This window comes from Lineus longissimus, chromosome 4 (assembly GCF_910592395.1).
Source record: "Lineus longissimus chromosome 4, tnLinLong1.2, whole genome shotgun sequence".
In the NCBI taxonomy this organism is placed as follows: Eukaryota; Metazoa; Nemertea; class Pilidiophora; order Heteronemertea; family Lineidae; genus Lineus; species Lineus longissimus.
In genome coordinates this window covers 3,012,944-3,257,495 of record NC_088311.1, presented here as the reverse complement: position 1 = coordinate 3,257,495, position 244,552 = coordinate 3,012,944, and the positions used below count along the sequence as shown (strand labels likewise).

At 40.3% G+C, this 244,552-nt stretch overlaps 9 protein-coding genes and 1 long non-coding RNA gene across 40 annotated transcripts; 4 read left to right on the top strand and 6 right to left on the bottom strand.

Annotated features, from left to right (window-relative positions):
* Positions 1–1,993: 1,993 nt before the first annotated feature.
* LOC135485902 (high affinity 3',5'-cyclic-AMP phosphodiesterase 7A-like) lies at positions 1,994–64,007 on the top strand. 8 transcript variants are annotated; one of them, XM_064768276.1, is made up of 14 exons: positions 1,994–2,026; positions 30,821–30,881; positions 31,044–31,130; positions 31,766–31,911; positions 41,845–41,908; positions 42,168–42,263; positions 50,668–50,768; positions 51,595–51,726; positions 52,011–52,184; positions 52,849–53,011; positions 53,403–53,483; positions 54,471–54,482; positions 56,623–57,796; positions 59,215–64,007. In XM_064768276.1, exons 2-13 carry the CDS (start codon positions 30,875–30,877, stop codon positions 57,789–57,791), a joined length of 2,232 nt encoding a protein of 743 aa, XP_064624346.1. In that variant the 5' UTR covers positions 1,994–2,026; positions 30,821–30,874; the 3' UTR covers positions 57,792–57,796; positions 59,215–64,007. The 8 variants fall into 8 exon arrangements, with proteins under 8 accessions (XP_064624346.1, XP_064624340.1, XP_064624339.1 ...); XM_064768270.1 differs by lacking the exon at positions 1,994–2,026 and adding an exon at positions 2,068–2,430 and having other exon boundaries at positions 56,623–57,783; XM_064768269.1 differs by lacking the exon at positions 1,994–2,026 and adding an exon at positions 2,068–2,430.
* A 1,761-nt stretch (positions 64,008–65,768) lies between these two features.
* Positions 65,769–72,345, top strand: LOC135486592 (peroxiredoxin-2-like). Of its 7 annotated transcripts, none has more exons than XM_064769511.1 (7): positions 65,802–65,883; positions 66,855–66,933; positions 69,879–70,033; positions 70,409–70,525; positions 70,704–70,826; positions 71,186–71,316; positions 71,585–72,345. In XM_064769511.1, exons 2-7 carry the CDS (start codon positions 66,874–66,876, stop codon positions 71,668–71,670), a joined length of 672 nt encoding a protein of 223 aa, XP_064625581.1. In that variant the 5' UTR covers positions 65,802–65,883; positions 66,855–66,873; the 3' UTR covers positions 71,671–72,345. The 7 variants fall into 7 exon arrangements, with proteins under 7 accessions (XP_064625584.1, XP_064625581.1, XP_064625582.1 ...); XM_064769512.1 differs by lacking the exon at positions 65,802–65,883 and adding an exon at positions 66,591–66,608; XM_064769514.1 differs by lacking the exon at positions 66,855–66,933 and having other exon boundaries at positions 65,769–65,883.
* Positions 72,346–74,141: 1,796 nt separating this feature from the next.
* LOC135486115 (mitogen-activated protein kinase kinase kinase 1-like) lies at positions 74,142–88,191 on the bottom strand. 2 transcript variants are annotated; one of them, XM_064768644.1, is made up of 20 exons: positions 88,101–88,191; positions 87,685–87,922; positions 86,476–86,596; positions 82,880–82,936; positions 82,349–82,501; positions 81,900–82,112; positions 81,649–81,765; positions 81,294–81,430; positions 80,974–81,092; positions 80,705–80,789; positions 80,335–80,458; positions 79,982–80,215; positions 79,490–79,703; positions 78,294–79,274; positions 77,938–78,110; positions 77,519–77,662; positions 77,217–77,379; positions 76,716–76,990; positions 76,367–76,498; positions 74,142–76,152 (listed from the first exon to the last, which is right to left on the bottom strand). In XM_064768644.1, exons 2-20 carry the CDS (start codon positions 87,876–87,878, stop codon positions 75,979–75,981), a joined length of 3,810 nt encoding a protein of 1,269 aa, XP_064624714.1. In that variant the 5' UTR covers positions 87,879–87,922; positions 88,101–88,191; the 3' UTR covers positions 74,142–75,978. The 2 variants fall into 2 exon arrangements, with proteins under 2 accessions (XP_064624714.1, XP_064624715.1); XM_064768645.1 differs by lacking the exons at positions 87,685–87,922; positions 88,101–88,191 and adding an exon at positions 86,914–87,001.
* A 231-nt stretch (positions 88,192–88,422) lies between these two features.
* Positions 88,423–102,799, top strand: LOC135486673 (uncharacterized). 4 transcript variants are annotated; one of them, XM_064769673.1, is made up of 10 exons: positions 88,423–88,530; positions 91,907–92,021; positions 92,407–92,591; positions 93,881–93,954; positions 95,390–95,515; positions 95,776–96,033; positions 96,351–96,525; positions 97,013–97,042; positions 98,647–98,785; positions 100,756–102,799. In XM_064769673.1, exons 2-10 carry the CDS (start codon positions 91,941–91,943, stop codon positions 102,046–102,048), a joined length of 2,361 nt encoding a protein of 786 aa, XP_064625743.1. In that variant the 5' UTR covers positions 88,423–88,530; positions 91,907–91,940; the 3' UTR covers positions 102,049–102,799. The 4 variants fall into 4 exon arrangements, with proteins under 4 accessions (XP_064625743.1, XP_064625746.1, XP_064625745.1 ...); XM_064769675.1 differs by lacking the exon at positions 88,423–88,530 and adding an exon at positions 91,472–91,546; XM_064769674.1 differs by lacking the exon at positions 88,423–88,530 and adding an exon at positions 91,570–91,685.
* Positions 102,800–103,276: 477 nt separating this feature from the next.
* On the bottom strand, positions 103,277–107,031 carry LOC135486405 (BTB/POZ domain-containing protein 19-like). The gene is made up of 8 exons (XM_064769166.1): positions 106,880–107,031; positions 106,274–106,499; positions 105,965–106,018; positions 105,492–105,620; positions 105,134–105,265; positions 104,735–104,860; positions 104,339–104,457; positions 103,277–104,170 (listed from the first exon to the last, which is right to left on the bottom strand). Exons 1-8 carry the CDS (start codon positions 106,963–106,965, stop codon positions 104,095–104,097), a joined length of 948 nt encoding a protein of 315 aa, XP_064625236.1. The 5' UTR covers positions 106,966–107,031; the 3' UTR covers positions 103,277–104,094.
* Positions 107,032–107,592: 561 nt separating this feature from the next.
* LOC135486326 (XK-related protein 6-like) lies at positions 107,593–110,528 on the bottom strand. Of its 2 annotated transcripts, none has more exons than XM_064769029.1 (3): positions 109,784–110,528; positions 109,057–109,259; positions 107,593–108,547 (listed from the first exon to the last, which is right to left on the bottom strand). In XM_064769029.1, exons 1-3 carry the CDS (start codon positions 110,245–110,247, stop codon positions 107,874–107,876), a joined length of 1,341 nt encoding a protein of 446 aa, XP_064625099.1. In that variant the 5' UTR covers positions 110,248–110,528; the 3' UTR covers positions 107,593–107,873. The 2 variants fall into 2 exon arrangements, with proteins under 2 accessions (XP_064625099.1, XP_064625100.1); XM_064769030.1 differs by having other exon boundaries at positions 108,347–108,547; positions 108,992–109,259.
* A 1,909-nt stretch (positions 110,529–112,437) lies between these two features.
* LOC135487101 (axotactin-like) lies at positions 112,438–174,365 on the top strand. 12 transcript variants are annotated; one of them, XM_064770480.1, is made up of 37 exons: positions 112,440–112,656; positions 123,751–123,778; positions 141,191–141,242; positions 141,671–142,004; positions 142,883–143,056; positions 144,775–144,894; positions 145,723–145,857; positions 146,332–146,438; positions 146,632–146,789; positions 147,058–147,221; positions 147,865–148,315; positions 148,544–148,659; positions 148,954–149,181; positions 149,541–149,775; positions 150,108–150,200; positions 152,149–152,285; positions 152,890–153,024; positions 153,239–153,409; positions 153,535–153,766; positions 154,002–154,097; positions 154,389–154,534; positions 154,864–155,259; positions 155,442–155,615; positions 155,991–156,125; positions 157,054–157,068; positions 158,586–158,757; positions 158,951–159,027; positions 159,210–159,295; positions 159,607–159,760; positions 160,198–160,382; positions 160,694–160,805; positions 162,633–163,115; positions 163,666–163,739; positions 166,174–166,285; positions 172,192–172,286; positions 172,444–172,539; positions 172,824–174,365. In XM_064770480.1, exons 4-37 carry the CDS (start codon positions 141,689–141,691, stop codon positions 173,019–173,021), a joined length of 5,778 nt encoding a protein of 1,925 aa, XP_064626550.1. In that variant the 5' UTR covers positions 112,440–112,656; positions 123,751–123,778; positions 141,191–141,242; positions 141,671–141,688; the 3' UTR covers positions 173,022–174,365. The 12 variants fall into 12 exon arrangements, 11 of the variants coding, with proteins under 11 accessions (XP_064626553.1, XP_064626550.1, XP_064626552.1 ...); XM_064770482.1 differs by lacking the exon at positions 163,666–163,739 and adding an exon at positions 163,911–163,933 and having other exon boundaries at positions 154,386–154,534; XM_064770473.1 differs by having other exon boundaries at positions 154,386–154,534.
* A 3,902-nt stretch (positions 174,366–178,267) lies between these two features.
* LOC135487211 (tRNA dimethylallyltransferase-like) lies at positions 178,268–185,271 on the bottom strand. Its single transcript, XM_064770704.1, has 10 exons — positions 185,127–185,271; positions 184,537–184,677; positions 184,241–184,339; positions 180,493–180,764; positions 180,159–180,413; positions 179,713–179,831; positions 179,364–179,441; positions 179,081–179,190; positions 178,732–178,846; positions 178,268–178,580 (listed from the first exon to the last, which is right to left on the bottom strand). The coding sequence occupies exons 1-10, from the start codon at positions 185,268–185,270 to the stop codon at positions 178,474–178,476; spliced, it is 1,440 nt and encodes a 479-aa protein (XP_064626774.1). The 5' UTR covers position 185,271; the 3' UTR covers positions 178,268–178,473.
* Positions 185,272–186,740: 1,469 nt separating this feature from the next.
* Positions 186,741–194,985, bottom strand: LOC135486258 (transcriptional regulator Myc-1-like). The gene is made up of 3 exons (XM_064768930.1): positions 194,877–194,985; positions 193,540–194,256; positions 186,741–191,080 (listed from the first exon to the last, which is right to left on the bottom strand). The coding sequence occupies exons 2-3, from the start codon at positions 194,186–194,188 to the stop codon at positions 190,449–190,451; spliced, it is 1,281 nt and encodes a 426-aa protein (XP_064625000.1). The 5' UTR covers positions 194,189–194,256; positions 194,877–194,985; the 3' UTR covers positions 186,741–190,448.
* Positions 194,986–199,328: 4,343 nt separating this feature from the next.
* On the bottom strand, positions 199,329–225,197 carry LOC135487264 (uncharacterized). Of its 2 annotated transcripts, none has more exons than XR_010446795.1 (4): positions 225,109–225,197; positions 201,909–202,010; positions 201,062–201,165; positions 199,329–199,355 (listed from the first exon to the last, which is right to left on the bottom strand). It is a non-coding gene; the product is annotated as an uncharacterized LOC135487264 (long non-coding RNA). The 2 variants fall into 2 exon arrangements; XR_010446796.1 differs by lacking the exon at positions 225,109–225,197 and adding an exon at positions 222,853–222,931.
* Positions 225,198–244,552: the final 19,355 nt, after the last annotated feature.

The window sequence follows — 244,552 nt, the reverse complement described above, 5'->3', positions numbered from 1 at the left end:
GAATCTGAAATTTAGATTATGTTATTCCGGACAGTCGGGCAAGTAAATGGTGAAAAATAAACTGGTGATTGACCACGGAAATTTTTTGATAATCGACAAATTAGACAGACTTTGATATTTCCACTCTGGCAGAAAAAACTCAAAACACGCCCCCAATTACCCAATTAGCAAAATTCGAAATTAATTTTTTCATCAAATAATTTCTTTATATCTGTAGACTTGCCACAACAAATATTTTTTCAATACCTCTCCAAATATGTACTTGAGAGTTAAAAACATGCACTCGTCTAATTGATAGGCCTCGACCCTCCAACCGGCTATGAATATTCATTAGTGGTCTTGTCTCGTCAATACGGTGGAGCAGCCAGGACTAATTCGGCCTGGCTGTGGCCGTTTCATCTCTCTCATCATGCTGTCAACACAGTGGGGCAGCCAGGACTGATTCGGCCTGGCTGTGACTTCCTCATCTCTCTCACCATGTTGACAACTTGACAGAGCAGCAAAAGACTGATCTGGCCTGGCTGCGACTGTCTCATCTGTCTCACCATGATTATTGTCAACACGGTGGAGCAGCCAGAACTGATTCGGCCTGGCTCTGACTGTCTCATCTCTCTCGCCTTATTAACAACTAGGCAGTGAGGCGAAGATTGATGCGGCCTGGCTGTGACTGTCTCATCACTCGCATCATGTTGTCAACACGGTGGAGCAGCCAGGACTGATTCGGCCTGGTTGTGACTTCCTCATCTCTCTCATCATGTTGTCAACACGGTGGAGCAGCCAGGACTGATTCGGCCTGGCTGTGACTTCCTCATCTCTCTCGCCTTATTAACAACTAGGCAGTGCGGCGAAGATTGATGCGGCCTGGCTGTGACTGTCTCATCACTCGCATCATGTTGTCAACACGGTGGAGCAGCCAGGACTGATTCGGCCTGGTTGTGACTTCCTCATCTCTCTCATCATGTTGTCAACACGGTGGAGCAGCCAGGACTGATTCAGCCTGGCTGTGACTTCCTCATTCTCTCACCATGTTGACAACTTGGCAGAGCAGCCAAGACTTTTTTTACCTGGCTGTGACTGTCTCATCTCTCTCATCATGTTGTCAGCACGATGGAGGAGCCAGGACTGTCAAACAGTTGCTCACTAGAGCTTGCACTTACATAATAGTGTAAAACTAAAATTTATATAGTATGTATATAAAACCGTCATCGGATGCGCATCCGATATGCCACGAGATCCTTCACCGTCAATTCCCTTACCGTCTTCGGATCCGATATGCCACGAGATCCTTCACCGTCAATTCCCTTACCGTCTTCGGATGCGCATCCGATATGCCACGAGATCCTTCACCGTCAATTCCCTTACCGTCTTCGGATGCGCATCCGATATGCCACGAGATCCTTCACCGTCAATTCCTACCGTCATTGGATGCCACGAGATTTTTTGTAACTTAACCGTCAATTCCTATACCGTCATGGATGCCACGAGCTTTGTTATCGTTGTAAAGGTTTCGGGGATACGACTAATGCATGCGAGCACCGTCGGCGGAACCCCAAACCGCCCTCTCGATCTATCCGTAAGGACAAGCCACTCTCGTGACCGTCACGGTTACGGACTCCGGACCTCCAGACTTTGGAGACCGAGCTTTTCTTTACCTTACAATTACTGTTTACTCGGCGCCTCACTTATATGTGTTGTTTTTTTCACATACATTGTTCTCGTGGTTTACGGAAAAGTAGGCCTAAAATGTTATAGTGTCTAAAAACAATATTCAGTTAATGGAATTACACTTTTTTCCATTACTGCTTGCTTGATATTGCCCTAACAACTTTTTCATGAATCAATTTTGAGCATTATGTTTACAACGTAGTTATTATAGCACGAAATATGAGTCTAAAATGCCAAATACTTGCAACTATTATGTTAATCACTGAAATCTTAGTGTATTAATTGCTCGCTATAAGCTAGGTTATTGCGCCCCTAAACCAACGTACTGACAACGCTACCTCCCCGGAACTCAAACTTAAACGTGAGTTAATTGTAATCTTACTCTCTATAGGGCCTATACCAAAGTGATTTACCTAGGAATACAGTTGAACTTCACTGAAAACTATGATGTGTAATGTTGATGAATTGAATCCTTCAATTCCTTTGGTTTTCTTGGCGAACTGACGTCCGACAATGATCCGTTGACGTGAATACGCCATTGCCATTGTGTGTAAACAGATCTATTTTTGGACGAAACTCAATCCCGCACCAACTTTAGTCGATTTCGACAGTGCTGCTGTGAAGATGGAAATTTCTCGACCGCCTGATGAAGATTATCTGCCAAATCTTGCTCTAGATACAAAAATACCTGCCAAAAATCTAGCGAGGAGAGGGGCAATATCGTTCTGCTCAAGCAACAACTATGTGACCCGGCCAAGATCTGAGGTAGGTGGATACACAGGCGCGATGACAACTCGGTTTGTGTGTATTCATGGACATGTTTGTCTATTGTTATGTACCCCTTTAAGAAATTGGCTTGGAAGTTGCGGTGCACTACGTTTTGAGCCTATAGTCATGCTGTGAATAGATTAACGATCCCGCCAAATATTATAATGCACGATTTGGACGGAATGCAACGCAGTGATTTCTTTGAAGGCGATATATCATGCTTAACACTGTCATATCCAGTACATGTGAGACTTTACTCAAAATGGACCGCCGAAACTATCGCGCCAACTTCTTAGTTCTTGAGTGTCATCGGCCATCTTCAGGTGACTAATATCCACAGTAACGGCACTGGGTCATGTTAGATTCAGCGCTAGATATATTCATTGATTGTACATGGGGTTTTCCTCTGAAATCTCATAGTGCTCTGCAAGGGAGAGGTTTTTGCCTCACTCACTGCCAGTGCCATACGTGGTCTGCAGTAATCATTGCTGTGGAAATCAACAAAAAGAAAGTGGTTGTCTGCCACTGGATTTGATTTTTGTCACAAAAATTGTTGGTTTGTGTGTGCACAGATGGAGAGATTGACCTCTGAAACCACCGGAAAGCCACAACACTCCACACTTGTGTACGTTGCATGTATTCAATGATGTAGCACCATTTTGCCACCTAATTACAGTATGGTTGGTTATTGCCTGATAATACAGATATCAATCTGTGAGAGCTAGATTAGGTTGCACTGTTTGGCTAGTTAGACCAATAATCATTGATCTGTCATGCGGTGATTATTACTGAATGACGCTCGGGATCATAAAGATTGCGTCACAATCAGTCATTCATAAATTGGTATGAATAAGGTGTAGTTGAGTGCAGCACCGGTCAGAATTGGCCAATTTAGAGCAGTTTCGATGTGCAGGCACTTCAGCAGAATACGCGAGGAGGAATTACAAGGGATAGTTGCCAGTCTACTCTCAGAACAGCACATATATTTGCATCACATACTTTTCATCACATTACATTCACATCAAAAGTCGCCCTATACATTAGACAAATCTTTCGATATCTTCTTGTCTAGTTGTGGTATTAAAGGTCAGATGTGATAACATATTTCATCCAATGGTTTCCTGAGCCAACCACAATACATGCAATACTGCATTATCATTGTACATCAAGTATGGCAGTATTCTTATAGGGATCCTGCCTGAAATTCAGCAAGTTTTTGTATACTATAAGTAGGCATAAGTAGCCAGTGGGGTGATTGCAGCTGCCCAATAATTAGAAAGAGGGGCTGCTTTAGTGGTCCTTTATTGTCAAAATTAACTTCCTGATTCCGGGTCGATTTCAAAGAATATCTCAAGGGGTATCCACCTGGTGTTGGATTGCATCCAAATCTAAAGCCAGTGAGACCCCGTGTGCCACGACAGCCCTACTCCGCTAGTAAAACAATATATGGTTTCTGTGAAATGTTCCTACCTAATAATATAGTCATGTATTTGTAGGACTTTTGGCAAAGGTTATACACCTTTCCAGAAATGGGGCGCTGAGTGTCCGAAATAGTGATGTCATAAGGGAAAACTAGGCCTTATGGTGGAGGGACAAAAAGGAGATAGTCATGGTTGACCAACAGGCAACACACTTGAATGCCTTTAATGATGGACAAGGGGGAAAAAGTTAGTTCCAATGCAAGCCACCAATTTCGGGAAGCATGTATAGCCAGAGTCAGGGTATGAAGAGAAAAGAGGCATGGTGCAGAATAATGACACTTGAGCCAACAAAAGTGTTCCTTGGAGAACATTTATGTACACTTTCTGGTGTATGCCTACAACACCTCAAGGCATAATTGGTATCAAGTTGCTGCCAATTTTCATGGGAATTTGGGACAAGCACGTGGAGACATTGTTTTTCATTACTGCTAGTCCAATGCCGACAAAGCCTCACAGACAGTTGCATTTAGGATTCTCATCCCATTCAACTTCAAGAATCTTCAAGACAGTGAATCATTGTCTCGTAGTGATTACATGACTTGTGATGGCAGAATTTGAGATGGCAGATCGAACAAGTTATTCTCATCTTGTCTGCTATCCTTTGATTTCAAAGAAACTGCAATGCACTGATTAATAATTAGCTAATGAATCTTTGCAAGGTTTTAATGAGGATCTCATCTGTGTCTTATTGAGATAATTGTGATTAAATTTATGTTGATGAGTTAGCTGAGCCAGCAACATAAATTGTCTAGAGAGTTGTATTGTGTATGCTACGCTTGTTGCTATAAATTGGTGGTCATAAAGTATTTTTGTTCTCATTTTTAGGGAAAAGTTATGCTGTCGAAGCCTTTTTGGCGCATCAATATGCTCAAGCCCATTCCCAAATCCCTTAACTAAAGCCTGAAAACCCAAAGTAGGTTATTTTCTGGTGGAGATATATTGCTTGAAATTTTTGGCACTGAAATTTTGAGTGACCTAATTTTTACATTATGACGAAATGTAAGCTAAAAGATTAAAAGGTGTATAAAAGATGTAAACATATATATATATACATGTCATTAATTGAAAGGCCCAGCTCTGTGCACTTGGCGCAATCTTTAATAGTATCACCTTTGGAATGACATGGCCCCAACATTGCATACTTTCACTACAAAATATAGCTTGTGGTTTGATTCATTTGTTAGTTTCTTTTCAAATCGCTATTTGATGAAGAAGAACTTATTATGGGTCACGTCCTCCCGCATAAAAGTTGTATTTCACTTTTGTTGGTAGGCCAATCTGTTTGGCAGGTCCAATGAGATCCTTGGTAAAAATGAACATATGCCCGGGCCATATAATTATTATCAAAAGACATACATGTACTGCTGCCAGGCCCGGGGCTCAAAGAATAATTTTATAAAGTTCATGACTGTTTTGTGGAAGATAATCTCAAACACATCACTCCCCACGATCTTGTTTTGTGACAGCACTGGAAATCTGTTCTTGCTGCTGAATTTCCAGGTTATTGTTTTATCACCAGATGTCAGTAGTGTATCTTTAGTGTAATTCTGTTGTCTTTCTTCTCTCTTCTTTGTGTTGTTGCATCTGGACGAAAATACAATAACCTCTCTATCTATAGGACACCTGACAAATGCTGTCCTTAATCAGAGACTGAGGGCTGTCCAAAGGTGGAATTTTAGAAATGATTAAATCTGAAATTGTATGGTTCTGTGTCCTGAGCTGAATGGAGGTGTCCTGTCAATAGAGGTGTTTGGTAAGAGAGGTTCCACTGTATGTGCCGATCCCATTGGCATGGCCTACATTTACCCACATGACATGCATGACCACTTGGGATCTCCCAAAAACAAATGACGGAGTATCCAGAGTTTTATTGATCATTGGTGTTGTCCTTGAAAGATAGATGGCACTACTGACTTTGATTTCAATGATCCTACATGATTGTATGTGGACAATGAAATATCAAGCTTTTCTCTACTAGTAAAATTTCAAGGTGGTTTCATTGAGGCTGACCTTTACTACCACTGCTTTAATAGGACAATCAAAGTTCCCCTAAAAAAACTCTTCCTTTTTATGCCATAGAGTTTTATAACATCCAAATCACATCAGGTCTGTCGTCATCTCAGTTAATTTTTATATCATTGATACACATGTAAGCATGTAAGGCCTATTGGTCCTTTCAGTCAAATTACTGTCAGATCTTGAGCAGATCCATGGCCTGTCAATCATGTGCTTAAGCATTGACTGTTAGGGTTGTATAATTAGCTTAATGTAAAAACCTACCCATCTCCTTGATATGGCAAATAACCTTTCAGGTCATCCACTTACTGTGCTTTCAGTTAAAACCCAATGGGCAGACTGGAAGGTACACTTTGGCACAGTCTATGCCTTCCAATTGCCTCTAGCTGAGCTCCTTAATAGTTGATGTCTAACCAACCAGCAGATTCACACCCACAATACCAATTTAAATTCACCCTACTTTGATCAGGTTATAGATTTGAAGATAACATCTTTGATATCATAGATCAGTGATCCTGTATCGGGAATTCAGCCTTTTTGGGTTAAGCATACCATGCTTATGAGTGAAGAAGCGTCCAGTGATGATATTCCTTTGTTTTGCAAGGTACATGTGTTCTAAAACATCTAGATTGATAATGTAAATGTAAACGCACTATGCACTTTATACGGTGCCTTGTTTTGAATGCAGCGGATGTTTAGACGACCATAACCGCTTGAGTTGGTGCAAAATATGGAAGCAGTCAAAAAGCATTTAAAACCATGTTATTTATTCGTTATCTTATTATTTGAGATGTTCTATATAGATATTTATATTCATATTTCAACACGTCGGTTTTGGTCTACATTTTAGCTCCCCCTTGCGGTTTTGGTGCGACAACCATGGTTTCGTATTAGCTATACATGTGCAGCATTAAAATGTGCACTTGCCCACTCATAACTGCACTGTGGTCGTGTTTCTTTCTTTTTACTTGAGCCACAAGCAAATACAATGAACACATACAGTGTAGGCCTTTAAGCTGTTGCGACATAATGGGTTAAATTCCTGCTGCCCGGACTGTTCCCTCCCCATGTGTATTGAAAGACAAGGAATTATTGATTTGACACACAATAGAACATTAAAGCTGCTGAGTAGAAATGGATGGAACCTTTATTGAACAATTCATCTTGAGGCATGCTTACGTCAGTTACCGTGGTGCCCGCGTAGAGACGAGCCTGTAGCACCAGCGCTCGTTCGTCTGCAGTGTGTTGCGTCTAGGTTGCCGGGAGACTGGATGAGAAGCGCATCTCGCTCTGCTGCTGTCGCTCAATTGCAACGCATTGCATTTATGGGGATTTTGTGCATGCAGTTTCCAGCCCAGATCGCCTAATTATCGGCTCGATCAGTGTGGTCATATCGGACGCAGGAAAGCAGCAGATGGATTTAAAGCGGCTCATTCAGTTGTGTGTATACCGTTTGGTGTAGGCGGCTCCAGTCTTGTACCTGTGTTCTGTTTTGTGTGAATGTATCAGCTGTATATGCCGCTTGCTCGATCGTTATTTTTACGCACGATTCATACGTACCACTAACTAGTGCGAGTGATTCATTGAAATCTGCACGATGCCATTGCCGGCAAGGCTCTACCCATTGCATACAATCAGGATTCTATAGATCTGGTAGTGTGCTTTTATGTAGAGTAGAGTATACATTGGAGTGATCACCGGCCAACTTGCTCGAGCTTATGTTATATACATTGTGGCTCAGTTGGGATTTAGTGTCTGAATAGAGACAGTGAAGATCGGTTTGAGCACATCAAAACTGTGCATACTTCATGTACACCAAAACCAGTCTGAACGGAGAGGAATATTACACTGCGATTTAGGGCCAACATATCTGTATCAGAGCGGATAAGGGCCTAGAAGGAATCCCACTCAAGCCCAAAGCTCGTTCATTTCTGATTACGAAATAACTCAAGGATTATTCGAAGTCTCTCATTCATGTCATTGTGATTGTATCTGGATGTTCAAAATCTTGCCACGTCTCTTCCCCACACAATGGCCTACTGAGACAACATCGACATCACTTGGAAATTCTTATCACGGTGGCTGGACCAGCTGCAAAGGTGACCCTCTGGCGTTCACAGGGCCTATATGCTAACCTATGGATTAAATGTACTGAAATTTGACATGCTTCCTTTTACATCATGTCTTTGCCAATCAAGCAAAAGCTGGAAGAATGTGGACCCTGAGGTATGTGTACTGATGATCTGTGTGTAGTAATGTACTTGGCAGAAGCAGATTCAGGAGTCCGAGAAAGTGGGGCACCCTGATATTTTTTGGCCCCTTTTGAAGTTTCTTGAATCCTACTGAAATGTTGGTGTCTTAATATCCCAAAAATCCCAGCCGTTTTTTCTCTATACCGGCATACCGACAATAATGATTCCCCTGAAGGTATCCACGGTTACTTTCTTGTAGTGGCTGCATAGCAATTCACAGTTTTATCTTGTCTCATCTCTAATCCGGCATGAGGTATTCTTCAATAAAAAAAGATACTGTCCATTTTGTATGGGGCTGACATGTGGGGCATTCTTCTTGAAGTTGGGTGACACTTGTATTAACGATTATCACAAAAAGACCACTATTGGGCGATCTTCCTCCCTGACGCCATGTAAACCTGAACTGAATAAGAAAAAACCGATCTGACATATTCAATCTTCTTATGTATCAATAGATGTTATAAGTCCTTTTGGATTTGTTTGGAATGTTCTATAATAAGATTGTTTGCATTATATATAGTCTGGGCTTAATTTAGGCCTATTTTCCGCCTGCAGCGACCTTTGATGTACATGTTTTGCTGCTTATCAAATTATATCCACAAATTACAAACTCAGTGTGATTCCGTCAAATTTGAGGCCTGTAACTGAAAAAGACCTTTTTTAAGACTAGGCCAAAATTTTGCATTTGCTGATACATGTACATATTTATGAACCATATATATGTGTGTCATGTTGCATAACATAATATATGTAACATAGGCCTAATCTAGTTTCCGCTTGTTTGGCTTTTTCAAACACATTAGTCAAACATTTTTGTGACAGAAGTGATATTACATATGCTGCATTGCTTGGCATGACTTATAATAATTTCTTTGATGTGAGGTTTTTTTCAAAATGGGGATATCAATTTTAAAAGAAAATAATTTGGGTTATTATAATATTTTTATGGACATGTAGGAACCTACTATGTTATGCAGTGTGACCTACATTCAGTTTGAGTACATAAATTGTGTAAACATAGCAATCTAGTTTCAAATCAATATCATTTTATAACAATTGCTTCTTTAAACAAACTTTTGAACATTTAAAAAAACCTTTCATTTTCAGATATTTTAGTGACAAATATATCTGAGGGTTAGAATAGTGTTTTTAAGACACTTTTGGCTTAGCTTCTTCCTGTCCCTGTTTATCACAGTCAAATATGGTGGATTTTTGTTCACAGTTTTCTGCTCTACAATCTTTGCAGAAGTCCTAGCTAGTATTAGGATTCATTAATCACCTCAGTCCAGCTAATTTATATGCTGATCAGTCGATGCCTGGCATTTTTCCCACTGATAACGGATGCATGTATTATCTCAGTGTAACTCACGACACTCAGTCAATCCTTGGCATATCTGCTACAGATGCAACCTTTAATGATTTTTTTCATTTGATTGACCACTCGTTCAATTGACGTTGCACCACTAAAAACATGTACGTGTAGTATCATGATGATACATGTACAAGAACACGTATGTACTGCTACATGTACATTATTGTTCCAAATACCACACAAATAGCTTCATTATTCATTTATGAATATTATGTAGGTGAGAGCTATTACATTTGCCATTGAACCAACAACCAACGTATTTAGCGCAGTGCAGAGACGTCATCTTGGTTTTTTTGCTCATCATTGACGTCATCTTTGATTCGTGATAACGTCCAAGATCTCATATTTTATTTTTATGGGTTCATTGTGACGTAGCGTGACATGTAACGTCCAGGAGATCGGACATTGTTACGTCATCTGTTTTCATTGTTGCATCACTCTGATTGATGACTAATTGATTGATTAAATATTTGGGTAAGTAATTTGTTGTGTAGCCTCCAAGATACTATACTTCTGCGATAATACGACGTACATGGTACTTTTGTGCATTCTATTTTTGCTTTTTCTGTGTTGCAGACCAAATATGAAAAGAATGGCCGCATCTGTTGGACTTGCAAACTTTTATAATCAATCAATAGATCTCTTGTCACCATCATTGTCACAAACTGGCATCTAATACAATCACATCCGGATATTGGTTATCAGAAACGTGGCATTTCCAAACTGACCTACATTTCTTTAGTGGATCATACAGCAGTCTAGGATTATTGGAATAATGTCAAGTTGGCTAATGTCTGTGTACTTTGTAATGTAATATTGCATTGTTATTGTGGTGCCAAATTGAATTAGATTGAACCTGACACTTTCTCTTCAAATTGGCAGTTAATGCACTTTAAAAAATTGTCTTTATCAAGCCAATGGAAAGGCAGCAAAGAAAATTGAAAGATTTGCTTGTTTTTGTGTTGGTCATCGCAGGTGCCTGCTGTAAAAATCAGCAATCGCAGTGCCCAGTAATCAATATTGAACCCAGCACTTGTTGGTTTTACATGCATACAAGAGATATTTTGTTGCTCTGTTCCAACAAAAATGCAACAATATATAGTCTCTAATATTGAATATTCCTCTTCAATAAAACCAACAACAGCAATGGAAGGATCTACACCTCTGCTCTCTGTAGAAATTTCGAATTTGCAAATTGCGACTAAAAATAAATTTCGAAAAAATGATTCTAGTGAGGACTGTTTGTTGATTCCCTTGAGAAGAGCTGGCAACCTATCAAGGCACTGAGTCAAATTCTTATCACTGCTATCGAATTTGGTCGAGTCTGCTGGTTACCATGGATTCTTCTTTCTCCAGGTTACTTAGCAACTTGCTTAGTTGGAACATGTAGGGCCCAACCTTTCTTGTTTGAGAAGACGTGATAAGTTTGTGTCGCCACAAATGCTGTTGGTAGTAGAATTGGGCTGAATTTGTTACATGCCACTTGCTTTAGATTTCGGATATCTATTGTAGCCTTGATTTTTCATATGCGCATACTAATGTAAATCATGTTGATATCGATCATACTTATGACATCTGGCCACATCTTGACAATCTAATCCTTTCCCAATAAATTACATTCAAAATATCGAGATAGAACACTGTAATTGATTTGTACTCGGGAACCAGGAGTTCCTGGCAAGTATTCAGTGGTGTTTTGCCAGAAAAGGGTGATGTACATGTATGAGCATGAGATTAGTACTATTTCTAATGCCCCCTGGATCAGCTTGGCACCCGAACAGGCTGCCCGGGCAGGCTGCTTATAGTATATAGAAGCCCTGATACATGAAGAAGAGTACATGTACGATTTTAAACATTCCTTTCAAATGACAGATCTTATTTTGAGCGATAACCTATGTCTCCGCATCGACTGAAGGTGCCGATGTGGTGCTTTAATGAACTGTGTATAGCAGCCACCGCAATAATCAATGACAAACTTTTATTTTTGCATTCCGCCTATCTACGCCCTCCTTCATTGAGCCTTTGTCATATGAGACAGTATTGGGTGTCTGCTCTCCTTGCATCCAGCCGGAGGAACCATTGCGGTATCCCACTCTGCCAAGGCTGTTGTAGAACAGACCAGTATGATATATTTCAGTGTCTTGGTATTCGATATGTGCAAATGTCACAAGCCATACATATCCCTGCTTCATTTGGCTCTCTGATATTTGATAATCTTGGATTCATCCTAAGGGTTATATCTACATGTTAGAATGAGGTAATTGAAGAATATATACATCATATATGCAGGGCTTTCTGTACGCTAAATGCAGAACATAAAATCTATAAATTAAGCTTTAGATTTTTCCCATTTTAACCCACTTACGCTATTTTCTGCCCTTACACATTCAGCTTTCATGAGGTATTGCTGGCTTATGTAGCTCTGTCATTTATCCCAAGGGTATCCAGAATCCGACACTTTAAGGAAACATGTTCTCAATCCCCAAATGGCCCCACAGCTTTACCTCCAAACCCTGGAAACAGATTTTTTTAATTCAAGGGAAAGTATGTTCAAACCCTGACCTAAAGAGAGCAGATGTCCGCCAGAATGAAAGAAACCTATAGCATGTGATACACCATCAGGAATCATACTCATATTACAGAATGTTCTACTTTTCCCCCCAAGAGAAATCATAATGCGATGTGAAAGCTTTTTGACTGTATGTTTATTAGATCAAGTGGACAGATGAATCCAGTATTTTTCAGCTGTGTAACATGGCCGGCGCTCCCCCCCAAAAAGTAGGGCATTGTGGCATCAGTGTCTGAAGCACATCATCCTAAAGGGAAAAGTAGAACACTTTTATAGCATAGGTCAGAGCTTGAAATCTTTCATTGAAATCAAGGGTGTTTCATAACGACTATCATCAACGTGCATAGTTTTATCCCCCTCGTTATAAGTTTTAGCGGCAAAGATAATGAACACGCACAGAGCTGCTAAAGTACCCAGGAAATCTATCTTTAGGGAGTGCAGAATGCGGAATCACGCTCCTGATCTTGGAAGGAGAGCAAAAAATGGCCATTCAAGGCAGGTAATGATCTGAAGATGCAGGCAAGGGAAATTTTGATTGGACCAACTTGACATGCTCTTGCATTAGGAGGCGTTTCTCTTGGATGAATTGCAAAAAACACTTCCTTCTCTATTTCAATGCTATAACTGATGCAGCATCTCATCAGCATTCAACATCATGAGGTACTCCTGTAAACTGCCAAATTTTTGTGCCTATTTTTGCGATTCATGAAAAGTTCCAACAGTGTCCCAAACCAGTGGCTGGAAATAAAAATAGCTGGGGCAGTTGTCCTGATCCCCACCACACCTTGGCTTCAGACCCTGATTCCTTGTCTTCCTGACCAGAAAGTCATGTTAATATCTGGCCTGCCGCTTTCATCATTATCAAACCCACATGACTGGTATTCTGTCAAGGAAACGTTTTCATTGCTCTGCAAAGGTTAAACCTATTTGGGCCCTTGTATCTTCTCCAGCTTTGTCTGGGTTAATTGGAAATGCCTTGTTGTGTTGTGTTGGTCCGGCCAAATATAGACATTGGAGATATTATTGGGCGCCAATGGACTGTCTCTGGTCTTGCAGCCAAAATCAGGCTTGGCCAAGTCTGTGGTTGGTCATATAATGGAGATCATTGCAAAAAACACATACATGTATGTAGAATGGATGTAACACATAATTGCCTGTGATGACGGTCTGTTTTATTGAGTTATCTTGCAGACTCGCCATCAGATCGATCTCGACCTATACTTTGCTTGAAAATAGGTAGAAGTAACTTTAGTCCCTCACCGTTGGTTTTAAAACCATCTACATACGGACTATATGTGCGGTGAAGTACAGTTGAACCTTTCTTTCTAGTACACTCATCCTCAATAGAGAGGGTGGCGTGCTAACAGAGGTGTCCGTTAGGGAGTTTCCATCGTTTCATTTTCCTATAATACCTTATTCAATTCTACCTCACGATGTATTGATACATGTACATTGAATTTTCCATGACGTCTGCTAAACTCACTGGTTTTTTCACATCATATCTGACTCATTCGGTACATTTTCGTCTGGCTGATTCGCGATTCTGGTTAGTTGGCGCACATTGAATGACGTTGGAGGTTTTTATTCAAGGTGAATATCATCGTGAGTAAGACAAGATGGAAAAAGCAGTTCATAGTGATGCTTTGGAAGTTCGCTTTACCTGCTGGTGGTGACGTGTATTTATTTTCTGACTGTTGCAGATTGTTTGTGTCCAGAAACACGGCGACCAGAATATTCAAAGAAAAGTGTCCACTAAATGGTCCTTCAGATGTTTGGAAAGTGGTAACAAAAAGTTATTGGGCTCCTTATTTGTGCTCACTAACTGGCCATTGAATAATACAAAAGTGACAAATAAAATTATGTATCGAGGTTATGTCAGTTTTGTGACTATCTATCAACTGTGTGAACTATAACAAATGAACCATCATTTGCCAGCAATAAAGGTACCAGGCACCAATATTGGGAATAGTATCTAGTAGTTGGTGAGAGAACTCAATGTTGTTCACCAGGCTGACCAACTTGCCAGAGATAAGAGCGTAGTCCTACTCTGGCAGTTTTGTTTGACTGACCTACGTTTCATGGATTACCTGCACCGTTTGTGATTGACCTACTTTGTGTATATTTGTCCTACTTTGTTGTGAGTGACTGACATAATGTAGTTTGGATTGACCTACATTATTTTGATTGACCTACATTGTTTGTGATTGACCTTCATCACTTGTGACCTTCAGCAGTGTGGATTAGATGGATTTGTTTGTCTCCTTGTTTACCCGATGCTGTACCTGCTTCTTCTGCAAAAAGGTGAGCAACACATTTGCATCTTGACGCACAGCGACTGAGCTGATGAGTGGGGATTTCGGATGCGTTGGGCAAAGCAGAATATTTGGAGCTTGATCTGCTGGTCATGAGCGAAGATGCAGACTTCACCTTCTAGCCTGGGTCTTATACTTCTCTATTCATGATGTTAGTAAAGTTTTGTGTATGCATGGTAGATCATTGTTCCTATTCTACCCCTGCATTTCAGTTCTTCTTAGAGTCAACTGTCCCTCATGTGATGCAAGGGTGAAATTAGAGACCTGATGTACTGCCATTAGCATACACTGCTCCATTGTGTGCTCGTTGGATCTGGATTGAACTTGTTTAGGCCAGACCTATTGTACATGTATATGGAGGAAATTGGGTAATTTGTAACCAAGATACGATAACAGTATAATTGCATATGGGTTAGACTTACTTTTATAAAGACCAAATTGATTGTGTTTATCAGTCTCAAACCAACTGATTATGTGAACCCAGCATGAAAATCATGCCGGTAGGTTTTAAAATGTCGAGGTTAGAGATAAAATACATTGTTTTCATTGGATTGATAGTGTCCTAAATGCTGAGCTGGTTCAAGGAAAATCACCTGTAGTGTAATGTGGAAAACATTATATTTGATGGTCGTTGAGAATTGGGACAAGGGAGTGCTTGAATGGTGCTTAGTGAATGTAGGTAGGGGCAGTAGGTGAAGCGTTTGTCAAGTGTCTTTTAGTTTGGAAAGGTTTCTTGATATATTCGTCACATTAGTCATGGATTTTTGGATTTCCCAACCTGGTCATTCATACAACTGTCCCAGGTTTCTAAAATAAGTTTTTTGAGAACGCTTCAGTCGAGATGTTTCGATGGAATCCATATGAATTGCTGGGAGGTTCAACAATTGATATGAACACAAGTATATCGGTGAGTTTCTTATTTTCATAGTGATTAACAGTGAAGTCATTCTGCCAGACACTGGCTTTGTGTCCGATTACCAGTGGTTTTAACCCAATCACTCTATTTTCTCGAACAAGTGACTCTCTGGATCATGTGATAATTGAGACTTTGAGCACTTGGTTTGGTCTGTCTTAGAACCCTTTACATGTCCCTCAACTTTCTCTATTTGATTCCTACCCATAGAACACCCCCTACAATCAATATGTTGAGTTTGCTGCTCATAAAGCCAAAAAAAACTTGAACAGGTTTTTCCCACAGAATGTGTCAGTAGTACTACTAACCATTGATCACACGTCTTTGGGAATGCTGTGTATGGGCGGTTATTACCGCAAATAAAGACAAACCAAAGCAAAGACACCTGTGTAGCATATCAAGGACACGTAGATTGATACTCCTGGGCGGTTATTACCGCAAATAAAGACAAACCAAAGCAAAGACACTTGTGTAGCATATCAAGGACACGTAGATTGATACTCCTGGGCGGTTATTACCGCAAATAAAGACAAACCAAAGCAAAGACACTTGTGTAGCATATCAAGGACACGTAGATTGATACTCCTGGGCGGTTATTACCGCAAATAAAGACAAACCAAAGCAAAGACACTTGTGTAGCATATCAAGGACACGTAGATTGATACTCCTGGGCGGTTATTACCGCAAATAAAGACAAACCAAAGCAAAGACACCTGTGTAGCATATCAAGGACACGTAGATTGATACTCCTATGTGTGCCACATCAAAGACATCTGGACCATACACCACATCAAAGATAACGATGCGAAGTCAACAGGCGGCGCCACCGTCTTGGGACAAGTAAAAACGATTTCGACAACTATAGGTTTTTGTTGATATAAGCGACTATTTTTATTTTTATAATCATTTTTTTCTCGCAGTGAAATTTTTATTAATTGATTCAACTTCAATAAGTTAAATGAGAAGAAAAATAAATATCTCGACTTGAAAAAAAAAATTTAATTTCAAATTTTTTTTCTTGACATGAAAAAAAATATCTTGACTAGAAAAAAATCATTTCGACTAGAAAAAAAATCATTTCGACTTTTTGAAGCAAACGGCTTGCCATAGGAGAGAGGTGGCAAATAACAACAACGTCAACAGGCAGCGTACGGCCGCCAGCAATCTACAGTGGCGCCGCCTGTTGACTTCGCATCGTTATCTTTGACGTGGTGTATGGTCCAGATGTCTTTGATGTGGCACACACAGGAGTATCAATCTACATGTCCTTGATATGCTACACAAGTGTCTTTGCTTTGGTTTGTCTTTATTTGCGGTAATAACCGCCCAGGAGTATCAATCTACGTGTCCTTGATATGCTACACAAGTGTCTTTGCTTTGGTTTGTCTTTATTTGCGGTAATAACCGCCCAGGAGTATCAATCTACGTGTCCTTGATATGCTACACAAGTGTCTTTGCTTTGGTTTGTCTTTATTTGCGGTAATAACCGCCCATAGCTGTGAACATGGCCATAGGGATGTTATTGATAAAGAGAGCGCTAATTAATGACAGCTGTACTATGGTATTACTTCTTGACCTACAGCTCTGACCTTTTCAGACTACCCACACTTAGTATTTCGGAGCCCTTTGAACTTCAGTGTCTCTTGTAGACCAGTAACGAAGTTCAACAGTTGATGAATAAAAATTCATTTCAAATCATCAGTATTCATCAACTCTGTTGAGCTTGGTAGCATTGTGTAACTTGATGACCGTAGGCCTGGATGTAAACACTACAGTTATATCAGATTCATCCTCTTAGTTTGGTTACATCTCAGGTGAACCATGACCTTTTCAACAGAACGTTGTCTTTTAAGTGGCGTTCCATGTGGGCCACTTTACGCCAACCGGTAGGCCTACTCAATTAGAATATACCCCTGTATATCATCTAAACTCGGCAACTAGGCATACACTTTGGATCCAGTCCATCCAGCTGATGTTGTACTCTATAGTTTGTTACTTGTCGCCTACCAATCAAATCAAATTCCTAACCATCTCCTGAACTTGGCATGTCTCAAGTGAAAGTATTCAGATTCATTATATAGAGTTTTCATGATCTATCATAAGCCCCTCGACATAGTCTCCAATAGATAAGGAAACCATCATTAACTGTATTGATTTTGGCTTCTAAAGCACTGGTATACATCTAAGCAGGATAGAAACAGGCCGAGAGTTCATCCAGAGGTGAAACCAAGTCTATTTTCCTCAGGTGGGATAAGCATGTTTTGCTCCTGATGAATCGCGGTGGCCTTGAGACCAAATGAACCCCAAGCCGCATTATCCTTCCTGATTCATTGATATGTATAAAGTTATTCAGCAATGACAATAGCTAAGAAACTGCATGTGTTGCATACATTGGTCACTGCATATGACACAAATTATAACACTAAACACATGTGTGACGATAAAACCACCATGTCGACCACATGTGTGACCTAGGTTAACTGAGATAAAACCAACCACTTGCATGTAACCCAGGTTTACAGAGATAAAACCAACCAAATGTGTGATGACAGAGATAAAACTAACCATGCACATACATGTGTGACCTAGGTTGACAGAGGTGGCATCAGCCTCATGTGTGACCTAGGTTGACAGAGATAACACCTAAACACATGTGTGACCTTGGTCTACAGAGATGGCACCAACCACATGTGTGGCATTGTTTGGGCATAAGACCAGACCAGATCCTTTCTTGGGGCAAATGACCAATAGTTGTGATATCCTTGTTTTCTGATTACATGTCTAGAAGGTAGTGTGAGTTTTGAATCCCCTATCTTAACAGCAGCGCCTCCTTGCATCATTTTGTATTCATGCACAATCTTGTCTCCTGATACACCTTCGGCAAAGAACATAGTCTTCCATCTAATTATGGCGTAATGACGGCTCATGGCAACATTCAAAAACGCGTACATCAAATGAAACAGTTTTGCTTCAAGCGTAACACGAGGAAGTTTCCATTCGTGCACGTCATCAGGATCTTTTTCACACAAGTTATAATGTCCATAGAGTGGGTTTGATTTCACTCTGTCATACTGTTTAGAATGATAGTAACTCACTTTCTCCTTAGACGATGATGATAGTTGTCTAAATTACAGCACAGGTATCAATACAATGTAGTTTCATCATGCTGGGTTTTGCAAATACTGCACTTTTCTGGTATATGCATTTCCAAAGGTGAAGATCCGAGAGGGGCGGGCAATCCCGGCCCTCCCCTGATTCCAGAACAATTTTTGAAATTGACCGTGCAATTTCTCAATGTTCTGAAAAAACTTTGAATTTGAAAAGTAAGGATCAGGTTCCTCTCTATCTGGATCCACCCCTGTTTTCACATCCAGCTGACAACATGTAAATCAAATATACAGACAGGATGAGTCCTTTAGGGTTAAAAGAATGTAAAGTGTCAATTTAGTATTCTTTCTTCCTTAAATTTGATTCCATTCAGTTTCAGTTTGAACAGGAGTCGATTCCCATTCTTCAATATGCTCATCTCGTTTCGCCAATCTTTGTTTCCACTTTGTCAACTCTCACCGACAATTTATTGGTGATATCAAATTTTGTAAAACGATATATTTGTGGATGATTGGATTGTGTGTTTCTCCAGTTCAACTAGATAATGTTTTGAGGTATTGGATGCTGGATAGAAATATTGCTGGGATTTGGAAATTTTCCTCTGATCTGTCGTGCATAATTTATAAGTCGGTTTTTCTGAAATTGTCTAAAGCTGGCTCGATCCTCGAAAGGTTGTCGACCCAGTTGATATAACTCCTTATATCTGTCATCTAAACATGTTACTCTAATCCTTTCTAAGATGCCAAGCTTTACCCTGACATGCGGTGAACAGTTTAGTAACAGAGTTTAGTTGTGAGGAAGCAGACTTGATGGCCATCCGTCTGAAATAAGTGATGTTGATGTGATTTTCATTGGTTGCGGAATGTGCGCGTGCAAGTCACATAATCTGTGATTTCACCGCTATTTCCTTTGCCAAGTGTGGTCAGTATCACTTCTCACTTACTTTAGTTTCTCATGGGGTCTTTTGGTATAGTGTCATTCTTAGCTGAGGTTTTCTGAAGTTTTTCTGAACGAGCCCAAGCAAGCCCAAAGTATGGTTGTGTAGGGAAGTGAGTACACTCCAGATATCACTAATGTCATGGACCGTATTTTATTGTCTTGGAGTGCACAGTCTTATCACTCGGTATGAATAGATAATGGTTACATCTGGTGCGCTATTTCTTATTCCCATATCTTGAAAATAAGGCACGTTCCGTTTCTACCAGAAATGAAATCTGTACATCCGCTGCCATCAACAAGCACCAACGAAAGACTTCTTGTATTCACCAACTTAAAAAACATCAACATCAAAGCAGCATTAGCGTGGCTTAGATTGGAAACTCCTTGGCGACAGCCTCCGCAAAAAATACGCTAATATCTTCAAAGACATTTGCAGCGAATGTGAGGCTGCACGTGGCCCAGAGCCAACTGTGCTAAAAATGGCTTCAGAATCATGAACTGAAATGTCAACTGAAGACGAGTTTGTAGGATTATTGTCTGCTTGGGACTTAAAGGTGGGAAATTGAGATATGTTCCCTAGTACAAAGAATTACTTTATGGTTCTATTCTGACATAAGGATAATGTATTTGTACATTAAACCAAAATTGTTTCAGCAGAATTTTCTATTCTTGGTCCAGTTTTTATCTCATGTTTGGCACAAGACTTTGACTGATAAAACCTTTTCAATATGATGTGTTATACTTGTCGTAATGATGTCCATCTTTTATCGTTTTAGGTAAGATATTATTTGAAGAATAATCCATATTTGGTAAAGTATTAGCCTACTTAAGCCTCACAATAACCCTTTTTAAGGGCTATTTTGCATTCAATCATCCCTACTAGTAGATACAAAGGGTCATCGCTCATGTTTTTTGTCCACATCGACCCTCCAGGAACGAGTGGAGCCAAAGAAGTTGGAAAGCCCTCTGCTTGAATTGGGTTAGACACCAATAGCCTTCTCTGCACAGAGCTAACTTCCCATTGAGGAGGTGATTTGTTGCGCATCGACACGAGCTACCGCACTGGCACCTGATTTGGTCTTGTTGTGGAACAGTAGTCAAGCTGATAAGGCATGCCCAGAAAGAAATCTTACAACATAAGAATTGACTGATTCCTACGCGAGCATGACTAGCAAGGCTCCTTCCTTGGCACAAAATGTCAACGTAACATTTTGCCAGGGAAGTACCTTGTTTTTCTCGAGCTAATCAAGAAACTGCCTGGTTGCCGTCATGGTGATGTCAACAACCTTCTTTGTCAGTGTTTCCTCGAGCAGTGCACATTACTATTAGCAGCTAATTTTAGAGAAGGTTACTCAAGTGTGAAGTTCCTTGCTGTGCATAAAAATCATAAATGATTGCGTCAAAATTAACGCCTTTGCTTTTTATGCCAGTTGCTTTGATGTTAAATGGATTGATCTGCATCCAGGGTAACTGATTAAGGAAATTAAATGCTGTGACATCAGAGCACATCGCTGTTTATGGTAAACTTGGCGTGCTTCTTGGGTCTTTCGCACTCAGTCTCTTGGTGCTGTGTTAGTCTAGTTATAGTGTTGTTTAGTTTGAAACTTTTTCACATGAGCGAGGATTAAGAAGACCATGTCCTCATACTACTAATGATAGGGTTGAGGTGTTGATGATGAAAATACTTGGGAACTATCACTTATTTTATTGCCAAAAGACAAACACACATCTCTATAGGAGACGCACATGGTTCATTTTCTATGACTCTCTTGCCCTGAGACTAAAGGTGTAAGTTACAGTAAACTTGTTCCCTTTTCCCTAAGGCTGCACATCATATGAAAATCAACTTCATGCCAGCAAGCCAGAATACTTGACGACCTTTCTTGATCCTTGAAGTCATTATTCCTCTGATTGAAGTTCTATATGCGCTATGTTTTCTAAAATATCTATTCGAAGATATTTCTAAGTGTGACATTCATCATTCTGTCGATACATCTTTCACCTTTCATAATGAGTTGATGCGCCTGGGGAAATCAAGGTTGAACTTCTGGCCATGAGTAACGAAGAAATTGTATGTCATCTCAGCCAATATTGGAAAAACATTGTGAAATTTCCCCTCAGGCAGTATCAATAAACACCTAACAATCATCCATGATGATACATGTATCAGAATAGAGTTGTCAAAAGGGCAGTGAATGTCTTTATGATTATGAACTTCTCTCTTCCTTTTATCTTCAATATCTCCCCACGTATATCGCTGCGCAATGGTGTGCCCCCCTGATGACATAGCATGTAACCACGGTTACGACACAACAAGCTATTGATTGGTTAACATGGTTAAGGAGAGCGGTTAGCCGGAGACGTGAAGACCTGCCAGTTACTGCACGGCCCTAATTGATTGATTTAGAAGGCGGAAGCTGAATATTGTGTAGTAATCTGGTCTTTCTTGGAGATTTACTTCCAGTGCACTCTAAATCCATCCAAGATCCGCACGGTCAATTAGTTCACTAAGGCTGGAAAGTCTTTTTGAAAAAACACGCTTTTTGATACCCAAGTTTGGTTTGTCCACATATGCCATATGAGCGTATAAATCTAGATGGAACTGCTTTCATAACATGGTGTCAATGCACCATGCAAACAAGCGGTTTTTGTTGCTGTGAGCTGCCATTATAATTGCCGTGGTGTGTGACAAAAAGATATGTCATCTGTAGGCGAATAATTGCTGGTTTTGATATTGACACTGGCCGGTGCAATCACCCAGTCTTATCGCTGGCAACTCTGGTGACCAGTGTGAATCAGCTATTTTATCACTCCTACAAACCCAATCTAAGAATTTATGACCAATTCATCCCAGCATTTGAAATCCAATTCACATTATTGATCGCCCCTGTTGATATTCGTGGCGATTGTGACATTTATCATAAAAACTCAATGCAGCGAATCCATGCGTCAGTATTGATGAAATAATCATTGCGAGCATGCACATGAAAGTTATGCGGAGAGATTAAAGTTGATGGTTCCACGCTCGCTCGTGTAGGTTTAGATCTGCATCATTATTTGGAGATCGAGCTGAGGCAACCTGTCATTTGTGACATTCATCATCTTTAGTGGATGACGTGCAGAAAGCAGCTTTTATTTTTTGTTTTCTGAAGGTTATAGAAGATGACATGTTTTTACACGCAAAATGACAGCTTTTACTCAAATGGAAAGTATGATTGATGATATTTACGTATCATCATATTATCATCTCTCTACGCCTCTGTTTCTTCTCACGCCTCGGGGATCAGAATGAGTTGTCAGGCAGGGGACAGACCATGGTTGTCTCTCTTTAAACACATCTCTCACAAAGTTCTTCAACCGATTGGTGCTGTAATCATCCCTATAATCTGCAGCTATGCCTTGGTGTGATACACAGTTTGATTTCCTACTCTTCCTTGTGGATGGAACCTGGATATTTAGTACCGGGATGATTGCCTATAGGCTCGTTAGCTGACATGTCACACCAGGATAGCAGACCATAGCAGACATTACAGATGTGGAGAATGTGCCTATGTTGTTCCCCACATGACTTCGTTCTCTGTTAATGTTCACCAACTAGTGCAAGTTTACCTGCAAACAGCCAGTCTGGTTTAAAGTGTCCTTCAACTTCAGGAAGAGCTATTACAAATGTTCCTGGGTTAAAATAGCTGAGCTGAGTTACACTTCTTCTTTGAGACTTGACGGAACCTGGATATTTAGTACCAGGATGATTGCTTAGACTCATTAGCTTGCAGATTGTGCCATGATAGCGGTCCATTACAGACATATTTTATGTGGAGAATTCAGTTGGGTGTGTTGATGTCGTTCTCCACGCCTACCTTTCACTAACTTGTGTGAGTCTACCTTTTTTGCAAACAGTCTGGTCTTAAAGTATCCTTCAACTTTGGGAAAAGATCTTCAAAATGCTTCTGAGTTGGAATTGCCAAACTGTTTTTCATTTTGAGCTGAGTTTCTGATTAGCTATTTCGAGGAAGTGTGGCTGTTTCTGCTTCTAATGAACACTTTTTGCCCGGCTTTTGAAGAAGAGCAAGCTACTCCCTTTCTTCATGTTGGAAAGTCATGGAGGCTTCGATGATCTTGCTGGTTGTAACTGCTCGACTGTTACGCTGAGACCACTAATGCAGTGGGGGAATTGCTCCAGGTTCACTCACACTCTGACGTCAACTAGGAGAAAGATCATTACGCTTTATACATTTGCCAAGGTTGTGTATCATTTACACAATGGCATAGGTCTGATGAAACAAGTACTGTACCACATTGGTAAAGGTTATCAACTTGGCAATCAGCCTGTCTGACTCAGACTTTGTGGCCACTTTTCTAGAATGATGAAATCGCTTCTGTAGTATTGAGAAATTTCGAGTCGAATTCCTAATGCGTACTAGTTTGCTGTCAGGGCTTTAAGGGCAAGCAGTAAAAAGTGTTAGAGCCACTGGACTTCGAAATTGCAGGGCTTTGCTCTTCTATGGTATTGCCATAGGACTGCCCTGTACTCTAGCATTACCTGGCCAATGTCGAGAAAATTAGCGTCTGCATTACACTTGGAAACCTTTTTGCAGATCACTTCAAGTGCCTGTTCCATGTCTTGTGATCATGTCAGGGAAGACTTCCCCAGTAATTGCGGCAATAATTGACAATAGCGTCGAACACCTGCTGGCTTCTTTATCTGTTGATCGAGTTGCCAATACCCAATTGAATGGGTTAACCCTTAATTGAGCAAACGTCTTCGTGACGATAGAGGTGGAAAGGGAGACACAGGGGATGGTTTGAGCATGACCACCTTGTCAACTCACCACAAATGTTGTTAGCGTCGGTATCAACTCGCCACTGATGCTATTGGCATGGGTATCAACATTGTCAATAGGGTTAACATGGGCAATAATACGTTGTCACCAATCTGTGGTAAGCCTGGACATCAAGAAAACACCAATTGGTATTAGCATGGGTAACAATATTGTCACCAACACCAGTGGTATGAGAATAACCTGATACCAACACCAGTGGTGTGAGGATGACCTGGTACCAACACCAGTGGTGTGAGGATGACCTGGTACCAACACCAGTGGTGTGAGGATGACCTGGTACCAACACCAGTTGTGTTAGAATGACCTGGTACCAAAGGGGTCTTTTATTATTGTCTCGGCCTACTATTATGATAATACTTTCTTTGGCTTCATAAATTTCTAAACCCGTAAATCCAGTAAACGAAACCATGGGGTGCTTATCTTTGAGTCCGGCCACCAATATCCAAACAGACCAAAATATTGGCCGTCGCCTGCTGGCAGGACCAATAGGCTACCAAAATATTGTCATAACAGTGAAATCGTTACAATTGAACATTGAAATGGTTTCAGGTGGCCAATGAATAAAATATCTGCGTACCTGCTCCAAGTTTTTGGCTTTAGTCCAGTTGGTCTAGTTCCTGAAAAGCAGGAATTCGCCGTGATGTTCGATGACATTGTTGTCAGCTCAAACTGATTGGGGAAGCGGTTCTGAATATAGAAGTTTTTTGAAGCCAGAAAGGTCTTTTATGGTGAGGGACACGCTCTTTGAAAGCAGTCAAAAGTCTTGTATTCTTCTGTAAATCGTGATAGCACTAACTTAACTGACTGAGCTTTGTCATCTGCCCAAAATGAAAAGTAAACTTCTTTCTCTGACTGATTCAAGCCGTTTGCCCTCATAAGTATGATGCCTGGACAGGCAACCAGATGGCCTTCAGGCTACTCTGGTCAAGCTCAGAGCCCTGTAGCCCGACTCCCAGGGCTTGACATCGGTAACGATGGTATTAGCTCTCTGAAGCATGAAATTGTACAGGAACCCTCAGAGGCTGGTACAGCCAGATGCCCCTTTTCCGTCTGTGAAGAATTGTGCTGGTTTTGGAGGTTGTTGAATGGCTTGGCTCCATTTCTATGTTGGTCATGGTCAACCTCTTGGATGCTTTTCCTCTGCGCTACCACTGCTGCTGAATACCTTAATGACTAGGCCCGAGGTTACCCCAAGCGACCCCAGACTTCTTTACAATCTGTTAGCTTTATGACTATATTGACAACGGGTCACTAGATTGAAAATCACCTTTTCAACATCTATCGATTTTGCTAGCATTTTAAGTGCTGCTGTCAAGTGAATATATTTCCCATAGAAATCATTGAAGGGGTGGACAAAATAGACTTTCTTTCAAGCCTTTCAATGACAAATGTTGTCCACGTGATCTGCCTAATTTGAACATGGTCAGTTAATGCAGATTTATTGATAAAGCTGAATAGGGATAGATCGCGTCCAGTCCATTCGGAAAGTGACTTTCAGATTAGCAAGTTGTACAAAGACTTCTCCTTAATTTTGGATAGAATTCTGGATCATACTTCTCAATTCTGGATACAAAGTTCTGCCAACAGTCACTTTACATTACAAAGTGAACACTTTGGATATTAGTTTAGTACCTATCCGTCCAAGATTTTGGATAGAAGTTTAATTGAACATTAAAAGTTCCAAATCCAAGTGAGGATTTTGCAAAACATTTGTGTGCCATTTTATCTGAACTTTGGAATATCAAAACTGGGAGAAAGGTAGTGCAATGGAAGAAGAAGACAAAAACGTAGGTGTCCGGACTACAGGGCTGACTGAATTGAAACTCCGATAGTGCTGACAGGACCTAACAGAGTATAGTGGAATGGTTAAATGCTTTACACTATTCTCTGTTAGGCCCTGTTAGCGCTATCTGTGTTTCGATTCGGTCGGCCCAGTTCTATACATAACAAACCTTGGTTGCGGCACCTGGGCTTGAAAATGTAAAAATTTTGAAAATCATAAGAATTCCTTTCGAAAATTACATTGACTGATCATTACATTCATGATAAGAGTTTCTGTACCAAACCTCTTCATGTGTTCCAAACGCCGATGGCAAAAATCGTCATCCTTCAGTCCCAGAATTCGATCGTATCATTGACCGGCGTTGGTTTCAACCGCCTTGGGCTGGTAAGCATGTCAATGACTTGTAAATTCCACAACTGTCTGGAGAATCTGTCCCTTAGTATTATGTATGATGAGAGAAGTTGAACAAATTCTCAATTGATTTTGCCAAGTTGGTTGAAAACTCATCCCTCTCCATATCAGCTTCTCTTGGGTGAAGTAGATGAAGTTTGCGGAGGTATGGGGACTGGCTCTGTTCAAAATGATGTTATTCCCCTAACACAGTGACACAAGGAAGGTTTCTCAAGGGCTGACCTCATAACTTGGCAAAGTTTGATCACTGCTAGGTGCACTGATCAGGAAAGAGGTGTAGAATCACTTGGCCAATAACCACAAAAATTTATAAAAGTAAAAATAGATTTTAACCTACTTGAAGTGATAATGAGTTAGTCAGAAAGGCGATTACTCATCTAATGATTTATGAAGTATGAGAATTATTTGTCATTGTGACAGAGTTAAGTTTTTCAGTGACAGCGGTAGACCAATTAGATGTTACCATCAGTCGCTACGTCATTTTGGCTCCAGTGGCAAAGTGCTCACAAGAGCATTTTTCCCGCAGAAAGAGCCGGTTTTCTGATATAACTGCCTGCCACAAACTTGGCTTAATTGCAAGACCATGGACCACTCTCAGGTTTTCCATCTTCAATCAACTTTCACCTTGGCGAATTCAAAGTCTCTCAAATGACAGACAAGCTGTGGCAGGGTTGATGAGGTTGATGGCACATAGTCATATGCAAAAATGCTCAGACGACATGGAAAGCTATTGCATCAGAAAAAGAGGTGACTGTTTTCTCGCAATCCCCAAGATCAATATTGCCAAGTCGTCAAGTACAATTTTTCCTCCCTTGTCGTGATTCGGCCGCTACTAACCATGTCAATTTTGCTTTCAATGGCCAATAATGAGCGCCATCATTTGATCAATATTGGCATGAATGTATCGACGATATTGATTGATCTTTTATTGAATATCCGTCTGATTGATTTATACCAATATGACCCTGTGGGTCGCGGCGCACTGGGTAATCACCGCTAATGTTAGGATAGAAGAGATGAATTATGGCTTGGTCTCGAAAAGGTGACCTTCAATCAAATCCACTTAGTGTTGGCATGGAAAACCTCACATTATTGCTGGGCAGCATGATGTCTATATATCTTGTGTTCTGGTCAGGCTGATAAGTGAAAACTTTAGTCGGTTTTCAAATGTTTGACTTTCAGTTTGATATTTTGTCATTCCCAGAAACTAGCAGGTGTGTCAAGGAGGTGCGAGTCATTGTTTGCCGTCATAAATGTGAAGTGGCTCACTTCCTACACTTATGGGGGATAGTGGAATCGTTCCAACATCAATTGTATGCCGATTGTTGTAGATTCGTTTGCAACTGATTGCCTTGCAGTACCACCATATTTACTTGTCATGACTGATGACTGTCAGTACCATCTTTACTAGTCATGGTAGATTCAGAGTAGCTGATGACTGACTGTACCATCTTTACTAGTCATGGTAGATTCAGAGTAGCTGATGACTGACAGTACCATCTTTACTAGTCATGGTAGATTCTGTGGCAACTGATGACTGACAGTACAGTATTTTAGATTCTGAGTAACTGATGACTGACTGTGCCATCTTTACTGGTCATGGTAGATTCTGAGTAACTGATGACTGTCAGTACCATCTTTACTAGTCAAGGTAGATTCTGTGGCAACTGATGACTGACTGTACCATCTTTACTAGTCATGGTAGATTCTGAGTAACTGATGACTGACAGTACCATCTTTACTAATCATGGTAGATTCTGTGGCAACTGATGACTGACAGTACAGTATTTTAGATTCTGAGTAACTGATGACTGACTGTGCCATCTTTACTGGTCATGGTAGATTCTGAGTAACTGATGACTGTCAGTACCATCTTTACTAGTCAAGGTAGATTCTGTGGCAACTGATGACTGACTGTACCATCTTTACTAGTCATGGTAGATTCTGAGTAACTGATGACTGACTGTATCATCTTTACTAATCATGGTAGATTCTGTGGCAACTGATGACTGACAGTACCATCTTTACTAGTCATGGTAGATTCAGAGTAACTGATGACTGACAGTACCATCTTTACTAGTCAAGGTAGATTCTGTGGCAACTGATGACTGATAGTACCATCTTTACTAGTCATGGTAGATTCTGTGGCAACTGATGACTGACTGTACCATCTTTACTAGTCAAGGTAGATTCTGTGGCAACTGATGACTGACTGTATCATCTTTACTAGTCATGGTAGATTCTGTGGCAACTGATGACTGACAGTACCATCTTTACTAGTCATGGTAGATTCTGTGGCAACTGATGACTGATAGTACCATCTTTACTAGTCAAGGTAGATTCTGTGGCAACTGATGACTGACTGTATCATCTTTACTTGTCATGGTAGATTCTGTGGCAACTGATGACTGATAGTACCATCTTTACTAGTCAAGGTAGATTCTGTGGCAACTGATGACTGTCAGTACCATCTTTACTAGTCAAGGTAGATTCTGTGGCATGCACCAGCAACTGGATATGAAAAAAAAGTCAAAGCTATAATGCCTTGCCAAGAAGTACCTCAATTGCAGTAATGACCATTTCGTTCTTAGCTTGCCAGAGACTCCTGGGCGAATGTACACTAATGTAAAGGCAAGCAGCGTGAATTGAATCCCCACTATTGGAAATGGCAAAAATACTATTTCTGCACTGATGGCGGAATCACCCTGTTGTTGACATCATTTTCATGTTTCTCATTTCGCAAGAAAATCACTTTCGCTGATATTTTTATGTCATTTTCAATACGAATTTATTTCATCATGATGTGATCATAAATTTTTTATCATTCTGCTCTTTCTCCTGGCTATGTTGGATTCTATTAGAGCGTTTCCCAAGCTAAAAGTCGCTGACTTCCCTCAGCAATTGCGGTTCCACTTCATTATAGCATGTTAATACCTCCAGGCGTACACCATTATATTGGATCACGAAATGCGTTTCACCAATCATAAAAGACTACATTTCTATGAGGAAGGAAATTTGTTCTTACTGAATTTATTCAAATTGCATTTCACCCAACTAGGCGATCTAATTTTCGAACATTCAAATATCATACTTCGGTTTTGCCGAATTGAAGCCGTGGTGGAGATTGAAATTGACTTTCTGTCTGGCAGACGCCAGACATCTGACTCATCTGCAATCATCTACTAGGGCTGAAGATACTTTGCAAACACCATGCATGCCATAGCAAGAATTCCTTTGAGACAGTGAGTGTCCTTTCAAGAATCTTGGGAGGAGATGATGATGATGCAGTTTTCATCTCAAGTTTAAGGAAATCAAATTGACTATCTTGATACTTGAGGCTGAGTTGGTGACAATTACAGGCCTCAGACCGAAACATATAAGAAAACTGACTCATCTGCACTGCAATGATTAAAGGCGGGTGCTGTTTCGGTACTGAGGAGAGCAATGGTCTAATTTTCATCTTAGGTTTAAGTAAATCAAATTGACTATCTTGTCACCTGATTCCCTGGGAGGCTGAGTTAGCAAGCTGTGAATACAAGACCAGAATACCATTAGAGATGTTAGACATCTGACTCATATGCGATCATCTACTATAGGGCTGAAGATACTTTGCAAACACCACGTCTGAAATAGCACCTATGGTTTGAGACAAGCTCTAAGGAAATCATATTGACTGTATCTTGTTGATTGATTCCCTGGGAGGCTGAGTTGGTGACAACAGGCACCAGACCAGAACAAATTACATGTTTACAAACACCAACTTTTGCCAAAGCAGGTCACATAAAACCTTGACCTTACATGTCGTAATCAATAAGATACAAATCTCTTTTGAGGGGACATTTGTCAGTCTCAGGGTCATCCTTGTAATCGAGGTTCGAGATATGCAGCTTGGTATATATTTGTCGACCTTGAAAGCTTTTGCAGTCCATTTCACCTTGGTCAGCTGCAGATTCCAACACATAAATCCATTTACCAATACAGAAATGCACTGGATTTGCCTTTGACATTGACTACGGAATATAAGTATGTCACGTACAAGTGCATGAAGGCTTCTCCAAGATCAAAAGAGGGATTTTGATGTAAGGAAATAAGAGAGCATCCATTAACCCTTTAAGGGCAAGGCCATAAATCCCAAAGATTTTATCTTCAAAGTGATATACTTCAGATGTTCATCTCAAACCAAGTAGTGACTGAATTTACTTTGCCGACAAGTGATCTTTTTGTTGCTTATTGCACACAAATTATTGCTGGTCACACCAATGAAAATAAATGATGTAAAGTAGACCTGTTATCCCCAATATTTATGATTCTCCAACATTTCAGTTTCTATATCTTTTCAGATTTTTGACAAGGAAATATCTGATCAGATTCATCTTTTCTATTTTTTCAGAGGCGAGGTGGGATCTCATTTGAAAAAACTGACAAGAATGCTCTCTATGTTCGTATGCTAGGTAAGTCACGCCAAGAATTCTAGAAGGTTTTGTAAAGTTTTCGAAAAAGCTTTTTTCGCATTTTCGATGCTTATCTTTGGTTCTGCAGATTCCAATCACATTCTTGTAGCAGTTGGGTACATTGTAGTTTACATGCATGCAGTATATGTCTTGTTCTTGCAGGAGATGTTGTGGTACGAAACCGACCAGACATAGCCAAAGACCGGCGTCACAGCATACTCTCAGATGCTGATTATAAGTTAATAGAATGTGAGTATAACAACTAAATGGACCAGGGAATCAACTAATCTACTATTCTGTGGTGAAATGGTTAAAAAAACTCTTAACATTTGTCACTATTCATTCAAAAAACATAACGTCGTTACATGACGGTCAGGAAGTAAAGTCAGTTTCATCTCTTCTCGAAGTCCTGCCACGTCTCTGTTGCAAAAATCGTTTAAAAAGTGTGCACAATGCCAGTTTTGATGCTACAGGAAACCAGCCTGCACCATAGAACTGGTTCACAGCCATGTTGATGGTCATTAGTGAACTCTGAAGCATCCCATTTTCTCAAATCAATATTTAATACGGGTACATTGTAAATGGAGTAGTATTGGTTACGCGTCAGCAGTCTTCAACATGGGACCAAACAGTGTAATTTGGTAGCATTGGGTCCAGTGTCAGCTGCTGTCATCAACAAGAATATATCACACATGAAATAGAAGAGAAATTTTGAGCCTGAGATAGACTTGTTTATGCTCTTCTTACCATGTGTTTGTGGTGGGGTCAGCCTGGCAGTTTTCTCGTGCCCACTGGTCCAGCTTGCCACCCAACAGGCTGCTTATAATAGGAAGCTTTGCTCTTTGATGGACAATGTCTATATTTGGTATCGATCCTCTTTCCAGCACTTGAATCAAGTGACAACAATAAACCTCGATGTGGTCTTCGATTTGCTAGTCTTCACCGGACTCCCCGGCGCCACCGTCCTCGGCTCAGGTGCTCCCCAGAAAATGCTTCCATACTTGATGAGATATACACAGGCCAAACAAAGGTAAGAAAAGATATAGGAAAAAACAAAGACAGGGGCGAAATTTGCCCATTTTACCTTACCCTTATGAACCTAGAGGGAGGGTAAGTAGACTCAGAAATTGTACAGAGTGCTTATCGAGAGCTTTCCAAAGAATGGTCTCGTCAAAAGCTTTGGTAATTTACGAAAGATCATGCCAACCTAAACTGTCTTGTAGGAATCACGGCTGCTAAAGAGCGTTGTGGCCGCTCCAGGCAATATGCTGCTATCAGCTTGTGATTTCAGTATTCGCTTCTTTCCTAAATCAGCAGAGATCTGCTATTCAATCTCTCCTCTATAACAGAAGATTGATTTACCTTTGAGACATTTGAACCTAGATTTATGCAAATTTACTCAGGTTGCTCACCTCAGCTGCAATTGATATTCAAGTCTCTGTCATAACACTTGATTGGTTAAGATATCAGTGATATATGATAGTAAAGTTCTGCATAGAATTTGTTTCCAAGATTTTGCCCTGCAGAGAAAGGCACAGAAGCTTGCAGATGGAGAATAGAGACAACCAGAAAATGTCGCAAAAACATTGATCATGAACCGCAGTAGCGGTGAACAATCAGAATAATCTGTTCAACAGATATTGGAATTAGATAATCGAATGAGCGAGTTAACTGTGGTTCAAGTAACACACAGCAGGAAAAGAAGGGTACCTAGTGAACCAAAAGATCTCCAAGATCAGCACACTAAGTTAAAGTGAAATATTTTTGGGGAAAAATTTTTTCTGTCGTTTTCTTCGAAGTAAAAGATGGTTAAAAAGGCTCACAATGTGCTTAAAATTAAAAAGCCAGGTCTTGTTGACGCGACGTTACAAGTCTGCTGCACCTTTTAGAAATCCTAGCCCAGATTAATGCAAATTCTCCGCTTACTCAGCGATTGAAATTCAAGTCGATCCGTAAACATCTTGATCTGTTACAGTATTGATAGAATGTGACTTCACATTCCGAATGGAAACTTTTTAAAGACGCTATTTGGTTTAACATTTCATTCAATGCAGGCATCCAATTGCAATCTTATGGATGTTCGCATTTCATTGAATAATGTTAACCACAATATTTTCACAACTCGGTGGATTTGTGATTGGCGAAAATCTCTGTAAAACTCTTTTGCGTTTCGGTGCATATTGCATTTTGCTTATTTTTTACCTGGACACTCAACAATTTGACTCCTATAGAGCTTTCCTCAGCACCCTTTTAAGACTAGTGTCTGTTTGTGTTATTGATGAAATTTTAAGAACTTGCATCTGTTTGTAACTTGGTGTTGTTTCTTGAAAGTTTGAGACAAAGTCTAACGTGTGATTCTTGTGCGCTCCTTTGACACGTCTGAAGAGCGAGGCGTTCCATTACAATACACACTGTCGGCAACATCAAAAGAAATTGACTATCAGCAAAAACTACTAACCAGTCAACTGTCGACTTCAAAGTCAACTGACAAAGAGATAAACAAAGAAGAATCACCTGATGCTTGGGTAACGAGGCTTGCATAATTAGTTCCATCAGCCATCGCATACTCATTTAGACCAGCATCACTGTTGTGCTCTCTTTGAAGTAATGATTACTCTAGTAACATGAGTGTAAGGTCTGGTGGAAGGGTAACGTCATCTTTCGTATTCTCTATCTATTCTCTTACCAACAACACTTCAGGATAAATGAGAAGATCATCATGTCTTTCAACAAAAGTACTGTTTCTGTCACAATTTTGGCTTAACAGGGGCCTATGGCCATTGCTTGATAAAGGGTGTTACCGATTTGATATTTCGTAGGCGTCCGGTCAAGATCCAGCAAGAGCGCAGAAAAACTCTGCTGTCATTGCGCAATTATGCTTGTAAATCCAAAGCCTAATCAAGACGCACTGAAGTAGAAACGCAAATTAGCGCAAACAACCTGATTGGCCATTGCCATAAGGTATCCGCTGGAACATCGCCGCATCAATGTGGGAGAAATGAACCAAGCCGTCATGAATAGTGCAGCCGTGCGGAAACGTAAGGGGCGACACAATAAAGATAGCTCATCAACGTAGGACGCACCACCAGCTGATCATACTGGTGTGCATTCAGCGGAGATGAAAGAAATTCACCTTCGTGATGGCGCTTAAGGCTATATGTTGGCAATCTTACGTTCATTGCCCCTTGGCTCATTTTGTCCGTTTGTCAAAATCTTAATGCTGCACATACCTTCCCCTGAGTTGACCTGCCCAAAGCAAATGTTTTAAATTCAGCTACATCTGAGACTTTTTGTAACATCTTGCATTGGTCTACGTCTACATTTCTGAACAAATTGACATATGTCATCACTGAAATATAAAAACTGGCATAATTCATCCGAATGCATCGTTCCAATGGTGAAATGCCTATGGCCAGAAATATGAGACAGCATTGGAAAAATAGTATTGGAAATATGTCCGATTTTGGCGAAACCTTTCTCAATGATTTCCTCTGAAGCGAGCCTCGTGAATAAAACTCAGTCGGGATAAATCCATATTGGAATAAATTTCCTATCATTTAGTGACATTAGTAATCGGGCAATAATTTGATGGATTATTTGCTTCATTTGGAGAGCGTCTGGCAGGTCTCGCCTGAGATGAGCAAAGCCGACACTTTCAAACGCTCTGAGCTATTTTTCATTGGCTGATGACATTTTCAAACAAATCTTCTCGAATCATGTCTAAAGGCAACCGATTGTTAATGGACAAATGTTTTATTGTAAAAATGGAATGTTTTTCCCTCTAGCTGTGTCTTATACTCGTAGAACGACTCCTTTGTGCTTGCGATGAAAGCTGCAGCGGAAATGCCTGCTCAGTCATTCGTAGTACGCCATCTTCCAAGTGAACATTACCGAAGGTGGAAGCAGAAGTAACTTAATACAGTCTGAGCAAATGACCTCTCGAAGAAATAAATCTGACGGACATTAGGCGGTGTGTCTGGGGATATTGCAACACAGTCATATAGTTGTCATATTAGTGGAGGAAATTGACATGCTGGTCAGAAGAAATGGAAGATAGATGAATGCTCCATCACCATTTTGTGTCGATTGAAGGGACGCTGATACGTAATGATGGAGATTATCTTGCCAACAATGCCCTATCTGGGTTTGTATTCATCCAGTGTCGGTCAGTGTTTCGGTTGTCAACAAGCATGGAGGTACTGATGAATAGCAACATTTGCGTTGTTGACAAGAAGGAATGTGTACTCTAGTGTTTGAGAGTTTAGACCTATATTCTAAACTTGCCTCAATACTACTCTTTACCTGCAATATAGCACGGGGCGTGCATGTATCATACACAGGGCCGCGTTTTGGCAGCAGCAGTCTACTTTTTTTTATCGCGAAATGGCGGTGCGCTTTAGGAAATTTGGTTAGAAGATAACTGACTTGGCAGGACTAACAGATGCCAAACTACATCAAGTCATTGCCTCAGACAGCTTAAATGAACTCATATCATTTTATCCTCCCTTTTGCCGGTAAGCCTAATACTTTCTCCAGCCTCTTTGAACTTCTGACCTTCTCAACTATTAGCAAATTATTCGCTACGCGCTTAACGTTACTGGCAACAACCAGATTGAACGTTTATTGCGAGCAGAGTGCATACAAATACAATTAGCGTAGCGCTATTTCATCTGTTCTATTGGTTTTATTCGGTATCATCAGTGATGCAGTCACCAATGACCTTGGGTTCCGAGTTATTGATCCCGAATGGAGTCAACCAGGGTTGATAGGATGCCCGCGTCTGACGGAAGGTGGCCCATTTGTTGGAAATTGACCTAGTTGCAGCGTGGTTGACTTGTTTATCAGTGATTGCGGCTGTGGTTCCATTTAGGCGAGCAATTTCATTGCATATCTACAAAGGCCTATGGTGCCTGATATCTTCTAGAATCCATTCCGGGGTGGTGTCTTGGGGTGCTGCCTTCAACCAATGCAGAAGTGATGAAATTTAGATTGTATATCCTGTTTGGGCTATTCGGCCACTTATATCAGCCAATGGGAGAATTGAACCCCACACCTTCCCTTGTTGTCCCTCTGGAGACTGGGTCAACTACTATTGTCAGTCCTAGATGATGAATATAGTTTCCATTTGGATTCATTATAAGGACATCATGAAAATTAGTGAAAATTGTGTTCTTTATGAATATGATCCCCTTGGCAAAATAAACTTAGAAGCGGCTGAAGCTTGGGCATAAAGAAACTGATCTTTATACTTTATAGTGCTCCAGAAGCTAGTTTCACGCCAAGTAACCCAGAAATGCGTGTGCATTGCACTACAGTGCTGTTTCGCGAACGTACAGTTAATTTGTGTGATCCTCTCTCAAAGCAACCTCACATTGCATTATCTATTAATATCCTCCGTCTGTTTGATATGTGGTTTTATAGTCATAATTTCACCGTTGTAGCGCCTTGAGTATCATTGTGCGGAAACCAATTTTCCGATCCTATCAACTTCAAAGTGTTTGTCCTTTCCAGTGCTCGTGGACCTACCATAAATGAGTTCTGCGTAATTGTGTTTGTGAACTGTTTTGCCTTGGATCGATGGAGGTTTGGGTCAGGTAATTGCAGCTTGTGATATTAATTTTTAAGCCATGCTGGTTTGAGTGTACCATTCCCCCAGTGGGAGGGACGGGGAACCCTCCATTCCCCCCAATTAGAAACTCAAAAGATTTGGGATTCGTTCCTTAATGGCCGGGTTCGCTTAGGGTAACAATGTCTATATTCATTTCTTCCAAATATTGCGAAGAAAGATCACTTATTCAAGTATCACAACTCGGTTGACATTACTCTGGTTTCCCTATAATCCTAGGATTTGAGTGGCAGTTGATTTTTTTCCTAGTTTCATCAATCAGGCATGGCATGTGCCTGAAGAACTTGTTAATTCCGCTGATATGAACACTTGTTTCCCGTCAGTGAAAATGCTGCCGCTTTTTCTCCGAGAATGATTGGTTTTCCAAGCTTGTTCAGTAACAGTTCTATAGCTATGGAACAGGTTGTTAGCCGGTAGCCATAAGGCAAGTGTGGAGGGGTTGGCTCCTCAAAGCATCACTTGTTTGATTATGGAGTTGTCTCCCTTAGATTGGTTGTTGAAGAAGCCTAATGCACCAATCCTACCCAAAGTTTAGCCCACACATGTCTTCCAATCTCAGCTTGCAGGATTGCAACACATCACATGTACCTCCACCACTCTCATCTCCTTCCCTCAAAACACCTGATTTACTTGAGTGCTATTACATCCCCTCCAGTTCCCAAGCTCGCATGGTTCCAAACAAAATGCTTTCAGAACTCTATTGGGCAAAAACTAGGAAATGGCTAGAGCTCCTCAACTGGATCAATCCCTGTTGTGGCCTGTTGATTTCATCTGGTCATTATCAGTCTTGTGATTGATGCCGTTAATATAATCTATCAATTCTGTCAATATTTACCCGCTGGGTCCAAAGTCATCGGAACTATCAAGTACAATATAATAACAGTGGGGAATATTGTAAGGCAACAGTAGTAATTAAGACTAAGTTTGGGTGCACTTGACTCTATTCATTAAAACTGCACACGTTGGATTCTGATTATAATCAATCATATCATTAATGAGAAGCCTAAGAAAAATCTGTGCGTAAAGCCCTCCGACAACTTAATCAAGCATCGAACATCAAACCTGCATTATTTTGCATTTCAAGTAAACTGTGAGTGACAGGTGGTGCTTATATGGTTTCTGTTCATGTGTCGGGGAGACTATTTTATGCTTTGCAGAGAAACCTTGTCGTAATGGACACTAATTGGTAGATCGAAGAATCACGCCCACTTGCTGAGTGGATTTACGCACGCTACTCAATTAGAGTTTTCCAGTTTTCATTAGCTGGTTGCAACTTTAAGCCAGGAAAGAGAGCATTATCGACTTGATATTTATACCGGTCATAAACATGTGCCAAATTTGAATTTCTCCAAAATCTCATCTCTTCAAGTCCAAAAGGCATTGGTTTCCTTATGCTTGAAATGCCCATTTACAACAACTGGGAATGTGTGTCTTTCTAATTGTTGAGATACAGTATATCATTGGCTTTATTTCTAAGATTGTAAAGCCATAGTTCTGGCATAAATCAGCAGCAGTGATCCTCATGAACTACCGAGAGGGCAATACTTCATTGCTGTTATGCATAAGATATGTCCTGGTCCCATTGGACTCCATTCGACATCTACGTTACAAATCGACAGATATGACATTTGCTATGAAGTCCATGAGGAATTGATCGGGTCTGTTTTCGATCTATTGCATTCAACCTGTCTGGAATCCCAATCCCCTTGGTCCTTACCCGACATTAGCCGACAAAATGTACTTTTATAAGAGATCGATAGTTGGCAATATTTGATGGATCTTGGGAAGATATCAAGCTAGAGATGCAATTCAACTCAGAATTGCAGCAGAATATTTCCACTGGGGTTTATTTCGGAACTTTTTACAAATGGCTTTTTCATTAGTGGAACAACAGAGTGTTGAAAACAGCTGGTATTAAACTTTTATGCAAATTTCTTCCCCCCCAAATTAAACCATGGTGGAACCTGTGTTGTATACCAAAACTTATGACTTCAAAGTCTAATGCATATATCATGATGATATCTAGAAGCAGGGAGACACAAATGTGTCGGAAGGAGAAAGTGTATGTCCTCATGACATACAACACAGATCTCGAGCTATTTTGATTCCAGTGTGACCTTCATATATACCAATGGAGATAGTGGCCATTTTGATTCCAGTGTGACCTGGAGATAGTGGCCATTTTGATTCCAGTGTGACCTGGAGATAGTGGCCATTTTGATTCCAGTGTGACCTTCATATATACCAATGGAGATAGTGGCCATTTTGATTCCAGTGTGACCTGGAGATAGTGGCCATTTTGATTCCAGTGTGACCTTCATATATACCAATGCAGATAGTGGCCATTTTGATTCCAGTGTGACCTTCATCATATACCAATGGAGATAGTGGCCATTTTGATTCCAGTGTGACCTTCATATATACCAATGCAGATAGTGGCCATTTTGATTCCAGTGTGACCTTCATCATATATACCAATGGAGATAGTGGCCATTTTGATTCCAGTGTGACCTTCATCATATATACCAATGGAGATAGTGGCCATTTTGATTCCAGTGTGACCTTCATATATACCAATGGAGATAGTGGCCATTTTGATTCCAGTGTGACCTTCATCATATATACCAATGGAGATAGTGGCCATTTTGATTCCAGTGTGACTTTCATATACCTATAAAACTATACCATACGGTGACATCTAGAACCAAGAAGATACAAATATGTATAGTGGAGACTCTATCATCAAGGCATAAATCTCCATGACAACACAGCACTGTCTAATATCCCTTAATCCAACTAGAGGCAAGATATTTGGAAAAGTCAATCCCAATAGTTTGTGTTTCACCTGGGGCCAACAAGGAAGGCGAATATCGAGCACAACCAGTTGTACCATGGCTTTGAAGCGTCAATGTTCTTGCTATTCTTGCTGTGGTTATAGTTCCTCCTTTTAACATGTTTAAGCTTGGCACTTATGATTTCGCGAAAAGTGAATGCAACAGGGATTTTGTTAAGTTTTCTGCACTCGAACAAGAGGAAAATCCGAATTTTAATCTCCTTCTTGTATTGTTCAGGACACTCTCCAGGCATGCAAGGAGCATGGTGTATGGTCTATATCATTGTCTAACTCTATTCAAAACAGACCATAACCATCTCATTCGTGACCACAATGAAGCTGGAACGGTTCATCCGAAAAGATCTCGGACAATAATTGTCTGAAGCAGCTGTGAGCCCTGTCTGGTTCATTTGTAGTTCTCTACCTCTTCGATCTATAGTCTATTAACCCCAGGGTGTTTCGACCAAAAGAACAAATATCTCAATGGGAATCGAGCTCGTCTATCGAGAGTATTGGAAGAAATGTCTAAGCTACCAATCCGGGTTTTGTGCAGATTTTTCAGTTTGCCAGAAGCAAAGGATGTGTGATGCATTATGATTAAGAATAATATACTATACAAAGGAGGTTTCCCATCTGTGTAGGGTGTTCAAAGGCCCTTTGACATCGTCTTCTTGTCTTCTTGTTGGAAGTTGTTTCAAGGAGACGCCAAGAGTTTGTTATTTGATCTTTCTGTGAAAGAAGTAAAGGTTGAGTGTTGTGTGCGAAGAACGAATTGGCTGTGCTGTGGCGCCTTGGAAAACCATGCCTGTGTAGTATACCCAATGTGATTGTCAAATCACCATCAGCATTGCGAAAATACTGAAATATAACCTTGAGATATAGAACACTGAAATTAACCCTGAAATATGACATTGAAATGAACAGTAAAGTTACAACTTGCAAAAGGTTAATATGTTGGTGTCATATAACAGATTTTCAAATATAAAAGTCAAATCGATATCAGTATTTCCTCCCACTTCAGACCAAGAATACAGAATCAATATCAATTTGAATGCACAAAAAGATTCAAGAGAAAACTATTGAAAACCTAAATAAAGTAGAATTATTCAAGCCTTGGTGTTTGACCTTGACATTTACTTCACAAGCAGACGTCATATCAGTGGTAAACAAAAATCAATTGGAGAACATCTCTCTGAAATAAAACACGCCAGGTTTCAAAGACAGCATTATGAAGAATATGACGCAGAAATGATAGAGAAAGGCTTTAAATTACCTTATTTATATAAAACGATTTTCTGCAGACAAAGCCATTTTGATTTCTAGCACAAGGTAATCATCGTCACCAAAGAGTCGGAAATTTTTTTTTCAAAGTTTACCGCCGCCTTCTCAATTTCGACTTTGGTTCAACTTTATTCATACTGATTCTGAAGATGCTTGTGGCAGCAGGTATTTGTGTGAGTTGTTTGAATACATGTCAAAAAAGTAGTTCAAAGAAATTGTAGTCCTCTTGTTTTTGACTGATTCTGAGTTGGTTGGTGATGGAGTTTACTGTAGCCTGTCATGTTATTTCTCTGTTTTGTGAAACAGTTCTTTCAATGAGATTGTCTTTTTGCTGCCTTGTATATTTGCGATGTTCTGTTCAGTGCAGGAAACAGTCAAATAGAGCATTTCTGTCGTATTGCTCCAGTTGGTGAATCGTTAATGACCTAAATGTTCGTGACCGCGGGAGTTCCATATTTGATGTTTGCTGATTGGAGGTTGATTAAGATGGCGGATGGAGCGGCAGGATTCACGCCCAACATCACCGCGGCTCGTATTGATTACCTCGTCTTTTTAACCCTTTGAACGCATAAACCTTTCGTGTTCATTGTAAAGCTGTGTACTCTGAATTGTCATATTGTCTGAGCTTTGAGTTGGTGACCTAATCCCAAACTGCGAATTTGTCCAGGCATCAACTTGAGCAATTGCCCACCCATATATCACGTGATCTCACGTGGAGGTGCGTGGTTGTACCAGGCTGGGGCCGAAGAGATGTGGCACTTTGTGACATTTCTTGATGGATGGCAAGTTAGTGTCCTACGATGCTGCTGGTTCTGTTTGACAAGTTTTTTTCCCGTTCCCCATCTCCCTTTCATTCACGAATCCGTTCAGGCTCAACTAATTCCGTCCTGTTGATACAGATACAAAACCCGATAGTTGATTGGCTAATTACTTCCGCCAAACATTATCTCCAGCGAAAACAAATTGACCAGCGCCCAGGGGCTGTAATGAATGCAATACGAAGTTAGATTATTTCTTGACTGATATCGCGTCGCCACCGAAGAAAACCTGTGAATTAACCCTGGAAGAACTACTAGCGACACCATGTTTTGACATGACCATTCTTTGGAAATCATTTGATTAGCACTGTCTGTTACAACATTTCAGAGGAGCTGATATTTATACTTTTCCTCAATCATGACAATTTCGTTTTGCTAACCCTTGAATTCCTTCATATCTTTCAGTGCCTCCTTTCCACAGTAGGAAACTGGGACTTCAACATTTTTACACTTGACAAACTAACTAATGGTAAGTCTCACATACAGTTAACAACCCAATTTTCTTGCCAGTTTACTGTTGCAATTTGCGAAAAATCCTTCAAAAAATTTAAATTCACAATATTTATTTGCGACGTCTGCTGGAATTCGACCATTCCACCACTTGGCACCAGACGTCAAAAGCGATGAAGCTCTGTAGCAATTCCTGACGTTGTCCGCCTTCACATCATGCAAATCATTGACCACATTTACATTTACAAATCATCTCTATCTGTCTGATTCTGTTTCAGGGCGACCATTGTTCTATCTGGTCACGCACTTGTTAGTAGAGCACGGCCTAATCAAACGCTTTAACTTGGATATGGTCAGAGTCATGAGATGTATAAGTAAGTAGATCTTCAAATCAACATTCTTACCCTTTAAGGAGAGACTATAGGCATGAGCAAGGGTGTCAAATTGGTGATCCCCCACCTGGCGACTGCCCATAAACTCCTTTTAGTCTTTAACACCTCAAACCCCAATCTGGGGTATAAAATGTCGTCTTATCAATTGCTCCTTTAGCACCACAGCAGCAAAAAATACAATTCAATTTGTCTAGCATTGACATATGGAGAATTTTATCTCGCCCAGCCTTCAGTTTGATTGGACGGCTAATCATTCATGTTGACAAATCCCCGCTAATCCTCTTTCGGATCCCGTTGCACCACTTCCCAGTCACCAGTTTCCATGCTTTCACCAATAATTCCTATGCAGTGCATGAGAAAATATTCGGCCTACGGGAAGGATTTATTTCATCAATGGTGACGCACTCTGGACCCTGGTACTTTCGATGGATGATCTTCTGTTCTTTTCCTGTTTTCTTCAGGGATGATCAGCATGTAATGCGATTGAGTTTTTGTGCGAGTTTTGCTGTGATGAGTGTTGGGTGTTCAGCAAGATGCTCAGGAGCATACACTCTAAAAGCTTTAATGCTACATTTCTGCGGGGCACGGTTCCTCTTCTTTACTACATTCTGAAGCGCTGTATTCTCCAACCATCTGGCCACAACCTTCTCCCCTTCCGGCTCCATGCCATCAAATTGTGCGACAATCCCGCTGAAGGCAGCCATTCACATGTTGAAACACTTCATCCTCTAAACCTTCTGACCATAACCACCTCTCCTTCTGTCTCCAAGCCATCAGATATCTTGTGACAATCCGCTGAAGACATCTGTGTACGAATTATGGAGATGTGTGACAATGACATGGATTTCCTGTCAGATCTGGCCGTCTGCTATCTTTAATAATGAGGCGTCTGCTTCATCAGCCATCATTAGCAAATGAGGCTCGGGTAACCCTTATCGGACAAGGAATCTTAGCTGTTGCAATTATGCAGTGAAATATGTCAATGGAAGTCCTTGCTCTCCAAAACGTACTGGTGAGTTTATCAAGGTCACGTCTCCTTTTCCAACAACACTTGCTCCTGAAGCTATAAAGAGCACAGAGAGGTAAATCTCAATCTTTAAATTCCTTTATGAATCGAAAACCAAACATTTTGTTTGTGCCATCGCGTCCTCTATCTAAGACTTCGTTGATGTCACAATGCCACTGATCCTAACAGAAGATTAGTTTCTTAGGTAAAAAGAGAATTTAAAGATCTTTAGAACATGATCTCACATATGTTTTCCTCTGTTCGCTCCCAAGTGGTTGTGCATATCACTCCAGTTTCTCGATAAGACGTTAATCCTCCCAGCACCTTGTGGGATCACTTGGGCACTTGACATAGAATCTCAGTTAAAGTCACATTGGAAGCTTTTTGAGACTGATGTTCTTTGAAATCTGCACATCGCATGATAAAAACAGACCAAATGTACTTCAAGTCATCAGAGCAACCATTTGTTGGTATACATACGTGCTTGGTCAAGCATAGGGTTAGCCTTTCCCTTGACAACTGTGACCAGGAGAGCCAGGTATTCTCATCAAAATGCCTTATGTGATCGATCGCCTGTAAGCCACATTGCTATAAGTCAATATTTAATTCGAATATGATATATGCACCTTTTGGCTGGCAGTCAAGTGGTAAGTGATTGATGGTGATTTCATTGGCCAAGGGCGAAATAGAAAATGATGAGCACATTTTCACGGGCTGATAGGACAAGATTGATATACCTCTGAGGGGAAATTGCGCTTTCTTCATTCTGGCCATTTCTGGAGCTTTAAGGGTTGAGTGGCAATATCCTATTGGTCCTCTCACCCATGCACTTGTTGGCAAAGACTGTTTACCTTCTCTTCATCATCTTTTTGGGTAGCACTGTCTTAGCGTAAACTCCTAATGGTTGCAAGATTGCGACAAGATGAGACAAGCCTTGCATTCAGATGGGATATGACCAACCTTGCAAACTATGAACATTGGCAAACATCAGCTTTCCTTCTGAGACACACTATAGTTTTGACCTACATCTTGTGCAGATCCACAATTGCCTCCCTTACGGTTGGTTAACCTTCATTTGAAAGCAAATCTATATTGGCCACAGAGCCAAAAGTGCATTGGCAGCTGTCAGATAGGTTTTTCGAGAACACTGTATAGTTTTGATCTACTTCTTGCACAGAGCCGTTATTGCTAGCCAAGGGTTCACCTTCAATCGTAAGCAAATCTATATTGGCAACATATCCAAAAGTACATTGGCACCTACCAGCTTTGCTTCCGAGACACACTGTATAGTTTTGATCTACTTCTTGTGCAGAGCCACCATTGCCTTGCTAGGGGTTCTCCTTCATTCATTCATTAGCCAATCTATGAGAATCGCACATGAATGCTCCAATACAAGCAAAAGTTATGATATTGCTCTGAAATTCAATACGTATTGAAGCTGCGTTGTCGGACTAATCTCAGCTGAAATGCCATGGTATATTTATTTTTCGACTTCTTTATAATGTAGTGTATACTGAACGAAGGAATGTTCGCTATTGGAACAATGCCTGTAGGCAGCATCTCCTCTCAATCAATATAGCAGTCGCAGTGTGCTGAAAACAGCAGCCTCTCTTCTGACATTTCTTTACCTTCAAGAGACAGCAGGCGATCAACCTTTTATGCACAAGTGTTCAGGAATACATCTCAGTAGTGAAGTAATAGAATGGAATTTAGGTTTTGTTCTTTCAGTTCAAGAAAACGGGGCAGCTTTTCAAATGTTTGCATGGCAAGGTTCCTGGGTATTCTTCTGATTTGGTCGTTGTCTCCAGATACGGAGGTGCTTCAGCCTTGATGCTCTGCTCTGGAACCAGTTGCCAGAAAACATGCAGATGCACCCGGTCTAAAGACCTTCATAAAACTGCTAAAGACGCATTTCTTCATTCAGTAGGATTAGCTCCGGATGAAAACATCGGGGAAAATATTTGCACAAGCATCTGCTGTTGGTTGGTGTAGCATGGTCCTATACATCTTATCACCCTATCGGACGTCAGATCCTTCCACTTTGAGAGAAATAAAGTGCTTTTGGCCTCGATTGATGGCAATTTATCAGCCGGAATATTGACAATCAAGTCTTCTCTTGTGTTCTATCGATTGGGCTGAACTCTGCCCTTTCGCTTAAAGAAAATAGATTTGCGAGGGAACTTTATTGCATGAGTTTAGTTTGTCGTGAGGCTATTAGCTTAGTTCGTTGTGAGGCTAGTTATCAATGTGTAGCCTCATTTTGTTCTTATGCCAAAATTTTGGCGCTGAATTCCACCGGCATAAATTTCTAAAAAAAGGCTAAGGATGTCTTACTGGCATTTTATACACATATATACAATAGCCTTCTTAGATTTCTTATGCGAACATCTCCGAGCGTCAGTTTAAGAAAAAGTGACCAATAACATGATGACGGATGTCGTAATTGTAACGTCCTGTCATTCTGCCACACCAGTGTGAAGATAACGCCAAAGAAAAGTCTTCGGTGGAGTTGAAGAGGATCGGATGTAAGCCGACGTATTGAGCACGTCATGTTTTTGCGTGACTTGACATTGACTTGACGGAACATTGATAAGCCTGGAGGCGTGATGGAGGCAGGGTTCATTTGAAGCCTTCTAGTAAACAAGAGGCTTATCGACAAATCAGAGAAAAAGGACGTCTGGACATGTGCCCAATTCGATATGTGTGTACCGCCACTTTTTCCCACGATAGGTGGTTTTTTGCTGCTGTTGGGTCGATGACCGGTTTCATTGCAGAAATTGACGCGTTGTCTATTTCTTCTTCCTTTGCTTGTTTGCTTGAATGATATCTCGATGGATTCACTACTTATTGGTGGAGAATAAGGACATCTGATCACGTTCTGGTGTTACACACAAGTTTTTTTTGCCAAAAAATTGGTTTTGGTGCTATGAGGGCAATGTCCGATGATTTTACACCGTGGAATTGGGCAATTTATCAAAGTTGCCCAACCAGTTTTAACCTCTTAGCAATAGATGTTTTCTCTCTTTATACTGGTAACTTATTTTGAAATTTCTCCTGTGGGTGTGGGAGTGCAGCTCAATTAAAATCATGTTACCAATGTATTGGCATTAGCTTCTGAGAGACGTCTTCTGGTGGCTGATTACTGTGTCCAACCACCTTGTTACGCTAACAGCCCCAAAATTGCCTAGCTACGAGTTCACCCCCTTGTTATCGCGCAGAAACTACATCATTCTGACATAAATATACTCAGATAACGCAACTTAGCCATAATATGGACGTACATGTCCCCTGCTGTCAGTTTCATCACCAGTTTTGGGTAAATTGGGGCAATTAGATGCCTTCAGGCTGTTCACCTTGTGAGCTGTGTGGTGGTGACGGATATAAACATATGGTCGGCTGCATAACAATCTGCATGATTATGATTCATCCTCCCCCTGCCACAAGTACATTGATTTAAAGGAAATTGTAGTTTTGGGGTGTGTCATGAAATTGCATTAACAGCCTTCGCTCTTAATGGTGTTGGCCATTTGCTAAAAATTTGACATTCAAATTTTTTTTGGGAAAATGATGTTGTGGGAACTGATCCGCAAATGCTATGAATGTCAAGTTTCAGCAAAGTTGCAAGCATGATAACTAGAAGAACACCAGGGCACTGCTTATATCTATTTCCCTGAGCCAAAAGAAAATGCATGTACTATGAACATGAGTGGCACAGGCCTTTAAGAGTTAATCTCCGAAATGAATCTTTCTTTTTTTGCACCGATCACAATCCTTGACAGGTTAACCTGATCGTCCAAACTAAACCAGAAGAAACTTGTAAGCTTCGTTCCGATGAATCTGTCAAATGGCTAATCCACGTCCACGCTATCAGACGCAATCCTAAGAGCAGGGGTTCCTCATTAAGATTAGCAGAATGTCAAGTTCTGATCTCATTGACCAATCGCTTCATATTCTGACGCTCAGCAGCAGTAGCTTGTCTCTTTTGATTGGTCAATTGTTGTCGGAGAAAATAATGGCGTTGTTTGGTTTAGTGAGTTTAGATTGATAATGAGAGGGAGGTTGACGTTGGATTGGATTTGTGAAGGTGTAAGAACCTGATATGAGACGCGACCTTTGAAGTAAACATCGATTACTGTAAAACTTATTATGTTCCTGTCAGAAGTAGCTATGATGATGATTATTAGGAAAAAGTCATTATTTTGATTTCACTTTCTGCAAAGGGATGGTCTGTCGCCAGTCGAACCAACTCAGAGAAGAAGCAGAGATTGTCTGCTTGGCGTATTTTGATTTTTTTCTGAAAAAGTGCATCCCTGTGTCATACAGAGGGTAATGATTAGATCCTTCAGATTATTTGCTGGAAACCAGTGTCGCTCTCTAATCAGAGATGAGGAACTAGGATTCTTCTCAGAAACATCATAAGTTTAGCAGGATTTTCTAAAAATATCTTCAGATTAGCAGTCTCTAAAACCAAATGTTTTTTCTTCATTGCAAAGTTTTCCACCTCAATTGAACTGCGCATAGTATTCAACCAACATGTTCAATAACTCATCTTGGCTCCCACTGGAATTGTCCATCTTGCCAAACTGACGTGTATTCAATACGGGGACATTCAGAAACTGCGCAACATAAAAAGATGATATTTTGCGGCGGTCTGAATGTTATATTGACGTGAAATCTTGAGTCTGTCCAAGGAAGATATATCAATCCGTATTGATCGATTCGTTTAGTTTATTGACAAAAGTGATGTGATGTATGAAGGTTTCATTAGTAGAAGGTCTGGCTAAATTTGATATGGTTGGTCTCTTCACAGTTTAGTTATAAGAGTGGAGTCTTTATACATGTAGTCCGGTTATGCTAGTCCAGTCTTTATAGTCCAGTCTTTATAGTCCAGTCTTTATAGTCCAGTCTTTATAGTCCAGTCTTTATAGTCCAGTCTTTATAGTCCAGTCTTTATAGTCCAGTCTTAAAAGTCCAGTTAAGAGTTGATCGGACTATGAAAACTTCTGACCCTTTGGCTATACTGATTCAGTTCAGAGAGCCTGCTGTAGGCGTGATAATGAAGCTGAGTTCCAGGCCTATCGGCCTCTTGTTCAGGACATACTGACCATAACAACTAATACATGTACGTGATCGGTTTTTCATTTGAGATAAGTTGCTGTTGGTAGTCAATGCATATCATAATGATAATGGTTTGGCTGATGAACGCAGCCCTTGTCACCCCTTGAGAACCGGCTTTGTTCCCCGGTGACTGAAGTTGGAGAGGTTGTGCTACCACTCAAGAAAGATGCATTTCTGTATCCATGGTAACATCGAAGCTAGAATTGTTGTTTAATAGGTCGGTTAATAGCAAACAACTGGTTATTCCCATGGCTAGTTTGGTATTTGTAGATGGGCCGTGCCAGTAAAGTGGTTTTATTCAGACTCAGGGTTCCAGTTGCCTGATCGAGTGTATGGTAAATTATCAAACCTTTCGAATAGTTTATGTTGAGACCATATGTCAAGACTTCAATTTCCTAGTCTATCTACTCCCAGATGCCCTATATGCAACCTGTCTCCTTACTTGGAAATTGACTTTTCGCCGATATTTCATTTGAAAACCAATTAAACGTGACACCTCCATTAAAGAAGTTGATGGTCTGACGAGGCTTCTTTGCATGAGATGGGTACGGGTGAACATGATCTAATCTCTCCTTATATCCTTTGTCCAATCATCCAGAAATTGTGGCCATCATTTTTGAGTGCCCATTACCGTGGTGATCATCGAATGCCAGGTTGTGCTTATCACTCCCTTTATATATGTTGATTACGCTTGAGATGAAGTTAGTGCAGTGGTCCTTGGATGGACTGCACAGGAGAGGGAATGATGAGTTTGTTGGGGACCCTTATGTCGGAAGACTTAAGATATAAGACAAAAGAAGCCGATAGGTATGACCGTCATCAATAATGTCTTTCTGTAAACATAAAATCTTCAGCAATCATGTTGGTTGTGATTTTTGATTGGTAAAGAAAAGCGCTGTTAAATGTCAACCAACCATATGTCAGTTATAATAAGCTCAACATGTACAAGAGAGAAAGATGTCAATCAACCATGTCATTCAACCATTATGGTGTTTGTACTATCAAAGTTCAACATAACAAGAAGAAAAGATCCCGCATCCATGAAAGCATTATAAATGCATTTGAACCCTTCTTACAGTGAAAATATAAAGGGAAATGAACACCCATTTGGCAATACGAGCCTTTTGCCTAAACCTGCCAGTCCTTCATGATGGTAATGACTTTCTAAGAGAGGAAGACTGCAGCTTTGATGTCCAAAGACAAACAAGTCCTGGCTTCTGGCGCTGCACGAATATGAGGCGTCTTTCTGAATGTCATGTGTTGGGGGCTTGGAGACGTTCTGAAGCTTGCTTTGTGCTACTGATATTGGTGTGTTGACAGTGCTGGGTTATCTGACTATCTGTTCCTTAGTACTCGCAAGGTTTTTTCCCTACTTTATTGCCTTATTCCATCTTCTGAAGCTTGAATTTTTTAATCAGGTCACTGGATGCTTTCTCAATATCATCTTTTTCACAAGAGAAAGATTTCTAATTTTAAAGATTTCATTTGAAAAAAGTCGATTTTTCTGTCATAGTGTCACTGACCTCTGTTGGTTGGTGCTGATTTTAGTTGCTCTCAGATTTGAGGAAGACTCGCAGATTTAAAGATCATCTTCAAAAATAGTGACCGTCTGCAACTGCAGTGAGGTGAAATTCAGTATTGGTGACTTGTATTGAGCGGTGCTGATCTATATCAGCTTCAGTTAGGGACATGAAGCGTTAGAATGCTTTAGACTCGTTTGCTGAGCTCAGGAGACTTGATTACATTTTGATAGGGCTTCTCTCGTGGTAGAGCTGTTCTCAGAAATGAAAATAGAGAAATTCTATATGTTGGCTGGCAATCAACATTGTGATTCATATATCATTGACAGTGGTGCAAACACAAGCGAAAATCCAACCCATATCATTAAAATGTTGTCCAGAAATCAGCCTTGTCTTGAAAATTTGTTGCATTCCAATTGCATTTTCCCCTCTTTTCTTTCAAAAAGCAGTGCAAGAGCGTACCTTTTACTATTCGAATATAATTACTGCATTTGGTAATCCCCTCTCCACAGAACTGCCGGCCCTGCCCATGGCACAACCCAAACTGTTATTAAGTTTCTATTAATCACTCCAATTAAACCACGATGTTTTCAAGGACCGTTGCTAATTGCCTCGTTCAAATTGCAGGATCAGAAATAGCTACCCTGGTATTCCTCACCTCCCCTCCCCACTCATCTCAGACCTGCTCATTTCGGCAAATTTTCGAATCATACTTATAATTATCACTTTTGTTTCATTTCAGCGATGATAGAGGAGAGTTACCATAGCAACAACCCGTATCACCATGCCGTACATGCTGCCGATGTGACCCAGGCTATGCACTGTTATCTTCAGGAAGATGTGGTAAGCCCGCGACTTTTGGTATTTCAGATGTTTGCCCTCAACCCATGGTAACAAAAATATCTATATTGATCGTAAATCTGGCCTTGAATAACAAAAAGGTTTGGAATTAAGTCTGGATATATGTTTGTCAGACATAATTTGCAAGCCCATGGCGTTTGGTGTGTTTTGTTGTTACCATGTGTCACTATAAAAAGTACCAATCTCTATTAAGACGATTTCCCCACATGAAAAGTTGTGACAGGGGGGACAACCCAAATCCACTCAATTATCCCTGCGTCATCACAAGCTGGGGTGTTGCTAGTGGCCGTAAGGCATATAAACTAAGTCGATAACAAATCATGACATGAGGTTAATGACTGAAAAGATCTGCAGAGACAATTTCCTTTAAAACTTTGGACCTAGTCATGTAAAGCAAAACTTTAAGTAGGCACAGGTTATGAAGTTGTCGGTTAGCCTATAGGTTTATTGAAAACATCCAAATAACTTCATCAAAGATTCTTATTGATTTCTGAAAATTGTCCAATATGTCAATATTCCAGTTATCAGACTTTAGATATTTGAACTTTTTGCTGGCTTATTGGATATAAAGACACATGTATATATACTGTGAATACTTAATCTAGTGTCAACATGGCTACCAATTGGAATAAACTGGTTGATATTTCAGTTGTATGTTTATTATGAATAAATTATAGGGGATGAGAGATGAGGGAAGAGGGTGGTAATCGTGATCATGTTATGTGAAGTTGTAAAAAGGGGTTTCATTCAATTTAAGACTAATTTAAAATCGTTCTTGTATTGATATTATTTCTCATTTCTGTTTCAGATCGGAAGTTGTATGACACCGTTGGAGATCATGCTAGCCATTCTTTCAGCGTCGGCCCATGACATCGACCATCCCGGCGTCAATCAAGGATTCCTCATAGCAACCAAAAATCATCTCGCTGATCTTTACCAGGTAAGTGAAATCAGCTATGCCAGGGCAAATTCAGAACTCTTGGCACCCCTTCATACCCCTAAGTGCCCATATGGCGACCTGCTGGTAGTTGTTGTAAAGCAGTTTTAAACAGACTTATGGTCACTCATTTTTCCCCAGCCAGTAAAAAACTCCCACCTTATGAGGTAGGACTTCATTTAGTGGGATGTTGCGATCTTGGAACCTTGTGTGATTTAGCCAATGAAAAGTCTACCGACTACATGGTCTTTTATTTCTAGTATTACATATATGTACTTTCATTTCAGAATCGGTCAGTGTTAGAAAACCACCACTGGCGAACAGCGATGGGGATAATTCACGAGTCGGGAATATTCAATCATTTTGATGCGGAAGAGTGGAAGCAGACAGAAAACCAACTCAGGTCATTGATATTAGCCACAGATATCACCAGGCAGCAAGAATTCTTGCGCAAATTTAAGGTATGGCTTGGCGAGACATCTTATAAGTGATTTGCGTGACTTGATTCCTGATAATGGCATTACAGCAGTCGGAACTCAAATTCCAGTTGCTGATTGGCACTCAGTGGCGAGCAATCTTGCTAAAGGAAACTTGGCAAGGGGTTTGGTCAAATTTATGAAAATACCGGAGGATTTGGTTGAAAGAAAGTTAGTTCGATCTTGTGACACATTTATCCATACACTTTTGGTGAAATTTCAAAGCGAAATGACCTCCACTTGGTGTCATGACCACCTACAAAATACACCATCAAATTGTAACTTGTTACAGTATCTGAGGCTTCTGAGAATTATGAGAAGAACCAGAAACTTGAGTTCCTAGAATCCTGCTGGTACATCCGAAGTAACAAATTGCTGGTTCTCACCCAGAACTCAAACCCATTTAGGTGGTGAAGCCATCAGTGTTAAGCACTAAAGCTACATGGCTCCCTGATAATATGATATATCGTAATAGAATATAAGTGGTTGCCATCCTGAAGGGATTGATGTTCAGTTTCATATATCAAGTGCACTTTTCCCATAGTAGACTATCAGTTGTGTGTCTGCCTCATTGGTGAATTTGCTGTCTGTTTATAGGCTCATGCCCACTTTTTCCCAGTCAGTTAATGAAAAGTTTTCCCCTTTTCAGAAATTATTAGACAATCAAGAATTTCGGTTGAAGGAGAATGAGAGTCATCGGCACTTTGTCCTGCAGATCGCACTGAAATGTGCTGATATCTGTAACGTCTGTCGGCCATGGGATACAAGTAAAAAATGGAGCCATAGTGTCTGTAAAGAATTCTTCCAACAGGGTAAAGTTTGATTTTGTTGTCATTGTGTTTCAAAAACTCTGAATATCCCAACTTACTTGTAGCATTTGACTAACCTCGGAATGTGTTGACGGCATTGGGATTTCATAGTCTTGTGTGTTAATATGTCTGAAGTCCATCGGGAAGTCCATCTTTACATGCAAGATTTTGATGGAAAAGCTCTTGTATGAAATGGTTGTAGCGGTGATGACGCAGCCACTGCACATGTGGTCCTAGGATGTCTCAAGTCCATTTTGACATACAAGGTTTGATACACATGTATAAAAAGAGATACCATGGTGTTTAATTGGAATTTCCATTCATCCCAAGTTGATCTTTTAAGGACAAAGTCACAACCAAAAGCTCACTTAACCCTCTTGCTTTTCCATTTCAGGTGAATATGAGCGAAAGTTAGGATTACCAGTGACGCCACAATGTGATAGGAATATAACCAGTGTAGCAAAAATACAATCAGGTAAGTGACGGGTCGACGTGCGGCCAGACGGCTCCATGTGCTGCCTCCTTTGTGTGCCGGTCTTTGTCTGCAGGGTCTGGTGATTGATTGATTGAATTTCAAGCCAGGTCAACAAGGCCTAGCTGACTGTCTGTCTCTATGAAAAAAAAGAGATGGCCCAGGTTATATTCCTTAGGAAACTTTCACCGGTGCAGCTTCCAAAGCAGTATGAAAGCTGTCTTTTGATTGGTCAGATTGTGTTGTTTATCAGTGTCAACCAATCCAAACTTGTTTGAATGTCCTGATGAATCAATCACAAAACCCTGTGCTTTGTCTAGCATCCCTGGGGCTGACAGTTGTTTTCATGATATAGTGGGGGACTGGTTGCCAAGAGACTATGGCCAGGTGCATTTTGGATGATGGAATATCAGGGGTTTTCAAGGCATTTCCAAGCAAAGTAGGCCCTTACTTGGCCGGGTTTCAGTACCTTGATCAAAAACATTGTCTGCAGCATAAGCTTGGTCTGATGTCAAGATCCATTATCTTCTCAAGGTCAGGACCCGGGGTCAGATCTCTAGTCTGGTTCGTATTGGTCCAAACTACTTGCCCGGAGTAAGTTTTCAACACCTTTTGAACAAAATATGAAACATCAAAAATATTAGGACGTAGGCAAAAATCAAGAGTGGATGGTTTTAATGGCCTTTGGTAAAAGTGAAAGCTACAGTGCCTAAGATCTACTCTTGTTTGTCCATTTCTCCTCCGCTTTGCAAAGTCATTCAGCATCAGCTTGGTAAAAGCTTTTCCATTCTTTTGTTCTGCCAGCATCAAATTCTGATAGTCACAATTTTGAAAGAATGCAAACCATAGAAGATGAAGGAATTCTAATGGATTCAACTGTGGCATATTTTATTTTGACATTGAATATTAGAGCTACTTATGACTTACTAGATTTGGTTCCTCTTGTGTGTTTCCAACTAAATTATTTATATTTGTCTTTTATATAAAAAGATATCACCCTGAGTGAGTATTGCTAGACCCGTTGCGTAGCTCAAGCCTGGTATATGCAGTAAGGCGTGCCCATCTGAAGAAAGGCTAGAATGACTAGAATTGAGCAAAAATTTCACATTATGCTAAGTTAGCCTCAAATACGCCTTGAGAAAAGAATGCCTTTATATTTGATATTCAATGAAATGAAAACAAAATGAGTAAAATTTGATTCATTGTGCAAAGAATAATATTGTATATGCCAGGACTTTTTGCTTCTTAGGTGAAAATAAGGTAGTGGCTTATTTTGTTTTGTTTTAATAGAAAATAATGTGCTAGAATATCACCTTGTTTACTGAAGTATTGGTTTTAACCCACTCGCGTGCTGGGCAGTCATTAGCGACCACCTGGACGATGCAAACTGTGCATAATTAGAGCATCACTAAATGTCATTAGCAGTCATACTAGTTGATTTTTGCTGCTTGAAACAAAACAAAAACTAACACTTTGTGAGAGATTTCCATTGTTGGACCTCACAAAATACCTGATAACACATGTCTGGTACATTGTAAATGAACAGATTTATGGTAATAATTACTAGGACAAAGCTGAAAAAGGAGGTGTTCCGTCATTTCATTGAACCACTTCTCATGCAAATGTACAGTGAATGTACTGTGAATGTATGGCAGTGCATTGTGCATTTCACATGCTTGCAATAAAATGGTGCACGAGAGGGTTAACACTGCATCTTCCTTTTATTTACTCCTTTGTGATGGTATTTGACATATTTCAAAGTTCAGATTGCAAAACTGTGAAATTATTTCTAGAGTCATCGGCTTAGTGCTAGTTTTCACTTCAACGGAAAGCTTTTCCGAAGTGCTTCTTAATGATAACCTCTTTAAAATCAGCTCAGAATATATATTTATTATAACATTGAAATAGAAGCTTCAATAACCTTAGGCAGAAAACAGTAGCTTGCTGCAATAGATTTCACGATATTGTACGGCATCTAAGTGTATTTGAGAAACCTGATGACCTGCACTGGGAGAAGCAATGTGGCACACACATTCACAGATGAATTGCACTGCCATCTGTCTTTCAAAGAAGTTAACACTGGAGTCCGCTCACTGCTGTCCAACACCATTCATGCTCGAAGATGCTTCCCGAAAACTGGCGGCCGGTGTATTATCATCCTCTTTCCAGTTGAGCGCCCCTAGTGGGTGGGTTTCTTTTGGGTAAACAATATGGCTGACTAATGGGGTCAGTATTTGATATTGCCAATGGCAGGTGACTTCGAAACCAGCAGAACCTGACCTCATATTTTGGCGAATTTCTGCCAATCTACCTCTAAAGGCAAATTGATGCCATATACGTCACAGTGACTCTGCACCAATAACACCAACATTTATTGATTCTGATGCAAAATCTGCATGCTCAACTCCTTCAGATTAAACTAGTGTTCGTTTTTTTCTGCACTTGCAAAACAATTCATTATTCAATTTTAGGGACTTTTTAGACTTGTTAAGTTTTTGGATTTGATTTGGATTCCTTCTGCAATGGAACAGTTGCAATAAAATGTTCCCACTTTCCCACTGTCCTTCAGATGGCGTCGCTCTTGGAAACCATTTCTCGTTCTGCTTTTAGTTTCGTGCAATATACAGCTTTGAGAGGGCAGTAGCTTTCTTGGGATTTTGTTTGACATGTTTTAAGCCTTCATTTACTGGTTTCTGTTGTAGTGTTGGCCGTGGCACTTCTCGTTCAAACACTCTCTGGCTTTAGAAATTAGATGGTTAGTCAATATCTAGCATAAATGATCAAATATGTCACTCACAATATGTGGCTAAAAGCTTATTTACAATTTGTCATCACCTGTCCAGACTATGGCGAAGTGTTTTGGATAATTCTGTAAAATGCATCCAATGTCAAATTAATCTTGAAATGAGCAAACTACATCTTTTTGAAGCTAATCTTACCTAAAATTATGGATTGGAAACTCAGAGAAGTAATTTTTAACCAGAAACCCCAAGACTTGGGTATAAACCTAGATATTCATTACGAAGCACTTGTGACAAGCTTTCCAGTTGTGATATTGGTGTTCCAGATATAGGCTTCACCAAGGAAATCCGTTTGAAACTTGAAGACAGTCTTATTTACATGCGATTTCTTGTCTTTCCAGGCTTCATCCAACACGTTGTGCATCCGTTGTTTCAAGAATGGATACGGTTTCTCCCGACGAAGCTCAGTCGCGTGATGTTGGCGAATTTGCACCGCAACCGCGACAGCTGGGAGGTAATCAAAGAGCAGCATATGGTGCCACCCCCGGTGGAAAAGATCGAGGAACTGGTCGAAAAGACCGACATGATTGAGGAAAATGAAAAAGAGAATTCACACGTTACATTTCAATTTGCTGAAAATGAGAAAACGGAGACGCAAACTATCACGTTTACGGAGGAGGGCAAATTAGACTCTGATGAAGACGCCATGACATCCAATAGTGCCATAGACAACCTCGGAGACATGATCTCTGAAACTCATTCTCATTATGAATTAGAAGCAGACGATAGTAATATAGATATTCCTATACGCCTCAAATTACGGAGGCATAGTCTGCCGCCAAATGTACCGAAGGTGGAGGAATGCAATATTTTTGTGCGGCGACAGAGCTTTCCACATGTCGGTAGTAAACAATCATTAAATAAACTCATGTATCAGAAGACTACCTCATATCAGGGTATAGCGGCTGTTTCTGACTTTGATCAAGACGGGAATAGAAGTGCTAGTATGGAGACTTTATTAGGTCAGCGGCCAAGGATTACTTCTCTTAGCCCTAGTGTAGAAGCCGCTCGGCTAACTGGCGTATCACCTACGCCTGAACTCCAGAAATATCTAAGTACGCGACGCGCGTCATTCCCGTTGCAAAGGACGATTAGCAAAACCACTTATACAACTGCACGGTTGTCCTTGCAGAAAAATATACTTGTGCGGGAACCACTTGCTCAGATTCACGACAATAAGGATAAAAATCGTACGCCATTGCGGTCTGGGCGCCCCCCATCACGCTCTTTCCCTCAAGAAGGCAGCAGCAAACGGGATTTATTCTCAGTATTTCCGGAACGGTTAAGAGAGAAACGATTCTCCGATCCGGGTGCTACGATACCGCCATATTTGCTCCGTGCATTGGAAATGCGTGCAATGAAGGCCCAAGAGGAGGGCTCCTCTGAAAGTATACATTCAGAGGCAAGTGAAAACAATAGGACGTTCAAACCCAGCCGTCTGCTGGGGCGTCGGCTGAGTTTGGAAGGAAGCCAGGAGTTGTTACATCATGGAGGAAGCATAGGCAAGTAACTCAGGTAAATCTTTAGAATGTGCTTGCGCTTGACACATTTTGAATTGACCATGGCTGGTTTGGATGGAAATTAAGTGATATTTGAAAGGTTCATGTAGTCTTTGGTCAGAGCCAAGAAGTCATGTGACATAGTCCCAAAGTCAGGGCAGTAATCAACAGATGAGTGCTCACTCATATAGACTCTGGTTGGCTCTGTCCTTGACTGCGTTGTAATAACTTTTGGTGGAGGATTGGGAACATTTCAGCTTCATGGGAAAGGTCTGAAAACGAATGATTTCTCCTTCTTTGCTTGAAGTACAGACTCTGTTCTGTATAAGAGGGTCGGGTGAAGGGGTTGAGAGGCATCTGTCAATGACTTACTAGAAAACAGTCAGGTCAATTTCACTTTTTGCATGATCGTCTAACTTGCGGAGTAATTCCAACAATTTCCAGTTCTGTTCCGGATGGATTTCTGTGGGTCAAAAAGGGACTGGCTTGGGCAGAGAAAAGTGGAATATTTAAGTCCACCACCCAAGGTTGGCTATTTTGTGCCTAAGCCTCCTGACCTGAACTGGTGCTTGGTGAATTGCTGTAGAAGTAATTAGTTTACAACAAACTTTCTTGCTAGTAACTTTCTTTCATTTTGAATGTGTCAACTGGCATTTCATCGCTCCTCACCTCCTCAAAGGCATACATTGACACACTGGATGGGTTGGGCGTAGTGTGCCTTCATGTATTAGTGTTGGCTGAAAAACTTTAAAGGTTTTGTACAACCTCAAAAACCTTGATTTCTAAGAGTGAGGCCTTTGAGAACGCTTGAGGGGCTAATGATTGATGTCATTAGTGTCTGTTATGTTTGTTCTCTCCTCAAGATGAGTCTTGATTACTTATGCTCACATTCAAGACTTGAAGACATGCCCTGCACATCATCGAGTGTTAGATTCCTGCAAATGAGTGTATTTTTGTAACCAAGCTTGCAGTAGTTGAAAGATTTTTCTAACTTATCCTTCATTATCTGTTGCTGTAAGAAAACTAGGCCGTAACTTTTGTCTCAACAGATATCTAGATACATGTAGGTGAACACGAGGCACATTACTGTAACAAAATACGGTGTTAACGCTAATTAGCTGGTTGATGCATGTCTGGTGCACATAGGCCAACTACATGTAAATCAGGCCTTATGTACGGGCACTTCTCAACTGGCTCAATAGTATCGACAGAGTATATGCACAGAGTATGCTTATAATAGGATGTTTAGAATTGAATTTACAACTTACTTTTAACTGTTCTTTCCAACCTTCAAAATACATATGTACTACTGTCATTTCCAACATACTAAAGGTTTCTATTGTAATATTAAATGAAGGCAGTTAAAACTTCTACATTCTAATTTCCTACATGTAACATTTTCAACATACCTGATATTTCGTTTAACTATTTCAGGGATGTAAGAAGAATACTTAGATGTATCAGCCTCTTAGAACCAGGGTCCCCCCCCCCCGACCCATCCAACCATCAACACCAACCTCATCATCACAAAACCAGACATCGGATAATCACCATCGTATTGGAGATTGAGTTACGGGATCCGACTGACAATACTCGCTCTTCTATACACTGCCATACCAGTTTATTCTACTCCAAATTGTTGGGTTGTGCATCTGTTTTCTGTATCACACTGTTGGGGTTGAGTGCTAATGGTGATATCTGTGACAATGTGCAAGAAGCAAAACTTGTCCTAGAAAGATCAATCTTTCTTGAAATCTGGACCTGACCAATTCAAAGTCATCCACATTAGTATGGGTCAGAAGTAACAGTATGTCACTCTGCATTCGATGTGTGTAACAATTACTTATCCATCACTTTTGCAGTCTAGCAAGATTTTAAAAGAATTGTTTCTCAGGTACCACCATCAACCTCATTTATTAGATCAAGGTGCCACAGTTCCAACTAATCTTGAGGTGGAGTTATCTTTAGGAACATAGCAAGGACGTTATTGTGTCTTATCATTTGTTTTCTATTTTCGTTTGAACATTTTGGTGTTACTAGCAGTGTTATATAACACTTGAAGTGTCATTTTATGTCATGATCAGCTCTTTGTCTGTTTACTTTATGTAAAACTCTGACTGGGTTACAATGAGGAGTTTTCAAAATGCTGCATGTGTATAGTTCTTACTCAGAGAAGTTGTACTGATAAAGAGTAAAGGCATAATTTAGAGGTTCGTAAAGTGAACTGCAAACAAGTGATTTGAAAGCTGTAACTTATGATTATGATTGCATGCAAGAAGGAAACTGTCGCATCATGACATATTGACATCATCATTTGTTGATCTTTGACATTGCTTGACATGTTGATGGCCAATATGGTGACGGTGTGACGTCACGTGAAAAGTTTCTATTAAGAATTTTTTCATGATCTTTGAGGTGATGTTTGAGAACAATCGAGGGAGTATCTTGGGATAGAGACTCGAAAACGAACTTGTTGAATGGGTTTCAGATTGCATTGCATGGGGTATATGTATAATGTCAAATTCAAAACCTTGGCCAAATTTGGAATAACTCAACTATCATGCATGACAACTAGCAACAGCAGTGATACACGCTTTAACTAAATAACATGCTTGAGAAGTGAATGAAATTGTCTTTGATTATTGTAAGTCTTACTTGTCAAGTTTCTCAGCATGGAATCTAAAACTGTTTTTCAGTATCCCTCTGCTGTTCTTGTTTTTAAGTTCATTACCTCCTTTAGTCCCGTTAGCCAGGAGATTTACATATTAGGGCTCATTAACCCTGGGTTTATTTGTTAGTATAGGAGATATTACGTGTATACTCTGATAAGTTTCAGGGATATTTCATTTCTTAGCTGTTTAGGACATACGTGAAAAGAGTAATGATGGTCAATTTGTTACATTTGAATTAAATTTTATACTCAAATGTGTACACATCTGCTTTTATACCAACATTTTTGTTTTGTCCTCATTCTTGAGAAAGTGTAATGTTCACTGTCAAATCATTTATTCACAGCTTAATCTTTGCAAGACACATCTCAAGTATATCTCTGGCTCCTATCAGCCATCTTTTGTCCAGTTCCAACTTCAAAACGACCATGATTATTCCCGAAAATTGCTGAAATACCATTTAATGTAGCATAGGAAATCCCACCATGCAATGAAGATCAGTTTGAGAATGAGCAAAGCCTCATTTCTGGAGTATCTGGACAAAACTGGAGGAGATGTGATGATATATGCGTTCTTTTCGTCACGAATCTTTAACCTCCTGTGGCATTGTGGCAATTTTATTCAACGGGTTGATTCTTTACAGGGTGTTGGTGATTTCTGTTTTATAATCAGAACAATACAAAATTCTCACCAGGTATAGGCACTTTTACTCGAGAAGAAGCAGTATTGGGTGTATGTGTACATGCCATAAAAAACAGGTAATGAATTTTTGATGAATGGTTTGCTTGAGACAATCTACAATAACAGATAAGGATTGTGAAATGTGTCTATGTTTATGGGCAATCCCTAAAAGAATGGCATTTGTCTCATCAAACTTTTGTTGCTACTTTAGGTGTTAATAAACGGTGTCTTTACATTAAGTAGAGACATCTATAGTTACTTGTATCAAACTGTGTTGTCTATATTGTTTGTGTGTAACAGATGACAATGTTGGCACTACGGTTTCACTTCTAGTAGGTAAGGTAAGGTGGTACAGTTATAACCCCAGTGCAATATCATAGCCTCGGTGTGCATCAATGTGTATTTCCGGTTGTTTTCTACACTGTATGGGCTATAACCGGGTAATTATAATTGTACCACTTTACCTTATTGTGTCCTGGTATAGACTGCAGTCTGGTCATTAGGGATGGAGGTGTGTGTCCAATCCTGACAGTCACAATTAGAACTCATCCCAAAGGGAAAAACCTGTGTCCTGTCCTGACTATTCAAAATGAAGCGGCAGTTGTAGACTTGCCAGTACCCTAAAGTATACATTGTGTTTGACCAGCAATTAGTCAAAGAAGGAAGAATGTAGGGAACATTTAGTCTACCACACTGCTACGACAATATTGATGCGGACCAGAACCATACAAGTATATTCCTCTAACTAAGTTTAGGGATGAAATTTGGCTTATTTTATAAGGAAAAGTTATTTTTATGCCTGTTGTCTTGTTAACCAGCCTATTACAGATTCATTGGCGATGTGGCCTGTCTATCTGAATCTTGGGTAACAGTGATTTGGCTAAATAATGTCTTTTTGTGGTATTTGAATTTCACCACGGATCTTATCGTATGTATGTACTCGTAGGGTTTTTTACACTAGAGCAACAGTTTGTCTCAGTCTAGTTAAGTCAGTTTTTATGTCAGTCTTGGATTGTAGACTTGTATTTTAGGCTCTATTGTGACCAGTCATGTTGGTTGTGTCGATGGATAACTGGAATCATCAAGTTTTGATGATGTTATGTTCATATGATCTAAGCTGCAAGTTGAAGAAACTGCGACATTTTTTCTCTTCTGTTGAAATTGTAAAGCTTTCAAATTGCTTTTGCAATAAATGAGGGTTTGTCTTTTATATGCTGATGGATGGACTCAAACCTTTTAAAACCTTCAGGAAACTGACTTGTAATACTGCACAGATATTTTGGTGCAAACATACAATTCAGTTCCATTTTATGATTTTTTGTGAAAAGTTATTTAGGACATTTCATGGGATGTCTGTTTATTTGACTTAGAATAAAAATCGTCAAATTTGAATATGGTAAGGAGAAACTCTATTGGAGACTTTCACAGTTGTACCTTTCAGGCTTGATGGATTTTAGTCTTACCAGTTCACCAAACATTGGTACAGTCAAAATATACTTTTTACAGAACAAATTAGACCCAGACAGTTTGTATAGTGGTAATGTAAGACAATGTAACAGTCCAATGCTGAATCAATTAAAGGACATATTGGGTGATATGATATAGTAAATGCTTTTACTGAAAATTTTGTGTGCATTTACATGAGGCTTTTCTGTAAAAACTGAAGTAACAGCGTTACTGGTATTTGTTCATATCACCCATTGTCATGGAAGCATTGTCTTTAGAACCAAAATGTGAGTTGCTCCAGTTCAGTATGCAGATAATGAAAATGTGCTGTTGGGGTTGGGCTCAACATTAATTTATTGTTATCAGTTAATTCAGAGAGGAGTAATTACATTTTTTTGTGAAGTTGGCCAAAGGTTTAATTGTAATTAACTAAGGGATTGAATTACTCAATGTACAGCCTTGCTTATAGGAACATCCTGAAATAGAAGAAATAATATAACATGACTTTAACACATTTTCCATTAAATTCCTGAAACATTTGTGCATGGGAATAACTTTGTATTTAGAACTTACTGAATGGCTTATGGTTCATAGCCCCTATGAGTATCTTATCAAGATGTGGCTAAGAATTTGAATAACTGGCTTCATCAACTCTAAAAGACTGTTCGCTGCACATGCTGTCAGGGACAGGGACATAAAAGGTCAGAATTGAGTACAAGTACCCCATCGAATCTGCTCGGAAGCAGTTACATATGTACCTTTACAGAGCTTATGAGGTGGTGGAAATACAACAAAAGAGGTATTACTGTGACAGCAAAACGTCCTGCGTGACATCACATTTGAAATCGACAAGAGGCATTACTGACAATGTCACCATAGTCCTTGTTGCTGTGCTGCAAGATTCCCATGAACATGTATTTGCGCGACTGTTAATGTTCCTGTTGATAGACAGAGTTGTTGGGGTTCCTGTTAAGTTTGTACGGGCCTTGAAAAGGTCCACTTCATCATTGTCAAAACTTATTGAAATGACCATTTGTTGGAATGCTCTCAATGTGCGCATTTCAATGGAACAGTTGTACCTTTTGTGTTAAAGATGATTTTAGTTGCGAGGTATAATAACGTAATTTTCTGCAATTTTTTCGAATGGTCTTAGTCCGAAGAGTTAAAAGTGAATGACAGGATGTAATAGTTGTAATAGGATGCAGTGTAAGGTGTGTGAATTGAGTCCAGTTTGCTGGTCCTAGTATTTTGTCATGCTATGGTCTAGTGTCCATGTATTGTACAGCTTTCGTGTAAAGAGAATAGCTCTTGTAGTGATCACATACAACACATAGAGAAATTTTATGCCAAAATTGGAAATTTGTAATAGCAAAGGTATGAATGGTTAGGCTATGTAATTTAAAATTTTTTAATATTAAAGGACTACTTCATAAAAAATTTCTCGATTTGTTCATTTTTTGCTGATCATGAATGAGAGGCAGATTGTGATTTGGTGATTGTCTCTGTTGATGACGGGTTGTGATGCAGTGACGGGTCTCGTCATGAAGACAGGTTGTGATGCAGTGACAGGTCTCGTCATGAAGACAGCTTGTGATGTGGAGACAGGTTAGGAAAACACGTCAATCACAACAGCATGAAATCCCTCTTCAGAGTGGGTGGTTGGACATATCTTTTACTTGGGAATATGACACACGGGTTGCATGTCAAATGAAATGGTTGTGACATAAAGAATATTTGAAGACGCTTTACTTTTCTGCTTGAAGATGCATGTTGTGACATGACCATCAAGTCCCAATGAACAATGATCATTGTTCCTATGAACACCCGCAGCTAACTGCCAATTTTCTCTCGGTGCTCACCCTGAGAGTATATAATGGTCACGTCCCTTAGGAAAAATGTGTCTCATTTTCTGAACGCAGAAGAAGGAAAACAATTCCAGTAAACAAACACTGGCAATCATTGCGAGACCATCTATCTTTGCTCAAGAGGCATTAGTTTTCCTTTAACACCTTCAGCGCCGAACAACGTAGATCTACGTGGCCCAAATCCCCCCTCTTTGAGCTGGTTATCCTGAAAGACCAAACGGTCTTTTCAGTTCCTACATGCCCTGAAGATGGCGATGGCGTAGTTCAGAACTTCAAATGACTTCATGAAAGAACTACGCCATCGCCATCTTCAGGGCAAGGGAGGAACTGAAAAGACAAGAAGAGGTCTTTCCAGTTCCTCTCTTGCCCTGAAGATGGCGATGGCGTAGTTCTTTCATGAAGTCCATGAGACTCCGATAACCAGCTCAAAGGAGAGGGGATTTGGGCCACAGTAGGTTCGGCGCTGAAGGTGTTAATAGTCTTGATAATCAGTAATTGACTCAGAAGTAGAGTGAATGTGACTGGGCCGCTGAAAACTTAGTCATTATGCCCAAATTACTGCACTGGTCCTTTAAAACGTGGACCTAGCTGTGATCGTCTCATCTCTCTCACCATATTGTCAACACGGTGGAGCAGCCAGGACTGATTCGGCCTGGCTGTGACTTCCTCATCTCTCTCACCATGTTGACAACTTGGCAGAGCTGACTATTTTGTCCTCATTACGTTTATTGACATTGCAGTACGGGGATGCAAAATGCTGCGTAAGATTATTGATCATGAAGGACAAAGCGGGAAGGAAGGATTACAGCAAAGCATTGGGGCTTGAATATTATGGATGCCTTGTCTTTGAAAAAGACAATGGAACAACCCACGCCAAAGGATGCCTCCAGATCGCTAAATAAGTGTGCGTAGTTTAGGCTACACCATGTGACCATGATCAGCCAATCAAACTCCGAGAATTATTCTAAAGCGTGAGTTCAGTTTGGGAATTATAAATTCGCGGTCTGGCACGTGGACGGCATTTCAACACGGGGCCGACACACATCCTAAGCCCAGTGTACACATACGTGCAATAACAGTAAAATGTGTAGTTTCGTGTCAACCGCTGATTGAGTAGCGCTCTAGGCTTTAGAAACACAAAAAAACATGTCTTTGCCAAAACAACTGCTAAATCACAACTGGCATACTGTGAGGACCAAGAAATCAATGATTTTTTAGGAACTACTGGTTGGTCACGCATGAATACAAAAACCTCCCAATGAGACCTCAATCTAAAAATAGTTCGAACATGGTATTTCCCCACAAGGTGATTAGTCTTCTTTCACCATGCATTTGCATACTCACTACATTAACAATCAGGCGTTGACCTACACGTGACTTTTGTGTACCTTTAGCAATTCGCCGGTCTTTTAATTATCCCTTTTTTGCCTCTTCAACGCAAGGTATGTAATGTTTACCATTATTTTAGAGTCCTATGCTTTTCATCTGTGTTTATTGAGAAGGTTGTAAAGAGTATAGAAAGATTGTTATTGTGGAAGAGTGTTTCGGCTTGGTTTTGAGTGGAGTATCCACACAATGATGCATTAGTCATTACATAATACATTGTACATTGTTGTATAAACTACCATCAATGACCATCATTGGCATCAACATGCTTACTTACTGTACTGTCTGTGCGTTTGGGTGTTGACAGCTCGATCAGAGGGTGACAGTGCAGTGCAGTGGCCTATTATCATTTATCATAAATTTTATGATAAAATTTATGGCAATGATTCATTGATTGTCCGACTTCACTTAGGCCATCTGAACTGAAATGCAAGTCGAACTAAACGGCTTCCCGCAGGAACAGGATTAATGAAAACTCTTTGAACTGCAATAAACAATGCTCTAGAATGGGGTGTAATCTTACGCCAGGTTGAAATTCGCAAGCCTGGCCCCCAAACTGTCTTCCAACACTCGTGATCAGAGAACAGCATCAGTGTAATACTACAAGTGGTGGTGCATTGTGTCAAGCTTGCACATTATACTCCTGGCCACCCCCAAGTTTGAAATATTTGCCTGCTGACAGCATATCTAAGTGACAAAAGATAACTCTGTGATGACATTGTAATGGCTTGTTTGAAAAGCTATTGACGAATTTTACAGCAGCATGATCACTGAACTCAAGGTATGTTACAATGTATGATATTAAAACAATAACAAATCAATAACAGCTGCAAGTGAAGTAGCTTCAGACCTTTACAAATTTTTAAATTTCTTTTCTTAATTGCTTGAATTTAAAATATTTTACACACAGGACATGGTAACAGATCAAGTTGTGCTGTCCTATTAAATTGGTAGGATTAAAAAAGGAATTTGGTCACATAGTCTATTAACTTTTGCTTCCTGTTCCAGTCGCTCTTTTTCTTTCCAGACCACTAACAGCCTGTGCCATGAGTGTAACTCCTCCATCAAAAAGACGTCGTCTGGAAATGTTGAATGGACATGTTGATGTTAGTTCTTTCTGTTTTTATTGGCAATGCTAAGGATGTCGGGCAGTCTTGTGATGAGCTATATTTTGGCGAGCAAATCCATTTTGACGCATTTTAAAATTACACTACATACTACATGTATCAAAATACTCCCTAAATCTTAACTTCTCTAAAGAGTGTATATGTACATATGCACTATACCACTGTCTTTTAAAGTATGTTATGCTTTTACCAGCTTTTACTTTTGAAAATGTCAGTAATGGAAGTGCCTTGACTTTCTTTTTCTCTATTTGCTTTTTGCTTGCTTTTGTCATTGCTTTCCATTGACCAGTAATACCATAGTAGGTTTGCTGAACCCAAATATAACATGTTATGCCTGTGGCAGAGAAACTGGATTTTCCCATATCCAACAAGTCTTTGCTCATCAATTGCCAGTGTACATATAGCTAGCTGCTTATCCAATTACAAATGTACATAGCCCTTCCAGCAAATGTAGACAATGCACTGAAGATTGATTCTTTGATTAGGTTTTATAGACACTTTCCAAGTGAACCTGAATAGTGAGAAGAGAAGGTGTAATTTTGCAAACAAATGTGCGACATGTTAGCACTGCCACCTTTTTTCATGTGAGAAAATACGAAAGTGTTGCCATGACAACGTGTTAACAGACCACCATCACATCGTCTTATGTCATTAATGTGATAAATCAGATTTACGTCAATGCACTAGCATCTTCTGTGTGTGTCTCTTGTCGTACCAGGTATGATTGTAACTAAGGATCAACTTGTGAGTCGAGTGTGATGTGGTCATCTCTGCAGACTGTTTGAACTCATTTGTGTGTGAAATCTTTAGGAAGGTCATTTTCTCGAAATTTCTCTTGATAGTCTGCAGTTCTTTGAACTCATTCTTCGTGATAAGTGCTAACTTGGACCACAGCATTGGATCGGGACTATTTGGTACATTTGTTGCCTATCAAATCAGCAATATTCCATCCAGCCCACTATGTCCAGGCCAAAGCCTGCCAAGCAGGTATCAAGTAGCCAGAGGGCTGCTCTGAAACCATCCATGGCTAAGCCTACAAAGATGTCCGCAAAGTCAAGTGGGAAATCTCAACTGGTTGTAGAATCTGCAAGTGTCATTCCCAGAAAATCTTCAGATAGTGGAATCGCCAATGATCGTTTATCGGATACGTCCAGCTCTGATGATGTCTTGAAGTCTGTCATCAAAGTTTTAACGGTTCCCTGTTCACGCTGTTCGAATGTGGACAAGGGGAGTATTGACATGTTGTACAGATATGTTGTCATCGGAGCTCATTTGTTCAATGGCGATCTTTTTTGGGTGACACTTCTATATATGTTTTCTTCATCAAATCCAAAGCTTCTACCTTAAGTAGTAATAGGGTGTATGGTTTGAGAGCATGCCATTATTTGCGATGTATCAAGCCTTGTGTGCCAGTGTAAAACAATGTCAATGCACATCAGCAACAGATGCTCCACATACATGCAATTGACCACACAGTGGTTTTGCATTATTTCATTATGATGTTGATCGTTATGAAATAATGCAAAACCACTGGCCAATTCAACAGTCGTACGTACCACCTGCTTTTGTAATATTGATCAAGCTATAGGGGCCTATGCTCACTCAGTCACTGCTACTGGTGCTTTTAAGAACAACCCTTTCATTCTTCATATTGAAGTTGAACACAGTATACATGTACTTTGTAGGGCTTGGTTTGAGAACAGTGTTACAAGTACTTTCTTCGCACACTTCAGGTTAGGTAACAATACAAGTAAGTATTCTAGGTTTAAAAAGGGACAAGTGGGGCATGTGTTGGTTTTTCATACAAAAATGGCTTCCAGCAGGACATAAAGCTTTTATGATAACGCATATACACCAGAACAGAATTTAAACTTCTGCCCACATGAAATTTGCAATTCATGTCCAAAACCTGATAATCATTACCCTGTCCCTGGTGTGCCGGTGTATAATGGTGAGTAGACTTGCATGAACTTTGTATCTCTTCTTAAATTTTCTCAAAAATGTCCCGGTAATTATATTGATTGTTTATAGAAGAGTGACCAGTTGTACCAGTGTGCATGTAGTGACTAATCAGGAAATGAGAAAGGCATAAAAACCAATTAACGACGTCCCAAAGTTGTATAAAGTCATTTCCTTCCCATAGAACTAAATCAGTATTGTATATTATAATCATTTTAGTATTGAATCATGATCATCGTATCCATCAATTAGGCCAAATGTTTTACATTTGTTCAGCTTTACAGGGCTGGAACAACGTAATAGTGGATAAGTTTGGTGCCGCGAGAGTAACAGGGTTTAGGCCTTACAGCATCTGTTTTCATCTAGCATGTCAGTTCTTTTACCCACTTTATTTTCTAGTTGTGGGTTACTCTCAGGCAATTGAAACGAGAAATAAAGTCCATGTGGCCTAATGTCCACAAGAACGTCCGCCTTCATTATGAACCACAGCGGATTGGTTATTGACCAAAAGACAACATAATTGATCGTCTGGGTCAGCTCATCATATTTCCATGGCAACTGGTAATTAGTTGGATCTTGTTTAAGAAGAGATTTTCTGATCAGTCCGGGTGTAGGCATCCTCTTTTATCAGTCCAGGTGCAGGCACTCTCTCTTACAAGATGGATAATGATAAGGTCCGTTTTTGCTGTGTTTGAGTATGGTTAGTTTTAGCTGTTAAGTTCTGTTCAATGTCTTCTATTACAGGATGTTTCAGGATTTGAACAGTAGTTTCGTTCATTACAGTTCTTGTAAGTGATGGCTGGGAGATTTTGGAGAAAATCTGGCTTAAAGAATAGTTTCTTATCAGTTTTCAGCATGATTAGTTGTCTTGTGGCTGTACCTCACGGAAATCAGATAAAGGTTTTGGGATTCTCAAACTACTACATATTTGATTATCAGAGTTTTGGCGTGTTTTTTAATTTCAGGAATACAAAGTCATGACTACGTCACAGCTGAAGATGTGCGGCCCCGCGCCGGCGTTTAAGTCCGATGCCGTTATGCCCAGCACAGAATTCAAAGAAATCTCACTGTCTGACTACAAGGACAAGTACTTGGTCTTCTTCTTCTATCCGTTGGATTTGTAAGTAACTGATAAAGAGATAAAGAGTAGTAAATGCTTTTATCTAAAACTCCATGTACATTTACACTTGGCCTTTCTGTACAAAATTGAAGTAAAAGCATTTGCTAGCCTTTATTCATATCGCCCATTATTTCTAAAACACCTTGGTGTGCTGTGTTTGCAGAACCCCTAGACTAGCACTGTTAACAGTGTATTTAAAGCACTGCATCTTGTTTTCATTGCAGCACTTCTGGTTGAGGCCACCATAACCGCTTGGTTTTGGGTCAAAATGTCAAAATCCCACTCAGTGTTTAGAAGTGTTTCAGTCAATAATGTTGCAAAGTTGGACCAATTTCGGCAGAATTAGTTAATGTTATGTTGTTCTTCTTGTTTCAGTACATTTGTATGCCCGACCGAGATCATTGCATTCAGCGACCGTGTCGAGGAGTTCAAGGCCATCAACTGTGAGGTACTTGCCTGTTCCTGTGATAGTAAATTCTCGCATTTAGCATGGTGAGTGTCTATAAAATCACATAACTTTTGTTGAAAAACTTGTTGAACTGTTGTTCCATTACATGACAGAATATGTCATTGGACAAATGAAGCTAGTATCCAAACTCATCAAAGAAGAATTTAAGGCTGCGGCACGCCACACAAGGGGTAATTGTCAAATTTTACGTCCCTTTTCCAGGATTAACACTCCACGCAAGAAAGGAGGTCTTGGTGAAATGAAGATCCCCCTTATGGAGGACAAGAATTGCTCCATTGCCCGGGCCTATGGGGTGCTGAAGGAGGATGAAGGCATTCCATACCGGTAAGACAACTTGTGACTTAAGGTTGAGCATGTTGTGTGTCTTTCATTGAGACTGTTGGTGCACTGGTTAAGATGTCCAGTCTGGTTGCGTCTTTGCTCTCCTACTATACTAGAACTAGGGCATACTCAAGAGCAGATCCTGATGCTCCTCAGCGCCTCAGCAGAGGCCAATAACAATGGCAGTTGTTAAAGCACTTTGAGACATTATCATGGCCAGGACAGTTACAACACCAAGCTGTTGCATGTATTTGTTATCGAGAAATGATATCAGACAGATTATCTATTGAAACTCAGTCAATATTCAAAGGTCACTGTAATCAAGACGTTCTTTTCAATGAGTCAACTTGTTTTCTTTCCAGTGGCCTGTTCATCATTGATGGCAAACAGAATCTTCGCCAAATCACCATTAATGACTTGCCCGTTGGCCGCAGCGTTGATGAAGTCCTTCGTCTTGTCCAAGCTTTCCAATTTACTGACACCCATGGGGAAGGTATGTTGTTCAGAGCATTAGTTTCAAGTAGATAGTGAGGGAAGAGCATTCAAACTGTCCCGTCATGTAACATCCAAATTAGGCCCAATCGTCTGCCTGGCCGGATATCATTGTCCTGCCTTGACACAGCATTGACGTTGGCTGATGATGTCAGTAGTGCGCATTTAGCAGTAGCTTTCACATCCAGTTATCAAAGACACTGACCATAACTGGTGCACTATTGTTACTGTTTCCATGTTTTACTAATTGCGTGTTCCATATTTTCCAGTTTGTCCTGCTGGTTGGAAACCAGGTGCAAAGACCATGAAGCCTGACACGAAAGGCAGCAAAGATTATTTCGAGAAGTCAAACTAATTCCACCCAAGAGACACTGCCCCTTTGTAATACAATCTAGACTTTAGTCTTTCCTCATAAAGGTTTTTATATCCGCTTTAAGAGCATTGTGTAAGAAACCTAATGATAGATTTCTGGGTTTTTTATCTCGGATCAAAGATCAAAGATCAAATTTTTTCATTTTTTCATCCAAAACTTTTTTGACTTATATGTTGAGCCCCTGTATCATTTTTGGGTTAAGAAAACAAAGTCATGACTTTTTTAGACCAAAAAAGTCATTTTAAAGTTTAAAAGATTGGATGAGAAATCTGTAGATCTGCCTGGAAGAATTTTTTCCAGATTTTCATAGTGGATATGTCCATCTATGGACATTATAATGACATACATTACTAGTCGGATCAGTGAGTCTCTTTGGAATGAGTTTCTTTCCTACATTCATGTGTATATGGCTTTGTGTTGTTTGTTACTGACTGTATGTGGCCTGTGTTCTGCTTAATATGAGTTTGTATTCTCGCCAAAAACTCAATAGAATTCCAACTGCAGAGAGTATGCTGAAGAAGAAGTTTCCATGGATTCAAGTGAGCCAGGGTCATATAGTCTTCTCTCGCAATGCATATCAACTGTAACTCTTCCTGCCCATGTAGTGTTCTAACTATGCATATCGGTTTGAGTTTGGTATCTCAGAATCCATCCTGATTTTTCAGGAGGTAGTCCATTGGAGTACCTCTCCATTAGTTGAAAGGGGAGAAAAAACCAAAAATATAAATAAAAAATGTTATTCCAAGTACATATATGTATCTTTGAAACCAAATGAACAACATTCTTGTGATTTCACGCTTATTTTCACTTATTTCACTGACTTTCACCTCTGAGGCATACAGCTTTGAGGTAGACAACGGTCTTCCAAGTTATGGAACTCGTTTTTATTCAAATCATCATGTAACAATATTAAGTGCTTGCAAGAGATGTTTTGTAATCGGTTTGGCTCAGTGGCAAATTGAAATATTACTCTGCATAAACTGTTGTCATGAATAAATACAGCTTATTTCATGTAATTTGTTGTTGGCCTCATGTTTATCTATAGCCAGGGACCACTAGTCGTCATTTGGCAAGTGGTCGTCCCCCTGAATAGACTATATGGGCCCAAAATGAGTGGGTGACTTTGACTTTGAAATTTGAATTGGTCTGAAATTTAACTAAGGCCAATTGAAATTTGACTTGGGTGAATGGGGGAAAACTTTAGTGCGACATTGGCTTTGTCATCATGGATCTTTGATGGGACCTATTGGATAATGATATTATGTCATGGCTTAGGCCTCTGGGTGGGCTTGGTGACTTGGACTGGTCAGACAGGCATATGCACAGTTTTGCTGTATACAGCAGGATGTTCCAGTGAAGGTCTAACTTCACGACAAGTGCACGTTGATGAACTTTGAGAGACTAATTTCACTGTAACCAACGATGTTTCATGGCAGAGAGGCTGGCGTTGGGACACAGTGTGGTGCCTGGACTGGCTCGTGGTAAAACAACTAGCTGACGAGACGGAAGTCAGCCTGACAGTTCCTTGGTGAAGCGTGGTTTGATTTGGAATTCGGTAATGTAAACCTTTTACAAAGACCCTGGGCTTCATCCAGCTCCAATTTCATTTGTCTTTTTTATGAGGATTATCCATCTGGTTCCCTGTGCTTTCCCAAATAATGCTTGAGGTGGATCAGCTATACACTACATCTTTCCCAAGAAACCCCCATAGATAGATTTCAACCATGTCTGTCAGTCTGCCTCTGTTGTAGCGACTTCACAAATCTACATCCAGAATGTCACATATGCTACACAAGGTAGCACTCATTTACTTTTCTTAGTAGATCTACTTCTACTCCAGACATCGACCTGCTTTCGGCAACATTTCCGGAATGCGCTGGGTTGCCAGAGGAACATCCATATTATAATCCTCATAATCTCTGCATCGTATTGGGGATCTTTGGAACGAGTTTACAATCCCCGATCACTCAAACCCCAAAAAAAGGTCATCGGTTGACTAACGAAGCACCAATGTTCAATGGATTTATAGTTGAATGCGATAAGTCATTTCCGATCGGGGATTGTAAATTTTAACCAAATCTTTTGCTGTCTTATTCACATGTATTATGTCATTGTTGTAGGCAGGTTCTAGAAAGGTTCTATGCCTCTTGCATGCATGGAGAGTCCTGGACAACCCAAGACGGATTAAAAAATGTTATCTTTCTATCATTGTCCAGGGGCAGACAAATGAAAAATCTCAGTTGCACCTCTTTTGCCGTCTTCCTAGAACTTATCTTTTGTCACCAAAGCCACTGCTGTCATGGTCTCCCACGGTTTTCTTGACCCCACAACTGAACCCTATGCTGTGGTGTTTGTCAGAAAGCCTTCCTCATGAATTTTTGTACTCAATTGGCCAACATGGCAAAATACAACTATGTCCAGATCAGAAGCGATAAATGAAACTTAAGATTCGATGATATCAGTGTTAGCATTTATTTACAAATTCTCTCCACACACATGTAGCTGCATGACATGTACAAAAATAACACTAGAAAATTCATTTTTAACATGAAAAAGAGTTAATACAAATATTCTTGCACAGAATAAGCATGTGCAACCTGCATAGCTAACAGTTTGTCTAAAAGCACATGAAGGCATTCAGCCCACACTAACGTGCATGACGTAAGCAGTACGAATCCTGGACGGTATCTCATTGTGAGCCTGATATGCTGTAGTTACTTTGTTCGAAATCTCCAATATTCTTCTTACTTGAAAATAGTAAGCATCGACATGCACAAGACATCACAAAATAGCATAGTACTGCTTTGTTTTCAAATCCTAAATAGCACATTTTTTACCAAATTATTTTTTAATAAAGTTCTTCACTTTGATAAAATTCATGATAGAAAATTTAACATCATTATATTATGACCTCGTCGTTTATTTAACCCTTGGTGGCCATATTTGAATCAGCAGTGTCTAACCTTAAAACCTATCCATGCTGCCATAAGATGAAACAGTGCCAGCAGTATCTACCATAGAGCTAACCTCATCCCCAGGTCTTCTACGAAGATCACAAACTCTAGATATGTCGTTTCCTAGGGACAAGGTTGCTGTAAAGCTAAGTGATCACCCACCAGAAACGACCCCCAAATAAATCAAGGCATCGATCGGATGAATGTGGTGCTGCCATTAGTAAAGATTGTGACGCACATTTATCATACAGCGACAAAACGTTACAATAATTTTATAAAAGTTTTGGTCCCTGTCACCAGGATTGTGCCTTCGCAAAGAAGGGTAAACATGCATTCCCTAGAATGTAGGGTTATCATCAACATCACAACACAACAACACATGGACAATGAACATTTTGAAAATTACACTTATTTAAAAGTGATCGAAAACGAAAAGTCCTCAGATTCAAGTCCCACACTGAGGCCAGTCTCTTAATATACATGTACATGTATCTCTAGGTACACTGATAGCCAATAAGCAGACAAAACATAATGTACATTAAAAAATAGAGTAACATTGCTCAAGCACTTTACGCTTGGACTAAACTTTAGTCGGTCAGTCAACTGTTTATAAAACTACATGTATTGTAGAAATAAATCCTTCTGGATTAGAACAGACTTCTCTTATTATATCTCCTCCTCATTTCAAAAGTAGGTTAGAGGAGATCATGAACCTCCTGCCATGAAATGTATTGCCACGAAATATATCTTGAAAGTAGGAGAAAAAGGTTGCGTAGTGAAAACTGTCGCTTTTTCTCCTCAGATACGAAAATATTGACAACTTCCATCCATCACGAAATATGAAATATGAAATGAGGAGGAGCGAAAACCGATGATCGGAAACACCCACGAAATATTTGAACTATTTCAACTACTATCAAGTGTCAGTCTTTCAAACTCTTCATTTATAAACAAAAAATATACAACAACAAAAGACTAACATCTGTGGTATTCTCCTAGACATTCTCGAAGTGTCAAAAACAATGTCTGAACAATAACCAACAGTTTTGTTTTTAATCAGGCAATGTACCCAAACGGGATAAACCAGACACGGCCGAGTAGTCCTCATCCATTGACCATGATGATCACCTGAACTAAAGTCTTCCCTAAGTCACAGCAACTAGGCAAACACAGTCACCATCTGCCTGATTGCACCTGTTTTTCTCTGCCTTGGTTCACCCAGTTATCAGCAAGGAACCCGTTTCTGAACAATACTTTATCCATTTAGCACCTTGAAAACTGGCTCTGCAATTCCTAATACTGTGTTTGCAATACAGTATTCAGTCCTAAAGTCTGTTCAGTCACCAGTGTCGCGCACAGCTGGTTGATATTGCGTAAACAATGGGTGCTTGAGACACTCCTTGGCCTGCGGTCGGTCCTCGGAATTATGTTCCAAGCAACGCAGCATAAGATCCCGAACTGGAGGGGTCAGATGGTCTGGGATGGGGGGTGCTTTCGTTGCAGATGCAATCTGAAAAGAATGAAGTCAAATATAAAAACAGAGCGACACTGGATCTCAATGTTTGATTCTGTATCGAGGAATGCTGCACAATAAAGAGCACCAGTGCATAGCTGACTTAAAGAGGCAATGTTTTCTAACACATGTGGTAGAAAGGGATTGGAATGGGCCCCCTGTTTTCCTAATGGCAAGATTTAGAGTGTACGAAAGGATTGTTGGAACTAACCTTGAAAATCAATGCTAAATGATTCGATAAATCCGAAGCGTTCCACGGTGGTTTACATGTGGCCATCTCAATCATCACACAGCCTATACTCCAGATGTCACAACTTCGCCCATAATTCTCCCCTCGTAGAACCTATAAAAGAAAAGATATGACAACGTTAGAGAAAGGGCCAGGTGAAGAAAGCGACTGCTTTATGCGTTTTTAGGCGAGTAACGTATTTTTAGGCAAGTTAGTCAATCGATCTCGTCAAAGTACTAAGAGAGAGAGAGAGAGTACCAGTCATGTCTTGTCTGGTAAGGGTTCCATGAATGGCGTTAATATTGGAATAAATACGAAATTACTACCTTACCTCTGGGGCCATAAAGGCAACCGTCCCAAGCAATTGTCCCTTGAATTCACCGGCTTGAGTCTGATGTGCAGACAGCTTGGCAGAGGCACCAAAGTCGGCAATCCGCACTTGTTTTCCTGAGCTATCGACGAGCAAATTTGCACCTTTAAGGTCTCTGTGCACGATATGGTGTTCGTGGAGGTAGGAGAGACCCTTCAGGACCTGATGCGTGTAGCTGATGAGCACAGTCTCTGTGAAGGGTCCATACTTTTCGAGCAGGTATGCCACCGAACCACCTTGAAAAAGAAAAAGATGGCCTTATGAACCTTTTATTCCCGATGGATCATGTGAAGTAAACTGGCGCATTGAGAACGCCTCTGTAATGGGGTTGAGTCCAAAATTAAACTATTTAAATGATGGACTATGATGGTGAACTTGATAGAGGACAAGGTAACAGTTGTTGAGCAGTTTAAGAAAGACCCGGGTCAGATCAGTTATTCTTTAAATCATTGTAGGACTCACCTGGCATCCATTCGACGAACATATTAAAGTGACATCCCTCCTGAGTAGCACCAAGGATACGCACTATGTTCGGATGGTTCAACTTGGTCATCAGGCCAAACTCCTCTTTGATAGAGTCAACCACTTTTTCTTGATCAGAGCCCGAGTTCCGACAAAATGCAATCTGAAAGTCATGAAAATATTGACTCATGAAAACTAAATGTCATTAAGATGCAACTTGAAAGATGGGCCGGGTTAACAACCAGGCCATCACGATCAATGCAGATGAGTGGAATGATTTCAATCAAATTCCAATGACTTACCTGTTTCATGGCCATAATAGTACCAGTCTTCGCATCCCTGGCCTGGTAACACGTACTGAAAGCTCCAGTACCCAACACCGGCCCCTTCAGCCAATCCACATCCTCCCGATACACCGACTTGAACGAGTCAACATCATCTTCCTCCTGAGGAAAATAAACCAGAAAAACTGAATGTAAAATGGTAGTCCCAACCAAATTTTAATGGCTACTTTGAAGTATTTGATAAGGAAGAGTCTAGTTGATCAGGGATGGTTATTCTATCTCAGCAGTTCAGATTTGAGAAGAAATGCTACACTGGGTTCATCACAAGGGCTCTGGTCCTCAGTCAGTGATTTGTTCACCTCAAGTGGGGAGTGATAATCAATAGAGGCATGGTAATGAGAGTATATAGAAGATTGGCAGCGGGAAATAAACTGTACCTCAGGTTGTATTTTGATTGTTGCCACCTCGTGTGGTTTGGTGGAGAGACCAGGAACGTAGGGTAGCTTTTCTTGTTGCAATGTGGAGGCCTCCATCGCGCATGCTAAAGCTATCATCTCTTCTTCTTCAATCTCATCCTTACAGCCATAAGGATCATCCGTGTGATACCATCCTGAAAATAGTATGAGAGGACGCTATATTTTCTTTTCTTGTCACACAATCAAAATGCACTAGTTCACTGAAAGAGATTTTCAGAATTTTCAGTAGAATGATATTGATTCCAAAAGTTATGGATTGGCTGAAGTAGTGCTTGACATTTAAACTAATGAACAAGTTCCAAGATTCTGTCTCTTACCTGCAGTATCCAATGGCAGTCGTGGCTTCTTGATATTCCGCTTTGGCGATGTGGCAACCTCCGTTTTGAATGTGATGAGCTTATCCTCTGGTGTAGGTGGGGACAGGGTGACATCTGAAAGATCAACCTCTCTGGACGCTGGAAGACTAATCGTATGACGGATGGACCCATTTGGTCGGTAATTCGACTTCTGCTCGCATCCACATTTCCGAGGTGGAATCGGTGGTTTCCCAGAGGTGGAAGATCCGCTGCCTTGATGATTTTCGTAGCCAAAATGGCTAGAATTTTCATTTGATTTTGGAGTTGGCGGGGGCGTTAGATGGCCCTCTGGCAAATTAAGATTGCTCTCTTCATCAGATTGCCTGCAAGCTCTTGGTATGCTCGATTTCCTACGTTTTGTTGGGGAAGAATTTCTCCGCCTTCTTGCACGAGGATCTTGAGGCACTTCCGGAATTAACGTTTGCTCGTCACTTTGTTGGGGAGCTTCTTCAGTTTCTGTGACAAATGCGTTGTGATCATATGCAGGCTCATGTTGTACCATCAACGCCACCTCTTGGGCAACTGTGAACTCATTTGCAACAACAGATAACCTACGTTTCATCCGTAAATGAAGACTACGGTCCAGCGACGACAACATGCCCTCAATTTGGCTGAATATTTCAGGAATGTGGACGGTCAACCGAGCACTCAGGATGTACACCCTTCGCGCATATTTACCAATCTTGGTGTGTGAATTGTTCACTTCTTTCAAGGCAAACTTGAGCACCGACAACAAACGTTCGTAATTTCCCGGAATTTTTTCCCCATCCTCGTGTTCAGACGCATGTTGCCGCAGGATGAAATGGGTTGGGTATCTGTCAATCAACCTATCAATCATGTACAGTCGCCCAAGCAACCATTGCCAATGGACACTGTGCTGTGAGTAGTCTTTTAAGATGCATTTCAGGATGAAATCAACACCATCGTCAAGGCCCACGATATCTGAAATACACAATCAAAAGCCATTTCCTTTTGCTGCAAATCACATGAAAGAGCCATCCAAGCAGTAGTTTAACCAATTCTCACCAGCTAGCAGTACCTGTACAATAAGCAACAGAATAACATGCTCCTTCCGTCTTAGCTTAAACCTTGACCCTAGTTTTTACCCACAATTCCCATACAACTAGTCAGTCAAAAGACAACGCAAGACTACACACCTGTTGTGGTAGTCCTCCTCCCAATAGCTAGCTCCCCCTGTTGGCATTTAGCTAACTCTTCCAGTGTCGATAATGCCAGTTGACTTGTTCTTCTGTTCGAGTCCGCACATTTCGTCAGAATTATCTCGACGACCGGCATCAGACATTTCTTTAACCAGGCGACTTCCTCCTCTGTTGTGCAGGCGAGACAGGATAGGAGATTCCTTAAACATTTCTGAAGAGAAGACATGCAGACGTCGTCAAATATGCAGAGATTCAAAACCCAATCCTAAAACTTGTTGACCCATTCTAATGCACTTCTGACTTCACTAAGGCACCATGTGCTATAATTGGATCAATTTTGGGCAAGCCACTTGACATGTTTGAATCTTTTGATGGTGACAGTAGGGTTAATGACCAAGGGTGACCGAGAATGATTACTGAGTGATGTCAATGAAGGGCATTAGGAGCCCCCGCCCATGCATTATATCCTTCGATATCAAACTTACTTACCAGGCCAGCCACTAGGACTTTGTAGACAGGGTCCCCACACACCATGGCTAAAACTTCACAGCAGGATTGGACCAACTCTTCCTTAGTTGGCTGTTCTGGTGCATTTGTAGCAAGGCCACCACTGGTCTCTCCAGTCAATGCTGACATCACACGCTGGCTTAGGTGGGGCATGGACGTCTCTCGCACAACCCAACTGCGGGAGAAGAGGCATGACACTAGGTCTTCACCAAACAGCTGGAATTAAAAGATGATAATGTTTTAAACCTAAACGATGATTATTTGATAATAGAACTTTAAAAGTGCATTCATGTTTTTGATAAATTATCCATGAGGGAATGTGAGAATTTACTAACCCTGATCCATGGTCCAGCCAGGTCCCTATGCTCCTCCGTAATATCTTCTGCTTTCGGTAGAAACATTTCATGAGCGTTTGGTGGCGACGGTGCCCTGGGACAATGCTCTTTCTGATCGTTGCCCCTAAAAAAGGTCAAACAATGTGTTAGATAGGCCTTTGAACACGAATTCTCAACATTTCAAATTAGATGCCTTTCATTTGTTTCAGTTAGGAATGTGAACACAAAACGCTAAAAAGCCACATGAGGGGGCAGATCACTGGATTACAGCCACAAGTTCACTTCTACATGTCATAGGGGCTAGGGGCTACTATAGGCTTATGGTACCTCAGTGATATTGACATTAAGGGCATAAGACTTTGAAGCTTACCTTTGATGAAGCTGCTTCAGACTCCACTTGGTGCGGCACAGGGGGCAGATCAACGGATCATTCTGAAGCCGGCACTCCTCAAACCCTGAAACACCAATCATTTCAATGACCTTCAAGGCAGACAGTGTCTTATGGTATCACCCTGCTTTGATCCAACACTCGGCAGTAGTTCCAAATTCACTGAAAGTCACTTTTCCAAAAAGACTGAAAGTCACTGTTTTAAATAGTTTGAGTGTCACTTGACACAGAAAAGAACACTCAATACTTACAAATTGATATGCAGTGATGATGTAACTTATTCTGGCAGCCATCCTCGCACTGGACCAGGCTTTCCCCATCAATCATCTCCAACAGGCAGATGGGACATAGATCTTCCTCCTCATTCGTACTGAAATGATACATCAAGTTCATATCAAAAAGTGTCCATATTTTCAACTTTTTTATTTCGCAAAAGCTACGTAATAGTTTGCCACACCTCTAAGACAGTTTGGTCACTTCCAATAGACAAATTGTACTATTGGTTTCTTCAAGTTGTCTTGGTTCGAACAGCAATTCAAGCAATCCAAGACCATTCCAAAATAACGCTTACCCCGTATCACTGCCACTAAGGCTCTCTTGGGATGAGCGGATGTTTTCATCTCTCTTCTTCTCACGACCGGCACTTGGAGATCTAGACTTCCGTTTCTTCTTCCTCCGATCGTAAAAGTTGGCAAAGAGGGACTCAACCTGAAAGTAAGATCCAAACGTTACATATCTTTTGGTGAAATTTTTCCATTTTAACCCTCTGACATGTTCCAGACGAAATTCATTTGGTAATTGGGATGAATTTGGCTGTAGTCATAAGATCAGCGTTCATGGTTCAGTCTGTTCCACCAGATCATCTAGCAAACCCTCTTGCACCATCCATAAACTCTAATGATACCCCCCCCCCCCGACATACTAACCTCAAAATTCTTGAGTTCCCTGTTCCAGAGAGAGGGATCACTCTCACTCACTTGCAGCACCCTCAACATGACGAACAGGAGATGAATACAATGTGGCCCTTTACCACAGCTGCAGCTCTGAAAACGGAATACAGATTTTAACATTTAAGTTCTCTGAATGAAGGGGTTTTTGTCCAAAAACATCACTCAATTCTCACAAAAATCTCGCTTTATGTCATCACAAAATAACAGAAAAAAGACTAGGTGCCTACCTGTGGGCCAATGATGACCTTGAACTTGTGGCTCGGCGAGTCCCCACCAATCTGGAGCGAGTTGGGTCCTATCTGTTGCAAGAGGTATAACCGCGCTTTCAGTGCCTTGTTGACACGTTTCTTGGCGGCATCGCTGTTCAGGACAGGGTCCAGGACACTACTTGGTGAAGGGGTACGGCGACCACTGCTAAGGCTGTTTTGTTTGACTTTTACCTGAAGAAAACATGATGATAAAGTACCCAAAGCAAAAACTATTGGTCCCTTCTTGACACAAATGAAAGGTAGTGAATTTATCTTGAATAAGATCAAAAATATCTCACGTCATGTGAATATCTTGGTCAAGATTTTGAATATCAAGACAATTGAGAATATCTGTCAAGGGCAAACATGAGAACAGATCATTTGAAATACTAAAATTAGTGTCCAAACAGAAATGGTACAAAACATACCGAATTACTTGGCGATTTCCCTCTAGATACAGGAGAGTTTGGACGGCTAACGACTTGTCTTGTGAAGGCACTATCTGAATAGTTCGGGGACGGAGTACGATTGTAACGCCTGGTGGTGAGGCCTGATGATGAAATACCATTGCTGCCTGTGATCTGAAATTGACATAGAATACATCAGTCACAAATTCATCTAAAAAAAAACTTAGTTTCTGGTTGAAAGTTCTTACTACAGCATCAAACACATCCAAATGTCTTAGACATGAAACATCTGGCACGAGTCAGATGTATATATTACATGAGGCTAAGGAGATTACAATTACTACAGTGTTCTCCAAGGCTATCACTTAAAACAAGATCTTCTGATCTATCATCTTACCACCAACCAGTCTAATCCTGTTAGCTTGTTGGGGACTTCTGCCTTCTCAGAGCCTTGCGTGTCAAGATGCTATGTTATTGGTGTTCTGACAGGATTTCTTATATTTGTTTCACTTGCCCTTTGAATAAAAATGACTTGTCAAAACTGACAATTACCTGAGCAGTTGATGAGGGTGCTGCCGATGAAGGAGGTAACACATTTGGCTTAGCAACCTGAAAAGAGGAGAACAAGAATCATGGAAAGGGCACGCATTATAGGGTTAAGATGTTGTCGTCAACACTTTCTTAGAAATCATGCTGTTATAAAAGCTGCATCTCCAAGTAACACTAATTAAAAGTACAGGCCAATAGATACTAGTATGTATGCATCGATTATTGATTATACTGATTAGTGTATTGATTATCTGACTAACGCACACACGGGTCATGCGTGTCACATCCCATGTATGACAAGACTTTTTGTCAAGGTTAAGGAGTTATTACTACTATGATGTACAAGGGCGTCAATTTTTAAGAAATGCTACATGCAAGATATTGGTCAAACTCAAGTAAAGCACTTCTCAGTTTCTGAAAACCACAGTGGAGAGACCTTTGATTATGTGATAGCAGCAGTAAAGTTAAACATAGCCTTCACACCGGTGCCGCCGAATCTTCTTGCAAGGGTCTTACTCTCAGGCATGCATTTCAAAAGAGTAGATGTGACTGACATAGGCAACATTAACCAGCAGTTGAAAGATTGTCCACCACAACACCAACATGTGTCTGCGTGTCTTACTCTTACAATATCAAAGCGACAGTAACTTTTATGTCATCGTACCTTCGATGATATTGCAAGCCCTTCGGGGATGTCGAACAGAACACAGCCTTGTTCACCCATCAAACATGACCACTGGGTCTATTGACACTTGATCTATAGCCTTGAGTGCCAGGGGTGTGATCAACTCTCAAATGAAACCTAACCATTATTATTGAGTCAATGTTGTTGAATATAACAATTACACCCATGGCATAGGGTAAAGATATATCAGTGACATTATGCCAAGAAGCAAACTTTGATTGTGAAAACAGAATTGTGAGATGATTTTGTCTTCGGTTAGAATTTCAACACTTTGTCTCAAATTTGGTTCACTCTACTGATGACAATGAAAAGGATATACTTAGTCTTCAAGGACACCATTATTGCACATCATCAGCCAACGCCATCATTTTTATGGCCATAAATCAAAACTTAAAACTTAGTCCAAGATCTATAATACACAGTTGAATAATTGATGCAACACATTTTTTCTTTATTATTCACAATATTGCTCAACTGCTGCCATTCATTACTTTCTACAGAGCAAGTGCCGAGTGCCTATGACAACAATAATTCATTTAATATTCAAGTTGCTTAGGAACTCCTGGTACACTCAGCTATGTCTGTTTTACTGGTTCCATTGATTTTTCAAGCAGAGGGTGGGGCCTTGAAATTTAGCAGACGACACCCACTTAAAGTAAATAATTTTAATGATTTTAATCGAAAATCAATAAATTTTTGAATGTTCTGAGAATACATGTAATGTTGTTTTACATTGTGTGACAGCATAGTGCATCTTTTGATAGTGTTTATTGAGTAAACTTCAGGACAAACATGTATGTGTGACCTGGGGCAAAATTGCTTGAACTTTGAATACATGTTATAATGATCATCCTTAGGTCGCCCCAAAACAACGTCACAAAACATTTGTGCGCTTTAAAAGAAACTCTCGGGCTGATCATAAGTCTTTTCAAAAATATGTAAAGCTTCCTTGAAACCATACAAATTCATATAACAAAGGACGTGGCCCGATACTTCATATTGAATCATAGCCCAGTATTCTGTGATAATAAAGAACTACCTTGGACAACTCTCTAAACTGGCTCAAAAAGGGGACTTTCAGAAACTTCTTGAAAAGACAAATTCCACTCTCTCACAAATCATAAAGGTGTGCATAATTTGTGTTATTATAAAGATTTGACACACTCTGATCTCTTTGAATACTTTTCAAGTAGCACCTCAGCAGGTGACTGAAAACACCCGTTGACTCATCGTGGATTTTTGACACACATTTTAATCGAGTATGTGTGATAAAATGGAGCAGGGCATGAAATACAGTGTAAGGCAAATGCGGGGGCAATTGTTTCCCATATCATAAACTACCCTTTGTGTTTGAGGAATTGAGATCGAACAGGCAGTATTGGTGGTGTCGCCAAACACACCAAATTTGGAGCTAAAATATCGGCCTAAACTTCGGAGCCTCTCCAAGGTTTTTGGCATAATGACAGCTCCTCCCAAGCAGTGTTTGCTGAGACAACCAAAACCAACAGTTTTAAATACTCTGAGTAACATCACCTAGCTGTCATGGCTATCTATCTATCTAGCAGATTATTTTCTCTAAATTTTTTATAGGATCTGATTGTAGGTGACCGACCAGCTAGCTGAGTCAATTATGCTAATATTTATCATGCTAGCGAGCTGATGATTCAGTGCCGCATCAAGTGATTGCATCGTACCACTGCACGCAGCACTTGGTTTTACAAAGCGGCAGACGATAAATAATCAATGTTTTTTGCGCAGTTATGAAATGACCCTAAAAGTCTATTGACTTCGTATCAAAAGGAGATTGTTATACACTTTCTAAAATACGGAGGACACCTACATATATTTTTGGACTTTGAAGTTTTCAAACTAGAGCATCAGTAAACATGAACATTGCCAGAATCAATGAAATCACTCCAATTTTTCACAACTTTGTCACAAATTCGATATTACTCATATTCTGTCTTTATTCTTCATTGTTGACATTTATACAATATATCACATGACACAGCAGCAAATTCCCAATAATTTGGATTTATGATGAGTAGATGAGTATCCAATAGATGGAATTTCTTGGAAGTTGTCCAGGGCCCTGCTGAGCTAACCAATGTTTACAATGCTATTTCTAGTAAGGTCAAGCTGTGCCACTGGATGGAGTTTGGCATCAAGATAAGAGTCAGGGTGGGGCTGCACTGTGTCATGGTCAACTGCTGCAGAAGCCAGAACTCAAAATTGCCGATGTAAACAAACAGGGCGGGGTTACTTCAAGGACAAGAATACAATATCTAGAGTATAAATCTGACTGATCGGTTTTTTGAGTTGCATGGCAGTTTTTTTGCTTGAAATAAATAAAGATTTCATCTCTACTTTTGATCAGGCCAACAATTTTGACCAAAGTTAGCGACAAATGTCATTTACCATGCAGTGAATGCAAATGTAACACTTCTGCAAAAACACTCCATTTCATACTCAAGTCTTTTTTGAGTTGTCTGCCCTATCAAACGGAATGTTACGGGGGATTTCAAGCACTCTTCTCTTTCCCGCCAAATGTCTCAAGCACGAATTGGCTTACAGTAAAAAAACTATACTGAGAAGATTTGGCGGGAAATTGAAGGGTTCTTCAACTCCAATACAAATTCACCTTTAAAGGGGACATTTTGCCGAAGCTAGAAGGTCAAATTAGCCGTCTTCAGGTGGCGAATAACAAGTTAAGGGGCTGGCCATGGGTTGTGTTTGATTCAAAATTATATAATTCACATTCTTTTTACAAACATGAATACTTTCGATGTACTTCAAGATCTGAGACCCCTACTGGCAACTTTGTGTAACTTAATCTGAACTACCTCGCTCCTGCTGATAGTCTTCCTTAAAGGGCCAAAGAATAAAAGTATACAAGTAGCAAAAGAGTTCTCACCATGGGTCCCCTTGCTTTCTTCTCTTGGCCATCTTTCTTCAAACCAGACTTAAGTCGCTCACGGATTCTGCTGTCTTCCAGCCTGTCATCCTTAGCCAGTCTTTTGCCATCTTTTGCCAACCTATGACAGAGAGAAAAGGCGACATGATTTTCAAAACTAAATCTGAGCAAAATAAAGAGAGCAGATAACATAAAATTACTCGTATGCCTTTACTACAAAAGACACTTTTCTTAATGGGTTTGGTTTCATGGAAGCCTTTGGAACAAAACACTAAAAACCTAGTTAAGAACTGCATCAACCCTCAAGTTAAACATTGTCAAAGTCAAAGACCAAATTTGTACAATTAACATTTTGTTCACCATTTCTTTAACACTGTGGATTTTTCAAGTCTCAGGATAAACCACACAAGTATTCATGCCTTTCCAGCTATTGCACACCTAAATTCAATGTCCCACTGCACGACTGTCCCCATAACTCTTCAGGACAATAATGCATACAAAACCACCACAGAAAAGTTTATCAAAGTGATTCACTGGATATGAAAAGGTTCAACAACCATATCGGATATAAATAGCAATCTGAAAGATAACGATATCACAAGTGGTTTTACTTTACTTTGACCAAATGACCAGATATTGAGATATTAATAGGACATTTTGTTGCCCTTCCTAAAACTCTACTGAAACTCTCAAATATCTTTTAAAATTCAGATGACATGCATAACTTATTTCACGATAACAACAATTATCGCAATTGATTTTTCACTATCCGAGTGGCTATGACGTCACAATCACACTTCCCTAACGATTTCACTGACGTAGACGACACTGATGTCTACTTAGTGCTTTTGTAGCTAGGTAACTGTGAATACTATGGGGAATGCTTTGTGGGACAAGAACTTTACTGCGTGTTCAATGCATTTATTGATCCTTCTTGGAAATATGGCTTTTATTGACTGCGTGTTGCCGTGTGTTTTCAGTAAAGGAACTAGAGCAGGCTTATGATGGGCTGACCTTCTTTAATGTTATCATTTATTATGGGGGTACCCGTATTTGGCAGTCTTTACAGATAACAGCCGTTAACAAGCTTAGCTGAAGGATTTTCCTGTATGTTATGTCATTACATAGTGGAAGAATACTTGTTCAAGCAATGATCACCCTGGACACTCTTATAAGTCAACTCAATGCCCAAGTTGTCCCTTAGCTTACCTTTCAACAGGCGAATCTACTCTTCGTTCCAAGTCCTCACATCGTTCTTCAGCATCCAATTTCCTGTCATGCTGTGGGGACTTCGATGACCGCCGTCGACTTCTTAGCTGCGTTGAGCAAGGAATTAAAGTGGAATCGTTTGAAATCTCCACTTGTCCTGTATCCCGAGGACACACGCTTACTTTCGTGGCCATTTTTTACACTTATGATGTGATCTATCCTGCATCACACAGAACCACTGAAAATGAACATTTACACGCTACAGTATGTATACAATGTATCTCACTACTGAACATTGTGTATTGAAAACAAACATGCCCCAACTTCAGTTGCTGTTTACGCAATGAAACTACACCCGATCACAAAAAAATATGCGTAAATCGAATGAGTAGATCTTATGTCAGCATCATGCATACCTGTCACATAAATTATTGATTTCCTTATCGGGATAATTCCATGTTTTGTGAGGCAAATCAACTTCACCAACTAACTTGAGAGGAATTCCCACCTCGTTTTGACTTGGGGAAAGCATGACTCATGTCTATTTTTAGTAACAAAGCAAACGGCCTATCGGGAGTTTTTCTGATTCGTTAATAAATATTTTTTACATGGATGCAAATCTCATTATCCTTTACACCTTTATAGTATGATTATGTGGCAGAAAACTTTCCCACTCAAGATGTTTTCATCTGATGTGAGAAAAAATTCAGAACCAAAATCAATTGACTCCGAAAACGAGGCTGTTGTTGACAACTGACTTAAATCCATGTGGAAAAAGTTTTCAATGTGAATTTTTTTACATTTTCGTCATTTATATCGAATCTAAGAGGTCGAGGATCAATTTATGTGAGTATATGGTTGTATTACAACCCTTTTTAACAACTGTCATTAGCCCGATTTCTCGATTCCTTTTTGACGAGCACCTGTCACCGTAATTGCAATTAAATTAGTTAGCAGACGAACTTTTTGATTGGTCAGTCATGGCCGCTCTAGTAGGCCTTTAAACATTCCACAGCCCTGGCCTAACAGTACATAGGCTTAGTGTATACCAACGTTTGTGATATACATGTATGTTTAGTATACAGGAATGATTGCGTTTTATCGGCCTATCTGTTTGAGATAGATTTATTGAAGGCAGCGATCGCGAGCTAGCAAAGTGTGCGTCCACGCCCCTTTTTTATTTTTTATTTGAGCCTGCTTATCTGGGCCAGGGACACCAAGTTTTAAAGTGTTGAGACTTCCTCCAGACCAAGTTAGTTGAACAACTATCAAACTAATAGCTATCTGTCATGAATAAATATTATAATGGAATGAATAGTAGCAAGAATAATACAGTGGAACCTCTCTATTAGGGACACCCTCGGGACTGACAAGTGATGTCCTTGATAGAGAGGTGTCCTGATGAGAGAGGTCTAATTGAATGGAAACAACCACTTTGGGACCAAAACTAGTGTCCTCATCAGAGAGGTTGTCCTTGATAGAGGGGTGTCCGCTAAGGGAGGTTCCACTGTAATATGAATAGTAGTGAACATTCATAGCAATTTATAGTGAACAACTATAAGTCATGAACAATTAAATAGGCTATCTGCAGTGAACAGTTTTATATTGTGATCTGCTTAAAAAAGACCCCAAAATAGATAATACAGTAGAACCTCCCATAGCTGACACCTCTCTATTAAGGACACTAGTTTTGGTCGCAAATTGGTTGTTTCAATTCAATTTGACCTCTCTAATCAGGACACCTCTCTATTAAGGACAGCACTAGTCAGCCCCTGAGGGTGTCCTTAATAGAGAGGTTCTACTGTAATCATTTAGTAAACAGCTGTCAAATAGTTATCCAGTTCAAACTATCAGACCTGGCCAGGAGTTCTTGAGGGGAGGCATCTTATCCCCAATTACAGTGGAGCCTCTCTATTAGGGACACCCTCAGGACTGACAAGTGCTGTCTTTAATAGAGAGGTGTCCTGATAAGAGAGGTCTAATTGAATGGAAACAACCACTTTGGGACCAAAACTAGTGTCCTTAATAGGGAGGTTGACCTTGATAGAGAGGTGTCTGCTAAGGGAGGTTCCACTGTATATCTTTCTGATGTAAGCAGGTTTTGCCTCCCCATTTAGCAAATCTCACTGCTGTCAACTGGATGATTGCATTTGGGTGTTCACTTCATCATATAAATGCTAAATTGACAGTTTCCTTATTTGCCTTGACCACAGGTTTCAATGTGGTCACCAAATCACCACCTCTTGATTGACAAGCCAATAGAACTGAAGCGATGTTAATAACATTGACTTCTGGTCATCAATAATCGCATGAGAATCAATACAAACCACTCATTGCTTTGTCATACAGTCATTCATGATTAGAAATGTTGACATGTCCTTGCTGTATGCAAATATTATGAAACCCTTTTTGTTGGATGATCATGTGTTAGGCAGTTTCCTTGGAGTTATAGTACAAATGAACCAACATCACCAAAAACGTCAGTCCCAAAATTTTTTTGATTTTGAAAATTTTCAAAAATTTGAAGTACAAAAAGTACAAAAGTACGAAAAAAAAATTTTTTGCTCAATATTTGCTCAAAATGAACCAACATCACCAAAAACTTCAATCCCAAATTTTTTTTGATTTTGAAAATTTTCAAAATTTGAAGTACAAAAAGTACAAAAGTACAAAAGTACAAAAAAAATTTTTTTTGCTCAAAATTTGCTCAAAATGAACCAACATCACCAAAAACTGCAGTCCCAACATTTTTTTTTAATTTTCAACTGACTGACTCATGAAAAAAATTGGAAGTGATAAACTTTTTCTATGAAATCATTTCCAGCATGTGCTAGACTTAATTCTTGACCATAAATAATGCCCGAGACATTTCACTCTCAGCCTGAAGCACAGCTTGAATTTAAACCAAAAGCATGTCTATCATTCGATTCATTTGTCAGACCTTTCAGCTCAGTTGATTACAAGTATGTAATCCCAATGGGGTGTCATACACTATGCAAAAATATGATTTGTTTTTATGGCAAAAAAGTGCATAGGGATTAACTTTAGCTTCAATCAATATTTGGCTAAGTACTGAGATCGTTCATTTTCAAAGTCTTGATAGGTCTTTTTCCAGAGACTCCACCAGTGTTTCTCCTCTCTCTCTCATGCGAATTACAATTCAAATTGCATGGGAATAATACTATACAACTCTGAATCATTTGTGGCAAATTCTCTCAATCCTAACCACGCCTGACCCTGACTTTCGTCCCAGTGCACTCTCTCAATAACCACACCCTATCTATGAGTGTGCAAGTCCCGAACTTCTTGTCATCTAATGATGACACCTTGAATGAACATAAAACTGTTGCCTCCGACCACTCATCCCATTGTTGGGGCATCTTTTCATGACAGAATCTAAAAGTTGCATTTCTTCCAGTTGCTGCTCATTGAATTTGCACAACTGGCGCCACAGATATTGCACAGAATGACACAATGGCGTGACATTGATGTCCTCGCATTGCCAATGAGCAGGTGACAATTCAGATAGAATCTTCATCATCATTAACTGTGATTAGTGTCCCCTGAATTCATTTAAAGGCACAGTACTGCGGCTTTAAATCTCAACTGTTAATTTGAAATTAGATGCTTCATTGCATATTTGACATCAAGGAAAGCATTTTATTTTCATTGTGTAATATATCATGAACATTTAGGTCAGCTCACTGTCCAAACAGCCATGAATAGAGCGTCTGTTTGTAATTGATTGTTTATTCATGGGGGAATAGGATCAGAGAGCAATCCGATAGGTCGAGCGAACCAAGTGGCTAATCCAAGGCTTAATCTGTCTTTGACAAAATATGATCAGGATTATCGTTTCTAGGTAGGCCTATGTCCCACCGTGATAAGACTGCATTTAGTACATGTACATGCATGTTATACGTGCTAGGCCATAGGCTTATCAATATTCTGAAGACATTTCTTTGGGCTACATATTGACCTAAAGATCTATTTTGAATCAGGTAGGACCACTTTTGTCCATTTTCGTCAATAATTGGCTATTATTTCTTGATTTTTACACCCGTTTGATACGTCAAAATGGGTTTGATTTCACTTAGCACACCCTTCAGCCTCTGTTCATCAACTTGGTTTCACAACATTCACACCTCAGTGAAACAGAGCCATCTTACAGAGATTCATTTGGTTGTCAAGGTTTGACTCAGATTTACTTTCTTTTCTTTAGATGTTTTTCGTGATGTCACAATAACCACCTTAAGATGGCTGTAGAGTACCTGAACGTGTTAAATTCCTTGGATTTGGGGCTTCATTCCAAGGAACTCTTCAAGAAGACGATGAAGGTAAGAACTTTTGATCACATGAATTCAGACAGACTGCCCAGACGACCACTATTTATATGTCACTTTCTGTGTACAAACATAGCACGCTGTTCTGGGACAAATTGTCCCAATGGACTATTTGGTAATGTGCTCAATACAAATAGATTGTGACATTGTCCTCGTCAATAATTTCAATAATCGATTTTACAATTAGAAACAAAAAAAAACCTACAGGTACTTGATTGCTCATGATAAGGCTTTCAAACGAATTTAATTGATGTCTTCATTCAGTTAGGACATCTGGTCGTAGACTTATGAGTTGCTCAGTACTTACATTTTGATTATCTATCCAGATAACAACATTCTATTTTTCATTCCTGACATCTATGTATTCATTCCTTTTCAGAGGCGCCCCCTAGGTGACATTGAAACAAGACATGCCGTTCGTGCGCCAAGAAATCCTGTCCTTTCGATGCGGCTGGTCGATGTCAGTGATGTCGCTCAAAAGACGTCGTACCGTCCAAAGTCCTCCTCTGATATTGTGGAGAGACAGAGGGAAGAATTTCATAGACTATGTGCGAGAAGTGCAAAGTATGTACTCTCTGAGAAAATTATATTTTCAATTTGATCCTTCACTGGGAAAGAGAGGATGAACTCTCAAAGTCGAGATTAATGATAAAACATCAAAAGAATTTCTTTGCTAGGTTCTTTGATATCATTTCTAACAAATGTGACTAACCCAATTATTTGAATTAGCGGTTTTGTGAGAGGCCTGCCTCTTTAAATTAAAATGGGTGGGTATGAAATATCTTTCTTAGGATACACCTCTGCCAGTAGGACATCTGGCCCAAGGACACATTTTGGTGACAGATTAGTCAGTCCCATGAAGTAGAAAAGGTCAAGCTATTAAAAATCTGGCATGTCTGGGGAGGTGTTTACCAAATTACCAATCTGAAGGAAATTCAAACAATGAATCTCGGGTCCTCATCTGTACACTAAAAACCATTATTTACCAGTCCATTTAGTCCAATATAATTTCAAATTCTTTTGTTAGCTTAATACCTTGCCACTGTTAGCTTAATCTTAATGAGTGTAGACAACTTCTCGTTTATTGACTCTCAAAACAAGAATTTTAAATGATGTAAGTTTTTAAATATTCATTGTAACAGTTCATGCTGTGTCAAACAAGTCACTTTGATACTAATGCTCGACTTGAGCAGGTAAATTTTTCTGGATTTTTTTGGAATTTCACATGTTGCTAGGCTACCAAATTAGATGAATTCATGTGCTTTTGTGCCATCGCAGGAATTTTGCATTAGATATCAGCTAATTCAATTCAATTTGCAACACTTTCGACCATGGCACGGTGGGTGCTGTATTAGACCTGCATTGCACAAATATCATGAGTGCAAGTAGGGCATGTGCATTTCATCTCTGCAATATGGGGTGGGTCAACATCTCAACTATGCAGATATGGAAGAAGTTGCCTTTGATGATATTCTGATGACATAATATTGCATTGTAATTCTATACCTTACAACTCTAGCCAAATGTGATTATGAAACATGATAAAATATGATTATGAAAATAGAACCTTGGTCTGGTCATGACCGGGTTTCTTGATAGCCCATTGCTTCAAATCCAATCTTGCGAAAATAGTCGCTTTGGTCGATTTACGATGGTGAGGAAGATTTCACAAAGCTTGGCAACAATCAATCAATTTCTTCATATCATCATTGCCAGTGACATGTTTCATATCGGATAATTGATTTTTTATTAACTATAATTCATTAGGCTTTGTGCCTTTGGTATTTCAGTGGACTTGGAATATGGTAGGTGTTTCTTACGGGTTGACTGATTGTGTACGTTGCCAATTTCAGGAGCGCAAGTGTGCCAAGACCAAAACACTCCCAAGAAGAGAATCGAAACAAGCCTTATACAACTATAATCCAGGGTAAGTTAAGTTAGTCCAGTTTTCATCATCATCATCATCATCATCATCATCATCATAATTATGACCTATTTTGATATCCCCTTTTTGTGATATCTAACAATTTCATTATAAAAAGTGTGTATTTCCTCCCAAATTCAATATTCCTAAGTCATCTCTTAGTTCAATTATTACAGTGTTTACAGTTGCCGTAGTAACAGATATTATCTTAATTTACCAATGGTTGATATGTCAATGTCTATTTGGCGTTAATTTCCTCCCAATTGATTTGGCCATGAAGTTATTTCATTAACCAGCCTGTGGTTCCTCGGACCACTCTTTATCTGTGTTGGCTTTCCAAGCATTTGTTGCATGCCAATATACAACCGGGCTTGCTGCATTTGTTCAAGCCCTGATGATAGCGCTCACAGTGCCCAGAAACTAGTTTTTCAGGTCCAATAAACTTCCGATGATGTGACAAAATGAGTTTTGTGTGATGTCACGTGTGACTTCTGACGTCAGTTGTGACATCACAAAAAAGGGATTTGACGACGATTCTGTTGTCACTCCTTAACACTTGATTTGTCTTGTGAGCAGAAGTTTATCGGACCTGAAAAAGGGATTTTTCAGCTCTGCAGGCACTGCCTTAGGGACCATGAACAAAAACGGCAAAGCTCATGTTATGGCTCATGTTATGAACCATTCTGGTCTATGGTCAAACCAAAAGATAATCACTGTCTATGGCCGCTTTTGATAACCTTACTGAAGATTATTGAATCTAAAAATAATTGGATGACATTTGATATGTTATTGTATGTACATATATCTTCACAACTTTTTATGTGTCAAATATAAGCGAATTTATGCCTAATGGGCTTTTCACAATTATTCCATGACCCAGTTGCTGTTGAGAATTTCAAAATCATTCGAAAGATTTGCCTCGGTTTGATAGACCTCAATAGGCCCTTACAACTACACTTTCTTAAGCCACTATTTCACAGCGGCTCCTATGACAACTGGTCTGATTAATCTGCATGAATGCTGCCGTTATGATATTGTATTAGAGATGAGTTCATGGTATTCTTGCAAACATATCATATTGTAAAGCCTTGACCAAACAATTTGTACATTATTTGTCCAAATTACACCATTTACAGCAGTTTCGTCAGGGTGAAACAGTCTAGGCTTAAAATAGTCTTGCCTACAATGATCTTGTAGTTGCTTTATGTAGACAGGCACATATATAAAAGCTATGACACTTTGAAGCCAATGAAAGTGTACTGATCAGCTATGTTGTGCCTCTCGGGTGTGTGCGGGGATCATAGTAAGAACCTTTAACACCACAGAGTGGATTCGGTGGCAAAGTTACACTTCTTTGTGAGTATTCCTCGCATTTTAATTTTCTGATAAAGAAGAGATTGTGACTTTTTTATTGTCATTTTTTCTTTTTACTTTGCAGTGAAAGGTGAAAATACCCATAAGGCAAGCAACCGTCCTCAGTCGTGTCCCAATACATTACTTACAAGTAGCTGGAGGAATCCGGCTTTGAAGAGACCAACAAGTGGACCACAGCGGCCTAAAACAAGTAAGCAGAACTATGGCTGTGGTGTCTTTTGCTGATAGTACAAAACCAGGCTACTGCAGTTTCTATGGACCCAGTGAGTTCACAATGTACTAACTATTGTTGGAGAAAAGAACTTCATCCTAACCACTTTCAATTATATGTCATTGATGAGCTTCCTCCTGATTGATTCTGTCACAGATCAGATGGCACCTGTTGAAACCATAATGATGTGTGATCATGGTACAATATGATAACTCATGTTATATATCTTCCCATCCTAGGTGCCAGTGGCTCCTCGACCCCTCAAACGGAATCCCGCCTTACCGTCCAGATCGACCCGGAATACTACGAGAGGTCTTTGGCAAAAAAACAATGCGAATCTCAAATCGGCACACATCGTAAAGATGAAAATCATAATCTGAATGTGGGAATCTTCATTCGTGGGAAGAAGAAGGAGGGACAAACAGACAAGGACACGCAGTGGCTCACGTTTGGGGGCGGAGTCAGAAATAGTGCTGGAGTAGTTGATGCTTTTTCAGGTAGGTCAATGCTGTGAGTGAATAGGGAACCCTTCATTGGAAACACTCTGAGAATGTCAACGAGCTTTTCTGTGCAAAACACCTTTTAGTTACGGCACAGGTTGATCAAGGAGTTAGGCATGATGAAGATGCACCTGACTGATGGATCAGAGAGACTGATGCAGGCTGATCGGTGAGCGATAGCTTAATCAGGCTTTAATTGGTCGATTCAGGGTCTTTGCTCAACTACTGGATGTCTTCGTACTCCTGATAAATTTGTGTGTAATAAATACCATGATTGATTAATGATTGATTGATTGGTTGATTTCATATTTCAGTCATGAAGAACTCAGAGGAATACTTTAGTATTGACGGCCGCACAGGTATGGTGGTCGCTAAAAACCTGCAAAAAACTGACAAAGTTCAAATAGGGGTCAATGGGAGACTGTCAAAGACAACTTCCAGCCGGACTCTTCAGAGCACGCAGAATAATGCCAGTGAAGAACAAAACAAGTAAGTTGACAATACGTCGTATTTCCTACTAGAAGTACTTTTACACAATTCCTTGAATTTGCTCTCTTTTCCTCATATTGTTGATTTTCGGAAGCAATTTGTAGCAAATATAACGACTTTTGCACGTGACTGCTTGTAAATAGCAGAAGTTTAGCTGTCTAAATCAGTTGTAAAATGCTAACAATATGTCAAATTGTAAAAGGGTAATATGAAGAATGCATGAGCTTTATCTTCTTTTCCAACCCTTCCTCTTCCTTGTGTTCCAGCTCCATGTCAGGTATATCCTCCACAACTTGCATATACTTTCTTTCAGTTTCTCCCAAATAAGCTCAAGATAAGTCATAACTCAGAAATGTTTCTAAATTCAGCCTTGAGTGTCTGAATTGAATATGCTTCTGGATTTGAAACTGTCTTGAGCTGAAATGCACATTATATCTTCTTTGTCAGTTTGCACCCGATTATGTTTCTTCCCATTATTACTTTATAGAGAGTTTGGGCAATTGAACGTCGACCTTTGGTAAGATTTCTGGGTTCACAGATGAAGTTATTTAAATGCAGAGCATCTGTTTGGAATGTTAATGGTGGCCAAACACATGATAAAATATTTTGGAAGTTGATTGCTCAGTGATTGGGCAAAACATTACATCTCAAGCAAGCGCTGATCCATTTTGAGAAAGTTCGTTGAACTTTATAGTGAATTTGAGTAAGCTCCAGAAAAAGGCTCCCTTTTTCTCTCAGGTGAATGGATCTACCCAAGGTTTATTTTGCTTTTTCAGCAGTATTCCTGGTACTTTTCTGTTCCAAACAGTTGCTCTTTTCCAAGCTATGTCTGTGGTGTGTTATATGCATGTTTGAAGTTAGTGAGTTTAGAAGAGATGAAATATAGTTATAAGACCCCGCCTCCATCCTGATAGCAGCACAGGTAGATTTCAGGTGGTGACCATCGGTTACTTCACACACGTTTCCATCAACAGGCTCCGGTCGTGGCTGCAAGTTGCTCCGTACATCTGCAGTCCTTTGGTAGCCATGATCTGAGGATGGAAAAAGCCAAGGTTCATGACGTAACCCATGGTCACCACCTGGTCAGGCCCAATAGTTATAGTTGCACAAAATTAGCAATCGCTGGGTTTTCGATGTTTTTGGCATTGGAAATGACACACAAGGTTTTGATAGGGACCTTTTGTAGAATTTTTGAAGGGTTTCACAAAAGAAAAGAATCATGACAATAGTTTTTTGTCCGGGGGAGGGGGGAGGGGGGGAGGGGGGAGGGGGGGGAGGGGGGGAGGGTGTGTGTGTCAAGTTATAGCTGTTATGTCCATTGCTGAGGTCATTGTTCTGTGCTGAGGTACAGAGGTTTGTTCAGTAAGTTTGCATTCTCATGCCTGCATGTAGATTATAGTTCCCCAATGCCCTACTTTCATTTAAGTATTACATGAGCAAAGTGTATAACGACAGACAAAGTTAAGATGACGTGATATTGTGAATTGCAAATTTTTTTGTTTCATCAGCATCAGTCGAGCATTAAGCCATACTCCTGTCAGTAGTATAAGAGTCAAGTCTGGCAGTACAATGAAATCCTTTGGTGCACTGTGAGTCAAAACATTCAGTTCAGTCCATTTTATGTAACTTCACTTTTTTGTATCCAGCACGTTTGTCACAACTGCAGCCATGTTTGAATTTGTCCAATGTGTTGCCTGGTGATATGATCATGGATCATCTGAGAAAATGCACTGATTTACGAGTAACTTATCAATTAAAAACTAATATGAAATTAATATATAATTCAAAAGTGAAATCCGAAACTAAAATGGCCCTCACCACACTTAACTATGACAAATAAATTCAGCACAGCAACCCTCTTTCATTTATCATACCCATCTTCAGAGTCCGTATATTGATTAACATTCATGGGGTTTCCAGGGGGTTTTCAAGTCTGAATTAGAAAAAAATCATTGAGTTTAAGAAAAGTTCTGAAAGAACTTGATCCTTACATTGTCCTAATGATGCTCCTGAGTATTGAGAGCTGACATCCTGAGTATGTAGAGCTGACATCCTGATCTCTATACTCACCATCCTATTCTCAGTCCATTCTTTTATTCATGGTGCTGTTCCACCTTGCAGGGATCTCCCCGACATGGGCCAGGTGGGTGTAAAGGACGAGATCAAAGAGCCTGTGCCCCTCTGCTGGTCAGACCAGCTAAAGAAACCAGAGGTCAAAGTCTGGACGGCTAGAGGTGAACAGTCTGAGAAACAGAAACCAGTAAGTATTATAGCTCCAGGGACCATTGATGGAAGCGCTACCTGTCTTGTTCTTTGACCATCAAGTTTTGGATCCACTCCACCTGGACTCCGTATCTGAGGGGAGGGAACGGACAGAGTACCTCTGATGGTTCAGAATGTATGATCCAAATGTCACTTCAAAGTTGATGTCACGGATGTCACCAAGTTACATGTCACATTTTTCTTGCTGAAAACAATCGTTTAAGGTGAGATCATGAAAAATAGACAATGATTGTTGACTTTAGACAGTAAAAACTCTATTCAGATATAACACTTCAAATGCTTTTTTCACACTCCCTATGATCTATATGCGTTTAGTTGAAAATTTGATCTATTTTGGTGAGATACTTTTATGGACTTATTTGGCATGCTTTAATGGTGTTTGGTGCTGCCTCTTGTGATATATATGAACATCAACTAATTGTAATACTTGCAGTCAGTACAAATGCATGAAATCCAAGAAATGGACTCGGTATGTTAATGGAGAGAAAGTGTGTAAAGGCTGATTTGAATTGCATCAGGTGCACTGGGTGTATGTCACTTGTTTTTGCAATGCACCTTTTGTCTTTGGTTACGGTGTGAGATGCACTTATTTTATATACATGTACTTTATAGCCATGGTTTTCGATGCACTTGATATGCATATTGTGGGCACTTGTGGCCACCTGGGGTGTCTTTACCATATTTGCCTACAATATAGGTACAATCAGGCCAATGGTATGGACACAACTTGACTGACTTAAAAAAGTACCCACAGTATTTCTCTCTGCACTTAAAGGCCTACCCTCACCGAAAAGCAGTGTGATAACAGTCAGGATTCAGTCAGGTTGCAGTGTACCTCACATTTTTATGGCAGTGTTGAAATCAGTGGAAAGCAGTCATAGGGAGTGTTTTTCAGTCACGCGTTACCAAAGCATACAGTAATTCTTGATAAATTTCATATCCATATAATTTAGATTCGACTTTTTGATATAATGCTGAAAGAAAAGGTAAAGACTAAAAACCTACTGCATCTTATCAAATGTTATAAAACATCCCTGTTTCCAGCAACTTATTGATGTATTCCAAATGTATCCAGTGTGTAAGTAGCCATAGTGACTTGAAAATTCATAAAATAGTGAAAATCAACCATTGGTCTTAATAATGATTTGGATATCAAATTTGATATATGATCTAAGTAACGATGATATCAATCAACTCTAATGCGGTTAAAGAAGGATTATGTCGACTATAACATGATTGAATTGCTGTGAAAAACTCTCTCACATTTTCAATTTTGGCCCAAAACCTTTGATTATTTAAATTACAAACTAAGTTACAAAACTGTTTTGCCATAAACATAGTATCTGTCATTTTCAGCAGTTTCAACTTTTAATAATTGCAAAATGTGTTTTACTAACCTTGTGTGCACTCAAGCATTTTTTTGTGTTTTTGAATAATTTCTTTGTTTATTCAACAATTTTGTTGCGCTTTGAGAAAGGGTTAAAAGAGAGAAAGTGTACATACTTGTACCCATTACATGTATATCTGGAAAATACATGTATATTTATTGTATTCATGATATTACAAGAAGTTTATGCTGGCCTTGCTGAGATCTCTAAATGCAATATTTGGCGTACTATTCTAAGATCTTAGGCAAAACTATATTCATGATTCACTTTACCTGCCAAAATTTGATTTAAATTTAACTTTCATAGAATTGAAACAGACTTAAAAGGTTTTAAGTATGTTTTGAGATTGATTCCTATTCAAAATAGTCCTTGGCCTGGCCTTGGGCATATCAAGTGTTAGGCTTAGAGTTGTCTTCAGCTTCAAGACTTCTAAAGCTGGTCTACTCGCTAATAGCCATTAACATCCACTTGCCTTTCAGCAAGGTTTACATGTAATACGTGTAAGTTAAAGCAAAACATATATATTTGCAGTACTAACAGTGTGATTTCTTTATTTCAGAGTGTCAGCGAGACAAAACCAGTCATATTCAACAAACTTCTCCCTGAAGAGGAAAAACCGTCTCAGCTTGTGTCACCACGCCGGATGCCATCGCCAGATGGATACAAGGTACGACAGCGAACAAAAATACGGAAGTGGCTCGACGGAACGGATACTAATTTCATGACGATATTAAGCATCGATGCTCGTGGAGAAGAAGAAGATAAAGATCTCGAGCTCGTCGATTACGAAAAACTGATTAACGATCAGTTTCAGCCACGGGAAACTGGACGAAAATATCCTCGCGAAGGCCCACCGATGAGATATAACGAGATTAACTCGCGTCGTGTTATGTCTGGGAACCGGAAACCGTCAGGTCGCAGTACCGCTCGTTCTGGTACAGCTGATTCGAATAGGTCATATGACCCTAAGAATCTTGTACGCCCTACATCAAGGAGTATCTCTTCTGGGACACTCTCTGGTGGGAGTCCCCTCAAGGTCACACCAGCAAGCCCAACTTCAAGGGCTGCACCAGTGCGGACAATCGTTACTCAGCCGCAGAAACAACAATCGCCACAGGCTGGTAAAATAATCCGTGGCAAAACTAGCGATAAAATGGGGCGTACGCCACCTAGTATAAGTGCTAATTACAATCAGGGTGATACGAGTTTTATTCAGATAACTCAGAGTGTTGGGCCTACTCCAGGACAAGTAGATGACGCCCATATCTCTAACAAGGATGTAAGTAGTGTGCATGAAAATTCATACACCATGGATTTTTCCACGGAAAAACAAGACTTCCGTGGTCCAGGTTACTATGGGGACACTGTACCTGCTGGTATGAACACCCCAGTCTCAATGACCTCACAACTACACAACACACCACATCCAATTGATGTCCCGGCAGTTGATATGGTGTCTGAGGGCACATCTGTGTGCGAGGTTGATGAGCATAAAATGATAAATGCGGAATCACTTCAGGAAATACCGGAAGCTGATGATGCTGCAGAGACCAAGGATCCTGGAAATATTACGGAAATAAAAGATGATGATGATGCTGAGGAGGAGGGGGAGTCAAGAGATGTGAGAAAGATGATTCCTGCGCCGAGTCCAGTCGCGCCAAGTCAAGCTCCGCAATCAGAAATGGAAGATCCCTTGTTGATTGCAAATATAACTGAAACTGAAAAAACTGAAATTGAAGAGAAGGAATTTAACATATCTGTCTCAATCAAACCTCGTGATATGTCTGGGGAGAATACCCCGGAGGATGGTTCAGTGCATATGGACAGTGGGCGCCAATCTCCGGAGAATTGATCAGCGCCTGTGATCTATGTATATTCCTGGCTTGTCATTGTCCTTGATTTGTATCAGTACTCTCTTGTCTCTTGCAGGACATCTGATTTGCTGCTAATAGTTGAATCATAAGATATGCTGAAATCGTGGTCTGATTCAGCTTAAAGGCTTGAAATTAAGCGTAATAATTTATCTTAAAATGCCTTGTATTATCAAAATTGGTTTGACCTGTGTTGTCTCAATCATTAAAAAAGGACCTTGAATTTATTTTAAACATTAGTCTTCGTACATGTTATTCTAGTTGTTCCAAGAACAGAATGGTCACCTAAAGTGTCTCTCAGTTCTGAGTAAGTGCCGAAGGGGAGCTGAGGGAGAGAAAGGACCACCGAATGGGGGCTTTTGACTGCCTGTCTCATTGACAAGAGTTGGCACCCTTAGCCGGTGAAAACCAGAACATAGATATGCATACCCAGATTGGTTGAGTGACCCTGTATGTTTGACTTTCAATCTTTTTGGATGCACAATGTCCATGTCTCTAAAAAGTGTTATATATCGGAGTGTTTGATGTAGCTCAAGTAAAAAAGTGCAAAATTACATTTGTTTAGTCATCATAGAGAGTAACTTGAGTCTGTTTTATTGTGTCATGTGAATTTTGTATAGGTCCTTTTTGGTGTCCTGTCATATTTTCTAAATAGATCGAAGTGTGCCAAAGCATGGACTTGAAACTATTTTTCTATCCCTTTTGAAATGTAAAAAATAGGAAATATATGTTTAGGAAAAGAAGAGCATTTCTTTTGTCCTTTCTTTGAAATAGGGTGTCCTGTTGAATTCGAGTTCACTTGGGAGGTACAAATGTAGTCCCAAATGTGTCATGGTGTCCCAAACTGAATTGGTCTTGGACAGACACCTATCCTTTACAAACATCAACCCCTTAGTGTGAACAACTGATGATGTCTTCAGATTGGTTAAAAACAGTATGGTCATTGGTAGACCTCTATCAAATCATCTAGGGTTGAACCTCGTACTTGGTGGGGATGTTGTGTGCCACTCTGCTGCCATCTGACAGAATGACGGAACTAATCTTGGTTGTGACTGGCATTGTCGAGGGCATCGTGATGATGCACCGTATTGGAATAGAAGAGGCTTGATGCCTGCTGTACTGAAATCACAGTTGCAGTTGTGAGACTGAACTGCGATTCAAACTTATAGAATGATACAAAAATCAAAATATGAAAATACATTTCTTTATTGACAAAATAACTTTACTTTTATAACATATGATCTGCTGCGACTGTCATTGAACGTGCTTTCCTGGGTTGGATTTGACAAACTCACCAGAGGATGAGGGACGGAGCAATGAAATATATATTCAGATTGATTCCTCAAATGGTTTCAATATCTCTAAATAACAATTCGTAACCACAGGGAGTGCCTCGATTGAAGGGATACACATGGTTATTTCCGCTCTAAACCCAACAGTATGCCAGTATGAATATTAAAAGCTCTACAATAAAGAAAATATTTGATATACAACTCTAAAATGCAAAGAAGACACATACATGTATAACATTTCTGATTAGAAAAACAAATACAAAATCGGCGCAATAGACACCTAATTAACAAATACTCCCGACATCACAATATTTAGTACATGAAGACAAATAACAATTATCAATACAAGTTCTACATTTACAAATGTCACAACCCGTCGTATTCACAGCCATGCACTAAAACAGCTCAATGGTTAAAATCATCAGATTGGTTGACTCCTCTAGTCTCTTCATCCTCCTGTTAGGTAGAACAATGTGAACTTTGATTTTGGCACAACGATGAAAATAATCAAAATTCAAAGGATTTGACCAGAAATTCCGATTGTACAGACCTAACATACTGTACTGTAAACCATGAAAATATGGCAAAGCTGAAAATGTTGGCAAATTTGCTCATTTTCAATTGGCGACTAGATATCACTTTTGCTGTCAAATGTAGTCGTCATACGCATCTTATGCAGTGCACTTGATTGGAATGAAATATCACAGGTCCAGTTTTTTGTGATTGGTCTTTGAATCATTTTCCACCATGTTGTTTACGGCCAGACTTGCTTGGCATCACGTTATCACCAATATCATCTATTGAGTGATTCCTGAAAGATCAGAGACAAGCACATTTTACTTTATTTGTCAGAATAAAGTTACAAGTATTCACAAACGGGCCCCCTGCTCATAGCTCCTGGAACTGTTTTGAGTGATGAATCGGCAGGGATCCAGACTTAGCACCTAAGAAATCTCATCATTATTATAAAGATACTAACCCCTCCAATGCCCTGTGGCATTCCCTTAAGACGGTGCCTTTCCTTCGCCTGGTAAGTGGGTTGTTCCTGTCTCCTTTCTTCAGGGCATGAAACCGCCAAGCAAATGCCATCATATCCATCTGCAAGTGAAAATCAGCAATGCTGCAACTCCGATTGATCTTACTAACCTTGCTGCCCAATGATGTAGATTTAGACAGCATCATTTAACTGAGGAGATAATGCAGTTTCAATCAAGAAGTGATACTCCTGCCATCTGGTGGGGTTCTCTTTAACTTGCACACTAGCCAGCAGTTTATCAATTAATTTCAAGTAATAAATTCTCAACCACTGGCTCATACTTCTCTGCTTGAGTTTTCCAACCAGCCTCGGATTTTGTAATTTGCAAAATGGACCTACTGGTATCAAATTATCTTTTTCATTATCCTTTTCGACCATTGTCAGTTCCTCGGCAGACAGTAGTGGTAGTCTAACATGCGGAATGACTTTCCTGCTGGTCTCGCGCACACTCTTGCCTGCAACAACCTGGAGCAGAAAGTGTTAAGAAATGACTTGTTTCGATTTCTAGATCATAATTTAATAAGATATCACCACATATCTAGAGAACAGATAGTCTCAACAGTAATCTCAGCTACCAAAGCTCCGAGCTGTGGTGAAGGCATCCCACTGAACAACTCCCTAATAAAGAAGGTGTAGCAGAGTGGATTTATTGTCGTTGAAATCAAAGCATGCTTCTTATCTAAAGTCAGGAAGAGGATTGCTCAAGTGGACAATGCCATAGATTATAATATGTCTTACTGAGTTTACTGTAGCCCACTCTCGCACTGCCGATAGCACATCCAACTCATCTATCAGGAGACGGTCACTCTTCAACACAATACACACAGCATCATCAGACATCTCATGGAATGTTTTACTCCGCAGGACATTCTAAAGAGAAGAAAATGAGTCACTGTTACAGTTAGATGTATCGACTAGTACTCTAGGACTGTCAAATAAGGCTGTCCCTTGAATTCTTCTGTCATTATCGTGACATTACCAGATCAATAAGGTTGCACTGGAACGACCAGTTCAGAATCAGACTCGAGCATCTTTCATGTAATAGCTTAGTACTTGTCAGCTAACGGCTACTAGTGCACTCCACTGCCTGACTTACCGCTGTGTTCTGTTCGATATAGGACAGCGTTCTTTCTCTAAGGTCATCCTGCCCGTACGTCACTGCAGCTTGCATAGCCTCACAAGCGTTACTCGCGCTCATGTTCTCGAGCATGTAGGTCACACACAACTGAAATAACGAGCATGATTAGCGCACTGGTGAAGATATTAGGATTCGGGTTGTCAGGGTGGAGCAGAGATGAAGGAGCCATGCACAATGTACAATGTAGGTACAATGTAGTTGTAAAATTATCACTGCGCTGCGTCAAGAGCTACAAATCCATTAACCTCAAAGACTTATTACAAAGGATCCAAGCTCATTATTGTGGGGAGCTTCATAACATTCAGTTCTCAACTCACTACTTTTCATGAACTGCTGCTTTACAGATTAACCTTTGTCACAGGAGTTGATCCCATATACAAAACAACATCTGTTTGATTCAATCTTGGGTGATGAGCTTCGCCCTTTCTAACCTTTCTGAGATCATCTAATCCATATTCAATGGCACTTCCTAGTATATCCACCACCTGCAAGATTTAAGAAATACTATTATTGCTCAAATGAACTTTTTCTCAGATTCATTAAATATGCAGAAGTGTACTATAGCTCCAATCCCAGTGACAAAACCATACAACAGGCTAATATAATTTGTGATATTCAATACATTTTACGTTATGGAAATATGAACGTTAAACCCATGCTATCATAATCATTGCAATAACCGCAAAAAGCTGTCAACTAAAGACTTCATTGAATACTGTTCCAAGTTTCTGTGTACTTACAATCTTTCCAGAGATAGTGGCACAATTTGTGTAGATGAATTCGAGCACGGTGAGGAAAATCTCAGGCGTGACATCTGACAAAACGAACGGGACCTCTTGTGAATCGGTAAGAGGAGATTTGGCTTGGTCCACGAACATGGCACGGAACACTTCACAACGAGCGGCTAAGATACACTTGTGGGCATACACAGTTTTTCTGCTTGGACCGATTAAGAATTTGATATCACTGAAAAGATAGTTTTAAAATCAAACTTTGATAGATGAAACAGCAAAAGTAAAAGTATCATTCACTGAAGAGTTTTAATTGAACAATATTCTAGTGCCAATGCATTTTCAGGGCATCAGGGCTAGTTAAGATAGGAACTAAATCTGACATTATTATGCACACACAGCCATTGCTTACTCATTTTGTAAAATTTTGTTCACAGCAATACTATGATGATCATGTGTATTGTATACACACTAAAGATAGAGGCCTAGGCTCTAACTGTATAAATTGTATCTGCATATACAATACAGACAGTCAGTGTGACATGTGTGATAGAGGCCTAGTATGCATGCACACCAGACTGACCAGTTTTTCGTCAAATGTAATTAATTCAGTACCTCATTTCCTTGTTATTTAACAGCTTTTTCATATGAAAAGCAAAGCCAGCTATGTCAGATTTCATAAATTTGTCGTTTTGTGCCATTTTGGGTTTTACAAGAAAAACTGTTTATCTGTTGTCAGGAAAAACCGGAACCGCTGCCTTTGAATTACGGTTGTTTCGCTCCCAAACCTTTTCGCCCCTGGAGTAGTTTCGCTCCAAATCGCTAAATCGAAGTCGTTTCGCTCCCTGGGACTTTTTGTTGGGTCGTTGTCAACTTCTTCTTCTTCTTCTTCTTCTCGTTCGCTTTAGACAGTCAGGTCCGATCTTCTGATATATTCTGTGGTGTTTTGCAGCTGTTGGAGGTCTCCATAGAGCTGGTCTTGTAGGCTGAGAAGAAATCGTTTGGTCATCTGCTGTGTGATCTTTGGCAGGTCACTTGTCTTTCTTTTGCATTCGTTGGTCATCATGATTCTGAATAGTTTTATTATCGTTTTCATGAGACAAATGTCAGTTCTGTTATGGTTGATATTATTTATAAATCAAAAGCCAAAAATGTCTACTTTAACCGAACACACATTAACCCCTGATTTCCCCAGGATGAAGTACAGTTTAACCTATCACAAGTCACTCGGATATCCAGTTGATTGATCATCAAGTAACCTTGAACACGTCACTTTTGTATCTCATTATTCATCATCTGGAGTGCTATTATATAAGAATGAGACGTGATACAATATGCGAAAACATTTATTTAAAAGACTCTGGTAACACTAATATTAGCTCACACAAAGCACAGATAATAATTTTAGCGCTTGTCGTTGAAGTATAATTATCAACAGGAGTCCAAAATCACTACACTCCGGACGCAGTAGTCGACCGGTTATGTCTTGTCGCCCGATAGAGGACGGACTATCAGGATGACGAAATGGACTGCATCGGAGTCTAAAAATCGCGGGTTGTTGCTGGTATCCTGGTGTCTTGCGACCCGGCGTTGTCTGCGAGTTCCAGGCCTAGAGCCTTTCCTCCTCATTGTCAATGACGGCAGTGCTTTCATCAAGGTGCATTGCGTCTTGGGAGTACGGTCCGCTCTGATCAAAGTCGTCTGCTGTCAAGCATAATTTGATTGTCTTCGGATGACATCCCTTGTAATATGCCAACATGAATGCCACGCCCAATAGGAAGCCTATTATCACGAAAAGAAATGAGGGGATGTAGTACCATTGTCCCGCGTGAGTGGTCAGAAGAAACCACGTGACTACCATACCTAGATTTTCCAGATAAATCAAAATGTAATAGAATGTATACCTCAAGCGCGTATGACCGTCCTCAATGTTCCAAAATGTGAAAATGTATACGAAACCGACAAGCACATTGAATGAAATCTCAAAGATTTTCCCATTGCAATAATTTGTCCTGCGCGAAATTAAGTAAACTGTCATCAGCAGCCAATGACAAGCGATTGCCACTGGGACGTAATAGCGAACGGCAATGATGGAGGCGAAAAGAGACAGAGCCAGTATCCTTGGACCAATGGTAAATAGCCTCCACAGGAATAGCATAAGCATGGCTGGTAACCTCAGTTGTTCCTTCATTGGCCTGGCAACTCGATTTGCGCGGCTGTACGATACCAAAGCTATGGCACAAGACAGCCAGGACGAAAGACAGGAGGCAGTTTGTATGAACACTGAAAAGAAGACAGATTTTGCTTGTATACTTGGAGTAATATAAGAGGGAACTAAGGCCCATCTCTACATATGCATATATATTGACTTGTGCGTGATACGCGTCATGGAACGACTATGTGTAGATAGGCCTCAGGGTACAACAATAAGTTCCGGGGCGGCTTGCGGAGTCGAGAGGGATCTTGACCGAGTTAACAGTATGGTGAAACGTCTGTGTATTGCAGGTAGTCTGCAAACTGAGAGTGGAGGAATATTATTAGTGTGGTTTCCTTCAGGTTCTATGCTCTATCTGTCCGATCAAATGTGAACTGAAGGCTAATCTGGGGACACTATTGATGGCAGATTGTGCAGCTAAAGAGACAGTTGGTCAAGAAGACCCACGTTATAGGGACTTAGCTGGCATTGTGTGAAGATAATGCAACAACCACTCAGGTTGGTATATAAACCTTTGGTTCGCAGAAAACAAGAATACGTCTCATGAGGATGGATGCTCTGTGCTCATTATGCTTACGCCTGAAGTTCTCCTCGTGTCCCTGTGTCTGCATGATGAAAAGTTGTAAACCTAACTGTGGGGCCGACTCCAGGAAGGATTCAATGATTCCAAGCACCGCCACATCTTGGATCTCAAGATCCGCGCGTTTTTTGTAGTATTCCTTTACCCGCTCGTCCTCAGCTCGTTTGTTCTTCATCCCCAAGCGGCATATTTCTATACATCTGAAAGGAAATCATATAAAACAAACTGGTTTACTCCCTCAACCACATTTCATGATATGAAGCACAATATATGTGAATCACCAAACAACAGGATCGTCCCTTTTTGCACAGACATTCCATCATGATAATACCTACGGACTACCGAGACTGTCCATTCGACGTACATATGAGAACGGGCAACCGCCTCTGGGCTGTGCCTTATGGACTGGACTATGTTGAGTGTGCTTTCATCTGATGAAAACTGACTGGTACAATATTGACAACGCCCAATGACGTTCAAATAGTTTCAGCATGAATCTTTCATTCGTGTCAATGTAAAGACATGGCTGGAACCAATGGTCTCCCAGATGACTGGTTGGCCATGTTGTGTATTCTTGTTCGTTTTTTAAAACATATTGGGGGTATTTGTCAACGGTCGGAGGTTGTTTATTATTGAAGCCCGAGTTAACCGATTGCACCAAGAATTAATAAAGACTTTAGTAATTCTTGATGGCACCCATTCCACATAATAAACCACAACTTACCTAAGAAATGGTCCGAGGAGGCACAGCGTGAAGATGATCCTCACTGCCCATACCCACCTGGGCGGCATACCATCCGGCCTCACAGCCTTATCGTCTTCATATTCACAGTAATACCAGTAGAGGTTAATCACAACGAGAGTCACAGAGGACACAGCGACAATAATGAAAGTCAACCAGAAATGCCGGTCCTCTTGGTCCGTTTTATAGACGCTAGCTGTCCAAATATCGGACCCGCAATCTATTATATACAGTACAGCGAAGACGAGGTAGCTGACGATCTGGAGTAATGTCGCCAAAGACCAGTCACATCCTTGTCTCTCCCCATCATCGTCGTCGGTAGCAGACGGCCCCGCAGAATCAGGTTGGTCCAACCCGCCGCTTCGTGTCTTCGCCGCAGGGAATGGTGGACGGGTGCGATTTCGTTTCACGAGGAAGCTTCCGAGAGCGGCCTTTTCAAGAGCCATACCGTCTAGCTCAGGATGTGTCCGTTTGAATTCGGCCCGCGCGGTTAGTTCAAGGCTCAGGCTATAACTGTGGCCATATCACCACTGAGCATCACCCGTAGTTCCATAACACAACCTTCCTGAGACAAGTCCGTATCCTGACATCCACAGCTTCCTCCACACGCTAGTGCTGGCGCAATCCCTAACGTCCTGTCTCCTGGTTGCGACCTCAGCAGTACTTCGGTGAAAATTCGGCACGGCTGATCAGTGTGACCAACTGGACGTCTATGTTCAGCAGATCTGTCGCAACACTAAGCATGTAGTACAATTGGTGTGCTGATATCTATTGATTACATTCATTATCTAGGATGTGTTGATAAAGCATTTGTTTCAGGTCAATCCAGGTCTGTCATTTTTAAAGGGGAAATAAAGGCATCCGCGCGGCCAACGATTGGGGGAATTTACACAGTCATTGTAGTTGCGGAATACTGTAAAATCGAACGAGAGCCGTCCAAACCGGTCTTTCATCATATTAATACAACATCGAGAGTAGCTCTGTCTTCTCCGTTTAGTATTGAAAAATTATTGGACGACAATCCATGCTCCCTTAGGAATGAATGTAGCCAATCATTGTGATGTCAATCACTTGTTTCATGCCATGAATGGATGAAATGACTGCAAACTAATACTGATGCCAGTAACTCAACTATCATGATAAAACATTCGTCAAAGTTGTCGTCACTGTCATGTGCCTCCACCTGAGCTAAGAAATTGGAACTATACTTTGAATAAAATCAAAAATATCGCCCGTTTTTAGGGCGGGGGACGATTTACAGCTGGAACCCCAAACCAGCTACCGCAGATCCGTCATTCATCATGTCTAAGCAAGTATGAACCTGGTTTAATCATGCGGCTTATCTTACTATACATATGCAGTCAAGTTGTTTATATATCACCCAAATTCGGCCCGCATTCCTCCCATGGGGACGTCGTCTGTTCGTTTCTTGTAGTACCGATGGTCCACGGCAGGGGAGCTACGGGGAGGGAATGGCCCAGAACCTGGTATGTGCACAACATGGGGAGCAAGGGAGGAAGGACTTTCGTTTAAAAACTGACCAGAACCTGGTATAACTGTCCTAAATGTCAGGTCCAGTGTAGTCTCTTTATGTAATTAACGGTGACTTTGATCTCCTGCTCTCCTCAGTCAGATGGACAGCTACACAAAACTAGAATCCTGGAGAAAAGACAACCTGGATCATGTCACATCTATTCGGGACAAGACAAAAAATCTGGTGGCATTTTAATGATCAGGGATTCACCATGGTGAATTCGGTGTTCACCATGGTAAATGAGAGTTAACCATGCTCACCATGGTGAAATCTTATCCGTGTGGGGTTTTTCAGCCTGCTTTTTTTCCAGGCGCAGCACACCGACAAAATGATTTCTCCAAGCTGTACCCCCTGATTCACTGTATCACCTTTTGGGCTAGGCGCAGCCCAAGGGTTTGTGTAATACCATTTATATCCCTCGGCATTGATCCCATACATGTTGCTGTGGCACTTGCCTAACTTCTTCATATATCAAGAAGTGGTTACTGTTCATGCCAGGAAAATTCCAAATCTGACTGAATTATCGCGCTGAATCCGATTTGACCCGAGTTAGCTCTCCACGCATCGACACTTTCCACGTGGAACGATGCACTAGTAAGGCCTTTCCTGGAGCTAGGATCTACCCCTTGACGTCATGGTGCTGATATCGATTTTTCCAACGTCACGCTGATGGCGCTTAATTACCCCGCAACTGCGACGATAAAAGGAAGTGACTCGCGTCTTAATAGCGGGGTGACGTGAACTCGCGTCTCGGCGTACACTCACGTGGCGGGAAGGGGTCTTTCGCGCCAGGACTTGCGCGTACTGAAATCAACGAATAACGCGTTTTCTACTGACTATCGAACAAAATTGAAAAAGCATCAAACACCTTCAGAAAAATAGTTCACTTATGAACCAGAAGAAGAACAAACATACTACAATAAAAAGCCGACTATTGCTTTAAACATAAAACGTATTCAAATCTGGAAATGGAAAAGGACCCTTTACATCCCCTTCCATCCCTTCTCTCAGCATCCTGGTCCCAGCACCCCCACGCGCGCACAGTGGACGCGCCCATGCCATTATCGATCACGACCCAGCACAATATGATATCTCAAGCTTAGTGGTCGTTATGATATGTGTACAGTACATGGACACAACGTATTCCAATAACGCACCGTTATTATAATCATATAAGGATTTCAGTGGACATTATTTTCTGTCAAATTTTATTCTGTTTTGGATTTGTTATTACACTGCGCTGGATAAGAGACCTTAGTCTATATCATTTAGCCGGTTCATTATGTTATTCATGGGCGCTACTACTAGAGGACTGTTACTGGTAGGTGAATCTTCCATATCGAAATGGGCTTGATATCGTCATCATAGACTGATTCAGACTGACGGTGTAGAATCACTATTATATCACCACCATTTAGTATAAGGCGGTATGTGTACCCTACTTCATATCACTCTCTATCAGGTACAGGTATATACATATACATTATCATTGTGGCATAACCTGTCTCATCATGTGTGTCATATTGTATTCCGGTATGCTGTTTTATCTACAGTAGAACCTCTCTATTAAGGACACCTTCGGGACTGGCAAGTGCTGTCCTTAATAGAGAGGTGTCCTGATTAGAGAGGTCAAATTGAATAGAAACTTTCAATTTGGGACCAAAACTAGTGTCCTTAATAGAGAGGTTGTCCTTAATAGAGAGGTGTCCGCTAAGGGAGGTTTCATTGTATCTCTGCAACCTACCATGGACATGTTTGTTGCAGATATTTATTTCAGTAGTAGTAAGTGAGTATGATATAGGCCTATGTCATGAAGGCAACAAGGTACCAATATTAATTGCCATTGCTTTGATGTTGTAGCCAGTTGCCTTTATGCCTATAGTTAGCTAGTTGTTGCTGTGATGTGATAATCTTTTTGAGAATACACATAGCCGGTAGTTGATTGTGCCTTGATATAATGTTTGCCAAATATCATGATATTTAGTTGGGAGAGGGGCAGAGTGGTGCATGTTTAGTTGAAGTTTTGTCTAATTTGGGAATGACGGCAGACTAGTTATTACTAGTTTGGCAGTGGCATATCTATTTATGTCGAGACTTTTCAATGTCATGTATACTCAAACATATCCTTTTATCTAGGCTCATCAGAGACAACCTCAGGTAACCTACGACATGCTGGAAGTTGTTCGTTTCCTTTTATAGTTCAAGTATTTGGTTATCGAAAACATACTCAAATTGTACCGAGACAAGTAACCTGGTTCATTCTTATTAGTACACACACTTGAAGTTATGAATGATATTTTCAAATATCTGTTCAACCTACTCTATTCTATCAATTATCGGTCAAGCTGGTGTACTTTAGATTAGCACAATACCTCACAGTTGACTGGGGCATGTTGGACACAGATACCCTGCTACCTCTTTTTTGAAAGGACTCTGCCCCAGGGATGCTCCAGGTAGGGCATCGGGCAAATTTCTCCACTTTGATGTTTTACCAAGGGAGGACTAGAAGGCACCGAGAACACTCCTAACTTTAGTACCTTATCATCAACATACTGGTTCCCTCATATGGTTGGGAAACCAGAGTTAAAGTACAATATCAACGGCCCTTAATTAATTCACTATAGTTTCTAAATTGAAATTGATGCCATTAGAAAACATTTCTCGAGCAGGCCCTTGACTGGTAATTGTTCAATGAAAAATGAAATTGTCGACAGACTGTCAACATGATAAGTGTGAAAAAGTATTGAACTCGAGATAAGAGGAGGGAGCAAATAGCCAAGTAACCACAGGGATATTAACGAATGCAGGCTTGTCCACAATTAACACTTGTGCTATCCTTAAACTTTGTTTTGTGACAGATGCATCCACTGGCTCAGTAGGCATGTCCACTTCAAGACCATGCTTCAATATTCGTAGTTGGCTGGTAAAATGAGATGACGTCTTGTCCTTCAAAATGCCACGGAGGCTACTTCAATAGTTTCAGATGCGATGTTTCCACATTGCACTATGGAAATGGATGCACAGAACTGTAGGCTGAAGTCATCAGTTGAGTTGTCCTTGAGTTGTCTTTGTGAATGACCAGCTGTCATATTCTCACATTATACCTGATCTTTTGAGTCCATGCGTTGGCCAGTTCTCAGCCTGTAACAGCCTGGTACAGCAGCCACATCAGCCATATCAGGGCCATCCATGATTGATCTTTTGTAAAATTAGCTTTTGTACATTTCAGAATCGATGATGTTCATACCTCTAAAAACACTCCAACATCTGCTAAGCCTATTGCTGTTGGGGATTGAATATGTTTGTTAACCCTCAGTGATTTGAAGCCTTTTGTAGAAATAGCAACTGTTTCCACAACAATATCCAAAATATTTGAAGGATTTTCAATGATACTCAAGTTTAAGTGCTGTATATACGGTGGAACCCCGGTAACACGACCACTCATGGGAGCGAGGTTATATGGTCACATTAACGGGGTGGTCGCTGTGGTGAAGTTGAAAATCCGGGGATAAAATGCATGATTAGGTTTTCCCGCCAAAATTGTTGAACTTTTTCAGAAGTTCAAAATTTTTCAAAATTTTCAAAATCAAAAAACTTTTGGGACTGAAGTTTTTGGTGATGTTGGTTCATTTTGAGCAAAAAAAGTGAAAAAAGTTTTTGTACTTTTTTGTATTTTTTCATGAGTCAGTCAGTTAAAAAAAAATTTTCAAAATTTTCAAAATCAAAAAACTTTTGGCACTGAAGTTTTTGGTGATGTTGGTTCATTTTGAGCAAAAAAATTTTTTGTGTACTTATAAATTTTTTCATGGATGCCATTTCGAAAATACCTGCTACATTAACATGTAGGCTACAATAATTTATTCAGTTTCCTTATGAAAAGCAATTTAGAGAGGCTGTTGTTTTTATGCCTGCATAATCCTGTAATTGCAGCCTGCAGGACCAGCTCGTGGGAAAAAAAGATTGCAACGATCTTCTCTTTATCCACCAAAAGAGATACAGTACTTGTCATGTGTATATTGTCGAAAACCCACACGATAAATGGGTTTCTGTTGTTCAGGAGAGATATATTTGTTTTGAGATGAGCCCAAGAGATTCATCTATTCTTCTCCAGACATTGGGGCCTTTGTCTACTGCTTCCATTGCATTCAGAGCCTTCCCAAATAGATTAGAATGGGAACTTCGTCTGTCGGAGAACAAATACATATGAAATTGTAATTTCTCTCCATGTCCCCAATTCATTAATAAAGTGTCCAATAAGGTCCTTTGAAGAAGAAAATTACAAATTGTGATTTTTTTCCATGTCCCCAGAACTCATTTAGTTGTCATGTTGATGTGGTCTCTCTCAGGACATCTTCAGATAACTATAGGTCCTATACTCAGTGTATTGGAATTTGTCATAAACGGCTGTAAAATTAGCGGCCCCTGCTGTCAAATTAGCAGCAACATTTGTCTTGTTTTAATTCAGCTCCTCCTCCCATCCCAGTCGAGGCATTTTGTAATTGATGTTTAGTGAACAATTACTACATTGATGATGATGAACGACCACGATCTGGCAGATTATTGCCATAATAAAACGATCTACTTCCGATTATGTCAAAATAGAGCGGCATTTTCTACCCTCAGTTGTAATTGTGGTGACTAAACTGGGCCGAATCGCTCTCCTTGCTTTTGGTGCTTATTTCCTTTTGCTGCAAAGAACTCATGCAGGTGCAACGCTGCTGCAATTAATATGCATCACTGCCAGATGCATGATTCAGCATCGTTTCGTTTCTGACTGTAAAGGAATTTTATGGGTGAATTCTCTCTCAGCATCACCAACATCCAATGATGACTGGGACATCGGCCATTTTCTTTTGACGCATCAACCTTTCATGTCATCGGAATGCAGGCATGAATACATAATTTTCCTGCAAAGAGAACGTGCATACAGGTCGGATAATGCTACAAACTCATCAGTGTGTGAGATTTAGCGATAATTATGGTCACAAAGATATTCCATTGCTGTAAAACTTCTGCTCTGCATAAGCCATGTCCTTGATGTCAAGCAGGCTCATAGGCCATTTTCATTTGGCAGTATCAACGCTCATCATCTCTTTGTCATCAGACATTGTTTTTGCTGTCACAGCTAGAGAGTAGTGCTCCACAAGGCTTCAGTTGATCAATGTATGCCTTACCTATCTATATACCGTTACTCTGCTTGCAGGGAAGGGGTACCTGCATGTATCTCTCGCCTGGTGACAGTTGGTGTGGTCAGTTCCAGATGCCCCTACCACCAATCACCTCGCATGGAAGAGTTATCTGCTGTATCATTCCTAGAAGACAGTGTTAACACAAGATAACAAGTTGTTATTCTTTCAATAAACCACAGAACCCATAGAACAGTCCTCCCAAAAGGGTCTGAGATGCTGTCCACGTGACATGATCAATTGGTTTCCATGGTAATGTGTCTGTATAAGGTCTGAGACGCAGCTCCAATGTGTTGTTGCTAAGGAACTCTTGGCTGTTTCCACAAAATTATTCAGGGAGATGTGGAACGTTTTGTTAGCAGGAAGGAGAGTAACGTGCTGAAAGGAAGTAACTCATTCTACCAATGTATTAGGAAAATGAAGCGTAAGATATAATACATGCAGATGCATTAGTGTTTGATGGTGATAAATCATCGGTGTTTCTCATATAAATGGAGGTGCCTTGGAAGACTTTGCCTAAGATGCGAATTTAGATATTGATAGTTGCAACAAATTTGGCGTGATAAAAGTATAAGGGGTGAGGTACTTTGAGGAGACACACGGCATAAGGTCTTGGTCAGTGCGGAGACTTATGGAATATGGCTGAAGGGTATTCAGAGAGGGATTTGGGGTCATGATGCATGGAAAAGAAACTCTTTTGCATGGAAAAGGGACTCTTAATCAGAGAATGCTCAGACAGACGCTCTTTGATATGACTTTTCTGCAAATTCTCGGGGCCAGATGACCAAACAGTACTCCTCTTGTGTAATAAAACATGTGATTTGTTTGGAATGAATGAGTGCCGTCATATCTTTCAAAATGGGGTACTGTCGTCTTGTTAAAATTGCAGTTGTTAAAGCAGTGAGTATGCATCATGTATTTTGATGGTGGAATTACAGACATGATGTACTCACAGCGGGTTAGACATGTTAGACAGCGCAGGTTAGAAAGTGCAAATGGCAATCATTCGCAATCTCATGGAGGCATGAATAGCAAGAATGCATGGATACTGTCACACAGTGCAGAAAAATTATGAAGAAATGAAAAATTTTAATTGCACCTATTTCATTGTGAGGTGGTGCAATTTCAGCATTTTATTTGTAGGTGTCACAGAGTAAAAGTTGTCACTATGACAGCCTTATTGTTAGCAGAAGCACATGATTGCAGCAGTTGATGGTCAGATGGTCTTCCAAACTGCCTCAAGCAACTTGGCTATTTGGAGTGACATCATCAGATTCAAGACCTTCAGGGGGTACTTATATTTTGCAGGGGTCCAATCAGTTGTGGGAGGACAAACCTAATGAAAGGGTGTAAATATAGAATATTAGTCCCCTTGACATTCTGCAGGAAATCCACAATTTGGATGTTTTGCATAATTAGACACTATGAAAGGGATATTGGACAAAATGGCTTCCTGCATTGTTGCATGAGGAAAAGCAGAGTCAGATTATGTCCCTTGTGAAAGGTTCTCGTCCTTCGGCAAGGCACTTAGCCATACCTGTTTTATCTGCATGAAGTCAGTTATGGATCCTTTGTCAAAGTGTTTTGCCCCCATTGGATCAGGCAGTAAAAGAGAAACTAGTCTGATGCTGATACATTGTAACTGGCCATCCCATGCCGCCAAAAACTTATATCACTGATGAAGCCAAATTTATAGCTTGGCGGTGGTCCAAATGGCTAGCCTTTATGATTCTTCCCCCCAAATTACTGCCTATGGATGTTGTTAACAATATCCTTCCCGACACCAACTATGTTATAAATGTGTTTAGGATGTTGAATTTATGGCATGACTTGTTCGCAAATGGCCATGGTCTGGGTAAACACAACCAGAGGGATCGCCAGAGATGAACACTTCTTCACGTCCAATCTTACTTCGAATAAAACTTTCATGGCATAAAGCCGGCAATGTATAAGAAAATTGCTGATAGCTCTATCCATCAGCAACCTTGATTCATACCCGCAACACTACATTTGGTATTCTTTTCCTTGTATTTGTGTAGCGATAGCGCTCAGATATGTCAACTGTTGTCGTGGTGATACTCTCATATGACAACTACCAAGAATGCAAAGATCAGTAGAAAAGCTTGACCCATCAAGGATTAGCATTCGATATGCCGTCTTGGTCCGACCATACCCTTTGGTTGTTCAAAATAATACTTGCTGTTCGTAACATACAACTCTACGTCAAAAGATGTTAGTTGGAGAAATTGCATACTTCAGAGAAGTAGTCCTCAATGTAACCGCTAACAATGTGTGAAAAATCTCCAATAATTATTGGGCTATCCCAGTACATCTCAAATAGCAGTGGATGAGGTCTCTGGAGTGATGAATGGTGTCTACAGACGTGGTCGGATATTAAATTGGTGTCTAAACAGACCATAAGAGCATGGTTTGTTTCATTAGGCGCTGAGTACTGGTATTTGAAACATATCGGTGCTTAGTTGGAGAATGACCAACGTCTGAGCTGGCCATAAAAGAAGGTACCGGTAAATGTTTGTTTTTCAATGATATTGATTCAAACCATTGGAAATGAAATGATAGATCAATTTAACTGCTGTTGTTGGTGTGACATGTGCTGCTGCAGTTTGCTTGGTAAGATATTCTGTGCCCTAGATTTGGATAAGAAGGATAATGTGACCTAGATTTGGATAGGTAGGATAATGTGACCTAGATTTGGATAGGTAGGATAATGTGACCTAGATTTGGATAGGTAGGGTAATGTGACCTAGATTTGGATAGGTAGGATAATGTGACCTAGATTTGGATAGGTATGGTAAACGGTGCCCTAGATTTAGATAGGTAGGATAATCTGTGCCATAGATTCGGATAAGTAGGATTGTCTGACCTAGATTAGGATAGGTAAGGTAATCTGTGGCCTGAATTTGGATAGGTACTGGTGCCCCTCACCTCAGTAAATAGCGTAAATAGGGAATCTGCTGGAAGAAGTGCTGCTTTCTATACTGATTCAAAGATGTACTATTCTGTCCCCTTTCAACTTCCATACTGTTAGTCACTACGACGTAATCCAAATCCAGTGACATTTTCATAACGAGCTATGCACTCTTCCAGATTAGTTGTGAATCCTCCTTCCCTGATAGCTTCTTGTTTCCAATAATGGAACCAGCTCCATGATCTTCTGACTCACGCCCTGCATGCCCTGTCTTCTGCAGTGTCTCTCAGTGTGTCTGCACTATTGCTGTAGTTGCATATTTCATCTCATCGTGTCAAGGGGGTGCTGCAGGTAATTTCAACTGTCACATTCGATGACTAAGGCTCTTCAAGGTCAGACTCATTCATCCCCTTTGTCAATTCCTCCTGCTTCAAAAACGTGCATTGATTATGATGGCTTAAGCGTGGCTCATGGATGTATATTTGTTTTCGTATTTTAGCATCAATGGCTATGGATTTGTTGAAGCTAGTGCAAGTGGGTTACATTTGCCAATGGTTGCTAGGCAACTATAACAATGTGATGGGCACTGGGTCATATTTCCGCTTTTGATCAATTCATTTAAGTTATTTATCACAATTAAATACCCTATGGATCAAAACCGAAACTGAATTAAAGTGTGTGAAGAACATTAAACAGAGCGTAGCAACTTTATTGTCGACTTGGATGAGAAATGCACATTACAGTGATATGGTGGTGGGAACTCGGGGAAACTGCCTCCAGGCATAGGCTGGTGTTGTTGTTCTGTGAAGGTACAGTGGGAGACAGGGGTCGTCAACCTGGAAAGTGATATATGGGCATTTGTGTCGGACTGGTTGAGGTGGAGTCAAAGATCATTCTGAGGTTGTGACCATTGCAATTGTGACACAGTTGGGACACACCCAGCCACCCCCTCCATACGGATATCTGTCAACCTTGAAAGGGCGACTTAAAAGTTTACTGCCTTGTTATGTCTAAAGTGGGTATTATATCAAGTATATCAATCGGCATTATCAATTGTGTGACGAAACTAATTGGCTGAAGTGCCAATGAAAAACTTCCATGTAAGGTAATCGGACTAGTCTCGGTACGTCCTGTATGACTTTTTGGGCTAAGAGGATTTATATGCTTTGTTGATAAACTCTTTTGGTCCATAAAACCTGCAAATATTATTCGAACTAATCTAGAGTTAAGTCATTTTGAATGTCCTTGTTGAACTGTAAAATGCATTCGGGGTTATACAATGTGAGTAAGTGTGGGAAAGATTTGGATTCGATTTTATGAATACGTTTTGAAAGTAAGTATTGGCTGCATTCGGAGGCCTACTGAAGACCTTTACACTGTTGAAAGTTATACTATAAATCATACCACTGAGGGATTTTTCCAAATTCTGGATATCATATCGGTAAATTTGAGATGAGTCGTTTCTGTAAGTTTGTTCATTGATTTCATTGATTATTCACTGGTTTGTCAGAGTTGTGCAATTCAAGTCATGTTGACTATGACGAGGAAGGATACGGATGCATGAATCATGAAATTTGTAAAAAGAGCATCCTTATCTTCTTATGAGTATCTGTTGATCAAATGAGGAGTAGGTATATCCACAGTGAGGATATTGTGTCTGGGATGTGTGATCAATTGGATCAGATCAATTTCAAGGTTAATATTGATATCCAAGTAATCTAATCCAAGGTTATCATTAGATAGATATCTTGCAGCTTGAGGTTAAAATTGTTGAGGGAATTCTTGAGGGTTATCAAAAGACAAACAAAATTAGCATAAAAGGCAATGCAAGTATATATGAGTCTTCGAATCATGCCAAGGATTGCATGAAGTTCTTCACACGTATCAGGTTACACATTCTCAAAGAATATATAGGTTTGGTAACTTGAACTTAGTATTTAGTGCAATGAGTTCTCATGTTACAGTCGTTTGACTTGTCTTTTTGATGTGATATTGGCTAATCCTATTGCCTTGTGTCACTGCATCGAATTGACAATTGTCTTCCCGGTTATTGTTAAGTCATTAGATGGATTGGGAAGCTTGACGTACTTGTTAAAGGGGGCACGACTCACAATCCAAATGTTGTGGGTTCGATTACTGGTCTGGTCGCCATTCGAGTACTATACAGGATGTAAGCATGAATTTGTTCAACTGAAAATCAACCAGTTGGTTCTGTTGAAACAAGTTCTGTATTGATGTGCTTGATTCCAGACGTAACCATCTGTTGCACTGGTAGGCCTACTTGATATAAGCGGGCCTAGAGCACAGGTGCTAGCTTGAATCATTACCTCAAACTAGGGTAAGTAAGGATGTCATATTGTACGTGCAGGTTATGTACAGTTTTCAGGATATTCTATGATATCAATTCAATTTGTCCATTATGTGAGCCTTTTGTCAACAGTGTGTGAAAACAGTATCTCTCTCTCAATGGTTTGAATGTGGAATATGTCAGTATGTGATCGCCCATGCCACAGAGGACTGATATATATGGTGGATCCATGCAAAACTAGGGAAAGTAAGTTTTCATCCAACTGCTTGTTTGGTGAAGGGCTGTTGTGAGTTGTCACTGGCTACTGCTCCACAGTGAAGACGCAGTCGCCACACTGATAATTCTCATGACCTTTCACTGGTTGCATGCGCTATTTGACAGTAACACAACGTAAACGTTCCTCCAGGTGTTACAAAACACTTCATGATGTGAACAGTTAGGGATCTCCTCCATTCTGATGGGACTAACCTGACCAATTATTTAATGATGACCTCAGAGTAGCCATGTTTGAGAGCTGCAATGATAAGCTTTTGGAAAGGCCTAGTCTCTCCTCTTGGGGGGGGGGGGGATCATGGCTATGGTGGTTCAGCTGTTCAGAAGGTCATGGGTTCAAGTCCTGCACAGACTTGTCCTCTACTCAACATGAGAGCATATGAACATGATGCTAAGATGGATTAGATGGAAGCTTACTGCGGAACTGCCTTAAACAGATTACTCTTTGTCACCAGGACATCCCTTTAAAGGACATTGACAAACACAAAGGTTTGCTGAAAGTGGAGTAAGACTGCCATTTTAGATGTCAATCTGTACCCTTTACCATGCTGATGTCACCAGCAAATAGACATCGTTGTTGACATCATCTCATGCTGATGACCAAGTGTGCCACATCTGCACTGTTGCTTTATTGAGCATAAACAGCCCACAATGAATCCCAGCCTCTTCATTTGGAAAAAAATCCTTTCTTCGGTCTTTAAGCTAGCGCTGTGCTCTTTTCAATTTGTTAATTATAATTTTTTACTCTCTTAATGAGACCACTAATGACTACGCTTAAGCGCCCAGCCTTACATATCTTTACATCATGCGTGTAATCTCCTGATTTATGTGATAATTTGCGATGGCGTCCACCGCCGGCAATGTGACATCATGGAGCGTCTTTACAAGTGTCCATCTTGCCTCAGGGCTCTGCCACATGGCCGCGGAATCACAGAATTATCCGGTAATCATTGTGCGGGTGTCGGCCGGGTGGGCTGAATGTATCCCGTACTGGCAGATGGTACGGGTCAAAACATGCCTTGTTTTTGTGAATGAAGCATGCCAACCCACTGTTTAAATCCGAACAATGAAATTATGGGATACCGCTGCGACAAGACAGGAATGTGATAATGATCGTTGTGGTCGATCTGGACAATATCGAGAAAGTCTGTCGTGCTGAAATGTACTTCCTGGGTTATGAGATTTTGATATTCGTAGAATAAATAGAAATAAATTGAAAATTTTGAAAAATTTTCAAAATCCAAAAACTTTTGGGACTGAACCTTTTGGTTCATTTTGAGCCAAAAATAAGTGAAAATTTTTTTGTACTTTTGTTGTCAGAAATTTTTTCATCAGGCAGTCAGTTGAAAATTTTTCAAAATATTCAAAATCAAAAACTTTTGGGACTGAAGTTTTTGGTGATGTTGGTTCATTTTTGGCCAAATAAAAAAAAAAGTGAAAAAAATATTTGGACTATTTATATATGCGTCAAAGTTTGTCAATCAGTACAGTTTGTACAGTTGGTACAGGAAGTACGTGATCGTCTCTAAGTACATGAACCCATTCATTTGAAAAACAGAATGAAAGCAACAGATGAAAGCATTTGTTTTTGTTACCAACTGGGCATCACTCCAATTACTAGAATGAATATTGATATATGTGATATACATCTATTTATTGAATGAGTTCCTTGATAGCATATTGATCTTCAATAACTCATCGATCTGTTTGTCATTTTAGGTGGACTATGTTCAATGCTGATGTAAAGGTAAGGCCACTTGAATCAATTCTGTCGATTTGGCGCCGCCATTTTGGGGGCTGCTGCTGGTCAAGAATCAATTTCTTTTATCTCGTTCTTGCTATGCTACGTTGGCCAAAGGTTCAGCTTGGTAGATGAGTTATGTCACCGTTTGGTTGAAGGGATGAAAAAAATCTATTAGAAGTTTGTGGCAGTCGGGATGGGAGTGAAAGAGTTAAGGGGTATTGGGCCGCAGTCGGAAGTGATGGACACTTGACAATGTTCCATGCAGCTGCATCTCCCGAGCACTCGGGAGTGAGTACTTATAAGCACTTACAATTGAGTACTCTTGACCGAGTCCTGGCTGACCATCCTAAATACTTCACATCAGAATCATCAGAATGATCAGATTACCAGTTAAAAGGTGAATTAAAGTAGAAAATGAGCATATTCACCAACTTTTAGCTTTGAACATTCACGGTTAATACAGTACTCAAATTGGCTACAATTTCAAATCTGACCTCGTTTCATGTGTATTGTGATCAGATGATTGGATTGGAATTGGTCTCATCAGTCATTATCGGTACTCGAGGACGTTCTCTGGTTCGTAGTGCTTGGGAGAAATTAGAGATCAATTCCATTGTTTGTGGCTCTGTGCAGGATGTCTGCAGATAATGACAGACGATTTTAATATTTTTCTAATTTTTAAATGTTGACGCTGTTTTAGGTCAGCGGTTTTTGGTTAATTTGGTTTGATGAGGTAAAATGTTAGGACAATGAGGCATTGTATTTGGCATTGTTTAACTGATAGAATGTTGTTGCTGATGGTGGGATAGTAAGAAAAAAGGAAAGTTATCATCCAGACCTTGGCCATAGAAAAGGTTTCCTCCTGGGTGAGGTGTCTGCTATGGAGGTTCCAGTGATTGGTGAGTTCCAAATGTTCTCTGATTTTAGGAATCTTACCACGCAATGGAAATGGCTGAAAATATCCAGTCTTCTTTTTGGAGGCGAGTTGATTTTGAAAGCTGTGCACAGCTTGTAATTATGACTCACCTATTGGTAATTATTTATATTTATACTTATACACATTTGATATTACCAACAAAAAAAATATTATTACGCTATATTATGTCCAGGAATGCCCATTGATTGCTATACCACCACTATATGAAAACCTATGTTAAAAATTGATGAGGTTTTCAGCTACACATACATGAAAACTAAACTATTTGCTGAAGGCATTGTGAGGCGACAAAAGGGCAATAACAAAATAACTGTGTAGGCGGCAACATGGGTTTTGATTGGATTTTGTTGTTCTATGGCTTTCACCAAACGTATATCTCACATCATGATTGTAACAACTTGTCTGTTATAGTGCAAACATAATTTGGTTGCGGGCATGTGGATGTGACTATCAGATGAACATGCTTATTCAGGTCTTACAGGGGAGCAATGCTCATGGCATGTACAGGCCCTGAATCAGCATTTTCAGACATCGAAAATCTGCACATTTCACAACTTGGTACATGTAATGATTTATACAGTTCTGGCCATAAGAAACCTCATTCGATGGTACCAGTAATTTTCTTTTGAGCCATTGAGCCGAGAATAATAATATTATTCAATGGAATCAAAACTGGTGAAACTAGCCAGAAACTGTTCTCCCCATATCCACTGCAAATGACATGCATTATACATTACCCGAGGTGAGCACATGGTCCCTGGACCATTTCATTTTTAGCTTATTTACCTTAATAATTAAAGTTTCGTCCTTTAACCCATTAAAGCGTCTTTGAAGCATTTTTTAAAAGAGTTGACAATTGCCTTGAGAAATACCAGGAACGTGAAACCAATTATCGTTGGGTAGTTGGTAAAATATTGTTGCGACTTATCCACTTTAGGAAGGTTGTTACAAATATTTATATTTCTAATGTTTGACCCTTGGGCTAGAACACAATCCTTGTGTGCTTGGCAATATAGGCTTGCCCAGACGGTGAATGCGTTTAACTCGCAGATAATCTGAATAATACAGTTAACCTAATATACCATGCTATACACACATTTTGAAATATTCTGATGAATATTTGGGGAATTGAAAATGACAGCCCCTTTGATCGAACTGAAGGTAACATAAAAAGGTATGGCCACTCTGTAGATGAGAGTGGGAACATGGATTTGTTCAGATAAACCAGATGTGTCTGCATGTAGGTCAGTTTTCCAGAAAAAACTCACAATTTGTCAAAATCTCATCATATTTTTCATTTCTGTTCCAAAAGAATCAGTTGTGCAGTTGAAGATTGAAGACATTGGCACCAGAATCATGATGACAGGGCTTAGCATCTCAGCTGATCAGTACTTGGGTGATAGGCACTTATCTCCTTGATTCTCACCCCAAAGAGGCATTCTCTTGATAGTGATATTGGAAATATTAATATTTGATGTACTAGAGCGATGCTACAAGAGGCTGAAGGAGCCCGTCCGAAGTATTAAGTATCATGCTTTAGTCTGCACAGGTTCTATTGGGTTGCAGCCTGAAGACTACACCTTGCCACTGCTAGCAAGAAGTTCAATTTGAGAGAAAGGTAGGCTGCCTTCATGTGGGGCAATTTCGTTTAACATTCTGCACCAATTCTTCCATTTCGTTGCATACTGATGTAAAGGGTTAATGAGCTGAAATTCTCCCGCTAAATATATCTCATTTTATTCTCATGTAGTGTAAAATTAGAATGAATCGGAGGTCAATAATTCTCTTTTTGCTTTTGTTTACGTGTTCACTTGAGTGCAATTGGATTTATGCCGACCCCCTTCTTGAATGCAAACAGAATTTCATAATTTGTGCAAGTTGCACTCGGTGCAGTTGGCTGATTTGTTGTCACAAGAGCAGTATTGTCAATATCAGCATGTTTGATAATACTGACAACGATTTCTCTCTGTGGGTAATAACCCATTTGGCTCGAAGCACGTCTGTTTAGTTCATTTGAATTTTACTTGGCGGAGGTGTGGACTTGTGAGCTCTTGCTGAAGGCTACATCATGGCAAGGTTTTCAGGGAAAGGAATGGTTTAGAGGTGTGATTTACAGTTGACATGATCTGATAGTCTTAGGATATCAATTTGCTGTCCTCCAGGCAAAAGGTAAGGCAAGGTTTAGTTGCATTTCATTCATATTTACGGCAGGATTGGTCATCTTTATCATGAGAAAAGGTTGGTTTTGTTCAATATTTACTATGATCTCGATTTCTGCTAAATTTGTCGCCCGATAATTTCAGTATGTGTTATGATAGTAACTTTGAAATGATACCTTTGAAGTTAGTGGCCTTGTCATGGTGGGCTGGTTTGCTTCTGAATCAGAGTCAAATTGCCACCTTCTGATGAATAGAATATCCTAACGCCCTCGCCATCCTACTTACAAACCAGGCTCAGATTCCCATCAGCTGCCCGCCATGGTCACTCTGATCATGGCAATCATCAAGACGTCTCGGATATTAATTTCATTTTTCTCATTATGTAGCTATTGTTGCATTCCATTGACCTTTGGCCTGGCTTTGAAACTAGTTAAACGCCCATATTGTGTTGGTGATTGGGACCTTGGGCAGTCGAACGCTTGAGATCGGTAATCAGGGTGGAAGTCTGCAGGGGGCCTGGCCCATAATATTGATATATCCCAGATCATCTTGTTAAAACATCTGGTGGTCAGACTTGGTGTGACACTGAAAATACCTTGTATTATCTTTGTATGAAGGATCATATTATTGGGTCCCTTCTGATGTTGATACTCTAAATGATCATCATGTCTGCTTAGCTTCCAACTCCAGGAATTTGTGAATACTGTAGGTTAGGATTGTATAGTTTCAAATCTCATCTTTATTGTATGACTTATGGCCCGTTTTGGTCTTGAGCATTCAGATCGGTCTCTCAGCCTGAAGTTACGAGCATGTTCTTTGTCCATTATCAATCACACAAGCCTTCAGAATTTCAAAGATCGCATGAAAACCTCCAGCAAGTGTATGTCACCAAAAATACCTGCATCATCTTGCATGGTGGTAAGGAATTTTCACTTTTACTCCTGATACCGATTAGAAGACCCTTGGGTAGGTTATGTCAGGGAAATCAGGGGCAGAAATAGCCAAGGAATGTTTGGGTCTCATGATTTCTTAAGATTCTTCAGCACTGATAACCCCGGGGAATTCCACTTGTCAGGGGTTTGTGAGGGGTTATCTTTTAATAACATTTCTCATGATGTTCAGTGCAAGTCAGCATTGTGAAATCCTATCACATTGAAAATTCTGTGCGGAGTCAATAGGATGCGAATGACTTCTTCTAGAAACTTATGATATGGCTATCAATCATGTCTCTTGCAAGTAAGCAAACGATATGATCAGTTACTACATTTAGAATCTGCTTTAACTACATGTATGTTTCTGCAATTTTCATTGAGATGAATATTTTCAAGTGTCAAGTTACCACTGGCAGCATATCATACAATATTGCACATTCCATAAGTTATTGCTTGTCAACTTATGAATGAGAGAACGTGATAACATCAGCATCATGGATAGGGAACAGTAGATCTTTGTCACTCTCTTTAAAACCGGGGTTGGGGTCTATAGCTTGGTGGATATTGAAATACCTCATTTGACATTATCTTTGGTGTTACTGTTATAAATGATGTTATTGTGTGTATCTTCTACAGCTAATTTTGTGAGTGTCAATAAGTTATGAAAGACTGAACGTGATAAAATCAACATCTTTGAGGTTGATAGGGGATACTTAGTCTTCTCTCTTGAAACCTCGGGAGTCAAGCTTGTTCAAGGGACAATGAAAATACCCTGCATTATACTTGGTGTAAGAAATCTTGTTCTTATGCTCTTCAATAGCTAATTCATTGAGTGTCAATAACATGTAAAATGATAAAATTTGATGATATCAACATTCAGGGCTGATGTGGGACAATCAGTCTTGAAAACCTTTCGGGAGTTGAGGTTGGTGTAACAATGAAACTATTCTGCATTATCTTTGGTGTAAGGATTCTTGTTCTTACCCTGAAAAGCTAATTTAGTTGTCACAAGTCTGATGCATATCTTGGATGACATTCAGACTTGTTCGACAATGTCTTGCATTCACGGCCCGAAATAGCATGGAATGTCATGCCTTGTAATTTCTGACATTTCTGAGTGTGGATTTTCAACCCAGATATGGATGGGACTTGGGACTATCTCAGCTTCTTCCAATATTGGTGCGGCAACATTGCAAGTCTCATCTAGTGCTTTGCAAATAGTGACATGACTGTCATGTATTGATACGAGACATCTCAAAAAAGCCAGTCTAAAACCTCGATAGGCTGGATAGGGAAGAAAATATTTAAAGTTATAGTCTGGATTCGTCTGCATCATTTGCCTCAAGTTAAAAGCGAGTGTTGAACTTGGCTTGGCATATGTTCTAGAGCAAGTTCCACAGTATCTTTACCTTCTCCCTGGCCAAAAGCCAAACCTTTGCAGAAAATAGACAGTATTTGTCATCAATTCCCCAGGTTCCCATGAGTCTCGGCCTGCGTATGTTTGATAAACAAGGCAGTTATGGTAATGTTGGCAGATCATAATCGCAATATTCAACATTCCTGTCCCACTTCATAAAGTTGATGATATTCTCATGTAAAAAACTCTGTTGTTTCCTTCCAGATTTTTCTGTGGTGTCCTTATCTTTGAGCTATCAACACTCTTCACTTTCATCCCATTCTCCATTCCATAGCTTTTCATCGGAGCTGGTTCTGGCATACTTTTGCAGCTTTTCATCACCAACGGTTGTTCACTTCTTTTGTCTTGATACATTGGTGGCATGTTCAGGTAATCTTCACAGATAGCTACTTTATAATACATGCAGCGATTCGCAAGGCTCTGAGGGGTGAACTACAATGATAATATAATGATTTTTATCCGCTTTTCAACAGAAAAGCCAACTTTGCATAAGACTGAATAATGTGTGAAGACTTCCCACATACATCTATTTATATAGTGACTTATCAAATTCTTCATAGTTAGCTTTTAAGAGTATTTTTCACTGTTTACATCAACACTTGTAACTAAAATGAGAGAATTCCATCTCTAATGGAGTTGACCCATAAATTGAAGTGTGTTGGATGTGCGTGGACATATACAACGATCAACAAGTGTGCTTGAGTCGATTGGCTGTCGGAAAAAGGTGCAGATTCTGAAGGATAAGGGCCATTTCTTTCAATTCTTTTTCTTAGATGTCAGGTCACTGAGGTGATGGTCCAACTTGCTGTGTTTTTATGTAGCCATTGCTGTTGGCTGAAGACGTAATTGCCCAGCAATGATATGTGAAATTTCCTGCATTTCGTCAAACCTCAGTGAATGTCACGAATGCTGGTAAAGAACTTTGCATTACTGACAGACGGTTGATTGACAGCTCATGTAAACAAATCAAGGTTGTCCTGAGCAAAGATCGATATTCTATCAGGGAAGCTGGCTTAACCATATCGCCTAGCTGCTGCCTAATTGAAGAGATAATGGTCTGCCATTTCTTTGTCGAATGTAGCACTGATTTGTGACAATCAGAGACAGAATTGGTTTGTGATAATAGGTGTGGTGTCTAACTGCAGTGATGTTCACTTGCACATAGGGGCATTGGTATAAAGAAGAGTAGTTTGCTTGATTTGACCAGTTGCACACTTCAATGCAGCTGGTTGGTAAGTCACCAGCTAATAGTACAGTTGAACCCTGGTAACACGATCACTCATGGGACCGAGGTTGATTGGTTGCGTTGGTGAAGTTGAAAATCTGGGGACAAAATGCATCGTTAGGTTTTCTCGCCAAAGTTCAAAATTTTCAAAGACAGAAAAGTTTTGGGACTGATGACATTGGTGATGTTGGTTCATTTTGAGCAAAAAAAAGTGAAAAAAAATTTTGTACTTGGAAATTTTTTCATCACTCAGTCAGTTGAAAATTTTTCAAAAATTTCAAAATCAAAAAAATTTTGGGACTGCAGTTTTTGGTGATGTTGGTTCATTTTGAGGAAAAAAAAAAGGGAAAAAAATTTTTGTACTTCGAAATCTTTTCATCAGTGAGTCAGTTTAACAAGCAGTATTTGAACACCCCTGGAACAAAACATGGATATGCAGTGTCCTCTGTACGTGATTTCTTCACTACACAACCTCTCCATCCCCAGTGCACTATACATGTTCATACACCCTCACGGCAGTGATCAATACCGGTACCGTATTGTTCAGTCTGAGCTACATCCGAAGCTGCTCTGATAGACAAAATGTATTCCGGTAACCCTCTCCATCCCCAGAGGCAATCTCAATGGACAAAACTCAGCAAGGTCGTCTGATGCAGTGTTGTCTCTATCTGGTGTGGTTGTCCCTGACAAGTCTCTTTTCAGCCTGGTCTATTTTCATAACATGTTCCATATTTGAACAATGTTGAGGGCAGTAAGGCACCACTTTATGCCCTATTATTGAGATTTTATTCATTATCATATTGTAGCAACAACAATAGGATTGTGCGCCATCTCAATGGGGAGCTCCACAGAAAGAATTTTCGTTCACTGGTTTGACTGTGAGTGAAGCTAGTTGGACTTAAATTTCAATGAAAATAGGAAAACGTTCCAAACATAACCTTTTCTGAGATTTTGAGAAGTTACAGTGGAGTCCAATGAATAACTTAGATTCAATTTTCAATCACCTGAAGCTTCAGTTGGAAGGTCAATCCCAAGGACAGTGAAGACACTTATCCCTCCTTGGCTTAGTTTGTGCTCAAGTGTAGGCTTTAATCATTAGCACAGTTCATTAGTTCTCAAAGCACCCCTGGTCAATCAACTTTTGAATTAAGTGTCAAATAGTTACATTATTCTCGCTGCTAGGCCTATCTTGGTAGGCCTATAATTACTTCATATTAACTTTTAGAAAATTAGGGGTTTTGTTTTGTTTTTTCAAACGCGGAATTCATCGACTTGTGAGTGTGTTAGAATGTAGAGAAAGTGTCCAATAATAAACGGCTTACTGCCTATTTTGTCAAGGTTTGTTCCACCATAAAACCCTCATGCTAAATAAGCATGTTTTCTGTTATTTATTTACATCCTAGGGGCAGACATTTGCTGATTAACTTAAAAATACATCCCTGAAGGACAACCATTTCATGCCTGTTAAAGCTTTGACAGTATGAAGTTCCCTGACCCAAACTAAGTTCAGGTTGTCTTTGAGGACAGTCTTCATTGACATGGTCCTTCATGGGGCTATCAGCTTTGAGAATAATCAGGAAGTCCAGGACAGTCCTGTCCTGTCAGGCAATGTAAGTTGTGGACAGAACAGTACATCAGCTGGTCTTCATCTGACACAAGATCATTTTGTGTGCATGAGGCCACTGACCTACCATTGAGGTTTAAACATTGAAATAAGTGTGATGATAATCCAACTCCAGTTAATGGATTGAGGCTTTGCATGGCCAGTAAAAAATAGTGTATTGCTGAAGCTGAGACGAACAATTAATGTATGATCAGAATGTTACTGCAGGCAAGTAACACTATGAAAGCATTGCAAAATATCACACGAATCCAATAAAAATCTCTTTATTTCCTCACACTGTTATTCATCAGAAGTGACATTTGGCCTTAAAGAAGGTGCAGTTTTACTTTCAAAGTAGACACTACATACTTTCTTAGAAAGCCTAAAAAGGATGTATTATTGAAACGTATTCTCATTTATAGCTTTGTGACAGCTTCACTGACCTATAACTGACTTCAGGCAATAACAATAATGACATAGATATAAAAAAATACTGGTTATTGAGTCATTTTTATCTGTGTAACCTGGCGTGATTTGGTACTGGCGACGTGAATCATGCTCTAATTTTGAAAGAATTTCAGATGGTATGCAACTTTGAATAACATTAGGTGACACAAAATATTGGCCTAGCATTATTTGATTGGTACCCTGCTGTTTTCCTGACAGTCCGGTGGGTTTATCTCGTGTGCCATATACGGTGGGTTTCTTCTCCTGTAGGCTTTTACTTCACTGCAATGACTTCGCTGGGTTACAGGGCATATAGGACACACTGGGCTACACTATAAGGTGAGTGAAGTTTTTGTCATGTTCAATGCCTGTCATTACAGTAAATTTGACAATGTCCAGAACATTATCCTTCTCAATCATCACAGATCATACTCAAGACTGAGTATTACCTGGCAGATTTTCACACATATCGTGTAAGATATCGAGCAAGGTTTCTTTTGGACAGTACTGTAGCGTCTTTTTCTTGACTTTTGGTATTCATCATCGATCGCTGTGATTGATTACCCATGCCTGGCTGCCGTCTTTAAGTGAAAATCATGATTTCCATCTTTGAGGTAGTTTTTGCAGAATGTGTTTTTTCTTATGATTAGTTTAGTGTTAGTCTAAATTGATGTTTACCTCATCTGAATGCAGGTAGACTTACATATCTGGAATGGAAGCCGATTCCATGGTTTTAGGTGAAAATAACCTTGGTATACCTTGCTTCTATTTCAATGTTTTAACATGTATCTTTAGCTCGTGAGAAACAAACATCGTGAGAATCTGGGAGCCTGTTTTAAGTAAATCAGCTTCCACTAGAGTAAGTCATGGAAGGTGAATGATACAGGCTACTAGTTCTGTTATTGCATGAGTGAGAGTGTGCTTCTTTTTTACCGTCTTTTTCCAAAAAACGTATGAAAAGCATTGGTTAGGTTCCCCCTCCCTGCTAAATGCAGACATGGGCAAGGCATACAGGGTAATAGGCAATTTACAATGTCACTTCAGAGAAAATCCAGACTCCCAAGACTTCAGGTTTGCCCCTCTATCTGAAATTGAACCCACTACTTCAGAGGTGACAGCTTCAGTCACTGAGGTCTTATGCTGTGCTACACTTATACTCAGCTTTGGCTGTTAAGTTCATCGACTTTGCATAAAAAAGGACTATTCTGATGATGGCAAAAACTGAGAGGAAATGCAGAGTACACCTGAGGCGGAAAACATTGAAAGTAACTTAGCTTGCGCTTTTAGTAATATGAAGAAATCTTGTTGGTATTTGATTTATGACCACGAGTATAGAAGGAGTACTGTGGAACTTCCCTTAGGGGACATCTCTCTATTAAGGACAACCTCTCCATTAAGGACAGGTAGTTTTGGTCCCAAATTGGTTGTTTCCATTCAATTTGACCTCTCTAATCAGGACACCACTCTATCAGGGACAGCACTTGTCCATCCCAAGGGTGTCCATAATAGAGAGGTTCTACTCCTCTTGGCTGGACCATAGATAGAGTGGCTAATATCCACAGTATTCTTAGCTGATTAGCTTCATGATGGACCTCATGGCTAAGGGGGGGATTGGAGCGTCTTGGAGGACATACTGGACCACAGGTTGTAGGGGCGCATCTCAGATGTGCATATCTGACCCAACACCAAGATCATGGGATCTATAGACACTTGGAGTAGTTTTAAGTTGATTTTGCGGTGGGCCTATATGCACACAATGGGTGATATGAATAAAGACTAGCAAATGCTTTTTTCTAAAACTCCATGTACATTTACACTAGGCCTTTCTGTACAAAATTGAAGTAAAAGCATTTGCTAGTCTTTATTCATATCACCCATTGTCATGGCACAAATTCTCAGAAACTGGCTTTAAAATCTGAGATCACCAAATCTGTGGGTACAGAAACAGACGTTCAATAACCATGGTCATGCTTCCTGCATCTTTTCATGCACATCTTGCTCTCTCAACATGCTACATGACCTTGGTAAGCAAGATAACCGCTGATTTCCCCATCTCTCCAATGACAGGTAACATTAACTTACCTTGCATGAGCGGCAACTAGCGCATTTAGCGATGGTGAAGGCGGTGGATAAGGTAGGCTAATTTTATCTCAAAGTTTACTCCTGAACGTCAAACTGTTTCTTACTGTTTCTGAAAAACTAGTACATTCTCCTTAGAGTAGAACTTGGCAAAGAATTCCTCACAACTGTTAGTCTTGTTCCTTGTAAAACTATTGATATTGTATGTGTTTATTTCTGATAACAGCAAAAAAGGGGTTGTTTTTTCGGGCTGCAGAGTCAAAATTGTTTTCCCTGCGGGTTTTGTTTGATCATTGCACACACATTCCTGATAGGCCTAATATTGCTAATAATGTCCTCTTGTTGAGGATGGCTCCCAACTTCAGCAATGACCAGACTTCTTTCAACCAACTGAATAGAAATCTTTTGTGTTCGGACAAGAAGCTGCCTGTTTGTTTTATTTCTGGTTTGGTCACTATATTTTTTGGTTGGATTAGTTACTCGTCTTTTTGGATTTAGATTTATTTCGATGATATGAAGTAGTTGTTTGTGTGATGTTCGGGCATAGACCATATTGACATGAAAACACTTTGAATGAGCAATTAAAATGTCATAAATCTCATTAGTTCTTTCATTCCTGAAAGGTTGCCAAATAGTCTTGTGTAAGCACATTTAGTATAGAGGTAGACTGAAGTGGTAAGCTGCTGGTATTCAGATGTTTAGAAAAGAATGTGATAGTCCGGATACCCACCAGGGGTCTAATGACTTCTACACTTGACAACCTTGAAGGACCTATTATTGTTATTTTTGTCATTCTGCCTCACTCCAAGATTTGTTACCCCGGATGTCTTCGAAAACCACTGATCACCAGTTTGTATGTTTTGGAATGTTTTTGTCAACATGAACTCCGACCTCCATGAAGCAGATGATATTTTTTGGGTCATTTGTCAGCAGCTTTATTGACTTAGTAACGTTGCTGTAGGCCTTTGGATCTTTCATGATCTTACCATGGGGGATTTTATGGAGGAGATCACTTGACATGTTGGTAAATATGAGGCTGTAGTATTCTGCAGCACACAGAGAAAATTAACATAGAATTAACCTTGAGTATCAGTGGCATCCTGACACATGAGACTCTGAGACTGCAAAGTCCCTTCTGTGGTCAAAGCCTGCCACACTTTTCGGGATAAGATGCATCTTGGCTTCATTCCTGATACTGTTTCCATTGCTGAAGGAATGAACCATTTTCTAGATGTACAAGGGCAAATTGTGCTGTAGGCTATGCGCAGTTATATCATCAGATGGAAGCAGCAGTTTGGGAGGTATTGGTGGTTGGGATATTAATCATATCTTCATACCAACAGAGCCAAGAGAACTAATGCCAGAAGTAAATGTAAAACAATCTTCTGTTTCCACTTTGTAAACCAAAATTATTTCATCCTGCCGCTCGGTAGTGTACTCTCATCTATAACTCTGGTGGTTTTCTGGTTGTTGCTGTTAGTGAAATTGAGGGTTATCCATCAGATTGGGGGTGGAATTACACAAATAAATTATCAAAAAAGTTTTGTTTTAAATTCATGGTTATGTGATTATTCGGCGGGCTTCCTGTGGTTGTATACATTGTCAATTTATCATGGGAATATAACCCGTAACACAACAAATGTATTGCTAAGTGCTCTATATTTCATCATTATGACAAACATCATTACAAAGTGTACATTAGATAGCTCTGTACACATTGAAGCCACCATCTCCATATTCAAAATGTCTTTTTTTGAATCAAGCTCGTGAGAGGCAATGTGCATAAATTTCCCATATTCATGCCATACAAATAATCCAAATGGGTTAGATATTCCATATGTTTACTGATCTGTCAAATGATATTTTTACAGACTCACATTGACAAATTATGAGTTGACTTTGTTCTGTTAACAGAGGAGTAGCATGATTTGAATAACTGGCAGACCCTAATCAACATCAAGGTTGTTTTTTAGTGTACTTAATTTTTTCCCAGTTCTTTTCCCGAACATGAAAATATTTCTCAAAGTCAGTCCTGTACCATACGGTACCAGTAGGGCCTACCCAGCTTCCAAGCCGGTCCCACATGTCTCGTCATAATCATGTCCCCCTTTATGAGGTGTTAGGCTTGGCAAATCAACTCATTTATGGCATTCTTGGTAGTTACATTTTGAAATTGGGAAATGAGCATTAGAAAATGCCCTGTTTGTGGTCTGTCCAGTGACCTGCCCTCTTTTAGGTGATTTCTGTGGTATGTCAAGGTCTTTATTCATGCAATTAGAAATATGAAATCTGTGATTTTGTAATTATACAATTTTGGCAATGTCTTGCTAATAATTTCAACCTTGTCCCAGAATACTGTTAATCACTTTTGATGTAAATAGCGGCAGTTTTCCGCTATTAATTATTTTGGTGATTGATTCTTCATGCTATACTGAGACCATCTTGGGGGATGGCCTTATTTCAGTATATGTGTACTCACACTCATGATGAGAAACTGAGTGGAACTGAATCCTATATGTGGGAATGGAACAGTCTGTCTTATAAACTATTATCAGTAAAGTTGCTTTGAAGTCAATATTGGATGTTGGCCTGCCTGCATAAGCACTAGCTGTCGTAGGATTCTGGGGACCTTAATTACTCACTAATGAAACAGGAAATAGAGCTATGAAGATGCCTTTGGTTCTTGGGAAGGAGAATTATAGATTTGTAGGTTAGCTGACTGAATACACTCAACTGTTCTCTAGCTGAAGTTCTCAGCCTTGCTTCAGGGTCTTCAAGAGGATATGTCAGTCTACCTTTCTTTCAACAACCAAATTCCTTCAGCTTCTTGCACCAATCTTCATATAGGTGGTGGGTACTCATCTCTGACCTAAACCTTGAGGGCTAGGGAATGATTTATATCTCACTTCTCATGAAATGTAGCTGTTCAGCATGGTTGAACTTGTGAGGGCTAAGGTTTTCCTGCCATCCAAGTATGATGTATGAGGTATGCTGTGCTCTCCAACCATTACTTAGGCCTACTGTTTATCTAGAACTTAGGCCAGTTGAAAAAATAGTTGGTGATCACCTCGCCCCTGCTGTAATGAGTAAACAAAAGTGCATGCCACACCTGTGATAAGCCCATTTCACATTCTCAGCAGCTTTTCTATGAGGTCCATGCAGTCTGTTGGCCTTCTTGTGTAAAATATATTTCTGCCTACCACCCAGGCCTACCATGTAGTTTGAAAAAAAGTATTTGTAAAATATGGCGAGGAAAGATGCTTTGACATCTGTTTGTCACTAGCTCTCATTGGATGTAGCTGACTAACCAGATGGTTGGCTTACCTCAGATGAAACCACATCTGAAAATGTACTTTCGCTTCAATCTGTGTTACCTTTGGTCAATGGCCCTAAGAGTACAGCATATCCAAGCATAGCTTCCGATGAACCAGATGAAGCACATCTGTTGGAAATGCATTTGGCTTTATTCTTTGTTACTATTCCTTTGGTCCCAAATGTTAACGACCTTTGATGAAACCACATCTGAAATTGCTCTGTTGCTTCAATATGTCCACCTTTGATCCATGGCCCTAAGAGTAATCAGTAAACAATATCTGCATGAACATGGCTCCTGCAAACTGCTTTAGGGAGCAGGGTCACTTTTGATGATCTGGTGAGTTTCTGAGGAAATCTAAAGCAAGGATGCGTTAGCTGTACTGGAGCAAGAAGTAAACAGCCATGCTAATACTGGTCTATGCTGATGACAATTTCAAGGGCAGATGCTGGCTTGCTTTTAATTCTCAGGTGAGCTCCTTAGGACCCATTTGGAACCAACAGGTCAGCTATAAAGTGAAGAATCTTGTAACCAACTAACCAACCAGGTTACTATGATTTGTGGGACGATTTCATTAGCAGATGCTTTTCAGCAGAACCAAAGGTGAAGTCAGTCAGTGGACAACACACAGAGCAGTGCTTTGGTTTGCGTTCAATAATGAGGTGAGATTCTGTTTCAGAGCCTCAACTGAGTCACTTGGTCAGTGCTGGATCTTGATGGCAACTGATGCTGTTTACCATCTACGGTAAATCTCAATTCATCATGGTAAATCATCATTTTACCATGGTGTATTGGGATTCATTTTTGTATGGGTGAGTACTCATCCAAGAGATCGGGGCTGGATTCAAGACGGCGCAAATAAGCCGATTTGAACTCTGATGCTTTGCAGCATCACTTGATCCGAACATGTTCATGACAATCACGTTTTGCAACCCATTTATAACTATCAGCCGGCTTAATGGACCAAGTTAATTAGCCAATTGCTGATGTTCTATATTTATTTCTTATTAACTATTACTGTCAGTAGGCCTGCTCTGCATCGTTCGTCAAGTTAATTATCTTCTGTGAGGAATATGGTATGACTTCTCTCAGATGGATAGTTTGGACTTAGTGAGCTGTCCTTAAGCTGCAGTTGTTCAAGGTCTTGTCCATTTTGATTTGAGCCAAACCTAGATTTGCATTTGAGCAGCCTGATTACTTATGGGTATGATATTGAATCAGAATATGAAATTTTGCCCTTTGAAGTAGGCCGGCATCAAAGGTATCATTGTGGGTCATTGTGTAAGGACTTTTTGGTTAGTGGAACTTTAGTCGCTGACCTTTTTATGCCAGGGGTAAGTGGAATCCATCACGTTTAAGGTATCATAGCAAGAAATTCTTGTGTCTGCTTTAGGAAAGTTCTTTGAAATTATCTTTTTGCATGGTTTCTATTCTGGGATATTTATATCAAAGACATTTTATACATATCGCTTTTGCCTGGCAATATAATGGTATATTGGATCATAATGTTTTATAGCTTCATTGATATGTAGATCAAAAAACTAGTAAGATCCTGTCTCAAAGCACATCCAAATCAGTAGTGCGTGAATAGGTTTGAATACTCATCTTTTTCTTTACCTTAAACATGTAAACGAATGTCATATTAGGTCACTGAGGACAACAGCGTGCATTCATCATGTGTCCTAGTTGTAGGTTCGTTCCCAGTCTCGGTTGGATGTCCATTGCTTGAATGCGCCGCACGGTAGGGGTCTGGTTGTGCATTCCATGTAAGATATTCATTCATGTGCCTCGGATATATAGCTCTCAGTGACCCTTGGCACTTTCTATGTTGTAGTCGGTGAGTTCGAAGTGTTGGATTGTGACAGGTTATTTGAGGTAAATATCATATTTTGTATCATTTTAACTCTTCCAATATTGTGTAGGTTTATTCTCATTGGTCATGTTATGGTTGGACTGGGTAGCTAACGTATGTTACACACAAACTGCTATTTGACAGTTCCTTTTGAGAGGCCGATTGAAAAAAAGGTTTCAGAGCAGCAATCTCGGTCACAGAGTCTGACATCGCTGGTTGTTGAACTGTCAATAGTGTCATGCTGTAATGTGGTATGAGAGAAAACGTTTCTAATAAGCAAGAAAGCATCTTCCCTATTACAAGGTTTTTTCCACAGTAACATTGTTTCCCATATCGACATCAAGCAAGTTATTGATAGTTCTATTCCAATATCTATGATACTGGCATGCAGGCTTCTTTAAACGCGCAATTCAGTCTGCCTGGTAAGAGAAACATAGATATCAGGAGACAGGCTGTGATCATTGTGATGGTTGCCTCCCAGCGCCTGGCTAGAGGGGAGGCCGGGCAGGGGAAAAACCAGTTTGTATCTTGACATGCATTGTTCTACGCTACAGCATTATCGCTTGGCTGTTATTATAGCCAGTATCTTCGTTTGATATCAATTATTGCTCGGAAGCAATCTATCTCTGGATATATGTTACATCTATCATAATAACACTAGGCTTGATTAACATGATTGTCATTTGTGATAAATATGTACATTCCACTCTAAATTCTATCAATAGTTTTTGTATGCAGAGCTTAGGTGTCCTGAATATTTAGGCGACAAGTTTGATAGTTTGATATCGGGCCTATCCAACACCAAACCATGCTTGATGGACTCAATGAAGATTCATTGTAGTCGAGATCACTCAGGCGGATTCTCTTGGCACATCTCATTGAAGCCAAACATGCCAAACCAGGCATGACCATGTTCACCCTATTGGATATCCTAGGATTGTCATGCCTCGCCTAGCCTGTATAAAGGCCTATAGTTGAAGGGGGTATACTGCTTGATATGGTATCCTGCTGCCTGTCACTTGCACCAATACACCAACATTAAATCAAAGAAACAAAAGAGAAAAAAAGATTTCTTCAGTTATTGTTTGTTGACTGATGATCACGTCATATCATTTTAGAATATTTGAACTGATCATGAAACTTGGTCAAGGAATTGAGATTCAATATTGCCTAAAGACTTGCTATTCAAAGTAGAAATGTCCATCTTTAACTTTCGTGGTAGTGCAGAATGCCTGCCCCCTCTGAGTGAGTTCCTCAAGGCAAAATGGCCCCAGCACATCACCAGTTCTTTACCTGTCAGTCTGCTGATGAAAATGTCTCCGGCTGACTGTTCCTCTTGACATGTCTGTTAGTTTGGGAAACGAAAATTGGGGGCTATTTTTTGTGCATTCATCAAAAATCTCTGATCATATCGAGAATCTACATTTCCTTTCTAATTCTGTATCTTCCAGATATGGAAATCGTCAACAGCTAAGAAAGGATACTCTGCATAAATCAGTAATTGTAAGTAGTTGTTATGGTGACTGGAGCTACTTGAGAATATGGAATTAGCAATCTCAGCTTCGTAGAGAACGTCTATATTGTTGGATCAGCGTTACAGTTTAGCACTTCAGTCAGCTGTACGAGAGAGAAGATTGTCATTCACAAAAGCTTGCCATCATTGCCTTTTGCTATTAAGTCCATGCTTAAAGGTACAGTACAGGCAAAGACATTTTGGTCTGTTTTAACTTGTTTGTTTAGTACTGTTACGCGAGTGTTTCAGGCATTTTGTTGCAGGGACTCGATCATAGCTCGAATTTAGGGGTATTGTGTATGGTGTACCATGTCATGTTCTGTAGGAAAACGATAAGATGTAACGTTGACTCCAAAACTGAACCACTGAACAAGGTGTTGGAAAAAACCTTGACCTTGACGTTTTATGACTTTTTCAGGCTGCCGAATAATGACAGATGATGAAGACGAGCCTGCTTGGACCCCTTGGTTGGCTTATCGTGGCGTTACTACCGCTCTGCATCCAGAGTTACTCATTCAACACTGGCAATGTGTCGTTCATAAAGTATGTGCCAAACTGGACGGAAACGGGCACGCAGGCCGTCCGCGTCCGATTCAGAACTGTAAGAGCAAATGTGATGCTGATGTCACATAGCTTGATCGCGATGAACGGACCCCTGCCCTACTACGCCATGTATGTAATGCTTCGGAATGGCGAATTAGAGGTGCTTCACAAATATAATGATTACGAGGAGGTTCTGCAGTTAGGAAAAGGTGAGAGAATGAAGAAAGCAATAGTGGCACACAGGCGACTAAATTGAGAGGGTCAGCTGGAGTGACAGATGTTTCCAGTTTTCTCCTTATTGGTCTCCAGCACTGTGGACTTTTTGACACATCAGTTTCGTTGCCTTTTGCCTGTTTCCCATTTGGCACAATACAAGTTGATGGTACTAAGAAACATTTTCATCAATGACTATGCCCTCGTTACTATTGAAAAGTGCGACGTTATTAATGTGAAGATACATCGAATGAGGGCAATATCTAAAGGTCTTTCCTTAAAAATGTTCACAATTAGACAATGTAGCAATGTGCATCTGAAGCAAGATAAAGACTTCTAAAGATGGTTTGATGTCTGTACCAGGAGGTTATATTGTCATAATAACATTGGACCTTTGAGAAAAGAAAAGGATACGTTTTATGAACCTTGTGTATGATCTATTGTCATTTTCCTACAATTCGTCTTAGCGAATGTGTACAGTCTCTTTCAAGAGATTTTTGCATTACTAATGTAATGGAAGTAATGTCAACAAGAATAACGAGACCAGAGGAAGACCATTGACAGTGAGTGGATATCTTGCTGGAGTGAAATCCTCTCGACACCTACTAGATGTCACTGGGTTTCTCATTGACTTCTATGTGAGTGTTGGCTTCGTTGCTGCTGAGTGAGCCCATATGGAGACTAAGTTACAAATGATAAATCTGAAGTGCCCAGGGTTGGAAGTAACCCAAATTGCTAAAGGAGATCTTTGGTTTTCTGTTGTGTAGACGGTGCATGTACAAGGTGTTTCACTGTGGTTTCCAACATGTCTCTGAGGTCCATTCTCAGTTTCAGCTGATCTTCTGATTGTAATAATCAACTCGTTGTCTTTCAGGTCTTAACTACGATAAGTGGCATGATGTCACCGTCACCAAAGACCCACTGTCAGGGAACCTTAACGTAGAGTTAGACAAGGAGCGCAAATCCACCATTCTGAGGTCTTACCAAGTTGCAGGTGCTAGGGTTTTTCTCGGCTCTCAGGCCGCTACTTCACAGGTGCTATTTGGAGGTAAGAATCAAAATTGGTTCCCAATTGCTTCATTAGAGGGCAAATCAGATTATCGGTATGGTGTAAGAACGATTGGATAGCATTTGACGTCTGCTTTCTTCAAACAAACAAGTACTGATTGGTCAATAGAACAAGCACTGATTGGTCAAGAGAAGAAGATTGGTTTAGCTAACATAAATTGAACATAAATTCATGCGCCATGCCATAATGTAAGGCAATATTCAAAGTCTGATTCGTCCTCTCTTGGTTCTGTAATTGAAGACATTTAGTTGGCAGTCAGTTCATTATTTGAGAGTTTATCCTGCACTCTCGGTCTGAGCTCCAATGTCAATACTTGGTCATCCTAAACAGCTCCACCAGCGTCCACCAGATGACTTTAAACTTCACTCTAAACCTGGTTGACACTGGCGGGCGCTGTTTTAGGATGACGCCCCAACTCAAAGTTTGAATACAATGGGGCCAGCGACATTTGGCTAGTTAGTCTGGATGTATTAATTTTCAATGTCCAAAGGTTGTTGGACATTACACCTGTCAAAAGTATATTTATCATGTCGACTTTCATTGTTGTGACTGATGCAAAGTCAACTTCTTTAAAAATTTAGGTTAGCTATTGATAGAATTGTATTAACATCAATGCCAAAGAGAAGAAACCTTTACTGTCATTGATGGTGTGAGACATATTTAAATATTGGACACATTTCAATGCCTAAAGATGAAGAGCGATATATATATAGAAATAAACCTTTTGAGAGTGTACTCTCGCGATTAATTCTTTAGTAACCCATATAAATATTTACAAAGTGACCCAAAAAATATCATAGGATAGTTTATAGAATATGAGAATATCTGCAAATCTATCAACTTTTCCCATTGATTACCCTTTTTGTTTTTGTTTCTGTTTTTGATTACCAGCAATCCCATGATTATGAAGCTTGATATGAGTGTTATGATCAACACCTGAAGCAGGCCTGCATGTAGCTATCCTAACAGTACTGTTGCAACTTAGTGTAACAACCTCAAAACACATTCCTACTGGCCCGATCTAGAGTAGGGAGCCCTCACCACAACCTGGGGGTGATTCCAATGCCAAGTTGTTTGCAACAAGGTCTGTGGAGTTCCATGGTTACTATGAGTGGCATTTGTGGTTCACAATAGATAATCAGTGGTAACCGGGGGAGGATCCATGAATCTGAGAAAGGCAGGGTGGCCCTGGTGCTTCTATAGTCAATTTTGGTCAATTTACCCAAATTTATGGTCAACTGGTCGACTCTGGGAGCACCCCCTGGTTCTGCCACTGGAACCTGTGATGCAGTATTCCAGTTGTAGCCAGTGGTGCTCCATCGGGACCAGTCTGGTTTCCATAGTCCCAATCCATCACCTGGTTGTGGTAAGGAGTCAGGTATGTCAATGTAAACTAAAAATTGCCCTTTGAATTACTCCTCCCTGTTTCTGACATTCGTTTTTTCAGAATTGTGGAAACTTATGTTTGTTAGTCCCTTTTTTCCTGGGTCATGTGAGTCCGAACTGAGTTCATCTGCACGTTTATGATTCATCTTTTCTTTTTCTTTTTCTTTTCGTTTTTTGAATGTAATGAAGCCAGCTAAAAGCCATAGATATTTCAGAATTATTCGCCTTACAATACAATCTGAATTGGAGAATGTAGGATTGGTGATCATTGGTGATTGACAATTTACGATATTTCCATTCTCTCGTTTCAGATTTAGAAACACCTTCATCTTTTGTAACCGTCGAGTCTTTTGTTGGTTGTATCGAGAACATCAAGTTCAGTTCGTCAGTTAGTGATCTACTGCGTTATGTAGACTATAGGAGCAGACAAGGTAAATCACCAGCACCGTGATTGGCAGAACTTGGAACCACATTTCCATATCTTGTATCCCCCTCCTGAGATAGAATTGAATCTGTGCACCAAACTCCTATTCTGACCAGCTCAGTAACTACATAGCCTTCTAATGGCATTCAAATGAAACTTATGATTTGAAAATGATCACGGATGCAATTATGACTATTAGAACTTGCATAAGAAACAATGAATAGATTGGACAGACAGTGATTTTTTTTAGGTTTTGTGCCAAATTATAGGGAAATGTGTCAGAGGTTCCTAATGAGATATCTGGTAAAAAAGCATAGTTATGGTAGTTGTGTGGCAATAGTCATATTTCATTGTTTCAGTAAATTAACTCTTTTGCCACCAGTACTATTGTACATCCGGCTAAATTTCCACTCCTAGAATTTTCATCAAAATAACATTGTGGTGGTAGCTTCATGGTAGTTTATTGATCATGTAAGGGTGCCATCTCACTAGCTCAGCATACAGAATCTTTGTTTCTAAAGCCACTGTTAACAGAACAGCAAAGTGAAATATCTATTTTCATTGGCCTGCTGACATGTTTCATCACAGCTGGCCGAAACAATCAAAATCCAGGTCACTTGAATTTACAATTGAAATCGGTGAAATAGTTACAGATTCCAATATAGATTAGCCATCTCACAAAGCTGTTTTGAGCATATTTCTGATGTGTGTCACCCTCAAAAGATATTATGTTATCAGTGCAGTTTTGAAAAAAACTCCTTTTCCTCTCAGATTGCCTCAGAAAACTTTTATGTCCAGAACCACTACTGTCATATTTATGTTCTGGTCATTTCAGGTGTCCGAGATGGTTGCATCAACCTCTGTGATAATAATCCTTGTCAGTCGGGCGGAGTCTGTGTGAATGAGTACACAGACCGATTCTGTGACTGTCTGGGCACGGGCAGGGAAGGCAAATACTGCAATAAAGATGGTACGTATATGACCAAGGGACGTTTAAGGAGGGTGTACTTAATTTGGTCCATTAGATGATATATACAGTGGAACCCGGGTAACATTATCACTCATGGGACCAGGGTTGAATGGTCCCTTTACCGGGGTGGTCATGTAAGTTAAGTTGAAAATCCGGGACAAAATGCACGTTTATGTTCTCCCGGCAAAATTGTTGAACTTTTTCATAAGTTCAAAATTCAGAAAAATTTCGAAGTCAAAAAACTTTTGGGACTGAAGTTTTTGGTGATGTTGGTTCATTTTGAGCAAAAAATTTTTTTTGTACTTTTGTACTTAGAAATTTTTTCATGAGTCAGTCAGTTGAAAATGTTGAAAAATTTTAAAAATCAAAAAAAAATTGGGACTGCAGTTTTTGGTGATGTTGGTTCATTTTGAGCAAAAAAAAGTAATTTTTTTTTTTGTACTTTGACATTTTTTTCTCCTATGGTCATTTCAGGTGTGACAACAATGACATTGCGGGGTTTTGAGTGGGTAACCTACGATATATACTCATCTTATGAAAGATCTCATCTTCCAGTCACAAGAATTACGTTAGAATTCAAGGTAGGTAGACAAATCATTCAGCTAGCGTAAGTGACCAGCACTATCGGTTTGAAATTTCGTTCGAATAGCTTATCTAGCATACTCTGGATGCAAATGCTTTCCCCACCCATATGTTGGAAATGGCCCAAGGGGAATTATGTTGGCCAACAAAAGATATGTGATTTCTTAAGTTCTGTCATCTGTTGTGTTGCAGACTTTCCATGCCAATGGTATACTGCTGTATGGAGGCAACCCCTACCCAATCCATAACCATATAGCAGTCTCACTTTACAACGGTACCATCTACGTATCGGTCGCATTTGGAGACAGCGAGGTGTCAGCATATGTTGGGAGGAATCTTAACGATGACCAGTAAGTCCTGTTACAGTCTCACTATTCGCTTTGACAACCAGTAAGCATTACGGGCTTCCCTGTTTTACTCTATAGGGTGTGACACTTGCCAATAATGAGAGTGAAGATAAGTGTACCTGTATGAGATAAATTACATCATGCATTCGGAATTGGCAGAATACATCAATAATTGGGAATATGTTAATTAGACCTTAAGCCGGGAGAGGGTTAAATATTGTTTTACTCCTTATCATTCCATCTCAAGTGAGTCATACTCTTCTCTATCTAGGTGGCATAATTTGTCTATAATTCATCAAGAGAAGGATATATCTGTGCGGTTAGACCTGATACCGCCAAGTTTACTGAAGGCCCGTGGGAAACTACATCACTTGTATCTAAATCCTACTGTCTTTGTCGGAGGAGGAGAACGCTTTAAGAACATCCGGGATCCTGGTATGTGATTGTGCGAAAATCCAAGAATCGGTTGATATTGACCTGAATTTACAAAGGTCCTTCCATCAGTATTTTGTGATAAAGTCTACTGTTCCATACCAGAGACCGACACTAACTGTGTCTCATATCTGGTACATTAGTTCTGGCAGACGTTCAATGAGACATACATATTTTATTGCATTTATCCTCTTGTGACAATATAACTGTGCTAAGAGCAATTACAGAGTGTTAATTATTCACACTGGTCTGTTATAATATGCTGCTGATTGGCTCATGTTGACCTTAGTAATTAGGACACATTCTTACAAGAGAAGACACTTTATCGATTAATCGGTCTTGCCGCACAACACAACTTTAAATGTCAAGGGACTCGGCAGCAAAAAATCAGCTAAAGAAACCGTTGTCTCCAGAAATTAACCTTATTTCAAAGTTATATCAGCAGATTTTTTGGATACCTGAGTCAGCAAACATTTTGGCTAACAGTGTACCATGTTTTTATCCTGATTCTAACTAAAACCTTTTGGTTCAGTCTCAAATCTAGTTCCTCTCTCAAACATGACTTTTGTCGGCCTAAAGGGCATCTTTAGTTGAAGTGCTCAACCTCATTCACTGCACATAACAACCGTTTTCTTCTTCTCTTTAGGTCTGAAAAGTAAGCTGCCGTTCGTCGGATGCATCCGCAACATCTTCTTCAACCATTACTCCATCTTGGAGCTCTTGAAGGCCGAGGCCCAACAAGCCACGTATCATGGCGGGATCGGCCCGGTCTTCCGCTGTGAATCGCCCCGACACGTTAGCATGTCATTCATTCAGAACAGCTCCCAGTTGACAATTCACACCCACCCAAGTAACGAGATCAGTGTACAGTTTGACTTCCGAACGACGGGAATGCGTGGCGTACTATTCCATACCGAGTTCAGGACGGACAAATATTTTTTCAGAGGATACTTGCAGATTTCTTTATCAGATAGTAGGATATATGTTGAGTTTGTCCCAGTACGAAAGACACCTGGATTATCAACTACTATGTACGTCGGACAGAACTTCAGCGATGCAGTGTGGCACAATCTCAAGTTCCGTTACTACTCAAAAGGGTGAGTGTCTTGGTCAATCCGTGAAAGCAATTATTGATTAAGGTGTGGCTGGTTAAGACTCTGACTGGTTGTAACATAGCCAAGTCAAGGACCAAAGTATTGCGACCAACCTTGAGAACTTTAAAACCTAGCATGAAAGCTATTGATGAGCACTTTCTGATGGTACCATTGGTCTGGTTCTGGTCAAGTAAAACACTTTTTTGATTTTGTTTGTCGATTGATTTTCAGTGTGGCGGACATTGAGGTGGATCGGGTGAAGCAGATGATGACATCAAAGATGCAAAGGCCATTCATACAGACAGAGGGGGACTTTCACTTTGGTTACGCCCCTATTGCTCATCAGGGTGAGTTCATTCTGACATCTGCAAGATATGAATCACACATGCATCATAAACTAATTTTATTAGGATCAGAATTGTGAGAAAACTCAATAGAGAAGAGAATGAGAGTTGTGTGTCACTGGTCCATGTCGTACGAAAATAGATGACACTCAGGTACACTTTTGTGCCAGGGACAGATGAAAATATCCAACCTGACCAGCTAAGAACATTGTCACAATCAGACCAAACCTTAGACAAGAGACTATACTTGAGTAAGTTGAAGATGTCATAAATTGGTTTTCCTCTTATTTCCAACAGTTGGCTTCATTGGATGTATCCGTGGCCTGATCGTTCAGGACCGTGCGATAGATCCAAGAAAGATAGTGGGGACAAGCAAAGCCAACGAGATCCTACTCGACGGCTGCTCGCTCTCCGATCACTGCCAGAATGACAGCCGCTGTGAGCATAATGCTGTCTGCATCGGCGATTGGTTTAAGACATTCTGTGTCTGCCCTAGTGGTTATGAAGGAAAGACATGTCATTTTGGTAAGTGTGTGTTTCTGCTCGTTTTGGCTTGTACTGTATATCTTAATCACATATGGAACAAGATATTGGCAAGCGACCATCTTTGATTATACCGCTTGGGTTGTCCTGTTACTCCAAAAGTGGGGTTTATATAGAATTCACATTGTCGCCTGTATTAAAAACTCTCACTTTAACAATAAACAAGTCATTTCCAAAGAGCAGGCTGCATACTGTTTCACCCTCTTGTCATATCCTGTCTTGTTTCCAAGCCTAAGCCAATTCACTGAATCTGTAGTGATACCATTTTTGTCCCCTCAACATCTGTATCATCTCAGTCATGTGAAACCTGCTGTATGTTGGTGTGACGATATCTATTTCAGCCAAGTACAAGCGGTCATGCGATGAGTACTACCAAGCCGGTGACATTATGAATGGCGTACACCTCATTGACGTCGATGGCAACGGCCCGCTTGAGCCGAAGTATGTCATGTGTCAGATGGGTGTCGATAAGTTCGGCACCCGCACTGGCCTGACCAGCATCGAGCATAACCTTGGCCCAAGGTCGAAAGTTCGTGCGGCGGGAATGTTCAACTTGAAGAAGGTTATATCGTACAGGTTAGTGACTTTATTTTTTATGCAAAATGACTTCATGTACAATGTAACATGATGGGTCAGAAAAATGGCTTTCATTGAGGATGCAGTTTGACAGAGCTAGATCAGGCCTCTTATTATGAATCTATTCCTGATGATCAGGCATGGATGTGTCTTTCACTAAAGGGTTGATAAGCTAAGGCATCAAAGTTGGTGGGCCTCTAGTTACTGAGGTGTTTGTAACATTCACTGTTATGGGTATCAGCAAAGTTGTAGGGATCAAGGCTGTGTTTCACTGAAGTGTCGTCCATCCTATCATATTTGATTCTCGAATTATTCCTTCCTTCCTATTTCAGAGAGTTGACCGACCACATGCTCAACAAACTCATCCGTGTCTCTGGCAATTGCGAGCAGAGCATTGACTACAAGTGTAACAGAGCCCCGCTGAGGTAGGTCACCTGTGCGAGTGGTGTTCATATGCTATATTTCCTGATTTACACTGCATTTGTTGCTTTTGTAAAACCATTCGATATCACAAATGAATACATAGTCACTTCCAACCAGTTGTCTTGACACGACCCGATCTTTGTGAGTGGGATTTGAATATAAACCTTTTTAAATCCAAACCCTATAAATGCAAAGACCAGGTTAATAGTTTTTGTTTTTTCCATTTTTTTCAGCAATAGTTTTTTACTGGAAATAAAACTTTTCAATTCAAACCTTTCAGTGTTGAAGTTTGGAGTACTCAGCGCCTGACTGCCAAGCTGAATGATTGTCATCATTTACGCTAATCAGTTTTGTCTTTATGTGTGAAAGAATAATTTCCGTATTTTTTTCATACGTCCACAAGTTTGATTGTTTTCAGCTTTCAAATCAGTCTTCTACAAATTGTTCAAACTCTGCATTGGCTGAATAAGTGTGTTGCTTTTTTCAATGTTATGGATGGATCAAGTATCATCACTACTCCATGTAGGCCTATTTGTGGCTGCGCGGGCAGCAGCCATCTTATACTTGGAATCTTTTATAACCATGGATACTGCATCATTAAACAGGGAGGACATCGAAAAGAACTGTTAGTTTTCGATAACTCAACCAAGTTGTCAACCTCATGGCAAATTCAGAAGTGCGCACGACGTCAGAGTTAAGGGTGGGAAGATTTCATTTCAGTGAAAGCACTGCAAGTATCAAATCTATCTCTCAGAAGCAGCTTTTAGAAGCAGTTGTCAAATCATTAAAGGGCGAGTCTATCAACTGCACTCATCAATCTCTTCATTAATCAGGTCTTATCGCAAAGCAGGACGATCGCGCAGGTAAATCAGGAACTATGGTGTATGGATGTGATTTTTTGGAGAGTTTATTTTTTTGCACAGTTCTTGTCAATTTCCTGTAAATGAAATACACATATGTTTGCATGATGTAAATATGCCGTAATGTTTTGCCTATAGTGTCTGACAGAGTCCCATACCCTTTCATTAAAACCCTTTGCATTTCCTGCTCAGGAAGAAATGTGATCCTAGGCCTAAGCAAAAGTGAGGCAACATAAAACATCCTAGACTTCAGCAGCCTCATGTTCGGACATCTGAATTAGCTGTTTTATGATGGGAACCTAAATTAGTTGCCGTTTTGATTTAGGTATAGCTTTGACAGCCATCTGTTGATGTTAGGATTTGCCATTACTCTGCCAGCTCCAAGCTATTTAGATCCCTGTTTAGGCAAAATAGTGCAAAATAGCCTAGTGCCCTCCTGATGAAAGCAAGTTGTCAGTTTCGTTTAATTTGTCCGTGGAAGCGTATGGATATTGCTTATAAATGATTGATGATATAGTTGCTTAAAAAAGCCTGATTATAAGTGTTGTTGTGTTTTTCCTGGGAAGTTGATTACACTGTGATATTGGTGTGAATGAATTGAGATATATTTTCTAAGATCTTGATCCTTTTGAATTTGATTGTGTTAAGTGTGTTTCTCTTCTTAGATTTTGTGAATTGGTTAATTTTTTCTTATAAAATTATCTGATTTGGATGTTCTAGTTTATCACGTAATGGATGAATCATTTATTGAATGTGACCTTACCAGGAAAACCAACACACCTCAATGTTGCTTAGGGGCCATTGCTTTTGTGAGGTTTACATGTAGTTAAGCCTTAAATGATGAAAGAGATCAGTCACAATAAGCTTTTTAAAGGTTGTAGGAAATCATATCTTGATGACAACTCATCATGGTAGAGTTAAGCGACAAAAGGAGTCTGTGTTTCTGGCTTCTCCCTTGATCAGATCAGATCAGATCAGGGACTGCGGGTGTGAAAAACTGCAACAATAACCTCTTCCACTATATAGAGCATGATTGTGACTATGAAAACTAACATCCAAATCTTTATCTCGGGCATTTTTGTTTTTGCAGACTTGGACGCGAGACCTGGTTCACATCAATCACGGGAGTTCACTTCAGTGGTCTTGGGTCGCCCAACAACCAGCACTGTGGATGTGCAGACAACCACACATGTTCCAGCGGTTACTTCACGTGCAATTGTGACAGGGGTAAGTTTCTCAAACACCTGGGTTTGGTCCAAAAGTACAAATATTTTTTTCACTTTTTTTCTGCTCAAAATGAACCAACATCACCAATATCATCAGTCCCAACATTTTTTTGATTTTGAAAATTTTGAAAAATTTTCAACTGACTGACTCATGAAAAAATTTCCAAGTACAGAAGTACAAAAAACAATTTTTTCCTCAAAATGAACCAACATCACCAAAAACTTCAGTCCCAAAATTTTTTGACTTTGAAAATTTTGAAAAATTTTCAACTGACTGACTCGTGAAAAAATTTCCAAGTACAGAAGTACAAAAAACAATTTTTTCCTCAAAATGAACCAACATCACCAAAAATTCAGTCCCAAATTTTTTTGATTTTGAAAATTTTTCAAAACTTTGAACTGACTGACTCATGAAAAAATTTCTGAGTACAAATATTTTTTTCACTTTTTTTTTCTGCTCAAAATGAACCAACATCACCTATATCATCAGTCCTAAAACTTTTTTGACTTTGAAATTTTTTCAGATTTTTGAACTTTTTGGACATGCCATCTGCCATGTCAAACATAAACATGAATTCAAGTTAATCTTTAAATTCTTACTCTAGGTTTGAGTGAAGACTTTATGGATGGCGGTGTTTACAAAGACAAGAAACAGCTGCCCATCAAGGAGATGTACTTCATCCAGAATGGTGATGGCACAGGCACAATCACGCTCGGGTCATTACAGTGCTACGGCAGAGGTTAGTGAGGAGAAATACTTAACGTCTGTTAGAACCCATGTGTGAGATCAATCTCAACAATGATATAGATTCATGAGATATGATCGAGAATTCTTATGATAAACTAATTGTCTTATTTGTGCATTTTATTGCTATGATTTTTTGGTGACCTCCTGCTAAGTGTTGTGAAGCTTGGTAATGAACTTCATTACAGGATTTCATGATTCTCTTTCAGTGGATGAGCTTGAGAATGCCTTGACGTTTGGTGAGAATGCCTCTCCTTTGGAATTACCCGGCTGGGCCTCAGGCGATCTCACGTTCTGGTTCAGGACTAACAAAGACAAGGCAGTCCTCTTGCACCAGATGAGCCCTGATGGGAAATACTTTGAGATCCGGCTGACTAACTGTGAGTATTTGAAATTACAGGTTGTATGACATATTAAATTATTAGACTGGTTCTCTCTGAGTAAAAGACTGGTTTGGACTCAATGGTGTGTCTGTGTGTGTCATGATAAAACTTGTTTGTTTCAGCCAACACGATCATCTTCAACTTCACCACAAACCTGCGCTACCATACAGTGAATGTGATCTCACCCCAGACCTTGAACTCGTCCGGGTGGCAATATGTAGCTGTGGAGTATGACACCCTGCAGATGAGGTTGACGGTCAACCTGCAGAAAGAATGGGTGGACTTGTTGGAGGACCGAGGAGAATATGTGCTGCAGTTTGATAAAGGACCGCTCTATCTTGGTGGAACAGGAGGGTTAGTGTTGATGTACGATAATTTCCCTCCTAAGGGCCAAAAGCTAAATTCTCTTTTCATTTCAATTTTCAGGGAAATTAATTAAAGGCCTCAGGTCATATTCAAATAACTTCTACTCAATGATTGTCACTACTCACCTGAAAACATGCAAACAGCTAATTGCTCAGTGATTTGATTTGCACAGAGATAAGCGATACTGTAATTGATGACTGATTTAATATTCATACTCTTTCAGAAATCAAAGTGATGTTAACTTGAACTTCATGGGCTGCATGCAGGGTCTCAACTACAATAGAGAAGTACAGAATATGACAAAGTTCCTTCGGAAGGGGTAAGTAGGGTATGGTACCTCATTGATGGCAGACAGACTATGGCCTTTGATCTGCATACTAAAGTACTGACTCATGTTTCTCGGTCATTTGAATAGTGGTGTACTTAGAACAACCGCAGAAAAGTTTGCTGTGATGAGAAACATCTGTTGCTGGGTGTTCAAAGTCACCCCTGTGTGGTACCAAATGTCATGTTTCAACCTACGTGTATTGGTGTTGCCTTCAAATCCTTAGTAATGTCATCTTTTTTGCCTGAATCTTAAAAATGCATGTTTTCTGCATATCTTTAACAGGGTCGACAAAAACATCCTTGCCGGTTGTACAACATCCTGTAACCCAAACCCATGCCGCTATGGATCAGTGTGCTCCGAGTTGTGGACAAAACATAAATGTTCCTGCAAGAACCCAAAGACCATGTTTGGAGACAACTGTGAGATAAGTGAGTTTCAATATCTCTGCTACTTTTCACATATATGCCTATGGTCCTAGATTGTGTGGTCCATAATCTGTAGCCGGGCAAGGCAATAAACATCTTCTGATAAGCCAATGGTTGCTTCTTGTCTGTTCCTAGTGACACCAAAACCGCTTTGATCAAGTGTGGTGCAATGTATTTGGCATAGAATATGATACTGCATTGCAACCAAGGTGTTTTCAGAGTTAGTAACAATGTCATGTCCAATGATCAATTGTTTATTAGCTCACCTCACTTGTAGTTGCAGTACTGATATCTATAAACTTTCTAACCCATCAACCCCTTGTTTTCTTCAGACATCAATGAAGACGCTGTGTCATTCGTTCGCAATGGTGCCTTCATGCTGTTCAGAGAACCCTACCGAGAAAACTACCTGATGCAGAACGTGGTCATCAGCTTTCGGACGTACCGCAGAGATGGTCTGGTCTTTTACATGTACGACCATCTGAACAATTTCATCCAACTCTACGTGAAGGATGACACGAATTTGGTGTTCATGTACAATAGCGGCATTCGGATTGTCACGAGGATAATTCCTATGTATCCAGGAATCAGCAACGGGGCATGGCGGCAGTTCTCGGTCTACCAAACACAGACCGAACTGAAGCTGACACTGGATGATAAAACATTTGTATTCCATGTCCAGAGAATAGGCCTGGTGGCGTATTCACAAGCTCCATTCTTTGACAAAGGTGAGTCTTGTTCATTTAAAAAAGGAATAATTTGATCGTGAGTGTTGTGATTCTGTAATCTGAAAGTGTTGCAAAGGATGTTACAGCTTATCTGAAATAAGCACATGTAGGTGAGAGATGATTGCTGTTGTTTGATATTTCCTTCATATTTTCCTGATCACTTTCTCAACTTTCTTTCACAGAAACTGTCCAGCCCCCAAGAGGCAGGGTGATGGAATCAAGTAACGTGCAACTTTACCTGGGCAGCGTACCATCCTCTTTCACCACATCTGTTCCATCATTTAACGGGTGTGTCCGAGGATTCAAGATTGGAGAGAAGATCTTCAAGCTCGGAGATCAGTCAAGTGGGACTACGGGTGAGTCATTTTGCACGTAATTTGAATGACCCCAACGACTTCTAATTCATTTTGTTTTGGAGCTTCGTTGTGGGCAACGAAATGGCCGACTTATGGGACCAGCCTTTGATGTTTTGGTCAATACGCCAGATGTAACGTCAAAATCAGCAAAGCCTGACCCCGTCATGACCTGAGGATATGATGTGAAGGTTACGTAACGTCTGAACGCAGAAGTAGAAGAAGAATGACCCAGTTACTGGTGAATTCTGCGACTCCACGGCAAGATGCGCTCATATGGAGAGAGACTAGTTGAACTGAAGTCAAAGACAGAAACACTTGGTAGCTAATTGTAACCAAAGTGAACTCATTTCTCAGTGTCAACTTTTGCTGTTTCAGGTGTGAAAAAGGATTGTATCAGCGGCTGTGATTATAAACCCTGCATGAATGGTGGCGTTTGTGTGGAAAGATGGGAGGGCAAACATGTCTGCAATTGTTCGACTACAAGTTATCGAGGCCCTTCATGCACATCTGGTAAGCCTTAGTATTTCACGATGTCTTGGAAACCTGCTTCTTCAAAGATGCTGTGTTAGGAATTCATTTCATCAATCATCATAACTTCTCACTTCTCATGTAACTTCAAACTCTGCTGTCGGTACGTACATTGACAACAGCCTTTCTATCTGCATGGGGCAAGTTCTGGAATGTTGGATGCAAACCTTAACCTTGCTTGTGACACTAACAAGGTCGCCGAGGTACCGCATGTCTAAGATGATCACTGTGCCGAAGGCATCAAAGTTGTGGCGGTTACACCACTTTAATTCTGGATTTTGCCGGCGATATTGGAGTATTTTGGTTGTCCCATTTAATATAAACAGAGGACTATGTCTAAATGCAATGAATACCTCAGATGAAAGGTACATCTGCCTCCTGCTGTTTGAAGCGTGGATTCATTGTTTTTGTGACCTATTCGAAATGGAGAAGGATTTACGGAATGAAATCCAGCTCTACTCAGAAGCGAAATCGATTGGTCTCCCAAAGATATTGTCTTATAGTTTGCTCATTTCTTATGACAACACTGCTACCTGATGCAGAATAGGAATGGGAATGATATCAAGCCGTCAGCATCTGCATTTGGAAACTAAATGTTTACTGCTCATGCATCAATCTAAAAAGCTTGGCGTGATTGGAATTCCTATCATTACGGTGCCCAAGTGTTACAGGCCACAATGGGCTTGCCTGAATCTTTTCTCTGAAGAATTTTAGAAGGGTGTAATGCACTCCTTACGCCCCTCAATTTCACCAGCTACAAAAGATTGGGCACGTCTGTTGTAACAGAACTCTATTTTGAAACTACTACGCTCAATCGCTTGGGCACCGTGATGATCTAACATTGAATACGGGTTGGGTTGCATGTGTTTTTGCTTCTAACCTCATATTAGCACTACATTTCTTCCCCCAGTGCCCAAACAACCAGGTAAGGTGCATGTTTGAGGCATGTCGTTCACAGAGACACATCCCAAATCATCGCAAAAGTTCAGATGAAATCCTCGCTGAAAGGGGTGCAAGTTAGTTTGTGCTGCGTCGTGGTCACTGGCCTTTCAAGTGAAAACATGAACTTTATGGAAACCGCCCTTTGAGAGCATTTGAACTACATTGTGGTTTATTTGGGATTTGTCTGCTCTACTTCATTTTCTTTCTGTCCTGTCCTTTTATTTATGCTTATGGACATTTTCTGTGTGATCTTTGTTTCGTTATTGATATCTTTGGCAAACAGTTAAATGTAGTGACTTATGATAACAGATAGTTTAAACATCATGTGACTGTGAGCATGGATTTCTTTCGATGTGATTGTTTAGGGAACCTTAGCTGAAGACCTCGTGATTTTGGTATGTCTGGACCATATCAGTTGGCTGAATATGAGCTATGGGAGGTGTATACCCTTACTTTGATTGTATAAATGTTTACAGGAGTCTGTGAATAACAAGCTCTAACGCCACAAAATACGTTAGTGAAAGGCCTGTGTATCAGATTTGATGCAATTCCAAGTTACTTATCAGTTACATGTATCAGAAATTTCATGAAGGTTGTATGATATTCTTTTCTGCTGAACTAACCACGCCCTTCGGTCACACCTGGCTCTGGCCTACATTCACAGAACTGCTCATTATTAGTGTAGCCTTAGGGAACAGTTTTGGCCGTCTTCGTATCACCATTGCGGTAATGTTCTGCCTTGCTACATCATATACACAACGCTCTGCTTTAAAGTAACTAACACAGCAATACAGCCCGATTCCTGATCGTGATGTTCGCAAACATGTGTCAGAAAGACTCTATTAAATGAACATTTGAAAAAAAAGTTTCTGAAGTCGTATCTGCCGATAAGTTTTCCTTCATTACGTTTTTGTGTGTGAAGTTTGATTTAGATGTGTTCGGGCATCTTTATTGTTGAATGATTCTCATAGATGTCAAGCATTTTGAATTTGATCAGTGTAACTTCAATCTCACCTTTATTCTGTATCAGTTATGTATTGTTGCATTCTGTTACATTGTATCAGTTAGATATTGTTTTGAAAGTGATAGCAGTGATTTTTTCTTTGAAACATTTATTGTGTCGTATGCTTAAGGTGTAGTGCCTGTGTCAACATCCAATGTAAATTGCAATTTTCCTCTCCCGAGTTACAGTCATCATATTGTGACCCATAACTGAACCATATTTGGTGTAGGGCCATCACAATAAGCTTAGATAACACTCAACTCTCAAAGGAATACGTCAATAGTGTCCTGTGACAGACTGTCAGACATGACTCAAACATCGGCCTAGAACAAGTAGGCCTATAAAGTGAATGATAGTCCAATGGGTTACCTAACAATGGCAATGAGTTCAAAAGTTCAGCGAGTCTCTCATGTTGTTTTTTCATAGACAGTAGGCCTTCAGGTATACCTCCGTAAAGTAGACATTGCCAGAGTTTCAGTTAGGGTTTTATTTTGCAGAGGTTGCAGCTACGTTCGACGGGCAGACGCAGGTCTCCTTTGACCTTGATAACAACGACTGGGATGGTGAATATGCCAGTACAGAGAGTATAAGCCTGGCTTTTTCCACATCGCATAACTTTATACAACACCAAGAGCATGTGCTGGCATTCCTCCATGAGGGAGGCAGGGGGTGAGTGGTTTCTTCTATCATCGGCAAAAAATAGTCTGTGTTTTGAGGAATTTCATAACCGAAATCAACTTAACTTCTCAAATGACTGCGACAGCTCTTTGCCAAATGGTTGAGACATCGAAATTATCTCAACAACTTTATAATCCTTTTTAATAGGCCTAACGCCTAATCACTTTGATGTTTTATATTTCAGTTTAACCCGCTACATCTCCTTTGCTGTGACTGGCTATCGGTCTGTTGCCGCACAGGTCTATTTTGGAAAAGAAGTCTGTGAGTATATTTGCATACAACATCCTATTCTAAGTATATTTCTACCAACAATATCTGTCAGCATCTCATGTATAGACAGTAAGAGACAACCCAGAATCGTAGCAAAACTATTCAATTATGTCATGATCTGGAAACAGATTCATTATTCAGCTGTAGTAATGACTCTTCCTTCTCCTTAACAGTCAAAATAGAAATAAAAGGTGTCTATGATGATGGGTTCCGCCATACGCTGAAATATCATAGACAGTCGGATAAAGTCACACTCAAGGTAAGTTAACAACACGTTTTCATAACTGCAGGAAGCTCAGATCGAAGGGTGTGTAGATTGGGCTCTGGATTAGGTGCCGGTTGTTTGATTCCCTGCCGAAACATTTAGAGGTCTTGCTCAGACCAAGTGAATGGTTTGGCTAGGTTAGCACCATCAGCTACATCAGCGATTCCAGCATTGGTGGCCCCACACAGTATCAGGGAGACTTATATATCGTACTGTCCAGAATTTATGTTAGAAAATACTGTAACATTTGAACAATAATGAGTAACCAGTAAAATACATAAAGTATAACATCTTCATGACTTCAGGTTGACAACAAAACAGTCAAAAGAGTCATAGACAAGGGACCATTCAAATTTAGTCCCACACAGTTGATAATTGGCGGATTTTCCACTGTACGGGGACAAACTTATATAAATATTCATTCGGGTCTTCATCAGAACTTCTCTGGCTGTATATCAAGTAAGTATTGTCTCTTGATGTTCCATTATTTTGCCATCACTCTGGACTGAACAGTCGGCATGAAATAAGATGGTGCCAAGTTTTGAAGATGGAGAGCCTCCCACCTAAAGGGATTTTATCGAAAAACGAGTCGCTTCCTTTCTCAACTGGCCAAATTCTGACGGGGGGGGGGGGGGGGGCCTGTTTAAAATTCATGCAGCTGAAGTGTTGAGGAGCTTGAATGATCTGTGTTCATGACCCCAAGATGCCCAAATATCTCTCTGAGGATGGGGTCCTCATATGAATGTGATGTCAGTACCATCTAGAAACTAGAGTTGAGTAGGGTGTCACTGCATAGCCATCCGGTTGTGCTGTCACTGGAAACATGATAGGATCTTCCACTCCCACACATTTCCATTATAACTCAAATATAATCATCATTCGCGTTGAATTTTCAGACGTGCACTACCAGGGTGGTAACCCAACTGCACCATCCATCTTCCCTCTCGATGCTGCGTTCGGGTTAATCGAGGGCATGAAGTCGAGGACAACTCTCTCTGGGCGCCTCGTCAAGGCAGTCTGCGCAGCATTCTTTATACCTGTGATACCTGTTATTACTACAAAACCACCGTTTATAGATCAGGTAAGTGCGATGTTCTTCTGAGATTTGACTTTGTCTTGCTTTTGACTAGATATGACCTGATGTGTGGTCATCTGTGTCTCGATGAGACACTCTCATCTGGGACTGTGTGTGACAGTGGGTGATATGAATAAACACTAGCAAATGCTTTTATCTAAATCTCCATGTACATTTACACTATGCCTTCCTGTACAAAACCGGAGTAAAAGCATTTGCTAGTCTTTATTCATGACAGTGTCTCAACTTGGATGTGACAATGTCTCTCGGTCCACAAACTATAATGGTATGAAGAGTATTTTGTTTTTTTCTTGCAGTCTTACACATTTCCGCCTTGGCCTGTTGGTCCGGCGGATACGGTAGAGTACGGCGGAGGCCCTAAGGGTGCAAATATAGGCGAGGTGATGACGGCCTCCACTTCCACCATACGTAAGTCAGACAACATTTGTTGTCTTTAGTCTATTGAATGTCATTAATTCAATTCAGTTCATCAGTTTCTGCTATCAATTGATCTAATAAATGTCATATACTATACTAGTATAGTGTCCATATGTTAGATTATGTCATCATGTTTAATATAATCCTGCCCACTAATGTCATCAGGTCAGTTTAATCAACCCCAAAGCTTAAGTGCTGCGCTAGCGAGCAACTTTTGTCACTGCAGTGGAACCTGTGGTTATAATGGCTGTGATGTGCAACAAAATATCTGGCGTCTGTGGGTAAACTGGTGATCGCTGGGTTTGACATTATTCGAAGGTCCCTTGATGAGCAGTTTTTGTCGCATGCGATCATGGTCGCAGGTCACCATGACAAAAGTGCTCGTTTGTGCGGCGCTTTAGAGAACATAATCAATAGAAGCTTACCATAAAGTGTACAAAGTTTGTCCTCTGTAATAAATGGAAATAACGATGCTCTGGAACACGTCATCCAAAGACTAAAAGGATTGGTGCAAAGCTGAAGTATGTTTTCTAAATCGAATAGTGACCTGTAATGACTGGTTCCCAGCTACCAGTAACCCAAAATAGGCCAATACTCGCACATCACTTGGAAAATTTCGTACTGAGAAGTCTCAAATTAAACGGAGGACATTGCTAACTACTTTTGCAGATGATATTTTTGAAGATAAGCGTATGAGTAAGTGGACATAGGGTTGCATCACTCATTAACATGTCACCTAGCATGCTTAAATAGCTTTTTCTAGCAGGATTTTGAAAGTTTGGATTTTCGGTACAAATTTACGCAGAGAGAAGTTACCGTCAGAGAAGCTGTGTGATGGCCCATGGTAGAATCTACGATTATTATCACAAACCATGTTTCATATCGGATCGAGTTCTATCATAGTTTCTATGATGGGCCATCATATGTTCTGTCCAGTATGACAGTGATGATGTCATCTGCGCTGCACATAGCCTTTAACTGTGTATAACAGACTTATAGAGTTTGTAAGGTTACATTGGGATACAAGCTGAATCACTAACTAGGCTAGAATCAACACTGTTATTCACTCATTCCAAAATGAAACTCCTCCTTGCTCTGCTCACAAGTTCATCTCTCATGAAAACAGCTTCATACTTTGCCTTTCATGAAAACATCTCGTTTACTTATTCTGCTAACATGATAAACCTCTATGTTTGTGATCTCAACTCTTGATTCTGCTCCAGCAAGACTCTTGAGCTTGCTTCTCAATGTATGCCACAGCTTCATACTAGCGGGGGGATCACCCATGACGTCAACCTGCTCCACAATCCTAACAAGATGTTTAACTCATTCATTTGTATGGATGATCCCTTACTTTGCACTAAACTGGTACCTCCTAGACGACGTACCACACCAACTTCATTGACAGGAAGTCAGATATCGCTGGCACATTCACAAGTACCATCATGAAAAAACACTGTACATGTATATGTAGAATCTCCCTATTGAGGACATCCTTAGGACTGGAAAGTGCTGTCTTTTGAGATGCGTTCTATTTCAGAGTCAAATTCAATGGAAATAGCCAGTTTTGGACCAAATGCGGTGTTCTTAATTGAGAGGGTGTCCTCAATAGAGAGGTGTCCACTTAGGGAGGTCCACTGAGGGAATCTCTTTCACCTGACACTGCACCTAAACACAGAAAAGGTCAAATGAAACATTTGAAATGACATGTGTGAAATATCTCACTACTTTGCAAAGACAGCAATAAAAATGAAAATATTGAAGTTTACAAAAGCTTTGTGGCACATTAGAAATGATTGTTTCCTTCCTCTTTTCCAGTAATTGTCATCTCCCTGGTTGTCATAATGATCATTATGGCGGTGGTCATTGCCATCATTTTATGCCGTGTGCAAAAACGCAAACGTAAAAAGAAGGAGCAGAAAGCATACGAAAAAATCGAGATGCAGAATGCACCGCCAAAACCGGACCGGTTTGTGTATCGTGAAAACGGGACAATACCACGATTAAAACCTGCCACTTCGAGAGCAAGTGATATAGATTATCCTTCAAGTTATCGAGGCTCGCCCGCGAGTACTCGTGCAAGTACTTTACCGACTCATCGTTCAAATCGGTCTTTGAACCCTTCGTTGAATCGTTCTTTGAATCCTTCGTTGAATCGCTCTTTGAATCCTGGAATATCGACTCAGTCAGGATTATTTGTGCCAAACAGCGCCACGCCGATGACGGGGAGTCAGTTGAGTATGTTGAGCCAGCGGAGCCGCCTTGCCAGTATGGAGGATCTGACGGCAGATGAGCTAGACTGTAAGTATCAGTTCTGTTGTCGACCTAACCTTCTTTGTTCCTTGTCAGGCCAGGTTGAAAACGTCAACGATGTCAAGATGAATGAGAATTAAGCTACAGAATAGTTATGGTTGGGATCATCCATTGTGGTCAAAGGTAGTCTCTTGGTATATAGAAGTGTGGGTTGATGGATGGCCTGACTCTTCACCTATACGGGGTGTTTTCCTTGCCCTGGCATAGACAACATATCTAAAACATCACGGCTTACTGTCCTATCAGCTTGGGTCTTTGGCTCGAATAGTCCGGAACTCGAACCTGGGACTACGATAGCCATTACGCCATGGTTGTGATAGTACATTAAGTAAAGTAAGAATAATTTCCATAAAATTAAGAGATTCAATCATTTTTGCATGATTTGAATACTACTAATCCAGATGGTTTATCTTCAGTTTGTCACTTTCTTTTAAAAAATTGGCATGTAGAGAAAAGATCATCATTTTGAAAAGCCAAGGATAGCTCACTTATTTGACATTTATCATGTTAATGTGATTTTGTTTCCTATCCGTGTTAGCTCCTACCCCACCGCGGAAGAGAAAACAGCTCACTCCTAATAGTGAACATTATGACGAAGAATTTACAGACATGGTAAGCTATAGATTGGTGTTGTCGTTAGCAGATAGGGGGCGTTGGAACACAGCGAGACGAGAGCGTCTGTTCGAAAGAGCAGAGAGGTAGCTCTTCTCGAGCTCAGGTCCTGCTCCCAGGTTCATGTTTTCAAAATATATTCTAACAAACAAAAATTTTGTGCAATTGCAGCGGAGGGGCGCCTTGTTAAGAAAGTAAGTTTTTTGGCATGATACACCATCCCAGGGTATGATTAACCATCCAGGCTATGGATTGCTGCAGTGCTGGGCCTGGCATACTCACTTGATTTTGTTGGTTGTTATTTCTTCATAGACTAAAATCATTACAAAAAATATTAACCTGCCGGTGTGCTCTTTCAGTCTCATATATTCATGGCACCTGCGCTCAAGAGAACCCCCTCATTTTACCATTTCTTGCAATTGTTTATGACAGATACCTCATTTGAGTGATTTTGCTTTCATTATCAATGATTTGAACCTAAAAATTAAGTTTATTTTTGTTGTTTAATGCCAAGTAACCACAAAATAACAACGTAGAAAATGTCGCTGAAAATGGAGACAGCTAATTAAGTTTTATGCTTAACCTAACCAACGAGTGACTTTCTTTACAGCCAAAAGTTTATTTCTTAAAACCTACCCGTTTACCTATCCTTTTAAAACGGGTAGACATGACAAGATTGACGAGGTAGATTCAACAAGTATCCAACCACACAACACTTTAGATATCATTGTCATTGTGATTTAAAGTCAGTGTTGCCACATATCATTCTGTTCATAACTAACCTTGCTGTCTGCGTGCGACCATTCGAGAAACTTGCTGAAGTATGGTTCATGAAATTCGGTTGCGATTTTGACAGGGATGGATCATTGTAGCCAACTAACGAATTTCACGACAGAGGTGCATCTGAAATGCACAGTTGCTGACTGTGGTGTTGCATGTAGAAAGCAAGGTTACTTAGAGCCAGAACTGTACATGCTATGCTTTGGTCTCCAAGTCGGTCCCTTTACGGCATCATTGATTAAAAAATGTTGCTCACTTCAACCTGAACCTCACAGAGGGTGTTCAGGTTTGATCACTGCTTTCACATGACACTAAATTGCGGCCAACTTTTGTCAGCTGATATGTCTGTATCGGTCATACTGTAGAATCCACTTGATTCGATCATGCTAGATTTCAATCACATTTTGTGGAAGTATTAGGTTCAGGTCCTCACAGTTTTTGAATTGGGCTTATCGTATGCTGGTGTATGCTGTAAGCCTACATGTCATCGTCATCCAAAAGTTTGCTTCTCAAGGATATTCAGCTCGCGTACAACTCACTGGCTTATGTTTTGCATACCTTACATTGCCGTTGTCACATTCACTAGCAAAGGCTGCAGCATGTATTGCGTGATATGAATAAAGACTTAGTAAACATACTTTCTGAATATTTCCAGTACATTTTCACTAGCTGTTTCTGTGCAAAACTCAAGTAAAGCAGTGACAATACTAGTCTTCATTTACATTGCCAAAAATATATAAGGCAGGCTTATATATTTTTTGATATCACCTATTGCTGCAGCCTGGTTTGTCTCATTTCTGATGTCAAATAGGAAAATGTCCATTATAGTTCCAAGACATACACCTTGCTGACAGAGTGAAAAAGTTTGACCTGCTTGGCTAGCTTGGTGCTATTTATTAGATCATTCAGAGGAAAAAGTTGCATCTTGTAAGAGGTTTTGTTGGACATTGATAGCAGGTCCAAGCTACAGTCAAGCTTATAAAGGTATCATTGATCCCTGAGCATTTCTAATATGTACTTGGCGATGCTATCGACATCATGCTTGCAAGCTTGAACCCATTTGTTATGGCACATCATCCTCTTGCAAACAGGGCCTACAACACAACTTCTCCTTACGCATGTTGAGGGAGTGAGTATGTATCGAGTGAAATGGCCTGATATTGTCAGGATGATGGCACATTAGCTGAGATACTTCAGGTTGCTGCTGATGTAATGCCGCTTCTCTTGTAGCGTATGATAACCCGGCCCCATTGCAATGCTGGAAATGCCATGCTGCCGCAACAGAACCGTATACTGGAACTTAGAAGATAGAGAACATATTCTTGATTTGCATGGCCATGTTGCATTTTGGACTCTTTTGGCTTTATCCAGGGTGGCTTTAAATCCACCAGGGTTTTTCCTGTCCCTTATGTGTTTGGTACCAACAGGGTTCCTGCATAGAGGGCAGTTCTAGAATGCATCTGAAAATGTACCCAAACACTCTATCAGCTATTTTGGACTAAATATGCTAATTCAACAGTCAGCACCAAGTCATGCTTCTCCTATAACTAATAATTCGGGAGTAGAGGGGTTACTCGGATTCAAATTTGTTCGAACCACTTTTCGCTCATTCAATTTGCTGCATTTCTTAGTGTGTCATCTTCTTTCCTTGCAGCCATTAATCAATCCAGAGACGACGGAGATCAAGGCGCCCAAGCCGCAGCGCCCTCCATCCTCCATATCTGAAGTCATCGAGGAGATGAATAAATTAACCAGTAACCTGCCAAGTACGTAGTAAACACCATCTCTCGACACCGCACTGCAATATCTGTCCAAACTCTTCAAGTGAAGAGATTTTTCACAAAGTGCTTTACAGTCAGTTATTGGCCTGATCATGTGAGAGAAACTGAAAATGCTGGCCAATGATACTGTAAACTCAACCAGGAGCTGTAGCAACATTCAGGGTGATAGCACATGCCTCTTTAGATATGCTATGCTGGGATGGCTCCTGACTGATGTTACAGAAGAATTTCTGAGACAGAATAAATGCTCAGTTTGCATAATGGGAATATATTAGTTTGGCACTTCTCGCATTCTGTGACGAATCTCTTCATCTAATACGTCTCTAGTCTTGGCTACCAGCTACAGATATGTTTACGAATCTAAATTAGTTAATTACCACATTGAAGCTATAGGCCGCGGATGGAAGCCCACTCTCCTGTGATACCATGACCACATGTAACTTGTACTGGATTTACCACCAGTTCTGTTTGTCCTGACTAACTTGATCTGGTGGAGCTACCATTTGAAAATTCATATCTTCATTGTTGACTGCGTTCCAGGGAGTAATCAGAAAGAAATCGTCTCTTCATGTAGACATATCTCAAGCTGGGTGGCCAACATTCTCTCATTAGCACGTTTGTTTGGTTCAGGCTGGTCAATGGAGATCATTGTTGTTTTCACTCCTCATAATTATAGTGTCTATTCTACCTCTTGTGTTTGATTTCTTGGATCAATTGGCTCCCGTCGACTTGTCATAACATGAAGACGATTGGTATGCCTTAACATATCAAGGAATATCACATCTACTGAACAATTACAGGCTCTAATAAAATCAAGAATGCTGATAACTGACTCAGATTTGTAAGGCAAAATCAGTTGTGCCTTTGTCTTTCACTGTGTTTGTGGTTCTGAACATGAACTCTATGTGAGCCTGCTTAAGGGTTAAGTCATGTTGATTGTCTTGTAATGGTAAGTCATTGGGGAGCCAAACTTCTGTTGATCATATTTAATCACTCTACTGCTGATTAGCTATTCATTTTCATATTTTAGTTACGAAGTGGATGTGGAAGTTTATAGCATTATTGAAATCACTTCGATCAAAAATATATAAAGACATATTTATTTTTGCTTCTGTTAACGTGGGTTTAACCATTGTGTTTTCGCAAAGAGGTTTCACAGGTTTTTCATATAATTTGAGCTGATGTTCATCTCATAATACATGTAGGGCTATACTTATAAGAATATAGATTGTCTACGGATAACATACCAAAGATTTATTCTGCACCTTATTTAGAAGATGACTAATCAGTACATTTATACAGTTACAAAAGCAGTCATTTTGTCATTTTTTCATGTTCGATACTTTTTCAGATAGTCCTCCTTATACTAAAATGTGATTCACCCATATTTTTTTCTTTCCCTCCTGCCTTTTTGCTGCATTGGACACATTCTTGGTTTAGTATGGGATTTAAGCTAAATGTTCTATATTTGTTGATGTCAGTCTTTAAAAAGTGGTTGATCCTTTTCATCTTCTGCAAGCCACACATTAGATGAAATGTACATCTATAGAGTTGCTGCAGACAAGAAAGTGTGTGATCTACCTAGGAAATATAGTGCAATATCTTATAAAGGCCGTGCTTTGAAAGATCAGTTGGCCTATAACTTGCATTGATTTGAACATTTCTTCTCAGAGATCAATTTCTTGGACTATTGTTGAAGGCTGGGTATAACAGTACCCTACTGAGCTGACATAAATATAAATATTATAAATATCATCTATGCCCCAACACTACAGCGAAATCCATGTAAATCACATTGTTAGATCACATGTTATATCCTACGATGTTCCCCACCCCACTTTGACAATCACTATGGAACTTGACTTCCAAGTTGTGAATTGGCAAGATCGCTGTCTAGTATATAGTGCCTTTTCCATTTTGTAGATATTCTTGGCTCAACTTGAGTAATGCACGGTGGGCTGAAAGTATCCAAAGTACGATTTCACAGCAAAAATATTGTGTCATGAACTATAAAGTACTTTGGCTCTATTCATACCTCAGGGGAAAATGAAGTAATTACATACTTCATTTGACTAACTTCAAGACAAGTCTTGGAATTTAGGAGCTGTTGATTTCTTTTAATGGGAAGAATGTGAAAAAAGGAAACTTTTTATGCCCACACTGTAATACTCAAGAGAATATTGTATACAGGGTGATTCAATGAAAATCTAATCCTGAAACCTTTGCACTTGTTGGACATTATGAATATCACTTTATAAAAGGAGAAAGAGCTGTTAGACCATCCACACTGAGTGCTAAAAGTGACAGTGAAATATGATTAGCAGTGGAAGTAAGAAGTCACTATAGCTCAGGTAGTGAACTTTGCTGCCGGTGAAAAAGGCTCACTTTTGGTTCTTGCTGTGTGGATGAGGCCTTGAATATAGATGATTTTCAGCGACAGGATGACGTCGAGAAGGACATCCCATCAAACACAGAGTTTGGTGAGCTGTTGTAGAGTGGAGAAAACACTTCAAAATCTGCAACCCAGCTCAAATCAGAGTCGACCTGGAGCCTGTCTGAAAAACATGTATATAAGTTCTTTTTCATTGGCTCACCCTGTAAGATATTTTTCACCCTATAAAGAACTTGACTTTTGCATTATTCACAGTGTCTGTACTGGGTGACTCATGGTTCTTGTTAGGGTGGAAAACATTATACATAAATCTGTAACATAAATTTTCCATTTATGTGTGATTAATTTGAAGTTCTGAGTTTTTCATATTGTACGAAGATATTAAATGGTAATTCTGGTGTGAAATGGGCCTATCTGGAGTTGGTATAAGGAGAGATCATTGTAAAAATCGTTTAAGGGGGCACCATTGAGTGATTATTTTTGTACAGGGGAGTTGCATACCCATTTTATGGTGTAACTTCTTGATAGACTTTAAATGGGCAAATCTTTGCTAGGGGTGTCTACATGTATTCTACATGTCAATTTTTTTATCCGAGGGAGTGGCCTTCAGCATTTTCATAATTTTTATTGGACTCTTTTGAAAAATGAAATCCTCGAATTCCCCTTATAAAGGGCTGTTAGTCATTTTCCTGTAGCCTATATAATATATAGCATTATGCAAGAAGTTTCCAACTTGGCAAATGTATAGTCTGTGAACGTGTGACCACTGTATAATTTACAGTTGTTTAGTGTAATATATTGAAATAAGCTTTTGTATTTATGAGTTCTTGTGGTTTAAACATTTGTGACTTTTACACTTTTATTTGTCAAATGTTGGTTTGATCTGCCTGGGAAAGCTGAATGAATAAGTGGGATTTGGCAATTTGGTGTGCACAAGGAATCCACCAACCAGGATTCCCGAGACCTGTTGATACTATATCAGATATTTCAAGGGTTATTTGAGAAGGACCGGCCTGAGCCAAGTGAGCTTGTAGACACCTCTCATAGCACCCCTTTATGTACCACAGCCACGCACAACTAATAAACAGCTAACATGTTTAACTTAGTATGTTAAAAATTACTATTGGTGATTGTAGCAAAGAGTTGACTCACTGCCATAGGTAGGCTGACGAGTTCTTGAAATTGATTTGATCATGCGAGCATGGGTATCCCCTTCTCAAGGGCAACATTGTGTCTTAAGCTTGATGCAGGGGGTGTGCAAGACACGCTCTGTGGTAGACATGGGGTGATATGAATAAAGACGAGCAAATGCTTTTTTCTAAAACTCTGCGTACATTTACACTGGGCCTTCCTGTACAAAACCGGAGTAAAAGCATTTACTAGTATTTATTCATATCACCCATGGTGTTCCATGGCAGATCAGACTCACTTGAGAGCGAGGCATGTTTTGTAGATGTTCAGAACATACTATTATATTTGTTATGATATCAAGACTGAACCTACTTGAACTCAATAAATTGTTTTGGATAAATTAGTGTGTTGCATTAGAAATGGTGACAAATGTGCCTGAAACTGGATAATAACTGCCAGGACCACAGATGGTGCTCTGCTAAGGATTTCACTAAAAGATGTTGGACATGCAGCTGATGGTCCCCTGGACAATCTATCCAAGATTCAATTCCTCCAACACATGCCATATGACTATAGTTCCTCATCGATTACCGAGACTGCCACAGGCCTACCAGGGTTGATTGGAGAGATGTGGTTCTGGTTGGGAGGGGGGGGGGGGGGGGGTCCTGCAATAGCTAACATGATGTGGGCCAATTTTCGAAAGGAAATCAAGAACCGCATCAACACCTTGATGGTCAGAAAGGGATAAAGTTTACATTGTTTTCATACATGGACATAGCGTTGCAGGTAATAATCATTGATGTTTTGCATGGCTAGTGTAAATGCAATAGCTCTACAAAACATTTTGTTCACCCTGTTTTGTTCTAGCAATGATACTGTAAAATCTATCAGGTGCTTTCATGACTTTTAATGCCTTGTGATGAAAAAACCTTGCAGAAGTCCAAATGTGACAGCTCCTGGCCGGTTTTGTAGTATATTATGTTGTAGATTTTGCTTCATTTCTCTTGATTGCTTGTTTCTGAAAGATCTGTACTGTGTTAAACTTGATTTGATACTAAATGCATGTGCATTTAAGGGACCATCTCAAAATATTCTAGACTGTAACTACTCAATGAGTCATTTGGCTTGAATTCTGTACGGCACGATGAGGTGGAGTGGGAGAGGTACTCTATCGACAGTTCGAGAAGAAGGTGATTGATTTCATTTTGTGGCCTCAATGTACTTTTTTTGCGGTGGTCTCCAAGCCTTTTCTCTCTTCTGTAGCATCTGCAAAGAGCTGTCGTTACTCTTGTGATGGCAGCACTGGTCTAATCGAAGGTAATTCAGAGGTGTTATGCATCAAGAAGACTGCTAATTACTGCTGTCAGTCACTGAGGTAGACTGCCCATCCGTAGACTGTTCTGTTGTGGACTTGTGACGTTGTGACCTTGTGACATGGCAGGAGAATTTTCTTTCACATATCCCTGTCAAAAGGGCTCATGACCACAAGAGGAAAAGTCTATGGATACCCAGTCTAACATTTACCAGATTTAGGGACAGTCTGCCAACAGATGAGTTCTTGATGTGTATTGTACTATGGCATTTTGTTCATAAGTTTGTTTTGGATTGAATTCAATGTGATTACGAGTAACGATTCCCAAGCCCCCCCCCCCTGAGTGTCGTATGATGTTTCCCAATGATTTGCACGTTATTTGATTTTACCTCAATGGCTTGCTATTCAGTGTCAACTCTTGCAAGCATTTTCCTATGTGCCAGTGCATTTTCTTGTGAGATTGTCATTTTAGCCATATATTAAAGGAGGCGTGTCTCAATTTAATGCCCCACAGGCACTTATGATAAATCTAGAGTTCTGTAGGTGGCACTGCAGATATGCAAAAAAGGTTTATAGAATCCTTGTCTACATCCTGGAAGCATCCTCTGATACAGTCACTCACTTAACTAAATCAGTGCCAGGCCAGCATTATGTGTGAGTTCGCCATTATCGAGATACTCCTCCTTTATAAACTGTACTGTTGAAAAACTATTCTGTGCATATTGTTTGTGTGGGCAGTAGATGACGTGTACATCCCTTGGCAATTTTAATGTGGTAACACGGAATGGAAATATCCTTCCTCCATCTCAATCATTCATCTATCATGATTACACAATTGATGTTTCAGTTTGACATTTGAAGCGCCCTTCTATACCGGGGTAATAATTTGACTGCATATCCGTTTTGAAATGTTTTTGGCATGGTCCTTGGGTATTAGTGATACTACTAGCGCGAGTGTTTCTGGCGATTTTGATTCAAAACTATTGCGGGAAAAAAGAGATACCAGAAATTTTTCTCTTGAAGTCTGATCTGATGATTAAACCGTCGTTCTTGCAGGGGATGACCCATTCTACTCCAATTCTCTGAAGTTAAGATCTGACAATGAACCGGAATGGGAGCCAGACACCAGTGAAGAGTCACCACTTGTGCCAGTACGTATTACTTTAGATTCAATTTTAAAAAAAACTCTCTTCTCATTGAATAGTTGCAATCAAACCTGAGAATTCATGATAATATCGGAAGGTTTTGGCAGGTACTAAATGTGATTCTTATTGTCATTATTCAATCATTATCATTATTCTCTTGCAGCAGTGCAGACGGTTACCAAGTTATGATCGAGATACTGGTCACAATACGTCAACGGGGAGCGATGGCAATGTAGCGGGTGCAGACTCGTTCATGGAGGTAAGACACTTGATGCCTACATCAATCCATCCCAGCCTTCATCAGTTGATGCATTGGAACAATGCCTGGATGCCTGGAAAGCCTGAAAATAGAGTTTAGGCCTCATTGTTATGCCTATGGTCGTGGATGAACAAGGTTGAAATGCAACAAGTACAGTAATTCTTCCAGTTGAAAGGTTACAAGTAGTTCTTCCAGTTGAAAAGTTACAATTAGTTCTTCCAGTTGAAAAGTTACAAGTAGTTCTTCCAGTTAAACTGCTGAAAAGTTATAACATTGTTTTGTAGGACAGCCAGACGAATGACTCCCAACCCTCCTCACCTCGGCGCCCTCTTTTGGACTCCTGTAGCTCCTCCTCTCATGACTCTGGTGTCGAAAACCACAAGGAGGAACGCGATTGGAATCCACCGCTCAAACCAAGTACAATGTATATGTATGACAAGTCGGGAGCTGTGATTGGGATTATGGAGGACACGATGCTCTAGGATTTGAGACAGCCAGTGTTTTACCTGAGTAGACGGTGACACTAACCTAAATAGAAGAGCTGACTCTTCCTGGGTGCATGGTGGACACTACTCTATAATTGAAGAAAAAGATTCTGTCTTCTACACCAGATTGTCTCAAAGTTTTTGAGACAGGTATTTGTGTTTGTCACACTGCATGTGCTCTTGGTTTTGATAAGAGTGCTCAAGGACGTTTGATGTACGCCTGAATCAAGAGGCTCTAGGTTTTTGAGACGAACGATAAATGTCTTGGAATATTGGAGGACACCATTGCTTTCAGATGAAATCGATGTCTTTTAAAGCCTTGGTGTAAAACAAAACGGTTGGACTATGATATATTGGTTGCTTTGAGGGCGCCTCTGTTCCGCCTGATATCCGGACTAAAAACTAGACAGCTGCTGACATGGAGAGTTGTAAGGTGAACATTCCACAGGAGGTATTGCACATAAGGCATGTAGCATGCTCCTTGCCTTTTGACCACCAAAGCAAACCTGGGGCCTTACCAAACCGTATTAACATTGCCAATGAGGATCATCGATTTAGCTTTCATTTGTGTTCTAGATGTTGTGTACAGTGCAATGAGATGTAAATAATGAAACTTAGTTGCCCAGTATTCATGCTAAGTAGCTGTATATATCTTGTGTGATTACAATGTGTTTTGGAAGTTCTATATGTTGATTCATGTACATGCGCCATCATTGTAAAGAGAGTACAAATTTGATAGATGCTCATGAGGACCCAAAGGAGGTAATGTTGGACGTCATACCATATATCCTCTATGGTCGTGGTGTGCATGTGCATGGAGTTCATTAACTCTGACATCATCACGTTACACCACCTGAGGAAATCTTATTTGCAATTCTTGAAGTATCAGCAAGTGCTTTACGTGTCTTGCTGCAGTTTTTTACCATTCATATTATCATATAGTACCAGCAGTAGTTTTTAGGGCAGTGCATTGTAGTTAATCCGCTATATTCTGATTTAAATGTGACCAGGAGTTTTGCCGCTGAAGTCAAATGAGACTTTATTCATTTAGTTATTTATTGGTTGATTTATACTGTTACATGTGTATCCAAAAACAGCTACAGTTGTAAATGCCTTCATTTGGCATTTAGAATGTCAGTAACAACTTGGCTTTTCACAAAATAGCGATGGTTTATGTAACTGATATGCTCATCATCGCCTTCGTGTAGCCATTGTGTCCAAGTTGTTTTGCAGTAAGTATGGCTCGCCATATTTATAAGCATGTGATGAAATGACTTCCGTTATAGCCTGGAAATTAACGTATTCTGTAAATTCTTGAATAAACTGACCATTTTTATGAAACGACCTTCTCTGTTTGATGAGAGTATGAGACTTGCCATTAGGCCAGTATTTTTCTCCAGGGGAAAATAATGGTAACAACTTTTCATAAAGCACTTGACTGACTCTACTTGTCAAAGCACTCTTCGAACCAAAACCTTCAAAACACCAAGACAATTGCGCAATCAAGACATTTGCACAATCAAGACATTTGCACACCCAAGACTGTGAGGATAAGATTGTGACAATGAACAGCCCTTTGATTAGGGTGGATCTCTTTCTTTGACCTTGTGGATGAGAAGTCCACCATATGGATCAGGCCATAACTGAAAGAGCCTCAAGATCAACCTGCCCCAGACGACAAGAAGGGCTTATAAGTGGGACGAATCGGGCCACCAGTGGTACACACCAGGAGACGAACTGCAGTTATGGTCCTCCAGTGGGCCACTGGGGCTGCAACTTCCCCTAACTCTTAGTCACCTTAGACCCAGTGATGCTCAATGTCGGGGACTAGACCTCCTGCTTGACCAGTATGGAAGACGGACCCAAGTGATGAAAGACAAGGGAGCTATTCCTCCCTGTTGTGAAAAAGGGAATAGTTGTGAAAGATTGCAGTAAATATGCCTACAGCTTCACCCAGCCAGAGGGACTATACCTATTGCTCCACCACAGAGGTTGTTAGAGGCACAGGACTTTAACTCCTGCTTCACGAGATACAAGTTGAAAGAGACAGATGACCAAGCAGTGAAAGACCGGAGACAAAGCCTTGTTGCTGCACCAGTCCGCAGGCTGTGGCAGACAGGGGGCTATACCGGCCTCCTGCTCCACCACCAGCCAACTGCTGTGAACGGCCGAGGACCAAGTTGTGAAAGATAGGACCATTCCTCCTGCTACACCGACCGCTTGTTGTGAAAGACAAGGGACTATACCACCGGTTGTGACTGACCGGGGCTATTCTCGGTATTCGTTTAGTTGCCTTAGTTGGTGGCAGGTGGCAGCACTACAAGTTTGACGATTTGATGAGCAAACATCAATCATGTTTCTGTTATAAAATCCATCATCATCTCAGTTATTTGCTGCAATCAGGATAAAATCAAGACAGTACGATGAAGCCAGCATATCAAAGAAGACATATATTCATATATGGAGTCACTACTGAACAGCCGGTTGTGAAAGACCGAGTTGACACCATCAGCCATAGGTTGTGAGAGACCAGGGACTATAACTCCATCCAGCGTCTCCAATTACAGGTTGTGAGAGACCATGTTAAAGACAGAGGACTGTTCCCCCTTAGACAACAGCCGCATGTTGCGAAATACTAGCAACTAGTCCTCCTGATACATCAGCCACAGGTTGTGAGACGTTACAGGGGCCAAGTTGTAAAGAACTGTGGAGTGTTCCTCATCCTGCTACATCAGCCGAAAGTTGTGAAAACCCGGAATCTATTCTCTTGGTACAACCAACCATAAGTTCCAAATGACCGGCCGGCGACTATTCCTCCTGCTACACCCAGCCGTTATTTGAGACACAAGAGTTTACCTCCTGCTACTCTAGCTGCAGGGTATGAGAGACAGAGACCGCTGCCCAGCACTGCCCCGTGCTCCGCTCATTGCCACAAGAGATGCACGGATGCTTGCCATCTGCGACCATACCTCATGCTTCATAAGCCAGAGATTGTTAGAGACAGAGGAACAAGTTGTGAACATCAGGGGGCTATTCCTCCTGCTACACAAGTCACAAGTATGGAAAGACAGAGGACCATTCCACCGATTGTGAAAAACTGGGGTATATACCTCCTGCTTCATCAGCCACAGTTTGTGAGAGACAGGGATCCGATCATTCTGCCACACCAGCGACAGGCTGTGGAGACGCAGGGGCTCCCTACCAGCCACTGGTTGTTGGAGACAAGATACTGTACCTCATGCGTCACCACATACAGGTTGTGAGAGACAGGGGACCAAGCGGTGAAAGACAGGGGACTGTCCCCCTGCTACACCAGTCACGAATAGTGATAGACAGGGAACTATTACTCTTGCTACACTTGTCCGCATGTTGTGAAAGACAGAGGACTATACTTCCTGGTACACCAGCCACTGGTTGTGAGGGATAGTGGACAAAGTTTTGAAAGACCGGAGCTATTCCTCCTACTACACCAGCCGCTTGTGGCTGATAACGCATGAGGTTTCTCACAACCAGTGGCATGGAAGGAGCCCTGTCTCCACAACCTGAGGGTGGTGTAGCAGGAGGAATATCCCCTGTCTTTCACAGCTTCGTCTCCTTCGTCTCCTCGAAGCTCGTGGTGTAAGCCTGGTATTTAACAACAGGTGGTAAAATCCTTGTCTTTCACAACAAGTGGCTGGTGTAGTAGGAGGAATAGCTCCTGTCTTTCAAAACTTTGTCCACTATCCCTCACAACTAGTGGCTGGTGTACCAGGAAGTATAGTCCTCTGTCTTTCACAACATGCGGACTAGTGTAGCAGGAGGAACAGTACCCTGTCTTTCACCGCTTGGTGCCCTGTATCTTACAACCTATATCTGGTGAAGCAAGAGGTATGGCCCCCTGTCACACACACCCTGTTGCTGAGTGAAGCAGTACCCTGTCTCCCACGACCTGTGGCTGGTGAAGCAGGAGGTAAAGTGCAAGACAGTAAGCATCGCAGTGGTCTATGGTTGCAAATGAGACAAGCGAGGGGTAGTGAGAGGCAGGCAGTGGCAATCCCCAGTGTTCCCCTGTCTTTGACACCAATGGCAGGCGCTGCCGGAGGAATAACCCCCTGTCATTCAGACATTGCGCCTGGTGAAACAGGTGAAAGGCCTATCTTTTAAAATTTGGTCCCCTGTCTCTCACAACCTGTATGTGGTGACGCATGAGGTACAGTATTTTGTCTCTAACAACCAGTGGCAGTACGTAAGAAGCCCCTGCGTCTCCACAACCTGTCGCTGGTGTGGCAGAATGATCGGATCCCTGTCTTTCACCGCTTGGTCCCCTGTCTCTCACAACCTGTATGTGGTGACGCATGAGGTACAGTATCTTGTCTCTAACAACCAGTGGCTGGTAGGGAGCCCCTGCGTCTCCACAACCTGGCCCCTGTTACGTCTCACAACCTGTGGCTGATATATCAGGAGGGATAGTTGCTAGTATTTCGCAACTTGCGGCTGTTGTCGAAGGGGAGCAGTCCTCTGTCTTTAACATGGTCTCACACAACCTGTAATTGGAGACGCTGTAGTTATAGTCCCTGGTCTCTCACAACCTATGGTTGATGGTGTCAACTCGGTCTTTCACAACCGGCTGTTCAGTAGACTCCATATATGAATATATGTCTTCTTTGATATGCTGGCTTCATCGTTCTGTCCTGATTTTATCCTGATTGCAGCAGATAACTGAGATGATGATGGATTTTATAACAGAAACATGATCAATGTTTGCTCATCAAATTGTCAAACTTGTAGTGCTGCCACCTGCCACCAACTAAGGCAACTAAACGAATACCGAGAATAGCCCCGGTCTTTCACAACCGGTGGCTTCTACAGCTCGCCTTCCTTCACAGCCTAGGGACAGGTGCAGAAAGAGGAATATTTCACTGTATTTAGCACTTTTTGGCTGGTGTAGTAGGCAACATAGTCCCACTTCACAATTTGTGACTGGTTTGGCAGGACTGGTCCTCGGTCTTTCACAGCTATTGTTTACAACCTGGAGCTGGTGAAGCAGGAAGTCAAGTCCTGTGTCTCTGGTAGAGCCCTTGTATGGGCTGGTCACAGGACCTTACAGCGAACATCCTCAGTTGGACAAAATCATGTCATGGTAGGTTGTTCCTGAGGTACTCATAAGGACACCAGGGACTAGCCCAAACAGAACAGACTGACAATAGAGAAATTTCAAGTTTTACTGCTTTATTTACTGAGACTTCAATGGCCTTTATAACAGACTTGGTTCAAAACAAAGTTGACATGTATCTGACAAGTCACGAATGCCAATGTAACTGCTAACACAGACTGAGCAACCGGGTCCAGTCCAAAATCCAAAGCACCTTTATGTCACAGCAATTGTCTTATACTGAGTGAGAATTGTCTAAGTGTTTGTGAGGTTTGAATACGGTCCACGAGTTTCATCCCGATTTGGTTGATTTCAGCATCAGCTTGCCTCAGTATTTCCCTTTTGAATGGCATCCTCAGCTTGTTGCCTTTCTAACTGTCTCTTCTTTCGGAGTAGGTTCTTGTGCTTCTTACCATTCAAATGAGCTGGGAAAAGAAACATATATTTTAAGTGATATACTGTCACATACTTCCTACTTCAGATCAGGTACCAACAAAGCTACAGCCAACTTTACAACTCAACACTTCAACATTTTCTCAGCTTCTGCAATTTATAATTAGTACCTTGAACACTTACCCTCCCATGCCAGCTTAGAAACGAATATCCTCCCTCCACAGATATCACAGATGTGATGTTCTGGTTCATCCCTGGGGGCTTCACATGGCAGTGGTTGGATTGAAGGAGTCTCCCCCTGCAAGAGAACCACAATACAAACATGTTAGGAAAGATATCTTGTGAGTTTTGAGTAGTCTCGCCTGCAGGAAAAATTATTGTATTATTTCTTAAGTACTACGAGTAGTGATTACAAAAGTTAAAGCTCTTTTGGAAATAACAAGCCAAGTAATCAAACTCTGATACTGTCTCAAGCTATATGTATGGAGTAGATATGGTCTAGTGGCTCAGACCCTTGACATGCCATGCATACCTTAACAATAGCAGAGAGGATCTCTAAAGCAGGTTTCAAGGCATCAATCTCCCAGTTCTCAGGGTTTGTGGAATCGACTCCGTAGACTGGAGGCACGCTGCTACCTGGACCTGGAAAAATGCATCATTTTTGTCAACAGAGGTATGTGGAGTGACCATCTCAATTTCCAACAACAGGCAACATCTCAAACTCTGTTTTAACTTTTTATGCTCCTTGGCAGAGGGGATGTTTTATCCTCTTGAAAAATGGCATAACTGAATCGTTTTCTTTGACAAGGACTTACGTCGTAAGAATCTGTTCCTGATCCACTTGCGCTGTTTCCTGGCATATTGTCTTGTCACAAGCTTCAGCTGGTCAATACCTACACAAAACACAAATAGACAATTAAGTCTTTCCCACATTTGATGGTTTCAATCCGATGATATGTCAAAGAGGTTAAACTTGAACTATATAATACAGGGGCTAATACATCAGCATCCGGGTATTAATGACTACAACACACTCCTCCCTTCACTATGCTACTATTATTGACATCTACAGGCTTACTACTGGTCCCCAGGCATAGGTGCAAATATAGGTACTTTTCTTTTCATTGACAATGCCCACAAAAACAAGTCAGATGCGAGACTTACCCTGCTGAAGTAATTTCTGTGCGTGAGCTGTCCCTCTCTCCTCTTCAGGCAAAATCAGGTAGTCATGGAACTCTTTGAAGCCGATGCTCTGGAATATACCCAAGGTGTAGTCTGCCACCCTGAAACAGACATTACCTTTGTTAATGAACCTCTATGGCCAACAGAATATATTGGAAACGGACACGTAAGAATCACTCAGAGTTTAAAACACTACACAAGGATTAATTTGTTGTATGATTTTGACATACTGGTGCCTCAAGTAAAACTCCTTTTGTTCTGGTTTTCATTGGACTGATCAAAGATTGTGTCGCACTTTACCAGTGAGAGGATTTGGTGAAGCTATTTCACGGCTAACTATCCACATAACTCGCTCTCGCAGGGGCTACCAACTATCTTCACCAGCAAATGATAATGATAACGACAGAAATCTACAAAAGCTATCTTACTTGTTATCTGCAACTCTAGGCCTGTTGTAAGCCTCATGGAAATCCAGCAGTTCCTTTACAAGCCCACGTCGTATCATGTCATCAACCCTAGCATCGAGTCTTTCCTCTAATACTTTTTGGTCACACTGGACCCAAAATATACAGGTGTTGTCATAACGTAATGGACCACTGATAGCAGACGCGCCGGTGTCTTCGTGTTGCTTGGAGAGAATCTCACTCAGAGGCTGGCCATTCTGGTGATACACTTCAAGAGCCCTGGAATACAAGTCAAACAGTCTTACAGGGTACAACTTTAAACTAACCATGAATTTGGGAACATTGACGTAAAACACACCTGACAACTTTCCGCCGATCAGCCGGGTGTAACCTCAGGGCTGTAACTGGATCGACCCTCTCAAGCTCACGGTGCAACGCCTCATTGTCCAATGATGCAAAGTCTGTTGAGCTATTAGTGTCATCCCTTTCTCCATCGAAATTTCGACCATGCTCGCTTGTTTCTTCACTTGGTTGTCTTGGGGAGTTGGCAGATGATGAGGCTGAGTTTCCCATTGGACTTGACCTTGTTGTTAAAGGACTTCGGTCTCGAGTTCTGGGTGGACTGGCTTTCTGAAAGTGCGTTAAATATGATCGGCAGGTCAGTGAAACTGAACGAGAATAGTTCATGCAGCACAGGTCCTCTAATGTTTCATTACCAGATACATACCAGTACTCTGGTTCTCATTCTGATTGAGTCAATTATGATATGAGAACTGTTCAACTTTGAGCATCAATTCATCAACAGTTCAATAAGTCAACAATAGGTTGCAGAAGTAGTAGCAAGCCTTAACCAACAAAGCGGCAATCTAACCTCGAACACTTGACATCATGTACAGACCCTCAAGAACAGATGTTAAAATCGCTCTCAATTTTGAGGTCCTTTCGCACAGTTACATAAATCGATTATTCACCCTCTCAAAAACTGATTGGCCTAATGCATGTCGTTTAAAGTCCAGCTGTTTTACAAACTGCATGTTTCGAAATGTTTGCCGCATTTGGGAGCTTTCAACATTTAGATAGTATGCAGTTTTGTTTCTGGCAAGCGCCCCCATTCGCATTGGATCAATTTTAGAACAACTGTAGGCATAATTGTTTTGATAATTTTGAGAGTGTTTTATTTTCATGATTTTTGAGCCTGCATTGGCAATTTGAACTCAAAAAGTGTGAAAATATCAAATTGAGCATAAAAAGCCATAGCATTCCTGCAGCAAGTGCAGAAAGAATTTAGTCTACAGTTAATTGAAAATGAGTAAATTTGCCAACCATTGACAGTTTAAAGTCTAATGAAAACATCTGTCATTCACACATGTGGTTTATAAATAACATAATTAAATTTGAAAAACAATCATAAATCATAGCCCAACCAGAAAAAAAGCGGATGGCACTGCGCCAATTATTAACCATTATCATAGCAGTGGGTTCAAAACACCTGACAATCATGTAGCATTAATTATCATAAAACAAACAAACTATCTTATCTACTCTAAATATTAGGTTTTACTATTGTATACCAACCAATACATCACACTGCATCATTCTTTATCAAAATGTGTGTAAAACATTTACAAATTTTAGTTGAGTATTGGCAAAGGCTTGGACTCGGCCAAGAAATTAGACAAATTCCAGGATACATGTATGTCAAATGAGTTTTTAAACATAGAAACATGTTGATTTCTCACCATGAGACACGATTAAAAAGCCCAATAATATTATTACTATCTATAAATCAATAAACAACTTGTTTGCTTGATAGTAGGACGTTTATGACGTTATGAATCATGTAAATAGGGTGTACTTTTACAATGGATCCAATTTCATTCATAAATATGATGGCGGAAGACATAATTGTAGAAACAGGTGCGGTTGATAAATAGTATTGAAATGTGGGCACACTTTCTATCATCAGCCAGTGGCTCCACTAATCACCGTTATCAGTTATTTAGAGCACTTCAAAGTACTTCTAATTCATTGCTAGAAGGTCTTTCATATGCAAAAATTGAAACCAATATGATTTTTGATCTTTTATGACGTGGGCTCAACTCCATATGCCATAGTACATATCACTAGCCATGGCCAATAAGGATACCTCAAGTCTCCTAAAGCCATGGCTCTGTTTTGATTCCTCAGTATTACTCTTATCTCTCGATTGTGATAAGCCTGGGTGAAATTGAGAATTTTGGATCGATGCTATAGCCAATCACAGGAAAAGTTCAATGTCAATCTGCCAGTAGCCAATGGTGTCATCCAAGTTGAATTAGGTATTGAGTCAAGAGTGCTTTAGCAAGGCTGTTCAATAAGTCAAATGAGGACAGCCTGAAGAGGATGTGAACTAACAGATGATTTTCCAACGTGAATCGAGAGAAAACAAACAGACTGTTTGATCAGGACATGTTCAAACAATAACCCTTGTTGATAAATCCAGAGGTTTACACAAGGAATCCAGCAAAAATCCATCGAAGTCATGAACACAAATGGTACATGAGTACTTATTTGATTAACAAAGATAGAGCATATTCAGGTGCTTGAGAAACTACATGCAGCTCAAACTCCACCTTAGCCTAGTTATCCAATTTCTTGTCATTTTAATTTACATCTTGAACCTCATGGTCTATACTCCCTTATCTTGATAAGATGCAAAAACCTACCTCCTTTTTAACAACAAGATACCCTGATGAGGCAGTCATTCAAACTGGGAGTGCTATGCACTTACCGCAGAGGAGGGTTCTTTTTGTTGCTTGTCACACATTACAGCAACAGCAACAGCAACTATAATCACATGTCACACTGATTTTGATTGCTAGCTTGCACTGCTCTTCAGGCAGATCTACTTTAAATGCTTGTGACACACGTGTCCAAAGTGTTGACAATGACTGGCTGCATCTGTTGATACAGCCAGACAGTAGACAAGCCAGTTGATTCACCAAGTGAGAGAGTTGAACATTTTAATCAATTAAGTCTACTCAGATGACATATCATCAATAGATTACAAAAGGCCTTTCTCACATAAGATAAAAAAGTTACTCCTACACTACGCCTAATGCATATGTATACCGTACATCACATTCATAATTGGGTAAAAGGATTCAGTGAAATTCGAAGTATTGCGTTACTAATGTCACAACTCTAAAATCATAATTGAAGATTTTGTCTCTCGTCTTAAAAGTAGTGTCTAAAATCTAGGTTGGGGGAGGCGAAACTATACTCTGTCTGGCCCTCTTCGGACCTTTCTACTTTTACTAATTTAAAGTTACTCTGATGACCCCTGATGTCATGTCTTGTGTGGTTTTTCAAAGACAAGGCAGCTTTTAAAACTACCACAAGAAGTGTCAGCCCATCACAGGAAGTTCTTCGTTTACATTTATTGATTTAATTTCCGTACAGAACTTCTACATGCCGAATATTGATGCGATGAAATATACAAATTTGAATACTACTCTGCAATGTTGATTTTATCCACGCCTTTGTTGGCAGCGAGCCAAGACAAACCAGACAGATTACAGCGTACTACAATACTGCTGCATCATTCCCACCCTTAAACACCTGTTCATTTAGACACTTCCTCCACATTTATGCCAATAATTCAAACAGGTGTCTGCAGGCTGTACAACCACGCACTAAATGACGCACATAGATGTAAATTGCACCTACAAAGCTCTCAAAATCAATACATCATCCTAACATTATTTCACCCATCTTATTTTTAGATATGCATAGTTTTCTCTTTTAGATTGACCAAAACCACAAACCACATTTTATGTGTTTTTGGATTGACCCTGACCCCCCCCCCCCGATCAGGCCCTGAGACAGGAGTAAAGCACAACAAATCTTGTTGTTGACCCTGACTTTGGGCCCAAATACTCATCAGGTCATGTAACAGCTGTGAAATGAAATGTCTAGACAAGTCTAAAATTGGTAATCTGCTCATAAATGTAATATCTGGCCAAGTTGTTATGATGTTCAGTAGTTATAAATTTCATGAATAGAATTTTCCTGGTTACTTGTTTGGTAAAATGTCGCTTAGCTGATGGCCCTTCCTTGCTACAAACCTGTTTATCTACAAGGAACTTCCACAGAAGAGCCTCAATGTAATAATTAGTCCCTCCGACAATGATTGGTAGTTTGTTCCGAGATAAAATGCTGTCTATCTAGAGAATAGTTTAAGGACAGAAACATGAAAACCATACAACATGTCCATATAATAAGTGCCATTGGCATTAAGTATTACAAATTGAACACCTAAAAGACATGGCCTGCATTATTCCACTGAGTTTGAAAGCCATACAAGCAATGTTCTCCACCAGACAAGAAGGAGAAGACATATTATCATTGTCTAAAAGGATACTATTGGAAGAGCTTTATCTCTGAAGTTGGTAACTTTGTGCGTCTGATGAAGTGGATCAATGTAACCAATCATGTGATGAATACATTCAGCCTGCTCTTCCTGAGTCACCTTGTTAGTGATGATGTCAAGTCCCTTGTAAACCTGAAGAAATACAAAAAGAGACTTTTCTGGTGAATTCTATTCAGTAGCCTATTCCGAATTTAAGTGGATGAACAGTCGCCGTCAGTCATTTCCAAAAAGTCACAAACTTAATACATTGTATTCTTACGTTTCACTTTCAGTATGTATATATACAGCCACACCCAACCACCCACCCATCAATCAATCATCAACAATACAGAGATAAAAGATATTCAGATATAATAATCAACATTCGATGCCGCATTTTATAACAATACGCGACAGACACGTCACCGTACGTCACAGCTGCAGGGTCACCAGGAATGTAATTCATGGGGTTTCTGTGACAGCGCAGCACGTGGCACATGAAAGCACATGTTAGTTCCTAGACTTGCCGCCAGGGCCAAAGCAAATTATCAGAACCTTTCGCAACTTTGATCGATCAAATACGAGGATGACAGCGCATTTACCTGCATGGAATCCGCACTTATGATTTCTGCACTAAATCTAGAAGCTATATTCAGCGCTAGCTTTGATTTTCCTGTCCCCGTTGCACCTAAAACCACAACAACTGGGACGTGCTTCAAAATTTGTGCTGACGAGACCGCCATCATGCTTTTTTACCTCGGCCGCAGGAAGACAGGTGCCATTCGATGAGTGTCGAGATACACTGTTAACTGTACACTTATATTCCTGGAGATGAGGTGTGAACTGTGTATGCGGGTAAAGTCGAATGGGCGGCAATTTCAAACTTTAAAGGACGACGAAAACACTCGGGAACAGAAACCCCAAATGGGGGACCGGTGTGCAAGGGATAGTAGTCCTAGGGCTGATAGTCCGTGTAACAATAGCCCGCATTCCTAAATGTTTTGGTTAGGGTTAGCGGTACAATAGATCATGCTGCTTGATTGATCAAATACAATGCTACCGGACTATGACTCCAGGGGGACTATATCCGCTGTCACACCGGTAATTATTGGTATCCCTCCAAAATCATGTTCATGTCCCGGGGTCTGGGGTTCTGTCCAACTCTCATGTTCAAAGTATATAATAGACCGGCCTGGTCCGCCACCCGACTACTAGAGTAGGCTTGTAGGCTACAGCGTTGCGGATGGGAGCCTGTTTGAATGGGCCATCAAAGTTAAGGCTTTTCCCATCAGCCTCCGTAGGAACACCGTTAATCGGCATCTTGAAGCCCCACGTCAGTTTCCTGTCAAGATGCCCCTAAATTGAGGGATGTGACATGATAGTGGGAGAGTTGCGACAGGATTTGAACCCTGAAGAGAATAAGCCAAATCCCTTAAGGCGTTACATGTAGGGACTGATGAAGGCTTCCTTTTAGAGAACACTAAAAAACCATTACACCACCGCTGCAAAATAACACGGATGACCAACCTCATAAGCTTTCCCAGAGAATCAGGTGGCATAACTACCAAACTTAGTGGTATTTTGGCACAACAATATAATCTTACTGCTAGTTTGTGGTTTGTTTATCACAGAAAAGAACATTTCCCGCCAAAACACCCAGACTAAAGCATGCCGACTTGCCTGCAGTGAATGTCAATCCTAGTCGCCTCCTTTCACACCGAGGCATGGACTAAAGTAGACACCCTGGGCAGCCCATTCCGTCATCCTCATTTGTTTAGGCCATAGGGTGAGGAACGAGGCCGGTCCACTGCATCCGAAATTTAGGACTAGACTGGAAGTAAGACTAACTTTTTTAAGTTCTCAGATGAATAAGAATGCTTTATTTGCAAAGCCAACCACTGCCGATATAGTCAGCTGATACAACCGAGTGCAGGATTGTGACCATGGGCCATAGGTCTCTCTGGCCTTAGCTGCATACCTCATTGCTACTACTGGATGCAGGCCAGAGAACAGCCATGATGCAGACTAGCGATTCCAGGGAGTGGGCAGGGGTCCAGGTCCCAGTGTGAAGACTAGCGATTCCGGGGAGTAGGCAGGGGTCCAGGTCCCGGTGTGAATTTTGCCTCATTTTCTGAATGGAATGAAAAGGGCATTCCGCCTCATTTAGGCAGCTCCATGTCATATGGCTTCAAGAACAACAATTTTGAAGACAAAAATTTCAAGGAAAATAGTCATTTATTGTCAAACTGATATAAATGAAAAAGTATGAAAAAGTTAATAATGGACCGGGAAGGACAGCCCATGAATCTATATAGGAGTCCAACTGTTAGAAAGATAAGCAAAGCAAAAGGAAAGGAAATTTTAAGAATTTAGAAAATGGTGAGGAAAACTTTTAAAACAAGTATTTTAAGAATTACAAATCGTTGTTTTGATTATTTAACTTGGAAGAGATGACAAGATCAGTTAGTATGTATTCTGGTATGGAGGTCGCATGTTTTTGAAATTCAACATCATAACTAAGCACATTATGACAGCGATACTGGGTAGTTCCTAGTCACTTACTGACCCATGAATTCATTAACAAATCGAATTCTTATTACATACAACTGACCATGCAATTCAATAAACTTGCCACTTTTTTCGCATTGAATACATACCAACCCCCTCAAATTGAATTTATCAAGACAGTGAGGGTTACATTATTGGTTGGGACTTGAAAGAAACATTCACACAGGCAACAAACACTCTCACAATCAGACACAAGTTTACCGAATTGGTCACTCTTTATAGAATTTCTGGGTTTTTTAATACTCTGAACGAGGGGTAACAATTTAAGGTTTTAGGATGCCACGTTGAACCAACCAAAAAATGTTGAAATTCACCATAGAAATATAACTTTGTGAAGGCATACGATGTGAAAAAGTGAGAAACATGTTTGTCCTTGGCTTTCCCATCAAGACAGAATTAGATGGAAATGACCGGATTATTTTTGACATTTTGACATCATGGGCCAGTCAGACATACTATTTTTCCCTCATCCCAGTCTATCTATTGTGTATAACTAAATCGGGTTATGATACATATTTTACAGAATATATTTGGCATGATTACTATCTATACAGAAATGCTCCAATGACAGAACACGACCTCAACTTTGGCAGTGCAGCAGTCTCTCTTGTTACTGACAACGTTTGATTTTGAAAATACATTCTTAAACTGATCGAAATTAGATTTTTAGAATGACAACATTTAAAGAGATCATTACCCCAAAATGCAGTTAATGATTTCAGCATATTCATTTCCCAGAAGCGGGCAGGAGTTTTTAAAGTATATTACGGATTGCTACACAGCCAAAGATGAGATAGTGTCCTTTTAACTCCTGATTAATTTTTCTACATACATGTATACTATAACGATATATTGAGTTGTATAAAATAAATCTTATGTACAGAACAGGCGGACAGAGCTATGCAAATTTTGTAAAATTGAATTGAACACATTGTGGCGGATACCGATGAAAACTGACAGATCTGGAAAATTCAGTGAAATGACTACTGATACTTCAGTTATACATTCTATGATGAAAGTACATGATATTGTTCATCTGAAATTCAGTGATGGGCCCTGAGATTGAGAACCTACAAAAATTGAATTGAGCAACTTTAAGTCATAAATGTTTCAACCTAAATGCGAAGGGCTTTGGAAGACACTGAATTTGTAACAAACCCTTACAACACGTACAAGGGATCAAGATGTATAAGACTATGAACATTGAGACAGGATACTAAAACAAATATATTGTGCGAAGTCACAAAAAGTTCTTCAGAGTATCAGTTCTCATTGGCAGCCATTTCATACAAAAAAGATATTTTGGAACCAGTTGTCCAAAACTTTATTGAAGGCCTCTCGCTGAGACCTCAAGAAAAAAGGTTGACTTCCCCTCTGCTATTCAATACAATTACTGCAAACTCGCTCAGGAGATGCCAGAATACTGAAGATCATTGCCCCCTCTTCTAGTCTTCCCTGACAAATCTACAGTGGTGACAGCTCCTGATTGATTTTAGAGTAGTCGATATGCAGGATTTTGCAAGCATTCATTGGGTAAAGACAACTGCTGTGCATTTCGTTCTGTCCTCATATTTCATCGCAGAATACCAACATGGTCAACCCTGAAGTAAGTTGTTGTTTACAGATCTATTATTTTTCCTCAAATCACTTCTTTTGGAAAAGCAGAAACAAGAACATTACCACATGTACATCAAACATTATCTAATTTCATCATACATGTCAGTGACGGTTTTCTTAGACTTGTGGCCAAGAAAGGCATACAATTTCAGATAAAAGAACTGCAAACAACTTTTCAATAAAGGGTTGTCTTTGAGAAAAGTTGAAAAGTGGGCACTCGATAGAATTTAATTTGATAAAGATTTATGGATGTTCATTACTGGAGGAAAATATTTCATCAATTGTTCTTAGGTGACCACAAGTTCAGTGGTAATACAGAAGGTGTGTTGATTAGTAAGAGCCTTAGTTAAGTTGGTATAGTTTATACTTGCAGACTGATGAATACTTTTCTATTGAATCAGGCACCACAACCCCCCCCCCCCTAAACACACTTCAAAGCAGTTTTTCAGGCCCCCTCTTCTGCTCAACATGAACATTGGGACGAAAAATATCAGCAAGAAGCATTTTCTAAATACACCCCAAGAAATCTGGTACCACATAGGTAGTAGGCCGTTACCACGGAAACTCTCAGTACAACTGGTCCCATACCTGATTATTTTGCACAGAAAAATGCAACCCGAGGTCAAAAACACCCTCCTCCAACTCCCAGGAACAACACTGGCAAATATTTCAACTTTTTTCTCTCTAAAATAAACATCTCAAAACTTTGTAAATCTTATAAAAGTAAAAAACTCAAATGGGTGTGGCAGTGGTGTGCATTTTTACTTTTTATATTTTTTTATAACATTTTTTTACGAAGTTTCTTTCTTTATAAATCAAGCCAGTGAAGCCCTCACAAATAAAAGTTGCATCTTTTTATATACTTTTTTTTTTATATCTTGGATTTATAGTCAATTTTAATACAAAGTAAATTTATTAAAAATAAAATACTCTCCTTGAGTAATTATAAATTTGAAACGATTTTCTACAAAAATGTACATCCAGAAATGTTGCATACCTGGCAATTTTAATCAAACTGAACCAAAAGAATTCCTTGGTCACTGAGTTAGCAACTTAGAACATAAAAGAATATTGATGTTTGAACTTGTCCAATTGTAAAAATGTCTTTAGATACAAATACATACATACTATGTAGTGCAAAAGCACATACATTTGTACACCGTCAAGTTTGTGCAAATCTTCCTTCAATTCCTAAACTGCACCTACAATATCTATGATCAATCTATTCTACTGTTTCACCTATTAATCGGGCAGTGCAGTCAGCAAGCTGAAAATGCATTCTGACAATATCAATTCCCACTATCTATGATTGGCTGAACATTGGGGGCTGATGTCAATCAACAATTGGACAACAAATGACAATAGCAAATAAAGTCTATTTTTCTGTCGAAAACAGATCTGTCAATTTGTAATATCAAATCCGAAAGCCACATAATGCTGTGCAAGGACACCATCAACCATTCATTCCAGACAGGAGGGTTGCAAATAACATGCAAGCCACCTTCGCTTATTTCTTTAAATGTCACTCCATTTACAAATCTCCTTTCAACCTCTGATTCCAACATGATATGCAACATAACACAGAAAACTGAAGCTTTCAAACCGTCTTTGATCACATTTCACTCGACATAACAAAACAACAATCAGAGAACCTGATTGAATAGTCAGTCCTGAGATCTGAAACAACACTTCTCGTTGATTTGGCCACGATCGATTGGGAAGTCTATTGGACAAAAGCATTAACAAGTCCGCCTGAGTTGAGCTATCCGCTTCAACAGCTGTTCCTTTCTACTCTGCTCAGCTTGTTTCAAATGTTCTAATCGTCGCTGTTCTCGTCGTAAACCAATGATATAGTCGGAGGCTTTCCTCAAAATCATGACCTTCGGTGCCCGTTCCTGTCGTTCCAAATCAGGGATCTGATCTCTCAGACCAAAGAAACTAAATTTCAAATCATTCCGTCGCTTTCGTTCAAGCACATTATGTTGGGCACGTTTTTCCTCACAGTCCTCCGAATCTGAACCTGACCGGCTAGTCCGTCCATCACTGTAGCTATTTGAATTGAACTTATTGACTGCATTTTTGAAGTCCTGCATACTCAGTTCACGTTTTAACTTCTTTGAACTGGGTTGAGGAGAGCCAGGTAACGATAATGATTTCCTCTTCATGGAATAGTTGTGAAAGGATTTGTGGATGGGAGAATTCACTGGGGATGATCGTGGAAGGACGGAGTGTGCTTTGACTTTGATTTTGATATTTGGAACGACTTGTACTGTAGGTAGCCGTCGTTTGGAGGTTTTGATGGTTCGCTCGACCGTCACCACATCAATTTCTTCATCATCATCATCATCATACTCGTCAGATTCATCATCTTCTGTAAAGAGAAAGGACAGGTGACATAAGTCAAGGTCATTGAGTACAGAAACTTGACATGACAAATTGGACTTCTCTGTGTAGGGATTCTGAAATTAACATACCCCATCATTTACAATTCGACCCCTACAGCGCAATAAGCACATAACACTGAGCAGATCGCTTCTAACTACAACAGAACTGCACTTAGAAAAGGTTCATAGAACTGGACAATGACACAAAACCACTCCCAGTTTTTTTTACCACACAGATCTGTGATGTCACACCTATGTTTTTACAGTGGGTGACAAGGATTCCTGATTTCTGCTTGAAGGTTTTTGATCTTATGAAACAAAATTTCCAGGAAAGGCAACTTGTTTTGAAACTGCCGTTCACCATACATCACATCACAAAGATCTATATATTCACAATAGCTCTTCAAGTTCAAGGGACAGTTTTGCACTGGATTTAGGAAGTGATTGTAGAACAAGAAGTACACCTGAGAAATACACATCTGGTGCAGTCCAATTCCAAGAAGTCAACCTTTACAAGGAAGAGTTCTCAACCATTCAGCTGGCTGAATAGCATTTTTACTTTGATCTGTCCAAAACCCAACAAAAATACAATGTACAAGACTTCAGACTAACTTGCTCAGGCGTTTTGCACTAAATAGCAGTTGCATGTCTTGCATTCATCACTCAAGAACTGAAGGAATGTCTTTGTTAGAATCAGATTCAGCGCACAAGGGTACCAGGATGTAGACAGCAGATTCTACCTTACCCGCCTTACCCCCACAATGAGTCATCTATTTTGGTTATTCATATTAGGGTCACTTACGTTACAGTGAATGATGCAGCTTTAAAGTGATTCAGGTTTATGAGATCACATTGAGATTTTTTGATGGAGTAATTCAGCCAGCCGATGAGTTATCTATTTTGGTTATTTATATTATTTGGGTCACTTTTATTGTGATGATACAGCATATATCAGGGATGATATCAGCGTTGAGCTCAACATGATTCAGGTTATGAGATCACAGAGGATCAGAGCTTTTGTGATGGAATAACTTACTCATCATTTCACACCAGAAAGGAAAGCAAGTTGCTTCGTTCATGCACCTGTACAGATACAATAGTACACCCTGAATATAGTATAAGTAAACTCAGTGTTGACGCTTTATGTCATAACCTAATGCAACAACTCCTGCATTCCAATAGTGAATACTAGTCTACAATAGAGATACTTCAATCCATACAAACGGGATACATGTAATTGCAGACACTGCCAAGAGACACCAGACAATATTGATCAACCAGCAGGAGAGAACCATCCAGCTTCACATAGCCCAAGGTGAGGTATCTAGGCTAAGTGAAGCTGTCTAGACTGGCCCTACCCAGAGTACCTGTTTTGAATATCACAAGGTTTTCAATGTCATACAATACATTAGTGAAGTCTGGAAGCTGGCTGATGGATTATCCAATGAACATGTAGTAGAGATCTTGAGAAATGCCAAATTAGATCAGAATTCCAATATTATTATTGTGGTGTTTACAGGGGCAAAAAGTATTCAACAGAGGAGGATAGACAAGAGCTAGACAAGAGCGAATGAATGAGCACTACATTACTGCTAGTAATCTTATAGCAGATACTGGCTTAGCATCAACCAGCGTGAAAGCAACTAGTGCCATGTCGGTAGACAATTCAAATTGTACAATTTTGAATGTCAGAATCTTTTCCTCTACATTAGTAATAAAGTTTAATAGGCTACAAAACTATAGAAACTCCATGTTAAAGAATTAGCCAGATGATTGGACTACAACATTAAAGGGCCTTGTTGGAACTGAGCCAGCCAGGTCAAAGTACTTTTAAGTTCGTTAGTTGGCCAAGTTTTGGATAGGTAGCAGCACTGGTAAAGTTCCCATTTGCCAAGCTTCAATTCAAGCAGAGTCCAGAAGTAGGCCTATAAATCAGAGAAATCACCATGACATAGCAAAGATTATGCTAGTCAAGAGAGAGGGGGAGCACTTTTTACAGAGTTTCCAAGAAATTCAATTCCCCAACACTGGCCCATTGACCTATATTTGAGCTTGGTACTATTTATAGCTTGAACCCCACTCATGAATGAATTGAAACAGTGTAGCAATTCATTCATGGGGAAAATGCACTTGATTGGTCCCCTCTGTGACACTGTGCACAAGTGAGAAGCCAGCTGAAAAAAGGGATGGACCAAAATTGACAAGAAATAAACCAAAACAATGTCAGGAGTGCAAGGAGCATACAATTCACACGCTTCGGACGATGACCTTGGGGTGGGAATTGACAAATAAAATTAGATCTGAAAGGGGCTGCCTTTTTCTGATTGAGCAAGAGCTTTTGACAATTCTAGTTGAACTTTTAAGCGATATTGAACATCAGTCAAAACGTCTCCCGACATGTTTCGGTCTCACTTCTAAACTGACACCTATTTTTACAAATACCTACCAGATTCAGAGGGCGTTTCGATGCCGAGCGACTCTTTTGGTTTGAACACTGCTGTCTTGGTTGTTTCGTTGATGGGGTAGGGAAAGACTGATGAAGGGTCCACACATTCGGTGTTAGCATTGATAACCACGCTCGATGAAGCAGGCTTCTTTTCAACTGGTTTTTCGTCTGTTTTCTCATCAGAACAGTCCTGATCCTCTTCCAAGTTACCAGACCACATACAATCCTGAATAAGTTTTGATTTAATGTTCGGACTGCACGCACATTTAAAGAAGTCTGGTGTAACAATTGTTTGCGTTACAGGATCATCCAAGATCTCCGAGACTAACTGTAATCTCTCTGTTGTTGATTTTGGTGAAAAGATTCCATCAACCATATCCAAAATGTCAGTGTCATCTTCGTCATCCCGCCTAGGTGAGCGAGGTGGTGTTGGGATCAGTTCAAACTTTTTCCAAATATCCTCACTTGGCGCAGGAGCTGCATAGAAATCTTGTTCAATTTCGTCTTCGAAGAAATGAAAAGATTCGTAGTCCTGACTCTCGCGATCGGGGCATAGTCCAATTGAGTTCTTAATGATCGACTGTGGATGCTTCATCTTTTTACAGTAACTGTGGGCACTCCAATGAAATGACTTTGGAATGTGCGACATCGCACCGATTTAGTATACTCCAATTGTGAATGATTCACGATAATCCAAGTGATTTATCTGTAGCAGGCCTGAAAAAGGAAAATCAGGAGAGTTTAGAGTGATGACTAGACAATTTTTTCACCAAATATCTGAAATTTAGGCTATAACAAGAACTGTCAAAACAAGCCTCATTTTACATCACTACAGTACAGTTCACTCAAAATGCTCATCACTGTTAAAAATATGTAACTGCAACATAATGTAGAACATGTATTCTAATGGCCTATGGCTATTTAGTTGTCAGATTATGAAATTAAAACAAATTGTGTTGCTGTGAGTCACAGCGTGAATACCATGGGTTGAAACAATGTAGTCGCATACTGCTGACCGACACCGGGGACTTAAGGAGTTATCATGACAATTGGGCATCAACTGCTGGCAATAGGATAACCCAACTAACTTATGACAGTGTTGACAACAAGACTTAACATCACAACTGTAGTACTAGCCTATGTGCCAACCTTTCACATAAATATTCGTGAAACGTTGACTTCTCCAAGGCCGGAATGTCGATATGGACATTTAAATTTTCAATGAATGAACAGCCGGAACAAGACATGTGCGAGTCATGCCTTCCAAACCGGTAACATACTACGAGTGATAATGTCAAAGTTGATGATCAGAAATCCGGATAAATGAGGTAACTCACCGTCTATTAGTATAGAGATTGAAACTGACAAACGATAAATTGAAGGAGGGCAACAATAACGAAGAATATTAGTCCACATAAGAAGTTACTCCCTCTCGCTTGAACCCAGACAGGCGACTAGTTAAAGGTGGGTCATCCAGCCACATAAAAACCGACCGCATACTACGATGTATCAATCCGCTACTGCCAAGGTCAAAATTACGCGAACCATAATCGCAATTTAAGTTGATTTTCTTACATCATGTTAATTACAAGTTAAGCATTTCTATCATTTTTATCTCTTTACTTATTTAGCTCGCTTACTTTGAGTGGGATAAAGCCTACCAGACTTTGAACTATTTTAGCAAACGGAATAATATATCGTGAGTGATTATTATGGCGCGAAATATTGGAGGCGGGGCTCTCGGTCATGACATCATTGTCCAGCCAATTAGCGTGTGAAGAATTAGTTCACAATTTAGGGGCGGAGTGTAGTAGTGAGCATTTTGAAATCAGCTGATTGCACAAGCGTGGCTTTCTGACGGTCAATCTCTTTGGTTATTGATCTTCACCAACGTCTTTAGTCCAGTAAGCCTCATGAGCCTAGGCCTAAAGAATTCCATGGCTTTAGTTCTAGTTCAGTTATGATTATCGGGAAAGTGTGAAAAAAGGTTGTAGGCCTAGGCTCAACCTTGGCTTGTTTTCGTTGATAATGGCCAAGAGGTTTGCTCTAATCCACCCATGCACTTCCAAACAGGGCCTAAAATGACTCCTCCTTACGCATGGTTTCAAAGCTTTCTCTATATTCTCACTATTTCATATATGCTTAAGATCCTGGTATTGGATAGCCAATGTGACACTTATTGGCTAGAAAGGAAGATGTTTTTGGCGGGAAACCGGCAACATGCCAGATACCAAACTGGATTAATGCCAAGAAAGTGAAAGTAGGCCCATTTCTAACAAAGGCTATACTTTTTTGGCGGGAAATAATAGCAGTCATTGACATGTGGGTAAGGCCTATATCTGTATCATCATGATGACAGCTCCGTACGGATTTTTTGTTTTATTGTCCCGGAGTGACAGATCAATGATAATGCGCGCTGCTAATTCGATATGTGTATGGATTATTGCAACAAAGTTGTGAAATATTTCCTTCATTGCTTTGTGATTGTGCAACAATCTCACATGGATTATGCTCCGTTAGAAACGACTCCATGCCTCCACAGTTAAGTATGTCCAACAAAGGCGAAGCTGCTTTCGGGTACAACTGTAGGCTATTTGGCGCAACTATGGAGGAAACCACTGGCTCGACAATTTGATATCCAGCAATGGCTATTTGTTTAGTGCAAGCAGATAGGCCAAGAAGGCACCTGGATGTCATCAAAAGTCTTGTATTGCCTCCGTTATTTTTGCACAAGAAGCGCGTCAGTCGTGAGCAACAGATTCTTCATGACAAACACGTTTGACCTCTCCAAACATAATATTTAACCCAGGGACGAAACACTTTGATGGTCCTCTGCGTGTGGCTTGGAGCAGGCGGGACATACTAAACAATTTTCGTCTTGTGCCAATAAAGCCACTTGAATTGAGATCTTTTGTCAAAGCGGCGAAGTAAACGAGTCTTCCCTTCCTCAGTAGGCCAACTCTGAGATATTCGACGCACTTGTCCCCATCTTGAGGGTCCTTGATGCAGGAACAAGATATTTCCCTCCTAACTTGAATTTAATGGTCGCATCAACGCCTGCTGCACTTTATTTACTTTATATATATATATTTACAAAATAAATGCCGGCAGATGCATAGATAAATAACGTGTCAAGAGGACCCTATACTCCCGCCCGATGCACAGCGCCTCTCATAAAGAGGTTTTTAAAACAGGGCCTACTAGTAAACTCCTATATTAGTTAACCCCTAACGATGATCATAACTGACGATATTACTACTGGCCTATACCCTGTCTTTTGATAGAAGTGTAACTCACTCCGTATGCTGAACCTCTCTTACATAAAATACCATGATGCCATTGACCGGAAGATTTTTGCATCTCATGATCGATTATAAATCCATAAATCTATAAGATTCAAAAGCCCTGGTGGTCGAGGGTTAGTTTTATTTGCACTACTTTATGCCTTGATGTTGCCAAACAAGATTTTTGGTAAACTGCCAAATATTATCAAGGATGAGTAGGCCCGTCCACTTACCCTGGTTGATTGATGGTCAATTATTAGGCAATATCACCTCTCGAAGAGATCAAATTATACAGGTTTAGTAGAGTTCATTGTCATACTCCCTAAATGGCTTTGATGAACAGCAATACGGCCTATTTATGCAAGGCAAGGCAAATGGGCCTACCTGGGCCTATATAGCTTCACGGTTGAGACTCATCTATGTCACTTATCAACTACAATAGACAATACTACTTATCATGTCAATAGGATAGTAAATATCTGCTCAGGGGTGACCAAGCAAACACGATTTAGACAACCATGACAGTATTTTAGGACAGAAGTTTGCATGGGCATCCTAAAAAATATTAGTGTCAGATGGTTTCAATTATACTTTTGTCAGCTATCAGGCCGAGTATATGATTTAAAAAATTGTGTTTGAGAGTTAGATGACCAATCGACACAATCGTGACAATCAAATGCCCTCATATAGACAAGGTGTCTCTTTTTCATGGTGTAACTTTTCATCATCACTATATACTCCATGCAGCTGGACCAGCTGTCTGCTGCAGGCACAAATTTCAAATACATCTACAGGTTTTTCTCATGCACATATTCATATTCTTGAGATAGTTACTCCAATGGATTACTGCAGGCCAATTCAATGATGTTTGTTAGTAATTAGCAATGTAAATTGAGTGAAACAATTTTTTATTAGTCTGTTAATTGATGGATGTCATGGCTTGTTGCTGGTGATTAGGTTATGCCACCTTTCTTCAACAAAGTGGGTTATCAATCAATAACAAAAATTGAACAGCTGGATGTGGATCATTAATCCTTGTCAGTAGGTTTCATCGGATTTATCGCATTACTGTGATTGTATACGTGCATTTATTGAAGAGGCTTCTTCCTCAGTAACTGGAAGTAGGGCCTAAGCCTGTAATTCCAAAAACTGACCAATTATGAGGATTAGTGCATGTATGCATAATTTGTTTGAATAGTCCAATAAAGGAGCAATAATATGACGATTCAGGATCACCAGGGTGTATTATAGAGAAGCCTAGGAAACAACCAAGCAGGACTAATATCAGAACCTCTCTATTAAGGACACCATCAGGACTGACAAATGCTGTCCTCTGTAAGGACTCCTCATCACAGAGGTCCAATTGAGTCCTTTCGTAGAGAGGGTGTTCTGCCTGACAGAGGTGTCTGCATTCAAATGGTGCTACCTTCTCCTATAACGAAGGTATCGTTCCAACAAGCTGGTCCTCCATTCTCATGAATCTATCTCGGCCTAGTTTTGTTGCACTTTTGTACACAGGCCTATATGTTCCCATCATTATATCATTCAGACAAATAATAACCACAGGATTGGCCTTTGGTAATTGCCTCTTCCCGATGAAGCGTTTATTTGTGTGGGAGTCTCACCTCAGGCACACTGACCCAGTCGTGCTGACCTAGATATTCGTCTTGAAAACTTCCTTGTGCTAAGTTTATGTGATTCCTCGAATCTTAGATTCTATGTTTCGATCGATCAATCTGGGCATGCTATCAAATATATTTGCAGGCATGGACATGCATTGAGAAACATGGTAACGTTTGGTTGAAAACTGTGAAGCCAATAAAGACAACCTAAGGTCGAACTAATGTCCACAAATCAGTCCTCAACCAAAAATCAAAAGAAAGCGTAAAATTTATCGATATATGAATTTATTGTGAATAAAAATCATGTCGTGAAGAGTGGTCTGCTGCTCTTAAAATGTGCCGCGCAGCCGTTGTTTGGGTTATTTTCCACCTGAAGGAGATGACGAACAATGTACCCATGGGTAAAGAGGCAATCATCTCGTCGTGAAGTAACCTTTGACGACAAGAGGCAGATGCCAGAATCGAACTTCCCAGAACTGTATTTATAATCATTTTAGTTGTATGTAACTCAACAGGTGATAAATATAGGCCAGACAACAATAACATTTCTGATATTTTGGCAGCCCAATATGTTATTGTCCCAAATGGGTAAAGCGTCTGACAGGACCTTTTAGAGCAACCCTGTACATTTGAATATTTGTGGGGCACTTTTGTCAAAATAGCTACTGCAGGGGCGCTGGAGAGCTTTTAAGCATCATCTATAAGGCTGAGCTGTCAATGTAAGAGCTAAGGCTTGCGTCGAGTTGATTCCTCTGATCGAAGAACAATCGTCATCCAAATCTGAGATGAGGAGACTTAGACTTCTCTCGTCAGTTCATCTTGAAGCTTCTGTTATGCTCAGTACCACGGTCATACTCTGCTGCCACGATGGGTCAAGATTGGTTTTGCAAAGCTGTTCTCACAAGGGGATCTGAAAAGATAAAAAACAATCATTTTAAACTTTGCTGAAAAGGAATCGAACTAGTCAAGGCATCAAATAAGAAGGGACTCCTTGAAAAGTCACATGTACTCCGGTATTATTTCTTCTAAATCTGCACCAGGAAATTCCAAAGTACAAGGACTTGCTCTGATGGGACTGAAACCCAAGCCAAAATGTAACCAAACATGAATCAGTTGAGAGGTAATTTCCTGTTGTTACCATGATATCCCTGGGAGAGGTCAACACATTAGCATCTTTCAACACACAAACCTCTACAACTGTCTAAACAAATTAGAATAAGTTGGCACTAATTTCCAAATAGGTTGACTTGAATCTATCATCAGTTTTGTACAGGTTTACATGATGTGCGCCAAATGATGGAAATGACCACAATGTTACATAAAAACAAAAAATAAACAGAAAAATAAATACCTAGGTATGAATAGATGTGAAATGGAAGCTGATCTGAATTTGCCCCATTAACCCCTTTGATACCGTGCCTTTTGGAGTTAAGAAAAACTCCTTTGTTCTAAAAGGTAGGCCTTGCGCTGGTCAGCTTTACAATGCCTTTCATTGGCTTTTCATGAAGAGTATGTAAAACTAACTGCTAAACCAAGTACTTAAAGAGTTATGACAAGTGTTTTCTGTAGAGCAGTTTGGACACCGTGATATGCTACCACAGTCCTCTAATGGCAAACATTATAAGGACCTGGCTTCCCCCAGTAACATGTAATACCATGAGCATGGATGCTTGAATACCGCACATCCTATAAAGTTATGCAAGTCTCTGCTGCAGTTCAAAGAAACAGAAAATCCCCAAATGAATTGACAGATAACGGTTTTCAAGCTGTTCTAGTACAACCCTTCAACAACACTGTACAACGATCTACATGCAAGGTACAATGTGGGAACAGCACATTCAGTATTTATAAAGATAATCCACTTAATCCATTGATTATGACAATTATTGCAATACATCCTACAACTCTCCAGGGATGCTGACTAGCCAGATTAGCATCTCCACAGTCCAGCAGTGCAGGTTACCATAGCAGGAAGACCAGCGGGCTCTGTATGCACAATATCGTGCTTTGAACTTGGTGTCTGGAATAGGTTATGGTTGACCTCCCCAGACGCAGGAAGTGGCTGTCTTGAGATCAAAGCAAAAGGGAATGGTACATGTTGGTACAGTGTTGGGACTACTTTTTTTTAACCCTCTACATCATATCACTCATTAAAGTTTGATGATACATTCATCTTCAATTTGAAACATGATTCAGCAGTATTTTGGATGAGCTAACAACTAAAGTTGATCTTGCCTTAACTTTTGATTGGAAAGAAACATATACGTCCCACACCCCCACAATGTATTTCCCAGGCAGCAGGTATAATCTGGTGGTATGTACAGTGATCCGTGCAAAAATGTACAGTAAAGCTCCGCCAAGTTAGCCTGACACAAACACTAGTATAGCCTGTCTTCCAGAGTAGCAGAGAGCTACCTGGTTGCTATGATATTGTAGCATTGGTGACGCTTTGCAACGAGAAGCCCACTTGGAGGATCTGGAACCATCACAAACATTTAGGTGACGTCCATTAGCTGCAGCAGTTAAGTCCACCAATCCATGGATGCTGTAAGAAAGAGATTCAAATTACTTGCTATTTCTAATCATGTTATCTTTTGGATCAACAAGTTTACCTACAGTATTTGGGTCCATTTTCAAATCAATTAGGTCTCTGTGGCAACATGCATGGAATAATGTGCTACCTGAGGATCCCAGATACGAATCAGTTAGGCCCCTGCTGACTGAAAATAAAGAAAATGCAAACACAAATATTGTAATAGTTGTATTCGTACACCTCGTTTAACATCGGTATAACCAGTTGTTTTCAATATGCATGTACTTTGCCTCTCGATATTTTTTGTATTGATTATGAAGAAAAAATTGAATCTCAGGATGTCATTCATTGGCATGTACCAGTGGAGTTTTATAAGTTTTAATTCAAGTAGGAGGCCTACTTGTGTTGAAGTTGAAACCAGGCACCAAATTCAATTTCAAGCCTATCTGACCTGAAGAGGCAGAGGCAGGTGCGAGGTTAAAACATAATGAGGTAAGTGGAGTAGGGCCAGGGGTGCCAGTAGGCGTGCTGCCATGGATGAATGCCTCACTAGTTCACTGGGCTACTGGGTCAAGGAACTACCTTGAGGCTTGGCATGGTGTCAGCTTCTTGTTCTCTCTATTCTTTGATTTATATGATGTTAGGCATGTGTTTGCCTATCCATATCTTATCACTTACAAAATGTACAAGCAATGCACTGATAATGGCTCACACTGTAAACTGTACAACGTACATTTTCAATTAGCCAAACTAAAATATCGTATTGCTTTCTGGGGGGGGGGGGGGGGGGGGGGGGGGTGATATGCTGCTCCAAATCATTCAACCATCCCAACCATTCTGGTACTTCATCGTCATGTAAGACATGTGTTTTTTTGAATATTCTATTTATGGGAGGCCGTTCGGTTGCGGCTACCTAGGCTTATACTTTACCTTTTCACACTAGCATACCGTTGAAGCCAGACAGGTTACTTAGGTTGCTTCTTCTCCCAAGTAGTACCTTCTTTTCGTTTTCACCACAGACAGAAACTTGACCTGAAATAAGTTAAGCTAGCAAGAATATTTCACCTAATAGCCTACCAGCAGTATATCTGTACCTTTTTTTAATATGATAGTAGGCGTAGGCATAAGCCAGTGCCCCGATTGTCCATGTTTTAGTTTACAGTATTGTTCTAGCAATAACATCCTACTTTGACGAACAAAGACAGTAATAGGATTGTGTTTGGTGTTTGACAATGTAATCCACTGGGGTGTCTGAACCTTTGATGTTTCCAAAAAACAACATCCCTGACAATCCCCATAGGTAAGGGAGTTCATTAAGATCATGCAGTTTGTGACACATTTTGAAAGCTGACCAATAAGCCAATTTTCTTAATTGGTTAAGTGGTTAATTGGTATAATTAGCTTTTTAATATAGTCCCACGACACACCACTGGGACTCAATAAAGCACCTCGGGTTGTTGCAGCAATACACTTTTGCCAGCATTTGTCATTTCCCCATTGTCTTTTGTCTTACAATGGTTACCCACATGACACACTTCGCTAATTAACTGGTCCAATTTCCACTTTAATAATCCAATTTAAAGAATTTACAATGTTATTTCCAGACACTGTTGGTAAATAGTCAGCCGAAAATTACATTGACCTTGCTCGATTTGACTACCCTGTAGCTTGGCATGCATATTACTCATCATTAATTGACTAATAATCGATTCCAAGAAAATGTGAAGAGATCACCCCTAGTATTGGCGGTATAGTTTTTTCAAGTTCATGACCCATGTCAGCCTATGTTTTGTCTTAACTTATTAATAAAATTATTAATAAAACCTCTATTTAGTCACTAACAAAGTTGGTTTAAGTGTGGTACTGTCATAAGTTCTGCTTGCAAATGATTGTCAGTCTAGGAAAGTCACATAACTGTAGTTACCTTACCTTACATATGAACTGAGAAGGTTAAATCGTTTATTCAGTAATGCTAACTCAACACAAAAGTTCTGTGATAAATCTATTAAACACAATACAATGAATGACTCAGAATCCTATGCCAGCAAAACTGAGTAGGCAGCTACTTAAAACTTTCGCCAACACCCAAACTGACTGGAAACTGAATCATCCAATGTATCACCTTAACACAGGCATACTGAGACTGTACCTTGAACCCAGTTTACCATCAATTAGCTTTTTTTCTCAACAGAAACGAAATCCAAACAAAGTTCATCCGTCTGCTCCACTAAATGAATAGGTGAGAAGACAAAGCTTTGGATGACTTCCAACCTGAAGCTGCAGTCTTGCATGAACACCCTCAGCCCAGCGCAGCATACACACACATTGTTGCCATTTTTTCTCCTCCTACTTAGACGATAATAATTCATTCTAGCTCATGTTACACAGTAACAATTGAAGCCTGCCAAAAAAGTAGGCTTTTTTCATCCATTCAGACAACTTATGTTACAAGGCTGCGATTTTATGGCTCTGCTTTGCCGTAGGTAAATCAACTGTACCTTTCCACACTTACTCAGTTTCAGTCAGCCATACCATTCACCTTCATTCAGCACTCATTTTGAAATTTATGTGTATGATGAAACTCAATCCTTTTTCTTCAGAAGTTGTTCGGATGGACAAAATCGTGGAAGTGACGACACCCCCCCCCCCCCAATTTTTTAAGGTACCGGTATATGATGTGAGTCAGCGGCTACTTTATCCGAAAACTATTGCAATCACAACTTTATGACCGATCTTTACCTTTCTTTCAAAGTAAATAGTAATCAAACATCACCTCACCGATATGATATGATATGCCAGCACCGAGAAACATTCCCTTGAAAAGGCCGAAGCGATTTCTCCACGTTTTTCATGAAATCATGGGTCACGAGGTGCATTTGGATAGTAGTAAGGTATCATATTCATGATCTGATCATCTCTTGGGTTTGATTCCCAACTGAGCACGAGAAAAGACATAATGTTGGTTGGCAAGGTCTAACTCTGCACTCAGGAATGTTCCTAGGAACCGTACTGGTAATCGGGAATTATTACTACAACCACTATCATATTCCAACTGCATATTCATAACCCTCACCTCACTTCACCGCACTTCGCCTAGGACATCACTGTATCCCTGCTGGAGGATATGAGGGTAAGATATTGGTAACCTGAACATGGTAACAGATAACATTGGCTAGACACCTGATTTTTATTATGAGTGATATGTTGCTCAGATCGTGTGAGTTAATTCATCAATCCATCCAAGCTGAAGCCTGAAGCCATGGTGTTTTTTCCGTTTATCACTAAAGTATCACAATTTCACAATCTATGGGCTAGACTCATCATCAGTCATGGGCTTGGTTAAGGAATGAATCATGTATTGCTAGGCTTAGGAATGTCTGTAAGTACGCGTCAGGAGGCCTTTTCGAGGAGGGATGAAAGAGAAACAAATCAGTATGTAGTCAGAGTGTCACAGCTTTATTAAATTTGACTCTCTAACACTGGCAAATGAAGGTGTAGCACTGGAACATGTGTATTGAAATTGGCACTGAAAACACCACTATTGAACCATATTCCATTAAAACTACTGTAAAGTTTTAAACTGGTTCAGGGTGAAGTATGTGAAAGTGTCCAGATGTTCATTTCAGAGGAGATTAGGGCTCTTCAACCATCATATGAAGGAAAGGAGTTTAAGGAGGATACCCACCTGCGTCCTCTGATTTGAAGGACCTTCATACACATCCCATGACAACAGACTTTGAGGGAGGTAACAGATGAGGTCGGACTTGCACATAAACAAGTGAGGATGGACTTTCAGATAAACAAATGAGGTAAAACTCGCACACATAAACAAATAAGGTCGGACTTACAGATAAACAAATGAGGTCGGACTCACACATATACACATGAAGTTGGACAGACACGTGAACAAATCTGACAGGACAGAAACCACCAAGAATCAGTGCCATAAACATTTTAAGTGTTGATAGTAGACAAGGTTATAGCCAACATCCACCCCCACTGGCTGGAATGCTGCCTTGACTGCTGGTAAAGTTCTGACTGTATTAGCTTCTTCTAACCTTCACCTCCAGACAGTGAACAGGTTGGTATGGTATGCAAACTTCATTGATGTCTGGCTGGGCTAACATTACAGGTTCCCACGGAAAACGCCTTTGGTGAGGAATCAGGAATTCCCAAAGATTTTCAGACCTCAGTTGTTAGAAAATGTGACCAAGCCTGAATGGAAATTAAGTCATTTGGAAATTTTCATTTCAACGATTACATTTCATTCCATTCCGGGTTCATTAGCCCTGTACTAATCTGTCCAGTAGTTCATCCCAAGAGAAGCTGAGATGAGAGAATCAAGACCAAAGGTTTTCAACTTCTTGCCGAGCTCACAGAGTTCAGTGAGGAAAACTCAGGTGCGTATGTGTCAGTTAATCTGTTATCTACCTGAACTATTGTCAGTCATACATCACTCTCATCCTTTATTAGCTGTACCATTAGCCAAATAATTGCCTCTTTTACCTTTCCACAAGCACCTTCACCTTTCCTCACTTATTTAAACTAAGATGTATCATCTTGAAGCACAAGGCTCCAGGATTGCAAACTCCAAGATTGCCTGTTCTCAAGGTCGGAATTGGACTTATCAGGGTAGATGACTGAAATTGTCTGAGGAATCAGGGATGTTTGCTTCTCCGAGGTCCGCATTCATAGTAAATTACCACTGTTCTGCGATTTAGGAGTATAATTTCCAATGAAATAAGAATCATTAAAAGCACTGTACTTCAGCCAATGAGGGGGGGGGGGGGGGGTCTCATGGGGTTGTCTGCAGGGCCGGAGAAGCGAACATGAACCCCTGATTTCCTCAGATGGGTCTGCATGCCCCCTCTATCGTTCACTGTCACGTAATCTCATTCATCTACACGGTGACAGTCCATGCATCTGCAATAGACATCTAGTCAGCCACGGGAGTTACACTGCTTGTCATCTAATTGGCAATGGAAACTGGGACAAAGTTCATCAGGATGAGTCACTATCAGAAAAATGCCTCGACTTTGTTCCCCCTGATGACTGTGCCTTATATATCACGCCTAATGGACTTTTCATGTAGCTCTGATAGCCTGATTACCACGGTAAAACCAAGGCTCCAACCCTACCCCCTATCATACACCAGCAAAGGCTGTGACCAAGCTCAAAGTGCATGATGCCTCTCGATCTGAATGCTACAGTAACCCAGACTATGCTACAGCATGCAGACCCATTCATTTCCATAATTTTCCCATGAAATTCTGACAATCAACGGCGACATGACAGGTTTACTGCTTTCAACTTGTTTTACTGGTCTGGCAATGTGCTCGAGATGGACACAATAACAACACCTAATCAAACAGGAAAAAGTCTCATAACGAATACGCTGCCATGGTTTAATCATCAAGGGAATGTCTGGAAGATTGTGTCCATCATAATTATCAGTCTCGAGAATCCCCGGCAGATAATTTACAAGTCTTATCATCTTGATGATTGTTCTTGTTGTCTGAAAAAGTGAGCGAGCAAAGTGTCCTGGTGCGACCCTTTTGTTATCTTGGTGATTTTGCTATCGCTTGCCTTTTGTTTTTATATGAATCATAAGATAAATGGCATCAAGGGGAACGCTTGCATGTCAGTGGCAGAGGTTGTCTAAATCTCTCCAACACAATCTGCATCTGTCCAGGGCAATTCCATGGGAGGAGAAACGTATTAACATCCCACTTTATCATTTCATTATTTCAGAGGTGGCTGTGGCTTGCCAATGACCAGGAACCTCCATTGGGAAGGCAACACCACAATTATATTACTCCCATTTTTGAAAGAAGTTGACACTTGGAAAGGTAAACCCTTAGCAAAAGGCCTCCCGCAGGACAACACTTTGTCCTATAAGGGAACCTGTCATCATCTAGTTTTATGGCCAATACTTCATGGCAGAAGTGTGATAAGTTTCCTCAAGTAGTGAGAAAAGACCGTTATTTGGGGAGAAATTATCATCAATATTTGAAGGGCAAACACAACATCATAACAGTTGACAGAACAATAGCTTTGTCTGTATGCTCAGAACCACATCAGCATCTTACTTTTATGGCCAATAAACAGCTAGAGGTGGTAGGAGCTTGGCAAGTTGTGATCTGTTACCTCAAGAAGTGACAGGCAAACCATCATTTAGGGAGAAAGATGAAAAGTTAATAGGACTAGCTTTGTCTTAGGAAACTGGAAAGAAAGAACATAATAACATAACAGTAGAACCTCTCTGTTACGGATTGACCTGATTAGAGAGGTCAATTTGAATGGAAACAACTAATTTGGGACCAAAACTGGTGTCCTTAATAGACAGGTGTCCGCTGAGGGAGGTTCGACGGTACAGTATCATTCCAAGCACACGTCACTGATACTTTTTCTAAATGATTGAAATAACTGGGATATGATCTGATTATCGGGAACCTAATGCAGGGCGATACCCATTATATTCACACGGCCTTGGGGACTTTCAAAACCTTGGACAACATTTCAAGCAATTAACTGACATTAGTCTAGTGTTTTCATCAATGCATCACTCCTGACAGCTAATCCCTGGGGTCAATGACGGGCTGACCCAGGCCAGACTAGTATTGATGAGATGCTAATAAGTGAGACAAGACCAGTCTCCTTGAGATATTCCAATGTCATCATCTACATGTAGGTTGCATGCAGAAGTGAATTAAGTGGATCATTCTCCATGCAGCATATTCCCTCTGTCAGTATTATTAGAATCCTATAAACGTAAAATATTCAAGAGGACTTTCTGCATTACGCTTTCTCCATATGCCACAATACAGTGATAAGACTACCTGGGGTCGCAGAATACTTCGTTTTGTCAATCGGAAAAGGAAAACAATAGAAAATCCACCATCTGTAGACATAGCGCTGGCGTTCATCTGAAACCCGGGGAGGACTGAATACGGCCACAGAATTCTCGAGCAGATCACAGTGATACAAATTAATATCAACGTAGAGTCTCAATGGTATTGTCCCAGATGTTGACAACAGCTGCCGCCCACCATAACCAGTGCGATGCGCGAACGTAGATAGCCTACTATGCTAATGGTCACACCTGGGAAGATGTCGTGGTCCTTCAGGCCAATTTATATTCATAGTTCCATTCACGGCCCTTGCCAATTTTGATGCTACCGCTATCAATGATTCCAAATTCACCATTAGCGTGAGCAGGAATGGATTTGCACCCATTGACCCCTGGAATGCACTAGCAAGGAGCACACGAAGGAAACTATCGTCTGCAACATGTCGCAGAGGTTGTCAAGTCCTAAATCCTAAATCAGCATGAAATCTCCCATAATGCTGTGATGTCGGGTGGGGTTAGCCCCCTCGCCGCCCCTCTGAATACAGCCTGACCATCCACAGTGCCCAGGGGAATAACTAGAGGGGGTCCCCCCCAAGTGTCACCAAAAAAGTGTTTTTTCATGCAGATATTGGCTGATTTTCAGACTGACTGACTGACAAGAGAGTTATTTTGCCCACATGAGAAAAAAGGTAGCTGCAGGCCTGTTTGGAATGTTCTGAAAGGTCTCTCTCTCAGGAGGTAGAACTGTTATGGTGCAAATGGGAACTTTCCCATCTTCTCAAACTGACTGTTGAAGGCGTTTTACTTGTCAGCTTCTCTGTGTTGAGGGATTGAGGGACCTTGTTGTCCTATAATTGTAAAAGATCACCCACATTCTCTTTGATCTATCTTGTTTGACTGTTTGTTGTGTCATCAAAGTCAACAGCACAGCACTTGATAACTTTACCAGGAATGCCCAAAATATATGTCATCAAATTCCATATGACCTGCCTCGTTTTGAACAGGTCGAACTCAATTGCGGATTTTGATAACTGGAAATCTCCTCGAAGACCAAAAGTGGCTTTAATCAATGTCCATCTTCTCGATCTTGCCCACGTATATTTCAGTGTCTGCAGTCAGGGTCCTCGGGGATTGGCGTAATTATAAAGCCTTCCGCCCGAAAAGTGCAAATGTCTGGTGATTAGACATGTCATGCATACGAATGAGCTCATCAGGAATTAGAGAAATATGCGTACCAGGATCATTGAGATTAGATAAGTACATTGTCACTGTAACCATCCCATATCATCAGCATCAAGAAATAGGATTGATTAATTAGCTTAGAGGAGTCACAATGATACAGATGTCACTGATACTATGAAAGAGCCTCGGAATAAAAAAAACGACATTGGTTGAAGCAATCTCTCATGAGAGAAGACAGACGACTCTCACGAGGAGTGAGTGACCGCTGATGGTCATTTTCAGCCAGGACAATGAATCTGTTCACGCCAATAGTGTATGATACGCTGATAGTTTTTCATGTAAAAAAGTCATCACTTGTTTAACCAGAATTCATTAAAGTTCTGACACAGCATGAATTCATGAAGAAACAATGTTAAAAGAAGATATTGTTCTTGTTTAAATATAATTCAACTGTTATTTCTGTGCAACATTACCTGAACTCATCATTATCAACGCAGGGAATAATTTACGCTCAACAGGTAGCCAATCATTATTAACAAATTGCTTTTTCTTCTTCTAAGAGAAATAAAATATTGATAAAAGAGAGGCCCATGGGCCAGATGCTCAGCTGACATGGTGATTTTCTAAATATTGTGGAGTTCGATGATGAAATATGATAGCTGACACAGGAAAGAATTGCCATATGCGAGTCAGTTTATTTTTTTTGTGAAACGGGACAACGAATTCAGACCAAATGAAGCAGAACTAACATTAGTAGCAGAACACCAAGGCAGCTGTCATTTTCATCGAAGCTGGATACTTCTTGAATGATTTTACCACCAATTTATCACGTAAACTGCTGATTTAGCCAAAGTGTACACTTAGAATATTCGATCACTTAGAAGATTCGACCTTAAAAAGCTCATATTTAAAGTACTACTGGTACTTGAGCCACCAAGACAGTTTACACACCATAAAAATCTTATCAATTATTTATTCTGTATTTGATTTAACGTAAGGACCGGCTAACAAAAGCCTTCACCAATATCAGTATCAGATTGATAAAGAACAGCCAAAGACAACCATTGACCCATTAGCCTTGACGTCAAACAAGCTTTCCCAGTTATCACCAAGTTATGCAGTTCTCGCCACCGTTGATTTTTATGGCCACAGAAGTATTTAACCTGTGGTCCATCTATATGTACTTTGTATCAAGCTGGGCCACTCCAATGACCTCTCCCAATATTCTTATCTTTGAAGCAAGGAGAAAGCCAGGGGAGGTTTCTATCAAAAATTCTTCGAATTACCTTGACAATTGCAACTATCTGATGACAAGATGAACTGTTACCACCTCCAGAGGCTCCTTATCCAAGGGCTAGAGCTCTTACCCGATGATAGGCCCATCCATTACCTAGTTAGTCTCCTTTTTAAGAGGCCGACAAAAGGATGCGACCCATTCAGTCCAATAGTAAAGGCCTCCCCAAGACACGCTGGTTTTTTGCAATTAGAAAGCTACAATGTGGGTGAAAATCTGATCACCGCAGCGCAGCGGTTGAAGGTCGGTGGAAACTCGGTGACATTCAAGAGATAGGCATTTGTGATTATGTATTTATATGTCATGAAAAACCAGCCACCACCCAAGATAGATATTGTAGCTGATTTTCTGGAATTTGTAAAATTCCTTTTAAGTGATACTGATACAGCAATGTGAAGACCAAGTTCATGTTTATTGGAAGACATATCATTACATTTAAACAATACAAGTGACATTTATTGCCAGGCACAAAAAATGTATCGTACATCTCTCTAGGTCGAATTGTTTTTTTCCTGATTTCAAAAACTTCTCGTATTTTTTCTGATTAATTAAGCAATACAGTGTGTCTCAAAATAATATTGCAAGACAATATAGAAAGCTGCACGGGATCATTTTGCTCCAACAAATCCAAAATACCCACCTTATCTGGTTGGATCGACTCGGACCTTGTGTGTCAGATGCATTGGAATGTCAGTGAATGACCGTAGTTGAAATCACAAATTTCCTTAATGTTGATTTTACAGATGTTGTGACAGACGTAGCTTCTATCAGATCATGCAAGTACTAGGTCTACTGCATCTATTTCATGTTCATGCCGTTGTAGGAGACATTGTCGATATCTTGCAAAAGCTGTCAAACCAGGCTGCACCATATGGGCTAGGATTAAGATTGTATCTACCATGATGGATGCTGATGTGTCAATGATGCTGATCTTATCTACTTGGGCTATAAACTGGTCATCACCGCCCCATCATCAGTAAATCAAGAAAGGATTTTCAGAATATAACATCCCTCGTAAAGAGGAGGAAAATAAGTTTAGGTGCTTTCTAGCCATAAATCATATAAAGAGCCAAACACCACGAGAAAACATTGGGATAAACCATGGAGATATTTTAAAAAGAATTATAATATTTCATGGACGATTCATTTAAAACCCCATTACTCAAGTTAATAGTGACCCTGACCTCGGATATCATAAACATTTTCTATGAACCAATGGGTCATTGGAACATTTAAACCAGATGCACAATGGGACAATTTTCACCTGGGACACGAGTGACAGCAGTTATAACTGGGTTAGTATGACAAATACACCTCACTGGGTCATGAGGACGCTCTGGTCATGGTAGTGTAATCTGATACCAAACTGGTGGCCTCTGAGTGAATGAGGAGCAGCGTAATTAGGCCAGGTATCTATCTCTAAGTGGGTCATCAGGGCATTCTCAGTCAGGGCCATGGTAGAGTACAACTGGAGGGATGGTCTCAGAGGTAAGGCCAGTACAGAGCTAGATTATCTCTAACTTGGACACATCCAACAGGGCCAAGGTACTATAATGCCAAAAGGACTGGTCTCAGACAAAGATGAAGAGCTGTATTTGTAGGCCAGGTACAACACCACAAATCTGACTTTTCCAAGGGGAAATTCACATTCACTGGACATAAGCTGGCAGAAGGACATTGCATGCAGCAGTAATGTCACCTAACTTCCTCTTGTAGGGCAGAAGGACATCTGTACCTAGCACTAGTCTAATATCACTACACTTTGACTTTGTTACAGATAAAAGGACGCCTGTACCTCAAGTCAAATATCAAACCACTAAGCCAAGCCCAGAAAGTTTGAATTCTGCTGCTGAGAAGTTTGAAATCTAATTGGACAGCTGCTGCATCTTGATTATAAGTGCTAATCTAGCTGAAGTGGAAACGGTTGCGCATTCGTTCTTCAACCATGACGTCGAGAAACATCGTTTCATTTCCGGGTTTATGTAAAACACGAAAGATAATGAAAGGAAATTCCTTCAGCCTCATCATGAAAACCTCATTCATCATGATCTAACTCCGATGGTCATTATCCCAACAAGTGTCATCACGGTGTCTAACCATCCTTAAACATGCCGGTGGTCCACATAAGAATACGCCGCTCCAATTTCAATTCAGGACCGTGTCGCTTTTGAAAATGTCTGCTCGATACCAAAGAAGCTGGCCCTCATCTCTGGTTCCATAACAACAGAGGAACAATGTCACGTCCACCTGACCTTTCAGGATTCTCGTGAATCTTAGCTTCTTTCACTTGTGACAGTTGAGATTTAAAAGATGGTCAGATTTGAAATTTGAATGGGATGGCCAGATTATGTCCTTGTGGCATCTGAGGGTCCTGATGGACAGGAGAGAGAGTCAAGGTTCTACCTAGAGGGGGTATATTTAGGCAATTAGACTCCTAATTGGAAAATCTTGAGAAAGATTAACCAAGTTTTAAACTTTTAATGGTAATTTGCAAATTCTTCTGGGCACTGAATCAGAAGGGATGGATCTGACTTGAAGTGACTTTCTGCATCTTTTTTGGTCACTTAAAGATGGTATCTTGACGCAGGAATGGGAAGAGGTGATAGTTTGAATGGTTGGTTCTGCCCAAGGGGGTTCATGTTGAAAAGCGGACTCCAAATGAGGTGAATCATAAGAAGGGTTGAGGTCACTTTTGAAGTTTTAGTAGTAATCTTTATGCTCTTTTGATTTGAAGAGGATAACTAGGACCAGAATCATTCCGATATTGGCGATAAAGTTCTTCAAATCCAAACAGATGGAGTTTAATGTGAACAAGTGTCAAATAATCTCAATTTACAAATCAGAGTCACATCCTGGACAATCCTTAGACTTTGCTGCAAATTTCTAACCGCCAGTTCAGGATTAGCCAAAACTCAAATGACGATTAGTCAAAACTAATGACTTCACATCGCCAGATCCCTCCCGGCCCAGAAAACCAGATGGAGGACTTGGTGAGGAGCTGCACCCGAAATCAGGGCCTAATTGTGCCAGAATCACTCAAGCAGTGATTCCTCTCACAATACCAATACAAGAATAAACCTCTTTGATAGCAATCACCCCAGCTACCTTACAATTTACATTTGAACTAAATGCATCTTTTCTCCTTACCAGGATCCAATCGAGTTTTATTCAAAGGTCTTCGCCCTTGAACACCTGAAATTAAATTCAAATTGATGAAATTCAATATGAGAAGCTTTTCATGGATTGTGGTCGTTTCTGATTGAAATGGGACAAGAGACTGGGAGGTGAATCTAAGGGTACGGAGACCAGTCAACCGTGACGACCAAAATATTTTTACCATAGCTTTCCATTATCGATGATAACATCTCCCGAGAAACTATTTCTGATCGGCAACGTTAATGTCATTCCAAGAATTATGAGGACCGATCACAGACAAAATATGGAAGGAGTTGGTTCGATTCTGTTGCATCTTCATACAACTTTGGCTGAAATGTTTTGGTACAAGGAGCTGTCTTATAGGGGTGAAAAGACAGCATCCTTTGAGTGCCATGGAAAATACTATTTGACAACAAAGTGCCGGTAGTAAAGAATTGTTTGGTTATCACTTCACCCACAGTTACCAAAGTAGAGCTTTTGCTGGCGATGACTTCAAATTCGATCGGGAGGATTTTACAGCTAATGGATGCAGATGATACTTTCAAGGAACATACCATGACCCCTATAGATGAATAGACAGTCATTAGCCCTCCATTAAATAACCGATTCTCCTCCAACCAAATGACCAAGGCACCCCAAGCATCCTAGCAGCCACCTTGGGAACAGCCTCAACCACGGGCAATTTGTTCATCAGCTGATTATGGTGTTTTCACAAACCCCTTAGAGCCAATTTGTGGTGAAGTAGGGGGAATAAGTGATTCATTAGCAACAGGGGTCAGACACGGTGGGTCAGAGCAACACAAGGGCCAAAACAACCCCTAAGGAGTAGTGTTATCCACCGGCGGTCTACGAGGATAACAGCCATGCAACTGGCAGATTGTCATGGTCTTATTTGTGGATTAAAAGAGCATTGTAGTTTGTAACTGTCACAGTTGAGAGGTAAAATAAGCCCATTAGTGCCTTGATGATAATCATGATCTTGAGAGCTGGTTTTTGGATTGTTGCTCCCCACTCTTAATAACAGTCTCATCAATCCAGAAAGACGATCATGTTTTTGAAGAGTCAGAATGTTTGCGTTGACGAACTTAGTAAAAGGGGTCACAATTTACCGCCAAAGCTATCATCATCCTAGATAAATGAGACAAAATACATCAGTATAAACTCAAAATAAGAATATTATTTGCCAAGGTGTACGATTTCTGGTGTCAGTGGCAAATTCAATATGCTGACAATGTCTGAGATTTTGTACGATATTTTACATCTAACTTCAAAAGATGCTCCATTGACAGACAATCGTAATTGGGACAGGCTCACGGCCTCAAGATGGAATATTTTCAGAATTTTGGGCAGCACTTCAATCATCGCATCCATTATGGCACTTTGCCAAATTGGCCCGGGAAGGTGAGTGCGGTCCAAACTCATCACCTAGAATCAAAGCTTCATCCTCACCATGAAAAACGAGTAAAGGGACAACTTTGGTCGTGGAGTCTAGGTGGCCAGGAGGTTAATACCACAGTGGGCCCCCACATAATGCAAGGCTTTGATAACGAGTTTCATTGGTGTTGCCAAACAACTTTGGACATGACTTGCAAATTTCAGGTGAGCCTCTTCAACGGGCTGCACCATTTATTGCAGTTCAATGTTTCAGTGATTCTGTTTGGAGAAATGACAGGTTTCAGTGATTCTGTTTGGAGAAATGACAGTCCTACTGATCTCATTTCCCTTTAACCTGAGATTCCCATAAAAAAATCACTTTTATTCATAGAAGAGTTTACAACCACAACAAGTGACCCAGAACGAAATTCCAAACATCACACTTTCATCAAAAGACATTTTTATCACAAATCGATTTAAAAACCATCCCATTGAGAGAGAACCTTAGATTCCAAGGAATGACCCCAAAAAAGTAGTTCCCATTCAAATTATCAGACATAACATAAAAAGCAACTCATGATCTTTGAAAAAAGTTATATCGTTTTAGACTGCCGGCCAGGTGGGATGGTAAAACGCGTTGCTTATTGAATGGACTGTATGATTTCAACATCTGATGACTGATATGTGACAAAATCTACTCAAAGTCACAGCCACATCAACGCGATAACTGTCAACTTTACAAGAACCTAACATAATAAGACGGAATACGAAGCTAAATTTAACGCATCATCCATGATATCTCTGTTGCAGTTTCGGTTCACGAGCAAAGTTGAATGCAACAGGCTCCCATCGCAAACATTAATTTAGAATCCCGTTTTCTCACAGACAACGGAGATTGCATTTTCGGACAATCCAAGTTGATGAACTTGTCGAAACAGTTCATGTGGTCAATAGATTTTTCGTCCGATTAAACATGGGGGCATCTTCGGGAAGGTTGGCGTTTATTTCCAGGGATGTGGTTATTTGAGAGGTGTAGCTTCGCAGTGGGGGCATGGGAAATAAACTGTTGTCAAACAGGCCGTGGGAGGAAGGGGTTGGCTTGATTCTGCAGCAAGTGCAGAGTCAAAGGCGGGACAGTAGTTATACAACACAGTTGCCTGAATTTGAGATGTAAAGGCATGAAAATAGCATACTGCGATGGCTATTAAGGTTCAGGGGTTGCTTAAACTCGATGTTACCTTTGCAACTAACCGAGGAAGAACCTCACCGGCAACCACTGCTGCAGAGGCAGTTAGTTTCGCTTATCATCCTATAACAGTTTTTTTTCAGCTGTAACCAGAACATTGCCTGTGCTCAAAAATCCTGATCATTACATACATTCAAGGTTCAGCCCCAACTAGTTGATGACACCCGACTTGGTTTTCAGTCACCGGCGAGAATATCTTCAAAAGTACACCTCCTAACCACTCGGCAAACAAAAAGTACAGTTTCTTTCACCAGGAAGAATAACTTTGGTAGCGTCGGTGGCCAAGCGTCTCAAGATTAAGGCCAAGGTAAAAGGGAGTGACATCCTGACTAAGGCGACATCACACCACGCCACGCCATCTTCTCCTGGGGGCAGGATATCACCATTCCCTACCCAAACAACTCATATCAGTACATCATACAATATTATCTCAACCCTATTTGCCGACGTGTTATCATATTGACTTAGGTCGCTTGACTTGGGTTTGGAACAGTCAACACGAAATAATTCAAATTCGGTGAAATACTACAGGTCATTCCTCTGAGATACAATACGATGCTAACATGAATTCCTAAGATTCTGGCCTCCCCTTCATTCAAACAATGGAAGGAAGTATACCCGTGACATTGATGATATTGTCCACCGATGTTGAATTAATTTGCCTGCTTTAAACACGTGCAGGCAACAATCGTCAAATATGATAACGGCGCAACGATTGATGTTATCAAACAGACCTACTCTGATTGAAATGAGAGAAGTCCTCAAGCAGAATTCCCAAGGATGAACACATTTTGGTTGCAAGAACCACAGCCTTCGAGTTCTCCAGCTAACTTCGTAACTGATGCAAATCCTTGGTGTTCATCAAATTCAAGAGAGTCCAAATTTGGAGGAAAGATGTTCAAAACATTATTCTGTCCAAAGCTTAGTTCTATTGCTCCAGATCTGGCCTATTACCTCATAGCAGCATAAGCTCATTGTAACCATCGGCAAGATGCTGAACTTCCATTGCCGTGAAGATGACCAGTCCTGATGTCTATGGAAATGACCTGGGCACCACACTGCAGACAGAGCAGCCAAGGATTCATTCTTCAAACTGAAAATATTACTTCCACTTGGAGACATCTGTATCAAAGTTGAGACAGGACCCTGGGACATCAAGATGTGAGAAAAAGACACACTAATGCTATGAATCTGTTAATGCAAATGTTACAGCATCTTGCCAAGGGGTGTTCAAATACAACAACATCATCTAACTGTACCTTACCCGTTGGCTGCAAGGGTTACCAGACTATGACAGCGGTTACCAAGCATGATTCCAGCGAACAGGTTCCACGGTACGCCGCTTTCTGATGGGAAAGTTGTCTCCTACCATGGAATCAAATTCAAGTCTCACTTATAGGGAGACGTAACCCTGATATGCTTCATCTTCGAAATGGAAGTTCTAACTCCAACAAACTACTGCCAGTTAGAAGTTTTCATGAGAAAAGGCTCCGGTGAGAGGGTGATGAAGATACACTGGCCCCTTGTACCATGAAATCAACTCGGACTCACTACCACCCCCATTATGTGAAGGTATTCACCCAGTTCACCATAGGTTACCCACAGCTCCTCTGCCTGGGGTCAAATCTATCTACAACGCTGTATTTTGACGGGGTTCATCCGTCCTTGCCCTCTATAAGTCTGCATCTCCTTGCGATACAAAAGCCCAGCCTCAGGTATTCAATGTTAAACGAAACCCATTTTGTTGTGAAATTTTCTGACCCAGATTTGAACCTCAGCGTCACTTCCATAGTGATACGGATCTCAAAAGATTTATCAGCATCGGAAGAAAATTTGGTTAGCAGCGTTGGCGTATCGTGATTCTGGGAGGTCATTCATTGCCCCGGGTTACAAATATCATTTGTTATAGCTCGGTCCTTTACAGAGGAATGTCCCCAAACCGCTAGTGTTAACCCCTTCTCCTAATCAAAACAACTACAAGCATTGAATCAACCTGCGTCTCAACAGTTTGAGGCCATAGCTAATCAAAAACTGAATTTTTGTTGAATTTTCCCAGCATGAACCACCTCCCTACCAAGCACACGAAAAATGCCGCAAGAAATTATTTGATTTATTTCTTCCGACCACCCTTGGGGATGTCTTCAAGAAAGGTACACAACATCCTATGTTTACTAGGAATTAATACAGTTAGATGAGCAAAAGTTAAACGTTTTTAGTTTTCTGATCTTCCTTAAATATTTCGATGATACCAAGAAGGAAGAATTGACACAAGATATCAATTACTGATGTAAACAATCAATTACTCTCAAACAAGTGTCAACCAAGGACAAGCAATTCTTCCACCATATTGACTGTATTAATTAGATAAACACAAGTGCACCAAAATATTATGATTCCATCCAGTCATTATTTGGCCTTTGAGCAGGTGACACATTTTGAAATTTCGATCGTAAAATCGCTATGATTTAGGGTTCATGACCGGTGAACTCCTTAAAATAAATACTTTGATTTATTTGGTGAGGACATAGACACTTGATATCAAACAACTCGTTTATATTAATCGATGATTCCCACTTGGCCTTAGCTATCTGGAGACAGTCATCTGTTTTCTGGGGCATGTCTTACATTAGAAGACATATACCGCCTCATGAGCCAAGGATATGAATATTCCGTCTTGTCCATAATGAAGGTGGTAAATAGAAGAGAGATCTTCCTATTGTGTTGTTAGCCTCCTTTGAAATAAACCGTGAACGAGACCTCCTACACCCTTTTTACCTTCAATTTCGCAAAAATATGGATCTTTTTTCAGCTTCACCCACACCTCTCGGTCAGACGGTACATCAGCATAGAGCAACAACTGAAAGAAAATCACCAAAAAACACCATTTGCATGATAAATATAACGTCATGTAATGTCAGGGATACTTTCCGAGAATTCTAATCGGAAGTGATGCCGATTTTTTTTCATCAAAGAGGACGCTTGTCGTGTAACACCCAACCCTAAATATTGTATTTCAGTTTAATGAATGCTACTTTGCGTTTAAATATACAAAAAACCTGCATCATATTAGACGATTTATAGTAATGTACTTGAAAGCATGGACAAGTAGCATTGTTCGGGGCTATTCAGAATCGCCAAACTCACTTACGCAGCCGAAGCTGCGAAGCGTACCCATCGAACAATGCCCGATGAATGGAACGGAAGTCCTGAAGATTTATTGAGAAGAGGTACGCATTTCGGCCCGAGCTGCGGGAGTTTTTGTGTCAAACCATGAGGGATGACAATCAGATGAAGAGCTTACTTGAGTTTAAGAGATAAGCTGAGTGGAGTGGGGGTAAAGTGCATCTCACATTCAATAAAGCTTGATTTGCTGTTCAGTATGCACAGACACTGTTCACAGATAAAAGGTTCAATTTGAGTGAATCAAAATACATGTAAATGTGTTTCAAGCTAATACTTTGAAACTATATTTGCATTTACTTGTATTGCTGTCAACAAGGTGGAGACGTCAGGAAACCGATGGTGCTTTCTCTCAGTCATAACGGTATAATCGTTGGACTAATCAATACATACACTCGAACGCCACTTCTTCACTGCTGCAACTACCTGTTGAAATCACCATACTCCAAAACTGATAACCATCACTCATCTTGACCCATCAAAGGTCAACATTCACCAACTGATCTGCTCAAAGAGCGCATTATTTGCGTGAATTCTAACCCTTGAAGTGCAAGGTGCCATCACTTGCCTTCAAGACTATAAGGCCCATTAAAAGATGGGCCTCACTTGCCTTAAAGACTATAAGGCCCATTAAAAGATGGGCCATATGTCCGAGGCAATGACAGATGCCGTAACACTGACGACTTTAAACCCATATAGTCTCTCTCAATCATAGAGCATTCAATGATGCTGTTATCAACCAGTGTAGCATGCAACTGTCCGAGATGCCACCCCATTCCCTCTTTCTTTACCCCTATAAACCTCCCAAGCGGAACATTTGCAAAGCGTGAATGAGATATTACTGCTTTAGTTTGGATTCTATTCAGGAAATTTCCTTAACACAAATGAATGAGTATCATATTTTAGTAGATGAGATAAAAATGTGGAGTGGTGCGCACATTCATGAATTTCTAAGCCTTTGCCCCACGCCTTATTTGGCCTATTTGTTTCATTCTGAAATTTGACAGACCCATAATCCAGGCAGAACCCAGAATTATGGTAACTAGTCGCACAAGCCGCCTGAATGACAGTGGTACAGGTGTCATTGGCGCCACTGGTAATTACACCTGTTGCCTCTCCATTTTTATGACGTAGGCTACAATTATGCTGGTCTGGGTGCATATACGGCGGAAACATGAAATTCCGGCTCAGTCAAGTTTTGAATATGTATACTGAATTAAATGATGTAGGCACATTATCAGGTGTGTTTAAGGCGGCGAACTTGATACCAAGGTCCTATTTGAGTACACTAAACCCATCCAGTTATGTATACATTGTAGCTGGGATGTTACTTCATAGCCTGAAAGAGGTGTGCCCTCTCCCACTCCCCCACGACCCCTATAAACCGAAAAATTAGGAACTGCTAAAAGGGGAAAGTAAAACCACATGCGCTCACTTAAATTAACCCTCAATTGACAGCAAGTTACTCCGTAAACCCTGAAGGTGTGCCCTGTTCCTACCCTTGACCGAAAAACTGCTACTATTAGGCTGAAGCGTCCCCACTTCCAAAAAGATTGGGGAAAGTGACATGGCCCGGGGCTGCTTTATCACTCAATTCATCATTACAATTTTCCACCAAAGGATAACTATGGAAGAGAAATTATATTCGTCTGCAAAAAGATATCACTCCCATTGTCATGAAAACCAAATCATGCTGGTAACCTGCGGTCCAAAAGTCATTTTTCATTTGTGATATGTCAAAGTCTGAATGGTCCACCACATGGAGAGATACTAGGGATGACAAGAACAGAATCTCATTAGGTGGATGAGGGAAGCTGTCAATTAACACACTGGTATGATCGTTAAACTGCCAATTTAGCAATTAAATTATCATTGGTAGCCTCATCAAACAGCCCGCATCTTGCCTACTGTTGGCTATTGGCTTAATTTTCACTTCCTGGCAGTCAGAATGTAGCGCCTGTGATTAACGGAAGTAATTGTATAACAGTAATTAACTAATAGTCAAGTTCCCCTACTGGTTTGTTCCTCATGAATCCAGTGAGTAGTATATCGGCATGAAACATCACCGGTAATACATTCCCAGTACAGTGTTCTAATTCTGTAATTAGGCTCGATTATCCAATTAAATACCAGTGACATGATGTATCGATGTTAAATGCGATTTCAAATGGCACCCTGAGGGTCTCAAGTTTGGCTTGTTGCTGGGAAAATAGGGGTGATCCTATCCCAGACATAACATAAGGGAGGGTGTGATATGCAGAGTAATTGTGATAATGTGTTCACGAACATATTCTCATACAAACGTATTCTTGATTTTCCATCACACTTTGAGAACACCTCTTTCATCATTTGTAAAATTGTAATCAGAATGTGGGTCTATACCTACCTGACCCACTCCCTGTCAATGTATTTGAAGAACATTCAGAGTCAAACCCCAACACAATCAAAGCTTGAGATGTTTCACCCCACGGGTGGGGGCGGTTGCTGGGGTCATAACATAGGGTTTCAATAGAGGTGAAAAAAGCATGACATTGGTCGGCAAGTGGACAATCATTTGATCAAAGGAATTTGACAGGTGACAAGTAGCCTATAGCATGATTTTTTTCACTTTTAAGGCTGTCCCCAACAAACTTTTCTGTAACATCCAGTTTATCTAAATACAGCTCGAGAGGAGAAAAAGGGCATTCCTGAGAGTCCATCAGTGCGATCAAACTTGAAGTACCTGACGTGTTGCCGGTATTGTTTTGAACTGTTTGTGGTTATCTTATACCATCGTGTATTTCTTACGGGTCAAGATAAGGATCGTCACGACTTCAAAGACATTTGAGCCTGTCACCTAACATAGTGCAACTAAATAAACTGCTTGACGTCTCTATGATCTACACCACGAAAAGGGTCATGCTATGTTTGGGTTTTACACTTCATGAGATACAAGCTTTACTTTCATATCCAGAGAGGACAACTCTCTTTGAGATACAGGTACTTGGCTGGAATGTCATAATCATTTCTAATCTACGATTGCTATAAGGCAACTTTACGATTGAATAAATAAGAGTAGATCTTACACTTTTTTATACAAGCCCCAGTCCTAAGGGGTTAACCCAATGCCAATATAAGTTAGGACCCAGACAGTTTTCAGACATAACCACAATGGCCCATTGATGACTCTTCAGGGTGTCCAACTGACCTTGACAAAATGGCCTAATCACCAAGGACAACCAAAGGTATCCAACAGTTATTCACCCCACCCTCACATTTGGTCACCTTAACCTATAACGCAACTTTGTGCACGAGAACTGAAGAGAGCAAAAAGACTATTGTGACGAACAAGAGTTGTCTTAGTCAAGTGTGGTGACGCCTTCTGAAGTTAACAAAACATCACCACCCATGACTTGATAGTGACAAGAGTAAATGCTGATATCCCAATGAATGAGGCGTACAGTTTGAAAAAGCTATCATGGAGATATGTCCGGCTCTTTCACGATCTTCCTCAAAGGGAAAAAGTACCCCTCCCCCAGACAATATCTTGTGCACCAAGTCACCAACTTCACACAAATCCAAGGTCCTCCACCGCAAGGCGAACAAGGCTTACTAATACTAGGTCATCCACACTGGGGTGTCACAATCAAGCGGCTTGTGTACTCGGCCAGACACACCACCATCCCTCTTCCACAGTAACTTTAAGTTAGTGGAAACGCTAACAAAAGAATGGGGTCATGACGTCAGAGTAAGATACAGAAGGGGGCTCCGCCAGTGTCTGAGGCTGAGTGGTTATTGTTGCCTAAGTAAATACATTTGAGAAGGCGAGACAACCGATTGTAAATTATCAAAAATATTATCGCATATTTAATTTTTATGACGTGGGTGTAATTCACAAAGACTTTCGTCAGGAGCTGGAGCGATGACAGTCCCATACACTGATCTGGGGACATGCTGCGCCATCTTTAACAATGTGAAAAGCATGGAACTTAAAGGCCTCTTCAAGAGCAGCAGAGGCAGAAGGCTTTCTTTAGCCAGGAAATGGCTAATGTCTTTGTTGATGAGCGCCCACACATCAGAATCACATTGTTATGCTTATGATCGAATAATAGATTCTACCCTCAGCTGATTGAGGACAGGGATGGACTACTTACAAATTCCAGGGCAAAGCATCCTTACATAGGCCCACAACATGAATATTTAGGTCGATAAGCGGAACTCTCTTTGAGATATGCGGTAGGCCAAAGCAGGTATGCCTATTGTGGCTTTTTTTAACAAGAGCACTTTTTACTGACCTCGGTAAAAGTAGCTTTTACTCAAGTTCCTTATGTCATCACCCACCTACGATATTGCCTAACCCACTTTTCGTTTTTTCTTGTTTTTTTCAAAAGTATCTAAAATGAGTTCGGCAATTATTTGTAGGAGGGTGACGATATAGACAATAGAAATTATCGTATGGTGCATATAGCACTATGTGTAGAACATTGGCCAAAACATTATTATTCGTTTGGGCTAACAGCCAGCGAAAACTTACCCAGAGAATTTATCATCAACATGAGCCATATGAAACTAAGTTTCATCTCACGATGATACCAATGTTGTCGATGACATCACAACTTCCGGCAGTGCAACGCGAGACAAAGACAATTCATCACAGTGTTTGGCCTAATTATCATACGATAGAGTATAATAGGATGAATAACTTTAATACTAGCATCATATGGTTGCACTGTAAATAAGTTGTTTTCGAATGTGGGGGCGTTTGATAGTAGGTTGTGTCAAAAAAGGCTATGGTAAGATAGTCTGTCAAAAAGGGGCTATATCATAGAGGATCACAAGAAAAGTGTTCAATGCACTGGCATTCCGCTGCTTACAACACTACATGTAATTCGTGCAGACAGGACACCAATAAAACTTGGTGGTACCGTGGCAGTGATTGATCAAATCTGATAAAATTCAGTAAATGCCGGTTTTATCATTTGCAAATATCAGGGGACAAAATGGACATTTGATCACCGCTCCTGTTGTGTCCACGGTCACCAAATAAATAACATCACAAAGCACCTTTATTGACCCTCAGGGTGACCCTTGCCAAGGCAGAGACAGTGTCATATGAAATGACGATTATCTTTTGAATTAGAGGTTTCCAAGAGCAGAAATAGACATTACAAGAAGTTTAAGATTGATGGCTTCTTGACCACCAACGTTTTCCTGACCACCAAGGTTTTTGCAATTTTGTTATTTCGAATTATATCAAGACTTATTTTACATCAGGGGGTATAAGACCATGAGGTTCAGGATGGATGGATGGTGAAGTTAACCACTTTATGATGTCTAGCAGAGGTACTCACAATCAGGGACCAGACTGGTTGGCAGAAGGACTGGTGGCCTGGTGGTTATAGGGTGTCCAATTCATCCCAAGGGTCTTGAGTTCGAACCCCGGTGCAATTGCCTCTTTGTTCTTCACAGCTGACCTCAGCTGTGGGCTAAAATGATGGCTTAAACTGATGCATTTTCAGTAAACTCTGATAACAGTCAGATTGCATTTTGACTCAAATCACCACTGTATTCACCTGACCTAGAATTCACCCCTCAATTTCACACATATCATTTGAAACCTATATCAAAGTATCAAATCAATTGTTTCCAGACATTTAGACCCTGTCTGACCCTTATCGTCCATGAAATAGCCATTCTAACTATTTAAGAGAAGCAGGTCATATTGCTGATCCATTCTATTGTTCCACTTATTGTACCTTTGTTAACAGTCATGGACGTTGACACAAATTTTGATAGCGAATTCGACTTTTCTTTTGGATTTCAAGGTGTGTGTCTGGCAGATCAGGTCAAAGTGTCACGGTCCACTAACCTGATTCTTCAGCTACTGGGATCTCAACCAAATCATTGGGTCAATGGGTGGCTTCTATCAATTGATCCAATTTGTGAATGCTGACTTGGGCGTTGGAGCGTGTTGTGTCATCAGGGTAAGCTCAGGGTCACGGTGTCCATGTTACGAGGCACATACATGTATAAAGCCAAGTTATCTTATTATCAGCAGTTGATTATATACTGCTGGATATATCAATGTCGTCTGCAGAGATCAGTTTTCATAATCTTGAAAATATTGAAATTAGCACGTGATAATACAGAGATTAACGGAGATGAAATTTCAAGCGATCTCATCAACTCTAATAAGGAGACGCCCATCGCTAAACTACCAGATCGTGAATTAATCGGGCAATAAGACGCTAATTAGCAATGAAAGGGGATGAGATAATACGATGTCATAACATCCAAGATGACACCAATTCTCTCTGTCTGAAGCTTTCACTTTATTTCAGTCAGCCAAGGCTGTACCAGACCAGCTTGATTCCTATTTACAATCACCTGATCACAAACATTGGTAACCTGAACAACTGCTTAACTTTCACATACCGTCTGCAAATAGAACTGTCACAAATATGCCCATAATGATGCTGGACTATTCAAAACTAGCTGTCAAAATTGACTCGCACAGTGACATGGGACCTCTTTAGCATACTTCAGAACTACACAAGGATTCTTACCAATCGCTGTTTCCTGGAAGCAAGAAAGATGGCCGACATTGTCGGCATGGTGACAGACAAGCCAACATTTATAGCACACTTTGGAAATTCACAACAATGAAAGTACCATTGACCAATTTACCGAATTATTGTACTTGGAAATACTTAAACGAAATAATATTTTTGATTCATCAAGGAATGCAACCTGCCTGAAGCTGAAGAACTGGGAGAGACCATTAGCTTTCGTTAGAAGATTGACTGTTGCCTGGCAACAATTTTTCACCAATCTAACTGATGCTCTATTCAAAAAGGTTCAATAAACAAACGCTCACTGTACAGCTAGAAAGGGGTTAATTTCAGTAATTATATCGATACAGTACATACTATCATAGTGAATGACATCCTCATTATTATTGTTTTATAACATGTTATTATTGATCTAATGAGACCGTTTAGGACTTTAAACCGTGATAATGGTGAGAAAGTCAGAAACGGAAGCATCAGAGTAGACGCTTGGCCGAAGTGACAGCAAGGTGGCACCAGCTCATCAGCTGACAACAGAAATAGTATTCCATGATCGTTCCCATCGGAGGCCATGAAGTACACTCAGCATCAAGGGAGCAATTCTTCCAACTGGAATCCGATTCATACCACACAGGTTTTGTTGGCCACTTTTGCGTATACAGAACATCCTTTTGACCACTTCACAAATTCATGCAGAGTCAATAAAAGAACTTGTGTTCACCAAATTAGAACAGAAATAACCTGAAAATAAAAAAGTGATAATTTGATATGGATCTTTATTACTGGCACATGATAGGCCGAGCATGACAATATAATTATTGAAGAGATGGTACTTTTTACCGAAAGAAAAGTCTCCCGTGACATGTTCTAACCATGTTTTAAAAACTCCAAACCATTTTTTGTAGACTTCTTACAGGCCTGGATTTTCCAAGAAGGAAGGACATCGAAAGTGGTAATTTCCTGCATGGGGTTCTGAAAACTTGATTATTCTGAATTTGCCTTTCTAGACAACCAGGGAGTTGAGTAAAGTGGTCCAGACATTACACAGACAAAGGAACATCATTAGTGCTACCAATGAAATGTTATGTAAAAAGTACTGTAAATTGTGAAGTTTTCCTGATCTTGTGAAGGATCCCAAAGCCAAAAGAGTTTTGGGACTGATGATGTTTCTTCATTTTGAGCAGAAAAAAAACAAGTGAAAAAAATGTTTGGACTTAGAAATGTTTTCTAATGTCATACAGCTGAACACATTCTAAATAATTGCACAGGAAATTAACAAAGAGGAAAATAAATAAATTCTTTTTTACATCATTCATAGACAATCACTGGGCAAATAAATCGTGTATGCAGAGCTGATAACCACATTTATAAAAGGGGAATATACATGTAGTGTTTTTAGATGGACATTAGCACTGGTTGACCCGACCTGGTATGCCTTCTGCGCTTGTCTCCACTAGTAGGCTACTTGACCAAATTGTTACATTTTGATGCACTCGTGAGGATGCGTGTGTCTGCCACAACATCGGCAGCCACACAGCATCCTGCTGAAACTAACAATACTTCCTAGTGTAATTAACTGCCTTGTTTTAATTGTTGGTACCCGGGTATTCTCAGTAAACACTGCTGAATCTGCTGAATGAGATGTGATATCTTAAATGGAAGCAGAGGCCTGGCTTCGTTTCGTCAACATTGACAGTCTGCACTAAGATTGGAAGACAGAATTACATGTAGGTTGTGACAGCCGCAAAGAACACATGTGACAACAACAAGTGAAAATACCTTTAAAACTGAATCGGAGATAAATCATGAAGTGGTATAATTGTTTTCCCACCAATTTTGGCCAAATATTGTCAAAATTGACCATATCTTATGGTGAACTCTTGGGTGGACTCTGAAATATGAAAACTTACAACATTATATAACACATTGAAATACCTTTGTACCTTTTACTTCTTGTGAATGACTGCGGAGAAAATCGGATCGAAACCGACTTGATACCTCCCAGACTTCAAGAACAACCTTTCAGGTCAAGGGTTTGTTTCCATCAACTGTGTCAATGGAAGTGTCCTTGGTGTAAACCCCTCAACGGAGGTGTCCCCCAGGAACTCGCGGATCCTTGGCCTGTCCAGTGGAATGGTGTCAACGAGTGGTCATCTATTGAACAAGCTGACTGCCCAATATTCAACCAGGCCAGGGACTGGTGGTCGACAGTAACCTTTCATCAGGTGCTGGTACAATTCAAAGTTAAAGAATTTAGGAAAGGTTCAACATTCACATACCTGACATGAATACATGGCTATGACCTCAGGCAAAAACGTATTAAGTTTTGGCAGCATTGTGTAACACACTGCTGGTTTTTGCCTTAGGCAGGTATTAAACTTTCATTTACCACACCTTTGAGATAATAACAACAAGATTAAGAGAAATGATACCGAGATGGCAGACCTTGGTTGTCTAATCACAGATTCTGGAGTCCGCTGGTGGTGGACATCGAAGGGTTAACAGATCACGTGGTGCTGTCTTGTGGGTGTCCAATCCAAACACAACAGATTAGATGTAGAAAAACATTGTCAATTTGACAAAGACAAGCTATACCATCCTCGTTCGAAGGACTCCCGATACATCCTGGTCCTCCCTGGGTAGATGTTTCACTGGAAAAGGGGTGTTTTATTTAAACATTCAGATTCGGTATTACTGACAAAGTTAAGGTCAAAACTCCTAACTGAAGTTCTATTGAATAGGATAGCTGAAATAGCAACACCAGGATGCAAATGTACACTGATAAGGTCAAATTAATGACAGATACTTAAAGCTAAGTGCCCCCAGTCCTAGCCACTTTGAAATATCATTTTCCAGTTCTTGGAAAAACACACCTTCTCTGTCATACTGTACCAGGGAAGTTCGATATCAAGTTCATTCCAGGAGAGTCCGTAATTTGATTGTAACATCACTAGACATTGTATCTAGGTATGTCCAACTTAGGATGAGGTGGACTCATTGAGAAATAATGGAATGGGGACAGGGCAGTTCATTAGATGATGCAGCACACAGCATGATTCTCGTTATCATTACCAGGATACTTTTTTCTCACTTCAAGGGACATTGCCAGCATCTTTATTGAGACAATTACATGAGAGATGATTTAACCATTGTTATCGACTTTTATTTTTCAATATTGCTTTAAGAACACTTAATTTTGTTGCAAAATATTATATGAAAGAATTCATGAGAAGTCAATAATTTTCTCTATTGGCGTGTTTTTTCATCTACTCAAAATATAAAGAAATAGAAAACCTATATATTGTGCTATGTGTAACTGAGCTGCCTGCATTTGATTGTCCAGCATCTTGTCATTCAAGGCTCAGAGATTGCAATCCAAATGGCTCCCTCTATAGGCGGGGATATGACATATTTGGGTAAGATTGACTGGTGCAGAAGGGTCGACATACGGGGCAATAGCAATGAATATCTTACTTCATTTGTTGAAATAGACAAGCATTAGACCTTTGTTATGACAATCGTGAGGTACTCAACTCTGGAATTTGCTGTAATTGAATAAGAAGCCTTGAGCACTCATTGCCATTGGGTCTATTATTTGAGATGACAGTGTCCGGATGTTGGTTAAACCAACACACCTCCACCACCGCACACCAAGTGTCGGCAGGTGGGGGCACTCACACTCGACACTCAGTGTCAGCAGGTCAAGACAGAGCACAGATTTGCAACAGGTCTCAGTCGGGCTGCAGCGTAAATTTGTCATCGGAAAAAGACTTCGAACTAAACTGTTCATCTTAAAATGGCTTCAGTTGTAAACCGACTGTTGGAAAAAGGCTTCACTGTCAAAAGGTCTTTAGGAAAATGCTTGTCCACTAGCAAGGGCTTCAATGTAAATTGACCATCACAATTCAATGTACATTGTCCATTGATCATTGGGAAGTGCTTCAATTTAAAGTGACAATAAGATATATGATGTGCTGTCACAGCTTGGAGTATCAGCCCCTTCACCTCTCTCTCGCGGCTTCCAGAGTTGGTTTCCTCTAGGGGTGCTTGTGTCTTCATCTCCAAATGACTCGCAGCAGATTGTTAGCAAGAATTTCATCATCTCCCCATTTTACTGATGCAGGTCTTCTTTTCATCAGCCGCTTTTTGCTCAAATGAAATCGTCAAGAAACATCTGATCAACAATGGGAAGATGTCCCTTGTCCTAACAGTTACCAAATGCTCCCGGACAATCTAATTAAGATAGAGATGCGCATGAAGGGATGGAAAAATGTGACAATGGTTGCGTACGGGTCCCATTAGGTGTGTGTCCCAACCCTTTCATCTCAGCCTCCAGGATGTGCTGTATCTTGTCTTTATCTCATTGCCGCTCAGATTTCTTGCAAAATATTACGCAATTTTACTGCAATTACGCAGTGTTGTATTCAAGAGTTTCTGATTTCAAAATGAGTTTCTTAGATTTCCTTGGGTGATTGAGATACCGTCTTTGGCCACCCATAATTTTTTCTTGGAAATTTTAGTCTTTTGAATTTTAAACCAAATGTAACCTGATTATGCTACCGATAGAACAGATTTCAGCACCCAAAAGGTTGATTCTATGACAAACCATGTACATGTAATCCTTGTCGACTCGACCAATCTATCTTGAAGCAATCCGTGATCAGCTGGTGCAATGGCTTGTTGTTGTTGTTGTTGTTGTTGTTGTTGAATAACTCCATTTAGTCACACATGTACAGATTGACCATCTACAACCTGGATGATAGTTTTCATCCTCACCTTCGGGCAAAAGTAAGTAACATCCCACCCAGGAATTCTTGATTCCGATACATTCTCCTTATTGATATTTGCTCACCGAAGGAAACAAAATGGTGTCATTTGTGCCACCTGAGGCAGGACATATGACATACCCCACACAAGAATGTTCCAATTTGATTGATATGATATGGTGATTTTTAAAGAGATATGATGGAAGAAAAAAAGCTAGTCGGATTAGCTATTCAGGTCGGGCAGAAAAGGATTAGATCCTGACTCCAAGGCTGTCTCCCCAATAGAAGATTTGCCTTTTAGGTTAAAATAAATGGCATCCTTTTTCTTGCATTTTCTTTCAAGTTCCTCCAGACAGTCTCAAGACCATTGGCACCCAGCCTACCCAGGGGCAAGTTCTAAACAAACACTATAATTGTTCTTAAAATAAATCAATTTCGACTGTTTGCCCACTGCATATATTTTCTGATATTCTGTTACTTTTTTCATTCTTCTGGGCGATTAATTTGCATGAAATCCTCAGACGTTTCCTTAAAATAACACATCTGATTCCATTTCTTTGTGTTAAAAGATACTGACTTGTTTCTATTTTTACATATAGTTATAGTTTTAGTAAAGATGGCCTAAAGGCAGATATCATATATTGAGGTGTGAAGCATCTAGGTGCTATCAGTTATTCATTCTGAGATTTCGAGACCAATGTTTGTTTGTCAAATACTGTTAATGAACCCAGAAAGCTATACACCTCAGGGAATCAGCCAACTGTCTGCTAGAATTAACCCATTAGACCCCACTCCAGGGAGATCAGTGGCAAAGAGGTTAGAGTGCCATGCCGTGCTCATTCAGGAGGGTTGTGGTGGCTGCTTCATCTTTGTGTCCTTGTGTACGTACATTGCTACCGTATGTCATTCGAATGAGTTCCTTGTGGCTGGTGCCTTTGCCAGGGCATTCAAAAGACCCCACCAAGTGAGAAACATGAGTAGCTTGCGATGAACCCAACTGGTGCCTAACAGTAGTCTCACCGGCATAAAAACATTCATCCCGCCTTGGAGGAGGATATCCCTTGGAAAATGGTAGCACCTCCAAGTGTAGAGTGAACACTGAACAAGAAGAAGAAGAAGACACCAATGACATGACAGAGATTTATAACTTTATTTTCGTTGGTACCGTATCCGTGAGTTGCAGGAATGTAGTAGGCAGGTTCTTAGCGCAGATTCTCGTCCAATCAATGGCATTAAACCTGCAAAATACAACATAAACAAAGATTAATATGCCATTCACGTAAGCCACAATAGCAAAAGCACATCTCCATTAGAACAACCCGACTACCGCGACCCAATAATCACAAAATGTCCTGCGAAATTCGGAGACCAGTAAGGAAATGATGCGGCCATTATGTCAAGATGTGTCGCTATGATGCTGCATGGCAAGTCTTACCACCGGTGACAATAGGCACTGCTGAGTTGGGGGAGGTGGCGCCGCATGCCGCATCCTCTGAGGGTAATAAAGCAATCTTTTGATTGCCAGGTTTGCAGCATCCAAGCACCTGGCATGCATAGGAATGCAGTAGGACGATGTTGTTTCTTGTTGGCAAAACCAGATCGGGATTCAAAAGATAGAACAACAGTCTTTTTCATCTGCAGTTGTCACCATAGCATGCAGAGTGGAGATTCACAAGATATTTAGGGAGGGGGGGGGGGGGCTTACACAGACATGATTGCAGCTTTTGGACTTTTTAGATGCAACAACATCCGTTCTGAAGACGAATGGGTCAGCTGGCGACTGTCACAACCTGTCTTGTTGTCTCCAGCTTTGTGCCTAAATCTCATCCTAAAGTTGGTCTACTTCCTCCAGGACGAATGGGACAGTCGAAATGACAGTCACAACCTGTCTAGTTGTCTTCCGATTTGTCCTCAATCCCAATCTAAAGTTGATATACTCCAAGGATTCTATAGAAGACGAATGGGTCAGCTGGCGACTGTCACAACATGTCTTATTGTCTTCAGATTTGCCCCTTACTCTCAACCGAAAGTTTGTCTCGTCCAGGGACACCATACTGAAGACGAATGGGTCAGATACAGTGATGGTCACAACCTGTCTTGTTGTCTTCAGATTAGCCCCTTACTCTGAACCGAAAATTTATCTTCCCCAGGGACACCATACTGAAGACATGTACCGTAGGATGAAATTGATGATTTTAGCAAAGAACGACAATGCACCAGGTGATGCTCCATCATGCCAAAATCTAATCAACTGGTACCAATTCAATCACATAACTTGCTACAGGTGGTTGGATTCCTCTCCTTTGCCCATTGGTCATTCCCTCAGCCATGTCCACTTAATCGTCCCCAGCCGTCAGCCCCCATCCACCCCTTTGTCTCTCATGAAAAATGGGACCTTAAATATGCAGAAGATGGCCATTATCTTGTCACATCAAACATGCGTGATTCTGTAGGTTGTATCCTAAGTTATGCAACGCCTGACTATGGTGACCAGGGGTCAACAGGGCAGGCTCTGATTTGATTTGCCTCAGACTGCAAAACTTCTCCTTTTGTGCCCTCAGATCAGACTTTCCTCCTTCTACATGTCTTGCCATCAAAGGCTAACAAGAAACATCTACCCGGTTTGTTTCTTGCAGTGAGTGTTCCTTCTCCTAGACTAGCTGACAACTAAGGCTGAGGAGGCCAGTCTCCCCCACTTCCTTCAACTGAGCTTTGCCACCACACTTCTTCTGTTTTTTTATATCATTAAAGGCTTGGGTTTATGCCTTCTTTAAAACATAAATTGCGACAACTTTTTCATAATTATTCTTCCTTTGGGCAAAACGATAATCAGTCCTCGTACTGAACCCTCGACTATTCTGTCAGCTCAAATCTTAAATCTCATATCATTATTTTCTGGCAAATTTCCATAAATCTACAAAATTAGACAGCAGATTTAAATCTCTGACCTGTGGCGGCTTGCATTTTTATTTTTAGGAAGCAAAAACTGCCACATTTTCTAAGAACTTTAGCTATTCCGGTATAATCTTCAAGACTGGGACAGAATCTAAATTTATTCTTTGTTGTTACCATAGAAACACATCCATTTTTATTCTGGGTGTTTGGTTGGAGGAGATTTGTTGGCATCTTTTTTGAATTTCTATCATCCAGACAATCTGATCCTGTAAATGTGATCTTCATCTTTATCCCAAAAAGTTCAAATTAGACCCAAGCTAACTGAACTTTTGAACCAGAGCAGTCACAACACAGTCAACAGGGAACCAAAATCAGCTCATCAAAAATTGCATTATTGGAACTCTCGTTTGAATTTTGAAATCGTCTGGGTGTGAGCATGTCAGAATAGGGGGCCCAGTGCATGTAACTATGTCACCATATGAAATTTTGATGAGATGGTATTGCTGATGATAACATGAATTCAAAGCAGTAAAGATTTATTGAATGATATCACAAACAAATTTATTTTTGAGTAGAATTCTACAAACATTTCCCGGTGTACAATATCTGAGCAGAATTTTAGACAATTCCAACTTTCTACAATGTTACATCATTTATTTACTTTTTCTTACACTACAAGCTCTAAAGCCAACATTCAGATAAAAAGCTTTGGCCACACCTCTTCAGCTTTCCTGTCCCTGCTTCCAGCCTTCTTTACTCTCTGTCAACCACTGTCACCACCCTCGTGACACAGACTTTCACCAGCCAGCAAGGACATCTCAGGACAACTTGCTAGACGAGCATCTCCAGGCAGAACAGGTGTGTGAAAACCAGATCATTCCTCAGACCAAGATTTCACCCACTGCCACACCACTACTATCCTTGATAGATCATATCAGTAACTTATCAAAACCATGATAAAAACGCATAGCAAATATTTGGTAACGTCAAATAGAAATACAATGTACAGGTACAGTAGGATTGGTCAAAATTTACTTCGCTGGGTATGGTTCATTTGATCAAATATCAACTCCAACAACAAATCCACCAAGTTTCTACAGCGCTCCTCGGCCCTTTCAGTTTCATTCACGGTATGGTTGGCTGGACATGAAAGTAGTGTCAGGAGAGAGCATTTAATACCCAATATTTCAAAAGATGACAACAATGGGCCACCTCTGCATTGAAATATGGTGTGCCAGGTATTTAGTGCTCCCGGTAGCACTGATTTCATATATGATGTCCGGGCAAATGAGATGACATGGTGGTCTGCACACTTGAACATATTCAGTACAACTTCGATGTACAGTAGAACCTCTCTATTAAGGACACCCTCGGGACTGACAAGTGCTGTCCTTAATAGAGAGGTTGTCCTTATTAGAGAGGTGTCCGCTAAGAGAGGTTCTACTGTACCATAATGAGGTGATAGGGGGTCAATCTAATGACGAGAACTCTGGATCAGCTGCCCCTTCCCTCAAGATACTGTTACAAAATATTTTGGCACCTTCAAGACAGTCTCCATTTATCCCTGCAACCAGCGTGATGCAACCTTAAATTAGAGGGCAGCCACCTCTAAATGATAGTCATTGGGTGTATCCCCTCGAGATGGGTGATACGCACTCCCACGGGAGATAACTCGTAACATTTTTTGGTTATTATCACTCAATAGAACAATCTCAAAAGTGAAAGTTGCCTGAAGCTTTGACCCAAGTTTATGATGGTGACATGAGGGAAATTTGTTTAATTAGGATTTAAAGTGATTAGCATTCATTTAAATGGACTCTGAATGAACACAATGAAGGGCCACATGAATAATTATGAAATTGCTACCCTGAGATGATAATTTTTAAATGCTGTGAGAAATGCTATCCCAGTTATAATAGCCTCAGAATCAGAAATGTGTGAATTCTAACTCTTGAAGCTTCAAGATTCTTGTAAAAATTTGATTGTAAATGCTGCCACCTATGGGAAGAACCAGACACTGGCGTGGTCAGGTTCTCTTTCACGAAATCATATCAAAATCCAGAACAGCAGGTCCCAAACTGGTCTACAAGGCATTTAAATGTCTCTGAACCTGAATAGCTATGATCCAGTTATGTCACCCAGCCATAAGGATATTTGTTGAGCATCTTTCTACCTGGATGCTTCTGAATGGGCAAACCAAGGGTTGCCCAGCAATGACACTGGTCCATTATATCTCTTTGAATACCAGAGAGATTTAAAGGGACAAGTTTGAATAGAACTGGTTCTTTTGATGAGCATGCATCAGTGCCCTGGGCTGTGGGGCAGAATTCTGGAGGTGGTGGTGGAGGAATGCCAAGAAGGTTGCACTTGGGGGCGTTGGGATTTTTTTAGTCAAGCAGTGAATTGAGTTTGGGGATGATGTACCAGGATGTTCTAAACATTAACCCTCTGTACATGTAGTTTATGCAGGTATTGTGCATGATCTGCCAGAGAACAGCTTTCTGCATACACCCCCCCCCCCCCCCACACACACACACCAGGCCAGTAGCGAGAGTTTTGGTCACTGGTAGGGGAACTTCTTCTGACCAAAATCTCCTAGTCTCATTGAAAGACGATAATTGACTTGCCCAAGAGAGACCAGAGTATTGCATGACATGAGAGGAAAACAGGCGACAAGAATTAAGTCACTTGCCAAAGATTGCAAATGCAGAAGTGGATAGAGCTGGGGCCAGCACCACTCTAACCACATTACTGGTAATCCACAACTTCAACTGGTGATGTCGAAATCTTGACGGTCAAGACAAGGAAAGGAACGATATCACTTTTTGTATTAGGTGGGTGGTTGAGCCGGGGAATGCTATCCCACCTTTCAGCAAATATTGCCAAAGGAATGTTAGTTTAACAAGAAGATTAGGGCAGGGTTAAAAGGGTCCTTAGGAATCAGGTGGGGTTGGGGTGACCTAATGTGATGCACTGTGGCTTGAGGGCAGGGCTCAGTGTGTATTCTCAGTTAATAGGGTGAGGTGCTTGAACAAATTGTCAAAGAACTTGCATGTTTGCAGATTATTGCTAAATTCCCTTAGGCAAAGACACAGGACCACTTGTTTGACGTTTTGGAAGGGTAAAAGTAAAACTGTAGGTCTATTGCGCCATCGTCTGTGAGCACCAGCCATAAGTACAGAGGAGACTTTGCATCAAGACAAGACCATCACAACCAGTATAGTGTCACAACAAACAAGACAAGTGCATGATAAGATGTGTCACATGAGAACAGCCAAGGTATACTGTCACATCTGGTTAACTGTGTCACAACCAAGAAGCACCAAGATGGTAGCACGTCAGGAATAGATAGGCTGATGATGGTGCCACAACCATGTGGCAACGCCTAACCAGACAGTGACGCCAGAACTGGGTTGCAATGTCACAAACACTGAGGTGGCCATGTAACAACCAGGAGGCTGACTAAGACGGTGTCATATCACACCAGAGAGCCAGGACAACCAGGAGGCTGACTAAGACGGTGTCATATCACAGCAGAGAGCCAGGACAACCAGGAGGCTGACTAAGACAGTGTCATATCACAGCAAGAGCCAGGACAACCAGGAGGCTGACTAAAACGGTGTCACACCAGAGAGCCAGGACACGCAAGATGAAGTCACAACCAGGGCCGTCATAACTTCCTTGGTAGAATAAAGAGTCTTCATCTGGAATCATGGAGTGGTCAAGGTTTCAATCCTGGTAGTATTGATATAATGACACCAATTTTGCGGGGCTGAAGGTTTTCATTGCATCATTTGATTGTTCCTTCATTTTGGACACACAAGGACTGTTGGAACTGGCTGAAAAGCTTCTGGTTGTGACTCTGTCTGCATGTCTCCAAGCTGCTGGTGGTTGTAGGACCTTCTGACAAGCCACTCAGTCTAAGGTCATGGGAAGCCCCTCCTCAATTTGACCAATTGTTAGCTAACGTTGCAAGCGGTTGGGTCTATTGACTCAAGATAACACAACTGGCTGTGTCAGTTAGAAATCTTGGGTAATATTGCAGTCACTTTGAGTAAGTATTAGGTTGTGGTCTTAATATGTCCTAATAGATCATTGTTGAAATACAATGCATATAAGCTCCTTTGTGACATGAGATTACAACCATTGAAGATATTACAATACATGTAATACGTTAAATTCAATTTTTGCTTTTGAAGCCTTGCTCCCTCCATGAAAACATTGAGACTCTTGGAGCTTTATATATACATTTATATGTTTATTTTCATAAATGAATAGAAGTAGGCCTACATTTACAATAATGAGTGCTAGCGTGCAGAGTGTTTATACATGTGATAATGAGGTGAAACAAACATACATACATGGATACAATTTACTGATTTGGTTCACTAATACACTGAGAGCGCTAGGCAAACCAACCTGACGATCACCTCACCTCAAGGAGTGCTCAATATCATTTTTGGCCACCAATATTTCTATTTTGAATTATCTAACTTAAGTCAAGGACGAGAAGTATTTGAGGAAGTTGGCCCTGGAGATCTGTCAGCCCATATCCTTTGCTTCAAGATGAGCTTGATTTTCGCATCTGAGGAAGTCGTCCTGAAGATTTCATAGTTGCCGCCTAACGACATCCATTAGGGTCCACTGGCAATGATTTCTTGAATAAATCCCACAATAATCATAGCTAGAAAACAAAAGAGAGATTAGTTGACATACATGTATGTATGTAGCATCAATATTTATAAAAACGTGCATTCAAAATCAATCACCCTTTGACTGAGAGGCCCAGGCAGTGGCACAGTATAATACATAACAGCAGATGTACTCAACCAGATGATATGTTGGTGTTTAAACAACTACATGTCGAATAATTGTTGTATAAACAACTAGATTAATCAATCAGAACAGTGATTAATCCTCCCAATCACTCCCACACAAACATTGTGATTAACAAAGGGCTAACAGTATAAATCCATATTGGTAGGGGTATAGCAACCTTTCATCAGAGCTGTCAGTATTTATCATTTGTTTTTGTTTTTGACACCCTGTGTTTCCTTTGATCATGTCCTGGCAGCTTTACACCAAGCATATGGGAACTGCTTTTATGTATGAAATCCAAATCAAATACATGTACTAGTAAACACATATCTCAGTCATATTGCTGCCTTTCTAGCATTTGACAGCCTGTGTGTTCTTTAATTACGTCATGTCAGTGTTACACCAAGCATATGGTATCTATTTTTAAGTCCGAAGTAAAATTAAACACCAATATTCACTGCCCACATCCCATCTCTCAAAACTATAGCCCTATCCTCAGAAAATGATGATCTTAATTTGGATAGAAGCCAGCGGATCTGTTTGACTAGCCTACCCCTCATAAATTACTACTGAACATTTACCAACAAATTAGATGATTTCTTTCATAATAGCTGTGTCAAGCAGCCAAAACATGCCATGTGAAAGTGGCTTCCTGTCCAAAAACAGGCCTATTGTGAACTCGCTAATGTCTGAGGCGACGTAAGGGCCAAAGGGCCAATTGAAACCACAAGTATTATCCCAGTTACTTACACACCGTATGCTTAAACAGGAATTTTTCGAGTAGGCCTATACAACACTGAAATTTGAGGACAATTTAGATTTTCGGGTGAGCCGTTGATATGCTTTTACACTACATAAAAGATAACTACATATAAGTTAAGAGAAAAATTCAGATATCTGATGCTTCGGGCCACACCCAAAATGGGGATATGGCAGAAATCAGACTGAGCACCGAATGGGGATGGGACATATGTTTGAACAAATTATTGATAAGCATGGTCTTATCTCAGGTGATTTCCATTTCAAGGTGAGAAATCAAGGATGCCAGATTAGATAAGCTTATCAGGCTAATACCTTAAGAAATTTTATGATAAGATACCTTCTATTTGATGTGGTATTATACAGTATTGGTTTGTATTATCACATACAGTTCAGCAGTACTTTTCGACCTTAAACCAGTCCATACATTTTTAATCTCACATTAGGAGGACTGTTGGTTGAGACGACATTACATAACATTTCCCAATAACCACACAGTGCTGCATGTAATACATAAGGATCAACTGGTGGCTTCGCTGATTGACAGGCATCCTCAAATAAGGGCTAATTTGCATATGAAGGGAAAAGTAGTTCCATGGTCAGGGTGGTAAGATATTACATAACAAAATATAATTCGTATGGAAAGGTTTGTCGATCAAGTTGTAATGAGAAAATTAATTTAGTGAACAACCAAATACACTTCCAGTAATACCAAGTATCATTTCATTTGAAGAATTCATTTGAGGTCAACTGGAAAGGAAATCACCTTCTTGGTTCATTAGACTCACATTTTACTGTCCTGTCCATAAGTAACATTGGTAGAACAGTGCAAGGCAAGGAAGGTTCGGATACAAAAAGGCATAATACCTGAATAATTTGTTGTTTTAGATTGGAAAAACAGTGAATGGGTTCGATGAGGATCATCTTGACACACTTCTAGGAAGCAGGATCCATCAGGGTATAAAGCTGAGAGAACCCCACATCAATTTCCCCACCCACCAAAAAAAGTTTATGTGGCAATGATGAATCACAGTCCTTTAAAAAATCAAATCAAATCTCAACAAAATGACTGTTGTAATCAAAGTTGGCACCCTCAGGGCCCTTGGTACAAATCCCCAAAAGATCAAGAGCGTGGTTTGAGACTGATGTAATGCAACAATGACCACCAAGGAGAAACAAGCTTGGGGGACGCTTACCCACAATGGACCCTCTTGGGAGCCAAGACTGGCCACAATAGCCTCCATAAGCTCCCAGGACCAAAGTCAACTGAAGCCCTTTCAGCATACCTCCTTAAACCCACAGATTAACAAATCGTTTTATCCTTGTGGTTAGATCATACAATCAAGTAAAGGAATTTACACTCTTTGATCCCTGTTTGTAAAGGGTCCATATTGTAAGGAAAGGTCGTAAATGCCTTGTTAGTGTGAATGAGCAATTTCCTTGGATAAATTCTATGGAATTTTTGCTTAGACAAACAGGAGTTAATGAGCCAGTTCTTTACAGATGTATGAGGTGATTTAGGGACTTTTTCTGTTTGCTCTGCCATGCTGAACTAATAGTAATACTATTAGTTGCGGTTCCAGAAAAACAAATTTGGATAGTTTATGTTTTGTCTGGCTGAGATTGTCATCGAAAAACTGAGTGCAGGTGTGGTCAAAGCTGAATGTTGAAATGAATGAGAGACAAAGCCGACTTCACCGAGGATGATATACTATACAAATCAATTTCAGAGTGGGAAGGACATTGAGGTTTATATCAAGAAAATAGCAAATGTTTAGGGATTTTGAAGTTTTGAATTGAAAGTTAGGTCATAGTGAACAACTTTCATGAACATAATATAGGATAATCTTAAAAAACAAATATTTCATTTGAGGTCCAATTGACAAGAAATTAATCTAGTTTGATGAGAAAAACACTCGGCAGTGAAAGGATTAACATTAAATTTTTCTTTTTTCTTTTTCTCTTTCTTTTTCTTTTTTTTTTCTTTCTTGATTTCCTTGATATCCGTCATCTTTTCCCTTGGCACTACTGCCAAGCTCACCTGCTGTGAAAACAGTAGTTACTCTTGATTACAGTTAAGCTCCTGAAGGGTAAAAAGAAACCATTCCAGAAACCACTCAACCTGATAATCCATATAACTGCCTTGCTTGCATGCAAACATAAAGCTTTATGGTCTGAGCCAAGATAGCTCAGTCCAAACAATAAAACCGCCTTAAACGTCTAAATCCACAAACATGCTCTTGTTGACAAGTTTTGAACCCCCCAATTTGGAACAAGTGCATCCCAAAGGAATCAAATCCAAGTCTCTTGTCTTGATTGGTTTTTAACCGCTGGGCATAAGTATCAGGTGTAGGGATATGCCAATTGTGTTAGGGATAATCCCACTAAGCTAAGGGATAATCTCTAAAATAATGTTACTTTTTGACAAAAGATCAACTGCAAAAAATCACTAGCTCGCTGCTGGATTGAGAAAACAAAATAAGTATTTTCCAGACAGACAAGGCTTGCCAAACATTCCATGTGACATGCAATCATTATAAAAACAGCAATGTCTTCAAGATATTATGAGTGGGTAAACTATGTTAAAAACAAAGCAGTAGCAAAGCTCAGAGGTGAGAGGTGAGGGTTGCTAAAATAATAAAGTTGGTTCACCCTGCTATCTCTTGACAACCTTTGGAACTGAGAGTAATCAAGGGCATTAGCCTTGAAGTAATTATTTCATTTTTCTGGAAAAAAATCCACTTTCAGAAAGGACAAAGCTTTGGCAAAAAACAGACCAAAAGTAAGAAGATTTACTAAACCAATGGAGAAACACACCATCTATTATCTAAACAAAATGATGGTTAACCTGAAATAACCTAGCAGACGTCAGATGTTGACGAGGGACTACTTTCATGATCAGATGCAAACATCAGTGGCCTTGCTGAAGAACTAGAGTTTGTAAACAAGGATGACCTGAAGGATGACCCCGAGTGAATCACCAAAACAGATCAATATTAGGCTAACAATATTCAGTCAACACGATTAATGAATAGACTAGTACAACGTGGTGAAGTCACACTTTTTCGTGAACCAACCGGAAACAGGGACATTGTTTTATAAATAGACATCTTGTGATAAGATGACAAGATGACAACAACGAAAATTGATTTCAAAATGAATATGCCATCATGATAGATTGTCAAACTGCTTCCACGGTTCTAACCCAAAATTATCCGCATCTAAATTTATCTGCAAAGGAAACCCAACGGAGTGAAAATCCTGCAAAAGGGGGAAAGAAAGGGAGGACATCTGATAGTTGTCAAAATGTCACCGAAATTTTGAGAAGTTAACACGATTCCAAAACGATCCTGATCTCGGTCATTGTTCACGGGTGTGAAAATGTTGCCATGGATGACGGGCGGAACTATGAAAGTGAAACCTAACATCTGAATGTCTCGGGGCACTTTTCGCTATGAACAAAATTTGGAGCAGAAAAGACTAAATTTCTCTATCAGATGCTCCCAGAATCATTAACCTTAGAAATCTTCCGGCAATTAGACACAAGGATCAGTTAACAACTTTATTCTTGATGTAATTATCGTGTCGGGTTTCACTTTTATCGAACCGGTTTCAGATTGTTTTGAGCAGCAAAATCAAAGGTAACCAGCAACAAGTGGTCAACTGTGGGGTTCCCACTGCCCTAATATGACGTCCTACGGTAAAAACCAAAGGAGCCGTTTGGCGACAAGTGGCAAGCCACAGGGCTCCCAACTTCTCAATGCAGTTTCCCACCGTTTCAAGGGTACAGCCACTGATGTTGCTCAACAGGGCGAGAAATTCAAATCTCTCTCCGAAAGCCAAGCACCTCACACAAGTAGAAATGGCAGGTAATTTTAGGAAATTAGTGCTCAAATGTGACACGGTCTGTCCCGGCTCTGATACCCCAGAGGGGGGTTATATAATTGTGGCAATTAGGAACAAGAAGTCCTATTTCCTCCTTCTTATCGCTTGGCTTTTGTGTGATATCTAACTGCATGAATGTCACCATATTTGACTGTTAAGTTCTCCATATTTAACCATCAAGTTAGCTGTTAGGAAGCCAATGCAATTGAGGGTCAACAGGTTACCAGGGGTGCTGGCATCAAGGGTTGCTCAGCATGGGCCATCTACATGGAGCTAAGGAGCTACAAGCCGCTTCAAGATAGTTTACTTCAAGATGGTGATATGAAGTAGATCAGACGATCAGGATGTGAATTTCTTATCCCAGTTTTGAAACCAAGGGCAGGGTATCTTGACACATTAGGCTCTGCAGAGATCACAGAGTTTCCTTGATCAGCTCCGACTCTTCAAAGGCCAAGATAGGACTTATTGAGTGCAGGGAGATATGTGATATATACCTCCCTGCCCTGCCAAGGGCAAAAGTCCTTGAAAACCAAAATCTCTAGTGCCTAGATGCCTTACTTGGAGAAATGTTTTGGCATGACAGGTTTTGAATAAGTATTCAGAGTCCACGGCAGATCAAAAGCAATTCTTAAAAGTTTCACATGAAAGTTGCATGATAAGATAAGTTCACCCCACCCTCCTAAAGTTAGAACCCCTATTTGAAAGATGCTCCATATGTCTAGACGATCCAGTTTCAGTATGATCCAAAAAGGCCCTATTACACCTGAGTAGCGGCCCTCGCCCCTTACGCAGCAGGGCGTTGCACTAATGACATGTCCCTGACCACACAGCACTGCCCACTTGAACGCATCAAACAATGGTATTATGGGACAAGTGTCAGGGAAGATGCTCTACTCAACTATTTTGGGAAACCACAACAGACAGTTTTGTTCCCAGTTTCAAGTCGGCATCCAAGGAAACTCCACTTGATGTTGGCAGAGGCTGAAATCACGAGCGACACCTGCACAAGAACAGTGACACATCATTGAAGATTCTTGGTCGTCATAGCGGGGTGGTCGCTGACCGGCGTTCCACTGTGCAGATATTCATCACTAACTTCAGTTCTTACCGATGGATTACTGGCTTAGCCCTTTAGTATTGTGACTCTGGAAAAAGCATTCAGTTTGAAATTGGGAATAGGGAAGAAGCCAAAGTCACACTGGTATACTTTAGGATTGATCAACTTGACAGGTGCCGAAAAATTAGCCCAAATTTTCTTTATCCACTTCACTCAAGTTTCTTTTCAAGATGATGCAAACGATATTTTTAGTCTGACAACAATGGTGTATTCCTGGGGCAATTCATCGAATGTTTAACTTTGGGGAAGGTTTGAATGATGGGAGACTGGTATGAGATCATGTTGAGACATGCTCTAAATCTCATGTTAAACACCCCTCCCACCAGCGACAGGTTACACCAAAAGTCGTGTGTCAAGGTCGACTGTCAGATGCCGAAGAGAGAATTTGGTGTACCACGTGTCGGGGATAGGATGGATATCAGCCGTCCTGAGAACGGTGAAGTGCTGCTTCTACCATGTCAGCTGACGTGTAGGGGTTAACATTTGATAATTTCAGGATGTCAC

Coding starts and splice junctions, on each gene's coding strand:
- LOC135486326 (XM_064769029.1), bottom strand. CDS start 110,247: ATGGCTCTTGAAAAGGCCGCTCTCGGAAGCTTCCTCGTGAAACGAAAT. Junction 109,260..109,783: donor CTCCTCGGACCATTTCTTAG/GTAAGTTGTGGT, acceptor ATTTCCTTTCAG/ATGTATAGAAATATGCCGCT. Junction 108,548..109,056: donor ACACGAGGAGAACTTCAGGC/GTAAGCATAATG, acceptor TCTTCTTTTCAG/TGTTCATACAAACTGCCTCC.
- LOC135487101 (XM_064770476.1), top strand. CDS start 141,689: ATGATGAAGACGAGCCTGCTTGGACCCCTTGGTTGGCTTATCGTGGCG. Junction 145,858..146,331: donor CAAATACTGCAATAAAGATG/GTACGTATATGA, acceptor TGGTCATTTCAG/GTGTGACAACAATGACATTG. Junction 153,410..153,534: donor TGAGATCCGGCTGACTAACT/GTGAGTATTTGA, acceptor TGTTTGTTTCAG/CCAACACGATCATCTTCAAC.
- LOC135486673 (XM_064769673.1), top strand. CDS start 91,941: ATGGCTGTAGAGTACCTGAACGTGTTAAATTCCTTGGATTTGGGGCTT. Junction 95,516..95,775: donor ACCACAGCGGCCTAAAACAA/GTAAGCAGAACT, acceptor TTCCCATCCTAG/GTGCCAGTGGCTCCTCGACC. Junction 97,043..98,646: donor CAATTGAACGTCGACCTTTG/GTAAGATTTCTG, acceptor TCCACCTTGCAG/GGATCTCCCCGACATGGGCC.
- LOC135486258 (XM_064768930.1), bottom strand. CDS start 194,188: ATGTCGCACATTCCAAAGTCATTTCATTGGAGTGCCCACAGTTACTGT. Junction 191,081..193,539: donor CGAAACGCCCTCTGAATCTG/GTAGGTATTTGT, acceptor TTCTCTTTACAG/AAGATGATGAATCTGACGAG.
- LOC135485902 (XM_064768270.1), top strand. CDS start 2,290: ATGGAAATTTCTCGACCGCCTGATGAAGATTATCTGCCAAATCTTGCT. Junction 2,431..30,820: donor TGACCCGGCCAAGATCTGAG/GTAGGTGGATAC, acceptor CTATTTTTTCAG/AGGCGAGGTGGGATCTCATT. Junction 51,727..52,010: donor ATCTCGCTGATCTTTACCAG/GTAAGTGAAATC, acceptor CTTTCATTTCAG/AATCGGTCAGTGTTAGAAAA.
- LOC135486592 (XM_064769510.1), top strand. CDS start 68,837: ATGAAATTTGCAATTCATGTCCAAAACCTGATAATCATTACCCTGTCC. Junction 68,906..69,878: donor TGGTGTGCCGGTGTATAATG/GTGAGTAGACTT, acceptor TTTTAATTTCAG/GAATACAAAGTCATGACTAC. Junction 70,034..70,408: donor TTCTTCTATCCGTTGGATTT/GTAAGTAACTGA, acceptor TTCTTGTTTCAG/TACATTTGTATGCCCGACCG.
- LOC135487211 (XM_064770704.1), bottom strand. CDS start 185,270: ATGATGGCGGTCTCGTCAGCACAAATTTTGAAGCACGTCCCAGTTGTT. Junction 184,340..184,536: donor GAGATAAAGCTCTTCCAATA/GTATCCTTTTAG, acceptor ACTATTCTCTAG/ATAGACAGCATTTTATCTCG. Junction 179,442..179,712: donor ACAGAAATTACTTCAGCAGG/GTAAGTCTCGCA, acceptor TGTTTTGTGTAG/GTATTGACCAGCTGAAGCTT.
- LOC135486115 (XM_064768644.1), bottom strand. CDS start 87,878: ATGGCCACGAAAGTAAGCGTGTGTCCTCGGGATACAGGACAAGTGGAG. Junction 81,766..81,899: donor AGGTCATCATTGGCCCACAG/GTAGGCACCTAG, acceptor TTCCGTTTTCAG/AGCTGCAGCTGTGGTAAAGG. Junction 81,431..81,648: donor GGGAACTCAAGAATTTTGAG/GTTAGTATGTCG, acceptor TCTTACTTTCAG/GTTGAGTCCCTCTTTGCCAA.
- LOC135486405 (XM_064769166.1), bottom strand. CDS start 106,965: ATGGCACAAAACGACAAATTTATGAAATCTGACATAGCTGGCTTTGCT. Junction 105,266..105,491: donor ATATCGAACAGAACACAGCG/GTAAGTCAGGCA, acceptor TCTTCTCTTTAG/AATGTCCTGCGGAGTAAAAC. Junction 104,861..105,133: donor AGTGGGCTACAGTAAACTCA/GTAAGACATATT, acceptor TTTCTGCTCCAG/GTTGTTGCAGGCAAGAGTGT.